Source organism: Callithrix jacchus, chromosome 20, assembly GCF_049354715.1.
Source record: "Callithrix jacchus isolate 240 chromosome 20, calJac240_pri, whole genome shotgun sequence".
Classification (NCBI taxonomy): domain Eukaryota; kingdom Metazoa; phylum Chordata; class Mammalia; order Primates; family Cebidae; genus Callithrix; species Callithrix jacchus.
In genome coordinates, this window is record NC_133521.1 from 34,700,783 (window position 1) to 34,989,140 (window position 288,358).

Here is a 288,358-nt window from a genome sequence, read left to right on the forward strand (position 1 = left end):
TGTTAGAATCCCAGCTCTGCTGCATACTAGCTGTGTAACTTCAGGCAACTTACTTAATTTTTTTTTTTTTTTTTGAGATGGAGTTTCACTTTTACTCTTGACACCCAGGCCCAGGCTGGAGTGCAAGGGCAAGATGTTGGCTCACTACAATCTCCACCCCACCAGGTTGAAGTGATTCTCCTGCTTCAGCCTCCTGAGTAGCTGGGATTACAGGTGCCCACCGCCACGCCTAGTTAATTTTTGTATTTTTGGTAGAGACAGAGTTTTACCTTGTTGGCCAGGCTGATCTCAAACGCCTGACCTCAAGTGAACTACCCACCTCGGCCTCCCAAAAAGGCTGGGATTACAAGCGTGAGCCATTGCACCCGGCTGAAGTGACTCAAATTCTGTATGGCTAGTTTCTTATCTGTAAAGTAGAAAGTTATAGTAATGGTTAAATAAATAGATAATATTAATATATGAAAAGTGCTTAAAACAATACTTGGTACATCATACGTACTGTGTTGGTAGTAACTGCCATTATTACAAAGAATTTTCACAGCCTCATTTGGTCATCATTCTAGAAATCTTACATAATAAACATTTTTTTTTTTTTGGTCACTTTACAGTTAAGCATGGTGACTTCACTGAAACGAGGGAAATACTAACATTCATGGCCAGATCTTCTTACCCCTAATTTGGAATTCTTCCTCTTCTCCATGACACACCATGCTGCATTCTTTTCCATTTCATCCAAGTTCTTTTTTTTTTTTTTTTGCTTCGTTTTTGTCAGAGTTAAGATTATAATTGACTTGACTTAATTCTTCCAAGTTCAGTGACCCAATTGGCATTTACTGAATATCTGCCATATCCCTGGCACTTGGTTAGCCACTGAGAAAGCAGAAAATGTATCAGTCATAGGCTCTGTCTTCAAGGAGCTTGTAGACTCACTGGAGGGAGAAAAGAGGTACACAGTAAGCAACAGCAGACCTAAAATCGTGTGCTCCTGAGAGGCAGTGGTCTGCTGGAAAGAGTACCAAGCCAGGGGTCGGACTATTCCTTTTGTGACTCAGCTCTGGTTCACTGTGTGACCTTATTGGGGACATATAACTAAAACCAAGTCTCCTACCAACCCAGAAAACTTCTCCACAAAAAATAGAAGGAAAAGAAGACAGTTTAGTTATTGAGTAAGCATTAAACCAGGTGATGCCACAGGCAATCACAAAAGAGATTGCAAAGGCAGAGAAATAAATCTCACCATTTAATATAGCCGGATACAACCCATTCAGTGGTGAACAGTAACTAGTTCTCAAAGACTTAATAGCATGATTTGTCACTCATAGTTCATCCTAAATTGGGGTAACCCTCTGTGTTAGTTAGTTGGCTTTATCCAAAGGAAAATCCAATGACAGGACACAGTTTTGGAGCAGGGTACCGGCGTGCTAAAGCTGGACCTCACCGTTTCACAGAAATTGGGAGACAGGAATGCTATCTTCTTTGATTAACTTTCAAAGAGATGGTTCTAAGGTTCTTTAGAAAGACAATCATGGATCATAAAAATGGTAGGAGGTTTATTAGCTTTTGACAAGATTTACATGCATTTCAAAGACAGAAATAACGAGTTTATTTATTTATTAATTTTTTTAGATGGAGTCTTACTTTGTTGCCCAGGCTAGGGTGCAGTGGCATGACCTCAGCTCACTGCAACCTCTGCCTGCCAGATTCGAGCAATTCTCCTGTCTCAGCCTCCCAAGTAGCTGGGACTATAGGTGCCCACCAGCACACCTGGCTAATTTTTGTATTACTAGTAGAGACAGGGTTTCACCATATTGGCCAGGCTGGTCTTGAACTCCTGACTTCAAATGATCCACCCACCTCAGCTTCCCAAAGTACTGGGATTACAGGTGTGAGTCACCAAAGCCTGCTAAAATTAATTGATTTCTTTCAAGTGTCTGCAGTCATGTTTTACTTCTGTGATCAAAGCTATTTAAGAGGCAAACCTATAAAAGATCCCTTCTGACTGTATCTTGTGAAAGCCATTAGGCATTTAATGACCTTCTCTTCTGGAGTCACTGTCTTTATATTTTGTGCCTGACTTTCAGAAAGCCTGTTTTGTTTTTCATGTGTCTTCTTATTTCTAAAGTCGTATTAAACCTACATTATCTAAAATGCCCCATTACCTGTACATTTCTCTTCCACTCCGAGACTAAACATTTTTCTCAGTAGTTACCTTTTTTTTTTTTTAGAACGTTTTATTGTTTAAAAATCACAGCGCTTCAAAAAATATACAACCCAAAATGTTCCAATTCCAGTCTCCTACTCCCTAGAGGAGAGGACATGGCTTTTCTTCCCCTTCTGCTGCCCACAGCACTAGCCAGGACCCTACCCTGGGGAGAGCACTTGCCCACCCTCCTGCCCACCATGTGCTAAGTCACCATTCCTAACACATTTATTTATTTATTTGTTTGTTTATTTAGTAAGACGCAGTTTCACTCTGTTGCCCAGGCTGGAGTACAATGGCACACTCTTGTCTACCTGTAACCCCTGCCTCCCAGGTTCAATCAGTTCTACATCAGCCTCCCAAGGAGCTGGGCACCTGCCATCATACCTGACTAATTTTCATATTTTTAATAGAGATGGGGTTTTATCATGTTGGCCAGGTGGGTCTCAAACTCCTGACCTCAGGTGATCCACCCACCTCAGTCTCCCAAAGTGCTGGGGTATTACAGGCATGAGCCACAGTGCCCAGCTCCTACTACTTGTATAATTTAGTTTATATTTGAACTATTTGGAATTTATTTTGTGTGTATATATAATATTGATAGAATTTACTGAATAGCACATGTATCCTTCCCCAAATGCAATGCCGTCTTTGCCATATACCAAATAATCACATCTATTTCAGTCAATTTCTAAACTGGTTATTTTTGTTTCTTTATCCAGTTACCTGTTTCTGCAAAAATACCAAACTTTTTATTCTTATACCCTTAAAGAATATCATGAAACTTGCTCAGCGAGACTTCCTCCACATTTTCCTACTGTTTCAGAATTTTTCCAGGATATTTTCTTTCTTATGCATACTCTAGAATCATATTATTTATTTCCTAAGGGAAAAAACCCTATTATTACATTTGATATTTGTATTGAATGAAATTTATACACTAACGTGCAGGAAATAAATATCATTATTGGGTCTTCTAAAGGAGAAAATGATATGTTTTATCTATTCCATTTTTATTTTATTTTTTTCTCCTCTGTATATCTCTGAATTCTATTTTACCTGATAATGTTGCTACAATAAATGTAGTTTTATGAATATTTTTCCTGGTATGTTTCTTTACTTGACTGTTTAGGTATCTAGTTTTTCAGTGTTCATTTAATAAAACTGTACCATCATTGATAATTCATAGCCTAATGAAGAAGGCAACCCAGGACAATGGGCTGAAAGACACAGGCACATGCTGGAGTCTGGGGAAGCATGCAGGCACATCTTAACACAGGTAACGCTGACTACATTGTTAAAGGCAAGTAGGAATTAGTCAAGCGAAGAAGAGAGCAAAGGAAAGTACCTGTAGAAGAATGTCAGGGTGAAGAGAGAAGGCAGGATGAGCACTGTGGGCATGACGCATAAATCTCTACATCAGAATCTTTTGATTCAGTATTTGGTTTATGACAAAAGATAAGGCCAGAAACCTATGTACAAGCAAGATGATCACGACCTTTCCTGCCACATCAAGCAGATTGAATTTTACCTGGAAATGTGGAAATGTAGAAGGGATACCCTAGGAGATATTTAACTATTAGAATGAGAGGGGCTCTCTGATACCTGTTAAACGTTGAGCTGCTCTCCATTCTTAATAACACATCTGGTTCAGTGTAAATTCTCAAAAAATAATTGACCCTCTAAAAGGCAGGGGTCAGCAAATGTTTTCCTTAGAGGGCCAGATAATAAATATTTTAGACTTTGCAAGCCAGGAGGTGAAATTGAAAATACGTAAATGCTTGTATAACCATTTAAAATGCAACCATCTAGAAGTATTAAAACATTCATAGATTATAAGCTCTATAAAATTAGCAATGGCTAGATTTGACCTGTAGGCTGTAGTTTGTGAACTCTTGGCCTAAAGAATGGATATTTAAATTTCTAAGGTAGTATAATGCTTTCATGAAAGAAAATGGAAAACAATTCACTTGCATGTGGAAAAATAAAACAGTGATAGAAAATGTTATTTTGGGAAATAAAACCAAGGAGAGCATTGGCACGTTAGTCTGATTTTATTGCTTCTGTAACATGCTTCTAGCATGGCATTTGAATATAGCACTGAGATGGACAAGGTGCCCTACAATGCCAAAAATGACTTTTTTTGTTTCCAGGAATCGGTAAGAATTATGAACCTTAGACAGCAAACCATTGCTTTGTTTTTCAGATACGATTCAGCTTAAGTGTCCAGGCCAGGCGCGATGGCTCACACCTGTAATCCCAGCACCTTAGGAGGCCAAGGCGGTTGGATCACGAGGTCAGGAGTTCGACACCAGCCAGGCCAAGGTGGTGAAACCCCGTCTCTACTAAAAATAGAAAAATTAGTGGAGTGTGATGGCGGGTGCCTATAGTCCCAGCTACTCGGGAGGCTGAGGCAGGAGAATGGCTTTAACCCAGAAGGCGGAGGTTGCAGTGAGCTGAGATTGTGCCACTGCACTCTTACCTGGGCAACAGAGAAAGACTCCATGTCAAAAAAAAAAAAAAAAAGCGTCCATATGATCAATATCAGAATACTAAGATAATCAGATAATTTACTATCTTCCAAAGGATGTGAACTTCTTGACTTTTGAAAACCCTTTGGGGATGGCTCTGGCCTGCACAGCTCTGTGTCTCTGTCCTTACAATTGTCCTTGGGGTATTTGTGAAGCATCAGGAAATCCCCTAAGTCAAAGCCAGGACCTGGGCTTCAGCCACATCCTGCTGAAAGTCCAGCCTCCCTCACTCTGTTCTTCCTCTGCTCTGCCCTCTTCATTGGGCACCCACACACCGCTACCCAATGATTCCAACACATAACCTTTGGAGTTGTCTTTACTGTGGCTGTTTCTGTCATTCTGACTAAAACCATCACTGTAGTCTGGCTCTCAAGGCCAGAATGCCAGGGAGAAGATGATTGGTATCAGGATCTCCTAATTTTGTTGTTTTATATTCTCCCTGATCCAAGTGGACTCCATCTCCTTATCTGTTGACTCTGGCTGAGAACCTTTCCTCCCTTCATTCACACAGACACACTCTCTGAGCTTGGATCTGTGGTCCTTACATGCAGCGAGGGCTTTCTCACTGCCTTCTACCATGTCCTGGGATACCTGGGCTCCTTGACCCGGGGGAGCTTTACCTTGGCTTTCCTGGCCGTAGGTTTGTCTGACACCTTCAGTGAATCCAAGTCCTTTATGTTCAGCATGCTGGTGTTCTGCAGTGCCTGGGTCACCTCCCTCCCTTTCGACCGCAGCACCGAGGGGAAGGTCCTGGAAGCCATGGAGGTCTTCTTCATAGCAGCTTCCAGTGCTGAGCTACTTGGCTGCATCTTTGCCCCCAGATGTTACATTATTCTTCTAAGACCAGATACAAATACCCTCCAAGGTCTGAAGATTAAAATAGGTTCTGGAAGTAGGAAGAATTCCAGAAGTTTATTTCAAAAAAGGAAAAAAAAAAAAAAGGCGAGACCTGAATTTAAAAGTTCAGTTATCACAGTCAGATGCAAGTTAATAATTGAATCGAACTTACTACCTCCGAAGATAAAGTCAGTCTTTAATGAAATTAAGAGCCATACCACCCTCAGTTATCCTGTTTCATAGTGTGAACGTTATGATGTTTCCCATCCAAGGCTTTTCTTCAGTGTATCCAATCTTTCATACAGCATTTTTCTTCCTTTTTGTGTAATACCAACCTATATAACCCGGTGTCTTCAGCCAACAATCTTGCCTAGTTTTCCAGTTTGGAGACTGTTTGCCTTCTCCTGCAAGCTGCATTGACTAGGATTCCTTTCCCTTCCCCTGCAAGCTCTATTTTCAAGATTCCTTTCCCTTCCCCTGCAAGATGTATTGCATAGGATTCCAGCCATCTGGGTTCTGAGCGGGGCCATCCAGAAGGAAGCAGTGTTAGAATAACGGTGGCTTTTTCAGAAGGAAGCAGTGCTAGAATAATCAGTGGCTCTGCCTCCTCCTAGACATATCTATTCCACTTGCAGTCTTCATCAAGTGATCCCAGACCCTGGGCGCCGGTAACTGTGCCTCCCTAACAATCTCTGTCTCTCTCTTCCCCAGCACCCCCCTCTTTGTGTGTGTGTGTGTTGGAGTCTCCCAGTCGCCCAGGCTGGAGTGCAGTGGCATGATCTCGGCTCACTACAGCTTATGCCTCCCAGATTCAAGTGATTCTCCTGCCTCAGCCTTTCAAGTAGCTGGGATTACAGACACCCGCCACCATGCCTAGCTAATTTTTGTATTTTTTTTTTTTAGTAGAGGCAGGGTTTCACCAGGTTCTCCAGACTGGTCTCGAACTCCTGACCTCAAGTGATCTGCCTACTTCGGCTTCCCACTGATAATCTCTTTTTAACTGCTAGTCCCATGTTTGGTTCTCAGTTCCTCCAGCACCTGCAATTCCTTGCTGTATTAGTCCAGGTTCTCTAGAGGAAAAGAACTAAAAAGATACACACACACACCACGCACACATGAGAATTTTATGGGAATTGTCTTATGTGACTAAGGCAGTTGAGAGGTCCCATGATATACCGTCTGCAAGCTGGAGAACCAGGAAAGCTGGGGTGTAATTCAGTCTGAGTTGGAAGACCTGAGAAAGAGGAGCCAGTGGTATAACTCCCAGTCTGAGCCTGAAAGGAGCACTGGTTTAAGTCCCTGGAGTCTGAAGGCCTGAGAACCAGGAGGTCTAATGTCTGAGGGCAAAAAAAAATGGATCAGTGAGTCACAGCCATGACCTGTCCAACAAGGACCTGACCTTGAGAGTCTCCCTTGGATGCTCCAGCTCAGTCCTGCAGACAGTGGCTGCACCATAGGTCTAGTATTCCTATATTCTTTAGAGTTCTCTTTTCTTGTTACTAGTCAATCCTTCATTGCTTTATCTGTTCATATTATTGCATCATTTCCCTCCCCTGATTGGACTGTAACTGATACCGTGCATAAATTCTCCAGCTCCACTGGCATTTGGCTGGAGTAAGTTTGAAGCATGCTTTGATTGATGGATTGATTGAGATGGAATCTTGCTCTGTCACCCAGGTCGGAGTATAGCGGTGCCATCTCAGCTCACTGCAACCTCCACCTCCCGAGTTCAAGCAATCCTTCTGTCTCAGCCTCCCTAGTAGCTGGGTTTACAGGCCTGAGCCACCATGCCCGGCTAATTTTTGTATTTTTAGTAGAGACAGTGGGGGTGGGAGGGGTCTCAACATGTTGGCCAGGCTGGTCTCAAACTCCTGACCTCAAGTAATCCGCCCACCTTGCCTTCCAAAGTCCTGGGATTACAGGTGTAAACCGCTGTGCCCGGTCAGGCATGCGTTTTTATGCTGGCTCCAGAGTGTCCCCAGTGGCTTGGTAAAAAAATACATCCTTGGCTGCTTTTCCTTTGTTGCTGTGGGAATGTTAAAGGAGCTGACAAGGATGAAAGATACTTGTTGACAGCCCTGGGAGTCTAGAATGAGGTGGAAGTCACAAATGTTGCAGTTGTTCAGAACGAATTCCTAGGACTATAATTAGGCCAGTGCTGGCATGGAAATAGAGATTACCTACATACTGCAAAGGGGGCTTACGCCTGAATGCGCTTGTTGATTGATTGTGAGATCGAGAGGGCTTTCCAGCAATAGAAACATACACAGAAGGTAAAAACCTTCCTATAGCTTCAAGCTGCCAAGCAGAAATTCAACTTTCTTTTTTTTTTTTTTTGAGACCAAGTCTTGCTCTGTCACCCAAGCTGGAGTGCAATGGCCCGATCTCATCTCACTGCAATCTCCACCTCCCAGATTCAAGTGATTCTCTTGACTCAGCCTCCCAAGAAGCTGGGAATATAGGCGCCTACCATCACATGCCTGGCTAGTTTTTGTATTTTTAGTAGAGACAGGGTTTCACCATGTTGGCCAGGCTGGTCTTGAACTCCTGACCTTAGGTGATCCTCCTGCCTTGACCTCCCAAAGTGCTGGGATTACAGGCTTGGCCTAACATACATATGAACAGGTTCTGTCAAAAGAACAGTTCCTTCCCTGATGTGGATCATGAAGTGGCAATTATTCTGTCTGTATTCCCAATGCAAACTAAGGATACACAAACAGACGACCATTTCTGGGTTATCTCAATGTCATAACCTTGGTTATTACAGTTGCTGTCTTGGCATCCATTGTCAGGCCTAACAATGGCCTGACATAAACTCTTTGAAAGCCAGTTGTACCCTGTAACTTTTGGCCTAGTTGAAACTTCCTCTTCCCATGTTACTGTTTGCAATATAGCCCACTTCTTCCTCATCCCACTGACCCCAAACCCAACACACCCCACAGCTGCTGACCATGATAAAACCCAGTGGCCAGCACCAGAGTCGTGTAGGTAAGTTCCCCCTTCCCACACATGTTTTCCTTAAACTAGCAATTTCACAACCTCCTGTGAAAAGCCTGAGTGAGAAAACTGGAGCCGCTAGACCCTGAGAAAGGCGTGCTCCTACCGGTCATCTGTCTCTTTCTCAGGTCATGCATTTTGGTTTCTTATTATCCTTGTGCCTCACCGGACTGGCACACCTGAACCTTACTAGGTAAGACATAAGGAGAATGGAATACTGAAATGCACGGTCCTGGGAGGCCAGGAGTGTTATCACTTACAACATGCTCTCCTAGAGAGTGGCTGTCTTGGCAGGAATAAATTGGACACAGATCAGAACCACAAAGTGTCTCTGCCAGATTTCCTGTGAGAGAGACAGCTGGCTATGGTTCAGACCCAGGCATTAGGCTGTCAATCCGTATAAAGAAGCATCATGTGAAAGACACCGTCAACACCTGGGAATACCTCCTCTGGAGCCCTAGCAGGGCCGAGCTTTATTGCCACTCTCCAGAGGCCGGAAGACCAGATTAGAGGAAGATCTCAACAGTTCAGTTATTCCTCTGAAGACAGGCTAGAGAACAAAGGTAATAACCATCAGAAATACACTTGTTGGTATGGTTTGGCTTTGTGTCGCCACCTAAATCTCATCTCGGATTGTAATCCCCACGTGTCAGGGAATGAACCTGGTGGAGGGAGGCGAATGGATCATGGGGGCGGTTTTCCCCATGCTGTTCTTGTGACAGCAAGGGAGTTCTCACGAGGTCTGATGGTTTACAAATGCCAGTTTCCCCTTCTCTGTCTCTTTCTCTCTCCTGCTGCTGCCATGTAAGAAGCACCTTGCTTCCCTTTCCCCTTCACCTTCTGCCGTGAGTGTGAGTTTCCTGAGGCCTTTCCTGCCACGCGGAACTGTGAGTCGATGAAACCTCTTTTCATTATAAATTACTCAGTCTCAGGTATTTATAGCTGTGTGTTAGTAACTGCAAGCATTGGAACCCCTGTGTATTTGCTGTGGCCCACTGATTCTGAAACCGTGCTACAATAATATCAGTGCTGTGAAGTACCCAGAATCCCCTTCAGAAGGTATAATTCACTCAGCTTAGTGTGACGCCCGGGTATATTTATTTAAAAATTTTCAGTTGGTTATGTGCAGTTGGAGTTGCAAACCATTTATCCAGAAATAAAAGAGTATCTGTTGACTAAGAGAGTGCTTCCGGAAATGTGACCCGGGAATAACAGCATCAGCGTCACCTGGGAAGTTTTTAGAAATGCAAATTATTGGGTCCCACCCCAGATCTACTGAATTAGAAACTCTGGGGGTGGAGCCCAGCAATCTGGATTTAACAAGCCTGCTAGGTGATTCTAATACCCAGATTTGAGAACTTTTAAACTATCACTAGGGAGAGTTTCCGAATTCTTCCACTTTTTGTGATGGAATAAAAATACCCTTTGGAGTCAGGAATTTCAGGTTCAAGCCTGAAATCTTCCTCACAATTAAAAGTGTGATTGAGGACAAATTATTTTGCTCTCTAATCTTCAGTTACATCACTTGTAAATTAGAAAGTCAGATAATCCCAGTTTTAATGAAGTTGTTGCAAAGATAAAATAAGATGTCGGTTCTTCTCTTTTCCTCATTAAGAGGATTATGAAATCTTTGCTTTCACAGGAATGATAAGCATAGCTGTGTTTACCCTGAATCCCAGCTAAGAATACTAAATAACTGCCAGTGTGATTTTTTTATCAGTGGCTTACGTGTTTGTCCCAAAGTGTGGGACAGATATCACTTGTGATCTACGTGGCACTGATTCTCAACAACATCAAATCACATGATAGAATGTTGTTCTCCTTTCCAATCACACGACAGAATGTTGTTATCCTTTCAAATCACACGATAGAATGTTATTCTCCTTTCCAATCACATGATAGAATGTTATTCTCCTTTCAAAAATTTCCAAAAATTGTTAATATATTTAAAAAAAACATATTGTCGGTTTAAAATGCCTGAAACACATCTCTAAACTTCTAATATCCCCTTTAAAATAAAGCTTTTGACTAGCAAATATACTTTTCTAGACCTTAATACATTTGTTTACCTTCTTTTGAAGACAAGTAGCACTAGGTTTTCAAATATGATAATAAAGATGTTTTTAAAGTAACTTTAAGTTTAAAAATGAGTTTACTGAAATAACTACTTAAAACACACTATGAAGCTGTGACCAGCATTAAAGTCACTATTTTCCATACTTCAAGGTGTGCAGCAGAAATCCCAGCCTTAAATAACTCATAATGAGGGAGAGAGGAGGCTGGTATATGGAAACTCTGAAAACAGAGATCAGAGTCAACATTCTTATGGCGTAAGTGTGAATAATTTATACGATGCTGAAATACAAGTGTTAAGGTATGAACGAGTTAGCAGAGGTTCTTGTGAAACAGATCTTGAGGGTTTAGATGACATTGCACGAGAATGTTTAATAACTCTTTAAAACCAGTTTTTGTACCTTAAACACATTGATAGAACTCTAGTATGCAGAACAAGGAGACCATGATTGTGCCAGCTTGTCCCGCTCAGGGCATTTTAAAAAACTCTGAAAATCTCAGTTTGAGTCGAATATTAACAAAACAAAGCCCATTCAGATGGAGGAAGCAGCTACTATGATAAAGGTTTTGAAGTGTAGATTACAAGAGCTAAGGCTGAAGGATTTAAAAATATTTATTCAGACGAAGAGATACCTGAGTACCAAATATCACCTTTGTACTTCTGAGCATGTATCATGGGATAAAGGAACCAGAGAGACCAATGAGTTGCTAACAGACACCGCTGTCCAGCACTAGAATCGGCAGCCACATTGAACAGGGCAAGCTCCATGACCAGAAGTGATCCTCCAGGGAAAGCAGCAGGTATCGAGCGTGTCGGCACCAATGCGGATGATGGCTGGGATGTTCAGGTAAAGGCCTGGTTCAAGTACACGTGTGAGTTGGGGTGAGGGGAGTGTAGAAAGGGAATTCATATGTGGGAACTGCCTGTTGTGTTACCGACTCTTCCTAGTACTTTGAGTCATCCTCTTACCCATGAAGGGGCTGAGGCTCTGAGAAGTTTTGCAGCCTTCTGTAGTTCTCACAACTAAAACTCCATTTATTTATTTATTTATATGATGGCATCTCACTCTTTCACGCAGGGTGGAGTGTGGTGGCACGATCTCCACTAACTACAGCCTCTGTCTCCCAGGTTCAAGCGGTTCTCCTGCCTCAGTCTCCCAAGTAGCTGGAATGACAGCCACCCACCACCACACCCAGCTAATTTTTCTATTTTTATTAGAGACGGGGTTTCACCATGTCGGCCGGGCTGCTCTTGAACTCCTCACTTCAGGTGATCCACCTATCTTGGCCTCCCAAAGTGCCAGGATTACAGGTGCGAGCCACCGCGCCTGGCTAATACTCCACTTAAACTCGAGTCTATTGATCTTCCCAACCATTGCTGCGTTGCTGCGCTTTATTCTGAAATCTGTGCCCTGCCAGCTCTGAATTGTTATTGCTTCCTCGAGGGTTGTAAACCAGACAGGAGCCATGAAAGTCTGTTTCATGAATGGGTGCTTTTTACAGTCTCTGGCTGAAGTCATCAGCAGCCAGTGTGGGAGAGAGAGCTTGAGGTTCCTGTGGCCAAACCCAGTGCTGGCTCAAGCCCCCTGCTCCAGGACACCTGATGGAGAACATCTGTACCGAAATGCTGTCAATCAGGGTGAATGTTGCACTGTACCATTTGGATCCCACTTTGGGAACAGAGGGCTTATTTCTGCAGCTGCTAGCAGTGCTGCTGCTGCTGGAAAGCTGTCCTCAGTGTCAGTCCCCTGCAGAAACGCCCTCAGCAAAAAAGTCAACTCCATTAAAGTTCTGCCTCCTCCTGGGGCAGACCATATGCAATAACCAATTGGCTTGGAAGTGTGAAAAAGCCCATGGGTCATGAAGACCTGACCCTCTTGGCTGAACATGTGGCAGCTTGGAAGGGCCAGCCCATGTTTAGAACTCCCCATGAAGGTGGTTGTTGCTCTCATTGAGATTTGTCCCGCTGCTCAATCCTGCTTCCTGTCTTTCCCTTTCTTTCTCTTCCATGGGAGTTGGTCCCAAGAGCAGTTACTAATCGACATTCAGAATGCTGATCTCTATCTATTTCAGAGTCAGCTTCAGCAGTCAGCCGCATAATCTCAGCTCAGCATCTTCCCACGTGGTTTGTCTTCTGTTTCAATTGTACAAATAAGTACGAAATCTGGTTACTGCACTGCACTCATTCATTTATTCTTTCATTCAACACGTACTTAACTACCAGCCACATGCCAGCGAGTGCACTAGGGCCCTACTAGAACTACTGTAATGAAAGAGGATTCTATTCTAGCCCTCAAGGAGCTAACAGGGAAGAAAGACAATCAGCAAATAATTACATAGAGAATGATGTGATGACTTTATGAAAGTGTTTTGAAGAGCTGCAGGGCACTACCAGTGAGACTACAGGAGTCTTCTAGTTCAGAGAAATCATAAGATCCTCCGAACATGGTGACATTTAATCTGAGACCTAAAGACTAAGGGAGGAGAGTATATGGTGGGAGGTGGGGGGATTCTAAACAGAAGAAATAGCATTAGGCAGAAAGGATATTCGTATATTTGAGAAAAAGAAGAGCCTGATTGGAAACCACATAGTGAAAAAAAAAAACGGAAAATGAGGCTTGCACAGATACTATAGGGGCTTGTCAATTTTTTGGTACAGTTATATGCATTAAATAGTTTTATGATGTGACTTGGACTGATGTCGTTTCACATTATTTAATTCTACCAAGATCTGTGTGCATTATTTGCCATCCCCACCCCACCCCCAGCCTTTTTTTTTTTTTTGAGATTGAGTTTTGCTCTTACTGCCCAGGCTGGAATGTAGTGGTGCCATCTCAGCTCATTGCAACTTCCGCCTCCCGTTTTTTTTGTGTGTGTGGTGGCAGGTGCCTGTACTCCCAGCTACTCGGGAGGCTGAGGCAGGAGAATGCCTTGATTAGCCAGGCATGGTGGTATGTGCCTTTAATCCCAGCTACTTGGGAGGCTGAGGCAGGAGAACTGCTTGAACCCAGGAAAAGGGTTTTCATATATGATAATAAAAAATTAGCTAGCACACCTGGCTAATTTTTGTATTTTTATTAGATAAGGGGTTTCACCATGTTGGCCAGGCTGGTCTGTAACTCCTGACCTCAGGTAATCTACTCCCCGCCACCCCCACTCAGCCTCCCAAAGTGCTGGGATTACAGGCGTAAACCACTGCGCCTGGCCTTTTCCCCCATTTTTTAATAGGTGGGTAAGGAAACATAATTTCTGAGAGATTGTGTGTTTTGTTCAAGGTCAAAAAGCAGCTCAAAGAAGCCAAATGAGGCCCATCTGGATCCAAAATCTGTGTACCTAGTACTAAATCATGTGAGAGTCCTCTGACTGTCATTAGGGGATGACATTTTCCATTTGAGTCAATGGAAGCTCTAGCTTTACAGAGTAATGACCTTTACTTTTCATTCCTTAGAGCCTGAGGGCCCTTGAATGGTTGATTTCTACCCAAATGAAGCTGAAAAACAATCACCAAAATGTACTAATGACCTCCGTGCTATAACACTGTTCAGGAGCTAGACCATGGCCAGAGTTCTCTAACAAATCCTACATCATCCATTTCCAATTCGTAAATTGATGGCTCCTTAGCTCTGATACGTCACTTTTGAAATTCCAAAGCCCCGACTGGTCACAGTGGCTCATGCCTGTAATCCCAGCACTTTCGGAGGCTGAGGCAGGTGGATCATGAGGTCAGGAGATTGAGACCATCCTGGCTAACACAGTGAAATCTCATCTCTACTAAAAATACAAACAAATTAGCTGGACGTGGTGGCGTGTGCCTGTAGTCCCAGTTACTTGGGAGGCTGAGGCAGGAGAATCACTTGAACCCGAGAAGCAGAGATTGCAGTGAGTTGAGATCACACCACTACACTCCAGCCAAGGTGACAGAGTGAGACTCCATCTAAAAAAAAAAAAAAAAGTCCAAATGCCCTTTTCCACAAAAGGGTTCACAAATTACTGGCTTCCTATCACCCTTCATGGTCCTTCGTTCATTTTTCTGAAGTAGGATTGCCATTAGAATGGTTCGCTAAAGCTCTTTCATTCCAGATATTGCCTAGGTGTCCTGATGTGAAAAAAATTGGTATTTTATTGTGGTTCTTTCAGTTTGCATTGCAAAGACAAGTATTTTTGAAAATTTGAAATAGAACTTGTAATGCTGTATGAAATTCCTAGTGATTGTCTGCTCACGTCTGCCAGCTGTGATCTCACGTCCATCTTTGCCTTTTCCTGAGTGCCGCCATCCTAGCTCAGATCGGCATTGCCACTTGCACAGCTACAGGAGAACTTCATTTCCCACTCTGCCTCTAGTCTTGTTCATTTCCATTTATCAATCTCATTGTAGTCAGAACTAATTCACTCGTAGCTCTTTACTACTCTGATTTCCCATGAACTACAGGGTCAAATGCAAAAACCTTATTCCAGAGTGCAAGGCCCTTTCTAATGGTCTTATATGAACCTGCCTTTGCAACCATACATCCACTATTACCTCCCACCTCTCTGGACCCCTGCCTGTCACCTTCAACTCATGCAAGGCAAGATTTCTTTTCGAGTGTGACCTTCTTCCCTGCATGGTGTTTACTCTGATTGTATTTTATCTTCAAACACCAGAATTTATTCAGTTTTTAAGTGCCCATTCATCATGTAGCCTTCCTTGTTTTTTCCGAGAGCAGCCTCTATTTCCTCTGTGTTTCATTATCAAGCTACTTGAACCATTGCTAGATGAAGTATGATCACTGATGTTACACACCTTTATGTGCTTGCTGAGAGCTTACAATCTAACTAGGGGATGCGGTTGTACCTTATCAATTTTCATAGTGTCTCACAGAATAATATGACAAGTTACTGAGTAATTGCTGCAAGAGGAGAACACTGTTGGAGCCTCTAACCAACTCATTATGACTTTTAAAAAATCATCTCCTCTACCAACAGCACTACATGATGCTATCACTCCCAACAGTCATGTCATCAAAAGTAATCTTGCTCAGCTCACTTGCAGGCATCCAAAGGTTTCAGAATTTAAAAATAAAATGTAATCACTCATGCTTAGTGGCAGGCCCTCTGCTCAATGTTATTACATAAAATCATGCAAGCATGGTTTTTTCCCATTGTGTCATTATAGGTCTTCTAGACATTAAAAGAATAATAAAGGGATGTGTGTGTGATAAACAACTTTGGAGAGCAAATTAAAATATTTAGATGAAAGCAATAAATTTCTTCAAATATACAGATCCTCTAAACGGATGCAAGAGGAAATAGAAAATCTGAATAGCTCTATTCAGTTATTTGGAAAAAGTTAAAATTAGGTCCATGTTTCACCATCCACCACAAGAACAAATCAATAAAGGATCTAATGTAAAACACAAAAGCTTCAAGTGCTAGAAGGAATCACAGGTGAATTTCTCTTTACTCTGATATAGGAAAAGGCTTTCTGGCTATGACTCAAAGCCCAGAGGTGCTAACTTTGAGTACATAAAAAAAATGCATGAAAAGAAATACCATAAATGTTCAAAAATATGTCCCCGATATTATGGATAAGATTTAATATCTGTAATATATAAAGAACTCTTGAAAGAATAAATTTCAGAAATAAAGATTCTTTAAAACATTACTTATGCAGAATTATAAATATGTAAGAATAACAGTGAAATGACAAAAAGAAAATAAACTGGAAATTGTATAGTAGTAATGAAGTAATGACAATTGCTACTTTTTTCCTTTTTCCTACTTCTCTGTGTTTTTGAAATACCTTAAGTACATATTTCTTTTATAAGCAAGCAGATGTTACAATAGAAAATGTGAAAAGATACAGAGATACTACTATGGGCTCACTAAAGTGTAAACATCTTAAAACACACTGAGGGGAGGATGTAAAAGAACCAGAACACTCAAACATTGCTGCTAGAAGGACAAAGTGGTGCACTTTGAAAAACTGGTAGTTTCTTCTAAATGTAAACACACATTTACTGTATGATTCAGAAATTCCCCTCCCCGTATTTACCTAAGCAAAATGAAAATACATAGTTTCATTAAAAAGTTTATGTAAATATTCATAGAACTTTTTATTCATAGTTGCCCCAAACCAGAAACAACCATGACCGTTAGAGTTTGAAATTAACATGCACCACTTTCAGGCCGTTATCATAACCACAAAGATAACAGGAAAATCAGCAGGTAAATACTTTGATATACCTAATTTCTTTGGGAAAAAAAACAAAACAGGATGTTTTTCTGATGTCTGTTTATTGGAGACAAGCAAGTAATGGTTACTCTCATTATGGCCTCAGACAAGAAACAAAGCCAATCAGAAATGAAGACATCCAAATCCTTCTATATTTTTGCCCAAATCTTAAGCCACAGAGTAAATAAGATTCTCGGGTATGGATGAAAATAGGGCTACTCTGTCAAAAGTAGAGTGGAAAAAAGAGATGCTTCCTCCCAGCTGAGAAAGCGCTTCCTCTGGGTGGGGAAGGTAGTGAGGGAGGAGAGAAGTCTGGTGGTCTGTGACCCTGGATTTGGAGGAGGAGTCTCAGGTTTATGTAGTGTTTTCAAAGTAGTCGCAGGATTGAAAGAGTTGAAAGAGAGCTGCCCAGTGATACAAACAAGGGATTGGCAAAGAGGTCTCCTGCTCTGCCCCACGCCCCCCACCCTGAGCACACCTTGAAAGTGGCCAAGGACCTCTTGAAAGGTCCGGAATTCACAGATGTCTCAAAGATCACCTGGTAGAATAGATGGCCAAGAACCAAATGAGCCTCAGTGAACCCTCACACTGTAACTTCTAACATCTCCCTTAGAGGTGATGTCAGAGGCGCTTGAACCAGAGCGACTCCATCTTGAATAGGGGCTGGGTAAAATAAGGCTGAGACCTGCTGGGCTGTATTCCCAGGAATTAGATATTTTAAGTCACAGCATGAGCTACGAGGTCAAAGATCACAAACACCTGGCTGATAAAACAGCTTGCAGTAAAGAGGTGGCTTTTCCCACCAAAACCAAGATGACCGTGAAAGTGTGGTCATCCTCACTGCTCATCATATGCTAATTATAATGCATTGCCATACTAAAACACACTCCCTCCAGTGCCATAACAGTTAACACACGTCATGGAGCAATGTCAGGGAGTTAGCCTATACAGACTAAAACGGGGAGGATCCCTCAGTTCTGGGCACGGCCTACACGTTTCCTGCAAAACTCATCAATAATCCACCCCTTGTTTAGCGTGCAATTAAGAAGCAACACCAAGTACAAGCAGCTGAGCAGCCCAAGCCGCTGCTCTGTCTGTGGAATGGCCATTCTTTATTCCTTTACTTTCCTAATAAACTCGCTTTTACTTTATGGATTCACCTCTAATTCTTTCCGGCGCGAGATCCAAGAACCCTCTCTTGGGGTCTGGATCAGGATTCCTTTCTGGTAACGCTTGGAGCATATAATTACCACCCACCTGTAAAGATGTGGGCCCCCCAAAATAAGTTCGTTGTAGAAATAGAAGGTAATACGGTTAGGATTTGTGTTCCCACCCAAATGTGCAATGTCGAATTGGAGGAGAGGTCTGGTGGGAGGTGATTGGTTCTTGGGGCTGAGCGTCCCCCTTGCGTCTCTCCTGATAGGGAGTTCTCAGGCGATGTACTCCTTTAAACGTGCGTGGCACCTCCCACTTCTCACTCTCCTTCCTGTTCCGCCCTGGTGAAGTTTCTCAGTAGGACGATGCTTGTTTCTCCTGCGCCTTCTGCCATTTTAAGTTTCCTGGAGCCTGCCAGCCGTGCTTCCAGTTAAGTCTGCGGAACTGTGAGTCAGTTAAACCTCTTTTCTTCATAAGTTACCTAGTCTCAGGTAGTTCCTTATAACAGTGGGAGAACGGACTAATACAAATGGTGTAGCTTTTTTTCACACGTGGTAGACTGAAATTCATATTGTCTGCGTATGCATGGCAGGTGTCTTCGTTTTAACCTTGAAGGACATTTGAGGAATAATGTGCACTTGATTCCCTTGTGAAGTCAGGACGAGGAGACAAGACTTTTTCTTCGTTTCGTGCCATTCCCTTTAAGTTAATATATGTTAAGACTTAAAATAATTTTTTAAAAAGCCAAAAGGGGAGAGGATTATGAATTGCTTTTGGTTTTAGTGTTTATGTGTTTAATTTGTTCTGTACTCACAAAGCCAAGTGAAAAATTTCTAATAGATGTTTGGGTGTGTGGCTTTAAGTGGCTTCTATTTTGTAAGGTTTCTGTGAGGTTAAACAGTAAATATGACAATATATGTTACTTTAGAATACATATTTTTTTCCATGCACGAATAACTGAAAAATTACTTTCTGGTAAAGTTGCTTAATTCCTGCCACTGACAATGTCTTCACATAATTTGCTTCAGAATCATGCAGGCCTCATGTAGGGACTTCAAAGACCAGAAAGAACGAAGCAGCACAGGGTGGTTTGTGAAGGGCAGCAGGGTGGGCTCCGTGGCTCACACCTATAATCCCAGCACTTTTGGAGGTTGATACCGGAGAATCACTTAGGGCTGGGAGTTTGAGACCAGCCTAGGCAACATAGGGAGACCGCCAACCCCGCCCCCCATCTCTACAAAATACATTTTTTAAATTAGCTGGGCGTGGTGGTGCACGCTTGTGTTCTCAGCTACTCAAGAGGCTGAGGCCAGTGGATCCCTTGAGCCCAGGGAGGCCCAGGCTGCAGTGAGCCGTGATTCTGCCACTGCACTCCAGCTTGGGTGACAGAGCAAGACCCTGTCTCAAAAAAACAAACAAAATCGCAAAACAACAGCAACCCCCCCCCCCCGCCCCCGCCCGCCCCAAACACCTAAAGTGCAGTGGCAAAGATTTGTGTAGGGGAAGGCAGGCCCAGAGGATGTTTTAAAGTCATCGGGGTCTACTGACAGCCAGCTTATCTTTCCTGTGTATTTTCATCCCTTCCAAAAGTGGACCCTGGGAATGCAGGTGAAAGAGGCCCAGTCCTTGCGGTTTCCAGGCTAGAACGCTGAAAGTTCTGGAAATTTGCTGAATGCGCCTCTCACCAGGAGATGGCAGCTTCTGCCTAAAGATGCTCCAAGCGGCCCCGACCGCCTCGCGACGCCATGCAATATGCTCAGGGAACACCAGAGGGCGCCAAGGCTTCGCAGCTGGGCGCTGAGCCGGGCTGGCTCCGAGGCTTTCTTTGCAGAGTGCCCTGTTGCTATCCACGTAGGTATGACTACTTTGCATAGACACACACTGCCCCACACAAGACTTCCAAGTTGAGAGAAGGTCACTGAGCCACCCATTCCAAGGCTCAGAGGGAGCTGCCATCTTTTTAGCACCTCTTTTATACTTAAGCCACCGCGGGAAGAAGCAAATAACTGAGAGGAGTTGGATGCATGATTCGGTATACTCAGCACTGTGGCCACGGATGCACACACTAAAAGATCATCTCTAACCACATAGAGAGATGTGTAGGTTAACATCAGGAGAAAGTAACTTTATGCTTTATCCCTCTGCCTTAATACTCTGAGGTGACTGATTTACCTACCAGATGGTAGAAAAGAGATGCAATCCCAAATTTGGCTAATTCTAAACCCTCCCTTCTTGTTAAAGACCTGGCTGGCTTCCCCTGCAATGCTGGAATAAGAGAAAATTCATTCGAAATGAAATTCAGTGTCACTTGTAATTTTTTTTTTTTTCTAGACAGGGTCTTGCTCTGTTGCCCAGGCTAGAGTGCGGTGGCACAATTTTTGGCTCACTGCAGCCTCGACCTCCTGCATTCCAGCAATCCTCCTGCCTCAACCCCCAAGTAGCTGGGACCACAGGCACACACCAGCATGCCCAGCTAATTTTTAGTTATTTTGGAGAGACAGGGTCTCACCATGTTACCCATGCTGGTCACAGACTCCTGGGCTCAAGTGATTGCCTGACTAACCCTCCCAAAGTGCTGGAATTACAGGTGTGAACCCCCGTGCTTGGCCTTTTTCCCCTCCCCCCAAACAGATCAGCATTGAACTAAATAATGTTTACTAACTGCTAAATAGAAGTGTGTCTACCAAAAGCAAATTCTGGTTAAGTGAAATGTAATATGGAATTCTGGCCTAGTGTAGATTATCAGGAGCATTGCATAATACAGTCCTTTGTAATCACCATAACACCTAGAAAGCCCAATTACCATATACATTCTAAAACAAGGCTAAGGCCTCACAGCTGTAATCCCATCACTTTAGGAGGCTGAGGCAAGTGGATGGCTTCAGGCCAGGAGTTTGAGACCAGCCTGGGCAACATATGAAGACCCTGTCTCTTCGAAACTTAAATTGGCGGGGCATGGTGATACATGCCTGTAGTCCCAGTTATTTGGGAAGTGGAGGCAGAAGCTAGAGGATTGCTTGGGCCCAGAGGAGGTTGAGGCTATAGTGAGACCAGACTCTGTCACTGCACTCCAGTCTGGGCAACAGAGTGATAAAATAGAACAAGAGAAAATGAAAAATGCTGTGCTTGTTCCCTAAAGTGTTAATAAGTAAAACAAAGTGCATAGTCTTCGGTCGAGCTGAGGCGTGAATGAGTGCTGACGCAGGGATCTTTTTCACATGGGCTAGAACTAGCTGCAAGGCCTTTATAATCAGCAAAGTGACGCTACCTGGTAAATCAGCATGAACTTAAAGTGACATTGGCAAAAGAAAAAAGTTCTAAGCCATGAATGCAACAATTTTTCTCTACTCTGCCTTGGTCAGACCACTCTTGGTGGTGCTTTTTGTTGCTACACTTCGAAGGCGTTTTGAGCAAGTGAAAAATCGTCAGGAGAAATGAGTCTGGATGGTTAAGTGCTACGCCAGGCGTGAAGTTCCCAGGGCCCTCAGCTGGTTTTCATACTGTAGGCTGAAGAAGAGGTGACTTAAGGAGAACGTTGCACCTGTATTCAAATACACAAATTGGGGAGGTTTGAAGGGCTCTTAGCCATCAGGTGTAGACAGAGGAACAGAAGATAGACACAGAGGCAGAGTGTATATCATTTAAGGAGAAACATTGTCACACACAGCATGATCTTATAGTGACAGAGGTAGCGTAGTGAAGGGATCCATAAACCCGTGAAGGACTGATGAGATATTAACAAATAAGCAGAAAATTCTTCCCATGGATGACCTGTGCTAGATGCTTTGAGTATGATAGTGAGTGAGGCAGGCTCTGTCCTTACTGAGACTTCGATCTGGTGGGAAAACAGGCATTACAAGCATAGGTACCTGAAATGTGAACAGGGGACGTCAGAGAATTCCCAGGGGAAGTTGTCTAATCTCTGAACTGAATAGTCAGTGAACAGGAGTGAGTTGAGAGTGGGAGAGGCCGGGCGCAGTGTCTCACGCCTGTAATTCCAGCACTTTGGGAGGCCGAGGTGGGTGGATCACAAGGTCAAGAGATCGAGACCATCCTGGTCAACGTGGTGAAACCCCGTCTCTACTCAAAATGCAAAAAAAATTAGCTGGGCACGGTGGCGTATGCCTGTAATCCCAGCTACTCAGGAGGCTGAGGCAGGAGAATTGCCTGAACCCAGGAGGCGGAGGTTGCGGTGAGCCGAGATCGCACCATTGCACTCCAGCCTGGGTAATAAGAGCGAAACTCCGTCTCAAAAAAAAAAAGAGAGTGGGAGAAAGGATTTTCCTTATGGGAGTAATGTGCCTTCTTAAACACAAAGGTATCTGTGACTTCCTATACACATGTGACCTCCCCAAAACACCAAGATAAATGTCATAACAAACTATCCCAAAGTGTTGTGATTGAAAACCACCACCATGTATTTGCTGATGATTCTGAAGCTTGGGCTGGTCTTAGCTGGTTGGTTCCTGTCTTGGGTCACCTGGGGCCCCCTCATAGGGCTGCCATAGTACATTAGACCTACTAGGGTAGATGGTCCAGATTGGCCTCGTGTTTCTGGCAGTGGCTGCTGGCATTTTGTGGGTCACCTTCATTCTTCTCCACCTGGCCTCTTATCCACCAGTAGACTAGACAGTTTCTTTATCTCATTGTCTCAGGGGAGCATTTCAAAAGGGCAAAGGAGGGTGTTTTGAGGCATTTGGGGGCCTGGGTCATAGAACTCGCATACATGCATGCAGATCACTTGAGCTCAGGAGTTCAAGAGCAGCCTGGCCAACAGGGCAAAACCCCGTCTCTACTAAGAAATACAAAAATTAGCCAGGTGTGGTGGCGCTTACCTGTAATCTCAGCTACTTGGAGGGCTGAGGCAGGAGAATTGCTTGAACCTGGGAGGAGGAGGTTGTAGTGAGCCGAGATTGCGCTATTGTACTCCAGCCTGGGTGACGGCAAACTCAGTCTCAAAAGATAAAAAAAATTTTTAAATAAAATTGCAAGCTCTTTTAAGCAAATCCCTCTGTCATTTTGAGGTGAACCGGCAACCCCTCTCCTTTGTGTTCAGAAAGTCTTTTGGAAATCAAGTAGAAGCATGTTCTGAAGCCTCACCAAGCATAAGAAGTGTCTTCCGCTTCCTAAGGGTACGTCTTTGTTCCTTTAACCCAAAGAAGCGACTGTCGACATAAAAATCAAGCATCCAGCAATTCTTAATGGTTATGAGACGGAATTTGTGTTACTCAATCAACCTTAATGCTGGCTAAAAGTATTCCTTTGTTTTGCTTTGGGGAGAACTGGAGTCTCTTTGAGGTAAAGATGTTGATTCAACACATTTTGTGTTAGATCAGCTAGACTCTGTAAAATGACATGCCCCTGAGCGTCAGGTTGCCTGTGTTTTGCTAAGATAGGAAGGATCCCCTCAGGGACAGACAGGCCTGGGGCTAATTATTGCTGCAGGGTGAATTCACTGCTGAATCCTTTCACTAACAAAGACAAATTACCTCATACATTTTACAAGGCCCTAAAAAATTAGGTGAGTGACTCTAACCTCCAGCCAACACATGAACTCAGAGTCAGCAGATGGCATCCAGCCAGAGAGACTCCTCATTTTGGTTTGCATAAAGATGAGACTAGGTTACCACAGTGGGGCATACCATTTATGAGACCTTTCACATTCCATGGTTTTCTTTGATCCTCACTGCAGTGAGAAGGAGGCATTATTATTACCTTCATCTGCAAACAAGGAAACTGTGGCTTGGAAACCTCAGGATTAGATTCAGTAGAGTTTGGGTTTTGCGGGGATTCCACCTCTACCACCCATTTGCGGTGTGACATTCAGCAGGTTATTAAACCTCAAAGCGCTTTGAGATTCAGTCTTCTTACCTTATAATGGGGATGATGATACCTACTTGATAGGTTTGGGACAACAAAGGATAATTCATTCACACCTGCACACGCCAACAATACCTGGTGCCTCAGCACTGTTATCAGTGGTGGTTAAACAGTGGGGCCTGAGGTTGGGTTGCTTAGGTTCAAAGTCTGGCTCTGGTGTCTGCCACAGGTCAGACATTTAAACCTTGTGTCCTATTGCCTGATTTAGAAAATGTGGACAACAGCTGGGCATGGTGGCTAATGCCTGTAATCCCAGCACTTTGGGAGGTTGAGGCATGTGGATCACTTGAGGTCCGGAGTTCAAGACCAGCTTAGTTAATGTGGCGAAACCCCGTCTCTACTGAAAATGCAAAAATTATCTGGACTTGGTGGCATATGCCTGTAATCCCAGTTACTCAGGTGGCTGAGGCAGGAGAATTGCTTAAACCCAGAGGCAGAGTTTGCAGTGAGCTGAGATTGTGCCACTGTACTCTAGCCTGGGTGACAGAGTGAGATTTAGTCTCAAAAATAAATAGATAAATAGATAAAGTGAACAATAACAACAGCTGCCCTAGTGGTTTAATGTGAAACTTGAAACTGATAAAGGTAGAGAAAGTCAACAGTAAGCATTTAAATGAAGATGAGGATGATTCTCATCCCTCAGTGATTTATCCAAGGTCACAGAGCGTGAAAAGCCCAGAGCCAGGCTCCATTCCCAGGTCTTCTGCATTTATATTCTGAGGACTTTTTGTGGTGAGACTGGAACACAGGCTGGGCACAGTGGTTCATTCCTGCAATTCCAGCACTTTGGGAGGCTAAGGTGGGTAGATTGCTTGAGCTCAGGAGTTTGAGATCAGCCTGGGCAACATGGCAAAACCCTGATCTCTATAAAAAATAAAAAATTAGCTGAATGTGGTGGCAGGCACCTACAGTTCCAGCTACTTGGGAGGCTGAGGTGGGAGAACTGCTTGAGCCCAGTGAGCTATGATTATGCCACTGCACTCCATTGTGGGCAATAAAGTAAGACCCTGTCTCGAAAAAGGAAAAAGACAATAAAAGTAGAGACTAGAGCAGAGAATTAAGGGCAGGGATGGTAAACAATCTGAAATCCAAGACATGAGATTTCTGTGATGGCAGAAGAGACTTGAGCAACTTTCAAGAAACAGTGGAAGAATGGGAGGGCTGGGCTGACGCCTTCCACGTGGCCAGGATGCGACCTCTCAGGCTTTAATCAGAGAGGCTCTGACTGAGGGTAGGTTGCAAGACCTACATAGCTTTTCCAGTCTGTGCACAAACAGTGTTGCTCATGGACTGAGTTAGGAAGCTATTGTGTCTGGGTGTGAATGGCAGGGTCTGTCCCAGCTCAAGTTTGAGAGCGACCCCTGCCATAGTCACAAGGAACTCATATTATTCTTTTCCTTTCTTTATAGCTTCCTCTTTTCAGGAATTATTGCAGCTAGTCATTTATAGCTGTAGTAAAAAGTGTCTTCTGTGTCATTCACTCTTTCCTAGCACTACCACTTAACTAAGGTCAAATGGCTATTTGTGTTAAGATTCCATTTCCTTATCTGTAAAATGGGTAACTGAGTATCTATTCTTTCTAAATAAAGTATCTATTTCCTTGGGATTTCAACTGAGTTCACATAAGATAATGTAGATAAAGCACTTAGCAACTATTGACTAGTCAATTCTTTACTACTTACTGAGAGCTCTGTTAGAGATACAGTATTAGGGACGTGGCAGTGAGAATTGTTCTTTGGCTATAGTCTGGAGGTCTGGGTTTGAGTTCTGGTTCTGTTACTGATGAGTTATGTGATCTGGGGAAAGACAGTTTTTCTTTCAGACCTTTTTGGGTTTTTTTTTTCTTTTTTCTTCAGCTTTTAAGTTCACAGGTACATGTGCAGGATGTGTGCTTTGTTACATAGGTCAAAGTGTGCCCTGGTGGTTTGCTCACAGATATCCCATCACCTAGATATGAAGCCCAGCATCCATTGGCTATTCTTCCTGATGCTCTCCCTCCATATGCCCCTCTCCCCACCACCACAGACCCCAGTATGTGTTGTTCCCCTCCCTGTGTCCATATGTTCTCATGGTTCAGCTCCCATCTATAAGTGAGAACATGCAGTGTTTGATTTTCTGTTCCTGCAGCACTTTGCTGAGGATAACAGCTTACAGCTCCATTCATGTTCCTGCGAAGGACGTGACCTCATTCCTTTTTATGGCTGCATCGTATTCCATGGTATATATGTAACAAGTTTTCTTTATGCAGTCTATCATTGATGGGCATTTGGGTTGGTGGCATGTCTTTGCTATTGTGTGTAGTGCTGCAGTGAACATATGTGCCCGTTGTTTTGTGTTTTCATCCAATTTTGAAGAAGGCTTCAAATTCATCACATTTAAAGACTATATTTCAAGAAAGATTAGGCCCATGAGATTCTTGTCAAAAGGAAATTGGTTCAGTGGACATGCAAGTCTGGGAAACTTTGTCTTACATTTTTTTTTTTTTTTTTTTTTTTTGAGACAGAGTTTTCGCTTGTTACCCAGGCTGGAGTGCAATGGCGCAATCTCGGCTCACCGCAACCTCCGCCTCCTGGGTTCAGGCAATTCTCCTGCCTCAGCCTCCCAAGGTCTTACATTCTTTTTTGTAGAAATCTTCAATACATATTATCATAGTAAAGACCCTGAGAAGTCTTGCAGTAAAGAAACTTGTTTAATTTGGATTAAACTAAAATTTCACTCTGTAACAGCAAATCGCCATCCCCTGGCATATTCTTTGGGACATGCTGAACTAGGTGATCTCCTAAGAGCCTTTTCCACTTTCCATCTTTTTTTCGCCCTACTCACATCACCTGCGTTCAGTGTTTCTTTCTGTCATTTCAGCATCACATATAAGGGATGATGCTCCCTTTGTTGATAGAGGCTACACCTGTCAATTCTAAGCTCCCTGGTATGAGCAACTGACAGATCTACATTTACATAGAGCCATGTGGATAAAATACACACCCATCATTGCATGCGCACAGAAGATGATCTGCAAAATCTAAACTCTGCTTTGCAATATTTTATTGCTGCCAACGCCATTTTGTTTTTCTGTTCCCTGGGCAGCCCTTTTTTTGGGAATTGTATCCCATTTTTGTCACCCAAATAGAAAGAAAAACTTGGACACAGAAGCCTTTCATAGCCTTCTGAATAGAGGAACGAAATAAGAGCGATGGTCTGAAAACCAGAAAGTTTGGAATCTAATTCTGCCTGAATTTCTCCATTTTGAAAGGAAGTGAAGCTAGATTGGTCTCTGTGCTGTCACCCAGCAAGAGATGTGGTTTCTTTGTAGATAAATAGGATCTAATGGTTGAGTACCTGCTTTTAATCCAGCAGTAGTTCCACAGTTTGTCACTGTAGCCACCTTTTTGTTTTTTTTCTTTTTTCTTTTCTGGCAGTCTTGCTCTGTTACCCAGGCTGGAGTGCAGTGGTGTGATCTTGGCTCACTGCAACCTCAGCCTCCCGGGTTCAAGATCCTCTTGCCTCAGCCTCCCAAGTAGCTGGGAATATAGGCATGTGCCACCACATCCAGCTAATTTTTATATTTTTAGTAGAGATGGAGTTTCACCATGTTGACCAGGCTGGTCTCGAACTGCTGACCTCAGGTGATGTGCCTACCTCAGGCCTACAAAAGTGCTGGGATTATAGGCACGAGCCACCATGTCCAGCCTGCAGCCTCTCATAGTCTCTGATCTAGTGTGGTTTGCATTAGCTTCCTTGCACCAGAGAACACCATCAGGTATTGGAAGCAGCCCAGCTCTTCTGGCTCTTTTTTTTTTTTTTTTTTTTTTAAAGACAGTCTCCCTCTGTCGCCAGGCTGGAGTACAGTGGCACGATCTCGACTGACTTGAACCTCTGCCTCCTGGGTTAAAGCAGTTGTTCCCTGTCAGCCTCCCGTGTAACTGGGACTACAGGTGTGCACGACCATGCCTGGCTAATCTTTGTATTGTTAGTAGAGATGGGGTTTCACCATGTTGGCCAGGATGGTCTCCATCAATTGACCATCTGGCTCTTTTAAAGGGGCGGCTCTTCACCACTCATGCCAACACCAATGTCACCCTCATTCTTTGAGAAAATACTCTTGCTATTGAGGCAGTCTTGTGTTCACTAGATCAGTGGCATGAATTCTAGGGATTTGGGTGTTTTCTTTGTGTGTGTGTGTGTGTGTGTGTGTGTGTGTGTGTGTGTATGCATGCTATACAATATAAATTAGGGTACATACACATAATATAAATTAGGGTTTACATCAATGCTATACATATATATATATATGTATAGCATTGATGTAAACCCTAATTTATATTATGTGTATGACATATGACATATATATATATGTATAGCATTGATGTAAACCCTAATTTATATTATGTGTATGACATATGACATATATATATATGTATAGCATTGATGTAAACCCTAATTTATATTATGTGTATGACATATGACATATATATATATGTATAGCATTGATGTAAACCCTAATTTATATTATGTGTAGGATTTTACTTAAATCCACAAGAGCAATGAGAATCAGACCTGTGCCTGCAAATAGGGCCAGACACAATGTCCTAGATTAAGGCACAAGGATCAGCTTGCATTTGGAGGCTAAAGAGTGTTCTTATTTTTGTGGCTCTGTCAGGCCCTTAACATCACCTAAGCGTAACTGATTTGGGGGAACTGAATGTTGTGAATGTGCGTATTGTCTTCTGTGGCTCCAAAAGTGTGCTTTAAAGCAGCTCATATTCCCTCAACTATTGAGCCCAGGGATCTCTCCCCAGAAAAAGCTTCAAGCATTGATTTTGAGGTTGTTTACTGCACTCATCTCCCCGTTCCCATATGGGAGCAGCTAATGAGGACCCATTTGGGGCTTGTCTGAATCATGGCAGTAACCCCCTTGTTGGGGAAAACAGGTCCATTCTCTTACAGGCAGAGGACCATCAAACACCTGGGCTGGGTCTCTGGGTGGCTCAGTGACTTTACTACTCTGTGAACTTGGGCCAAGTGTTTCGCCCCTCTGGGTCCCGCTCAGCTTCCTTCTGTGAAATGAAGCATATGACCCCAGCCATGAACCACTCTTAGGACTGCTCAGCTTGACACCTTTCCTCCCCTCCCCAATTTGCCCTGAAACATCTATGGACAACCTTGGCGTTCTGTGTCCCACTTTGTTCTCTGGTGTCCTTGAGGACTGGCAAAGGATGCTGCTGCTTCTGGTGACAACCTATTTATTTTGCTTGATCAACTCGTACTCATTCTTCCAGATTCAAACTAAGTGTTTTCATACCGGGTAGTTTCTTGTTTTTTTTTTTGACATTGTAGGGTAGAGCCCAGTGTTCCATGCCCCTCAGGTGCCCTGTGTTTACATTTGTCATAGCACTTGGAAAACGCAAAGCCCCACCCCCAAAATACTGACAGATTCTTCTGTGTGTGTTTCTAGCATCCCATAATCCCTATGGTGGCAAATGCTCTTCTAGGAATGTTATAGTTGGTGAACGAACGTGAAGAATAGAGCTTATTTTAATATAAGTGGTTAAAAAACAAAAACCAAAAAAAAGATTCCAGTAGTGAACTGAGTGCAGGAAAGAAACCCAAAAACCTTAATGATGATCTACAGTGAGCCAGGACACTTCAGGCATTTTACCTCGTTTACCTCTTCAATTTTGAATGATGCATATGGTAGCAATGCAGTTTGAAAGAGGGAGAGATGGACTCTCGGGGAGTGTCAATGACTTACTGTGCCAGTTGGATCTTTTGGGAAGCAGACACCCAGATAGAGCCAGGAGTGCAAGTGGTTTATTGTTTGGGTAAGTGATGCTTTTGAAAGATAAATGAAGGAACCAGAATGAAGCACAGAATCCTTCAGACTGCAATGCGGATCTAAGGCATCTAAAGAGAAAGAGATAAGGATACAGGATTTGGCAGGGAGAGCCCCAGAACATGATGTTCATTTGAGGAAGTGTTGGCCAATTCAACAGGGATCTCCAGAAGAAAAAATGCCCATTAGAAGTGCCCAAAACTGGGCAGAAATAGTCTTGCTCCAGTATCCCCATCATGCTCAGAAGCTGAGATGTGTTCTGAAGGCCTTGTAGCTGGAAGTTGTCAGCTCACTGTATTTCTTGCCACATTTAATCTAGATGTTCCTACAAAGCCTTGATTTGAGGGTATGCCAGTCTGACTTTAAAGCCCATTTTCTGCTCCACTTCTGAAGCTTAAAGGGCCTCCTGTTATATATTCTGAAATAAAGTTTTAATGATCAAAGTTTTAATGACCAAGTTTAGCATAATACTAACCTAAATATGACACTAAAGCTTCAGGTCACCTGTAAAACAAGATACAAGGTGACCTTCTAGTTCACAACCTTGCTTCCATGACTGTTTCCTCTCTCATGAAATTGTCTTGGCAGACCTATAAGGGTCATATAATATAATGAATGATTAAAAGTTATTAAAGCCCCAGATGATTGAACCCACTGATTAAGCAACCGTATGGACCTCCAGATCACTTAACAGGCTCTCATGGTTGCCAAGTATCGTAACCCCAGGCTGGAGAGGCAAGGCATTAATACAAGCTGATTGCTGCTTCTGCTTCCTCTACCAGGGCTTGGTCTAAGCCAAGTCTTGATTAGCCATGACCTCATCTTCATCGTAGACATCCTGGGGCCTCACCCTTTCAGTCTTCTCCATTGATGGCCCCTTGTGGGCTCTCAGGGTGGAATGGCGTAGAATCTAGCACGGTATGAATTCTCTGGAGTATTCAGAAAACTACACATCAATACAGAACCTCTTCTTTCAATCCAGTGTTCTCTCAAATCTTTTTAAAAGTTGCAAAAAGAAAGTGTCAAGTAGAAGGAGACTGAGATGAGTTCAGATGAATATAGTGCTCAATTTTTTTTTTTTTTTGAGACAGAGTCTTGCTCTGTCACCCAGAATAGAGTGCAGTGGTACGATCTTGGTTCACTGCAACCTCTGCCTCCCAAGTTCAAGTGATTCCCATGCCTCAGCCACCTGACTATCTGGGATTACAGGCACCTGCCACTATGCCTGTACTTTTTGTATTTTTAGTAGAGATGGGCCAGACTGGTCTCGAACTACTGACCTCAGGTGACCTACCTCTGCCTCCCAACATGTTGGAATTACAAGCATGAGCCACCACACCTGGCCATATGGTACTCAATTTTATAAAGTCAGATTTAGAAATGGTGGTAAAAATAGTCTCAGTCACTATTTCTCAGACCGCAGCCTAGAGCTAATGAGTATCTCTTGAGATTCAGCTCAGAAAAATTATATTATTACAGATAGAAAGATGAAGATGATGCTTGTCTCAAAAGAACAAGAAGACTAGTGGCTGGCACCAGAATTATAAACCTCCTCCTAGATACACTGATCTTACAAATTCTAGTCCCAGAGTCAGCACTTCTTTAGTGGAAAAGACAAGGCTAAAACCCAGTCTGGTAGTCCATTATAATTACAGGAAGTAATATAGCTCTAGAAATTAACAGGTTGGTGACTGGGTCAGCTGGTGGTGAACTCCCCATCCTGGAGCTCCTGAAGCAGAGGCAAGAAGGTAATCCCTCAAGCAGGCTGTGGATGAGGGTCCTATAGAGAAGAGGACGTGGGAATCTATAAATTTCCTTGAAACTTTTAAGGCTGACCTCCAGTAAAGGTGGGCACAAAGAGTCCAAGAGAAAAAAAAATGTATTAGAATTTGTTCCTAATTCCATATTTGCCAACACCTTTTTTCAGATTATGCCCTCACGTCAAGGCATTTATTTTCACTCATAAGTATGATTGTATCACTTAATTGCCAAAATCAACGATAGCTTTTTAAAAATATATAGTTCTCTGTTACTCATTCTGACTACAAAACCTTCCCAATATGATCTTCCTCTTTCCCTTTAGACCCCACTCCTTTTCATCCCCCTTCTTATGTAAGAGCATGACATAAACTTAGAAGCCACCTATATTAGCTATTTATTGCTGTGTAACGAATTAACCCACAGCATAGTGGCTTATGACATTATGCATTTATTATTGCATGGAAATTCCGAGCTGGTTAACTGTGTGGTTCTGGCTGGGGGTCTCTTATCAGGCTGCAAGAAAGATGGGAGGTAGGGCTGTAGTTATCTGAATGCTTGGGTGGGCTCTGGAATCTGTTTCTGGAAGGCTTTCCCACAGAGCCTGCGTTTGTCAGGAAGCCTCAGTTCTTCATGGAGGCTTCTTCCATCACCACATGGTAACTGGCTTCCTGCAGAGTCTAAAGTCGAAGAGGGAGCAAGGCCAAAGCCCAGTGTTTGTTACAGATTAGCCTTGAAAATCACAATTATGTCAGCAATACTTTACAAGTTACATAGGTTAACTTTTTTCAGTGTGAGAGGGAACTTACACAAAGGCATGAATACCAGGAGACAGATCACTGGGGGAGTTTTTGGAAGCCAGTTGTGATGTCTGTAACCTGGAACATGCTGCTCCTTGTGCCTTGATTGTTCTTGCCCCTTTTCTACCAAGAAATCTCCTGTCCGTCATCTCAAATGCAACCAACTATGTGGAGTCTTCTCTGAATCTATAAACAGAACTAATCATTTCCTTTTTGCTTTTTTATAGCATTTTGTACATACTCTTACGAAAAGATGAATTTTTTTTTGTACAGCACAAAGTCTATCTCTATCAAGAGAGGGCCATATCTTATCTAGTGTTTTGAATACGAAGTTTTGGCAAATAACAGGTATTTAAGGAATATTTTAACGAGTTAATTTCATTTTTCTCATCATCTGTAACCTTGTTTCAGGGGCCCAAATCAATACTAATAAAAAGCAAAGTACAAAACAGCACCTAAAATACAGTAAAAAGCATCATATATTGTTTGTTTGTTTTTTTAAATTAAACCCTAAACTAAGTATACTTTTACTAGGAAACAACTTTTTGTAGGGAAAACTTGGGATGAGATGGAAGTTACAAATTTCCAGTTCTTTTTTGTAGGGAAAAGAACTGGAAATCATGGTGTCCACATTTAGTGCTTTGCAAATGGGAAAAACCGAGACCTCCTCTTAACACATATTATACATGACAGAAACTAGACAAGGGAATTAATTAACCTTGATAAAAAAGAAAATGAAATCACTTGAGAATTTTTTTTGTCACTTTAATAATCTTAAATCTCTAATCTCGCCACTCAAGTCTTTCTTTAAGAACAACAATATAGAATGAATGTCCTAAATGAGCCAAAAGGGATTTAGGAAAGGATATATTAACTTCAAAACACTAAAAGAAGACTCAGGCATTTGGTACCAGGTATAGGTAGATAAGAGCTCTTTAAAAGAAAAAAAAAAAAAAAAAGGGAACACTTGGATGAAGCCTCGTTACTTGCTGGACGCCAGTGTTTTCTATTCTCCATGTAAGATCCTAACTCCCAGAGAGGGGTGTATATCACTTGGAGAAGGAAAACTAAATGCAATGGCAAAGGCTTTGCTGAGGGCTGAAGATCAGTATTTTGTAAGTGAGGCTGGGCGCGGTGGTTCATGCCTGTAATCCCAGCACTTTGGGAGGCCAAGGCAGGTAGATAACCTGAGGTCAGGAGTTTGAAACCAGCCTGGCCAACATGGTGAAAACCTGTCTCTACTAAAAGTACAAAAATTAGCCAAGTATGGTGGCGGGCACCTGTAATCCCAGCTAGTCGGGAGGCTGAGGCAGGAGAATTGCTTGAACCCGGGAGGCAGAGGTTGCAGTGAGCCAAGATCGTGCCACTGCACTCCAGCCTGGGTGACAGAGTGAGACTCCGTCTCAAAACTAGGAGTGAGAAATGGAGGGAATTGGAAAGGGGACAGAGTGAGAAAGATAACTTTAAAAAATTCAACATTGAATTTAAGCTGTATTTTTTTCCTCTCTGTAGATCAGGGCTCACTTATGACCATCATCGTCCAACACTGGTGCAAGTAGTTCTCATTGTCAGCGGATGTGTCAGTATCAGCATGAGTGTTCAGATGTTCTTGGTTGGGGAGAAGGAAAATGAGCTGTCTGTAGATTAGGATAGCTACTGCAAACAGCCCCATTGCCCCAAATTCACCACCAAAGTGTAGGCAGGGCATTTGCTGCTAGCCTAGCAACAGTGACATCTAAAAAAGGTTTAATTTGAGTTTGTCAGCAAGGTCCCTGAAGAGCACTTCCACCCATCCTCGTGTCCCATGGCATGCAGCGACCAATAGTCAGCACAGATGTTTTCCATCTTAGCTTGCAGAAAGCACCCAGCTCTGATAAATAATCGCTTTGGCTATTGCACTTTAAGGCTATTTACACAATAGGCTGAAGTCATTCTAAGACTTGCAGTGAGAATGGAAACCATAGAATTATCGAAGATTCCAGGGCTTGGAAGAGCCCTGAAATGACTCATCTCCATCGTTGGGACCAAAACAAAGGTGCTCAGTCTTGCTGAATATTAGAATCACCTCTATCCCAAATCAGAGGTTTCAGAATCTCTCGAGGTCAAGCATGGGCATATGTTTTACATTATTTCCAGGTTATTATAATATACATTTGGAGTTGAGAAGCACAAACTCTAATGATATCCATGGCTCAAAGAGGGCATGAGAATAAATGAGATTCACAGAGAATGAGTGCAAGGTCTGAACAGGTGGTCTGGTTTCCAATGTGGTCTTCTTTCCATTGTACCAGGGTTATGCACCTGCTAATTACTGTACTTAAATATGTCTACTCAGTTCAGAAAGTAGAGATGATCATTTTTGTTTCTATTTTTTGAGATAAGGTGTCACTTTGCTCAGGCTGGAGTGCAGTGGTATGATCCTGGCTCACTAGCCTTGAACTCCTGGGCTGAAGCAATCCTCTGCCTCAGTCTCCCAAGTAGCTGGAACTACAGGTGCATATCATAATGCCCATCTATTTTTTTTAATTTCTCTTTTGTAGAGGTGGGATCTCATTATGGTGACCAGGCAGGTTTCGAACTCCTGGCCTCAAGCCATCCTCTCACCTTGGCCTTCCAAAGTGTTGGGTTTACAGGCCTGAGCTTCTGTGCCCCACCAAGACAGTAAATCTTGAGATCTTTTTCTTTGAGTAATGACTCTCAGACATCCAAGATTTTCAGACAGCAAAACACTGGGGTCCATTACTTATTAAGAATTGGACTGAATTTAGGATTTTTGAGAGACAGCATAGTCCACAGAAAGCCATTGGACTGGAAGTCTTGGAAAACCAGGTTCTAGTGTCAGCCTTATCTTAGGCGAGCCAGGGAACTTAGGTTGAACGGCATTCAGATGGGGCCAGGGTTCTCTATCCTGGCTGCATACTAGAATTACCTTTGTGTGCTTAAAAGACACAAAAAACTCTGACATCACTCTCAGATACTTGTATTTAGAAAATCTACATTGGATCATATTTCAGCCTTTTGGCTAAGATCAAGTTAGAAAATCTACATTGGTCTAGGAACATGTATTTTAGAAGATTTTCGAGTGATTCTAAGGTTCACCCCTAGATAAAAACTCCTGTACTAGTGATCTCCAGAGACCCCCCCTTTTAAACACAATTCTCCCATTTACAGTGCAAAATGCTATGATTCTGATATATTGACAACCATCATCAAAGTCAATTTTAGCAGATGTCATCACCCAGTAAGAAACTCTGCACACTTTATCTATCACCCCCATGACCCCTCGGCTCTTCGTATGCCTAGGAAACCACTAATCTACTTCGAGTTTATAGGTTTCCATATTTTTGACATTTTATTGGACTGAAATGATATGTCGCGTCTTTCACTTTGCAAAATGTTTTAAAAATTATATATGTTGTAGCGTATGTCAGTAATTTATTCCTTTTATTTTATCATAAAATAAGTGATATATATTTGTGGGTTACAAAGTGATGTAATGGGCCGGGCACGGTGGCTCAAGCCTATAATCCCAGCACTTTGGGAGGCCGAGGTGGGTGGATCATGAGGTCAAGAGATCGAGACTATCCTGGTCAGCATGGTGAAACCCCGTCTCTACTAAAAAAAAAAAAAAAAAATACAAAAAATTAGCTGGGCGTGGTGGCGCGTGCCTGTAGTCCCAGCTACTCAGGAGGCTGAGGCAGGAGAATTGCCTGAACCCAGGAGGCAGAGGTTGCGGTGAGCCGAGATCACGCCATTGCACTCCAGTCTGGGTAACAAGAGCGAAACTCCGTCTCAAAAACAACAACAACAACAAAAAAAAACAAAGTGATGTAATGATACATGGGTATAATGTGTAATGATTCTGTCAAGCCAGTAAACATCCATCACCTCAAATATTTACCATTTTTGTAATGAGAACATTTAAAATCTACTTGGCGATTTTGCACTATAAATTGTTATTAATGTATCAATGTATACATACTCTGCAATAGATTTCAAAACACTTATTTCTCCTGTCTAACTGAAAGTTTGTACCTTGAACCATCTCTCCATCCCTCCTTCCCCCAGTCTCTGGTGACCATTATTCTGTTCTCTACTTCTGACTTCAGCAGTTTTAGATGCTGCATATACGTGAGACCATGCAGGTTTTGTGTTTCTGTGTCTCTTATTTAACTTAGTATAATCTCCTCCAAGTTTATACATGTTGCCACAAAGGACAGAATTTCCTTCTTTTAAAGGCTGAATTATATTCCATTGTGTATAATGCCGTATTTTCTTGCAGAATATCAACTGTTGACAGAGACTTAGATTGATTCCAGGTTTTGGCTTATTGTGAATAATGCTGTAAAGACAGTGTGCAGATGTCTCTTCAACATATTGATTTTAATTTCTTCGGCTATATACCCAGAAGTGGGATTGCTGGACTACATGATAATTCTATTTTTAGTTTTTTGAAGAACCACTGTATAGTTTGTTGTATTGGCTGTACTAATTTACATTCCCACCAATGGTATGCAACAGTTCCTTTTTCTCCACATCGTTACCCCTTTGAGCTTTTTTGGTAATAGCCATTCTGACAGGTGTGAGGTGACAGCTCATTGTGGTTTTAATTTGCATTTCCCTAATGGTTAGTACTGTTGAGTGTGTTGTTCATATGTCTGTTGGCCATTTGTATATCACCTTTTGAGTAATGTCTATTCAGGTCATTTGCCCATTTTAAAATCATCTTACTTGATTTTTTGCTATTGAGTTTTATTGTTTCTTATATATTTTAGATGTTAAACTGCTGTTAGATGGATAACCATGTTCATGATATTGATTCTCCTTATCCATGAGCATGGAATGTTTCTATTTGTGTCCTCTCTGACTTCCTTGAACAACAATTCTCCTTGAAGAGGTCCTTTACTTCTCTTGTGAGCTATAATCCTAGGTATTTTATTCTCTTATAGCAGTTGTGAGTAGTTCATTCATTCATGATTTGGCTCCCTGCTTGTCTGTCGGAGTATAGGAATGCTTTTGATTTTTGCACATTGATTTTGTATCCTGAGACTTTGATGAAGTTGATTATCGGCTTAAGAAGCTTTTGGGCTGAGACAATAAGGTTTTCTACATATGGGATCATGTCATCTACAAAGAGAATTTGACTTTCTCTGTTCCCATTTTGATACCCCTTATTTCTTTCTCTTGCCCGATTGCCCTGGCCAGAACTTCCAATACTGTGTTGAATAGGAATGGCGAGAGAGAGCATCCTTGTCCTGTGCCAGTTTTCAAAGGGAATGCTTCCAGCTTTTGCCCATTCAGTACGATATTGGCTATGGGTTTGTCGTAAGTGGCTCCTATATTTTGAGTTATATTTCTCCAATATCTAGCTTATTGAGAGTTTTTAGGATTAAGGGAGGTTGAATTTTATCAGAAGCCTTTTCTGCATCTATTGATAACTGTGGCTTTTGCCTTTAGTTCTGTTTATGTGATGAATTTCATTTATTGATTTGAGTGTGCTGAACCAGCCTTGCATCCCAGGGATGAAGCTGACTTGATTGTGGTGGATAAGCTTTTTGATGTGCCACTGGATTTGATTTGCCAGTATTTTACTGGGGATTTTTACATCAATGTCCGTGAGGAATATTGGCCTGAAGTTCTTTTTTTTTTTTTTTTTTTTTTTTTTAATAGTATCTCTGCCAGGTTGTGGTATCAGGATGATGTGGGCCTCATAAAATGAATTAAGGAGGAATCCCTTCTTTTCAATTGTTTGAAATAGTTTCAGAAGAAATGGTACTACCTCCTCTTTGTACCTCTGGTAGAATTCAATTGTAAATTTGTCTGGTACTAGGCTGTTTTGGTTAGTAGACTATTTATTCCTGTCTTACTTTCAGAACTAATTATTGGTCTATTCAGGGATTTCAACTACTTCCTGGTTCAGCCTTGGGATGGTGTATGTGTCCAGGAATTTATCAGTTTCTTCCAGATTTTCTAGTTTTTTAAATAGTTTGTTTTCTGTGGGTTTGTTGTTGATGATGATATTTTGTTGTTGTTGCTTTGTTTTACTTTTAACATTCAGGCCCCTCTTCTGTAGAGCTCCTGAAGTTTACTGGAAGTCCACTTCAGACCCTATTCACCTGGGTCCCTCCCACACCTGGAAGTATCACCAATGGAGGTTGCAAAACAGCAAAGATGGCCACCTGCTCCTTCCTCTGGGAGCTCTGTCCCCAATCTCTTCTGGCTTGTAGGGTTTCTGCTGAGAGTTCCGATGTTAGTCTAATGGGCTTCCCTTTGTAGGTCATCTGGCCTTTCTTTCTGGCTGCCGTTAACATTTTTTCTTTCATTTCAACCTTAGAGAATCTCATGATTATGTGTCTTAGGGTTGGTTTTCTTATGGAGTTCCCTAAATTTCCTGAGTTTGAGTGTTGGCCTGTCTTGTTAGGTTGGGAATGCTTCCCAGAGGAAGCTTTACCTGATGCTGGCTAATGCTGCCTGGAACGCTCCTCTATGAGGTGTCTGGCAACCCCTGTTGGGAAGTCTCACCCAGACGGGGAATGAGATCAGGGACCCACTTAAAGAAGCAGTCTTACTGCCCCTTAGTGTAGCGGGTACCTTGTGCGGGTACTTTGAGAGTCTGTGTCCAGACTCTCCAGAGCCAGCTGGCAGGAAAGACTTAATAGGCTGAACCGTGGCAACTGGAGTCACTCCTCCCCACAAAATCCTGATAGAATTTCTGGATGAAAGAACTAGGGAAAGGAATCCCAAACATCATATCAGGCTCCCAGATAAGAAGAGAGGAATCCCATCTAAATGGGATATGTTAAAATAAAAAGGGGGGGGAGCATTTCCTAATCCTGAATGTAAACTTTAGAGGCTCTGTCCCAGGGACATCAAAGATCTGTCGGTAAACCCCTGGATGGAGTTGCTGAAATTCCTGTGGGGATGCCCTGCCTGGTGATAAGGGATGGATCAGTGTCCCACTTAAAGAAGCAGTCTGGCCATGATCTGCCCCAGCCACTGTGCCGCGCTGTGGGGAATTCCTCCCCTGCCCTCCCTTGGCACTGGCAGGGGAATACCATTGAAGAGCTGCAGAGATAGCAGCCACCCCTCTCCCTGGAAATCGGTTGTCTTAGGCAGTCTCCAGCCTGCTGCCTCTGGCCAGCCAGTGATTCCAAGTCGGTGAGTCTGAGCTGGTAAGGTTCTGTGGGAGCAGAGCTTGTTGAATGATGCTGCTTGGCTCCCTGGCTTCAGCTGCCTTCCTGCCTTACCGGAAGTTGCAGTGGTGGAGTATCCAAAACAGTTCCTCTGTCTGCTCCAGCAGTTGCTGAGAGTCTGCACAGCTTTGTGCTTGGGACCCAAGGCCTTGGTGGCATGGGCTTACGAGGGGATATCCTGATCCAAGAGTTGCAAAGATCCATGGGAAATAGGTGGGCTCCCAGGCAGGGTAGCACATTCACTCACCGCCTCCTTTGGCTGGAGGAGGGAGATCTCCCCTTGCCCCATGGCACTCCCAGATGGGCCGCTGCCCCACCCTACTTTTCCTCACTCTCTGTGGGTGGCACCAACTGCCTAGTCAGTCCCAACGTGAGAACCTGGATACCTCAGTTGGAGGTGGAGAATTCATTCTACATTTTTGTTCTTCTTGGAGATAGCCACAGCCTGCAGCTGCTGCTAATAGTCCATCTTGGCCCCTCCCACTTCATTGCTTGTATGGAAGAATTGATTATTGGAGGTCCTTACCCCACCATTATCCTGTTTGTTTTTTTAAAATCGTTTGTCTTTCCCTCTACAGATTGGATATGTTCCACTAATCTGTCTTCAAGTTCACTGCTTCTTTATCATATCTATTATTTCATTAAGCTTAGGCAGTAAATTTTTATTAATATATTTTTCAATTCTAATATTTTCATTTGTTTTTTTATATTTTATATTTCTCTGATAATGTTTATAGACTTCTTTTCATTTTGAATGATTCTTGTTATTATCAAGGGTAGCTCTATCACCTGCTCTAAAGTTCTGATGTAACTTTAAACACATGGATTCTCCCAACATCTGGGTGATTTGGGGGTTGGTGTATGTCGATCCTCTTTTCCTATAGAAATGGTTCATATTCATCAGTTCTTTGTCTAATAATTTTGGATTGGATCTTGGACATAGTGTTATGATGTGGAGGAGCTGGGTTCTGTTACATTCCTGTGAAGAACAATGATTTTATTTTAGCAGATAATCCATTAGATAAGACCCAAAGTATAAGTTCTGTTTCATTTACTGTGGTTATTAGTTCGAATTTCAGTTTAATTATTTAAGCCTTTGCTGTGGTGCTTTGAGTCTTTTCCACACATGTGTGGTATTCTCCAGGTCAGAGTTTTATATGAAGTTCATATTGAGAATTAGGAAATGCCCTTTTTTTTTTACATCTCTCATTTGGGTGAATTCTTCTCTTCTTATCTGGGAACCTGACATGATGTTTGGGGTTTCTTTCCCTAGTTCTTTCATCCAGAAATTCTATCAGGATTCTATCCCCCACCCCAATGCTGTGCTGTTTGTATAACCTGCCCCAAGATAAAGCCATAAATAAGAAAGAAACGAGAAGAAAAGAGAGAAGAAAAAACACTTACCCCTTTGTGCTTTAGTTCTCCACATCTGACTTAACAATATTTCTGCTTATATTTACTTTACAGAATTTTTAGGCAGGTTTCTCCCCCTGCCCCATATTTTATCTGTTTAGGAGTAGGTTTGCAGGAAGCTTCTACCATCAAACAGTAAGAAGCCACAGAGCAGTATCTAAATAGATCTTATTATTGGCTTGTTATTTTAAAAGTTGGCTTCTTCTACTTCTAAGTAGAAAGACGTTTGTCTGAAACAGACCAATTCTAAACTGCATTACATCATTTATTTTCTGTGTGATTTTAGGTGCATGACTTACCTTTACTGAAATTCAGTTTCCTTCTGTTTAAAAGCGAGGAAATGCTAATATAGGACTTGATATGAGAATTAAAGGAAAGAGTGCAGATAAAGTGCCTAGGAGAGTATCTGGCCCATAATTGGGGCTTAGTAAGTGTCAGCCCTCTTTTCTGTGGAAAGGAATTAAACTAGCTGGTGATTATTTGGCTACTGTATTTGAAGGCTGTAAAAGCAAAGCCTGAATTATGTGAGCTGATAAGATTATCTAGATCACTGCTAAATCTCCCCGCCACTTTTTCCTGTTGATACTGAGACACCTAACTCTCAAATATAATCTTCCGAAAAGCAGTCCTTTACAAGGTTGACTCTGAAAGACTCTTTGTGCTAGCAAACAATACTCAAAGTGTGCCTTCTAGAGAGACAATATAGTAAAGCAGCACATTAATCTTGCCTCAAATCCTATGTCATGTCTTCCGGACCTTGCAGAGGGGAGATGGGTGGAAACAATTGATCCATTGAGAATTACAGGCTGACCTCCAACTAAGACCTCTACCTGGGTGACTACATGTGGATGGAGAACAAGTACTTTGGCCCCAGCCACAGGCTGTTTCCTGTTCCCTGACTGAGGCTGGCTGCAGTTCAGTTAGAAACTCTGCTAGCAAGATTGTGACACTGGAAAAGACATTAAAAGTGCCCACCCATTCAGGCTTTAATTCAGGGTCTCACAGGAACCGACTTCTTCCCACTCTGCAGAGAGGAAAGAGTTGGCAGTGGACCACTCCCCAGGCTGCCAGCTCTCAGTCCTTTGAGGACCTCAGCCATGCACCCACGCCAGGAGGTTGGCAGCTGAGGTTGGATGATCCAGGGGCTCACAAAAATCTCATCCATGAATCAACCTGCTTATTGTTATTTCCTGCAAAGCTTCAAAACCATAAAATTCTTTCTTTCTCAGCTTTACTGAGGTATCAGTGACAAATAGGAATGGTATATATTTAACATGTATGACTTGATGTTTTGGCATATGTATACATTGTGAAATGATCAGCACAATTAAGTTAATAACATATCCATCACCCGTAACCTTTCTTTCCTTTTTCCTTCTATTTCTCCTTTCCTCCATTTTCCCCTCTTTTCTTCTTTTATGTGGTAGAAATATTTAACATCTACCCTCTTAGCAAATTTCAAGTCTATAGCATCATAAACGATCGACTTCATCACCATGTTGTATGCTAGATCTCCAGAACTTATTCCTCTTATAGCTGAAACTTTGGACACTTAACAACATCTCCCCATTTCCTCCTGTCCCTCACCCCAACATTTTGCTCTTTGCTTCTACATATCTGAGTAATTTATATATTTATATATAATATATAATTTATTTATATATAATATATATCAATAAAGTATATATTATATATAAATAAATCATATAAATTATATATATGGTAGAATTTCACTCTTTTTGCCCAGGCTGGAGTGCAATGGCTCAATCTTGGCTCACCGCAACCTCTGCCTCCCGGGTTCAGGTGATTCTGCTGCCTCAAGTGAGAGCATGCAGTATTCGCCTTTCTGTGTCTGGCTAATTTCACTTAGCACAGTCTCTTCTAGGTTCATCCATGTTGTCACAAATAGGATATAACAGGCTCTCATGAATCCAGGGCCATAGTATGAAATGTCTGTGAGCCTTGGTTCATATGCATGATTAGGAGAGTTAATCATTATTTCACAAGATGTGGATAATTCAGATTAATATGTGGAAAATACAAAGTATATCCCTTGCTCATAGTAGGAGTGCATTAATGTCACATATTAACATCATCATCATCATATTATCATTGTTTCTTTCTGTTCTGCCTACTTCTGTTGCTGGTCTTTGGGAACTCTAATATCTGAATACATTGTTATTCTTGGTTTATCAGATAGGTCCTAGGAAAAATTTATGAAAATAAGCAAAACATTAAAACTTCAACAGATGACTCTTAAAGCAGATTTTAAAAATATTTCATAAAATCCACAAGATATTCAAGAACAGTGTGTCCACAATTCCTTCCTCCAGATATTTTTCCTATTAACCAGTGGGATAGAAAGAAGAAAATAATAACCAAATTATTTTCTATCCCAACCTTATCATGGATATTTTTCCCTCTTGGGATGGAGGTGACTGCAAATACAGACATTGCTGCTCCTGCCAAACTGTTAAAAAGTAGTTTGAATGAGTCGGGTGTAATGCCGATGGCAGATCCCCGTCAGCCCAACGGTTTTCTGCAACCCGAGCTCAGAATCTTCAATTCTTGTCCAGCAGAAACAGGATTGCCCCTGCAGGCACCCTGTCAGTGACATCACAACAACAACAGGTGTGAGCATTGATAGTCCTCACTGCAAGCATATTCTTTTTATTTAAACAGTTTTATTGAGATACAACTTACATTCCATAGAATTCGCTCATTGAGTGTCTAGTCTAATGGTTATAGTATAAAGTTGGCAACATTCAATGTTATTCTTAATTCATGGGTCAAAGCAAAGCAATAGTTCAGCTCCCTGAAGATACTCAACTTTAGGAAAGGGAATGGGTCAGATCGTTTTGAAAGTTGATATTTTGATAATGTCTGTCACTTTTTCCCTACACAGAGGGAGGATGACAATATTCTTGTGTTTTTTATGGTACCAGAGCATTTTTGTGGGATAGAAAGAAGAAAATAATACTAAATTAGTTTTTCCTACCTTCTGCCTTCTCTATCCCAACCTTATCATGGATATTATTCCCTCTTGGGATGGAGGTGACTGGGATGGAGGGGAAGGAAACTTCAGATAATATCACATATATGAAGTAAGAAATGTTTATTAGGTTTTAATTTGAAACTCATTACTCATCAAACTTGTCCTTAAACTCAATAAAAATGTTTACCTGTCGGGTAAAAACAACAAATATTTTATAACACAGCAACATGTAGGCTTACCTAAAAATTGTCCCTTATTTGACCTAACTGTTAAATCACTGGGTGATTTTAGGAAAGGCTCTAAAATGTTTGGGTCTCAATTTCTATACCCGTGAAATGGGGGAGGTAAATGAGGTCTAAATTCTCTTCCAGTTCTTAATTTATATCTATTAATTTTCAAGTGGGACTCCTTTCTGCTTAATGCCATAATTTTGTGATACTATTATTTTGGAGAGGCTGAAAACACTTTTGCATGATCCCGATGTGCCTAAATGATATTCCCAATAATAGATCAAAACAAGGATTTTCAAATGCTAATGAGGATCAATGTCAAAATGAGGGATTTTTTTGGTTTTTAATATTAGGACTATATGACCTTGTAACATTGCCTTCTGTATTTTTAAGTAAAGTCCCTTTGGGTCCATGCTTGGAGTTCACATTGCAGTTGTTAGTGTATAGTTGTTAAAAGAATAAATGCATTCTATTTAGCAAAAATGCAAGAAAAATACTTGTTGAAGTAGACCAAATTATAAATGGGTGACTCTGCATGTCAGACAGACTTTTAGCATTAAGGCAAATAGAACCTCTAAGAAAATGTGAAATGTCTATCTTCCCAGCAGACCTTGCTGTGAGGAATAAAAGCTCTAGACAATATGGGCATCATAACAAAGAAATTTACTGAATACAATAACAATTATTTCTTTATTGGTTACAGACTATGTGAATATAAAAATAAACAACATGTTAATATGTAAATATCTGGAAACAATCGTAAAAAAAATACAAAAACTGTGAATTAATAAAATTAGCCATTAAACAGAAATCAGAGGCCCAGAAAAGCAGAAACGATGAAACTAACTTGCTTAGCTTGGCCAAAAACCATCATTCTAGTGGCTCTTCCCTGTGTAACGTTTTTGTTGTTTGTTTTTCTTGTTGTACAGAAGCTAAAGTTGTCATTTCATTTAGTCAAGGTAACCCATGCATATCTGGCAGTTTATAAGGATGTTGACAGTTGGCACCGTCCATTAAAGAATGATTAATTCACCTCTTGGCACCTAATGATGAAGCAGGAAATAGGACCTCAGCTGTCATTCTGCCTTGACTGCGGGTTTCTCCATAAACAGTCACACAAGAGGCCCTGGGAGTAACTTGCAGAAGGCATGTTCCAATAGCTGTTTCTTCAGCTTTTTCTACTTTTTTTTTTAATTTGTTTTTTTAAAAGCACAGTGTTCTAGCTCTTGCATGTGGGTGCTTGACTGAGAAAAATGGTCAATTGTTTTCAATGATTCTGCTCCCCATCCTCCAAACCCGAGTGCACGCTCCTGGCTTGCCTGAGAATGAGAAGAAACTAAGATCACCAACACATGGGGTCTCTGCCTGTGAATTCTTATCTTGGCCAACCGGTAGTTTCCAGGTGAAACGTACATGCCGAATATGAGACAGGCAAAGGGTCACTTTAGTATTGGCTGAATTTGGCCCGACCACTGCACAGCTGCATGGGATGGCATGTAACCATAGTCACTCCTTTGTCTAAGAGGACACATCCAAGCACTTCCTATTGTATTTTTTTTGGCCTTAGACCAGTGGTTCCAAACCTAGCTGTTCTTCAGAAAAATTTTAATGCCTTTTAAAACATAAATTCCCAGGCCCTACCCTCAGGCTTAACAAATTCTATTTCTTGACAGGAACCTGGAAAGTTTTTGTATAAACGACCTTAGGTGATTGTGATGGAGCTAGTTATTTAGAAATCATTGTCCTGTATCTTATTCTACAGCCACCTTGGCTCTCAGAAGTCATAGGGACAGGGGAGAGAAGACCCTTTTTCTAAGGAAGAGGAGACTCTCAGTTGCTGGGATATGGAGAGTCTGCAGGAACTGAAGGGCACAGTGAAGAACAGGAGAGCTAGGCCTTCTGCCAAGGGGGTGCTGCCCACTCCTTCCTGTAGTCCAGCCACATGAAAGAAGGGATAGGAGGAGACAATGGGGGATCTGGGCCTGGGCCTCGTCTCCAGCAGGAACAGCCCCTGGCTCTGGTTCACCTTCAAAGACCATCTCCCCAAGGGCTGTGACTGTTAATGGAGCACTCCTTGTAGTGCACACCACTTTTAAAGAGTCTGTTTGCCATCAGGATGGAGGGTTGAGGAAGACCACATGCTTTGATCTAGAATAGCATTTTCTGACACGTGGTGTGGTTATTGCAGCACAACATGAGACAATGTCAAGCTGTCTCCTAACCTGTATGGGACAGAGGTAGCCGAAATGAGGAGGCCAAGGCTGTGGGAGGAAGAAAAGAACAGAGGTGGAAAGAAACGGGTGGGAGGAAGCGACATGCAGGATCTCCTTTTCCTAGACATTGGTGTCTCTTTTTAATCCCAGTTAGTGTTGGGAACAATTTTTGAACCTAATTTGTTCCTTCAATCGTAAAAATTACTTTTTGTTATTGAACGACCTGATTATCAACTCGGCTGTGTCCCTCATTAACATAGTTTAAGGAGGCTGGCCACAGTGATTCAGGCTTGTAATACCAGCACTTCTTAGAGGCCCAGGCAGGCAGATCGCTTGAGGCCAGGAGTTTGAGACCAGCCTGGCCAACATGACAAAACCCTGTCTCTACTAAAAATACAAAATTAGCTGGGCATGGTGGTGCACGCCTGTAGTCCCAGCTACTTGGGAGGCTGAGGCAGGAGAATTGCTTGAGTCTGGGAGGCAGAGGTTGCAGTAAACCAAGACTGTGCCACTGCACCCCAGCCTGAGTGACAGAGCAAGATTCTGACTCAACAACAACAACAAAATAGTTTGAGGAAACACTTAGGACACTTAGCAAGCATCTCTTCACGATGTTCAAACAATATGGTGGTTGTAGATGAGTGGCACTATTCCACTGCAGAAACTAACAACCGGGCATATTCAGAGAAACACACTGTAGATACTGCTTTTGAAGCCCTCTCTACAAAACTTGAACAAATCTCACTTAAGTCATATTTGTTCATGTCGAGCTCCATCAGCAAAGGTACAAAAAATGGACAAAATTTCTTCTTTCTCTGTGCAGTTGTGAATTGGGATTCAGGTTAATCTTACTGACATCAAAGCCCATCTTTATTCCAAACGTAGTGATCCTAAACTGTTCTTGAGAAGCTATAAACAAGTCACTTAATCTTATAGAGGAATTTTTATTTTTCAGATGAGTTTTATAAACCAATTATAGTGACTATATTTTTAAAGTAAAATTAACAGTTTGTTAATATTTATTTGGCTTTTGGGCTACCTTTTAGGCCATGTTCTATTCAGTCTGTGTTTAAAGGAGTTATCAAACAGTTGCAATATATGCATATAATATATATAATTAATATATATAAATATATGTATATTATATATTAAATATAAATAATTATATTATATATAATATATATTAAATATAAATAATTATATATAACATATATTAAATATATATTAAATATAATTATATATAACATATATTAAATATATATTTAATATATGTTATATATAATGTATACATATAAATATATATATAATGTATACATAATATATATTAAATATATATTTAATATATGTTATATATAATGTATACAATAAATATATATATAATGTATACATAATATATATTAAATATATAAATATATATTATATATATTTAATATATGTTATATATAATGTATACATAATATATATTAAATATATATTATATATATTATGTATACATTATATATATATTTATTTTTTTGAGACAGAGTCTTATTCTATCCCCTGGGCTAGAATGCAATGGTGCAATCTGGGTTCATTGCAACCTCTGCCTCCAGGGTTCAAGCAGTTTTCCTGCCTCAGCCTCCCGAGCAGCTGGGTCTACAGGTTCGGCCACCATGCCCGGCCTAAATATTTTCTTTACAGCAAATCATATTTTTACTTAAATAGGCTTTAAAAATTAGTAGAGGTGATATGTGCTTATGGGGAATACTCACAGTGATAGTAACTGAGTGACAGTGGTTTGAGAGTCACCTCTCAGGAGCCTGTAGTGCCCCCAGGAGGAGGAAAGTGTTGGTTACCCGGATCCGGGGGAGACGGATGAAAATCATCTCAGGTGTCAACCCTTAGCACCAGTGGCGACCACAGATGTATTCAAGGAATTAAGATCTTAGGGGAAAGACAAGGTAAAGCAAAGCAGTGAATCCTTATGCGTATTTTTACATTTTCTAAGATTAAAACCATATAGCATGTAATTAAATGACCTTTTCCACAACATGTTTAGCAATAATGGGTTCTATGCTATAAATTTCAAAAACCATGTCTTACCTAACGCATGCTGGTGTGATAGCGTCTTTCTCTACTGTTAGCCTATGAACCCAGTGCCAGGAGAATTCTTGCTCATGTTCTCCCTCCATCTTACTAGATTAGGAGTTGCAGGCTCCTGATACTCTGGTGCTATTGTCCGGGAGATACTGCCATCCCAGAGCAAAGCAGTTAGGGAATACACGCTTAGAAATAACAAAGTCTTTAGGTATACTTTGTTGAAAAGACTAGCTGAGAATGTTTTACTTCCCAACCCCAGGTCCCCATCTGAAATTCCAAGCTCTGCCCATAATTCATCACTGTTAAATCACTTACCGTCAAACTCCATTCACACACATTCCAGGAGCCAAAAGAGTTCTAAGGCCTGCATGTGCTTCTCTTTCTTTCTCTCTCACAGGGTAACGCAGCACATGGACAAGAGAACCCCAGTGGATTTGGGTTTGAGTCCTGACCCCGTCACTCAATAAGTGTATACTAGGGCTAAATATGTAATCTTTCTGAATCCCAGTTGTCACTTGCCAACAAAGAATAGTATCTTCCTACCCGGGCTGTTGTAAGGATTAAGTGAGATAACCTATATAAATAGTTTAGCATAGTACCTGATATCCATTAAACACTAATATGTGTTTGCTTATTACCAAAAAGTATAAAGACATCTTTTTTTTTTTTTTTTTGCCAGGCATGGTGACTCATGCCTGTAATCCCAGTACTTTAGGAGCCGGGGCGGGTGAATCACTTGAGGTCAGGAGTTTGAGATCAGCCTGGCCAACATGGTAAAACCCATCTCTACTAAAAACACAAAAAAATTAGCTGGGATGGTGGCAGGTGCCTGTGATCCCAGTTACTCGAGAGGCTGAGGCAGGAAAATCGCTTGATCTTGGGAGGCAGAGGTTGCAGTGAGACAAGATCATATCATTGCACTCCAGCCTGGGTGACAAGGGCAAAATTCCATCTCAAAAAAAAAAAAATATTTTTTTCTGTCACTTATTTTATCTGCATCTATTCCATTTTCCATTCTGAATCATTTTTTTGTTTGCTAAATTGCAGTAAGTTATATAAAAATTTTCTTTAAAGTGTATTTTAAAGATATGCATATTAACATATTGATACATGCACATATGTAATCACAGATACAGGGGAAAATACTGTATTTTCAGATCAGTTGGACTTCACTCAGTTCTTATTCTCCAGCGGTTTAATGATTCAAAATTTCAAAAAGCCAAGAACAATTACTTTTTATTTTTTCCTTTTCCTTTCTTCTCCTACCCTTCCTTCCCTCCCTTCCCTCTAATTTTTACAAAAATATTTTACTAGAAGGACTTTGAAATAGAAAAATACATTTATGGTAGCTTTATCTTAGATGATTTCCACAAATAAATGTTTCCATGACAATTACAGAAAAACAAAATAGTGTGTCCTAAAGAGGATAAATGTGTCATCTGTTTCATCCTAGTGTTTGATACTTTGATTTCTTCATAGGCAAACAAGAAAAATCATAAATTAGTGAATAGCTTATCTTTCCTCTTCCCAGTGAAGTTACTCTCTAAGATTTGTTGTTGAGGCAGAGTCTCACTCTGTCACCCAGCGGGGGAGTGCTGTGGCACAGTCTTGGCTCACTGCAGCCTCAACCTCCCAGGCTCAAGCGATTCTCCTGCCTCAGCCTCCCAAGTAGCTGGGACTACAGCCATGCGCCACCACTACTGGCTAATTTTTTGTATTTTCAGTGGAGATGGGGTTTTACCATGTTGGCCAGGCTGGTCTCGAACTCCTGAACTCAGGCGATCTGCCCACCTTGGCCTTCCAAAGTGCTGAGATTACAGAGGTGAACCAGTCCACCCAGTTCTCTAAGAGTACTGATTAACATGTATACAGTTAAATTACCTTGGAAATGACTGACTTGTCACTAACATATTCAAGAACTTAACAAGTTTCAAAGATAAACAGAATACTTTATTATAAAACGTAAAAAATAATTAAATATTACACATATATTTTGACTTTTCTCTATAATCCATGGTTTTATTCCACATTTTTTCTCAAAATTAATATTACTTAGAGAAGCAAGTGAGAACACGTAATAGGCTATTAATAAATTAATTTTTACATAAAATAAAATGATCATTATATAAAGAAACAACTTGCTGTTTTTCGGAATGCCAGGGGGTTGTAGTAGAGAACTGTTGTCAGTTTTCCTGTTGACAAAATGGCCATTCCTTTAGGCCACGGCAGGCAGACTGAGAGTTCCTAAGCATGATTCCTCTGGGATTCAAGAACTCATGATTTTAATTAGAATGGGAACAAAGTATGCTGCTAAATTTAAGAAACCACTGTCTGGTTGATTATGCTGAGCTGGGTAATCCAGCTTGAATTGAGACTTTTTAAAGAAGTAAAACTGGGTTACATTCATCAAAGAAGTTGAGGAAAAAAGTAGAATGAAGTAAATATGCCCTTTAGAACCACTTCTCAAAAAATTACAGGAGGACACGGTCTTATAATTACTTCGGTTTTGGCAAAATAGTGTGTTTTTTGAATTGAGAACAGTTTTAGACTCATTAATACTAACAGCTGGCTTCTGATGACTAAAAATGCTCTTAGTAAAGGGTCTTGGCATATTATGATTTATTAATATTAACACAGCAAGAAGACAGATGGATTTTTTATTACCACTGTTTCCTTCTTTTTCTCTTTTCTTTTTGCTGTTAACTAAATCCTAGGGTAAATTTAAACATATCAGTTGGTAGGAAAAAGCCACAAGTGGCCTTTAATTTTCCAGGCAGCTCTGATAATATGTACAGAGCATTATAAGTGATGATTCCCTCTCCCTCACAACACTGCTATTTTGCCACTTTGCTGCTCCTAGAGTTTGTGTAAATACCAGAAATGCATATCTTGGCAAGTCTCATTCCCAAAGAGCGGGCTGCAGCTTTTCACGGACTGATTCAGCAGCAAGCACCAAAAGTTACAAGGTTGATAACATGTGAAGGGCATCCATATGTATCTTTTCTATGAGTTGTTTTGTTGCATGAATTTCAATTACATGGAGATCTTAAATAGTCCATGTTGCCCTATTTTCATAATTTTCCTTGGAATACTTTTCAAGTTGTTAATTTTAGTCTTAGAGACTCTCTATAAACAGAATATAGTTTAAACAAAATAATAAACACACACACACGCACACCAAATAAACATGAAGCTTGCCAGTCCAGCAGCAAGCACAACTGTGAGCACCATTGGCTTCTCATAGAACTCCTGGCTTGGGTGTTCACAGGGTTAGTCAAACTGTGAACTCCACGCAGCAGTTAGGCAAGGTATTCCATCCAGATTTGATTGTTCTGAGTCTCAGTCTTTGACCTGAAGTCATAAAGGACCTTTTCAAAACAGATCTCTTTGCCATTGAACACTTTGAAGTTCAAAAGGGAGTCTCCCAAAATCGACGTATCTCAGTGTGATTCACCACTTCTTGCATATAACAGTGCAATTCAAATGTTTTTTTTTTAAGTCAGATTTGTCGTCGCTTCCCATTTTCAAGTGCTTCAGAGTACCATGTGCTTCGGGCAGTTGAAATAGCCTGGTGGCAACCTGTCTGTTCCTCAGAGCTGGCTCCTTCACAGCCGCAGCTCACAAATGGTTCTCAGTGCTCAGCTCCTGGTTTGAAAGGCAGCTGGTCTCTCCCAGGTGCTGAAAGGTGAACCCCTGGCCCTAAGGCACTGGGGAGGACCCCACGATGGATCAGCTCTTCCTTGTGCATGACTTACAGCATTGTTTTCCGTAAAACTTGTTGTTGCAGACACCATGCTGAGGGACTAGGTGACACCAGCTGAAGAAATCTACACAGGATGGATCCTCTAAAATAAGAAAATACAATTAGCATGTTGCCTAGTGTGTTCATCCTTTTTCTTTTCTTTTTTTTTAGAGACAGAGTCTCGTTCTGTTGCCCAGGCTGGAGTGTAGTGGCACAATCTCAGCTCATTGCAACCTCTGCCTCCAGGGTTCAAGGAAATCTCCTGTCTCAGCTTCTTGAGTAACTGGGACTACAGGCATGTGCCCCCACACCTGGCTCATTTTTCTATTTTTAGTAGAGATGGGGTTTCACCATGTTGGCCAGGCTGGTCTCAAACTCCTGACCTCAGATGATCTGCTCACCTCAAAGTGCTGGGATGATGGGCATGAGTCACTGCACCAGGCCCTCTCATCCTTTTTCTTAAGACGAGGGACTACAGAACAAAGACCTTGGACCCACCTCCCTTGTGCCCCTTTGTGGTTCTTCCTATTACATATTTACACATTGGGACTTGGGTAGGGGAGTGAGATAGGGGCAGGATTTAGATGCCAAGAAAGGACTGTGACTATTAGCAAAATTAAATGATTTTTCTTTTTAAAAAAGTCATATCTAGGCCAGGTGTGGTGGCTCACGCCTGTAATGCCAGCACTTTGGGAGGCCAAGATGGGTGGATTGCCTGAGCTCAGGACCAGCTTGGGCAACACAGTGAAACCCCATCTATGCTAAAATACAAAAAAGTAGTGAGGCATGGCGGCATGTGCCTATATAGTCCTAGCTATGCAAGAAGCTGAGGCAGGAGAATGGCTTGAACCCAGGAGGTGGAGGTAGCAGTGAGCCCTGATAGCGCCACTGCACTCCAACTTGGGCGACAGAGCAAGACTCCATCTCAAAAAAAAAAAAAAAAAAATGTAATATCTAATCCAAGATCAATGTCTGATCCTCTGTATACAGCCTGGAAGCCACCACTGAATTGTGTGTGGAGGGAAATACAGTGCATCAGCAATCTCCTAGGGATTTTGTTAAACCACTAGTTCTGATTCAGAAGGGCTGTAGGGTGGATGGGCATTAGGGCAGGTTGGTGCTGCTGGTCCCTGAACTTTAATTTCAGGAGCAAAGAGCCTGATATATTGGGAGTCAAGCCACCTGAATTTGCATGCAAAGTGGCTGAGATTAACTTAAGAAGCTGGGTCACTAACATTCTATGTAGGTTTAAGTCAATCTCAGCCAGTTTGCAAGTAAATAAATTTAAGTCAACACCAGTCCTTCCTAATTTCTTTGGTTGCTCAATGAACATGACAGATATGATTATTTCACTATACATCAGGAATTCATACTTAGATGAGCCTCAGGAGATAGAAAATGCATGTGAATGTGTATGTAAACATAAGTGCATGTTTTAGGAGCAAGGGCCCAGTCATTTTACTGTTTGGTCTGAGATGGAGTTTCACTCTTGTTGCCCAGGCTGGAGTGCAATGGCGTCATCTCAGCGCACTGCAACCTCCACCTCATGCGTTCAAGCAATTCTCCTGCCTGAGCCTCCTGAGGAGCTGGGATTACAGATGTGAGCCACCACCCCTGGCTCATTTTGCTGCATTCTTAAGGCACAGTTTTGACTTAAAAGTTACTTAGAGTCTCTACTATGCATAATTCAGAAATGCCTAGAGTTGGTTCTTCAAGCCTTGATCGTTCTGCCTAAAATTTCTGTTTAGACATCCCCTTCATGTAAGCCAGGAAGTAGAAGTGACGTGTTATTACTGTGCTATCAGTGTAAGTGCTTTTTTGATTATAATAATTACTAACAGCTGGTTGTTGAAGCGTCTACTGTGAGTCAGGAATTTGATTTACTCTATTGAAGATAACCTTGGAATCCTTTCTTTGCTTCACATTCTCCATGCAATCAGCAGATACTCTTGGCTCAATCTTTGAAACATACCCAGCCTCCAGGTCTTCAGTACTGCCACTGCTCTAGGGGAACCTCCTCCATCTGCTTACTGACAAAGAGTTGACAAGTCCTTGTTCTACTCTAGGCAACCTGCACTTTTTCAACTTAACTGCCAGTGATCTTCCTAAAGCTAGATCCCATTGCTCCTCTGCTCAAAGGCTTCCACTGTACTCAGAGTTAAACCTGAAGTCCTCATGCTGACCGACCAGGCCTCCAGTACCACTGTTCATGTATTGCTTAACCACACTGCACCTTGTTTCTTGTACTCCAAGCATTGCAAGCGTTGTGGTGTTCCTGTGTTAGATTTGTAAACTCCTGCCTCTTTGCTGTCTCTCTGCCAGGAACAATCCTTCTAGATCCATATGTGCCTCATCTTTTTTGAAGTCTCTGTTCAAGTGCTCAGTCATCAAGTATCATTACAACCTAAACTTGTTTTCCTGTCTTCTCACCCCTGCTACTGTACTCTCTCACACTGTGTTTACCGGTTGTCTGTGTCCATTCAGAAGCAAGCTTGTCAGAAGGTGGGATGTGTGCCTGTTTAGCTGGTTACTGCTTTTGTCATCAGACACCCGAACAGTGTCTGGTTCATAGTAAGCACTAAAGAAATGCGGCAAAAACTGAATTACCTCTTCCATACTCACGACAATCTTTCAAAGTAAGCATTACTTCCCGGTTTTTTGAATGCTCAGAAAGTTCTAAACTTGCCCAAAGCTCCATAGCGATTACGTGTCAAGTTAGTGTGGATTCAACTCTATTTTTATGATTTTACAGTCCCTTGCTCCTTCCACCACGCAATGCTGCCTGATCCCATCTGAAGATGTGGGATTCTGTGAGGAGTAGCTTATTAGTATTGAATTAGTACTGAGTGCCTGGTCATCCTCAACTTAGTATGACTAGTCTGCAGCCCAGGCAGCTTCCAGACATGAAAACAACCAGTTTCCATGCAGTGTGACACAATACCACTCCCACACGTTGGGAGGCTGAGGATCACCTAAGGTCAGGAGTTTGAGACCAGGGTGGCCAACATGGTAAGACCCTATTTCTAATAAAAATACAAAAACTAGCCAGGCGTGGTGGTGGGCATCTGTATTCTCAGCTACGGGGGAGGCTGGGTGGTATTACTGCTTTAGGGCCTTCTCTCTTTCTCTGAAGAGAATTTTACCTATAATCTATACAGTGCAGTCATAAGGATGGTTTCCCCAGGTGGAGATCCAACCAAGACACCCAGATAAGGCCTCACACCCTCATGATGGGATATAATGAACGGCTCTAGACTGGCAGTCAGTATGGGCAGGAGTCTGGAGGACAACAAAGCCGTTTAGTGACACTGGAAGGCAGGATGATGCCACCATGGGCAGAATAGTCTTCTCTAGGGTCCAGTTTAAGTGACTATAATGGGTAGAAACTTCTACCCATGTATAAGCTCCATGAGGGGAGGAAACCCTCACAGTGCCTACCTCAGGGCTTGGCCCCTAATAGGGGTCTCAGAGAAGAGTCAAGGAATGGAATCTTCTTGACTGTGTCACCATGGGCATCCTTACTGCTCACTAATGTTTTCTGAAAACTCAAAGTCAGAAAATACACTCAAATGACTTACATAGTGGGCACTCTGCCAAGCGGGCAGTAATTTAGGCACGCCATCATCCCTACACTTGGAATGGGAATGGGAGTAAATCCTCCACTCAGTAAACTGTAGCCCACATTTTTGGTCCAGAACACATACTTGGGCTTGTTGTATCCTTTATTCTTCTAAAAGGGATTGGACTCAGCCAAGAGGTGCAGAGGGAAGCTACTCTTTTCTTTCTTGACAGGGTCTTATTCTGTCGCCCAGGCTGGAGTACGGCAGTCTCGGCTCACTGCAAACTCCACCTCCCAGGTTCAAATGATTCTCCTGCCTCAGCCTCCCCTGTAGCTGAGAATACAGATGCCCACCACCACACCTGGCTAGTTTTTGTATTTTTACTAGAAATAGGGTCTTACCATGTTGGCCACTCTGGTCTCAAACTCCTGACCTTAGGTGATCCTCAGCCTCCCAAAGTGTGGCGATTAGAGTCATGAGCCACTGCACCTAGCCAAGCTCCTCTTTTAGTAAGCCTTTTCTCATATGCACCCTATGACTCCCCTCATTCCAGAAACTCAAGAACTGACCATCATTGTAACATTGTGAATACTCCACTTACATTTTCTGTTGTAGCTTTCTTTTAAGAACAGGACCCAGCTTTATTCTTTTCTCAGTAGAAAAGTGCTAGAGGTTTACATCAGGTTCTTAGTGATTTTCCTTTGAATGACGTACAGGACCTCACAGCACAAAATATTTCATTTAGCCATATACTCATTTACTCATGTAAGACTTACTGAGCACCTACTGTATGCCCAGTGTGCTATTAGGTGCAGGGAAGACAAATGGCCTCCCTGTCGTCTGAGGCCATACATGTATGTTGACTCTCCTCATATCCCCATCCTGCCCAGGAGATACTGGTGGGCAACTTCCTAATTGGCCATTGTCCTTGGGGATGCCTATGGCCTTCGAGGCTGAATCTTTGGCAATCTAACTAAAGGGTAGAAATGAGAAATCCCCAACAGTGAAGAGAGGAGGACAGAGTCTGGGAAAACATGACCTGTTGCTCATTTCCTCTCTATGTAGTACCCCAGCATGGACTAGGATGAACTGGTTCTCAGTAACTGCTACAAGAGCTAATTTTTTTGGTCTTGTTCAGGTTTCAGATAACATGAGAAAAGAGAGCAGAGCATGGAAAATCGATGCCTGAGTATAGAGCTAAAACTATAATAAGAAGTAGATAAGCATGGCTGGGTGTGGTGGCTCATGCCTGGAACCCCAGCATTTTTTGCAGTGAGCCGTGATTGTGCCACTGCACTCCAGTCTGGGTGACACAGTGAGACCCTACCAAAAAAAAAGAAATAGATAAGTGACAAGATAGAAAATCCAGTAAGTAAGAGTCTTGAATGTGGTTTGCCACAAGTTAGAAAAGCTGTGACTGGATAAAAAAGAAAACCCAGCACTTACATGCTAGAAAACGATTCTTTAGCACGAGGAAAGCAGATGAGGCTGAAAAATATTCCCTGGCATTGGTCAGACTACTTTAAAATAAGTTAGACCGGTGAAGAGTGGTATAATTTAGTCAGACTTTTCAGTTTCCTATCAGTAGTCACTGCACTTGACTTGAATTCTCTCCTCCATTAACATATGAGCTCCTTGAGGGGTATTCCTGTTCACTTTTATTAATAACTAAAGAGTGTTAAATATTCCCTTCTGACTCAAACAAACAAGATCATTAGGACAGGCTGGGCATGTGGTTTGTGCCTGTAATCCCAGCACTTTGGGAGGCAAAGGTGGGTGGATCACTTGAGGTCAGGAGTTTGAGACCAGCCTGGTCAACATGGTGAAACCCTGTCTCAACTAAAAATACAGAAATTAGCCAGGTGTAATCCCAGCTACCCGGGAGGCAGGAGAATCACTTGAACCAGGCAGGGGGAGGTTACAGTGAGCTGTCTACTCCTGCCTGGGCGACACAGCAAGACTCTGTCTCAAAAAGAACATTTGGACAGGAACGTCCCCAGAGTGGTGCCTTATACAACTCCAGGGAGCACTGTCACAGGCTGTGGGCAAATGGCTCACCCTAGAGTTGTACGATGCCACAGGCTGCACAACCAACAAAGAAGGTTTTGAGAAAATTATCTAGAGACTAGTAATGTTGACTGGAGCATGGCACCTTTTACCTGTCTTTGCAGGAGCAGGACAGAAGTTTGTATTACAGGCTCGTAGCATCGGAGGTTTCTGATGGAGCAGACAACTCGAGGAAGGCCGGCCTTGCTGAACACACTGGACAGATCGGGTCTGGACCCCTCCCCCACAGGTGACTGTGCACTGCAGGAAAGAGAAGAGGAAGAAGTCAGAAACACTCCGCTGAGGTCAGTGACATCAAACAGAAGGAATTCCCATGCTTTGTGACATTACCAAGATGCCTGCTGATGAAACAGATTGGCTGGAGCCAGGCACAGGGGCTTAGAGTCCATAGCATCTATCCTAACAAGTGAGAGCCGTTTGATCTGATTAGAAGGGTTTTAGGCAAACACTCTCTATCTAGCCCAAGAGTGTGTGTCTCCCATTTAAGTGAATCATAAAGAAGAGAAGCTCCAGAAATACACAAGCTTCTCTAAGAATGTAGAAACAAATACAGACACATCTTGGGAGTTAATCACAGCATTTAAAGAATTCCAGACAATCTGAGCAGCTGCAGTAGTGAAGGAGATAGTTCAAAACTAGGAGAGAAAGAAATGGTCAGACACAGCTCTGGAATTAGCTCGGTGCCCAGCTCAACTCTGAGTTGGCATGATAGAGTTGGTGCTTTTTATTTTGAGATGGAGTCTGGCTGTGTTGCCAGGTTGGAATGCAGTGGCACAATCTTGGCTCACTGCAACCTCCACATCCCAGGTTCAAGCAACTCTCCTGTCAGCCTCCTGAGTAGTTGAGACTATAGGCATGCATACCCAGCTAATGTTTTTTATTTCTAGTAGAGATGTGGTTTCACCATGTTGGCCAGGATGGTCTAGATCTCTTGACCTCGTGATCTGCCTGCCTCGGCCTCCCGAAGTGCTGGGATTACAGGTGTGAGTCAGTGTGCAATGAAACAAGTAAACAAGTAATTGCCTTTTTCCCAGAAAGACATATGAAAAATTAATATAAACATATTTCATAACAAAAGAATAACCAGGAAAAAATGTAGCCCTTTAAATGGACTTTTCTTAACAATTCACTGCATTTTTTTAAAATGTACATATGCATTGTAATTGACTGTAGTTTCTTTCTCCTCAATTAAAACATGAGCTCCTTGAGGGCAACTCTTGTTATCAAATTATGTAAACCATGAGTGAGTTTGTAAATTTTTTCTGTAAAGGGCAAGATAGTAAATATTTCAGGCTGTACGGGCATGTGGCCTCTGTCACAAATACTCCTCACTGCCTCTGTAGCACTAAAGTAGCTCAGTCAATATATAAGTGGATGATCATGGCTACCTTCCAGTTAAACTTTATTTATAAAACACAGGCAGATACTTGGGGAGCAGATTTGGTCTGCTGGCAGCTGTTTGCTGACCTGTTAATCTAAATTATCTTCTTAGAGTCAATTAAAAAAACAATCCATAGCAGTATGTGTAACAGCTACCACAATGCCTGCCCAGAGACAATCATGCTAATTTCCTTTCCTCTCATCCATGTTTGTTTTGCTTTTCCAGATCCTCCTGAATAGATACGTACACAGTATGTAGGCCTCTACCCGGCCCCTGTGATTAATGGTGAGGTGGGCAGCAGTCAAGTCCTCGTGTGTGAAGAGCTGTGTGACAACATCTGTTGGCTGGAAGGACCACAACACAACTTTGGGTTTCTGAGGACATAATGCTCTCTCAGACTCAGCATCACACACCAGTCCTAGCCAAAGTTTCACCCATGTCTTGTGAAAATGGGGAGGCCTCTAGCATCTGGTAAGTTTAAAAGCTGAGCATCCTTGGCTGAATTGCCTGACACTCTGAGCTTCAGGGACCGTACTACCCAGGAATAGGAAACACGTGTAAAGTACCTAGCACCATGCATAGTACTGGCTTGACAAATATTAGCTCTTACATTATTCAGAAACATGATGTAGGAACCAAATGAGTAAAGGCTGTGAGCAGCATTTCTAAAACAAACACTCGAGAGGCAGTTTCAATAGCAGCAATGACCAACATCATCAGGATATAACTGGCCTGGGGCCTAATGTTTTACATACAATGGCAACAAATCAACTCTGCCAGATATTAATTTTCTAGAAATGAAAACTGAGGTTTACAGACTGCCCAGGGCCACAGGAGCAGAGTTGGCCAAAGAACGAAACCTGTTCTACCTTCAAAACCTCAGCCCTTAGCTGTCTTACTTGTATGATCATAAACTGACTAACTGCATGCCTCATTTTCTCACATCTCATTTGCATAGAAACCGCCTAAATCTGCCTGGACCCACCTGCTGCCATGGTGATGAATACCATCCAGCTACTGCGTTGTACACTGGATGGGCTGGACAAGCCCTTCGGTGGCAGGTCTCTTCCAAGTCCAGGGTCGGTTTCTTGATATTACGGCATCTTCGCTCTGGGAACGCGATCAGCTTTCCCTGGAAGCCCTTCTCGCTGCACTTCATCTCCCTCTTCCTCACACCCAAACCACAGGATGCTGAACACTAGGAGCCAAGACAGGATGTAGAAAAGTGCAGAGCCCCATGGTCAAATCTTCTGAGCAGATGCAGTTTGACATAAGGTCAGCCACACTCACTCAATGATCTTAAAGACACAGCAGCCAAGTACCTCATGCTATACATAAGGAAACCAAAGGTCAGAGAACTCAAGTGCCTTTCTCAAAATCATAGGGATCATAAGCATCATAAAACAAAAGGGGACTTTGAGATGCTACATGGGTGTGAGACAGAGTCCAAGAGAAAGACAAGATGGGCAGAAGGATTTCCAGGTTGGGAGTTACATACCTATGGGTCCAGGTCGGCCTGAGGGGTTAGGAATCTGAGACGAGGAGGGTAAGGGCCAGATACAAAGATTAAGAGCTCAATAGGAAGAACCACTGTACAGCAAATAATTGCCCTTTATGTTCACCCAACCTCTAGCACAGAGGAGCTAACATGATGAGGGTTAAAAATACCCTTTTAGGCTGGGTGCAGTAGCTCAGGCATGTAATTACGCCACTTTGGGAGCCTGAAGCAGATCACTTGAGCCCAGAAGTTTGAGAATAGCCTGGGCAACATGGTGAAACCACATCTCTACAAAAATTAGCCAGGTATAGTGGTACATGCCTCTAGTCCGAGGTAGGGGATCACCTGAGTCAGGGATGTGGAGGCTGCGGTGAGCTGACATTGTGCCACTGAACTCTAGGGCAAGACCCTGTCTCAGAAATAAATAAATTGGCTCCCCAGTATTTGTAAGATCTATTTCTAATGTATCACCTAAGCCCCTCCTGATCTGTCCTGATGAAGTTTTCCACCCCAGCACACGTCTCCTTTTTACTCAGTGTGCATCCTCCTTTGTAGAGGTTGTACCCTCTGTCTGGGACAGCCTTCCCCCAACTCCCCTGCTGCTTAGATTCCTGCCCATCTTTGAGGCCATGCTCCCTAGAAAGTCAGTCTCTTCTGACAAGGGTTCGTCCTGAAGTCTAGCTTGGGTGAACCTTGAGCTCCCCACCAAAGCAGACTTTATCAAGGCGTTTAGCATACCTTATCCATATTTCTCTGTGTGTGCTTTACGAAGTCTTGTCCCCCCACAGACAGGCATAGGCCTGATCAATGTGGGGGTTAGCAATGTTTGCTGAAGCACTCAGGAGAGCAGAAATGGCAATGAGCAGGCATTGGGTATAAATATGTGCAACAGGAAGGACTTTTGTGAGCCTAGCTGCTAGCAGGTAAGGTGAGCATCTCAGAAAACCCCCAGCAGGGACTTCTAAACCATACCTCACTCCACGAAGAAGCGACCCACTGTAGCCGGTTGTTCTTGGGGCATCGTCCGAGCACACAGCCCTCCTGTAGCTCGGGTCTGGGGAGGCTGGTACACCGGCTCTCGGGGAGGGTCTCTGAGGCAGGGCCCTTGCACAGGAGTTCACGCTTCCTCACTCCTCGTCCGCAGGTCTTGGAACACTTGAGAAGAAAAAAAAAAAAAATCAAAGTTTCATTTGCATTCCCATTAAGTAGTAACTGAAACCTTTAAAAAAAAAAAAAAAAGAGAAACTGTACTAAATATGTGAAATGTGGGGTAAACTCCAGGAACTAAAGCTCTTTTTATGATGTCACTTAACCAGCCCCATTCCAATTTCCCTTTATCCATACCTACCATATATATTTGGCTAAAACAATTATTTGAATTCTTTTTGTAAATTATATTCCTATCTGGAAAAGAGAGACTAGACTCTTTTCCAGATAGGAATATATTGTATTATATTCCTAATAGAATATTCAGACCATATTCTATTTAGATTTACCCTCTGCTATAAATGAATATATTCTCTCATTTGAAAGAACCCCTAAACAAGCTTAGTAATATTCTTTCTCCCTCCTGACCTTTTATTCCCCTAACACGGCGGTCCCCAATTTTTTTGGCACCAGGGATGGCTTTTACAGAACACTGTATTTCCATGGATGGGCAGGGCGAGGTGGTGCTTCTGGGATAAAACTGTTCACCTCAGATCATCAGGCATTAGATTCTCATAAGGAACACGCATCCCAGATCCCTCACCTGTACAGTTCACAAGAGGGTTCAAGCTCCTCTGAGAATCTAATGCTGCCACTGATTTGACAGAAGGCAGAGTGCAGGCTGCAATGCTTGCCTGCCCACTGGTGGGCGGCGCAGTTCCTTACAGGCAACAAACAGGTACTTGTTCATGGCCTGGGGATCCCTGTGCAAAAGATATGTCCTAACTTTTTTTTTTTTTTTTAAAGCCTTACTCTAACCTCTGGTAGGGGATATGACAGTATATTAATGAAATTAATCAGAAAGCAGCATCCTCTGGGATCTAATATACCGTAAAGGAAAACAGAGCTAGAACTGTCATCAGGGGCTGCTACCTGGCTTCATAGTTCAAGTGGTAAAACTCTTGCCCTTTTTTCATTCTTCCCTAAAATTGGTTTGACAGCCATGATTTAGCAGCAGTTGTGCTATCAAATACAAAGGAGGCTGTAGGGCAGGACTTCTTCCCTTCAGCACTACGGACATTTTGGATCAGATAGTTCTTTGTAGTAAGGAGCTGTGTAGGCCATTCACCTTACCCACTAGATGCCAGTAACACTCATCTCCCCAAGGTTGTGACAATCAAAAATGTCCCCTGGTAGGCAAACTCACCCACAGTTAAGAACCTTTGCTTTACACGGAATTCTGAGTTGTGAATGACAGGTAGTTCTATGACTCTTGTAACTTTAAAATGTTAGGGCTTTCACTGAGAATTTGTCACCATAGCCAACTTTATGCCCTATTTTTCTCTGTATTATTCTAACTTCACGTCTTTCCCATTGAAGTAAGAGTTAGATCTCTCTTCTGTGCTTCACTCTTTATATATGTTTTCCATTTGCTTTGGAGAATTCAGTAGCCAGGTCTCTACACCAAACTTCTGACACCAGAATCCTTTCTAGCTGAGCTCACGAGTCTGGCCTAAATGGCCCCCATACTCTAATTTCTGGACCTCTAAGGAGGATTAGAAGCTCGCGACAGGGGTGCTGAAACTTCAGATTTCCTAAGATTCCTGAAAGGACATTAATTAAAATGCTGATTCCCATGAAGATGTAAACAGCCAAAAGCCCCTTGGAGAGCAAAAACACCTGTACTTTTACCTTCATGGGGAACGACACCAGCAACACCAAGTTTTTTCCTGTTACCTGAGACCAGGGTCCAAGGCTCCATTCCGGAGGGCAGGCATGGCTGTTGCAGGCTTGGACCTGAGTGGGTGTGCTCACTGGACAGAGAGAATGCAACACTGCTTCCTCCTTTTGGAAGGGCTTCTTTTGCACACACTGGATCTTTCGGCTCTGCTGGCCTCCAGCACAGGACTTGGTGCATGTGCTCCATTCACCTGGCATCCAGCTTTCAGAGCAAAACAAATATTTCCAATGAAGCCAAAGTTTGTATAATAACTTCCAAAGCAGTTAACTGTGAAAGGTGAACCACCTATGGAAGCCTTAGATCAATTTCAGAACCAATAAGGATAATTTGTACGCATTGTTCTTTGATGGATACAGAGGCTTATACGAATGTGATCCAGATATTAGGAATCACATTTAATCACCCCACAGTTCTACAGAAAAGTACATTCCTGCCTCTGCATGGGAACAAATCCATGTCACTTAAAAATCTGCACAATTCATTGAGTCAAATTTGTTGGGATTTTAACTACGTGTCAGGGACTCTCCTAAGCATTAGGATTGGAAAAATTATGGCAGCAGCATTAAGGAGCCTGTGACACAGTAGAGAGATGGGTATGTGAACGAATAAAGACAATACTTTCTGGTAAGTGCTGCAATGGAAGTCAACACAAAATACAGTGATGGGGCTAATGGAAGAGGGGTACATTTAGAGAAGGTCTCACAGGGATATTTTTAAGTGAGCACTTGTACTTCCCCAAATTTCTTTTCTTTTTTTTTTTTTTTTGAGACGGAGTTTCGCTCTTGTTACCCAGGCTGGAGTGCAATGGCGCGATCTCAGCTCACCGCAACCTCCGCCTCCTGGGTTCAGGCAATTCTCCTGCCTCAGCCTCCTGAGTAGCTGGGATTACAGGCATGCGCCACCATGCCCAGCTAATTTTTTGTATTTTTAGTAGAGACAGGGTTTCAACATGTTGACCAGGATGGTCTCGATCTGTTGACCTAGTGATCCACCTGCCTCAGCCTCCCAAAGTGCTGGGATTACAGGCTTGAGCCACCGTGCCCGGCCCCAAATTTCTTTTCTGATTACACCTAAATTTACTGATGAGTTAGATACCTACCCTTATATTCTTTAAAATTTGCCGTTTTTTTTTTTTGTTTGTTTGTTTGTTTTTTTCCAGATGCAGTCTTGCACTGTCACCCAGGCTGGAGTGCAATGGCTCAATCTTGGGTCACTGCAGCCGCCACCTCCCAGGTTTAAGTGATTCTCCTGCTTTGGCCTCCCAAGTAGCTGGAACTACAGGTGTACATACTGCCATGCCCAGCTAATTTTTTTCTTTTTTTAATTCCTGTTGATTTGACTAATTTTTGCATTTTTTAATAGAGATGGGGTTTCACCATAGTGGCCAAGCTGGTCTCGAACTCCTGACCTCAGGTGATCCACCCACCTTGGCCTCCCAAAGTGTTGGGATTACAGGAGTGAGGCACTGTGCCAGGCCAGACCAGTTTTTTTTAATAGCTATCTGAGACTTGGTAATATGGTTATCAATTGAAACTATTAACCTCTTTAATAACTACTTTTGATTAATTGAAGTTCTATGATTTACAGACCTAGCATTAAAAAGATGCACCACAGATGACTGTTACCCCTTTTCCGTCACACCCACAATGTCTAAAACTGATCTTGGATTACAAAGATTCCAAGTATCATTTTAAGTAACGAGACATCAATAAGACCACGTGTATTTTTTGCTCTAATTTTTTTCCTCTAGTTTCCCACAGAGGCCAGATGTGTGAAATTAAGTCCAGAGAATTTAGCATGAATTCTAGAATTATGTGTGTCCTAAAACAATCCCTACAATCCTATTCAATTAAGGATATCAAATAGAATACTCATATTTGTACAATTATTTGTATCCTAAGACGTAAAGAAAACATTATATATAATCATATATATATATAACACATTATATAAAAATAAAATTAGCTTCAACATTGGCATATAAAATGGCATTTTTGTCTACCAAATCCAAATGTCTTCCCTTTTGTGACAACTATGATGAGTCTGTAACAGTGCTAACAGGGACATAACAAATAGATTTATTATTACTCTGTTGCCCATGCTGGACCTACTACAACTTTTGCCTCCTCGTTCAAGGAGGCTGGTTCTCATCTCAGCCTCCCAAGTAGCTGGGACTATAGACACCTGCCACCACACCTGGCTTATTATTATTACTTTTTGTAGAGATGGGGTTTTACCATGTTGGCCAGGCTGGTTTCAAACTCCTGACCTCAAGTGATTTGCCCGTCTCAGCCTCCCAAAGTGCTGGGATTACAGGCGTGAGCCATTGTGCCTGGCCCAAATAGAGTCTATGTAACATACCTGTGAGCCTCAGGCTAACTCTCCGTCTAACCTCACCCTCATCCAACCCTAACTTAGAGCCCAGATACCTTCACTGTCCATCTTATCTCTTACTGCTTTTTTTTAAATACGTAACACTTCACTAGCAGATTGTACTGCATATCAATTATTTCTTTACATAGTCATCTCTTCCATTTGATTTGGGGTTCACTGATGGCGGAACTTCACATTATTCATCTCTGTCCCACAGTTCAGAGCTCAGGGCCTGGCGTAGAGTAACTGCACTATGGACATGGTTATTGCATGAGAAAATAAAGGAATTAGCACAGATAAATTCCTTTATCCATATAGCTCTAAGAGTCTAAACCCTTCTTTCTCTTATTATCTTTGCATAAGAATGGTCCTCGAATAGCCCTATATTCCAATAGAAAATACTAGAAAATAAACAATAGGGTGGACAAAAAAGGGAGGGAGCCGAAGATCTTAGCCATGTTACCACTGCCACTCTTCAGAGCCATTACAAGGGGCTGTTCTGCTTTCAGATAGCCAGTAAATTTGTTTCTGCATTCCTACATGTTAGTCCTCAAGGAAGTTTTAGGAGTTGGCCATGACCTGGGCTCTCTCCCATTCCATGGAAGTACATGTGAATGGGGTTCCTTTCTTTGGTTGGCTGGAATAGCCAATGATAAGAAGAAGGCCCAAAATCAGAAAATGTCAGCTTGCTATTCAAGCATATTGATTATTCCTACATGTATGTAAACACTACAAAGGTTCCACAAGGTTCATTCACACTGTTGGGTTCATTTCTAAAAGCTGTTGGAATAATTCATAGAGACATATTTCTTAGCTAAAGAGGAAAGTCCATGGAGCCCCTCTCCTCCAGTTTTATTTCTCCTCTTAGTGTTTATGATACAGTTGGTTCCACAGCCTGAGAGAAAAACTGGGTTGAAAATTGGGCAGACAGGATTGCTGAAGAGCTGAAACCCCATGTGATTATGACAAATGCACTATTATTTATGAGAAAAACTGTGTGTGTATAGATATATAACGATTGTGTAATATGATTGCATCACCACGAACCAAACACTGCTTATTAAGATGATCTAACACTTTGGTGAATGCAACACTGCTTTAGAAGAAACTCTGTCCATTCTATTTAGCAAATAGAATTTGTCAGAAGATAAAACACATATAAAAGAGACTCCATTTAACTGGGAAGATTACTTAAAATTAGTCTTCAAACAATAGCGTGGCTAAAGTCAATCCAGGACCAACCTCACTGCTCCTCAAAGGCTACCATCATCAGCGGTGGAGATACCACTTGGCCTATACCTGATTCTTTTTGTGTCTTGCTTCTGTGTAATTCTGCATTTGGGGTTTCATGGTCTGCACAGTATTATGATTTTTAAATTCTGGGACCATTTACATAAATGTTAAGCACACAACCACATGCAAATTGAACTAATTTCATATTCTGTCTTAAGTATCTGTCTGATTCAGTTCAGAGAAGAGGAATATCTATGTAAAGGTTTAAAAAAAAAAAAAAAAAGCACCGTAATTCTGGAATGGTGGCTCACGCCTGTAATCCCACAACTTTGAGATGCTGAGACAGACAAATCACTTGAGGTCAGGAGTTCGAGACCAGCCTGACCAACCTGGCCAATATGGCAAAACCGTATCTCTACCAAAAATATAAAAATCAGCCAGGTATGATAGCATGCACCTGTAATGCCAACTATTGACACAAGAATCGCTTGAACCCAGTAGGTGGAGGCTGCAGTGAGCTGTTATGAGGCCACTGCACTCCAGCGGGGGTGACAGAGTAAGACCACCGTGTGTCTACTCCTCCTCCCCCAAAAAAGATGCCATCATATCCCAAATAAGCTTGCTTTTAAACAGCCAGTAATTTCTTCCTGGCTATCAAGCCAAAGTCAAGTGAGTACCAAAAGTAAATTTGTGTTTTTCAACTCATGTAATTAAACTTCAACCATCTTCTTTCTTTTTGAAAATTTTTTTAGAGACAAGGTGTCATTCTTAAACCCAGGCTAACACATAAGTGGCACAATCATGGCTCACTGTAGCCTAGAAGTCGTCCTGGGTTCAACTGATCCTCCCTCTTCAGCCTCCCACACATGCCACCATGCCTAGCTCATCTTCTATTACTTTTTAAAGTATTGCATCTACCTTTGCTTCACTTTCCATTAGCAGTATTGACAGTGGGCTTTTATCATCTTGTAACAACCACGAAGGCATACAACTACAAAAGTCAACAAAAAGACATTTCCACATGACTTACTAAGCCGGGCAGGAGAAAGCGTTGCATATTCTGGGTTCAGTTACTGGCTTGGTTCTTGCATTGCAGAATGAGGAATTGACTTGAGTATTTTGATCTCGCAAGCAAATGGCCTTTATATTTATGTAACCTGGTAAGACATCAGAAGTGACAAAATGAAAATTACAGATTATCAGTTCAGTTTGGTTTCTAAGTTTAGCTTCTGATTTACCAGCATTGTGATGTTTTATTTCAGACATGGAATCCAAGTATTTTGTGGAAGCACCTCCTTTTGAGGAAATCTGCCACTAATTTGAATTCCATTCCACTCTCGAAGATAACATAGTTCATATTTTAATAATTTTAGCATGTAGATTATTGGTTTTCAAGACTGACGTGGATACTGGAACTGTAAAGTGATAAATACAATCTTTTGAAAACAGAACGACTCTAAAGGGAAGCATCCCAGGTAAACTTCATTATCAGATGGATGATGATGATCAAAGAAAAACCGTTAGTGAGTTATACATGGAAACCCGAAGATTCCGCCTTATCATGACGCATCTCATACTTCCTTAGGAGTACAGGGCGCACACAAGCAAAAAACAGAACTCACTAAATATGCCTTCAAGCCTATCAGCCAGGGCTCTGCTTTTGCTTTCTTAGCGGCAATCCACTTCCTTGCTTTCAATGTTCATTTCAGAACTACTTATCAGGGACAGACATTTTTTTTTTAATGTGTGAATAACTGTATTTTTTAGTTCCCTAAATAGGAATGCTGCCTTCCCTTTGAACTGTGTTTTTTATTTACATGACACTTTGTCTTCAAATGTAATCTGAGAAAGGATAAAAAGTCACTCCTGCTATGATGATTAGCAGTCAGTCCCGCTCCTTGCGTTGAAGCAGGTTTGATTTCAGGAGGCACTCACAAAAACCACACCAAGTCCAGGAACGGTGGCCCGCACTAGTAATCCCAGCACTTTTGGAGGCCAAGGAAGGGGGTTCGCTTGAGTCCAGAGTCTGAGACCAGCCTGGGCAACATGCAAAACCCAGCCACTTGGGAGGGTGAGGTAGGAGGACTGCTTGATCCCCAGAGGTTGAGGCAGCAGTGGCCCTAATTCTGCCACTGCATTCCAGCCCAGGTGACAGAGTACGACCCTATCTCAAACAAAAACAAAAACAATCAGCATTCCTAAAAGTTAATAATTTACTTTAATAGGACTTATTCATCTAAATTCTTTTTCTCCTAGACATAGGACACACCAGCATCTGTTAATCATGCGAAGGCATTGCTAAGTCAGGGCGAGAAGAGAATTCCTCAGCTGGCTTCCCCACATCCTCCTCTTGGCTGGATTTAGTCTCTGAAAATGGAAAGCAAATCAAACTTCTCTTCTTCCCAAGGAACTGTTCTCTCCCTGGTATACCAGAAAGCTATTGGAAATGTTCTCTAGGAACACTGGGTATATGAAAAACTTCATCATCTATGATGAAGTGAAACAGAGCAGAGTGTACAGAGATGTCTGTAACATGAGTTCGGCGAAGAGGAATAGAAAACGATACTCATGTCCTGACTGAGTCTGTCAAACACGTTTGCTTACATATGCATAGGGACAAAACAAAATGATACCGATCAAAATATTAACATTGTCTATTCCAGATTTAAAAATTTTGAGGATTTACCTTTCTTCCTTATTGTTCATTGCCTTTAAATGTGTATTAGTAGAAAATGTGTTACCTTTAATTATTTTATATATGTATACTTAAAAAGTATTTTTTCACATTTTGTGAATGGCACGGGCATCTATAGATAAGGCTTTCGGATGTAAGATTTTCTTCATTTTCTGTATCTTTGCTTTGTCTGTCTCTGGTGCTAAGAAGCCTTATTATGCTCAGTGGGATGGATGCAGTAGAGAAGCTCACTGTCACCAGGTGCTCTGACTAACAGGAAACTAGAGACCCACATTCATGCTTTGGTTTCAGGAACTACTTTATGGGCACGTATTCTTCCTCCCAAATGGACAAGTGTGACAATTGTTTAACCTCCAAATATGTGACATTACTGACATCTAAATAAAATGCCTTCCTTCTGCTCACTGAGTAGATGGTTGCTGCTGTTCCTTCCTTGCCAGGGTTAATGTCTCAGATTTAATCCATTCCTCTGGTGAAAGAACCTTTGCTGACCTCACCCCTGAGGTGATACCCATGTCTCAGATAGCTGTCTGCAGTTTGCCGTGTATGTGTCTTCAGTTGCCTTGACCCTAGCTTTTATAACTTCCAAATGGAAGGTTATGTATGTGTGTGTGTGTTTAATTTTCAGCTTACAGTTTCCCCCAATCTTGACTTTCTTATTATAAAAAGTCAATATATATATAACATATATGTGTATATGTGTATGTTGTGTGTGTTGGAACAGGCATATAAGCAAATGTATGCTTATATTTGTAAATAAGTAAATATATTTTATATGTTTTCCCCGTAAGTTTTATATGAGTAACTTTTGAGCCTTGGCTGTGGTTGATTTGAGCTTTGTGAGAGCTGATTTCTCATCACATATAGGAGAATCCTTAACTAATGCCCTTATATTTGCTTTCCTGGTGATGGTTCTAATAAAAGACAGTTCTTGGGTGGCTTATTTAAACCATATTATGTTAAAGAGGCCTGGAGTGAAAGAACCTGTTTTAAGAGAGACAAACTTGGAAGGCAGAAGTAGAAAATCAGGTACCTCCACCGCAGGAGACGGAGCACTCCGACTGCACGATACTCCAGGCATGAGCATGTCTCTTTGTGGCGGGTGGAGTTCCATTCATGACCTTGGGAAGTGCATACTTCCAAGCTATCCCCGGATTTTTGCCTTGCATCAGAATCTGGATAGTGTAAGATAAAAATCAGAGATCAAGATAGAGGTCAGACCCTGGAATTCCAGAAATCTTACTGAACATTTTAAAGATATTTACATGACATTTTGACCTTAACATTGGTATACTTCATTGTTCCCAAGTATGTTTTATGTTGACTTAAAGTTTTCCCATGACACTTACAAATGTGTACCTTCACCTTATCAAAACTGTGCTTTAGGTAGATGCTAAAGAGCAAAACAAAATTGACATTGGCCATAAGCCCACAGTGTACACACACACACACACACACACACACGTACAAACGTGTATTATAATGAAGAAAGGTTCTATTGTTGGATCTCAACCCTAACTTAAAAATCTAGCATGGTAAACACACATACTGGTGCCCTACAGATAATAGTTAAAACTGAATCTATGTATACACATTCTCATGATCTATCCTAGGTCACGACTTACAAGCTCCCTCCTAGGTGCCAGAGAAAGTCGGAACAAGGGAAGCACTCCAAAACCCACAGAATACCCCAGTTAGAGTTGCTATTATCGACTTCAGAATCCAAATGGGTTTCTAATGTAATTTCCATAGAAAATTTTCCCAAAGGGAATTTGTTAACTCTGTGCTAGGATGAGCAGGTAAGAAAAAAAAGAGAAACATGTTCAGAATCAGGAATTGGAATATATGCATTAGAATAGACTTAACCTCCAAAAAGGCAAAGACTTGGGAAAAATCTGATCCTACAAAGTCTGACTACTAAAATGAGAGCAGCCATGTATCAAGCACTTCCCAAGCGCCAAGCTCTCTGCAGGTGTTCTTAATGCATCATACGACATTCTTGTAACAACTCTATAATGTAGCTGCCTATATTTTCATTTGAAAAAAAAAAACAAAAGAGAAGGAGAACTTGTGTAAGATCACACAAGAGACTAGGGAATTAGCTTAAAGCCACCAACCACAGTGTGCCTAAACAATGTGATATATTACCTTGTTTTTGATGTAGGAAACATATCTGTGTCCCTTCTTAATGCCCTTTTTTCTTAACTACTCCTTTTTTTTTTTTCTTTTTCAAGTTCAAAGCATGAATATAAATAGCTAGTTCTTTCCCACTCCATGAATCTTGCGGAAAATTCTTTACCACCAAAACTGGGCATTCATGCCTAAGAGGCAAAGCTGATTGGCAGTTAAAAATAGGAACCTCTGGCTCTATCTCCATCTGGTGGGATCCCACCTTCATTAGAGTTGGGTGGGAGGCAGCTGTTCAAGGCCCTTCATTTTGCCAGATCACTCTTTAGGATGCTACAAAACGGCTTCTATTTTGCCATTAGCTTAAATGCGTCCAGGAGTATGGGACTGACTCTCAAGATTCCACAGTGTGGACATCACTTTGTTGTACAACAAAACAAATTCTGGTGCCTTGCAGAGTCAATCAAAATGTTAACAGATGATCCCCCACCCCCATCCAAAACAAAATCGATATAAAACACAACAGGTAGTACCATTACAATGAACAAATGCCCAATTATTATTAATTGCCAGTAAAAATCTCAAAATCAGTCTTAAGAGTCCTACAGTTTGGAAGATCTTTACTTTCTTCTTTTTTTTTTTTTTCACTTTCACAGCTAAGTCATACAGCTCTTCTTGGAATCCTATGTTCAATTTAACACAACATTTCACACATTTTGAATAAATACTATGCTTCCCTATTTCCGTAGTATTTTTGAATAAATACTCTGCTTTCCTGCACTGTTTCTGTTAGTGCTTTCATCTGATACTACATAAACACAAAACTTTGCCATTATTATTCATGGTCAAACTAGAATTGTGGGAGCAGTTTTACATTCAGAAGATGACCTTGATGCTGGTTAATAGCTCAATGTCTTATTCAGTTACAGCAGTATTTCACTTTACTCTTTAAAAAAATTTTTTTTTTTTTTTTGAGATGGAGTTTTGCTCCTGTTACCCAGGCTGGAGTGCAATGGCGCGATCTCGGCTCACCACAACCTCCGCCTCCTGGGTTCGGGCAATTCTCCTGCCTCAGCCTCCCGAGTAGCTGGGATTACAAGCACGCGCCACCACTCCCAGCTAATTTTTGTATTTTTAGCAGAGACAGGGTTTCACCATGCTGGCCAGGCTGGTTTTGAACTCCTGACCTCAGGTGATCACCTGCCTTGGCCTTCCAAAGTGCTGGGACTGCAGGCGTAAACCACCGCGCCCGGCCAGTGGTATTTCAGATGTAGCACTTTGGTTTGCTTTTATGCAACAAAAATGCAGACACCTTGTACCAGAGGAAATTATGCAGTGTACCATATTTACTTGTGTGGCAATACAATATGAGTGTGATGCATAAGAGTTTTGGTGAACTAAGACCCACAAGGCGGAATGGGATTACAATACAATGGGGTAACATCACCACACATGCACGTAAAGGAGGCAAACTTAAATGTAAGCGCTATACAGAAATAAATGACACTCATTTCTCCTTTCCAGTACCACCCATTCCTCCCATTCAAACTAGATCCTAATATTTTCTGCCACAGGAAAACAGATCCCCAATAAAAACGCAAAGAAAATCTAAAAGAACATTAGTTCTTGCCTTTTGAGCTTCCAGGACTTACATTCTGCTGATTCAAAAAGTAGTTTGATGGATTTTCAACACGCATTTGAAATATGTTCTCCTCTCACCTTTTAGACAGATTCTAGAGCCTAAGCCATATATAGCATGTGGTTTCACGGCAAAACATTTTTAAATGTTGCTGTGAACAGCAGGATGTGTTTAGGAAAAAAATGTGTTTAAGAAAAAGACTGTGATGATAAAAGTGTCACCAGTATTAAGCAAAAACAAGCAGATGTCAGGCTGCCCCAGACCTTCACTCAAGCCAACCAGAAAAAAATTACCAATGCAACCAGCAAGAAGGGAACTCACACAATCTCCCTTTGTCAAACCTGTCTCTGTGTCTGTATCCACAGCCGTCTCCTTGTCACCCCCTGTTACTCAGGATGCCCTGTCCTGGATCTAAATCCAGGTCATTTACTACAAACTGATTCCATCTCCCCTCATCTCCACCGAGATGTGACCACCGGAGTTGCCCCATATATGGCTACTGAACACTTGAAATGCACTCGTGTGGTCAAACTAAAAAACCTTTCAATTTAAACTTAATGACCAAGTGTGACTAATGGTTACCACACTGGATGCACAGCTACAGATGACACCCATCTTCCATACCAGATTATCTACTTGGCATCTCCACTTGAATGTTTAAAAGTATGTCAGTGTCTAACATTTTCCTCCCTCTCCCTGAAAGGCTGCTCTTCCCTCAGCCTTCCCCATCTCGTGGCGAATACCCTTCCAGTTTTCAGGCCAAAATAAAAACTCGGCCATTCTAGACTTCTCTTTTTCTGACACTCACATTTAATAGATCAGAAATGGTATTACTTAAACTTTCACTTTCTCTTATATCTCACCACCTCATATGTTATTGTTGCTGCCCTGATCTAAGCCACCATCATCTCTCATGTGATTTCCATGGTCAAGACAATAAAACAATGACTCTAGGGAGGAGGAGAAGTGATATCCTCCAGTGGAGAAGATGAGGCAGATTCACATATAAACACAACAAAGTCAGAGTTACTTGGGTTGAAAATCCGGTGCTATAGAACCTGCAAAAGGAAATCAAACGTTTTAGTAAACTGAGCTGGGGCTGGGGGAGGAAACCACATCATCATCTAAAGGAGCTTTGGAGCTATCACTTATGAGTAACAGATCTTGGTGATGATCACAGCAAAGAAGCCACAAACCAACAGACCTTGAGTTTTTGGCCAGGCATAGTGGCTCACTCCTACAGTCCTAGCACTTTGGGAAGCTGAGGCAGGAGAGTCTTTGGAACTCAGGAGTTCGAGATCAGCCTGGGCAACATAGCAAGACCCCATCTCTAAAAATAATAAGGATTAAAAAAAAGACTAGCTAGGTGTTAAGAGTATGTGCCTATAGTCCCAGTTACTCGGGAGGCTGATGCAGAGGACTGCTTGAGCTCAGGACTTGGAAGGTGCAGTGAGTGACAATCGCACCACTGCACTCCAGCCTGGGCCATAGAGTGAGACAAAACAAAACCCTTCCATTTCCTCTGAAGATTTCTATTCCCCCTCTGAAAACGACAAACTGTTACACAGTTTTTTCCACATTGCTTTTCCGATACTTGAAATGAGGAGCCTCAGCAAAGTAAAATTCTAGAACTAAAGGGAAGACCAGCACTGATCTATTAAACAGCAGTAAGGGAGCAGTCCGGTTTCGGTTTTGTAATATCATGGTAACATGAAACTCATGTATCTGGCCAAAACAAGAAGAGAAATAACTGACACAGTGTACCGTAATGGTTCTTAGAAATGTGCAGCTTTAAATTCCTAGCTCATAAAATACACAGTAGCTAGTTGTATGCCTGTGTTGTGTGTTACAGATACAGTTTTATGGCCAGAAGCATATAGAGCATACTGTTTATAGTTTATTTGCTTAACATATTAATGCATTCAACGAATACATAAATGAAGACCTCTCGACTTTACAAAATCAAACGACTCAAGGCTTGCCTTTAATGTCTGTGTAGCTGTAAATTCATGTGCACAGTTCAATGTGTAATCATGTAGACTCAAAGACAATATTTGTATAAACCCGCAAAAAGCTGATGTAAGAATTTACTTAACATCAGCTCATAAAGGTCTTGTAAAGGAAGTAAAAACTTAAACAAATAAGTACCAAGATCAAATATATAAAAGATATGTATGTGCCAATTGTAATATATTATTTGCTTCTCAATAACCAAGATGCTCTTTGCCCCGTCTTTATCCTGTATTGAGAAGAACAGTGACCAAGAGTATCCTAGAAACCCTCTTATCGCTTACTCTTTGATGCCTGCAAATACTTAAATCTTTGGAGATTACTGTCCACCTGGCTCATAGAATCTCTGTGTGTTTTTCTTTCACCCTGTTCTTAAAAATATACCAGAATTTTGTTAAATCAAATCCACCCTCAAAAATTGCTACATAATTTATAAAGCCCAGTGCAAAGTGACAATTCAAGACTCGTTGATTGAAAAAATTAAATATTTCAAGACAGTGATGGTGAAGCATTAAACCACAGGGCCCTTCCAAGCATGAGGTCCTCTGCAGCTGGGCAGGTCCCAGGCCTAGGAAGTTAGCCCTGCCCAGCTCAGTCCAGTTTTCTCACTTGGATCAGTTTTAAGACACAATTCAAACTTTTTCCAATTCTAAATGAACCTGCAATCTAACAATGACTTCTCTCTCACTTCACGGTTGGAGAATACCGCCCCCGATTTGGTAGCCTGGATTATATCTAAGCACATGCTTTAAACCACAGACTAAACCAAAGACAGCCTCTCCCACTGACGTGGGGAAGCAGGACAACCTCAGAGAGATGCGCATACAACCACCTAGCTAAGACGCTAACTTTGCCTGTGAATGCCGGGGAACACGTCTTGGGTAATATGTAACTTGAAAGTGATCATTCCCATTGCTCACATTTATTTTAAAACATTTTCAGTGACCATATCAAGGTAGTCCATTGCTTTTCTCAGCATTCCTGGAGAACACAAACATCCTCAAGGCACAGAAGCACTGCATCTGTCCCATAATGGCACTATATCACAACAACGCCATTGCTTACAACGCCATGCTGCGTGTTGGAGTGTATCGCCAAGCTGTTACAGGCACAGATTTGGAAAGACCGCCAGTGATTCAGTCTACTTAACTGGACTAAGTCCAGAGAATTTTCCAGCCAACTGGCATTGAGTCTCTAATTTACAGCTGGCAAGCAACCTGCTTAAATGCTTCCAGGTCCTCTGTAGAGCTGTTTAATGTCTACCTTTAACACACAAACCACCTGACTTCAGACTCAGCACTCAGCACTCAGCAGCTCTGACCGCAGGGTGCACAGTTATAAAATTTACAGCTTCTTAACTTGGAAAACCACAGACAGGGGCTGGAATCTACCAACCACTCTCCGAAGGAAGGGGATGCAGTATCTGTTTAGGGCACATCAAAACAAAGGGTATCTTGAGTAAGCATGGGTAAATTATTATTTTTTTTTGGCCCCCGATTTTTAATGTTAAAACTATTTTTAAAACTTCCTCAATCAGCTTTGTATTTGTTTCATTAAGGCCTCTTTTGTTTGTTCGTTTCTTCAAGAAGTTGTCCTCATTTTGCCATGAAAGTTACAGGTCGATTTTAAAGACTAGCTTTTTATTTGATGCATGCTGTGAAACTCAGTTCTTGTCCTCAATAATGTATCTGGTTGCCTTAAAAATAACAGTAACAATGCCTATTAAATGCTGATCGTGTGCCAGGCAAAGCGATGTACATGCATTCTCTCATTTAAAATTGATAATGACCTTAGGAAGAAGGCACTATTAATTGCAATAGTGGAGGGAAATGGACCGTTTCTCAAAGTCACATAGCCAATAAGACAGCAATGGGACTCAAGTCTCTGGTCTTGTTTAACCCAAAAACCTTACATCTTCACTCACACAACATTGCCTCTCAAGCTTTGAAACACCAAGCCCAAGATTCTAATTTAACATTTTAAAAAGTGTGTTAACTCAACAGTTAATGCAGTTTTCAACAAAGACAACACTGGGCCTCCCTAGCATGCTGCGACATTTACTTTGTGACACTGGGTTTGAGCCTAAGAATTTTATTTCTTGAACATACTAGCATCTAATTTAACTATACTTGATCTCCTGAATCCATGTTTTCTTGGATTTATTTAAACGTTTTATTTAATCATTGTTTTCACAACTGAAATATGACAGACTTTACTGGTTGGCCCTTTCTTGATAAAGCTCAAATTACACCTTACGTTCTATGTCTCACGGAAGGAATGGCTTTGTGGTGTGGATTCATGTTTTTGTAGGCTCTTGTGATTTTTGGAAACTTCTGTGATATAAAAATTCAGCCAGTTTTCTTTGACTTCTTATTTGCTTCAAAGCTTGAAGAACATGACCAGGTATCATCATTGCTATTGTGGGTAAGTGAGTGGATTTGACAAGAGACAGTAATACAAAGACCCTGATCGGGGATTAGGAAAGGCATCTGTTAGGCAGCTTCAAAGGTGTGGGCTGACACACTGAACCTTGACTACAGTTCTAATTCAACTCATCAACATTCCTAAGGGTGTAGTGAAGAGAAATAAATAGTGTTCTCTAACCCGTCACAAAAGTATTTGCCATGAATTAACTGGAGGCCCCCACTTCAAATAGCAAATGGCAATCTTTAGACAAATGACATGCCATTGCAAAAGTACCTCTGGATCGTCCTCTGGAGCCTGTCTTTTCTATCATCTGTTCTGAATTAATTCTCCATTACTTCTCTGCTTCTTCTGTGTCTTGTGTCTTCACTCAATCCATGCTACTTGGCTAATCTCCTTTCCCTTACACTGATTGTATCTTGAGACACTTTCTTACTCATTTCAACCCCTTTACCTTGGGAAGAATAGAGCAGGCAGGGTCACAAAGGAGCTGGATGACAAGGTAATACTTCGTCAGTGGTGCTCACACTGTCATCTCATTGATCAATGTGCCTGTCCACCTGGTCCCCACCATCCCATCATCTCCTTTTGCCAAAGAGTGGAGGAAGTTGTTTATTATAGTAATTTTCTTGAGATAGCTCTTCCTGCCTTGAAACTAGCCTGTGGTTAACCTATTTCTCACTGTCATGAGAAAGGCTGCTGCAGTTTTCAGCTTCAGGATTCTCCCTTATTACTCTACAAATGGGCTTTCAAAGAGTTACACACACTCTTCTTCTGCTTAACATAGAGAAAAAAATTCCTAACATAAAGGAGAGCTTTTCTATTTTTTTTTTAAACTTTTTAAAAAAGGAATGCTGTAAAAACACAGGTGGTCATATTTCAGTCACAGAATAGCAACCTGTATTATCATGTCATACTGAATCACTCTGTTCATCAGACAGGGATGAAGTTACTTTATAATGAAACACTCATGATGAATTTCCTCACCTCCACTCCAACTGCATGACAGTTTGATAGAGAATGTGACTCATTCATTGTTGTGTGTGTATATCTGTGAGAGAGACACAGACAGAGACAGAGAAAGACTGAAATGGGGGAAAGGAATAGGAGAGAAAGGAGGGGCACGAGCTAGTAAGATACCTCATCTCTAATCACTTCTAGAGAATGTGTCATCTCTAAGTGGACACCTTAGCTAATCATGGAAAAAAAAATTTGTGTACGTTTTAATCCTTATTGCAAAGGTCTCCTAAAATTGTGCATTAAACAGGCCTTTCCATATTTCTTAAAGAAAGCACAAAGTCACAGACCTTAAATGACCTATATCTAAACCTCAAAATGGAAAAAAAATGTTTTCAGCCATACTCAAAAAGCCCAGCATATATGTTTCTACTTCAGACGAATTGTTTTTCAGCAAAGCCTTATGCAAAGTTTAACTCTGATCTTCAGTTTTCACAATTCTATCACTTGAAAATTTAATTCCTTACGACAGACACACAATGTAGACACTCAGGGGTGGAGGATTAAAATAGATTTAGTTTTTCTCAGTATTCCCAAACCTGATTAAAATAAACATAATGCAGTCACTGATACATAATATCCTAGACATTATTAAAATAAAAGCTAACATCTACATCTTCTGAATAACAAGTACACTAGTTCAATGAGAGCTTCCTTAGTCTTTCCGCCAGACTCATGTTGTAGAAAAGGTGAAATATTTAGAAATTATCTAGTTTTATATGAACTATATCCATAGTGATCTCAGAAACTATGGGATTGCTAAATCAATATTTATTTTCATGTTAACATGGGCATCTGCCTGGCAAACTTTTTTTTGTGGGAAATACAGAACTACAATACATGGTCAAGAAAGTTCTCTCCTTTCCTCCAGGTCACTTATATGCATGTATGTGTATGTATTTCAAGATTACGAACTTGATTGATTTAAATCATGCCCAAGAAATTTAAGCCCAAAGACAATCATACAAATCCTTGATGACCCTTAGGTATTTCCCTTGACCCCCAAGGAAATCAATGGAGCCCACACTGTATAAATTGACGTCCACCTGTTGCAAATGTTAAAACCATCTAGAGCCCAGGATCCAAGGAAAATGGATGTCTGTAATACAGACAGTATTTTAAAACTGGACTGCATGTGACTTAGTGATACAAGTGAAGGTCTGTTTTCTATTTAGCTTAAATTTTGAGCTTCCCATGAAGACATTCTATAAAGTTTTGACATACAAAAATAATCAGAAGCAGAAGACACTTTTAGTTGGCATCAGGCCATGCACTTCTTTTTTGGGGTTAAGTGACAGCAGTCAATTATTCCCAGGATTGCAATATCCTGCCTTGCACTAGAAAACATCAAGAAATAAGTGGAACGACTGGCAAACTCACCACCCTGAAAGGGTGCATTGCTACTCCTCTAGACTGAGGTAAATCCACTGTGAACTAAATGGTCAGTGACTTCCTAGGTGTAAGTTATTCACACTTTGGGAAAGCAAGTATTTTAGGAAGGGTACTGATTACTCAAATGCATTTTAGGATATCAAATTTCATTACTTTAAAAGCTATTCGCTGTACTTAACTTTAAACCATATAGTTGTCAAGAGCAGTCTCAAGAGATGATCAAATACAGTGGTTTTAAAATTTCTATTATAGAAGCCTAGGGATCTTCAGGGGACCTCAGGGATGAAATGGCGTAAGGACAGGCTGGCTTCTGGTCCCTTCATCCCCGGCTTTAGTGAAAGAAGCGCTCCTTTTTACTTTTGCCTCCATGTAAGATTTTTTCAATTTTAAGGAAGACTGCACTTTTTAAATGGATGAATGAATTTTATCATTGGATGTTGTTCACTCAACACATTTTCTTAAACATTCCATGGTGTTCTAGATACTGTGCCAATTGTGGAAGCTACAAGGATAAGCAAGTCATTGTCTGATCACATAGGGTTTGGTAGTGCTGTAAAAGTACTTCAGGACAGTGCTACAGGACATAGGGGAAGAGTACTTGAGCCTGGGGAAATCATTTCTGAAATGAGGAAAATGGGATCCTGATCATTGAAGTGATTTTTTCCAAAGTCACATAGTTTGTAGCAGAGCAACCCGTATTCCTGCTATTTATGTAGATGCTCCTTGTCTAACTCATGTTGCTTCCCGAAAGAATGGAACCCATGTACCAAAGCTTGATTGTTTACATTGTTTGTTTGTTTGTTTGTTTGTTTTGAGACGGAGTTTCGCTCTTGTTACCCAGTCTGGAGTGCAATGGCGCGATCTCGGCTCATCGCAGTCTCCGCCTCCTGGGTTCAGGCAATTCTCCTGCCTCAGCCTCCTGAGCAGCTGGGATTACAGGCACGCACCACCGTGCCCAGCTAATTTTTTGTAATTTCAGTAGAGACGGGGTTTCACCATGTTGACCAAGATGGTCTCGATCTGTTGACCTCGTGATCCACCCGCCTCGGCCTCCCAAAGTGCTGGGAGATTGTTTACATTGTTTAAAGACCTAAGGCTATAAAGTTTTGGTGACATGATTTATATCTTTTTTTTTTTTTTCTTGAGACAGCATCTCTTTTGCCCAGGCTGGAGTACAGTGGCACAATCACTGTTTACTGCAGTCTCAACCTCCCGGGTTCAAGGGATCCTCCCTCCTCAGCCTCCCAAATACCTAGGACTAGAGGCATGCACTACCACTCCCAGATAATTTTTGTATTTTCATGGAGATGGGGTTTTGTCATGTTTCCCAGGCTGGTCTTAAACTCATCTACTCAAGCAGTCCACCTGCCTTAGCCTCCCAAAGTGCTAGAATTAAAAGTATGAGCCACTGCACCAGGCCTAATTTATGTCTTAATCATTTGTACATCTCCAATATCAACACAGGGCTGAGCACTAAATGTTTAATTTTTTTTTTCAGACGCAGTCTTGCTCTGTCATCCTGGCGGGAGTGCAGTGATGTTATCTCAGCTCACTGCAACCTCTACCTTCCAGGTTCAAGCAATTCGCCTGCCTCAGACTCTGGAGTAGCTGGGACTACAGGTGCCCGCCACCATGCCTGGCTAATATTTGCATTTTAGTGGAGATGGGATTTCACCATATTGGCCAAGCTGGTCTTGAACTCCTCACCTTGTGATCTGCCTGCCTCAGCCTCCTAAAGTGCTGGGATTACAGGTGTGAGCCACTGTGCCCAACCTTGTTTAATTTTTTAAATCAGACAGTGAGAGGAGATGAACAGAAGAAAACTGTTTTGACAATAATTATCTGTATCAATACATGAGAAGGTGGTTGAAAAGGAAATTTAGCTAAGAGATGGAGAGAATATGAAGTCATACATAGGAAAGAGAAAAAAAGAGGAACATTACTGTCACAGTGCCATCCTCATGTGTTTTGGGAAGCACAGACTTCTGCTGAATTTTACGTCATCATAAGGACTTAGTGAATATGGAATAATTTTAGGTGGCCAAAAGAGACAGTGCTTTCATTCACAGACTTATTCCTTCATTGGATGGAAAAGCATTTTTCACTTTAGTAGGTTCCCATACTGATTTGAGCATTTCACAAGATTAAAAGTAGATTTAACATTTTTATATTGGAATAAATATATATTTGGCTCCAAAAGTATTCATTTTGGTTCAATTCATAGTTGTTGTATGGAAAGGCACATGAACTTTATTTAACTTTCTTTAAACAATACAGTCATAGATCACTTGGATATCAACATACAGTCCAATTTTGGAAAAATATAATTTATTACTTATATTTTTGTGTGTTTATAATATCTGTGTTCCATCCATTTTGGAGAGATATAAGCATGTGATAAAAAGTGACCAGCAATTTGATGATGTTCTCTAGAGAACAATAAAGTGTAATTTAAATACTAAAGGCATTAACTCAAATTATTTTAACAGATATCATAGATAAAATACTAGGTTACTGGAGGGTGTTTTATTTTTTTTTTTTAGCTTCGAACATATTTGCAATTTTTGAATGAAACCATAACTCCTTTAAAAATACAAGCAAGGCATGTCCAATTAATCATACAAGTTTCCATCTAGATTGTTTTTAGATAGGTCAAATTCCTTGGACATTAATTTAAGCTTTCCTCAAATCTGTTGGTAGAATGAGTACATGAAGAAAGGTTTTGGAAAACAATAGCCAAGCAAATATGACCTTATTCTGCTGTGGTGAAACTATAATTTTGTATTACTGGAGATATGGCCATAGTTCTTATTCTTTTGTGCAGTAGTAAAGAACATATCCAATTGGACCGGAGGAAGACTGCTTTTATGATTTTATTTAGATCAGCATTTCTCCTTAGATCTTATTTTTGTCATTGTCATTCAAGGTGCCATCTGTATTATTTACAAAGAGATAGACTGATGAACCAGATCCATTTTAGAGAACTCTATCACCAATGGAGGCCAATCTTCCATTCCTCCAAAGTAACTTTTATTTTTTTGAGGCAGAGTTTTGTTCTTGTCACCCACACTGGAGTGCAATGGCCTAGTCTCAGCTCACTGCAACCTCCGCCTCCTGGGTTCAAGCAATTCTCCCTGCCTCAGCCTCCCAGGTAGCTGGGAATACAGGCTCCTGGCACCACACCTGACTAATTTTTGTATTTTCAGTAGAGCTGGAGTTTCGCTATGTTGGCCAGGCTGGTCTTGAACTCCTGACCTCTGGTGATCCACCCACCTTGGCCTCCCAAAGTGCTGGGATTGCAGGCATGAGCCACCGTGCCGGGCTGTCTCAAAAATAACTTCTAACTATCAGGGAAAATCTTACACTTGGTGAAAAATCTAAAAGTTTTGTTTTTATCAGGCTAAATCATGTAGATGAATGACATTTGGAGCTGTGCATGGATGAAACAAAGCCCACGTAAAATGGCTCAGCTCAAAGCTCGTCTAATGGTCAGTGACAGTATGTCAATGGCCTGGCTAATCTGATCAACAGACAACAACGGGAGATTTCAGAGACTCAAGGTGAAAGTGAGAAAGAACTCCGTCTCTCCGTTTTGCACTTAACATTATTTCTGGTCTCATTCTTTGTTGTGGTTTTCCTGCAGATAGTGTAAGTTTAACACAAAACTTTAACTACAAACAGAATTGTGAAAGCCTGCTGGAGCGGTCAGTGTTTATGAACAAAATTGGAGGAGAAACAGGAGAAAAAATGGTTGCTTGTCATGAAGTGGTAAAAAACATATTTCTCATCAGGAGTGATTTGCACTTTGTTCTGACTGCCCATGGTAGAGACCGTGAGAGGCCTGTAGCCCTGTTTCCCCATTCAGCTTCACTTTCAGCCACAGAACTTTGTGTACGTTTGCTTCAAGATGGGTCGAAGCCCTCTTGCAAAATTAATAAAGCCTTGCTGTTCTAAAATTGATACCTTCAAGCTGAAAAAAACCTCTCCAAAGAGAAAAGCAGCTGCTCAGATACTTGATAGAAAAGAAATAGAGAACACATTGTATCTAAAAAATGACTGAAAAATCTAGAAATCTTTAAGAGAGTTCAATTTCTATGCCTTAGGCTTAATTAAAGCATAATGTCAGGGCTGGATTCATTGTGGAGCGCCAAAGTATCCTGGCCATAGTCCATTTTGTGATTGGGAATTGCTAGTCTCTTCCTCTAAAATAAGAATATTGAGAGGGTTGGAAGAACATTTCTAAAGGACAGCTTCTCTCAGTGAGGTGGTATGAGATCTTTGTGGGATGTCCACCAAACAGATGGAAGTGATGGGATTAGGTATCTCCAGTTAGGAAGATGATGGGAGTTAACGCATGATCGAGGGTGCAAACTCGAATATCTCCTAGAACTAGAGGTTTTCCTTAAGAGATTCAAAAATTCAGATTTGAGTAAGAAATCACCTGAAATTAAAGAATTAACCTATTTTGTCCATTTGAATGCTATGTGTGGCCGGGTGCAGTGCATGCCTATAATCCCAGCACTTTAGGAGGCCAAGGCAGGTGGATCACTTGAGGTCAGGAGTTCAAGACCACACTAACCAACATGGTGAAACTCCATCTCTACTAGAAAAACAAATGCAAAATCAGCCAGGCATGGTGGTGCACACCTGTAATCCCAGCAACTTGGGAGGCTAAGGCAGGAGAATCGCTTGAACCCAGGAGGTGGAGGTTGCAGTGAGCCAAGATCATGCCATTGCACTCCAGCCTGGGCAACAAGAGCACGACCATCTCAAAAAAAAAAAAAAAAAATACACACACACACACACACACACACACACACACACACACATATATATATATATATAATGTGGGCCCAGGGCTGAACCTGACTCGTTCAAGGTTTCAAGTATGTAGATATACGCGTGTGTGTGTGTGTGTGTGTGTGTGTGTATTATATGTGATACACTCAGAAGATAAAATAACAGCAATAGTAACAAACACTATGGGCTAATTACTTTGTAGGCACTTATATTCAATTATCCCTATCATAGCCCTAATAATCAGCTGGTATACTTTGCTCATTTGACAAATGTAGACACTAAGTAACACAGAGATTAAGTAACTTGCCCAAGTTAAATAGCTAGTTAAGAGTCTGTACTCTTAGCCATTCTATGTGTAAACATCTTAGAATTTAAGGTTATGTGTTTTACTTATTTATTTATTTATTTATTTATATTTTATTGCGTTTTAGGTTTTGGGGTACATGTGAAGAACATGCAAGACTTGCATAGGTACATACATGGCAATATGGTTTGTTGCCTTCATCTCCATCACCTATAGCTGGCATTGCTCCCCAACTCCCCACTCCCCACTGTCCCTCCCCTAGTCCCCCCACACAGACCACAGTGTGTGATGCTCCCCTCCCTGTGTCCATGTGCTCTCATTGTTCAACACCCCCCTTATGTGTTTTATTTTTAATTGTCTTCTACTCTTCTTCCTTAGCAGAGATTTAAGGCTAGTGCTACTTAATCATTATTCTTGGAGACTAATCCTTCATTTTATACCACCGCAGCCTTTAAAAAAGTATTTCTCTATCATCTACTAATAGTTCTTGGACATTGCGGAAAATGCTGTGCTTCTGAAATCTGAATAACAGGTTGCACAGTCTTAAAACTGTGAAACTGACACTTAATGGGTTTCTCTGGTTGCCTCCACAGCGGGTCTCAAAGGTCCTCAAGCAAATAAAGGTGCAAAGCCTACTCTAAACTGAATTTGCATAGCTCTTGTGTATGAGATCCAGATAGATTTTAAATACCTAAAATCTGGATGGACACCAATATGGTTGGAGTAATAGCAGGAAGAGCAGCTAGGACACCATCCCTATTGCCATGAATGAGGGCATCTCCACTCTCGTGTCTGTGGGGGTGCAGGTGCAGGGCAAAAGTACATGACAAGATGCCAGCATGATGAGAGATGTGCATCTGCATACAAATTCCATGGCATCTGGGATGATCCTATTTCCAGGCACAAGCACACCTCTCCATCACAGTTGTATGCTCCTGTTTATCGCTGGTGTCAACCAAGGCTCAACAGTTTCTTCACAAGGCATATTCTGGATATTGCAATTATTTGGCTACTCCCAAGAGGAAGCTTATCAGAGAAAACATGGATCCAAGTGCCCTGCTCAGTTAACGAATGATGTAATACTAGACTACTTCAGGCATTGTTAGGAACTGATTCAGATATTCATTCCAAGGCTTTTTATGCATGTTAAACACAAACTCAACTGCCTACTCGACAGCTACTCTTGAATATCTAAGATATGTGACAAATATATGATGGCTAAAATGGAATTTTCCCCCATCCCTAAAGCTGTTTCCAGTCATCCTCAAGACAATGACAGTGGTAAAACCAGCTGCAGATGCTCAGGGAAGAAGGATACACATCCTTCTCCCTCAGAGTTCATATCTCATACATGTTCGTATTTTATACAGCTCTATTAACCTTTCTAGCTTCCGACTCTCCATCCATAATACAGTGCAAACGGATCTGCTTCCTTTCACCACCTGTTTCAGCATCTATCACTCCTTACCTGGAATTCTACAACCATTTTCCTATTTCCCCAGTTTACTTCTTGCCTCTCAGTAGCTTATTTACATGGCAGCCTGGCTAAATTTTTTGTTTTTCTTTTTTGAGACGGAGTCTCACTCTGTTACCAGGCTGGAGTGCAGTGGCACGATCTTGGCTTACTGCAACCTCCACCTCTCGGGTTTAATTATTCTTCTGCCTCAGCCTCCCAAATAGCTGGGACTACAGGTACACGCCACCATACCCAGCTACTTTTTATATTTTTTAGTAGAGACGGGGTTTCACCATGTTGGTCAGGATGTTCCAAACCACCTTTTCTCTTGACATCCTGATGTTGTTCCTAGGATGAAATCCAATCTCCTTAACATGGTTTATTTTATCTGTGGGCCACTTCACCGACAATACACCTCAATACTTTCTTTTCTCACTACACTATAGCTAGATTCACCTATTTTTTAGTTCTTCTATATTAAGTTGATTCTCCACATGGAGTTTTATTTTATTTATTTATTCGGAGACCGAGTCTTGCTCTGCCACCCAGACTGCTGTGCAGTGGTGCAATCTCAGCCTATTGCAACTTCCACCTCCCAGGCTCAAGTGATTCTCCTGCCTCAGCCTCCCAAGTAGCTGAAACTATAGGCGTGTGCCACCATGCCCAGCTAATTTTTGTATTTTTTAGTGGAGAAAAAGTTTCACCATGTTGGCCAAGCTGGTCTCAAACTCCTGGCCTCAAGTAATCCACCCACCTCAGCATCCCAAAGTGCTGTTATTACAGGCATGAGCCACCATGCCTGGCCCACAAGCAGTTTTAAATTGCTGCTTCCTCTGCCTGAATTTCTTCTACTCTTTACCTGGCTATTTCTTCTTGTCCTTCAGGTATCACCTGACACGGTCATTCTCAAATAATTCCTCACCAACTCTCTAATCCAAAAAGTCTCTCTCTGTTTTTTTTTTCTTATAAGTTAGGTTCTCCCAAAAAACCTACAACAATCTGTGAATCTGCCTTTATTCATGTATTCATCAGTGTAATGCTGTACTGGACCCTCTCACACTCTAAGGTTCATTACAGCAGGAGGATTTTCTTTACTGTTGAATCCACTACCATACACCCAGGTTACTGTCAATGTGACACACAACAGCAGCTCAGTGCATGTGACACAGAGGAAAACAGTGATTTCTTTTGTTTGAGACAGAGTCTCACTCACTCTGTTGCCCAGGCTGGAGTGCAGTGGCACAATCTCAGCTCATTGCAACTTCTGCCTCCCAGGTTCAAGCAATTCTCCTGCCTCAGCCTCCCAACTAGCTGGGATTATAGGCATGCGCCAGCATGCCCAGCTAATTTTTGTATTTTTAGTAGAGACAGGGCTTGATCATGTTGGCCAGGCTGGTCTCAAACTCCTGGCCTCAAGTGATCCTACCTGCCTTGGGTGATTTCTTAATGTGTGGACAAGTTCACTATTCTGCTTTCTGAAGTTCTAGCAAATCTAAGAATACGTTAGGGAAACTTCGAGATGTCATCTAATTTCGCCCACCACAACTCAACGCACATGGAATATATACTCCCACACACCAGGTACAACAAATTCATTTCTATTGTTTCCCCATGAACCATTGTGAGCTGCAAAAGGTCATTGCCAATATCTTTGTAGCATGGTATTTGTTCAGACAATTCCCCAGCCCCACTGTGCATGAAACTGAGAAAGATAATAAATCAAGTGCTTCAGTTTAGACAGAAGAAGTAACTGCCTCTGAAAAACTGACTTATTAATCAAATATCTGACCAAATGAAATGATTGAGGACACAGCATGCTGTCAGTCCAGAAAATAAGCACTATGTCCCTTTCCTCAGCACCAAGAACACAGTCAGTGCAAATAGTCTTATATGAATTAACATACATAAGACAGAGGACAATTAATAATTTCAAATAAAAGTGATCAGACAAGTTTATGATCACAATCTTCTTAATAGGCAATTTTCAAATCAACCCTCCAGCTGTCGTAGATCTATGTCAGTGTCAGTCAAAATACATGGATATGTTCTCAGTGCTTTTTTTTTTTTGAGACAGAGTTTTGCTCTTGTTACCCAGGCTGGAGTGCAATGGCATGATCTCGGCTCATGGCAAGCTCTGCCTCCTGGGTTCAGGCAATTCTCCTGCCTCAGCCTCTCAAGCTGGGATTACAGGCATGCGCCACCATGCCCAACTAAATTTTTTTTTGTATTTTTCGTAGAGACGGGGTTTCACCATGTTGACCAGGATGGTCTCGATCTCTTGACCTCATGATCCACCGCCTCGGCCTCCCAAAGTGCTGGGATTACAGGCATGAGCCACCGCGCCCGGCCTCAGTGCTTTATGAATCCAAATCTTAATGGCAGTTGTTTCCAAACAGCAAATTATCTATTCCCCACCGCTTACAGACTTTGTACCTCTGACAGAGGCAACCATAGCAGTTTCACATTGAGAAGAACCCCATGATGACAAGTAGCTGAGCCTTGCCAGTTTTGGAAGTATATTAAGATAACGGTGTGGGCAAGTGAATCAGAAAGACTTAGGTTCAAATCGCAGTCCTACCACTTACATGTAACACAATCTCTTTAAGGCTCGGTTTCCTCATCTGTACAATAGGATTAAGTAACAATACCTACTTCCTAAGGTGGTTGTGGGCATTCAAGAAATGAATGCATGAAACTGATCACAGAATGCCTGAACCTACTCTATTATAGTCTTAATAATAATGATAATAATAACAGCTGCATTGATCTTATGTTTTCTTTATTTGAGAAGAGAAGAGTAATGTGAGTTTACATAGATATCACAACTCCTGGGTGGAAAAGATTTTGACTCTAGTTCAGCTCTGGTTTTTTCCTAGCTGTATGAGATAGGCAAGTCTTTTAATCTTCTCACACTTGATTCCTTATTTTTCTGGTAAGTTAGTGAAGTACATTTTCTACCTCAATTTTGCATGTAAGAAACTGAAGCTTAAAATGACTCAGAAGAGTACCTGGATATGCAAGTGTTTGGTGAGTAATAGTATCTTTTTTTTTTTTTGAGACAGAGTCTTTCTCTGTCACCAGGCTGGAGTGCAGTGGCTCAATCTTGCCTCACTGCAATCTCCACCTCCCAGGTTCAAGCAATTCTCCTGCCTCAGCCTCCTGAGTAGCTGGGACCAGAGGTGTGTACCACCACGCCCAGCTAATTTTTGTAATTTTGGTAGAAACAAGGAAGGTTTCATCATGTTGACCAGGCTGGTCTCGATCTCTTGACCTCATGATCCACCCGCCTTGGACTCCCAAAGTGCTGGGATTAAAGGCGTGAGGCACCGCACCTGGGCAACAGTATCATTTCTACACAAACTGAAGCAAATCATTTGCCTGTAAGAGCCAACAGTCGCATTTTACACATGAAGGAAAAGCACCCTTGCAGAGTCATTTCCAGATACGTTGCTTCTTTTGATTATCATTTTAATTCCCTCTCCATTTTTTTTTTTCCTTTTCTTATCTATGGAGAAGCTACAACCTACAAAATCATGATAGCGTAGTAGGGGCCAGACCCTGCTGACTGACATCTAAGCATTTTCTCCACTGTTAATCCTTTCTCCTAGGCCAGTTGACCTATGTTATAAATAGCTACAATGGAGTATTGAAATGGCAGACATAGACAGACCAGAAAAATATAAAAAGTACTCCTGCTACATTCTTTGGTGTTCTTGAAAGCCAAGTATATTGGTCAAAGGTTGGCCTCTAAATGTGAAAATCAACTCATTCTCTTGGAGGCCCTTTGGGTTCCTGTTCTTTTCCACAAAATGGAACCACTGTCTTCTCCCTTTACACTTTGAAATGTAGCCCATTAGGAAACACCTTTTTTTAGCTGCTGTTTTTTCTGAGACACAATCTTGCTCTGTTGCTCAGGCTGGAGTGCAGTGGCGCGATCTCGGCTCACTGCAACTTCCACCTCCTGGGTTCAAGTAATTCTCCTGCCTCAGCCCATAGCAATAGCTGGGATTACACGCACATGTCACCACGCCCAACTAATTTTTGTATTTTTAGTATAGATGAGGTATTGCCATGTTGACCAGGCTGGTCTCGAACTGAACTCCTGACCTCAGGTGATCTGCCTGCCTCGGCCTCCCAAAGTGCTGGGATTGCAGGCATAAGCCACCATGCCTGGCCAGGAAACACCTTTGAACTAGAAGGACTGAAGTTCTTTAAGTGGTCTCAAATTGGAGTCGTCGCTATAAATGTAGCAAGAAGCAATGGGAACTGAAAGGGCTTACCTCAAAGACCAGCGTCTCATTTGTAGGCCCTGGCGCGTACAGACGTTCCGGGCGGTTGAAGGAGCGCTGGTATTCAAACGTGGTCCCAGCGAAGGGGAACTCCCCTGGCCAGTCGATGCTCCAGCCCCCTGTGAGGTAATACTTTTGACTGAGGCTTCGAACTGCGAGGTAACTGGAGGACATCTGCAGCTCCTGGATTTCGATGCTTCGGGCCCCAGCTGGAATGATGACTACCGGATAATATTCTAAACGGTAAGAAGAGAGCATTTCTGAATTCTGCCCTGTGCACTGGAGAAAGGGGACTAGAAATGGCCCCTGACATTTAGTGTTCATTTTTATAGAGTGAGGTATTTGAATAATTAACTAAATTCATTCTTACTCTATCAAGTGAACGTGATCAATTATTTCATTTTCAAAATAGTAAGAACACTAGAATGAAAACATATGTGACTTTCCCAAAGTCTTCCAAGCATGTTTTCTGTGGTCAAGAAACACACTCTTCTCCATCCCAGACCAACAAAGCCCACAATCACAACATTCAAGACGACTTTAAAAAAGAAATCTTCCTAAGACCAAAGTGCGCAGGTCACCTGAGGTCAGAAGTTTGAGACCAGCCTGGCCAACATGGTGAAACCCCATCTCTACTAAAAATACAAAAATTAGCCAGGCATGGTGGCAGGTGCCTATAATCCCAGCTACTCCATATGCAGAATCAGGAGAATTGCTTGAACATGGGAGGCAGAGGTTGCAGTGAGCCGCGATCATACCACTGCACTTCAGCCTGGGTGACAGAGCGAGACTCTGTCTCAAAAAAAAAAAAAAAAAAAACTTTCCAGAAAAAATTTAGAGCCATGTATCTTCAATGATGATACTCAGAAAACAGGGATCGAAAGTTTAATTTTACTCAAGATATTTAGATAATTGCTTCAAATATTCATTTTATGCTGTGAGTAGAGATCACCTAAGTCTCACAAGATTTCTGGACTTAACAAATGCCCGTGTGCATACAGGGGGCCTGGTCGGCATACTAAAACCACAAACCAGAAAGGCATTTATTTAACCTGTTCTGAGACGACGTTCCTCACAACTGTCCTCCGTTACTCCTACACAAATGGCAAATGCCATCATCACCGAGTGTGTCCAGTGAACTAGTAAAAGCCTCAACCACATTTGGCATGACTCAGCCTCGTTCAGTAGCAAAAGTTGTATCTCATTAGGAATACCAACGGAACAGCAGCATCTCTCACCATCTGCTTTATGCTGGTTGAGGTACAGGCCTTTATAAAACTTGCAAGTTGAATTATCACCTTTGCAAACACCACATGCATCTGAAACTGCTTTAGAGCCCAGTTCATGATCACATCCCACCAGCTGTGACAAAAACAAAAAACGTGAGACAATCAAAGATCAGAGAAGCCAGAGGCTGGGAATAACTAAGAGACACATGATTCTCTGCATTTACAGAGCATTAGGGAAGCAGTACAGCTTGTGGTCAAAAATCACAGGCTCAAGTTGGACTCACTTGGGGTTCAAATCCCTCCTCTGACATTATCAGATGACTGCAAGTTGCATAACTTATATAAGTCTTACTCTCTTCATGGATGAAACCAGAGTCACCACTGCTACCAGTACCAGGTGAGCTCATTCAGGCCAGCTGTATGACTCAAACATCAAAGTGCTGGGCAATATACACGCAGGCATGTGTACAAACACACATCTTTAAAAGATCAAAGGGCTCACACTAAAGTTAAAACGGAAGAGAAAATGAGTAGCCAAGGAGAAAGGAAAAATCACTGGGGACAAATAGTAGGATCATTTCAAAATACATTTATGATGTTCTAATCACGTAGTAAAGGTTCTAAGCACACATGCAATAAAAGTTTAGTATTTGCATTCTTATTTAATTTTTACAACTCCTATGCAAAGTGGGATATATCATCATCTCCATTCTACATATGTGCAAATAGAGTGAAAAATAAACTAAAATAATTGGACAAGCCTCATGCAACAAGTAAATGGGGAACGTAGATATGGTCCTTGGCTGGGCGAAGTGGCTCACGCCTGTAATCCCACCACTTTGGGAGGCTGAAGTGGGCAGATCACCTGAGGTCAGGAGTTTGAGACCAGACTGGCCAACATGGTGAAACCCCGTCTCTACTAAAAATACAAAATTAACCAGACTTGGTGGCATGCGCCTCTAATCCCAGCTACTCGGGACACTGAGGCAGCGAATCACTTCAACCCAGGAGGCAGAGGTTGCAGTGAGATAACATCATGCCACACTGCACTCCAGCCTGGGCAACAAGAGTGAAATTGTGTCTCCAAAAGAAAATAAAACAAAACAAAAACAAAAGATGTGGTGCTCAAATCTAGTGAAACTGCCCTTTCACCCTACGCCACCTGCTTCTCTCCAGGCACAGAATCTCTCACACCACTCCTCACAGTACACATTTGGTATGAGGAAACACAAGCATGCCTATACGCTCCAAAGCACCAGCATTCTCTTACTTCACAAATCCCATCAATACAAACGTCATTTTTGTTTGGGGAGCAGGGAGTTCCATCTTTCACTTTGCCGGACATTGCAAAAAAAAATTCAAAGTTCTCAGCCTTGCAGTACAGTTTGCATCGATCTTCCTCTAGAAGCAAAGAGATCAAGATAGAAAATGGTCAAGTGGGAACTAAGGAAAATGATATAATTGCCAAAAGGATGAATTAAATTTACTTAGAGAGCTGTCATGATGAAAATGGAAAGTGTTATGTAGTATTTACATGCACATGTGCATGTGTGTATGCATATATAAGCACATGTGAAGTGGCTTAAAAAGCAGGAGTCACATTTAACAATCCACATAAAACTAACTTAATACATAAGAATTGCATTGTTCTCATTCTTACTGATTAGTCACCATATACATGATTAGTCCAGCCTCCCTGGATAGTAACTATTTCGGGTGTCAAAGGCCTGACAGTCAGCCATTGACACTACAGAAATGAACAGTGTTGCTGTGTTCTAATAAAACCTTATGAAACAATACACACTAGATTTGGCCAGCAGGCCATAGTCTGACGACCCTGATTTAGGGCAGGGATTACTTTAGATATTTACTGAGTCTGTTAATAGGAAAGGTTTTCGGCACCATGGAGAAAAGGTATATGGTTAGTCGTTTGTATAACATTTTTAGGAAAAAAAAACCATGTCATAAAAATGAAGAAAAAGCAAATAAATTAGCCCTGGATGCTGAAGAAAAAAAAAAAAAAAAAAAAAAAAAAAAAACTAACCCTTAAGTCCCTGAGACATTTCTGATATCAGAGGCAAAAAGGAAAAACAAGTTATTTACAGAGCCCTTGTTATCAGAAAGGAGTTACCATGCCAATTTCTCAAATAGAAAGAGTTCTTCTTGGCCAGGAATTCCAGATGACGGTTCTCACATGAGACCTTATGTGGGCGATACTGAGCGATATCCCTAACAACAGTTTTACAAATGTGTAAACAATTTGCAAATAGTTGTGCTTTATAAAACCTCTCACTAAAAGACGAAGTCAAAACTCAAACATGAAATAAGTTGAATTATTACAGTCCAAATATGCAGATGATGTGTGGGTGGGTTAAAAGTTTCTTTCCCATCTATCTTTTTTCTTTTTAATAGCAATTCTATGTAATGCCTCCTAATTTCTGCACGTGAGATTAGGGAGTTGGCTGACATATGGGCCCCTTCTTCTCTCTATCATTTCCAGGAATTAACAAGTTTTAGAAAGCTTTTTTTTTTTAAAGCACAGATTTCTGGGTGAGTTTATGAGTCCATTAGAAACACAGAAGGAAGGAAGGGGGAAAAACTCACCCCGGTAGCATAGAGATTGTCCACATTTATAAATAAAGTCTTCCCTTGTTCTTTCTAAACTGTAGAAACATCAGAAGACTTTCAAGTCATGGTCAATCTCCTCTGATGTAAGTGCCAAAACGAGACAAGGAGGAACTACAAGGCCTTCACTTCTCTGTTTCCCTCCGCTGAGAGGTAAAATCTTAAGGCTGGGAGTCTGTGTTATTTATTCAATGCATTCTCCTACGCATCTAGCAAAGTCTCTCCTACACGAAAAGAGCTCAGTCAACAGCTGTTGGGTGAATGAATGAAATTGCATGCTCCCCACTGAGTGAACACTGCAATAAAATTAGTGAACGAACTTTGAAACCAGCCAGCATTTTCTAAATTGAAAAATGTATTTGTTTAACTTTCTCCTTATATCTTCCACACAAAACGTATTTAAAGGTGGCATCAGAACCAATTGCATTAGCACTATATTTGAATGAAAGATGTAATATGGTAAAGGCCAAGGAATATCCATGAAGCCAAAGCAAAGAATAGAAGAGGAAGTTAAAAGAGGGACAACGGAGTCACAGAGAAAGAACCACAGACAGGACACATGAGATTGCAGGAATATACAACCAAGAGAGAGAAAATCTTCCAACAATGGAATTGGAAGCAATGCAGCATCCTTGCTATGTAACCACTCAGTTCCTGGTAGAATGCCTCTAGCGATGGAGAGCTTACTACTTACAGAGGCAGTCTGTTTTCATTTTGGACAGTTAATATTGATTTACTTATTCATTCATTTCAAATGCTATAATTATTACATAAATATACACCAAGTGCTGTTCTTAGATGCTGGAGACATAAGCAAGCTCAAGATAGACAAAAGCTTAGTCCCTGTGGAACCTAAATTCTAGTGTGGGGGGAAGATAACAAATAAAGGACTAGATAAAAATACATTCATGCAATGAGAAGAGCTATGAAAAATAAAACAGAGTAAAGGGTTCAGAGAACAATGTGAAGGAACAATATTCTGATAGGCTGTCAAGGAAGGTCTTTCTGAGGAGATCATATGGCTAGAATGTTCTCAGCTCTTGAATTAATTCTGTTCTCTAAAGTAATTTAAAATAAATCAAACATCCTTCGCATTCAAGAGCTCTTTGAATAGCTCTTTCTTATGTACAGTAAACATCTATAGGTCCCTCATTACTTCCTCCTAAGACATAGCTTTTGGAATTGTGATGTCTGCCTCTATGTGTGCTTTCTGGACAAACGGTCATGACCCAAAACCACGTGAGTGCTTCGGAAATGGCTGAGCTGATATTAAGCAAAGCTCCACAATCCTCTTTTTGATTTGGAGGCTCTACTTGTTATAATGATGCCTCTAATTATATTAGCTTTCTTTATGATCACTGATAATAGAGGTTCATTTTGAGCTTTGGCACAGAACGGCCCATGAACTGTCATTAAACTTAGTCTCTTCCCATTCTACACATGGGCAGTTGGGATTCATATATAATCCTGTTTCAAGACAGCATGAATAAGTTTTGACAAATCGAATGGATGGAAGTAATGACACAACTACAATGGTGACAACTTATTTTACATAGGTAATAGCAACTATACACTAAACTCTTCTGCTGTAACTAAAATTAATATTTATTATTTAGTCAAAATAGACATAATAATTTAAAAAGTAAAATACAAGCCATAACTTTAAGGATAGTAAGTGCTAACAACTTAGTATAATTTTTATTCATAGGTGTGTGTGTGTGTGTGTGTGTGTGTGTGTGTGTGTGTGTGTCTGCATGCATGCACACAGTCTACAAACAGGCCTTCCCATGCTTGTAATCAACTGACATGTCAGTTACTGTGCATGGTATCTCTATGGGGTATATATGGTTTCATGAGTTTTTTGTCTGGACAGTTCATATCAATTTCAATTAAGATCCCTAGGAGATTCAATTGCCAAAATGTCAAAAGTAAGTTGAGAAACATAAGTACATTCCAAACACATGAAACCTTAGGTTTACAGATGTGGGAGACAAGAGGTATCTTATGGGGGGAAAAAAAGGTGGAAAAATAAACAAAACCCATGGAATGAAACACTGGGCCAGGATGAGTCTGGGGAATGAAAAGTAAACATTGAAACTCTTTGATACAGGCAGCAATTTCTTCTGTGTTGTTCAATCACATTATTATCCACATAGAGACTTGTTTGAGTGTCAGAGACCAAATTACCTTCCACTTTCGTATAGGGTTTCCACTGGTAGAACCATCCACGGAAAGGTTTGCTGTTATATTCTGCGCACTGTTGAGCCCGAAAATCCAAGCTGTTTTCATCACAAGGGTTAACGTTGCACAGCTGATAAATACGGCCAGAACCGGGACAGAATTTGCCACCATACTGAGGCCTAAAAATGAAATTAACGAACTTTAATGTTAGCAACCAAAGGGCTCACTATTAGTCACATGCAATAACATAAAGATGGGCAGTCCAGATGAGCATCACCACGGTGTAAGCAAACGCATACAGTCGATTACAGGATTATATTATTGTACATGGCATACAACTTACCACCTTCCTTCTTGCATCTAGGTTAGACATAACTAATCAATCAGGGAATTCCTTTCTTTACCACTGCTCACTCATTAAAACTGGCATGCTAAATCAAACTTCTCTGCCATCCCTGATCCAATTTTTACATTCTGTCAATTTCCTTAAAGACTGATTTTTTTTTTTTTTTTTTTTTTACTTTTCATCATCATCATTATCATTATTGAGACAGGGTCTCACTGTGTTGCCCAGGCTGGAATGCAGTAGCATGATCTCATCTCACGGCTGCCTCCACCTCTCCAGCTCAGGTTAGCCTCCTACCTCAGCCTCCCAAGGCTGGGACACCCAACTAATGTTTGTACTTTTTGTTGAGATGTGGTTTCGCCATGTTGCCCAAGCCAGTCTCAAACTTTTGGGCTGAAGTGATCCACCCGCCTCAGGCTCCCCAACTGTGGGGATTACAGGTGTGAACCACTGCACCCAGCCTGAAAGGATATTCTTTTGTTTTGAAATTTTTAAAAATTCTTTAAACTCATTTTACGTTCAGGGGTACATGTGAAGGTTATACAGGTAAAGTGCATCTCACAGGGGTTTGGCATACATACTATTTCATCGCCCAGGTAATAAGCATAATATCTGATAAGCAGTTTTTCAATCCTCTCCCTCTTCCAATTTTCCACCCTCAAGTTGGCCCCAATGTCTGTTGTTTTCTTCTTTGTGTCTGTATTTAGTCAATGTTTAGCTCCCACTTATAAGGAAGACCATGTGACATTTGGTTTTCTGTTCCTGCCTTAGTTGGCTTAGAAGAATGACCTCCAGCTCCATCTGACAGCAAAGACAGGATCTCACTCTATTTTATGTCTGCATAGTATTCCATGGTGTGTACATATCACATTTCTTTATCCAGTCTATTGTTGATGGGTATTTAGGTTGATTCCATGCCTTTGCTATCACAAATAGGGCTACAATGAACATAGATGTGCATGTGTCTTTATGGTAGAACAATTTCTTAATTTTTAATTTTTTTATTTCCATAGACTTTTTTATTTCTATAGATTTTTTTCTATAGATTTTATTTCTGTAGATTTTTTTTTCTAGAGATTTTTTTTCTAGAGATTTTTTTTATTTCTAGAGATTTTTTTATTTCTAGAGATTTTTTATTTCTAGAGATTTTTTTATTACATAACTTCTTTAGCAGTGATTTTTGAGGCTTTGGTACACCCATCTCCTGATTATTGTACCCTGTACCCAACAAGTAGTCTTTTATCCTTTGCCACCCCCTACTCTTTCCCTTGAGTCCCCAAAGTCCAATATTTCATTCTCATGCCTCTGTGTCCTCATAGCTTAGGGCCCACATATAAGTGAGAACATGCAATGTTTGATTTTCCATTCCTGACTTTACAGCAACACAATTTGAGATTACAAAAATATGGAACTACCCCAAATGCCCACCAATCAACAAATAAAGAGGTATGTGTAGATGATAAAATATTACTCAGCCATGAAAAGTAATGTAATAATGGCATTCACAGCAACTTGGATGAAATTGGAGACTATATTCTAACTGAAAGGACATTCTTGCCACTCATCCTATTAGCTCCTGTGTTAGGGAAATCTACACCTAAATGTTCTTATTACTATCTATGTGCGCTTGTGTGCTACATACACATATTCTATCTTTTGGCACCAAAAGTTCTTCAAACGTGGACCCAAGCTATCTCTCCAGATTCCTCCCATTTCCTAACACTCTTATCTTCCTACACTTTTCCATGCACCTGCTGTTGCAAAGAATGTCAGCACAGTGGGGAGAAGAAAGAGAAAGCACCATTTGCTGCTCTCCTCAATCCAGCTGTCAGTCATCGAGATGATATTTTGATTATAATATGACTGTTGTGTGTTTCTTCTGGATGATTCTAAACCCAGAGGGAAAACATTCTCTTGTATTCATCAGCATAATCACTTTTCAGACTTGCAGGTGGCCTACTCCTCTCCTGCCAAGCACAATGGGAAATGGATTTCTAGAGCAGGGAATTCCATTAGAACACAAATAATTATGATGTAAAGGCAAGCTCTTAAAGATCTGGGTAGGCAGATTCTCATCTGCAAAAACCAGAAAGCAAAATAAAGGAAAAAATAGTACCGCCACATTGAAAATTACCCATAACATTGTATCTAGCTTACTCTGTGCACAAAGCCAGGGCTTCTTGTCATTCTTCCCATTTTAGACTTTTCTCTGAAGGCCAAAACTCAACTATTTGATCATCTTGTATAAAAATCTGATGCGAACATATAACATAAAAGGCGGTTCCAGCTTAATAATTCATGTGATTAAAATTCCTTGTCTCTTTAGGAAGCACAAGTATGCTCTGAAACACCCCTGGAATTGTTCAGCATACTTTACCCAGTCCTCCTATAACTGCACGCTAAAATGGATTCAGCAGAAACGGGAAATGTCACGCCGCCAGAATGAGATTTTTATGCTATTTCAAAACATTCTGGAGCAACTACTTAAACATTCAGCAGCCACTGTGATAAATCAAATCCCTGAAGACTTCTTAAATGATTACCTAAAAAGCACTTAGAAAAATCTTAAAGTGCTATGTCATGGCCTCAATATTCCTGGTCATCTTTACAAGGCATATTTAAAACTAATTTCTCAGTTTAAGACTTTCTGAGATTTAATGAGTAACCCTCATTTGGACTATGTAGGGTTAATGAAGTGAAAGAGGACTTCGAGGTGTTACTTTACCGGCTTATGGAACTTGTAACGTGGAAAAGACCACCAAATTCATAGAGCCATGTCCTTCTTTTATAGACGAAGTGAAACCCAGCTGACAGAGCTTACAAAACTTTTTAAATGAGGGTCACACAACAGCTAAAAAGAAACAGAGAGGAGTTCAAGCTCAGGCCTGTGGACTCAGTCCAGGATTCTTTCCTACTTAGCTATGCCTGCATTTAACTGAGTCCTTAGGCCAATGGGTCCACGTATTGTAAGAAAGAGGAATAGTCAGTAAGGTGCCATGTTTAGGGAGCTGGCCTTTTACAATGAGGCAGATTGTGATTTTTTTTTTTTTTCTTAAATTTTGCGACAGAGTTCTGCTCTGTCACCCAGGGTGGAGTGAAGTGGCACAATCATGGCTCACCGCAGCCTCAAATTCCTGAACTCAAGCAAACCTCCTGCCTCAGCCTCTAAGTAGTTAGGACAACAGGCATGTGCCACCATGTCTGGCAAGTTTTCAAAATTTTTATAGAGATGAGGGTCTTTCTATCTTTTCTAGGCTGGTCTTAAACTCCTGGCCTCAAGTAATCCTCCTGCCTTGGCCTCCCAAACTGCTTGAATTCGAGGCATGATCCACCAAACCTGGTTAGACCCTGATTACAATACAGTATTCTCTGCCTCCTCCCAGCTTAACTTTAGGTGATTTTATTTAATCTCCTCATTTGCAAAATAGGAATAGTTGTGACGATTAACTGATCAAATGTAAAGACTTTAGGGCAGTATCTAGGGCAGAGTTAGAATAAATAAATTACAACTATCTATAAATGCCGTATACTTTTGCATTGAGTGCCCACCCTGTGCTGAGTACTATGTGATCTGACTTTCATATATTAATAGAATTCATTTTTAATTATGGGATAAGGTCAAAGTGACGAAAATGAATTGGTGGCAAGCATTTGGGCTTTTCCATGAAAATACAGGCAACATTTTTCTGTAGCTTTAAAAGTGAGTGTTAGTCTAACTTATCCTGATATGTCCTGGTGTAAGTTCTGTAAGATTAAAAAGAAATACAGAAATAGACAACAAAAACCTAGGCACATGATTTTTGTCCTTGGACTACTATAAAGAGCATACCTACACTTCTTTCTGCATAATTTATCAAGTCCTGACTACAAATAGTTACAATGGTACTTGCTGGGATGAGTATTAAAATCACTGGGAGAACTTCGTTAAACTACACACATACACACACACACACACACACACACACACACACACACCCACCCCACACACAGATTCCTGGGGCTCTCCACCCACTTTCACAATAAGAATATATGATATTGAAGATCCAGAAATCATATTTTTAAAAACACACCTGGTGATTCTGATAACCAGCTGAGCCTCAAAATTACTGGTTGGAAAATATACAACCAATTAGATTCCATTATTCTTCTGGGGCCATGACGTTCCTCCTCACTCCATGTGCTAAGTTGCCTTAGTTATCAGACAATTCTTCTTTCTCAAATAACTCGTTTCAGGAAAGTTCTAGAATGCCTTAGCACATCACTAATAATTTTCTTGGAGAGTTTATAGGAATTTCACTAGGCTCCCTTACCGGGTGATCATTTACAACAAAGAACCAGAAAAAATGAAAAATGTCACAGGATTAAGACTATAGGATCTTAATCTGACTCTGCCATTGCCAGTGTGGGGACTTGAGCAAGAGGCGCTACAGGGAATGGGGCCTCTGCCTCCCCTGGTTACTCATCTATAAAATAACTGGATTAGGCAGCAAGTTTCAACTCATGTGTCATTTGTAACCTGATTGGGAGCAAATGCCTAAAGAAGGGTATTGGGAAGGTCCCTGAGGCATAGAAAATCTCAGTTAAAAAAAAACAGGGCTTCCATCAGTTAAAATAGTCTACCACTGACATAGGACAATGGATGTCCCTGCATGCCTGGCATTGCCCATTCCAGAACCAGATAGCCTTCTACTCTTTTAGGGCTAAAAAAATTGACAAATCTATGTATCAGCCAGGAATCATTTTGTATGAAATAAAATTTGTTCTGCAAAAATACATTTTTACATGAAACAGAAACCTCACACTGCTTCTCAGATGAGACAATGAAAATGGCTACATTGAGTGATGGAAATAGAACCAAATGCTTAAACTGAAGCAAGAAGGAAATCCATCACTTGAAACAGGGAGAAAAAAAAACAGCATTAGTACAACAGAGTGAAATAAGAACAGAGAGAGAACAATTAATTCAATTGCCTTGGCAGAGCCTATCATCTACTTGTTTTATTTTTGGCTTCATGCATAAACAGTATCCTGATTAATCTTTAATCTTGTTTAACATGATAACACTGCACTGAATGAAAATACTTTAGTGATTAATTCTTTTATTAGGCGTCTCTAAACTACAATATGATATTTCCATGAACAATGCCCTATTATAGAGAGCTCTCAATCCTACAGATATGAGAGAGGTTTTAATTTAAGTCTCAGGGGCGTCATTCATGCACTTTCCCAGCAGAGCTATTGAATTAGGTAATCTATTCCTTTCTTGGGAAAATATTGAGATTGTAAAATGTTGTGATGTACGAAAACCAGATCCGTGAACTATGCTTCAAAAATGTAAAGTAATATGACGATTCTAACAATTCAACTTAAGACATGGCTGCACTGAAAGTATCAAGAGGGTAAAAAATCCCCCTCTGCTTATACCAGGAGGTAAGACCATGTCGTTGTTTTAAAGTGTTATTAAAATAATCACCTGGTATAAGCAGCAAATGCTAACCAGCCTCCTTACCATTACATTCAGTCACTGGGTCTGATTATGCTGTGGGTCTCAGTCGGAGACGATTTTGCCCCGTACAGGACATTTGGCAATGTATGGAGACATTTTTGGTTGTCACAGCTTGCTGGGTGGGGGGCACTAGTCGGTCAAGGCCAGTGATGCTGCTAAACATCTTACCATCTACAGGACAAACTTCCACAACAAAGAGTTTTCCAGCCATGTCAATAGCGCTGAGATTGGAAAGCTCTATTTTAGCCCGTGATATTCCAAAGAACACCTAACATATGATGGTCAAAGCGTCTCCCAACTCTGCTTTATGTTTTACAAACAAAACAGACTTTTTATCTAGCTCAGACTGCTGACTCAGATGAAGTTCCGTTCAACTTCTAAAAAATTTCCTTTTGCTCAAATGTCATTATTTAATTCTCCATTTACCACATAGTTATACAATGCTTATGGCATGCCAGACCCTTTTCTAAGGCACTTTACAAACATGAACTCAGTTGATATAAGTATTATTTTTATCCCGTTTTTATAAATGAGGAATCTGGAGCGGGAAGACTAAATTGTCTGTGGTCACAGATAGGAAGTGTTAGGGTCAGGATGCAAAAATGGCTGTCAAGCTTCAGAGACTCTGTTCTCATCCTCTGCACTAGGCTACCAACTTAAATTGCACTGTAAATTAAATCTAGTGTATTCCAAGGTTCTATCACATTCTTCTCCATCACATTCTTCAAAGGCCAGTTTCGTAAGTAAAGACTCTGTCTCTCCAACCCTGCTTCTGTGGGCTGACCCTCCGTGATCCCACCCTCCTGGTGAGCTTGGGATGGGGATGATGAAAACCACACAGATCCCAGAACCTCTTGTTGAATGCCCACTGAATGTTCCCCAGTCTGTCGGGCATCCTACAGATGCAATTTCTAATCCCCATCCAAACTTCCAGGGTTATCTTCTACATTTCATTACACATAAACCCAAGTCAAAGGACTTCTACAAAGCCACAGAGTTAAGAAGTGGCAGACACAGGGTTACAGTCTTCCTATCTAGGGCCAAAACCTGGACTCTTTCTGCATCATCCTGCCAATTGGAAAATAGACATTTCACACGTGCTTCGTGTGGGAGTTAGCGCATATAAAAGGAACATAAAGCCACCTTCATGTTCACAGAGCACACACTGCAGTTCAGACTCCAGTATCACCAGACCAAAGAGTACCCACAGGTGACCACAGGCCAATTTCAATCCACAGCTGAATTAACTAGTTGTCACAGCGGGTTTTGCTGTCTTTAAAGAAAATTGAATTTGCTGTCAATATTTTTAAAACTGGGAAGTTTCACATGCAGCATTTTTCCGTATTTCTGGTTTCTCTTTAAAAGTCAGGCAGATCTGTCAACACGTGTTGATGTACATTCCTGCAAGGCAAAAATCAGCATGCTTTCTGTAGTTCACCAGTTGGAGAGACACACACGAGGTTTGCCGGCCAAACTTTTCTCTTCTACAATATCACAAGAATTTAATTATATGGCTGTGGAACCCTCGTTTGGATGAGCAAAGTAGCTCAGAGTCGCGGAGCATCACAGTCCCATACAGAATGACTCCTGCCTGTTTTGGTTTCTGCCCACCATACCTTCCCTCAGGGCACGTGGCCTTTATGTGTAACAGTAGAGCTCTGGTTATTGTTATTAACGAGGGAAGAAAATGGCATTTAAAAACAGTGTTTTCAGGGCCAGGCATGGTGGCTCACGCCTGTAATCCCAGCACTTTGGGAGGCCGAGGCGGGTGGATCACGAGGTCAAGAGATCGAGACCATCCTGGTCAACATGGTGAAACCCCGTCTCTACTAAAAATACAAAAAATTAGCTGGGCATGGTGGCGCGTGCCTGTAATCCCAGCTACTCAGGAGGCTGAGGCAGGAGAATTGCCTGAACCCAGGAGGCGGAGGTTTGCGGTGAGCCGAGATCGCACCATTGCACTCCAGCCTGGGTAACAAGAGCGAAACTCCGTCACAAAAAAAAAAAACAAAAACAAAACAAACAAACAAACAAACAAACAAAAAAACAGTGTTTACTCACACGGGGGCCTATGGGGACTGGGGGGAGCAAGGGGAGGGAGCATTAGGACAAATGCCTAATGGATGTACAGCTTAAAGCTTCGATGATGGGTTCACAGGTACAGCAAACCACCACAGCACATGTATACCTATGTAATAAACCTGCACATTCTGCACATGTATCTTGGAACTTAAGGTAAATTAAAAAAAAAAAAAAAGAAAAAGAAAACCAGTGTGTTATGTTGGTGGGAATGTGTATTAGTACAGACACTATGAACAGTATAGCGGTTCCTGAAAAAACTCCAAGTGGGACTACCATATGATCCCAATCCCAAAAGAAAGGAAATCAGTGTGTAGAGATGTCTGCATTCCCATGTTCACTGCAGCATTATCCACACCAGCCAAGACGAGGAAGAAACCTAAGAGTCCCTCGGTGGATGAATAAAAAAGAAAATGTGGCACATAAACATGACTGAATAGTGTGCCATGTTTTCTTTATCCACTCATCCTATTAATGCTACTCAATAGTATAGATACTATATACTAATACTCTATTATATATATAGTGTTATATATACTATAATCTATAGTATATAAACTACAGATAATATATAGTATTGTATATACTATGTTAATATTAATATATACAATATAATACTATTATACAGTATAATAGTATTATCCTAATAATATTCAGCCTATTAAGATAGTATTTAATCCTACTCAATACTATTCATCCCATTTCGTACTATTCAGCCATTATAAAAATGAAATCCTGTCATTTGCAACACAATGAATGGAACTGGAAGACATTCTATTAAGTGAAATAAGCAAGACACAGAAAGACAAATATTTCATCTTCTCCCATGTGGGAACTAAAAACAGAAAAGAAGGCCAAGCGCAGGTGGCTCATGCCTGTACTCCCAGCACTTTGGGAGGCTGAGGCGGGTGGATCACAAGCTCAGAAGATTGAGACCATCCTGGCCAAGATGGTGGAACCCCATTTCTACTAAAAATACAAAAATTAGCTGGGTGTGGTGGCGCATGCCTGTAATCCCAGCTATTCGGAAGGCTGAGACAGGAGAATCGCTTGAACCAGGTAATTGGAGATTGCAATAAGCCAAGATTGCGCCACTGTACTCCAGCCTGGCGAAAGAACGAAACCCCGTCTCCAAAAAAAAACAAAACAAAAAAGAAAAAAATGGAACCCACAGAGCTAGAGAGTGGAATGACAGAGCTGGGAAGGGTAGTGAGGATGGAGAATGGTAACACTGGCATGGTTAACGGGTACAAAAATATAGTTAGCTAGAAATATAGTTAGATTTAATGAATAGTATCTAGTGTTCAGTAGCACAAATATAGGGTGACTACAGTTAACAATACTTTATTGTATCTTAATATAACTAAAAGAGTGGAATGTACCTAATAACGAAATGATATGGGAATGTTTTTTAATACAGAAACAATAAAGGCTTGAGGTGATGGTTACCTCATTATGCTGATTTGATCATTCCACATTGTATGCCGGTATCAACACATCGCATGCACCCCATAAATATGTATAACCATTATGTACCCATAATAATTAAAAATAAAATAACCTTATTAAAGTGTGAACAAGAAAAACTGGTGTGTTACAGGCTGAAGGTTAATGCCTTGCAAAGACTAACTTTCTGCTGGAGCCTTACTTGGGGTTATTGCAGTGTCTCTCCTGGTACTTGACTCCTCCACCACATGTCCGGGAACATTCCGACCACTTCGACCAGGCGGACCACTGGCCGTGGACGGGCCGGGGCCCGAGCTCCCCAAACTTTACACACTGGCCTTGCCGACACCACTGTGAAAAGAACGTGTTAGATGGTTCCTGTCAGAGACCACCTGGGAAAGCACAGGGAGGGAGCTGCCAACACCTGCGCAGTAACAGGAAAAACAGGTCTGTAGGGAAAAAAGGAAAATGTCTGATAGCTTAATAGATTCCTTTCTTTGCTGTGCTCTAAAAACACTCAACTACTCTGCATTGACCACATGCATTTTGAGAGGCTGACATCTAGAGAGAAGTGGCATCGCTCACCAACAGGCTGAGTATGATACGCTTTGTGAGCTGTGGAGGTGAGATGTTCAGATAAGATTCTACCAATCAGCCAAGGGAGGCAGTATAAAGTTACAAGGAAGCCTCCCTTGCCACTTAGGGACAACGTCGCTCAAAGAACAATTGGGATCACTCATTCAAGAACAGTGAAGATATTAACACAATTTATCATTCTGAATGTTTTATCATAAAAACAGATACAATTACATGTACGTTATATTTGTGTTTATTCCAAACCCATCACTATAGAGCATTTCTTATGAAACTGAACAACTCAGTCTGTACAGATCGTTCTCTTCAGACAGCATCCTTTTTCCTTTTGTCCACATAAAAGGTGCCCACTCTAGATGCTCTGATGACTCTGAGCTCTTTCAGTGTCTTTGATAAATTAGCTCAGGGTCTTTCATTTGCCCATGATCTGTACAAGCTAGATGGAGAGCTATTTCCTGTATCCATCTTTCCATTTTAGTTCTCCTTTGTAACAAATTCCAGGCTTTGCTGGTCATCTCTCCCTGGGGGTTGCATTAACCTCTGGTAGTGTTTCTTTTATTTTTGTTTTGTTTTTCGTTGTTGTTGCCCACCCCACCCCCATCCCTCTCCCCTGCAGTGCTTTTATTATGAGCAAGTTCTGCATGACTTAGCATAACTGCTCTTTTCTAAAAGCCTCTGCAATTACATCCAAAGGGTTGGGGTTTGGACCATGCCAGATTTTGCTGAGGAGTCAGGGGTTTGGTTACAGAATTATGGGAAGGTTGTTTGACTTTCAAATCTTCACTTTTCCCCTGTGATACATTTGGCTTCAGGACTGTTTATTGTGTGGCTTGGTTGCTAGTGCACTTTGTCTAGGTTAAGATATTGCTTCCTTTCTTCACATTCTTGCCTTGTGCTGATTAATTCTTCTGTTTTTAATTTTTCTTTCCCCTGGATTAATTGCCATTTCAGAGTTTGCATGAAATCATTTAACACTATTGAGAACTTTCTGGGGAAAGCAATGGGTCATTTGAGGATTTTGTCTACCATAAGCATGTATCTTTTCTACCAGGAATCACGGGGACTCTACCGTGGCTGAGACAAAATTACAACGGCCACTAACTATAACAGCAGCAGCCGCCACAGGTCATTAAGTTGCTTCCATGTGCCAAAAATGGTGCAGAGACCTTCACATGCAGTATCTCATCTAATCCTTGCAAAGCACTGAGTTTAAAACTATTTTTCTCAGTAAGAGAAATTTAGCAAAGATATACTAGCTAACTTGCTTGGAGTGACACAAACTACCCAAATAGAGCTATTCGAATAACTATGCAGGCATATGCTGTTGCTTTTTCTTTTCTTTTTAGACAAGAGTCTCACTCTGCTGCCCAGGCTGGAGTGCAGTGGTGTAATCTCGGCTCACCGCAACCTCCACCTCCTGGATTGAAGCAATTCTCCTGCCTCAGCTTCCCGAGTAGCTAGGATTACAGGCACGCACCACTATGCCCAGATAATTTTTGTATTTTTAGAAGAGATGGGATTTCACCATAGTGGTCAGGCTAGTCTCAAACTCCTGACTTCGTGATCTGCCCGTCTCAGCCTCCCAAAGTGCTGGGATTACAGGCGTGAGCCACCACACCCGGCTGCGTTTTCAATTTAAAAAAAAAAAAGAATCCATTAATCCTCAAGATACAAAATTCTAAATTTTGATGCTCCCAAAGTAAAAGTGACTTAAGCAGTATTTCTATTTCCAACGATTCCACGAGCCACTTCGATTAACATTTTCAAGAACAGTCCCCACTGGGATTTCTTAAAACCACTATCAGATTAAACACTGCACATAACTCCTCAATTTTTAAAGTGTTCATTTTCTTTAAAGAGCTACAATTTTTATTTAATTTATTTTTGAGACACAGTCTCACTCTGCCTCCCAGGCTGGAATGCGGTGGCACAATCTTGGCTCACTGAAACCTCTGCCTCCAAGATGCAAGTGATTTTCATGCCTCAGCCTCCCAAGTAGCTCGGATTACAGGGGTGGCCACCACGCTCAGCAAATTTTTATATTTTTAGTAGACACAAGATGTCACCATGCTGGTTAAGCTAGTCTTGAACTCCTGACCTCAAGTGATCTGCCCGTCTCAGCCTCCCAAAGTGATGAGATTATAGGTATGAGCCACTGGATTGTAGGTACAATCTGCCTGGATTGTAAATTTTTAAAGAAATACAACTGTTTTTATTCATCTCTACATCAACAGAGCCTCCTGTTCTCCATATCTAGTAGTCAATAAATTATTGTGGAATGAAATAACTTTTTCTTTTTCTGAGACAGGGCCTAGCTCTGTGGCCCAGGATGGAGTGCAGTGGTAATCATAGCACACTACAGCCTCAAACTCCTGGGTTGAAGTGATCCTCCTCCCTCAACCTCCCAAGTTGCTGGGACTACAGGCACGTACCACCATGCCTGGTTAATATTTTAGTTTTTTGTAGAGATAGGGTCTTGCTATGTTACCTGGTCTTGAACTCCTGGCTTCAAGCAATCCTCCCCATTCAGCCTCCCAAAGTGTACGGATTACAGGTGTGAGCCATCACACCCAGCCTTCCAATAACTTTAAACGACCAATGACCATTTTTTTCCTATATAGACTTATACGGCCTTGAGAAAGAGCCAATAATTGAGATCAGCAAACTTGTACCATCTCATTATCTCTTGTCATTCAAAGCTTTTCTATTACGGACCTTCAAATGAATCCCCCAAATCTGGATCATTTACTAGTAGCCCAAATGCAACAACTGGCCCTCCGGACTCTATGGGAAAGCGGAGGAAAAATAGAAACTAATATATGAGAGTTCTTCATTCAAAATATTGAGATGTCCCATAATCTTTCAAAATGGAGGTGGTTCTTTGTGTAGAAGATGCTCATCAGCAAAAGGACCTTAGGTACACACTAGGTGGAGGTGTTCCTTACCCTTCAATAGGAAAGTCACTGTACATGATGGAAATCTACAGGGCATGTCAGAAGCTCAATGACAGGTCCTGTGAGTTGAGCTGAGTAGCAGAGGCCTTGGTCTGGAGGGACAGTCATTTTTTTCATAACAAGACATCTGATCCCTGAGACTTTTTATATACCAAGTTTAAAAGGAAAATGGTATGCAGTGAAACCTGTTAGCTCATTGAAAGAGAGATATTTTGAGCCAAGCCACCATCTAAAAGAGGAAGACAAAGAAAAAAGAAAAAAAAAAATCTTCAACAATTGAGCTACCTGGGTTATAGAGCATTCAGCTTTATAATTGCTGCTAAGTAATGTTGGTTAATATACAGAGAAGCCATAAAATATATACTGCCAAAGCATTCCATCCTAAGGTGACAGTACAGTTTGAATTCTATGCCTTATCAAATTTCTAGAGCTAAAAACCAGTAAGTATGCAGTTTACCATACTCAAGCCACAAAGGGTTCCTTCTGCTGCAGGCATAAACTTGGTCTCACACCTGTGGCCCACTCGGTGGCACCAAAGTGATTTGCAAATGTCCTGAAAGAAAAAAAGGGGCCAGTGAGGGCGATATACAATAAAAACAAGAATATTCCAAGATTTTGTATACATTATTATATTTCGGGGTAGCTGAAATCAGAAATTACTCAGGAAGTAGAGACCAGTGAAGTTGGTAACGCCAAGGATCGTATGTTCCACCAACTACGTAAGTGACGGGCTTCTAAAGCATCCAGATATTCATGTGTGTTTAGTAACAGCTGGCGGGCAGCAACATTTAATTTAGAGAACACCTGGCTTGGAAGGGATGGACCTGGTCTCTCATGATAGTGATAATAACCATTGTAGCAGAATATGTCAAGACTGGAACAAAGCAAGTCTGATTCAAATCATCATCCTGAAATTCCCGGTTTCATTCCCTATGGACATGTTACAGATTCCTGTTAAGTTGCAGTTTTCTCATCTGTACGATATGATAAAATCGGTACTTGACTCTATAGTCTCGAGGATAAATGAGGAACTATAAGTCAAGTGATGGTTTTACCTGGCACATGCAGTTCTTCAAAATATTGGCTTTTCCAACTTTAAAAATAATGTTCTACAGTTGCTTTTTCAAAATCCTGTGTGTGCTTAACTGAAGCATCTTTTTTTTTTTTAAAGTTTTTATTTTTCTGGGGTACATGTGCAGAAGTGCAGGTTTGTTACACAGGTATACATGTGCCATGGCGGTTCGTTGCACCCATTAATCCATCATCTACATTAGGTATTTCTCATAATGCTCTCCCTCCCCCTACCTCCCACCCCCACGACGGGCCTCAGTGTGTGATGGTCCCCTCCCTGTGTCCGTGTGTTCTCTTTGTTAAACTCCCACCTGTGAGTAAGAACATGCAGTTTGGTTCCCTGTTCTTGTACTAATTTGCTGAGAATTATGGTTTCCAGCTAAATGAAGCATTTTTTATGAGTGCTGTTTTTATTTGATTGATTGACTGGTGGTAGAGACAGGTTCTTGCTTTGCTGCTCAGGCTGATATCAAACTCCTAACATGAATTGATCTTCCCACCTCAGTCTCCCAAAGTGCCGGGATTACAGGCATCAGCCACGATGCCTGGCCACCTCCTTCATCTCTATTGCAATTTTCAAATATGTAATCAATTTAATCATCAAACTAGATCTATGAAATAATTTAATTCTCATGCTACACTGTGGTACATAGAATAATGGCCCCCAAAGACATTCACATCCTAATCCTGGGACCTGTGAATATGTGAAGTTACATAGCAAATGAGAATTAAATTTGCAGATGCAACTGAGGTCGTTGTTGAATTGGAAATGGACACACTGTCCTCAATTTTCCAGGTGGGCTCAACGTAGGCACAAGGGTCCTTAAATGGGAAAGAGAAGCTTAGAAGAGAACCAGAGAGATGATAACTCGAGAAAGACCCAGGAGAATGTTGCTGGCTTTGAATATTAAGGAGGGTCCATGAGCCAAGGAATGCAGGCAGCTTCTAGAAGCTGCAAAAGGCAAGGAGATAACTTCTCTCCTAAGGCCTTTAAAACCCTACTGACACACTGATTTTAGTGCTTTCTTTTTTTTTTTTTTTTCCTTCTTTTTTTTTTTTTGAGGCTGACTTTCACTTTTGTCACCCAGGCTGGAGTGCAATGGTGCCATCTTGGCTCACTACAAACTCTGTCTCCTGGGTTCAAGGGTTCTCCCACCTCAGCCTCCCGAGTAACTGGGATTACAAGCCACCACACCCGGACAATTTTTGTATTTTTAGTAGAGACGGGGTTTCACCACTTTGGCCAGGCTGGTCTTCAACTCCTGACATCAGGTGATCCACCTGCCTTGGCTTCCCAAAGTGCTAGGATTACAGGAGTGAGCCATCGTGCCCAGCCTGATTTTAGTCCTTTCAACTGCCTACTTCCAGAACCATAAGATAATAAAATGTGTGTTGCCTTAACTCACACTAAGTTTGTGGAATTATTTAGATAGGGAACTACTACTATTATATTACCAATGTTTTAGTGGTGGAAACTACACAGATTCTTCATCTAACCTCATTTAGCTGAAAAAACTGAGCAAGCAACCGATGCCGTAGAAGCTTTAAAGTCACGTGGCTGGCCAGGGACGAAGACAGGCCTCAAGCTGGCCTGGTTTCTGAGTCCAGTAACTTAACCACCACACTGGGCCTGGATTTGCCACTGATGGATATTAGAAGGCTCTCATATTCTCCAGGCCTGTTTTCTAGTCTATAAAGAAACGGAACCAGATTGCTTTTAGTTCTAACAGTTAATGTTGCTATTTAGAATTATATCACTAATAAAATGTCCTGAAACACTGCAAAAGGTCAAAGTGACTTCATTTGGTTGCCACATTCTATTTCCTACAGTAAAAATGTGAACATGTACATTTTGGGGGAAAAATTTTTGTTGTTACTTGCTGAAATCCTGAAAATGCAATGAACCAGGCACCTAACTTCCCAAACCTCCATTTAATGTAGGTTTTATAGTTAGAAAATATGGCGAGAATATGCTTAGACATATTTCACAAACACATGAGAAAAGCTTTCCATGGGACTGAGAAAAGAAAACATAGGGAAACCAGAGATATATACAGTAATTTTGGTCTTGTAGACCATAAAATTTTTCCTCCGAAAAGAGAATGGAATAATATTGAGGACACTTCTTAGAAACACCACCACCACCCGCTGCCCCAGATGTGGGTACGTGTACCATTCCCAAATCTCAAAACAGCTCATAAGCCAGAATGTATACATCTCTGAATGTATATATTCATGAACCCACCACTGACATTAGCAGACATCATGAGGCAGCTTCCCAGCAAAGTGAATCAGGGTCACCATTGCTATGTGTTGTCATACTAAGTCACCCTGGGTTTGAGGAAATCAATCACTGTGCAGAGCAGCCCATGTGAAATGGGAGGCATGAGAGATAGCCACTGCAACAACTAAACCTGTGCTTAGAAAGGCTTTCAGAACTAAATTGTTTTTCTTCTTACAGCCAGGAAAAAGCCATAACCCACACCCAGTGCCTATGTGGCAACCACCAAAATGGCCCTAGGGCAGATGAAAGGAAGGCTAGATGTCGCGGCCAATGCCAAGCCACAAGGCCAATAGGAGGGGCAGCTGGAGAGAACCAGGAAAACAAAGCAAAACAAAACAAAACAAAAAAACACAGGGATTCCAGAGTGAAGTAAGACAGGCTGTGTGAACACGTTATTTCTTCTGTGGCGGAGTACAGAAGTCAAGTGTAATTATAGCCAACTACATGCTTTGACGACCATGAAAGCCCTGTGAGAAGGCTCCCTTTCAAAGTAAACAGAAATGAGAGTTTGCACTTTTTTTGCTTGTACCTCCCCCCTCTTTTTTTCCAGCACATTCAACTAACTTTCCCTTATCTATAATTCCCCGGACTTAAGTCATAATTTAAGGGAAAACAAAATAACCACAGAGACCCTAAGGTCTCACGTTGCCTGCATATGATTTTTTTGAACTAGGCAACGTTTTTAAGCAGAGTCCCAATGCTATCCATTACTCTGTTCTGTCACTTGCTGGCCATGTCCTCCAGTGGTATTCTATAGGATGGATACCCCTTCAAGTAAAACTTGACATGCTGAAAATGTTAATGGCTTTTGCAAGCCAAATTTTATAAAGTATTCCAAACTTAACACATCCAAAATGAAAGTTCTTCATTGGCTCCTCAAAACCTATCCCATGTTTAACTGTCCCCATCTCACTTCATAATACCTCTATATTTCCAGCAGATCTGGTCAAATATCCTGGAATCAGCCAGGCATGGTGGCTCATGCCTGTAATCCCAGCACTTTGGGAGGCTGAGGCTGGTGGATCAGTTGAGGTCGGGAGTTTGAGACCCGCGTGACCAACATGGAAAAACCCCATCTCTACTAAAAATACAAAATTAGCTGGGTGTGGTGGCACACACCTATAATCTCAGGTACTCGGGAGGCTGAGGCAGGAAAATCACTTGGATCTGGGAGGCGGAGGTTGCAGGTTGCAGTGAGCCAAGATCATGCCATCACACTCTGGACTGGGCAACAAGAGCAAAACTTGGTTTCAAAAAAAAAATCCTGGAGTCATCTTTGCTCTTTTGTTTCTCTCATATTCAATCAAGAAATCTCCCACTAGATCATGAAATCATATTGGCTTTGGCTTCAAAATATTTCCAGAATCTGAACATCTATGGCCATTTCCATTTCTACCACCCTGTTCCAAGCCATGTGACACACAGCTCACTGCCAGGACCCCTTCACAAGCCTCAAAGGTCTACTTTACCCACAACCTTGCCCAGTTTATCCTCAACACAGTGACTAGAGCTGTATTGTCCACTATGATGGCCACTTGCTACATGTGGCTTGTTAAATCTGAATTTACCTTACTTAAAATCATATTAAGAATTCACTTCCTCAGTCACAATGGTCACATTTCCGGTTGATGTGTAGTTAGTGCCTACATATTGGATAACAGAGAACACATGTGTCATCATAGAGAGTTCTGCTGGATGGCACTGAGCTAGGGAGATCCTTCCAAATCAACGCAGTGTAGGTCAGCTCATGGCACTGCTCTGCTCAAAACCCTGTTATGTCTTGTCAATTTACCAGGAGATAATCCAAAGTCCTAATTGTCATCCATGAAGTTGTATGCGATCAAGCCCCCTTTATCTCCCTGACATTGTAACCTATCAGTTTACACCTTGCTTATTCTGGTTTAGACACACTGGCTCCCTGATGCTCTGCAAACACTCAAATCTTGCTCCAAAAATGGGCCTTTACACTGGCTGTCCCACTTCCTCAACTCTATGCATCTCTCTCTCTCTCTCTCTCACCTCCTTCAAGTCTTTGCCTAAATTTTACCTCCGATGATCTCACTATTAGAAAATTTAATCAGCCACCACCCAATCAGACTCCAAATTTTCCTTATCTTATTCCAAACTTACTTAGCGCCTGTGGCTTCATTTACAACAGCACTTACTTATTTGTAAAGTTTTTTGTGCTTTGCTTCTTCCCCACTAGTCACAGGACTGCAGAACCGTGTTCTCTCTCTGATCTATCCCAAGCACCTAAAACAGTGCCTGGTACAAAGTAGGCTTCAGTAAATATCTTTTAGTAAATCAATATATGAATAAAAATGACAAACTTAATAATTTAAAATAGTCTTTGCTTGTAATAAAGACTGGAATTTTTCAGTCTTCGAGAATTAAGAAAAATAACATGAAAGAACCTAGCAAACAGAATATTCTAAAAAACCAAAAAGAAAAAAAAAAAGAAAACTGGATGTTGAGTTTTCCATAAATTATCTCATAGTATCATCACTGTGACCATGTGAGGAAAGAATGACTGTCACCTCAATGTGCTCAGGAGAAAATTGAGACTCAGAGCTCTAAGTTAAGTAATTTTTTCCAGCTTCCTTTAGCAGGTAAAGTCTCCAGTTGGCCTGGATTTAAGCCCAGGTATGTCTGACTTTATTGCCCAAGCTTTTAAGCTAAGAAATAATTTAAAAGTAACAGATAACAATTAAAAAGTAGGAATCACCAAGACTTGTCCCAGATGCTATTTTAAAAATAAACCTTCTAGAGGTATGATTTATACAATAATATGTATTCATTTTAAGTATACTGTTCTACGAGTTTTGGTGGATATATACACCACTGTAAACACCACCACATTCAAGACAGAGTATTTCCATGACTCCAAAAAGTTCCCTTGTGCCCTTTTACAGTCAATTCTCCTCTTAGAGGCAATCACTATTCTGACTTCAGTCATCAATAGGTTAGTGTTGCCTATTCTCTTAAATTTCATATAAATGGAACCATACAGAATGTACTTTTTTGCTCAACATGTTTTTTAGTCATCCATGTTTTTGTGTATGTCAATGGTTTGTCCTTTTCTATTAACAAATGGAATTTCATTATATGAATACAGCAAATACTGCTTGTACATTCACCTTTTGCAAATCATTTAAGTTGCTTCCAGTCTTAGGCTTTTTGAATCAAATAGTAGCTAAGAATGTTCTTAGGCAAGCCTTTTTATGAACACAGGCCTTTATCTATTTCAGGTAAATAACTTGGAATACATTTGCTGGGTCAGAGGGTAATGGTATGTTTCACTTTATACATTGAAACAACTCTGCGAAACCATTTCCAAAATGATTATACCACTTTATGCACTCATCAGCAATATGCAGAGTTCCAGTTGCTTCTGGTCTTTGGTATCATTTGGTGTTGTCAGTCTTTTTAATATTCCCCATTCCAGTCAGTGTGTAGTGGTACCTCATTGTAATTTATTTTATTTATTGAGATGGAGTCTCACTCTGTCACACAGGCTGGAGGACAGTGGAGTGATCTCTGTTCACTTGCATCCTCTGCCTCCAGGATCAAGCAATTCTCCTGCCTCAGCCTCTTAAGTAGCTGGGATTACAGGTGGGTGCCACCATGCCCTGCTAGTTTTTTGTATTTTTAGTAGAGATTAGGTTTCACTGTGTTAGCCAGATGGTCTCGATCTCCTGACCTTATGATCAACCCACCTTGGCCTCCCAAACTGCTGTGATTACAGGCATGATCCACCATGCCTGATCCTGTAACTTATTTTATACATTCCTGAGAGCAATTGGTATTGAGTACCATTTCATATGCTTATTGACTATGTGTAAGTCTTCTTTTGTGATGTACTAATTTAGCATTTTGCCCCTCCCCTCCCCTTTTTTGGGAAGGGGATTGGCACTAGTACCATTTTATATTTTTCTAGGTAGATAATGTGAGAGGCAGTATAGTATCATGGTTAAGAGAATGTGCTACCCAGATCCAATTTTAGTTCTGCCATTTGCTCATATAAAGCTTAGTAAAGCATTTGTTTTTATGTGTTTTAGATTTCTTATCTAGAAAATGTGAATAACAGCACATGCCCAAAAGGTATGGAAGTATTAGTATGTATCACGTGCTTAAAGTACTGTATGACACATAATTCGCACTGATTAAGTATTAGTATTACAGAAAGGAAAGAGTACCTTACCCTCAATTTTCTACGAGTTCATTCGCTCTAAGACCTGGGCCTTTTGTTTTCCTGGGTACTGGTACTTTCTGCCTAATCTTGCTTAGATTACTTAACTTCAATTCCTTTCTGTTGGATTTAGGGGGGACAATAAATAATGTTCCTGTCTATTCCACCACTAAATAAGACACTGGAGTCCAAGAAATGTAAATCTAGATAATAACCTTATTACCGATAAATATGATTTGGGGAATGTGGCTGAGATCTGTGGCCAAACAGGTCTGCTAACACTGTCTCTCTCCACTGCATTAGAGTATCCCTTCACACTTGTAGGTGGAGGAGGCAAACCCAAGTCTCATTCAAGGCAGGCAACCTCTAGGGTGGCAGAAGAGAAGGGTGCATCCTGCAGCACGAGAGAGAAGATGCTGAGACGGTGCCGCGGCAGGCCTGCTCAGACACAGTCTTCACTTGATGTCAGCCAAAAGGCCGAGAAGCGATCAGATGCGGTCTTAAACTGGTCAATCAGATAAGTCACTCCTGCTTCCTTGAGGAAAGATGAGAGAGGAGGCAGAAGGAATGTCTTTCACTTTAAGGAAATGGGAATGCTAAAACATGTTAGCTGTGGTCACCACTGTAAAGCCCGGTAAGTAATACTGAGTATCTGATATGGCATCTGGCACATGCTAGGCATGGCAGATACTCTGTTATCAACTGAGGCAAGAGAGGTATATCGACAATTAAAATGTATCACAAGTTTATAAAAGTGACACATAAGGTGGAAATGGAACCCAGAAAAAGAAATCTTTAAATCTCCTTGAGAAAATAAGGAGGTAACTTTTAAAATGAATCAGGAGGTAACATTTAAAATGAATCTTTAACAACAATTAAAAAAAAATAATTAAGCGTCACTGGGTATCCACACAGCATACTAGGAGAGGAAACAAAGACTTGTAGACATGAAAGAGGAAGTATCTGGAAAACATACAAGAACAACAACATCATTAGACCGCGAGTGCATGGGGTAAGTTAACGGAAGTTCAAATGTGATGCAGTAAACTTGGCACATTACAAGGGAATAGTGTAACAGTATCAAATAGTATGATTCCATACTAGGAAGTTTTGAGTTATTGACCATTCATTAATCCTGATGGCAAATTCTTGAAAGAAGCATGAAAGGAAGTTAACTTTTGGGACCCCAAACTCATTAAGCCAAAGGGAAAAGTCAGCCTTGGAACTGGGTCACACAAACCTGCCTCCCCGTTTCAGTTCCTAAATAAGATGGCTGCAGGATGAAAAGCTACATGCTTCCTCCCTATTTTATCCACAAGGAAATTCCTAGTGAGCTGTCAAAATTGCACCATGGCAACATAAACTGATAGCTTATCTTTACAGGTGCAGTCACTGCAGTCCAGCAGACACAAACGCCTATCTGACTGTTTGTGCCCCTGCCCCATTTTGTCTATATTTATCTTATGTAAAATGCAGACTCACTGAATTTTTTCTCTGCCCCATTTGTTTATGTCATCTCATGTAAGAAGAAAGGCGGCGTTACTGAGCCAGAGAAAGGCATGAATAACTATTTTTCCCAACTCCCCTCTTACATAATAGTTGTGTACTTCTTAATTTCCCACCCTTTCCTCTTTATATTTGGAGCCCTCAAAATCATCTTCATCTTTGGAGAAAGGCATAGACCTGTCTCCTGGGCGCATCCTTAACTTTGGCAGATAAATCTAAAATGCTTGAGACTTGTCTCGTCACTTTTCTTGATTGACAGAAAAAAATATACATTCATCCTGCTATCCTTCAAATACAATGCTCTCTGAAATGATAGGTTGAGAACATTCACAAGAAATAAAATATCTTTCCCACAGTTTCTATTCAGCTTCCAATCCTTTCAGCGGGTCTACAGATAAACATTAACATGGAGCTCCTGCGTTGTAACTGTGCTGGCTACTGAGGTACAGAGTCAGCTAAAGAGGATACATTTGTTCAGCTACTCACTTCTAGCTTAGTAAAATAACCAGCATGAAAGCCTTGATCAGTCTGTTACAGTGTTTGAGACCCTCTGGCAAATAGCATCAGTTCACTCATGTAGTCAGTAAGCATTTGAAAAGTGCAGAATGATCACACCAATGCTTCTCCACTTGTTATAGAGGGAATCCTGCTTTGGATCTTTACAAATAACACAGAACCATTAGAAAGATTAGCAACTCATTTTCCTGAACACTTTGGATGAGAACGGATATCAAGTCTGGCATGCTGAAGACACAGAAAACTCATGGCTGGGAGAGGACGAGAAGACGGGGATGAGTGATCCAAAATAGCCAGCCCCAGAGCCTTTTTCCCAGGGCAGCCACTGTGGAAAGTCAAATGTGATGGTGGCGATGATGCTGAAGACATACCGAAGAGGGTCAGAGGAAACTCGTATTGCTGACTGAGTAATGCAAGTGGATTAAGAGAAGAATCCTCACAAATGTGCCACGGAAGAACTATTACAATCTTCACCTTTCAAAGGGGAACTCTAAGACTAAGGGAAGTTGAGTCATTTCCCCAAGCTTGTAGGAAATCTCACAACAAAATGTTAAAACTAGGTCTATGTAACTTCCAAATCCAGAGATGCGTGTGTGCGTATGTGTCTGTGTGAACGTTCAAAACTGAAGACTATCTAACCCAGTGATCCTCAACCTCGACTGTGCATCAGTGTCACCTGGAGCTTTTGTTAAAATACGAGTTTCTGGGTCCTAGCCCCAAAATTTCTCATTCCTTAGGCCAGAATGAAACATTTCTTTCTCTTTTGTTTTTGAGTCAGAGTTTCGCTCTTGTTGCCCAGGCTGGAGTGCAATGGCACGATCTCAGCTCACTACAACCTCCGCCTCCCGGGTTCAAGCGATTCTCCTGCCTCAGCCTCCGGAGAGATGGGACTACAGGCACTCAGCACCATGCACGGCTAATTTTGTGTTTTCAGTAGAGATGGGGTTTCTCCATGTTGGACAAACTGGTCTTAAACTCCCGACTTCAGGGGATCCGCCCACCTCAGCCTCCCGAAGTGCTGGGATTACAGGCGTGAGGCACCTCAGCAGGCCAACACATCTCTACCAAGTGTCAGGTCATGCTAATGTATTGCATCTGCTGGTTTGAGAGGACGCTTTGAGAGTTTTTTTGTTGGTGTTGTTGTTCTTCTAATCTCTATGCAACCCTGCCTTTCTAGGAGGCCTGGAGGAAAAGAAAAGTGAGGAGAAAAGATGAGAAAGTAGTAACAGGACAATAAAGGTCCTGAAGACAGCTTTCACCTCTTTCCTGTGCTGCCAGAGCCGGTCTAAACTCTTTCTACTTGACAGGATGAGTAAAGGATTTCGTTGTTTTGGAAACCCTTTCTAGCTAGAACCTGATGATATTTATGATCCTCAGAGGTGTGGCTATGGGTTCAAGTTAGAAGTAGGTTTAAAAATAATATCAAAAGCTAAGGTGTGGGGAAAACAATCTACAATTAGAGTCTATCAAACAATGCTACCTTCTCCATTAACCTCACCACCATATTAAATCATTTCTCCCTTAGGCGAGTCTTTCTCACCCTCCCTTTCCTTGTTTAATTCAATCTTTTAGTCTGGAATTTTCACTTCCCTTTGCTCTGCTTCCCAGGAAAGACCATCAGATTGAGATGCCGTCTTTTAAAAATATAGTGAGTCACAGAAAACAATCTGTAATTTAAAAAGGTTGAGCCCTGCACACTGCCTGACACAGAACGGGTAACCCGCAAATGTACGATTCTGAAGGAACGATAGTAATTTTAGGAACCTCATTTGTATTTCTAAAGAAAATCACACTTAGGCCGGGCGCGGTGGCTCACGCCTGTAATCCAAGCACTTTGGGAGGCAGAGGCGGGCAGATCACAAGGTCAAGAGATCGAGACCATCCCGGCCAACACGGTGAAACCCCGTCTCTATTAAAAATATAAAAATTAGCCGGGCGTGGTGGCATGCAGCTGTGGTCCCAGCTTCTTGGGAGGCTGAGGTGGAAGAATTGCTTGAACCCAAAAGGCAAAGGTTGCTGTGAGCCCAGATTGCACCACTGCACTCCAGCCTGGCGACAGAGCAAGACTCCATCTCAAAAAAAAAAAGAAAATCATGCTTACTATCAACTGTGCTCTTCCTGCATAGTTAGTATGTAATCAATTTGTGATGAATAAGATAAAGATTCTTTTAGAATAAAGTGAACAAGAGGCAAAGTTAGGAGACAAACTTTTTCAACAAAGTGAATGGCTACTTACTTCTGCCAAAAGATGCCATCAACTTAATAGGCAAACAGAACAGTTTCTTATTTTTTTTTTCTTAGAGATAGGGTCTCAGTCTATTGTCCAGGCTGAAGTGCTGTGGTGCTATCATACTTCACTTCACCCTCGAACTGCTGGGCTCAAGTGATCCCCCTGCCTCAGCCTCCCTAGTAGTTCAGACTACAGGTGCATGCCACTAGCCCAGCTAATGTTTTTATTTTTTGTAAAGAAGGGGTCTCACTTTGTTGCTGAGGCTGTTCTCACACTCCTGGGCTCAAGTGATCCTCCAACCTTGGCCTCTCCAAATCCTGGGATTACAGATATAAGCTACCGCACCCAGCCAATTTGTTAGTTTTTACATATGGTTCACCAGAATTTGTGAAAGGAAGGTCCATGTGTCATGAAGGATATACCAAAACAAATGCAAATCACATCTGGAAAATTTTTAATACTTACGCATTGATACTGTATTAGATAAAATACGTAATCCCATATCAAATGTATGATTTGATGGATGTTATTTCTTAGGACTGGACTTTTATTTTGAATGTGAATTGGTTTCTAGAAAAGCAATGAGTGAATAGTAATACAGAGATGACCCAACTAAAGAAGGTAGTTATTTTTACTTATTGGATTTTTTTTTTAGACAGGGTTTCACCATGTTGGTCAGGCTGGTCTTGAACTCCCAACCTCAGGTGATCCGCCCGCCTAGGCCTCCAAAGTGCTTGGATTATAGGCATGAGCCACTATGCCTGGACAAGAAGGTAGTTATTAATGACTGGATATTCGTGACTGAATTTAGGAAACACTGGTAATAGTGACTGGAACCAGTCACTGGTGAAGAAGAGAAAACCTAACATCAATGTGTGTGATTTGCTTTGTTAAATTCCACCATTTAAAAGTTTTGTGGCTTTGGGCAAGTTGAATTTATTTTCTGAGCTCCAGGTCAAAAGTGGTAATAATTCTTACTTGAAGGGTTTTTGTGAAGATGGAGGTAAAGTAAAATACATCTTTAAGTACAACGCCTTATGTGGGGCAGAGGCTCACTTAGCTACTAGAGGAACAGGAATAGAGGGGGAAAGAGGAACTATAAACCTCCATAACTTCCATGCATTTTTCAGCTACTTGCAACTTCCATATTTCTCTTTGCGTACTGGGAATGACCAACTTTCCAATGATTCTAGTTTTTAGGAAAGTCGAGACTGTAATACTGTCAGTAATATCATTCTTGACCAAGGGGAACAAGGTGTCTCATTTCTACAACCTATACTTTTGTGTTTTCCCCATTATCTTTTTTATAATTCATAGTATAATTTATAATTCTTTGAAGACTTGACACAAAAATCTCACTAATATTACTGAAGATATACCTAGAATATATACACAATATTTTTAAAATTAGCTGCTAATAATAGTTTTCTTATATTATAAAAGGCATACGATGTATTTTGGGAGGTGATGATTATAAATGTATCAAATGAAGAGAGAAGAACAGACAGAGAACAAAAGCAGTGATCAGCAACAGGTACACACTATTGTTCCCAGGTTTACTTCTAGGGACAAAGTCTTTATCTAAAGACAAAGAATTTTCTACCAAGGAGGCAGTCAAGCAGTGTTTAAACAGGCATGGTCTATGTGGACAGGCCCGGATAATTCACTGACAGTAAAATTGCCACTTAATTATCATGCCCAACAACTGACATGTTAGAGATAACCCAGACCCTAACCCTTGGCCTTGGCAAACCAAATGTTTACACTGTTAGGGACACAGACACATTGCAGAGTCTTAATGTAAGTTTGAAATCACAAGCAAACATACCTTCAAAAAACCAAGGCTGCATAACTTGGCTTTTGCTCCAAATTGCCATTTGCACTGTGTGTCAGCATCATAAATCTGTCCTGGTAGTTTGTCTGGATATTTATACTGTCCCGCTTGCTTGGGCTCATCCACCAGACACCCCGCCTGAGGTGTGCTGTAATGACAATACATCCTTATTAATGACTCAGTCGATCTGTGATCTTTCCATTTACAATAGTACACTTCTGAATGCATTCGTGCAAAGAAAAATACAACCCAGTTAGAGAAACAGGTATATGTTTAAAGTCCAAAGCTATGTTTTATTCCACAGAGTGAGTCCTACCTAACAGAATGGAATGTACACAGCCAGGAAGGGTTTTACAAGATGCTGAAAATTCTAGCCATCCAAGTGAGTTGGCTTGGGATTTGACAGGAGACGGGAAAGGTCAATATATTTGAAAACTCTCATCAACAATCTCATTCAACAACATTTGAGAATTTGTATTGAGTCCCTACTCTGTGGCAAACCTTAGATAAAGCACTAAAGGTACAAAATAAGCCAGACAGACACAGTACCTGTCTTCGTGGAGTTTTAAATCACACACACACACATTTTTAATGGTTAATGGAGCAGAGGTCAAAGATGTACTTTACCTTACAATAAAGCTTACAGACAAAAAGAAATAACATTCTTGAAATAATCAAGAGGAATAATGAACTGGGGCATGAGGCAGAAAAATTTCCCTCAAGTATGTTTGACTGGGACCTGTTGAGGGCAACAATCAGTCCTGATGACATAGATATTCTTAGAAAGCACCTCATCTCCACTTACTTAAATAATTAAAATAGAGGTTAATTAGCACAGTGATTAAGTGTAATTTTGTTTTGACACAGACGGGGATCCTAATCAGCCATGCAACCAAGACCAAGTTATACAGCTCATGAGTGACAATATTCTCATAAAGATTACTGCACAGTCCAAACGAGAAAAGTGCAACATGCTTCATAAAGCACAGTAAGCGTTCAAAGTAAGCTGCTGCTATCCCTATTATCCAAAAGCATTTAACTACATACGGATAGAAATTCAACCTATGTTAAGTTGATCTTGACTTATAGTATTTATTAACTGCATTCTTACATGAGTTGGAAAGAATCATTTCAGTCTCAAATCAATTGAAAACTCATAGAAAATCTTCATGGCAAAGCTTACTGGCAAAAAGTCTTGATTTTTTTACTACCCTCTGCACATATATGGTTAGATACCTTCATGTTTAATATACATTGTGTCTATGTCTCACTGATCCTTTAAACATTTGCAAATAATATACAATGGTACAGGTTTTTTATAAAAAAGGATCAAGAATGTCAATTCCCAAAGAAATTTCTCTAATGTCTGGTCAAAGAGATATGACATCAGCATCTAAGTGTCCTTGTGGGTCAACATAAATTTAAAAAGTGTATCTATCTATCTATAATTCAAATTTGGGTTCATTGTTTAATAGGAACTAAATAGTGCAACTTTTTAAACACCTACTTTTACTAATGCAACTTAAGGGTCCTGTGTTATTACAAGCATTTGATAGAGCTACCATTCCCTTTGGCTACCATTTGGACACAGAGCTAGCTTCTAGCCATTTCAAACAAAATAGTCAAACAAGAAAATGCTCTCTTCATGAAAACACCAACACACACACATACCATTCGAGCATTTAAAAAATACTCTACTGCACACTGATTGACATGATTGAAATAATTAGTCACAGTAAAAACAAAATATACCTAGCAGCCTCTGGAATTCACAGGGGAGAGATGGTTGAGTACAGAGCCTAGAGTCAGAACAGATCTAAGTGTGAGTCTTCTGTCTCCAACTTACCAGTGATAGTACCTTAAGCAATGTAATTAACCTCTCTAAGACTCGATTTCTCAACTGTGGAATGAGGATAATACTATTGCTGTCGGGATTGAAAGAGGAAATATGTGGAGAGCATTTAGCATAATATTAGGCTTCAATCTATTTTTTTCAACAGTAATGTCACCAGCCCAATTGGTCTTCCTGTTTACTGAGAGATCAAAAGATATTTCCACTGTGTATTTGTTTTCACATCTATGGAGCACAATTCTGTCACCACTCCAAACCTAGAAGCACCCCTGGATTGAACCTGTCTTACCTGAGGAATTTCTTGAGATACTGTCGGCTGCAGGAAGACCATGAAAACACTCCGTTGTTTCCGGTCAGTGTAGGAGACATGATATTGCCTTCAGCCTTTCTGCAGGGATTGCCTTCTCCATCGTGAATCATGCCAAAGCTGAAACAGAATTAAGGAAACAAAAACCTTCCTGTGAACCCACTTGTCTAAAGGATAATCTAAGAAAAAAGATACATTGATAATCAACAAACCCAAGTGAGAGACAGAGATATTAAAACTGGAAAAGAGAAAGGCAAATGACTATAGGCTGTTACAAAATTCAGGCTGAAAATTTTAAAAATGCTGATGGCTTTGTTGTATTATTTCTTAGCCACAGAATCAAAGAATCGTCTAGCTGATACATGTTGTATGGGCTGGAAAATGATAGTAAACTTAAAATGTACATTTAAGCTAAGCTATAGTGACGGAACAGCCAAATCATTTTATTTCAAACAATAAAATTCTTTTCTTGTCACCAACCATGGAATTACAGTAAAGAAGTTCAGATGTGTAGCAAGTAGGTGCAGAGAGATGCTGATTATGAAAGAAGAAAGATCCAAATCGTTTATTTTATCTATTCCAGGACTCAATATTCTCGTATTCCTGGGGAAGGAAACTTGTACTAGAAATTTTGCAGATTACAATCAGGTTAACAATGAGCACTGGGGAGGCCGGGCACGGTGGCTCACATGTGTAATCCCAGCACTGTGGGAGGTCAAGGCGGATGGATCACCTGAAGTCAGGAGTTTGAGACCAGCCTGGCCAACATGGTGAAACTCATCTCTACTAAAACTATAAAAATTGGCCAGGCGTGGTGGTGGGCACCTATAATCACAGATACTTGAGAGGCAGAGGCAGGAGAATCGCTTGAACCTGGGAAGCAGAGGTTGCAGTGAGCTGAGATCACGCCACTGCACTTCAGCCTGGGCAACAGAGTGAGAGACTCTGTCAACAAAAGAAGAAAGAAGAAAGAAGAAAGAAGAAGAAGAAGAAGAGGAGGAGGAGGAAGAGGAGGAAGAAGAGGAGGAAGAAGAGGAGGAGGAGGAGGAGGAAGAGGAAGAAGAAGAGGAAGAAGAAGAAACCAGTGCCAAAACATAAAAATATCAACTATGGTTGCTGAATGGATGATGTTTGCTTTTAAGTCAGAAATTAACTGGATGTTTTGAAAATATAAGTTATTTCTTGTATGTTGAATAAAATATACACACACGTATACACACAAACATTCCTAAACTGCTATATCTAAAGAGTACTATATGTTGAAATAATTATTTTGTAAAGTAATATACTTGTTCCAATGCAGCTGCTGTTGCTCCAATAATGTTTGAAAATTCTCGGTAGTATCATCTTCACCATAAAGGGAAGATTTACTAACACCAATTAAAAGAATATTAAGTACGTGCAATGTTGCCAACTGAAAGAATTTTCAGTACATGCATCAAAAGTTTTTTTTTTAAGTAGCATGCCAGCTAGGCATGGTGGCTCATGCCTATAATCCCAGCACTTTGGGAAGCCTACGCGGGTGGATCACCTAAGGTCAGGAGTTTGAGATAAGCCTGGGCAACAGGGTGAAACCCAGTCTCTACTAAAAATACAAAAACTAGCTGCGTATAGTGGCGGGCATCTATAATCCCAGCCACTTTGGAGGCTGAGGTGGGAGAATTTCTTGAATCCAGGAGGCAGAGCTGCAGTGAGCTGAGATAATGCCACTGCATTCCAGCCTGGGCAACCAGGGCAAAACCCATCTCAAAAAATAAAAAATAAAATAAAAATGTAGCATAAGTAACACATCATTACACTCTGGGAATTTATTTTTCTCCATCATTATTTCCTCTTTAAAGAATCAGCTAAAAATGTTTTCATTGTTGCCAAACATGAACAAAAATAAGCAAATGCCTAACAGACTAGAGACTCAGTTAAATAACTTGGAATCTGTGCACACAAAGTAATACTGTGTGGCTATTAAATGCTGTTATTTAAACAGAATGACATCAACGATAACTAGCTTTTATTGGGCCCTGTGTATAGTCAGAAACTCTTCTAAGCTTTACACAAGACTTATCCTCGCTTTTCTACCTAAGTCAACAATAACCGTTAGAGGAATGCCAATGAATCACTCAGCTAGTTTTCATATAAAGTCCTGGGTCAAAGAGCCACTTACTTGTGCCCCGACTCATGAGCGATGGTGAAGGCAAGGCCAAGCCCTGTGTCCTCATTGATGGTGCAACTTCGGTACTTAGAGCACATCCCACTGATGGGGGCAAACCCTATTGAAAGATCAGTTACAAATGTGAATCCAAAGGCTGCGCACACAGATGTGTGATAATTTCTTACGCCCTCAAAATGTTCAACATGGTTTTAGTTTAATAGATTAATTCATTCAATGTTTTTGCAAAAAAAAAAGAAAAAAAAAAAGAAAAACTCAAGGTCTATAGTTCTCTGTCCTGTGTAATGATAATACATAAACGCGGCATTTCCTATTTTCTTGTTCTTGTTACATATTGTTATAACTTGATCCTCCTAACAGCCCTGTGAGGTCAGTATGAATATGGTCATTCCTATTTTGCATTTAGTACAGTGAGTCACAGAATATTTATATGCCTGTCTGAGTTTATCATTTGGATAAGAGCAACTGATAGAATGACGGCGAAACCAATGCAAAATGCTCACCGAACAGTGGCATGAACGTCAAAGTTCGGGGTGTAATTTCCAAGGGAAAACATATATTCTGGTCTTTTTCTAGAGCAGAAAACATGACAATGCCTAATCAATGTGTGCAGATTAAATTCACTTTTCTCTGGTGCCTTATAATGGGATAAGTGCTTCTGTTCCCAAAGCTACCACTCTCTAAAAGCCGTTATAAAAGCATCCCGGCCAGCCCTTGAGTCTATCTTGAAATACAATGCAGTGTGTGAAAGTATCTTTCCAGTTTTGGGTCCTAATAATCAGTAGAACAAATCTATGTACCCATCTAGTATTAAATGCATGCTTGTGAACTGAATGTACCTATCTTATTGTCAAGATGGAAGTGAGATCATCTGGGAAATCTAATATAAATGCACAAGTAAGAGGTGGAATCATTCTCATTACTGCCATCATGGTCGGCACTAATGGTTACCAAATTCACACACTGCTATATGTCTAGTCTATGTCTATGTGTGTATGTACTTTTAGCTTAGGAAACCGAAACTGAGAGTGGTGAATTATCTTGTTCAATATCTCAGAGTCATAAATTCTGGACTCAGAAATCAAGCACAGACCTAGGAGAGGTCAAAGTGCATGTGCCATGCATCAGGACAGACCGCTTAAAGTGAGCTGTTACAGTTGGTGGAATTTCTGGTGTTTTATTTGTTTTTTCCAAGTCTTTTCTTACATTTTGGTCTCTGGTTAACAGATAACACTGCCTGCTTCTCAGAATCTCTCTTCAAAACATCAACAATGCATCGGATTATCATATGTCACTCTGCAAGTTCCAAACTCAGATTATGAATGGATATATACCATCTCTCGGTATAAAAATCCAATCCATGGAACAATTCCCAAAACAGTTGTGTTTTTGAAGATTATGATTAGTAATGAATTGTTAAAATAAACTTATTTATAGGACATAACAAAGAAACTGCAGAGAACTTGAGAAACATAAAAAATAAAATTCCTGGCTGGGCTTGGTGGCTCATGCCTGTAATCCCTGCACTTTGGGAGGCCGAGGCAGGTGGATCACCTGAGGTCAGGAGTTTGAGACCAGCCTGTCCAACAGGGTGAAACCCCATCTGTATTAAAAATACAAAAATTAGCCAGGCATGGTAGTGGGCACCTGTAATCCCAGCTACTCAGGAGGCTGCGGCAGGAGACTCACCTGAACTTGGGAGGCAGAGGTTGCAGTGAGCTAATATAGTGCCACTGAACACCAGCCTGTACTACAAGAGCAAGACTATCTCAAAAAACAAAAAATAATAAAATCCCTTATAAAGTCCAACCGACTGTCATCTCTAATGTATCATATAAGACATTATAAAGTACTCTTGAGTAAAAACATGAGAGGAATACATCACATAATTTCTCAGCTCCACAAAATTCTATCATCTATCTGAACTATTAGTTGTATCAGCAAACTGTGGCTCCTGTCTTCTGTCTTCTGTTTTTGTAAATAAAGTTTTATTATAACACATCTGCATTCATTTATTTACATATCACCTGTGGCTACTTTTTCAACAATACAGCAGAACTGACTAGTTGCCACAGAGACCTATGGCCTGCATAGTCTAACATATTGACTATCTGGCCTTTTACAGAGAAAGTTTGCTGACCTCTGATTTAGACAATCATCCATTGACTTTTAAAAAATGTTGAATTCCTATTATGTGCAATGGAATACACTAGAAAATATAGTATAGATGTAAGAGATACAATTCTTGCTATCACTGCCTTGTACAAATATGGAAGAACTGAGTACTTCAAAGTCTAGTAACTTTCTAAAGAAGGCACTGCGACCTAGTGGCACAGTTAGGTACCATGATGCTTATGGAATAACCTATAACTTTCTAGTTAAACTATGTATCTCACACCTCAGTAATCATCCATAGGACCAATAAAGAAAAATACAAGCCGGGAGAAGTGGCTCACACTAGTAATCCCAGCACTTTGGGAGGCTGAGGCAGGTACATCACCTGAGGTCGGGAGTTCAAGACCAGACTGGGCAACATGATAAAACCCCATCTCTACTGAAAATACAAAAATCAGCCAGGCATAACGGTAGATGCCTGTAATCCCAGTTACTTGGGAGGCTGAGGCAGGAGAACCTCTTGAACCCAGGAGGCAGAGGTTGCAGTGAGCTGAGATCATGCAATTACACTCCAGCCTGGGCAACAAAAGTCAAACTACATCTCAAAAAAAAAAAAAGAAAAAGAAAAAGAAAAAAAACAAAATGAACAAAGTAAATCGGCTCCCCACACTCTAAGTTCAGTTAAATAGAACAATAGTCACCAGTGGATACATGAGGTGACTCCACTATTTAAATATTATGTCTCTTTATTAAGGAAGGTAAGGGCTATCCGTCATTCATAGAAAGTTTCCATATTGTGTGTTTGGCTAACAGGTGTGTATGAAGGATCTGTTCATACCATACCTAGAGTGTCACATGGTTCATTCTTCCAAGAACAAATATCAAATCCCGTGAGTAAGATGGCATGATCATGTCTCTTGCCATTCTTTCCAATGAGGGCAGACTGCCATTGACAAAAACTATGCAGGGACTGGTCTGCATGATGGTTGATCAATAATCCTCCCTATGGGAAACCCACACAAATCAAAGTGTGAATTTGTCACAGAGATAAGAATGCTGAATCATTGAACTTGTACAGGCAAACACAGAAATATATTTGTAGAGAAAAAGATCAGTAGAGGAAAACACTTAGCTGAGGCAGGAGACAAAAAAATATCTATTTTAGGTACATGCTCACAATGTTTAAAGCAACTACAAAGTTTCTGTTGTGTGGCTTATGATTGATTATAGTTCCACAAAAAAAACCTGCCATCAGTTGGAATATCTTAGTTCATCCCACCTGGTACCACCTTTATAAAACCATTTTAACTTTTAAAACATGATAATAAATTAATGGTGATTAAGTTCAATGGCTTTTCTATAAAGCCTCATAATTTTTAATATAGATGTCAGAATTCCCAGCAAAACATTTGGCACCTCATAGGTTTCAATCAATCAATCTAGTGAAAATTCACTGAATGAATAAACAAATGATTATATGATTCCACCGGATAAGAGATGACCAACCCCTAAAATAATCATTTGTCAAACGTTTGCTTAGTCAAAACTGTTGACTTGGTCAAGTTTAGGGATTTTAGACAAGACCTTTAATTATCAGTGAATAAAGTTCTGGCTGGTTGCAATGTCCTTGGGCAACCTATTAGTAGGCGAAGACAAAAGTATCTCCTAACCAGCACACATCCTATCTTTCTAAAATTGCAAAACCCCTTTGACGAGCTGTTAACTTCTGTAGCTCTCCACACCTGGGCAATTAGATCAGTTTTTGTCTTGTCTGTCTTCCTGCTTTTTATGTTTTTTACTGGGGTTACAGATGAAGAGGAAAAGCCTCAGGGGACTTAAAAAATTGTCATTTGAATGGTAATCCCTATCTCAAAGAAACACAGTTTAAACATAAAAACACTACAAAGCAGTCAGTACCATGTAATTCAACACTTTATTACATGTTCTGGGTTTTATAATTTGCCCCATGTTTGTGTCTTGCATCTCACTGTGATCGATCCAAGGGCAGCTAAATACCCCTTGTTTATTCCCTGTATTACCTGCTATGGTACTGGGGAGACAGTAGGTTTACTACAATAATTTTCTGATGTCTTATCTTTAGCGTATTTTTGAAATATCCTTCTGCATCTACCAGCAATTACTCAGCATATCAAACTTGCAAAATCTAGCTGATCCTTAAATCCATGAGCAAATTCACCTTCTTTGCGAAGCCTACGTAACGTTTATATTTTTTATGTAATGTATTTATATTTCATATTCATGTTTACATTATGTATTTATATATTATGTAATAATACTTTAACATTTATATATATGTACATGCATTATATAAATACATTTAAATATAAACAATTATTTTCTGGTGTTTTAATTACGTGATTCCACAGCTGTTTTAGATTGTACTTTGAGGACAGAGTCAGTCTAGCTTCAAATTTAAGCAGCTAATGACTAGTACATGGATTCGCGCACAAAGGAGGTGATCAAGAATGGTATCCTGCATGGCAGACTGAACAAAGACATAAATGAAGTTCGCCACTTACAGGTTCTTGTTCCAGAAGAATTAGGCTCACCACAACCACATTTATGTCACTTCCAATAGTCCCATCTTTAAATAGGCCAGAAACCTATTGGAACAATGGAAATCAAACAAAATATCAAAATTTTCCAAACTCTATGAGGGAATCAATCAGACATGTTGGTTGAAGAACATAGGCTTCAATTTTACCAAATACGTGCACATATGAAGGGAATTTCCTCAAAATTCAACTTAAAAGAAACACAAAACCACATACGTAGCTATTAAAAGTAATGGCAGAAACCAGTTATATTTGCAGCAACCCAACACATCTGCTATTCAACCCATGCAAGAGAATTCTATGACTTTTATCTTCTTTGGAGACCCAGAAGGTTCATGGCACCCGCCCCCCTTACCATGTTCATTACTGTGAGAATGTACGTGGTGACATTTCCCTTGCCATGCTTTTCCACCATTTTCTTGTCTGCCACCACGAGAGTTTCCACATTTAGACCCTTTTGTGATTTTCCAGCTGATCTCCTGGGTCGCCCAGAGCTCCCATATTCATCAAACCTTAGATAGGTGTCCTCTGTGGGAGGCTTGGGAGCATCTATGATGAACATAAGAGCATTTGAAAGGGATATTAGTAGAGAATATCTGGATAAGACCAGCTGAGAAAGAAACTGAAACAAGGGAAGAAGAGAAACTAGGTAATCAGCCACTTTACCAATCCACCAACAAGTGATGCTGTCAGTGCCTGCCTGGATGCCTTGCATCTAGTATGTAGTCAAGAAAGATCCACTCAATAAATGTTTGGATTCATGGATGGGTACATGGATGGACTGGATAGGATGGATGGATGGGTGGGTGGGTGGGTGGGTGGGTGGATGGATGGATGGGTGGGTGGGTGGGTGGGTGGACAGATGGATGGGTAGATAGATGGATAAATAAGATGGTGGATGGATTAAAGGGTTGGTGGATAGAGGAATAAATGCATAAATAAATGGATAATGGATGCATGGATGATTCCAGTAACTCAAAAATGCTCTAAAATGTTTTATTTAAAAAAAAGAAAGAAAAAGAAAAAAGCTCTAGGCTAGGCATGGTGGCTCACACCTGTAATCCCAGCAATTTGGGAGGCAAAGGTGGTGGGTCACTTGAGGCCAGGAATTTGAGACCAGCCTGGCCAACGTGGTGAAACCTTGTCTGTACTAAAATTTCAGAAATTAGCCAGGTGTGATGGGGTATGCTTGTAATCCCAGCTACTTGAGAGGCTGAGGCAGGAGGATCACTTGAACCAAGAGGAGGCAAAGGTTACAGTGAGCCAAGGTCACACCACTGCACTCCATAAGGAAGTCTCCACTTTATGACCTCAAAAGTAACACCCAACCACACCTAGGCATGTATCTTTGAGATAGAGTGTCTCAGCGAAAGGGTAAGACTTCATCTCAAACAACAATAAAAACAACCTCTAATTCTAGTAAAAAAAAATCAATTTTGTGGAGAGAAACTTTGGAAGTAGAAAATGCTCATTTTGCTACTCAAAAACTGCAGAAATAGTGTTTGTCCTTTGGATCTAAATTTATTATGAATTCATTAAATATATCACTTTACATATTATTTTCTAAATAAAATGTAAACGGCTATAAAATACGACCCATGTCTTAGACTCTTGTTTCATCAACGCAAACTTTAACACAGCACATAAGAAGTGGTAAGAACTCTTTACTGTGATATTGACTTAGTTACTGGGTAAACAGCATAGTTGGGGGTGATATTAAAAACTGTATTAAGGCCGGGTGCAGTGGCTCATGCCTGTAATCCCAGCACTTTGAGAGGCCAAGGCGGAGGGATCACGAGGTCAAGTGATCGAGACCATCCTGGTCAACATGGTGAAACCCCGTCTCTACTAAAAATACAAAAAATTTGCTGGGCACAGTGGCACGTGCCTGTAATTCCAGCTACTCAGGAGACTGAGGCAGGAGAACTGCCTAAACCCAGGAGGTGGAGGTTGCAGTGAGCCAAGATCGCGCCATTGTACTCCAGCCTGGGTAATGAGCGAAAGTCCGTCTCAAAAAAAAAAAAAAAACTGTATTAAACACTTTTCATAACTGGTAGAGTGTGGGCACCAAATTAACAGAATGGATACTGGCCATTGAGCAGAGACCTCGAAGTGCCTGCTCAACCAGACATGATGCCTTCAGCTACGGGAGAACAACAACTACACACATTCCTGGGGTAAAAAATGGCATATGGAAAGCTCAGGAATTAACTGTGTACTAACTACTACACAAATATTTTAGTACTATAAACCCATCCAGCTATAATAGCAAACGTAGCTCTCCACAGAGTAAAATTAAAAGATCCAATTATTTAGAGTTAGATTTAAAAACTCAGGTTGGCCAGTTATGAGCTCAGGGACCTTGAGTCTCAGTTTCCTTGACTATGAAAACAGGTGACACCAGTTTATAAGGTTGCCGTAAAGATTAGCTTTGATGTCTCATATCGAGTATGTGTGACCACTATAAACATTATCACTATCCTTAATACAGGCTAAATTAATACTCTATACACACCAAATGGATGCTCCTTAATGAGGATATTTCAATGACACCAAAAAAATCAAAAACCAGTGAAAATGGTAGAAATAATCCCATTATTCCTCCTGATTACTATCTTCATAATATCAGTTCCTCTTCTCCATGAGAATAACCACCTTCTGGTTCTGCTATCCAAGTTGATACACACTTGCCCCATGTAGCTAATGAGCTACAGAAGAATTTAAAAGTTTAAAAAGCAGTACTTGATTTAGTTATTGAAAATCTTTTGGCGCCTGCCTCCTAGCACTTTGGGAGGTCGAGGTGGGTGGATCACCAGAGGCCAGGAGTTCGAGACCAGCCTGGCACACATGGCGAACCCGGCTCTACCAAAAATTCAAAAATTAGCCAGGTGTGATGGCGCATGCCTGTAATTCCAGCTACTCAGAAGACTGAGGCAGGAGAATCCCTTAAACCTGGGCAGTGGAGGTTGCAGTGAGCCGAGATCACGTCACTTCACTCTAGCCTGGGCAGAAGAGTGAAACTCCATCTCAGAAAAAAAAAGAAAATATTTTAATTATGTCCGAAACAACTTGAGTATGTAAATCTACTTTTTTGACCTTAATTTTATGCAAGTTAAATGGAGATTAAGTGTTTTCAGTAAAAATTTATCATATGAATTGACAGGTTTAAGTACTGTAAGTTTAAAATAAACACTGGATTTCCAAAACTTTGTATAAAAAAAGAATGTAAATCTCTCACTAATAATATGTAATATTGATTACATGTTGAGATAATATTTTGTATATGTTGGGTTAAATAAAATATTAAAATTCATTTACTCTTTTTTTAAACTTTTAAAACTTGTGGCTAATAAAAAATGTAAAAATGTGGCCAGACACAGTGACTCATGCCTGTAATCCCAGCACTTTGGGAGGCCAAGGTGGGCAGATCATGAGGTCAGGAGTTCGAAACCATTCTGGCCAACATGGTAAAACCCATCTCTACTAAAATACTAAAAATTAGCTGAGCATGGTGCCTGTAGTACTAGTTACTCGGGAAGCTGAGGCAGGAGAATCACTTGAATCCAGGAGGCAGAGGTTGCAGTGAGCCAAGATTGCATCACTCCACTCCAACCTGGCGACAGAGCAAGACTCCGTCTCAGAAAAAAAAATAATATAAAATTGTATGTAGGGCTTATGTTACATTCCTATTGGACATTGTGGTCCGCAAACAGCTGAAGGTTGTATCTAGGTCACAAACCATGCTCAAGGGTCCCTGCATTTCACAGCTACCTCCCACACAGGTTAATCTTCTTGTTTCTGGAAGTCTCTCCTTGATGTCCTCAAAAGGGACACCCAATCACACATAGACATTCATCTCTGATTTCTTTTATCACTGGAAATCTAGGTACTTTTCTCAAAAGCACAGAAATCAAGAAAAGATTGGGACCTATGGCATAAAAGTAGCAGATACTAAAAGAGCAAAAGAGAAACCCTATCTAAATCTTTCCTAGTTTAACCTAGAAGAATTGATCATCCAGCATGTGCCTGAGAGAGCTAATTGCTGGTCCTATGCCAAGACGGACGCTCAGGGTAGCCTCATTTTGACTTGCAAAGCTTGTACACCCAACGGCACTCAGGAAAACCTGTCGAGGCCCACATAAGAACAGAACAAGAAAAAGTTTCCTTACATACATTTCTTGCGTCGTCCACAAAAATGCTGCTTTTGCAACCTTCGATGGTGATACTCTGTCTCTCGACTCTGAGATGCATGGGGAATGTGACTTGGGGAGTAACCAGGATAATTCCGGCCAGAGCCGGGGTAGCCACGGTACCGCTGGACCTTCTCCTCTGCTGTCCTTTTGTACAGTACGTGAGGATGGTGACCCGCAGGGGAGCTGTAGTTGTGTTCCTGGGCCAGGAGCTGAGGTAATGGTGAGATGAGGAATTCATTTTCTCGTGTCCTTATTAAACCTGACTAAAAAGCCAAAAAAAAAACAAAACAAAACAGTCATGATTCCATGCATCCCTTTGTCAAAGGTTGGTTTCCAGCACCTGTTCCCTCACTACTTCCTGGATGCAGGCACAGGAGCTGAAAGTTTCACACATATTGCCTCATTTTAATCTGCACCATTACAAATTGCTATTATTACTATTATTGAGACAAGGTCTCACTTTAAAATCCAGGCTGGAGAGCAGTGGTGCAAACATGGACCACTATTCAGCCTTGCCCTCCCGGGCTCAAGTGACCCTCTCAGCTCAGCCTCCCGAGTAGCTAGGACTACAGGCACATGCCACCATGGCAGGATAATTCATACGCTTTTTTATAAAAATGGGGTCTATGTGGCCCAGGCGGGTTTTGAACTCCCGGCTTCCCAAAGTGCTGGGACTACAGGCATGAGCCAATGCACCTGGCCCGACAAGTTGCTATTATCATCACCCCCATTTACAAAGGACACCTGAAGCTAAGACAGTAAGCAGGAAAGCTAGCATGGGCACCCAGAGTTCTCCACTTTCAGAATCAGGGCTCACAACCGCTGGGCTGCCACTGCTGATGTCTGTGCCTGCAGGGCTGAGCCATGGACATCCTGCTGCATCTGCGTTTATGATCTGGCAGACACCTCGCTCACCTCTGGATAGAGTGATGAATATAAAAACATCCCTACTCATTCTCGAGGGATTCACACTTGTTTTCTTTCCTTTATTTTTTTTTCTGAGATTAGGTTTCATTTTGTCCCTTAGGTTGGAGTGCAATAGCACTATCATGGCTCACTGTAGCCTTGACCTACTGGGCTCAAGCAATCCTCCTGCTTCGGCCTCCTGAAAAGCTGGGACTACAGGTATGTAATACTACACTTTGAAATGGGGTCTCTCTATGTTGCCCAGGCTGGTCTCAAACTCTTGGCTTCAAGAGATCCTTTGGCCTCAGCCTCCCAAAGTGCTGGGATTAAAGGTGTGAGCCACCACTTCCAGCCCATCTTGATTCGTAACTGCTAAATCAATTAAAAAAAAAAAAAACTATCCAGGATGGCAGAGGAAGGCATGAGTGATAATCTCTAAGTGGGGGTCAAGAGAATCTGATATGTGGTGCTATAATGAGGAGACATATTTGTCATCAGAAAAAAAGGGGAGACCCTGGGAAGCCCATTCAATCACAATTTCACTTTCCAAGTTGATGGCACAGTATGTATATCTTTGTACCTGATTTTGCTGCCATGATGCACCCTTTCCTTTCTTTCAGCAAATGCTGTCCTCTATCTTCTCTAGATATCAGAGTTCCCTGAAATCCAAGACCCCTGCTGGGGAAAGCGTGGTCTGCAGACCAGTAGCTTCAGCCTCACCCAGGAGCTTGATAGAGATTCAGAATCACAGGCCTCACCCCAAAGCTGCTGGATCAAAGTCTGTGCTTCACTTATATCCTCACATGTTTATAATGTTCTCTTGGGACCCTTCGTATTTCTGTGGTATCAGTTATGTCGTCTTTTTCATTTCTAATTTTATTTGAATCTTCTTTTTTTCCTTAGTCTAAGCTAAACGTTTGTCAATTTTTTCTTTTTATAAAACCAACTTTTTGTTTCACTAACCTTTTATATTCTTTTTTCGTTCTCTATTTCATTAATTACTGCTTGGATCTTTATTATTTCTTCCTTCAATTAATTTTGGGGATTGTTATTTTTTTAAATTCCTCGAGGTGCAATATTAAGTTGGGTTTTTTTTTTTTTTGAGATCTAATTTTTTGATGTAGGTGGTTATCACCAACAAATTTGCAAACTTAGAAGGAACAGAGAAATCCTGGACAAAGACAGCCTACCAAAATTGAATCGAGAAGAAATAAAAAATCTGAACAAACCAATAATGAGTTAATGAGACTGAACCTGCAATAAAAAGCCTCCCATCAAAGAAATCCCAGGACCTGATGGCTTCCTTGCTGATATCTACCAAATTTAAGCAAGAACTAATATCAATCCTTTGCGAACTATTCAAAAAAATTGAAGAGGGGAGAATTTTCCAAACTCATTCTACATAGCCAGCATCATCCTGATATCCAAACCAGACAATAACAAAAAGGAAAGCTACAGGCTAATATACCCAATGAACATAGATGTGAAAACCCTCAACAAAATACTAGCAATCCAATTTCAACAGCACATTAAACACATCATTCACCATGATCAAGTGAAATTCATCTCAAGGTTGCAAGAATAGTTTAACATACATTAATCAACAAACATGATGTACCACACTAACAGAATCAAGAACAAAAAAACATAATTTTAATAGATGAAAAAAATGCATTTGATAAAATTTAACATCTTTCATAATAAAAACACTTAACAAATTAGGTATAGAATAAGTACATCTCAGCCAGGCATGGTGGCTCAAGCCTGTAATCCCAGCACTTTGGCAGGCCAAGGCAGGTGGATCATGAGGTCAGGAGTTTCAGACCAGCCTGGCTAACATGGTAAAACCCCATCTTTACTAAAAATTCACAAATTAGTCAGGTGTGGTGGCAGGCGCCCGTATTCCCAACTATTTGGGAGGCTGAGGCAGGAGAATCTCTTGAACTCAGGAGGCAGAGGTTGCAGTGAGCCTAGATCGTGCCATGCACTCCACACTGGGTGACAGAGGGACACTCTGTCTCAAAAAATAAAAATAAAGAGAAAGTGCATCTCAACACAATAAAGGCCATATATGACAAACTCCCAGCTAACATCCTACAGAATGAGGAAAAGTTGAAAGAAAGCCTTTCTTCTAAGATCCAGAACAAGACAAGGATGCCCACTTTTACCACTTCTATTCTACATAGTACGGGAAGTCCTGGGTAGAGCAATTAGGCAAAGGAAAGAAATAAAGGGCATTCAATTTGGAAAATAGGAAGCCAAATTGTGCCTTTTTTCAGACAATATGATCTTATAAACAGAAAATCCTGAAGAAACCATCAAAAAACTATTAGAATAAAGGAATACAGTAAATTGTAGGAAGCAGAAATCAGTAGCATTTCTATATGCCAACAGTGAGCTATCTGAAAAAAAAAGTCAAGAAAGTGGCCAGGTGCAGTGGCTCACGCCTGTAATCCCAGCACTTTGGGAGGCAGAGGTAGGGGGGATCACCTGAGGTCAGAAGTTTAAGACTAGCCTGGCCAAAATGGTGAAGCCTCATCTCTACTAAAAACACAAAAATTAGCTGGGTATGGTGGTGGACACCTGTAGTCCCAGGTTCTCAGGAGGTTGAGGCAGGAGAATCACCTGAACTCAGGAGGCAGAAGTTGGAGTGAGCTGAGATTGTGCCATTGCACTCCAGCCCGGACAATAAGAGCGAACCCTGTCTCTAAAAAAAAAATCAATAAAACAATCCCACTAACAATAGCTACCAAATATATGTGTGTGTGTGTGTGTGTGTGTGTACAAATTTAACCAAGGAGGCAAAGATCTCTACAATGAAAACTATAAAACGCTGATGAAAGAAACTGAAGAGGGTGTAAATAAATAAATATTCTGTGTTCATGGACTGGAAGAATATTCTTAAAATGTTTCTACAAGGCTGAATGCAGTGGCTTATGCCTATAATCCCAGCACTTTGGGATTTGAGATTGTCCTAGGCAACATAGTAAGACCATGTGTCTACAAAAGCTACAAACATTAGCCAGATGTGGCAGTGAATGCCTGTAGTCCCAGCTTCTTAGGAGGCTGAGGAAGGAGGATTGCCTGGGTCTTAAAGGTGGAGGTTGCAGTGAGCCAAGGTGGAGCCACTGCACTCCAGCCTGGGTGACAGGCGAGACCATGTCTCAAAATAAAAATAAAAAAAAAAAGAAAACATAATCCTAATATTCATATGGAACCATGAAAGCAGCCAATGCAATCTTGAGTGAAAAAGAACACAGCTGGAAACATCACACTACTCAATGTCAACATATATTACAAAGCTAAAATAATCAAAACAGCATGGCATATGAATAAAATAGACACATAGAATAAGGAAACCGAAGAGAACCCTGAAATAAATCTCCTCATCTACAGCCAACTGATTTCTAACAAAAGCACTAAAAACACACAGTGGGGAAAGGATGGTCTCTTCAACAAATAATGCTGGAAAAACTGGATATTCATATACAGAAGAATGAAACTAGATTCTTACATCTCACCATATGTCAAAATCAACTCAAAGTGGATTAAAGACCTAAGTAAGACATCTGAAACTACTAGAAGGAAAGACTGGGAAAACACTTCATGACACACATCTGGGCAAGGATTTTTTTATGAAAAACTCAAAAACATAGGCAACTCAAGCAAAAATAGACAAATGGAATTACATCAAACTAAAAAGCCTCTTTACAACAAAGGAAACAATCAACAGAGTGAAGAGACAACCTGCAAAAATGGAGAAAATATTTGTAAACTATGCATCCAATAAGGGTTAATATCCAGGATACAGAAAGAATTCAAACAACTCAGAAGCAAAAATAATAATAATCTGATTTTTAAGATGGTCAAAAGACCTAAATAAATTCTTCTCAAAAGACATACGCATGGCCAACAGGTATATGAAAAAAATGCTCAACATCAGTAATTATCAGGGAAATGCAAATCAAAACCATCTGAGTTATTATCTCACCCCAATTAGAATGACTATCATCAAATGACAAAAAATAATAAATGATAGCATGGATGTGGAGAAATGGGAACTGTTAGATACTGCTGGCAGAAACATCAATTAGTATAACCATTATGGAAAACGGTATGAAGGTTCCTTTAAAAATTAAATGTAGTACTACTGTATGACTCAGCAATTCTACTACTGGGTATTTATTCGAAGGAAATGAAATCACCATGTCAAAGAGATATCTGCACTCTAGAGTTTACTGCAGCACTAGTCACAATAGCCAAAATATAAAAGCAACTTAAGCGTCTATCAACAAACAAATGGATAAAGAAAATGTGGTATATTGACACAATGGATTAATAGCCAAGCTATCAAAATCATGAAATCTTGTCATTTGTGTTAACATGGCATGGTCATCTCATGAGTTGTGGACTCGACGTGATGTCTAGAGCCTGAACTCAAAGACAGAGTCTTTCCTTCATTCACAAGCACACACTGGGCACCCTGAGTCATGGTCCTGTTCTGGGTGTAGCCACAAACAAAAGTGGTACACAACAAGTAAATAAAATTCACATTCATGGCCTTATGGAGGTTAGGGGACAAGAGAATCAATAGGCAAGATAAGTAAAATCTCACAACCTTAGAAATCCTACCCATCATATCTTCAGGATACACATCAGATAAACCCATCCTTCCACATCTACCCCACGTCATGCTGGTGGACGCTTGCATCTCTCATTTGGACACTTTCCATTAACTACCCAAATCCCACCTGTCCTGTCCAATAGGATCTCCCCACATCAGTCAGATTCCTCATCCGGCACAAATCAACTCCTTCCATTCATTCTGGTATTAATCACAAATTCCTGGTCCACTATTCTCTGCACAATCGACTCGCTGCAGACCCTGCCAGCTTTATCTGTCCCCTCTTCGTCTTCTCACGCCATTCTAAACAGGACGCTGCCTTCACTCTTTGAACCTACTAAGTTCTTTCATACTAAATGGCATTTTCACACATCTTTTTTCCTTTCCCCTACGGTCTTCTCCTATCAATTCACTTGGCTTTCTAGTGTTCATTGCTGATGTCTCCATTTAAACATCTTCTTCTCAGAGAAGCTGTACTCATGACCCTATTGAAAATTATCCTCACTCATGCAAAGGCTTAAGAATGATACGATGGATTTTGGTGACTTGGGGGAAAGTGTAGGAGTGAGGGTGAGAGATAAAAGAGTACTAAGTGGATACAGTGTCTACTGCTCAGGTAACAGGTACACCAAAATCTCACAAATCATCACTAAAGAACTTACTCATGTAACCAAACACCATCTGTTCCCCCAAAAACCTACGGAAATAAAAAATAAAATAACATAAAAAAATTATCTTCTCTCACTTCCAACTAATCTCAGGCCACAGTTTACTGAGTTTATGTCTATCTTCAATGACGGAAACAAAACACAACCCTCTCCCCACCATCCCTGATACGCAGTTTTACTATACACTCTGTGACAGCAGGGGCCACGTGAGTATCCCTGATACATGCCACATGATATCAGCTAGGAAATATTTGTTTCTCCAGACAGGGCATGGTGAAATCAGCACTTTGGGAGGCCAAGGAGGGCAGATCACTTGAGGTCATGAGTTCCAGACCAGCCTGGGCTACATGGTGAAACCTCATCTCTACTAAAAATATGAAAATTAGCCAGGCATGGTGGTGGCCGCCTGTAATCCCAGCTACTCAGGAGGCTGAGGCAAGAGAATCGCTTGAACCCAGGAGACGGAGATTGCAGTGAGCTGCGATTGCACCACTGCATTCCAGCCTGGGTGACAGAGTGAGACTGTGGCTCAAAACAAAATTGTTTCTTTATCCCCAGACTTTCATCAGAGTGGAGGGAATGCTGGAGTCATGCCAATATCAGAGGAAAAAACCAGACACAGGAAGTGACCATGTCAAGACTGTAACGCACATAAACTCAACTGTATTTCAGATGTGAGGCTAGGAGCATTCAGTGTAACACCTTAACCTAATCTCACAACTCCCTGGGAGGAAAACTCAGCAGAAAGCACAGGAGGAATTCAGGTCCCTCATTCTCTGCGTAGGGCCCTCTCTTCCAAGCCATGCCCTCACCTCTTTCAAGCTGCATGCTGACAAAAAACACCATTTACAGTCCCCTCACAGGGTAGAAGGAACCCGGCCTTCCTAACTTCCTTACTTGGCTCTACAATATCAAAGACTTAAGCCACCTTAAGTGCTTTAACTGGACGAACCGGTTTGGAAGCTTTCTATTTTCTCCCTGTTACATGCAAACTTCAGACAATTCAAATGCATAGAAAACTTCAATACTCAGAAAGCAATTTTTAAAAATAGTAATAATGGGCATCCTATATTGAAACAAACACCCTGTCTCACACACATCCTGTATTGAAACAAATACCCTGTCTGAATATGTCACCTTCATATTCAGAATGACAAGGACAAAAATCTTTAAGAATTCTTTGTAACAAAACAAGAATTTTACAGTGTTAGATATTTAAAAAGTATTATTTTTTGGCCTGGCACGGTGACTCACGCCTGTAATCCCAGCACTCTGGGAGGCTGAAGCAGGCGGATCATGAGGTCAGGAGTTCAAGACCAGCTTGGCCAACATGCTGAAACCTCGTCTCTACTATAAAATACAAAAATTAGCTGGTGGTGGCGGCTCATGCCTGTAATTCCAGCTACTCAGGAGGCAGAGGCAGGAGAATTGCTTGAACCGGGACCCGAGAGGCGGAGGTTGCAGGGAGCCGAGATCGGGCCACTGCACTCCAGCCTGGGCTACAGAGCGAGACTCTGTCTCCGAAAAATATATATTATTTTTCTGCTTTAGTTTGATAGAAAACATTGAAATCTAACCAAATAAATACATTTTATTGCGTAAAAATATAAACCCAATACACCCAAAAGGAGTCACATGTTTATCTGTGCAGTGTGTGAAGCATTTTGAGCTACCAAACACAAGCAACGTTCTGGCTGAGTGACAGTGAATAAGACGGATCTGTGGTCTCTTGTGGGGGAACCAGAGGCTAACCCAGCAAACATCACAAACGGGAATAAAATATTATTCCTTTGTATAAAGTGTAAAGAAAAAGATGGGGTTTCACCAGATGGGTCAGGCTGGTCTGGAACGCCTGACTTCAGGTGATCCACTTGCCTAGGCCTCCCAAAGTGCTAGGATTACAGGCATGAAAACCCATCTCTACTAAAAATACAAAAATTAGCCAGACATGGTGACACACCCCTATAATCCCAGCTACTTGGGAGGCTGAGGCAGGAGAAATGCTTGACCCGAGGAGTCAGAGGCTGCAGTGAGCCGAGATTGCGCCACTGCACTCCAGCCTGGGTGACAGAGCAACAGTCTGACTGAATTGTGGGAGTCACAGAAAAGGGGAGACTGCAGCTTCTACAAGTAGCTGACAAATTTAGTGTTAGAATGAGTGCACAATTAATTTTTTAAAGTTCAGTGTAAAGAGCTTTAAAGATCAGTGAAAATTAGGAAGCCATAAATCAGCTCCCTGAAGGCAAGGACCAGGTGTTAAGTGATTTGTAACCCAGTGTTTATACCTATTAAATAATCAAAATTTAAAAGACCTAATGAACCAATAATGTTTGCAGCAATAGAGCCAGAACTTCAAAATAGAATGTTATAAGCAAATCTCAAAGAAGTATCTTGAAATCATAATAAAAACATCCCCTTGGGCAGTATCATTATTATATTTTTACTTTTAATAAAGACTAATTGAGAGATATAACAAAGTAGCCCCAGTAGGCTGGATGGGAAAATACTAGCAAAGACATACTTATGATCATCAATAATCAAATTATTTTTCACTTTTTAATTTTTAATCTATCTGCAACAACTATAAAATCCTCTTGCCTCAGTCAAGATGTCAGATTCTTCAATTTTTTTTTTTTTAAATCTAAACAAGAACACTAAAGAGTAAGTCATTGACTGGTTGCCCAACATGTGGGAGAAATCTCAGTTCAGAATGAGGGAAAGACTGAAGAAAGTATAGTCAATATGAAATAGAAAGAAATTCATGGTCCAAGGGTTGGGGTGAGGAAGGAGGGAAAGAGACATCAGAAAAATTCACTAACCAGTGAAAAAAAAAAAAATGCTGACAAAGTCTTTCATTCAGGAAAGCCATTGGCATAAGAATGTTTAGGATTTCATTCAGCAAGAATGGGCCAGGTGTCACAGTGCATGCCTGTCATCCCAGCACTTTGGGAGTCTAAGGTAGGAGCATCATTCGAACCCGGGAGTTTATCAGTCTGGGCTACACTGCAAGACTCGTCTCTACTAAAATAAAATACTAGCCAAGTGTGGTGGCACATGCTGTAGTCCTGGCTCCTCAGGAGGCTGACGCAGGAGAATAGCGTCAGCCCACGAGGTCAAGGCTGCAGTGAGCTATGATGGCGCCACTGCTGTCCAGCTTGGGCAACAGAGTGAGACCTTGTGTTTCTCAAAAAAAAAAAAAATTACTGAGATAAAAATGGAATGCCACAAAGACAAAGATGTTAAAGAAAACGCTCAACATAGAAACGAAGCAATTTGGAGGCAAAATTTAAGCTTTGCTGGCTGCTAGCTGGGCTCAAGCATTCTGAACTTCCGTTTTTCCATCTGTTAAAGGGAATAGAAGTATTCCTAACTAGGGGTTTACAAAGAGTAAATAGGAGCATACACATCAGGCACTGTGCTACACTGCTAACTTCTCAGTAAATGCTAACATAAAAAACATTAAGCCACACTGGCTTTTGAAAAGAAAATGAAGGACTTGAGAGCATGACCAAAAACATTTCCCAGGGCCCATGTGAGAACAGGTGGAACCATTTGGACCACGCCTCAGGTCAAGGAGACAAATTCGGATGTTATTATTTCCTCAACACGGACCAACACTGATAACACCCTGGGTTCTCTATAAAATACATATTTTAAAGGAATCACTGTAAAATGTTTTGCCATCTGTATTTGCACATGTAGAGATGGTTTAATAGACAACTTGGCGGGTGAGCCCTCTAACACAGACACGTACAGCGAAAAAGAACACATGTTCCATATGCCTTGTGACTGTCAGAGGAATAAAATCTCACGTTTTTGGAGAAAAAAACAAAATGCACATTTCAACAAAGATTTGGCATTTCCCAACCATTCTTTGATATCAATATTACTGTCAATGGGACTCACAACACCAATACAATTTTGATGGGGATTTATGTTCTCCAGATTCATTTGTATACACGTTACATTCCTTCAAAAAACTGTCAGGCACAGTCAATCCAAATTTAATCATATATTGTCAGTACTCCAAAATTGCTCACAGTCTGGTGAGAAAGACACGAAACTAACAAGAACCACAAAGCATCCTCACTTGTGTAATGCTGAAATGTTCCTTTTGTCTTTTTCCTTATTTCCTGGGGAAGCTTCCAAACCTCTCAGATACTCAGGTCACTGACCTGTAAAATGACACTGACAGTAGTACTTTCAGCTCGGTGTGGTGACTCACACCTATAATCCCATAACTTTGGGAGGCCGAGCAGGGAGGATCACTTGAGGCCAGGAGTTTGAGACCAGCCTGGGCAATGAAAAGAGACCCCCATTGCTACAAAAAAAATTTTAATTAACTACAGGTGTGTGCAGTTGCATTATCATACTTCAGCCTGGGCATTAGAATGAGCCTGTCTCTCTCAAAAAAAATTAAAAAAAAGTTATTTACTTAGACAATTTTTAGATGATTAAGTTAGTTAATGCTTTTATAGTGCTAAAAACCGGCTGGGCGCAGTGCTTCATGCCTGTAATCCCAACACTTTGGGAGGCTGAGGCAGGCAGATCACTTGAGGTCAGGAGTTCAAGACCAGACTGGATAAAATGGTGAAACCCCGTCTCTCCTAAAAATATAAAAATTATCCAGGCACAGTGATGTGTGCCTGTAATCCCAGCTACTGGGAGGTTGAGGCACAAGAATCACTTGAACCCAGGAGGAAGAGGGTGCAGTGAGCCAAGATCACACCACTGCACTACAGCCTGGGCAGCAGAGTAAAACTGTCTCAAAAAAAGAAAAATGAAAATAAAAGAAATAAAAGTGCTAAAACAGTGGTTGGCACAGATATAAGACTCAAACAAACTTATAAGCACTATAATGATTACATTTGACTATTTGAGGGAACGAGCAGAAGTCTGGTCTTTTCCTAACAGTGTGTTTATAATTTTCCCCTTCAATTGGGCCTGAAATTCTGGGAAATAGCATTAAGTGTTCTTTCAGTTTATTGACAAAAACGATGAAAGAACTAAGCAAGGTTTGAAGACCCGAAAAGACACATACTGATGAAATTCTTACAACTGGATATTTTTAAAGACAGAAGATAAACCATAAATTTTTTCACCTTGGAGAGATGATCCGCCCAAGGACTGTAGATTTTAGTTTTGACTGGTTGGTGTTTTGGCAGAGATGGGAACGAGAAGTGGCCAATGGCAAGGAAATTACTAGGTTTCCTTTCTCATGGGGCTACTTCTTGGGCCCATTAACATCACAACCGAAATATTCACAAATTCAAATGTGTGATTCCAGGCTTAGTCCAATCTGAAGACTCAATCTTTTATCCTCTCCTGCTCCACTGAAAAGCAGTAACAGTCCCTTTTTCGTTGGCTAGCATCATGGGGGGAAGAATGTTTCTTATCGTCCTGAAAGAGTAACTGAATGGTTATTGCTAGGAGAACTAAGCAAACTGGACTTCACGGAGAATGGGGCAGAATAGATGATGACCATGGTCTGTAGTTCTCACATTACATGCCATCTGTTTATCTATTTTATTTATTTAATTTTGGGACACAGTCTTACTCTGTCGCCCAAGCTGGAGTACAGTGGAGCTGTTTTAACTCAATGCAACCTCTGCCTCCCAGGTTGAAGCAATTCTCCTGTCTCAGCCTCCTGAGTAGCTGGGATCTACAGGGAGCTACAGGTGTGTGCCACCACGCCTGACTAATATTTTGCATTTTTTTGGTAGAGATGGGGTTTTACCATGTTGGCCAGGGTGGTCTCAAACTCCTGACCTCAAGTGATCCATCCACTTTGGCCCCTCAAAGTGCAGTCATTAAAGGTGTGAGCCACTGTGCCTGGCCCTATCTGTTTAAGATGAGACAGGTAATAGCCCACCCCTTCCCAGCGAACACCTGAGTGCTCTAAGGCCACTCCACAGTTGCTCACTGAGTTCTCTGCCTGTGGCTCATGCAGCTTCATCACAGGACAAAGCTGATTTGTCCAAATAATCCTGATTTCCCAGCTAGGCAGGTAGAGTGTCCATGCACTCTCAGTCTTTGTGACTTTCTGAGTCACGCCCATAATGGTAGACTAGAAAAAAGGTTCCAAAAATCTTGCTGCAGAGGTCCTCGGAAATGCTTGGCTTACTCCTCTTCCCTCACCTGGGATGTTCAGCTACTTCAAATACTCTAACAAGCTCAAAACGAATTATCCTTTCACTTTACTTACACTAACCCAAAGAGGCTCCAAAACAGCTTTAATGTGGCTTTGCCTATATGCAATGGTTCACGTTCCTGACACAAAGATTAACGGATTCAGTCTCTGTCTTCAAAGTCCTTGAACTATAAACTGCACTGATGTACGTATCATTCTAGCAGTCTTAATGGAAATTAACATATTGATGAAAATTTATTGAGCTAATTAGGATTTCTACTGAAATAAACACTGACTGCCTACAAAAGTCCAAATCCCTTGAGATCAGAATACGGTTGTTCACAACTCCATACTGGTTTGGAAAGTGTAAGCAGATTCTGTCCAACTCATGCCTGTGCCCATTCCCAAAAGGGTATGTACCTCTAAGAAATTCTTTTTATTTTTAAGCTCTAAGTACTAATATCAAAATTGTTGACATTCTTAACATCGATTGCATACATTTTAATATTTTTAAAATTAAATGTGAAAATGCATATAGTTTACAAGCAGCCACAACCTATGTTTCATTATTTATACATTAATCTAAGGGGTTTAATCATAATCGACAGATATATTGGTGAGTCCCTTTCCTTCTGTCTGTCTTTACCACACCAGCTGAGGGGTCAGTGTTTCCTATGCACTGGACACCACACACAGCATTTTATCTGCAGAATTTTAACTGACTCTCACTGCAGCTCAATTTTTTGTTGTTGTTATTTTATATTTTATTTATTTTTTGAGATGGAGTCTCGTTCTGCCACCCAGGCTGGAGTGCAGTGACACAATCTCAGCTCACTGCAACCTCCACCTCCCGGGTTCAAGCAATTCTCCCTGCCTCAGCCTCCCGGCAGCTGGGATTACAGGTGCCTGCCACCACGCCCAGCTAATTTTTGTATTTTTAGTTGAGATGGGGTTTTAACATGTTGCCCAGGCTGGTCTCGACCTCCTGACCTCAGGCCATCTACCTGCCTCAGCCTCCCAAACTGCTGGGATTACAGGCCTGAGCCACCGTGCCTGGCCTTGCAGCTCTATTTGACAGGGACTTTATTAACGCCTCTGTATCACAGGGCTGTCTCACTCCATGGACTGCCCTCACTCTTAAATACCACACTTCCTGTTCACATGCAGGAAAGGTTCCAGAGAGGATGTGAGCTGGTGGAGGTAAAGGACAGCTGAAATATGGCACTCTCAAGGTATGACTCTTTAAGAACAAACCAGTTTTGGGCTGGCATAATGGCAGTAGGTCCTATCCTCCTGCCAACTACCTGCTGTTCCTTTCTCCACTACAAATGGACCAGAAGAACGAAGAGATGCAAGTACACTCAGGTCTTTCTCACAAGTGAAGGCTGAGGTTAAGCGGCATTAAAATCAGAGTCGGTCTTTTGGTTTCTCCTCTCAATTTTCACACCAAAGATATGAAAAAATAAATTCCTATGTTCAACGGTGACACTGAGAAAGCTTCCCCATGGATCCAGACATACCTGACTCAACTGTTCTCTGGAATGTGTCCTTACTGGTCATTACTAATCTAGTTCAGATTTCACCCTGCAGGGCTCCTATTCTCTTTCTCTTTCTCTCTCTCTCTCTCTCTCTCTCTCTCTCTCTCTCTCTCTCTCTCTCTGGTTCTGTTCTAGGCAGCTTCAGGGCATAACTGGACTGCTCTGCCTTGCCACAGCCACACCATGTCATGTGTGCTGGAGATACTCCACTTATCTTTTCCAAAGTGCCTGTGCCCATTCTCAAAAGGGTATGTATCTCTAAGAAATTCTTTTTATTTCTTAGAGAAATAAAAAGAACATTCAGCCAAACTTCCCCCAGATCATTCCGGGCGTCTGTCTGCTAATAATACTCCTCTTCACACGTCAGCATCCTTGGGAAGGGGGGGGCCTGAATGTCTGGGAGGAGATGATCCTACTTCATATCCCTCTAACTTGTGTGTTTTAATGTAATTTCACGATCTAATTCTGTGTTCCTCTCCTGCAATTCTTCTTTGTTCCAAACGGACATCCTATGTAATGTGGCATTATGCACTTATCTTCGGGAGAGACAGAATCCTAATGAAAGATACCGTATCTTCCTGGCCCCTCAGATAGCCAAATATGCCCTCACCACCAGTGAGGAGGACAGACACCAAAGCTGCATGACCTTCACGAGTGGTTTGGTCATGAAGACTTTCTCAATCTAGGGAAGATGAAGGAAAGCTCTTTGACACTCTTGTGCCTCATAATCCTCTTTGCTCCACGCTTATGAATTTGATGATTTCAAAGGAAGCTTAAGGATATCATTTGGAAAACACATGACTGCCACAGCGGCTGCTGGTGAGCTGCGAACGACCAAGAAGACAGCTAGCATGTCTCGATTTAATGGAAACCAGACTTCCCATGAGCTTCACATGGGAACATGCAGCCAACCTTCCCCCGGATCATTCCGGGCATCTGTCTACTAATAATACTCCTCTTCACACGTCGGCATCCTTGGGAAGGGGGGAGCCTGAATGTCTGGGAGAAGATGATCCTACTTCATATCCCTCTAACTTGTGTGTTTTAATGTAATTTCACGATCTAATTCTGTGTTCCCCTCCTGCAATTTTTCTTTGTTCCAAACAGACTTCCTATGGAATGAGGCATTTTGCAGTTAAGAATACTGACAGGCCGGGTGTCGTGGCTCAGGCCTATCAACCCAGCACTTCGGGAGGCCGAGGCAGGTGGATCACCTGAGGTCAGGAGTTTGAAATCAGCCTGGCCAACAAGGCAAAACCCTGTTTCTACTAAAAATACAAAAATCAGCTAGGCAGGGTGGCACATGCTTGTAATCCCAGCTACTAGAGGGGCTGAGGCAGGAGGATCGTTTGAACCTGGGAGATGGAGGTGGCAGTGAGTTGAGATCGTACCACCGCACTCCAGCCTCCACAACAGAGCAAGACTTCATCTTAAAAAAAAAAAAAGAATACTGACATATTTCAACATACAACTTACAGCTCCTCTTTCCTTCCTGTGTTCTCATTCCAATTTGGTCATGTATTGCCCCAAGCCAGACTAAGCAGTGGTCTATCTCCTCTCCCTGCTGACAATGTCTATTCTCCCTTGTTGCAAAGTTATTTTTTTCCCAAAGCATCACTTTTAACAGACTTCCCACCATCATGCTCTATCAATACAAGCTGAATTCCTGACCAAGGGATATGAATTTCAAGCCACTTTGCAGCCCAGTCCAAGCGAAATGCATCTACTAGCCTCTCTAGCATCTTCTACCTCTTAACCTCTACTGAATTCCAGCTACATTGGCTCCATCACTGTTCCATAAATAAGCTAGGTTCCCGTCTCAGAATCTTTTCATTTGCTGTGTGTTATGCCTAGAATGCTCTTCCCCTAGATATAAAACCTTAGGTAGGTTTTTGTCCAAAGGCCACCTCTTTTTTGCTTTTGTTTTTTTTTAAGACAGAGTCTCGGCTCTGTCGCCGAGGTTGGAGTGCAATGGTGCAATCTCAGCTTGCTACAACCTCCACTTCCCAGGTTTAAGCCAGTCTCCTGCTTCAGCCTCCCAGGATTACAGGCATGTACCACCATGCCTGGCTAAGTTTTGGATTTTCAGTAGAGACAGGGTTTCACCACGTTGACCAGACTGGTCTCAAACTCCTAACCTCAAGTGATCCACCCACCTCGGCCTCCCAAAATGCTGGGATTACAGATGTGAGACACCATGCCTGGCTGTAGATAAATATTTTTATATAAGATTAGTATCCCTTGTTATCAAAGTCTAACTCCTTTGCTATTTAAATTATCATTATCCAAATGTATTTGGTTTCTAAGTTTGGATGGTAAGGAATTTATATACTTGATTCTCAATACATGTTTGCTGAAAATAGTGACTTTCTGGGAAGGGATAGTTGACTTGTATTCTGTAACTAAGCTGAGGCTGCATAAATAGCGTCTGCCACATTTGCAAGATAGGGATTCCAATTTTTGGAACAAGTGATGTTCTCCCTTCCCACAGCTGCTGGCTGCTGATGCACACTATCAGAAAGACATGTGTTTTCACTTGTTTCCACGGTGGTAATGGGTTGTGTCAAGCTCACCACCCAACCCTGCCCTGCCTCCCTTGGATCTGACAGCATTTACTTGTTAAATAGACAGCTGGAGCTGGAAGCTACACCAGGAATCAGCTGTTAGAGATGTGATGAACACGCCACATGGCATCGACCCATTGGGTGGCTGCACAGTGGAGCTGGATGATTGACAAGACGTCCCAAGCTCTCCCAGGGTGGGATGGAAGAGCCAGAGATGCCCACCATGTTGGAAACAGCTGGTCCCAATTTTTGCTCAGTTATTTATCTTTTCTTGCCCCTCCTCACCCCCTGCATTAAGGTAAAACCAAGACAAATAATCATGGGATTATGAGATGTTAGCAATTGTGTAGTCCAACCCCCTGATTTTACAGAGGAAGGAAATGGGATCTGGGGAAAACAAAGAATTGTCCAAAGTCTCAAAACTGATTAGTAGCAGAACATTTCTGGCTAGCATTTAGTTTTCTTAGCTATGTAATGAGGCGATTGGACTTGATGACTTAAGGGTTATTCCACATCTGAAATTCTATTCCTTCTTCATTTGGGATGTAGGGAACTTGCCATGATACGAAGTACAATTTCTGCACAGGACAGCAATCTCCCTTGAAAGCCTCACGTACACCTAGCAGTAAGTGTCTTGATGCTGCTGCATGTTGTCAGAGCCCAGTTAGGGGGCTCAGAGCTCCTCGTCAACCCAGCTGAACACCAGGCTTCAAGATGAAAACACCTGTACCCAACTCGGACTTTAGAATCCAAATTTCTAGGGTTTTAAAACCAATCTTCTACAACAGACCACAAACCTACACCTGCAGGCCCAACCTGGGCTTTGGTAGGTTCTGTTTGTTCCTCTCTCTGCTAACTTTTCCATAAAAGAACTTGAGCCCAATATTCTCATATCATCCAAATTTTCAAGAGAAGCCAGAAACTCCATTTTGTGCGTACAACTGTTGGGTAGCAGCTAGGGAATGGGTGCCCCACAAAGATGTGGCATAAGCTCTCCAGTTCACCAAAAGCTCTGCCCCTTCTGCCTCCCTCATTATATTACCAGTCCAGTGCCCATGAACATTTGACATTGTGACCCCTGCCCTCACTTGTTATGCAGAAGTCATATCTTGCTAGCTAAGTCCTTTCGTTTTCCTTTTTTTTTTTTTTGAGACAGTTTTGCTCTTCTTGCCCAGGTTGGAGTGCAATGGTGCGATCTCAGCCCATCGCAACCTCCACCGCCTGGGTTCAAGCAATTCTCCTGCCTCAGCCTCCCAAGTAGCTGGGATTACAAGCACATGCCACCACTCTTGGCTAATTTTGTATTTTTAGGAGAGACAGCCTTTCTCCATGTTGGTCAGGCTGGTCTCAAACTCCTGACCTCAGGTGATCCACCTGCCTTGGCCTCCCAAAGTGCTGGGATTACTGGTGTGAGCCACCACGCCTGGGCTTTTTTCCCTTCTTTTATATCTGCCAGATCACCTAGCACAAAGCTAAGAAATCCATATACACCCAAAGATATTTTTTCCTCAATAATTACATTTGCATCTGATTTATTACATGCAAATATGAGATAATATGAGGAAGGTTGGAATAGAAGCATAAGGTTTATTTAACTTGGTGAAATCTGTGAGTTTGCAAATTCTTGGTGCCGTCCTATAGAAATAAACTACAGAAGCCTGCAAATGGGTAAACATTTCTGTTTAGTGAACTACGCTTGCCTCCTGTAGCATCCAAGATGTCACTCCAAAGACGCTGGGGACGAAGAAGAGAAGCCCGGGGCAAAAGCAGCAGAGACCATTTGCATGCTAATATCCTCCATCTAGATTCAGATGCAAAAAGACATAAATAAGATAACATATGCAGTAAACTCACTAACATGTAACTGAGAGATTAATGGGACCTATGCCGTGATTTCCAAGTGTTTCCTCAGGCTGTCATGGATTTTCTTGGCTCACCCAACTGTCATGCAAATTGTCTTCCTGTTACAAGTACAGTGTGGCAGGAAGAAAGTGACTTTCTTGCCAAACCCTGGCTCATTTCCAACTCATTTCCGATGGTCAGGGGTCATGGATCACTTTACAATGTTTTTCAAAATGTGAGATGGCTCAGGTCATGATGTATTTCATAAACCAAATATGCTTCGGCTTCCAGATTACCAGTAAAAACAGATAACCAGGTTCTTGGAAGCAATCTCAAAATGCACTACTCAAGAGTACACACACAGAGGAAGCAAATCCTAACTCTGGCCACTCCTGTTCCTTCACTGCAAATTACTCCATATCCCATTTTTTTAATTTTAATATAAAGTATTTGAATGCAAATTGTTTCTTCTGTCATGTCTTTCTTGAAATGAGGTGATTACAAGGTGGCTCTCGGTGGCTTGCCATGATCACATGAAGAAAATTAGCAGCTGGATGTTCAGTTTAACTTCTGCCAAAACATTTTTTTAAAGATTTATTTGATCCTCCGACCACAGCTATGATAACATGTGAACTGAGATGCCAGCCAATATCTTACAATTGTCCATCAACAAGACAGTGAATAAAAGCTTTTCTTCCCAGTAGTTTATTTATTTAACTGATGACTGCCGCCCTCATTCGGGCACTACAGACTTAGCTGTGAAACTTGAATGAGAAAGACGATGCCTGCTCCCATATTCTCTGTGATACTAACACTCACCACTACATTTGCCCCCAGCCCCCATCCTTCACTGCTTCCTAGGTTAGCAGAGCTTTCCACTTTACTTTAAACTTGCTAAACCTGTTTTTGTCTTTCTCTAGTAGAAGCTGTATGCACTATGCTCTCTGCAAGGCTAGATTCACCTGCTTAGAAAGCATTTTTTATTTTTTTTTGAGATGCTGTCTCACTCTATCGCCCAGGCTGCAGTGAGCAGTATGATCTCAGCTCACTGCAACTTTGGCCTCCTGGGTTCAAGTGATTCTTCTGCCTCAGCCTCCTGAGTAGCTGAGATTATGGGTGCCCACTACTGTGCCTGGCTAATTTTTGTATTTTCTGTAGAGATGGGGTTTCACCATGTTGGCCTGACTAGACCTGAACTCCTGAACTCAAGTGATCTGCCTGCCTCAGCCTCCCAAAGTGCTAGGATTATAGGTATGAGCCACTGTGCCCAGCCAGAAAGCTCTTCTATGACCATCTCATCAAAACCACTTTTCATTAAGTCATAATATCAAAAACCACTGTGATTCTGTCACGGACTGGAACCAAATGTCTGGGTTCAAATTCTGACTCTACTGTTTGTATGCCTTGTGACCTTGGATGAGTTACTGACCACTGTGCCTCAGTTTACCAAACACAAAATGAGGATAAATGAAAGACACAGGCTTGCTCTGAGCACTAAAGGCATTCATGTATGTACATCACTTAGAACAACGCCTGCCACACAGTGAGTGCCTGGTGGGCCCATTTCATTTGCTGCTTCACTGTCTGAAAATACTTGATTTCTTCACTGACTGAGTGTTTTCTTCCCCCAACAATGTTCAGGGAAGCAGAAAGGAGAAACCTTGTATATTCCAGTCTAGTTTTTTTTATCCCCAGATTCCTGGTACCAGGAGTAGTGTCTTATGCATAACAGATTCTGAGTATTTTATAATTTAATGACTTATGTCCAAATGGTACTTTAGTGCCAAGGGAGCAACTTCTAATGAAGCTGGCAGCAGTTAATTAAATCAAGAAGTCATTAGGTGGAGAACCAGTAATATGATAACAAATAAAAACAAGGGTGGGCTGTGCAGCGTGGCTCACATCTGTAGTCCCAGCAAATATGGGAGGCCAAAGTAGGTGGATCGTTTGAGCCCACGAATTTGAGACCAGCCTGGGCAACATGGCGAAATGCCATCGCTACCAAAATTACAAAAAAATCAGCCACTCATGGTTGCACATATCTGTGGTCTTAGTCAGAAGGGAGGCTGCGGCAGGAGGATCACTTGAGCGTGGGAGGTCAAAGCTTCAGTGAGCCGTCATAGTGCTACCACACACCAGCCCAGGCAACAGAGTGAGGCCCTAACTCAAAAAACAAACAGGAGTCCAAACTTTGCACGATCTAGTTCCACAAAATGCATATATTATAGCTTCAATGAGGGGCTGGTTTTGCTTGTTACGGTTGCGGGAGTGGCTGGGTGGCATGGAAAACTCCTTTCATGATAGTGTGTATCCGTCAGGTTAATTCACTCCACACACATTTGTATGTACAACGGTCCAGGCACTGAAGTAGGCCCTGAGAGCAAGGAACGGTGCAGGGGTGAATGAAGCACTCACGGTAGTCAGTTGCTTTTTCCTTATTTTTTTTTTCTTTCCGAGACGAAGTTTCACTCTTGTTGCTCAGGCTGGAGTGCAATGGCGGGATCTTGGCTTACCGCAACCTCCACGTCCCAGGTTCAAGCAATTCTCCTGCCTCAGCCTCCTGCCAAGTAGCTGAGATTACAGGCATGTATCACTATGCTCAACTAATTTTGTACTTTTTTTTTTTTTTTTTGAGACGGAGTTTCGCTCTTGTTACCCAGGCTGGAGTGCAATGGCGCAATCTCGGCTCACCGCAACCTCCGCCTCCTGGGTTCAGGCAATTCTCCTGCCTCAGCCTCCCGAGTAGCTGGGATTACAGGCACGCACCACCATGCCCAGCTAATTTTTTGTATTTTTAGTAGAGACGGGGTTTCACCATGTTGACCAGGATGGTCCCGATCTGCTGACCTCGTGATCCACCCACCTCAGCCTCCCAAAGTGCTGGGATTACAGGCTTGAGCCACCGTGCCCGGCCACTTTTTTTTTTTTTTTTTTTTTTTTAAGCAGAGATGGAGTTTCTCCATGTTGGTCATCCTGGTCTCGAACTCCCAACCTCAGGTAATCTGCCTGCCTCGGCCTCCCAGAGTGCTGAGCCTCCTTGCTCAGGCCGGGTAGTCAGGTTCTTACCAGGAAGACCTATAGCTACATGGACATCACAAGACAGCCCTTTTCTGCCTACTTGGAAAACCACCCAAAAGGCACCTGATAAATTCCTGGAATGCTTTCTTAGAAGAGGGGAATCTATGCCTTCCTTAATGAGGCTAGAGTTAGCCAAGTGGACAAAGAGAGAATGGAAGAAGGAACTCCAGGTGAGGGAGCAGAGGGGAAATAGAGAGAGGAGCTCAGTTGTTTGCAGCTTTCTGATTGTTCAAGCGCAGAATAGATCTGTATACTGGTATACAAGGCTGTTAGGAGTAGCAAGTGGTAGACTGTTTTAGAAGCCCTAAACATTAAAAAGATAATGCGTGCCCACATGTGATTCAAAATAAAAATATTAGCAAAACTTATGTTCAGCCAACACTGAAACAGCCAGAATTCTACAACTTGGAATAAAATCTACAAAATCTATGTTCATTAAGGCTAAGGACTTTGAGCTTTACCCCAAGAAAACTGCAGACTCCTCAGGGATATTAAAGACAAGCGTAGCTGTGGCTGCACTGTGGAGGATGGATTTAAAGGAAGACAAAAATTGAGAACAGGAAATCAATCAGAAGCTATTGCCTGGGTTTCTGCAAGATATAACAGCAATGGAAACCAAGCAAGGATGGTAAACATAAAGTAAACAAAAATTTGAAAATAATAAACACAGACTTACCAAGGTTGAATTACTAGTAATAGGTGAAGAAAATTTAAGGAGGGTACTCAGATCTTTTTGTAAGTAACTGTGTAGATCAGAGAAGACCCATTGGTTTTGTTTTTTGTTTTTTGTTTTTTTTGAGATGGAGTCTTGCTCTGTTGCTCAGGCTGGAGTGCAATGGCATGGTCTGGGCTTACTGCAACCTCCACCTCCCTGGTTCAAGCGATTCTCCTGCCTCAGCCTCCTGAGTAGCTGATACTACAGTTGCCCGCCACCATGCTCGGCTAATTTTTGTATTTTTAGTAGAGACGGAATCTCACCATGTTGGCCACACTGGTTTCGAACTCCTGACCTCGTGATCTGCCGGCCTCAGCCTCCCAAAGTGCTGGAATTACAGGCATGAGCCACTGTGCCCAGCCTGGTCTTTTTATCACCTGTAAAGAATCACCCAGCCCTATGCCTTCCTGTAGCATCCCCTTTACCCCATGAGGTCTGCACTGTCCAGTACAGTAGCCACTACCCACATGTGGTTATTTAAATTTGATCCATTAAAATGAAATGAAAGGAAAAAGTCAGTGCCTCATTTATACTGGCCATATTTCAAGTGCTCAGTCACCACATGTGGCTGGCAGCTACCATAATGAACAGCCTGGAAAGTTCTATAGGACAGCTTTGCAAATTATTGCTAAATATGTTGGTGATGCTGCCACATACCACGCCACCATCCCTCCATCAATTCTATCCAACCTCAATTGTCTATGACCCTTTTAAGCATTTATATTTTGTTTTTCTTTCTAACCTAAAAGGCATCAAACACTTCTGAACTGAGGAGTGTCTATCTACCTACAGGCATAAGTTAAAAGCATAAATACTTTGGAAGAGAAATGTGACAGATTCAAAACCAAACTTTTATCAGTCCTCACACCTGTAATCCCAGCACTTTGGGAGGCCAAGGTGGGCAGATCACCTGAGGTCAGAAGTTCAAAACCAACCTGACCAACATGGTGAAATCCTATCTCTACTAAAAATATAAAAATTAGCTGGGCATGGTGATGCATGCCTGTACTCTCAGCTACTTGGGAGGCTGAGGCAGGAGAAGTGCTTGAACCCGGGAGGTGGAGGTTGCATTGAGTCAAGATCATACCACTGCACTCCATCCTGGGTGACAGAGCAAGACTCAGACTCAAAAAAAAAAAAAAAAAAAAGAGGATGTGACAAATGAGCTGTAACCTAGCAATGTCAAATAACAAGTAATTATTTGAGTATTCCTAACAACAAAGTACCAACGGCCAGGAGGAGAGCAAAGAGTCACCTTAAGGAGATTTAATTCATTTCCCTCTCAGCAGTTGCAAAGAACTTTGTAAATAAGCTATAATCTGCTGGAGTTAGAAAGAGTAGAATGGCAATATCTGAAAATGACAACAAGAGCTATAACTCTGTTTGGTTTCAAGTTAAACTGAAAGAAAAAGTGTTGTTTTCAACATGCAGAGGTCGGGCAAGGGGACCCACGAATTCACTGTAGATCAATTGATACAGATATTTTACTTTCTGAGTTTCTAAAGAGCCTCACAAAGGGACCCATCCATATCATGGAAAGAAGATGGATGAATTAGACAGAGGTGAATTAGACAGAGGTGCTCTAACTTTAAGAAACGTAATTGATACTGCCATTAACTTAAAAAACAACGCATTTCATTGATTACCTATGTTACCAGAAACTTCAGTATCAGAAAAGCAATCTCTCCACACTGGAGATACCCAGTCATTGTGCAGAAAAATTGACAACACCATGACAATCACGTAATCAAATTCCTGACCACATAGATGTGCCAGGCACAACTGACAGCACTCCGGGAGAGAAGGCAGAGTCACGTGCTATCATTCACTCCTCTGCTCCAAACCCTTGGCTGGCTCCTGTTCAGCTCAGAGTAAACGCCAAAGCTCTCCTTATGGCCTATGTATTGGTGTCATGTTAATTTTGTGACTTGCATGACCTGAACTCACCCCTTCTTCTTTGACTTCATTTCCAAGTGTTCATCCCTCATTAACGGAGTCCCAGCTACACTGGCTTGATGGCTAATCTTGGAATATGCCCAGTATGGTGCTCCAGTGTGGGGCATTTTAAAGTCCTGCTCATTCTGCCCTAAACACTTTTCCCCACTGGGTTTACACCCTCATCTCCTCCTGCATGTGTTCTCCTCAGAGAAAACTTTCCTGAATAGCCTGTATGAAATCCCCACTCCATCACTTTCCCTGCCTGCCCCCTGCTTCACTTTCCTTCATTACACTTTACCCCCAACAGATTCGATGGAATCTGAATGTCTTTTCCCATGGTCCATTCCTACACTAGAGTGTAGGCACCAGGAAGGCAGGCACTGCTGTATTTCCAGCGCAGAGCGCAGTTCCTGGCATAGAGTAGACATCTTAAGTCTTGTTTGAATGAACGAGTGTCTCTGTCCTGATGGAATTTACATCTCAAATGATCTGTGTCTGTGCAAAAATATCAAGTGCTAAAATCACATCTTTCTGAAACTACAGGAATGTATTTCATTTACTCTTCAGTTTCATCAGGCAATACATCAGAAGGCGGAAATGGCATCTATTAAATCCTTTTCTATGCTGGCTTGATGAGTGGCTGGCAGAGGGAACTTTTAGACAGTATGGAGAGCTCATGGTATCTGAAAAAGCAGGAAAAAGTAGGCAGTCATTAAAGAAAGAAAAGGACCCAGAATCAGGAATCAATGTGTCCCATCAAAGGGGTAATGTGTTGAGCATGATTTCATCAAAAGTCAGCTGCATTTTTATGAGTAGTCTTTAAAGCATTCTAAAACTGAAAGAGTGCCCAGTGACCATGTGGTCACCATGGAGGTGAAATAGATGTCCAGAGCAGAAAGTGACTTGTCATGGAGTGGCCACGCTCAGCCTAGAACCCAACATGCATCCCTCCTGGGTACAACTCTGTGTTCAGAGCAGTCATTATTATGCCACAGCCCTAATACAGGGGTCTCAAAATGAAAGGCTGCCTGAGGGTTTGCATTCATCCAAGAGGGGAAGCAGGTAAGCTTGAGTCAGCAGGGACCAGGCTGCTTACACTGCTACACATGGCCCAATGGACAGGGTTCTAAGCCCTGAGCTAACCTACAGACTAACTGCTATGATCTGCACGTTTGTATCCCTCCAAAATTCACATGTTGAAGCCTAATCACCAAGATGATGGTCTTAGAAGGTAGGATCTCTTGGGAAGTGATTAGATCCTGAAGGCAGATGAAAAGATGAGTGCCCTTCTAAAAGAGGTCCCAGAGAGCTCCTTTGCTTCTTCCACCAAGTGAGGACACAGCAAGGAGGTGGCCATCTATAACCCGGGAGAGTGCCCTCTGCGCAGCTGGATTGTGCTAGCACTCTGACCTCAGACTTCCAGCTTCCAGAACTGTGAGAAATACATTTCTCCTGTTTATAAGTTACCCTGTTATAGCGGCCCAAGTGGACTATGACGCTGTCCAAACAAAACACTTCTGGGGACTGGGCCCATTATGGTCCAAAGGCCTTTACTGTGACTCTTGCTGTAAGTCTGTTCTTTCTTCAACTATCCTCTGACAAACGGAAGCCGAGCATGAGGAACATATCCATCCAGTAGGATATACATAGCCAGGGTATACACCATGTTCAGCTGGTCCTGGCTCTGAACCATACATGTGGTCTAATGGGATTCCTGCTGCTGAGATATTTGATTCAAGTTAACAGAGCATCACATGATGGATGATGATTCTGTTTTTCAAGACCATCAACTTCATTATAAAGATTGATCCCCTGGAATCCATTAAACTTGATACCACTGCACGTTAAAACTCATCATTAGCAGCCACTTGGTGGGGTGGGAGCGGGGAGGATAATGATCCCATTTCCAAAGGATTTTTAAATAGGGTCTAGTGTATTTAAGTGTGTTTGCTTATAGACTACTCATTGCTTTGTGTCTACAGATTAGACTACTCATTGCTTTGTGTCTACAGATAGCTGGTGGTTACAGAATATGTAAAAAAAAAAAAAAAAAAAAAAAGTAAGACCTAGTTTTAAATTCTGGTTACTAGCTAGGTGACATTTTTCAGTTACATAACGTCTCTGAGCTTTAGGGATCTTACCTAAAGACAAAAAAAAAGGCAATAGTTCTATTTGGAGGCTGGAATGAGGATAGATATTCATCTAGTACCTGGCATATAGAAAAATGTTAGCCATTAGTGTTAATGGAGAAGAAAATTTTCAGGGAAAGCAAATAAAGCATTAGAAATTTGTGTAAGAAGGAGGTGATAAGTTTTCAATAAAATATTTAGCAAAAAAAGCAGGCAATTCTTAGACTTTTGGAATTCTAGAACCTGATAACACACTAGAACTGGCAAACACTGATGCAGCATTGCTATCATTAATTCATCAGGCCTGGGATGGTCCTTCAGAATTCATGACTTTATAGGCTCCATCCTCACTCTCAAGTACACAGCAAAGCTGCAAGACAACATGATCATCTGCATGTACGTTACAAGCCCATGTTCTTCCCGCCATTTCTATCTGGGCTCTCAACAAGCAGGAAACTCTAGGCATATGAAGCTCCATTTACCTGTGGCTAGTGGGAGTATGGATAATCTTCCCTCAATGGCAGAGCTTCATAACACCTTATTTCTGGTCCAAGGAGGTCTGAGGAAGAATACAACAAGCCCCCCGCACCAGAGGAGACCTGAGGAAGGCTGGTGAAATTTACCTTTGGAGAAACTGGAAACTCTGCTTAGGGCTTTTCTGAGTCAATTAGCAGTCAGTAAATGTGATCTGAGATGGGGTTGGAAGGTGGGTGGGGAGTGTTTGTAGGGGAGGCCAAAGTTTCTGGAAATCCAGTAAGGTGCTGGGGTCTGGCCTCTGCATACCTCTGTAGCCTCACAACAACCCTGCTCCTTGTCTTTTCACTCAGTGTGGCTCTATCATGGTAACCTCATTGGTTTCCCATGTCAGCCATACTTCTACCTAAAGAGCATCTGCACAAGCCATTCCCTCCACGAGGGTTGCTGGTGAGGTCTCCTTTCTGCCTAGTAAAGATATCTTTTTTTTTTTTTTTTTTGAGACGGAGTTTCACTCTTGTTACCCAGGCTGGTGTGCAATGGCCCGATCTCGGCTCACTGCAACCTCTGCCTCCTGGGTTCAGGCAATTCTCCTGCCTCAGCCTCCTGAGTAGCTGGGAATATAGGCATGCACCACCACGCCCAGCTAATTTTTTTTGTATTTTTAGTAGAGGCGGGGTTTCACCATGTTGACCAGGATGGTCTCCATCTCTTGACCTCGTGATCCACTCACCTCGGCCTCCCAAAGGTGCTGGGATTACAGGCATGAGCCACCGCGCCCGGCCCTAGTGAAGATATCTTTCTATAACCTCTCAACTGAATCACTCTTCTCTTCAGGGTTGCCTTCACTGACCATAAAGCATAACTTCATAGCACTATGCTCCTTTCTTTTGAAGCACTTACCACTTTCTCTGAAGCATAATATAGCTCCCTGATTCCTTAATGGAAACATTCACCTTGACAGTGTTTTAAGTTATACATTCCAGAAGGGCAAGGATCACACCTTTTAAAAAGTCAATCATTTTATTTCTAGCACCTGTTAAAGGCCCTGACGCTAAAAATTAAAAAATAACAATAATGAAAGGATGGAATGGACAATGACAATAAGACTCTGGAGAAATCTGAATTGGAAAAGCCTTTTGGGATTTTTAGGTTGACTCAAGAGAAATGGGACAGCTATGAGTTGGATATTATATTATTATTACCACTGTTACTACAAGTTTCAATGATAGTTGTGATATTTTCTAATGTGTCTGAAGCATTTACCACTATGAGCCAGGCAGGGTACCCAGCTACTCAATCTCACTTAGTCTTCCTAACAGCACTCTAGGGCAGGGACAAAACCATTAATATTTTGTAGATGACAAAATCGAGCCTCAAAAGAAGTTTAGCAACGTGCCAAGGCCACCCAATTAGTTTGTGAAAGCCAGAATTTTCACTAGTCACTGACAACCAGGCTCTGTTAATAAATCATCATCTAGAACTGCCTATCATACACCACCCAAGTTTCACCTAGAATCAAAGAATTTTTAATCTCTAGAATTCCAATTGGTTAAATAAAGCTATTGCCGCTTGACCACAAGGGAAGCCAAAGAGCTAATCAACTTACTGTGTTTGCATGACGGGAAATTTGAAATATCAGCGGAAAGAAATTTATCAATATGGCTTCAAACTGCTGTAAATTTAAAACAGATCACAGCCTTTCTACAAAAAGCATGACCGCACCTCAGCATACAGTCATTGAAACATAACTATTTCCAGACACCATATGGGTTATGAACCAGTTTCACAGGAGTCGGATAATTTTTGAAGGAAGTTGTTATGAGAACCACAAGGCTGAAAAGCATTTTAGACCAAAACTGCAGGAAGTATTTCAAGGTAGAAATCTTAATCAAAAAACAAATGTTGAAGGTAAGATTGCTGCTCAAGAGCAAACCTGCAAAGGGGAAGCTCAAAATTCCAGCAGACAGAAGAAATCAAGATTCTAAGAGGGCACGGAAGATAGGAGATTGTTCTGTAAAACAAACACGAAGACCAGGTGAACTCCAAAAACATTACTGTTGTCAGAGAGCCACACATTTAAGGCTATTCTAGCTTTGTTCACTAAGCAAGTGCCAGTCTGCGTTGCCTTTTTTTTTTTAATTTTTTGAAACATAGTCTCAGTCTGTCACTCAGGCTGGAGTGCAGTGGTGTGATCTCGGCTCACTGCAACCTCTGCTCCCTGGATTCAAGAGATTCTCCTGGCTTAGCCTCCTGAGTAGCTGGGATTACAGACCCCCACCACCACGCCTGGCTATTTTTTTGTAATTTTAGGAGAGATGGGGTTTTATACCATGTTGGCCAGGCTGGTCTTGAACTCTCGAGCTCAGGTGATCCACCCGCCTCGGCCTCCCAAAGTGCTAGGATTACAGGCGTGAGCCACCGTGCCCGGCCTGCATTGCTTTTAGGAAACCCGTATTGCCCAAAATCTAACATAATTATTTCTACGTGTATAGTAAATAAGAAAAAAATAGCTTTAGAATCTGAGTTAGACCTGGGAAAGAAGAACTGAGTAGAACTGCCCACTATACAGAGCATGAGAAGAAAATAGGGGTTTATACAAAAGAGAGAGAAAACGTTGATATTTAAGGTGATCGCAAACTGATAACAGACATGTGCTTTGTTTTGTCCACACAGAACTTACAAAAAATGCTGAATAAGTTGTTCACATCAAACATGGGAAAATTTCACATCATATCCAGATGTTGGCTGCTCTGGAAAACTCAAGCAGGAAATACTTGGACCTGGATCCTGAGAAACTGCAGACAATAAGCACCTTCCCTACTGAGATGTGGCCTCCTGTCCCTGTCTGCCAGTGTCCTCTGTGCTGTCCTATATTTACATCAAAATTGCTTTGCCTGCTTGTATATCCTCCCTGACCTCAGGATTTGACTTTGGGACATCCAATACAAAGGATAAGGGTAAGAAACCAGGAAGTAGTAGTCTAAAGAAGAGCAAGGGCTGGGAGTGGTGGCTCATGTCTATAATCCCAGCACTCTGGGAGGCCAAGGCAGGCAGATCACCTGAGGTTAGGAGTTTCAGACGAACAGGGCCAACGCCGGTAAAACCTCATCTCTACCAAAAATACAAAAATTAGCCAGGTGTGCTGACACACACCTGTAATTCCAGCTGCTCGGGAGCCTGAGGCAGAAGAATCGCTGGAACCCAGAAGGTGCAATGTAGTAAGCCGAGATCACACTACTGCACTCCAGCCTGGGCAACAGAGCCAGACTCTGTCCAGGGGGGAAGTGGGGGGAGTAAAAGGAATAAAAAAAAGCTCAGTGGGGAGGGGTGAAACCATCATATATGACAAAGAAATGGAGGGCTTCCAAAAGGCAGTGATCAAAGTTGCCTAACACTTGAGAAAAGTCAGGTAAGCTAAAACCTGAGAGCAACCCACCAGCTTTGTAACAAGGAGGCAGTGATAACTTTGGTACCACCCATTTTAAGGCACTGATCTAGATCATGGTTTCTCAGTCTCTGCACTGTCAACATTTTGGGTCAGATCAGGCTTTGTTGTTGGGGGTCTGCGGGCTGTCCGTGCTTTCATCATAGGAAGTTTAGCAGCATCCCTGGCCTCTATCCACCCAATGACAGGAGCGCCCTCTCCCAAATCCAATGACCTAAAACATCTCTAGACACTGCTGAATGCTCCCTGGGCCACAAAACTGTCCATGGTTGAGAACTACTGTTGTAGGTAGAAAACAGATGAAAATGTGTTAAGAAGTAAAAGTTTAAGACCTAGAGAGAAGACTGAAAATATGTACTGAGACGTTTGGGTGGGATCAGAAAAATCTGTCATAGGGTAGCTACTGTAGGGAGATGCTGAATATACAAAAAGCAGTTTATTTACATATATATGTAAAAATTGAGATGACACGAACCTACACAGTGGCCATCAGCATCCCGACCTGAGTGGCACCTTTTCTTCTGCACCAGGAGCAACACTTCTCTGTGGGAAATGCCTCCCACCCCACTTTCATTCCATGTGATTCAGGTAGCAGCTAGACCCACCACCAGCTCTGGGGGCCACCGGTTTACTCAGGTTTAGAGACGAGGCTATCTGAATCCCAGCCAATGCATCAGCACTGTGCACATTGCTGTCTTTGGTCTGAAATTGTTAACTGATACGTAATAAGGCTAGACACCACCTCAGGCAGCGGGGGATACTGAGGATGCTACACGTAAGACGGAAAGCCCATCTCCGCGACACGGAGAGACACCAAGTCCTGACATCACTGAGCACCTGACTCCCCCAGAGGTAGAACTAGATGCTTCTTTTTCACTTAAATTCAGGTGAGTGAAGCATTTATCTCTTGAAATGAAAGCCTCAGAGAAGCTAGAGGAGTTGTGAAGTTTTCCATTGTTGTCCCCCCACCCCAAAAGAAGATAAAACTAAGTGATGTCTGTTATTTCTTTTCCATAAGAGACTCTACTGCCACTTGCTAGTATGAGGTAGGGGTCTAGAAAGTTGTTTCATCACTCTGACCTTTTGTTCTTTCAGTCAACAAATAGAGAAGAAGACAGGATGCATGTCACAGAGTTGTCTGGGGCTGCAAGCGATATAATGTTGCCAAGCGCAAAGCAGTATAATGCTGGGTCACACCAAGCACTCAATACGTGTCAACAGACACTGTTCAGTATGCAGGCAGAGCTTGATCACCACTACTGCTGCTGCTACTACTGCTTCTACTAGTGACGATATTCACGACGGTAACTATAATGTCCCTAAGTAATAGTCTCTAATAGAAATCAATTAGAGATAGCTTTGTCTGTGTGATCTGGAATCCTACACCAGCCTATCTTTAGGAAGAGAGTAGCTTATATGAAGCTCTTGCCAAATATGACTCTCTTTAAAATAAGCAAAAAGACTTTCTAGGATCAAGAAATCTAGGGTGGCGGCCGGGCGCGGTGGCTCACGCCTGTAATCCCAGCACTTTGGGAGGCCGAGATGGGTGGATGACGAGGTCAAGAGATCGAGACCATCCTGGTCAACATGGTGAAACCCCGTCTCTACTAAAAATACAAAAAATTAGCTGGGCACAGTGGTGCATGCCTGTAATCCCAGCTACTCAGGAGGCTGAGGCAGGAGAATTGCCTGAACCCAGGAGGCGGAGGTTGCAATGAGCCAAGATTGCGCCATTGCACTCCAGCCTGGGTAACAAGAGCGAAACTCCGTCTCAAAAAAAAAAAGAAAAGAAATCTAGGGTGGCACTGGTTAGAGTAAATCAATGCCTCATAGCCAGATGTCTCAAGTAAGCTAACACAATTTAAAATGCAATCTCTGACCCTACACAGTTGAAAATCTACCCTGTGATTTGAGGCCTCATGGAAGACCTCCATGGTCTTGAACCCATTCCCTGCAGTCTCCTCTCATCTCAGCCCCAGCTGCAGGAGACAGTTCAAAGCAAGCTCAGCCTTGCCTCCAGCAGACCACATCCCACCTCCAGCCAGCACTGTGTATCTTTGTGCCTATTCCCTGTCATTTTCTTCTATCACAGAGTCCATTTAGCCTCCAGCCATCCTTTGAGGATGGAGTAAGTCAAGACCCCTGGGACAACCCCTAACTAATGGAGGGTAGAATCCAGTGAAGATCCTATTTCAGAAGGAATTCTCTGTGCTTCTTAAGGGATTCTGGCAGAATTTAACTCACAGTGCCCAGCCAACATGGAGAAACCCCGACTCTACCAAAAATACAAAATTAGATGGGCGTGGTGGTGGGCGGCTGTAATCCCAGCTACTCAGGGGGCTGAGGCAGGAGAATCGCTTGAACCCAGGGGCAGAGGTTACAGTGAGCTGAGACAGTGCCACTGCACTCCAGTCTGGGTGAAAGAGTGAAACTCCATCTCAAAAAAACAATAACAAAAGAAAGAAACCAAATTAAGATATAAATCGAGACATAATAATTGAAGATAATAGATAGCAAATATGTTGACTGTGTACCAGATGCTATTTTGGGAGCTTTACTTAAATAATCCATCATTCCTTTGAAGTGGCTGATATTGCTGATTCCATTTTAGGGATGTACAAAGGGAGGCACAGAACATTTAAGAAATTTGTCCAAAGCCCTCAGCCACCAAACGGGGAAGCCAGGCTTGGAACTCTGGCTGAAGAGCCTCAGTCACTGTACTATGCTCTCCATCTCTACACTAGAATTGACAAGTTCTGTGTGATGATGAACTTTATGTATCAAACGGACCGGGATAAGGGATTCTTAGATAGCTGGTAAATGTTATTTCTGGGTGCCTCTATGAGGGCATTTCAGGAAGAGAAAGCATGGGAATCAGTAGACTAGGTAAAGAGAATTCACCCTCACTGACACAGACAGGCATCACCCAATGTCTTGAGGGTCTAGATAGAACAGAAGTGAAGAGGAAGGATGAATTTGCTCTTTCTCTTCTTGAGCAGGGATATCTACCTTCTTCTGCCCTAGGACAGCAGAACTCCAGGTTCTTGGACCTCTGGAGTTTGGGACTTACGTCAGCAGCCCCCCACATTCTCAGGCTGTCAGCCTCACGTGAGTTACACTTTCGGCTCCCCTGAATTTCAGGTGTTTGGACCCAGGCCAAATCACATCACTATCTTTTCTGGTGCTCTAGCTTGCAGACAGCATATTGTGGGAATTCTCAGCCTCCATATAGGCATGAGCCAATCCCCCTGTAATTCCCTACCTACCTGCCTCTTGGTTCTGTTTTTCTACAGAACCCTAACTAATACATGCTGTCTCTTTCTAGAACAGTTGCAAACACACAGGTATGCAAAGAACTTTAGTTACATAATGAGACAGTCAATTTCCTAAGTTTCCTGCTGCAGCACAAAATATGACCCACCACTTGCTTCCCACCCAGTGAAAGGAATATTCCACTGGCAGATGTCCAGTCCCTCCACCTCCGAGCACTCCTCTTCTCTTCCGGAAGCAGGCCTGGGGGCAGCAATGTCTATTATCCTGACAGTCCTGGGAGCACCCTTCTAGGTGTGTTAGGTCCTAACACAGAAGGGGCTCTTCCAGGCTCCTGCAAATCCCTGGGTGTGTGGCCTGGAGCATTTAAACATGAGAAGGAAAGCACTCACTACTTGTGAGTGCAGGCCGAGATCACTAACGGGAATTTCAACTCTGAGAGCAAATTTAAGACCCAGATTTAGGCAGAATGTAAATAACTTTTTAAAATAACTTTAAGTAGAAGGTTGTTTATGTGTCTTCCCTTCCCTCATTTGACCAACATGAATAATTAAAGACTAATGATAGAAAATACATTTTCACAAAACAAAGTAAAGGCTGGATGAGCACTGCTGGCCTCCAGAAAGCCAAGTTTTGACTTCCAGTTCTCATCTTTACAAAATTATTCTAACTTCCTGCCGTTTTAAAAGATACCTGGCCCAAGACCAAGAACTCCAGCCATGGTTGAATGCCCTGAATTTTTTACCTTTGTGTCCAGCTTCCTCATGGGAAATGCCCCAAATGTCAATGAAACACAACCTCTCTCAAATACACATGGAGCAACTGCTGGGCAGCAATCACATGGTGATACATTATTCATAATTACCTTTTTCATTCTTACCATAAATTACAACAAACAGTAGCCACTATGTTAACTGCTTACTATGTGCCAAGTACTGTTTAAACCTTTGCACATGTGTTAATGCAATTTCATACTCACTATAACTACGTGACACATAACAATGCCAACTTTGTACTTAAGGCAACTGACGCACAAAGAGGTCAAATGACTTACCCAAGGTCATATAGATAAGTGGGAAAGATAAGAATTTATTATCAAGGCAGTGTTAGTACTATTAAAAGATGGAATCATAAATGTGAGTCCAGAGAGAATTTTTTTTATCCTTAGGCTCATTGTTAATAATAATGGCCAGCATTTACTGAGCATGCTCTCTTTTAAGTCACCTCATTTTTTTTTTTTTTTTTTTTTTGAGACGGAGTTTCACTCTTGGGTTCCAACTACCCAGGTTGGAGTGCAATGGTGCGATCTCGGCTCACTGCAACCTCCGCCTCCTGGGTTCAGGCAATTCTCCTGCCTCAGCCTCCTGAGTAGCTGGGATTACAGGCATGCGCCACCATGCCCAGCTAATTTTTTGTATTGTTAGTAGAGACGGGGTTTCACCATGTTGACCAGATGGTCTCGATCTCTTGACCTCATGATCCACTTGCCTCAGCCTCCCAAAGTGCTGGGATTATAGGCTTGAGCCACCGCGCCCAGCCTTAAGTCACCTCATTTAATCCACATGATGATATTTGGAGGTAGGCAGTACAATGAGTTAAGCAACTTTCTCAATGTCACAACAACGTTCTCAATGTCACAACAACGTTCTCAATGTCACAACAACTGTATGAAGTAGCAGAGCTACTATTTGAACTCAAGACTGCCTATCCTCAGAGCCTATGCTTCCATCTCACTACATATCACACTAGCATATGACATGAAGAGATATAAAATGAGAGAATGGAGACCAATGGGGTTAAAAGTCGATGGTAATAGTTCCCTGCCCTCTGAGTATTTCTGTCCCTCTGCCTGGAATACAACCTGTTGATGTTTCAGTCAAGCCCTCTGAACACCTAAATGACCTTCATGTCTCAGCCAGTTTACCGTCTGTTAGAGGAGACTGAGTAATTCACTCATTCAAAATATCTATGTTGAATATTCATGTACATCACAGATGGCTGAGAAAAATCAGACACGGTCCTGTCTCACAGCACTTACAGTCTATTGAGAGACAAATCACCAATGAAAAACACAATTTAAAATAAGTAATTTGAAAGGAAGGGATATGATGCCATAAAAGTATAAAACAAAGGGACTGAAATGAATCTAGTTAGGGAAGGAAGGCTTTCCTAAGAGTGTGACCTTGAACAGAGACCTGAATGACAATTGGAGTTTTATACTGGAAGTAAGTGTCCATGCCTGCCTCCCTGCCTCCCTCCTTTCCTTCCTCCCTCCCTCCCTTCCTGTCTTTTTCCCTCCACTCTCTGCAGAGTACAATCTGAAAATTCTTCAGATGGTAATTCTTGTGAGTCAAAAAGCCTTGCCCTTTAAACATCACTGTCTCTCCTGGCAGGAGGAAGAGGAGGAGGTGGAGGAGGAAAAAAATGTGAATGAATAAATCAAGAGCTTGAATTCATTTCTGCATTTCTGGTAAAACAATCATCAAAATCCACAAGGCAATAGATGCCTATGACCAAAGGGAAAGTGGAACTTCTCAGGGCACAAGAAAATAGATTTCAAATATAGCTTTTAAGGGTCACAAAAAAAATTAGATTTAAGGAGGAAACAGATTCTGAGTGCACACCTCAATTCCACTGTACTATATGCTCATATGGACCCAGGATTTCTCAGTAAGTTCTTCTAAGTCTGTAGAACAAACGGCCATAATAAAATTACAAGGAAAAAAGAAAGAACATCATAGAAAATTTACTATAAACTCTGTGGGGCTAAATATCACTTAAAAATCAACACTGGAAATAAGAGCAAACATAATTTTACTCTTAAATACATAGTGGATGGAGTAGTTAACCGTGCTGGGGTGTTTTGTTTATTCTGTTTGTGTAATGAAATAACTTCCCTGAACCCAATTCGGGTCATTCTGTCCATTTTATTTTCTAATGCATTTCTCACACAGTCCACTCTGATCCTTTGCGTCTAAGGTGACTGATTCTGTGCTAGCCTCTGAAGCTGCCAAGATGAGAATCATCATTCTAACCTCAAGGAGTTCCTTATCTAGCAGGAAGATGGCCAAGTAAACTGGTAACTGCAGTGCACCGTGATGACAAAGATAAGCCCCAAGAACTCCAAGCCTGAATCCTTAACACAGTCTGGGGATATCACAGAAGAATTTTTGAGGCCAGAGCCCCCAGGGAGAAAAAAAAAGGTGTTTTTAGCACTGCTGTTAATTACCTTAGCCACTGGTGAGGAAAAAATTCGGAGTGATTTTGGGCAGATCAGCTCTGACTAAAGGTGACATTAAAATCCAGACAAAGAGAGCATTTGTCTTGAAGCAGCATTTGGCCACCCCTGCTCTGGGACTGGGAGAGAAAATCTGGACTCCTCAGGGACATGTTGACAGCTAAGTGGATCCAAATCCATGACCAGACAAGTGGCTCAGAGTCAACTGCATTCAGCATTTTTCAACCCTGAATGAAAATCAAACTGAAACAGTGGAATATTTTTCAAACCTCGAACACCTTTCCATCCCACTTGGGAGAACAGCTTGCAATGTCCACTCTTGAGTCCAGTGCAGCTCTGATTTTGATCATCAACAGGACAGATTTATTGTCATGCTTTGAATGAGCAGATAGCCTGCAGTCAGGTTTCGACTCAATGTGATGGTGAAGAAATACACCTTAGGAAATGATCCCTTCCTGTGTGTCCTGAAATACAACTTTTCTTAAGTGAGAAAGAGGTATTAAGCTACAAAAGTTATTCCTCTGCCTTAATAGACGGGAGATCTTGAGTGATTAACCTCTTGTATTGTCTGCCAGGGCTTTCCTAACAAAATACCGTACACCAGGTGGCTTGTACAACAGAAACGCATTTTCTCCCAGTTCTGGAGGCTAAAAAGTCTAATAACAAAGTTCTGGTCATTTTGGTTCCTGATGAGGGATGACTTCCTAGATCACAGATGGCCACCTTTTTCCTGCGTCATCACATGGGGGAGAGAGAGATCTCCGGTATCTCTCCTCCTTCTTAAGAGGACACTAGTCCTATAAGACTAGAGCCCCTTCTTTAGGACCTCATTTGGTTTTTATTACCCTCTCACAGATCCTACTTCCAAATACATTAGGGGTTAAAGTTGAAAAAATGTTAATCTAAGAATCCATGCAAGAAAATGAAGGAAATATTAACCCCAAAGAAAGCAGTAGAAAAAAAAAAATCCACATTTTAAAAATTCACTTTATGAAGATAGTGTACCTTTGACACCCAAACCTGACAAGGGTATAACAATATAATAAGAGATGAAATTTTCTCACATACATACATATGTAAAATCGTAAAACTTTGCAAATCAAATCTAGCAATGACTAAAATTGATACTACATCATAACCAGGTAAGTTTTATACCAGTAAGTCAAGGTTGGCTTAACACTTGGAAAATCAATCCATTTACTGAGGAAAAAAAAAATTATATGGTCAAAATAGTTGCTGAAAATATAATGTATAGATAAAAATTATTAGAGAATTACAAATAAAAGGTGTTATCAATCTGATGGAGGATATCGCCAAAGAAATCCACAGTCAACATCATTCATAATAGTGAAATAATAAAATCCTGTCCCCCAAGATCATGACTGAAACAAAGATACTGGCTCTCATCACTTGGGAGTATCACCACACTTGAGGTCCTTGTCACTATAACAGGCAATAAATAAATCCAGGAAGATTGGGGGAACGAGAGAACTGTCATTATTCATAGAAAACGTGATTGCATATTAAAAAATCTGAAAAGAATTTAAAACATTACTGGGTATATACCCAAAGGAAAATAAATCACTCTACCAAAAAGACACATGCACTCCTGTGTTTATCATGGTACTATTCAGAGTAATGAAGAGACAGAATCAACCTATGAGCCCATCAATGGTGAAATGGATAAATAAAATGTGGCACATAAATATACAGCCATAAAAAAGAATGAAATCACGTTCACTGCAGCAACATGAATGTAGCTGGACACCATTATTCTAAGCAAATTAACACAGAAACAGAAAACCAAATACTGTCATGTTCTCACAAAGGGATGCTAAACACTGGGTATATATGGATATAAAGTAGGGAAATTAGACACTGAGGATTACTGGAGGGGAAAGGGAAGGAGAAGAGAAAGAGATGAAACAATACCTACTGGGTATTCTGCTTGCTACCTCGGTGACAGAATTATTTGTACCGCAGACCTTAACATCATGCAAAATACTCATGTAACAAACATGCACATATACCTCCTGAATCTAAGCAAAATTGAAGAAAAAAGAGTTTATAAGTAGCTTCTACAACTGCTGTGAAAGATTTCTTAATAAGAGTCTATATACAAAAACCAACTTTATTTCCACATACCAGTAGCAAAGAAAACTAGAAAATAATTATTCCATTTAAAATAGCATAAAAATATCAAACAGGCAAGAATAACAATCTAAGAATGAGCAAGATCTCTATAATGAAAACTATAAAACATCACTGAAAGAATTTAAGACTTAACCAAATTAGATATACCATGTTCTTAGACTGAAAAATGATAACATAAAGATTAACCTGTAAATTCAATGCAGTCCAAATGAAGACCCTAGCAGAATTTTGGTAGAGATTGGCAAATTAACACTAAAATGTATATTAAGATGCAAAGAACATAATACGGTCAAGGAAATCCAAAAGTAAAAAGATGAGGGACTTACCCTCAATACATTTAAGACATGTTACAAAGCTACCATAATTAATAAGGTGTGATATTACAACTTTTTTAAAAGTGAAATAAAATAGAGAACTCAGAAACAAACCAACACATACACAATCACCTATGACAAGTATCAGAGAGCAATGTAGTATGCTTGTAGTATCTTCCTGATAAATGGTGCAATATTAGCTGGATATTCAATTGGGAGAAAATAGTATCAAGACCTGCACTTCCTGTCATTGAAAAACTTAATTCCAAGTAGATTATAAACTAAATGTAAAGGCAAATAAATATAACTTATAGAGTTTTACATTGGAAAGTATTTTCATGATCTTGGATATAAGAGTTTTAATAAAGGAAGCCAGAGATTGATAAATTGGGAGACATTAAAATTTAAAAAGCAATTCATTTTTTAAAAGCCACTAAAGGGATAAAAAGGCATACCAGGATGTACAAGAAAATACATTTATCCAAAAAGATGCCATATCCAAATAATCTAATAGAAAAATGGCAGAAAACTTAGAAATATATTTGACAAAAGAGAATTATCTAAATGTGCATTACATGTGAAAAACCGCTCAACTTCTTAAGCCATCAGAGAAACACAAAAACATGATATGATATACTAAGCATACTCTAGTTAAAATTTAAAAACACAAAAATACCAAGTACTGGCAAAGATGAGGAACATATGAAACTTATATGGAGAGTTTGTGGGAATGCAAGTTGGTAAAACCACTTTGGAAAACTGACATTTTCTACTGAAGCTGAATTTGCACATGCTAGATGACCGAGAAATTCCATTTCTAGAATAACATGGCCAACAGAAATGAGTACATTTGAACCATAAGACCTGCAAAAAGAATAGTCACTGCAGCATTATTCGTAATATGCCCAAACCAGAAACAACCCAAATGTCTGTTGACAAAAAAATAAATAAATGGTGGCTATTCATGCAGTCAGATACTTTGAGTAAATGAAAATTAATAAACTACAGTTACATACAACAATATGGATGGATATTATGAGCATACTGTTAAGCAAAAGAAATTTGTCAAATCAGAGCACTCTACTGATTACATGTACACAAAGTTCAAAAACAGGCAAAACTAACCTTCAGTGACAGAAGTCATGGTAGCATATACCTTTGTGGAGTGAGACAGTTAGGAACTGAGAGAAGGTATGAGTAAAGGCTTCTTCAATAATGATGACATCATGTATTTTGATCTGCTTGGTGGATAGAGAAGTGGCCACTTTTTTTTTTCTTTGTGACGGAGTTGCCCTCTTGTTACCCAGGCTGGAGCGCAAGGGCGCAATCTGGGCTCACCGCAACCTCCACCTCCTGGGTTCAAGCAACTCTCCTGCCTTAGCCTCCCGAGTAGCTGGGACTACAGGCATGCACCACCATGCCCAGCTAATTTTTTTTTGTATTTTTAGTAGAGACGGGTTTCACCATGTTGACCAGGATGGTCTTGATCTCTTGACCTCATGATCCACCCACCTCGGCCTCCCAGAGTGCTGGGATTATAGGCATGAGCCACCGTGCCCGGCCGTGTGGCCTTTCCAAAAATCAATTGAGCTGTATACAATAGTTCCTCCTTAACCATGTTTCATGTTCCATGTTTCAGTTACCCAAACCACCACAGTCTTAAAATAGATGAGTAACTATAAGATATTTTGGGATAAAGATCATATTCACATAACTTTTAATACAGCGTATGTTATCCTTGTTCTATTTTATTATTGATAATCTTTTACTGTGCCTAATTTATAAGTTAAACTTTATCATAGGTAAATAAAGAAAAAATAGTTTAATACTGGGTCCAGTACCACCTGCAGTTTCAGGCGTCCACTGGAGGTATTAGAATGTATCCTCCGAGGATAATGGAAGGGCTATGTACTCATTATTTGTGTACCATTGTATACACACACATATATAATATATATATACATAATATATAATATATAATATATATATTATGTATATATATGTGTGTATATACATATATTATATATATGTATATATAATATATAATATATATTATGTATATATATGTGTGTGTATATATACATACATACATACATATATACACACACACACACACACACACACAATTTCCATTAATTATTTTTAAAGCAGGAATTGAAATATTCTTCAAAGGAGAGAAGCAGTATGCAGGATTGCAGAAACACCTTGTAAATTGAGTGGCCACATTTTAGTCAAAAACTTTAGACTAAAGCTACATTGCCTGAAGCCTTGTCCTACGAAACAGACACTGAAGAAAATAGAGATAAGAAACTGCATTAGTGTCAAAAGTTGCATTTAACTGGGGACTGGCTTATTCCACAGGGAGTAACAAAAAACTGTTCTCCTAAGCTGATATGACAGGATAAATAGTATCACAGACATTCTGCTGGCAGTAGCTGACTCAACAGCCGGGGCTGACAGATTTACAATGGAGAAATGAATCCTGAGATCAAAAACCATGTGCTCTGTTTGGGGCTTGATGACCCACAGTATACACTGAAACCCTTAAATCAACAGGTTTATGGCATTTATGGTGAACCACTCTGACGGGTCTGCTTCATCAAACAAGCCTTGTCTTGAATCTGAGCTCAGCCAAAAGCTAGGCTATCAAAGGCAAGTATTTACTAACATGAGAGGAAAAATGCTCCATTTTTGTTCAAATACTTAATGGAAATCCTTCTTGGGCTTTTGGGGTAAAGGAAAATATGTATAGAGATGTTTATAATCTTTAAGACCTACAGTGCTAGAAAAGACTTATTCAGTGATTCCATACCTCCTGCTAATACTACCATGGTAGGCAGAATTCTCAGTATTTGTCTGGGCGGGACCAAATTGGCTCACCAAATACTACTTATTTGGGGGACAATTACATATATGACTGGATAGATCTATCAAATTTTGATGCTCTATAATAGTGTCTCTTAAACCATTTTGACTAAAAGCCATGGCTAAGAATTAGCACACACACCTACACACATTTTATTTTATTTTTATTTATTATTTTGAGATGGAGTTTCACTCTTGTTACCCAGGCTGGAGTGCAATGGCGCGATCTCGGCTCACCGCAACCTCCGCCTCCTGGGTTCAGGAAATTCTCCTGCCTCAGCCTCCTGAGTAGCTGGGATTACAGGCACGCACCACCATGCCCAGCTAATTTTTTGTATTTTCAGTAGAGACGGGGTTTCACCATGTTGACCAGGAAGGTCTCGATCTGTTGACCTCGTGATCCACCCGCCTCGGCCTCCCAAAGTGCTGGGCATTTTATAACGGCTCCATGCACAACCACACTACAAAGTTTCATGAAATATTCCCTCTTCCTACATATTATACAATCAGATGTAGTCTCTTCTATTTTATGTTACTTTATGGTATTTTCTTTCTTACTAATATTGGTCATAACCAACCGAATCGAACCCATGAATTGGTTGCAACACAAAATTTGAAAAAAAAAAATTCCTACAAAGAATCAAAAATGTTTAAATGCATGACCAGGCCTAAACTTTTTAAAAATTTTTCACTGATTCTCAGAATTTGGCGACCATGAGGATCCTACTAGGGTGCTTCCTGAAAGCACAGATTCAACAGGTCTGGAATGCGGCCTAGGAATCTGAATTTTTGTCAGGTACTCCAAATAAGGCCTATGGAGGTACACTAAAGATGGCAGTTTGAGAAAAGCATCCCTAAACCTATCTTCCAATGAGTAAACTGAAGCTTAAAGGGGAAATAATTTGCTCAAAGACACAGTATTTGTTAAGAGTCTTGGGTCTAAAACCAAGGCTCTGGACTCCCCTACCATCTTAGCAGGGAGCCAGGGACCTCCCTTGCTTGTTGTAATCCCTGCTGAGAAACCGATTGTACAAGAACATTAAAACTGAGCATTAGAAAGGAGAAACTAATAACACTGGATGTCCATCTTCAGAACTGGGCTAGACCCAAGCCAAGGACTGAGTACAGGTAGCTGGGAACCTCTTACAGCATCCAACCAGTACAGCAACAGAAATGCATACATCACTCTAAAACCATCCTTCTTATCATCAAACTTCATAGCACGGCCTTTCAGATACTCCTTGTTTTACTCATTAGTTTTGGAAGGTCATCACATCTTTTCTGTTGGTTCGTCTATTCCAACTGAAACCCTCATTTTCCTGCAAGTGCCAGTGAAGCATGAATATCCACTGACTACCTGTTTTAAGTGATGAGTGGAAGAGAGTAGGATGGCAGCGATGATGTAGTGTGATGCTTGATGCTTATTGAGTATTTGGGTTCCTGAAGTACTCTAGTCATTCCTCCTTCCTGCAGGCCATTCGCTCACTGCCTCTCCTGCTGCAGTGCTCTTCTTGAGCAGACCCACATGGCTGGCTCCCTGACATATATCCCCAGGTCTCTGCCAATTCATCAGCAAGACCCTTCCTGGTATTCTGTAGGAAAGAACATGCCGGAGTCAGTCTCATGCCAACTCCTCTTTGCAGGACCACTAGGGGCATATTGCTTTCTGGATACTCTCTGGTTGGACCTGCTTGACACTCAACACATACTTCATGAGTCAGTGCATTTACTAGAACATTAAAAAATATTTAATAATGTACCATTATTATGGAGTCTGTGCACTCATGACACTAGCCATCTCGTATAGGAGACAGCCATTATTCAAATAAGCACATGACTAAATGTAAAAACACAACTGGAGTGTGTTACGAAGAGGTGCAAAGTCAACTTTACCAATGAATGGTGAGAAGGCCTTGTGATGGCTAATTTTTTGTCAACTTGATGGGCCACAAAGTGTCAGATTTTTTTTTTTTTTTTTTTTAAACAGAGACTGGCTTTGTCACCCAGGCAGGAGTACGGTGGTGCGATCTCAACTCACTGCAACCTCTGCCTCGCAGGTTCAAGCGATTCTCCTGCCTCAGCATCCTGAGTAGCTGGCATTAGAGGCACCTGCCACTAGGCCCAGCTAATTTTATATATTTTTTATAGAGATGGGGTTTCATCATATTGGCCAGGCTGGTCCTGACTCCTGATCTCGTGATTCGCCTGTCTCGGCCTCCTTAAGTGCTGGGCTCATAGGTGTGAGACACTGGGTCTGGCCAGTGCCCAAATATTTAAACATCATTCTGGGTATGTCTGTGAGGGTGTTTCTGAGTGAAACTGACATTTGAATCAGTAGACTGAGTAAAGCAGATGGCCCTTCCCAAAACAAGTGGGTCTCATTCATCCACCAAAGGCCTGAATAGAAGAAAAAGGCTGAGTAAGGAAGAATCCTGCTGTCTCTGAGTTGGGATATGCATCTTCTGCTGCCTACTGACTCAGACTGTAACTTATACCATTGGCTTTCCTGGGTCTCTACCTTGTTAACGAGTCTTAGGACTTTTCAGTCTTCATAATGCATGCATAGAGTGCAGTAGCACTATCATAGCTCGCTGCTATTCGTGCAGTGATATTATAGCCCTCCAATTCATGGGCTCAAGTGATCCTCCTGCCTCAGCCTACCAAGTAGCTAGAACTACAGGTGTATGCCACCATATCCAGCTAATTTATTGCTTTTATGTTTTATAGAGATGAGGTATATTAGACTGTTTCATGTTGCTGATAAAGACATACCCAAGACTGGGTAACTTAGAAAAGAGGTTTAAGGGGCTCATAGTTCCACGTGGCTGGGCAGGCCTCACAATCATGGATGGGGAAATGCACATCCTACATTGTGGCAGGCAAGAGAGACTAAGAACCAATTGAAAGGGACCAAGAAAACAGTATGAGGAAAACTGCCCTCATGATTCAATTATTTCCCACCAGGTCCTCCCACAACAGGTGGGAATTATGGGAGCAACAGTTCAAGATGAGATGTGGGTGGGGACACAGCCAAACTATATCACAGGGTCTCACTATGTTACCCAGGCTGGTCTTGAACTCCTGGTTTCAATGTTCCCACCTCTATCTTTGGAAGCTCTGTGATTACAAGTGTGAGCCACCATGCCGGGCCCTTGTAATGTACTTCTTTACACACTCTCATACACATATATTTATATGTATAAAAAAAAACTTGTTGGTTCTGTTTACATGCATAATTCTGGCTAATATGCACCCATTCATTCTCATCCTAGCAATAAGAATAGACAGAGAAAGGAGGCATACCTGAAGAGCCCCCACTGCCATTTCCCTAAACTGAGAATTCCTTCTATAGAATAAAGGCCACCAGCTCCTCATTTCAAGTGTTCCCAAGAAAACCCTCCTCTACTTTTTGGGCCTAAGGAAGCCAGGACTCAGCAAGGGAATAAAACACTAAAACTAAAGACAGGCTTTAACTCTCCAGCTCTGGAAGAAACCACCTCTGGGGTACAGCATAGAAAAATCTTACTCCTTGTTCAACACCCACCTCTGAGTGAGAACATGCGGTGTTTGATTTTCTGTTCTTGTGTCAGTTTGCTGAGAATGATGGTTTCCAGGTTCATCCATGTCCCTACAAAGGACATGAACTCATTGTTTTTGATGGCTGCATAATATTCCATGGTATATATGTGCCACAAACGCCAGATATATGGGATGGGGAGGAAGGCAGCAAATCACACTGCCATGTGTGTACCTATGCAACAATCTTGCATGTCCTTCACATGTACCCCAAAACCTACAATGCAGTAAAAAAAAAAAAAAAAAAAAAAGAAAGAAAGAAAAATCTTACTCCTCAGGCGTTTTTTCCTGCCTTTATGTGGAAAGTAGCTGCTTCAGTGTTAGCACTGCCAGCAACAAGGAAAATACGTTCAAATCCGTTTGAGTAGAAATTCAAGTTAACTGAAATTTGTTTTTTTTTGTTTTTATTTTATTTTGAGACGGAGTTTCGCTCTTGTTACCCAGGCTGGAGTGCAATGGCGCAATCTCGGCTCACCGCAACCTCCGCCTCCTGGGTTCAGGCAATTCTCCTGCCTCAGCCTCCTGAGTAGCTGGGATTACAGGCACGTGCCACCGTGCCCAGCTAATTTTTTGTATTTTTAGTAGAGACGGGGTTTCACCATGTTGACCAGGATGGTCTCGATCTCTTGACCTCATGATCCACCCGCCTCGGCCTCCCAAAGTGCTGGGATTACAGGCTTGAGCCACCATGCCTGGCCAACTAAAATTTCTGATACATTAAATGTGATTTCAATTCAGGTGCAATATATTTTTGAATGCCCAATCCTCTGAATTATTTTTGTCACTCAACTCCTTAGGGAGGGAAATTTATAATAGTGGGACATTGGCTTTTAATTTCGTGACCATGGATATTTTCAAAACTATAATTGCTTTGCTTTCTACATATGTTACTTAGTATACTTAAATATGCTATTTAGTGTACTTAGTTATTTAGTATAAGAAAGTTATTACAAAAACAAGCTATGAAGGTGACACTTAAGAAGTTTCCATTTGAAAAAAAAGCAAAAGTTAATTACGCTAGCAAGTTTTAACCCTACATAAGAAAATCAGTATGTGTATCCTGAATGTTTTCAGAACATGACCTCTTTGACATATCTTCAAAAGAAATATTTATTTCAGCCTCTTTATTTTAAATCTAGTATTTGTCATCAGAACTGTACAGTTTTCTATAAAACTACATAGAAATATAGTGACATAGAAATTTCTGCAAAGAAACTGTATCACTCATATAATGGATGCATATTAGCCAGAATTCTGGAGAGAAACAAAATCAAGGTAAGTATATAATGGCCAGGTGCCCCCAAACTAAAATATCAACCTGTCCACACCAGAGTATTCAGCTGAATTTGCATATGCTCTGAAAGTACTGTTTAAAAGACAAACAATGTCAGCAAACCAGTCAATACAAAGGGGCTATTCTTCTGTTTGCTTTCAACGTATCTGTTAGGGAACCTCAGGGTAAGAGACGGCTATACCTGTACTGCCCAAGATAGCAGCCATTAGTGGACACTTGAAACATGGCTGGTCTCAACTGAATGTGAAGAATAAAATGCACACTGGACTCTGAAGACTCATGTGAAAGGTAAAACGACTTCATTAATAATTTTCGCATTGATTACATTTTGAAATAACACTTATAAGGTAGTGAATTAAAATATAATACCAATATAAATTTTACCTCTTTCTTTTTGCTTTATTTTTTTTACAATGGCCACGAGAAAATTTAAAATAATATAGGTTGACTTGCATTATCTTTCTACTGAACAGCACTAAGCTAAAGCAAAGAGGTGGCAGAGTTCCATACATCACAAAAAAGGGGATTTCACGGCGGAGAAAAACAAACTTCTGTTGTCATTATTTAAAAATAAAAATATACTGCACACTAAAATTAGATTCATTCAAATAAACATCTTCAAAGACACAAATGAGCTGCATATGAAGGCTGAGCAATGTAATCCATCAATAAGAATTCTTGGTTTACAACATTACCCCACATGTCATCAGCCAAAAAAAATCAAAGAAATCAATTAAAAATGGTTACAGAGTGTGAAGTCATCCTCTAAGCCAAGCATGAAATCTCTGTCTCCCTCCAACGGCTCACTGACAGGCGCATAATGTGCTCACTTGTATTTACCACTTTAAAAGCATCTGCAGTTATGGTTGCCACACACAGAGAGGTGAGTAATAACAAGACAACTGACACACAACGTAGTGAATCAACAAGACCAATAATGTACCCAAGACGCGCTGTCAGGAACAAATATTGACAATGCTAGCTGCCATGATGCTCTGCGCTGTGGGCACTGCACCCAATAAATGTTGATTCATGAAGTGTGTAGGCGAATGGCCCATTGCGTCTACCTGTCAGCCAGTCTCAATGTGCTTACTGCACTATGCCTGCCTGTGTCCTCTCTGAGGCCAGGAGCTCTTTGCAGAAAGTGTCTATAACACATTCATTTCTATCACAATTTGGACTTTCATTTCAAAATGACAGAAACTGAAGTTAAACTAGATTAACAGAGAAGGGGAGGGGAGTTTATGCATGAAAGACCCACAGAACTTTAATTTCAGGTACAGCTGCATATCACAACTATGACGACCCAACTCTCATGGGGCAAAATGGTTGCCGGCAACTCTGGGATTATCTTCTATCCTCGTTGCTAACCCCAGGTGTCCCAGAATTTGATTTTATTGGCACTGATTGTTTTACATGTTTATCTATGAACCAACCACTGTGGGGTCAAGGATATGTGACGTTCTCACTAGGCAGTATGTAAAACATGTCACCTGCCCACCATCTGCATGAACTGGAGGCAGAGATGGGAAGGGCAGATCCTTAAGGAAAGCTTCAGTGTTATCAGAAGACTGGAGTAACGAAAGCTGGGCAAGCAAAAAAAATCATAGGTGGCCACTGTCATTTTTGAGTCCCAGCATCAAAGACACCCCATTGATGTCTTTCCCAATGGATGAATAAATGAGAAATAGTCAACGTATAATGCATTCCAAACACAGAAATAATTTATTTCTAAATTGCCAGGATAATTATATTCATTCAGTTTGTTGAGTGCCTATTATTTGCCAAGGATGATTCCAGCCACTGGAAATACAGCAGTGAGCAGTAGAGATAAAGCCTCAGCCTTCATGCAGCTGATATTCAAGGGACGCAGGCAGAATATTCCAGGCTATAAACAAGTCAGTCGGGGACTTGGCAATAAATAATGTAAAGAAAAACACAGCAGAGAAAGCATATAGGGAGTGATGGGAGTGTCAGGGAAGACCATTCTGGAATGATGACATTTTCATAGACCACTGAGGGAAGAAAGAATCAGATGGATATTTGGAGGAAGAGCATTCAAAGTACAGTCACTGAGGCAGGACATCTGGGGATGCTGGAAGGCAGTGGAACCTGGTGGAAGAGCTCAGTGCAGTGCGCAGTGATGGAAGAGATAGGAAGTTAGGTCCTAGGGGCTTTGTAGGCCATGATAAGAAATTTGGATTATATACAGGTATGGTTTGGCTGTGTCCCCACCCAAATCTCACCTTGAATTTTAATCCCCACATGTCAAGGGCAGGGCCAGATGGAGATAACTGCATCATGGGGGTGGTTTCTCCCATACTGTTCCTGTGGTAGTGCATAAGTCTCACGAGATCTGACGGTTTTACAAATGGGAGCTCCCCTGCACAACCTCTCTTGCCTGCTGCCAGGTAAGATGTGCCTTTGCTTTACCTTTGCCTTCCACCACAACTGTGAGGCCTCCCAGGCATGTGGAACTGTGAGTCCACTAAACCTCTTTCCTTTATAAATTATCTCATCTTGGGTGTGTTTATTAGCAGCATGAGAACAGACTAATACACATACTATGCTCAATGGAAACCCATTCGCTGGTGGAAAAGAGGAAAATGAAATCATCTGGCCGCTGTGAGAAGAGGAGACTACAGGGAGAGAAGGGATGAAAGACTCATTAGATAAGAAGCTGCTACAGGAATCCACGTGAGAGAAGACAAGGGTTTAGAACACAGTGATGGCGGTGGTGGCAAGAAGTGGTCAGAATTGGTCACGTTTTTAACTGACCTGTGAGCAATGAAGTTTACTTGGCCTTGATCTGAAGATCGCCCGGAATTTATATATCTTGAAGGGCAAATGCTGTTGCTTATATTGCTTGCCCTTTAAAAATTAGTCTCATCACTTATTTGTGTTCCCATGGTCCTTTAAACATGCCTTAACTGTAATATTAATCTTATTGCAGCATCCTTATGACACCATTACTCTTCACCCTCACACTGAAATGTCCAAGAATTTAGGAACCAAACTACCATGTTTATATTCTTACAGTCTATCATAATGTGAAGACATATAGTAGGCTGGGGAAAATGCTTTAGAAGTGTGAATGGGAGGATAGGTGGACAGGTGGGTGTGTGGATAGGTAGGTGGATGGGTGGACAGGTGGGTGGATGGGTGGACAGGCAGGTGGGTGGGTGGACAGGTAGGTGGGTAGGTGGATAGGTGGGTGGGTGGTGGATAGGTGGGTGAGTGGGTGGATAGGTGGGTGAGTGGGTGGATAGGTGGGTGAGTGGGTGGATAGGTGGGTGAGTGGGTGGATAGGTGGGTGAGTGGGTGGATAAGTGGGTGGTTGGGTGGATGGATGGGGGAATAGAGGAAGGCATAGCAGGAAAACAAAGAAGAAATTTCAACTTTTTAGTTACTGACAGCTAAAAATACAAGCCCAAAGTGACTTTGCCTTTGCCTACCTTACATATTTATAAAGACAATGAGAAATTTAGAAGGTGCTGCTCATTGTATAAATGCCAGTATACTATTCACTATTAGCTGATAGGCCTATTCAATGAAGGGATGGAAGAGAGAAGTTAAATGATTAGGTCAGCTGGTGAGTCTATGCAGATGGGAGAATTAAGTGCCATGTCTTACAGTGCAATTAAAAAAGAGCTCCTTGACTCTTCAGGAATGGAAAAAAATTTTTTTTGAGATGAAATCTTGCTCTGTCACCAGGATGGAGTGCAGTGGTGCAGTCTCAGCTCATTGCAACCTCTGTTTCCTGGGTTCAAGTGATTCCCCTGCCTCAGCCTCCAGAGTAGCTGGGACTACAGGTGCACGCCACCACACCTGGCTAAGTTTTTGTATTTTGGTAGACATGGGGTTTCACCATGTTGGCCAGGATGGTCTTAATCTCCTGACCTTGTGATCCACCCACCTCAGTCCCAAAGTGTTGGGACTACAGACACGAGCCATCATGCCCAGTCAACTCTTTTTAAAAGAGGTAAGACATAAGTACCCCAACTACATGCAATAATACATAGAAAAGCCTAATACAATTTTCCAAGGTTCTCAGGCAAGGGCACACATTCACAAAACATAGGAAATATCCCTTATTTCATTTTCAGAACAGCCCATTGCTCCTATTCTTATAGGTCAAGAGAATACAGAGGACATTTAACTTTGGTCTTAGGTTAACTGCAAGCCCAGAAATAGAATCCACATTTCAACCCTACATCCATGTGGTTATGCCCCGTTCCTCATAAGAATGCAAGGGTGAATTTTATTATAAATATATCTCTGTTTCTTTAGCGATCCAGTCATTTTCAGGAACCTGGGTTGTCATGCTGTGAAATTCCAAAGCAAATACACATGTTTTAGTCCACTCCCAGATGGTTTTGCTGCTGCCACCCAATCGACTCCCAGCCCACACGCACCATTCATACCTACGTAGTCTCAGCAGCTAAGTTCCTCAAACATAGATTACCTGAAATCATCATTCATAATGACAGTGAAATCAACAGCAAGATACTCTGAACAAAAAATAAACTTCTATAAATGCACTGTGGTCAAGAATCCAGTTTGTGATTGTGCTATACCAGTAGTTCTCAGCTGGGGACAACTGTGCCCCCGGGGGAAGATAACGAGGCTATGTCTGGAGACATTTTTTAGCTGACATAACTGGGGGTTGCTACTGGAATCTAAAGGGTAGAGAGGCCTGGAATGCTGCTAAACACCCTGCAATGCACAGACATGCCCTGCACAAGAAGGAATTATCTGTCGTAACGAACCAATGTGTCTCCAGACAGCTTCTCCCAAGAAAGAATTATCCATCCTAACATCACGAATGCCCTCTCGAGAAACTCTGCAGTAAACACAACAATTTCCTAAGCAATTTTAAATAGTGGATATCTAAGAAAACGTGATTCTTCTCTTTGGGCCTATTGTCTTAAAAGTCATTGACAGGATAATTAAAGATGACCCTGAATATGAACAGGGAAGGGACTATTGAACACCTGCCAAAGAGTAGGCACTATAGATATTTTCTGTATTTGTTTTCTATCGCTGCTTCACAAATTATCACAAATTCAGCAGCTTAAAAACACCCAATTATTTTATTTATTTATTTTTGAAACAGAGTCTCGCTCTGTTGCCCCCCCGCTGGAGTGTAGTGGCACAATCTTGGCTCACTGCAACTTCCACCTCCCCAGTTCAAGTGATTCTCCTGCTTCAGCCCCCAGAGTAGCTGGGACTACAGGCACGCACCACCACACCCAGCCAATTTTTGTATTTTTGGTAGAGACGGGGTTTCACCATATTGGCCAGACTGATCTTGAACAACTGACCTCGTGATCCACCCACTTCAGCCTCCCAAAGTGTGGGGATTACAAGTGTAAGCCACCGCACCTGGCCAAAAACAACCAATTATTAACTCACAGTTGTGCAAGTCTGAAGTGTGCGTACGGTGGGACTGTGTTCTCTGCTTAGGGTCTTCAGGATGTCACCCAGGCTACGTTCCTTTCTGGAGGCCCCAAGAAAGAATCTACTGCTAAGCTCACTCAGGCTGTTGGCAGAATACACTTCCCTCTGGTTGTAGGACTGAGGCCCCATTTCCCTCCTGTCAGCTAGGGGTCACTCAGCACTTTAACGTCCCCTCCCCACTCCCTGAGCCCCACGTTCCCTGTGATGTGCCTCTTCCATCTCCAAAGTCCACAATGGAGAATTTCTCATATGCTAAATCCTTCTAGCTATGAACTTCTGACCTCTTCTCTTTGACCTCTCGACCCAAATTTAAAGGGCTCATGTAATTAGATCAGAACCGCCTGGAAAATCTTCCTATCTTAAGATTAACTGATTTGCACTCATGGTTACATCTGTGAAAACTCCTCCCCAGCAACTGAATACTTGGAGAAAGTGTCCGTACACCAGCAGCCAGGAATCTTGGGGGCTATCTTAGAAGTCCACCTTGCCAGGCATGGTGGCTCACGCCTGTAATCCCAGCACTTTGGGAGGCCAAGAGGGGGTGAATCATGAGGTCAGGACTTCGAGATTAGCCTGGCCAACATGGTAAAACCGCATCTCTGATAAAAATACAAAAAAATTAGCTGGGCGTGGTGGTGGGTACCTGTAATCCCAGCTACTTGGGAGGCTGAGGAAGGAGAATCACTTAAACTCAAAAGGTGGAGGTTGCAGTGACCCCAGATTGCGCCACTGTACTCCAACCTGGGTGAGAGTGTGAGACTCTGTCCAAAATAAAAAAGTCAACCTCCTACATTTTTAACACATTATCTCAAGTCTCACAGCACCCCTTCAAAGCCTTTTTTTTTTTTTCCATCCCCACTTTACAGACAAGACAACTAGATTCTCAGACAATCTGATAATTTCCCAAAGCTGGGTGAAGGGTACATGGGAACTCTCTGTATACATTTCGCAACTTGTAAGTCTAATTATTTCAAAATAATGTGTCTTCAAAAAGACATTTCTCCAAGGTCACATAACAAGCATCTGAACATACCATCCTGCCCTGTTAAACTATGACACCACCATGTCCAAGATGATTGCATCTCTGAAACCCATAACATCCACCAAGCCCATGGTTTCTCAAACTTAACTGTGCATTACGACTATCCTGGGGAGTCCAGAAAAAAACACAGATCGTTAGGCCCCATCCTCAGGCCTTCTGCTCTCATTGTTCTGCCTGAGCATAAGCATCTGTGTTTTTTAAAGCTCCTTGCATGAAGAATCACTGTTTTAGACCTATGTGCTAGTCATACACACCGTTACATACATAATATTAAGAAGACATGAGTGGTGGTTTCACAGCCACAAGAGACTTTTTACAAGGACGGAATTCATTGTACTTCAATGTATATTCCTGGAAAGCAATGACAGCAGAACCCTGTGACAGAATGTAGAGATATTCATTCCATATTTAAAGAGTGAAAGTGCATGGTAGTAATATTTTCTTTCCATTATGTCTCTGCACAGCATAAAACAGACCTAGACTCAATAATTAAGGCAGGAACAAAGACTGCATGCAGTATTCACCCACAGAAAACTAATTTTGAGTAACACTTCATTTACCTTCTAGAAGAGGTAAAGTTAAACAGAAAAAGGAGATGAAGAATTGTAAAATCACAGGGTGATCCTATAGACACTAAAAAGCACTCTGTTGTAGGAGAACTCAGTAAATCAGCAGAAAGATAATCTCCTTTTACCAGCTTATCTCAATCCCTTTCAAGCGCCGTCTCTCAAATAGGGTATGCACATAGCTGACTTGTAGTAAATTGGTGATGTGCACTATATAATTTATATTTGAGAGCATGCCCCCTTGACTTGCAGTGGTAATAAGGGCAGATAAAATATTCCAAAGCTCAGCGGCATGAATAAGCAATGAAAAGAATTCAGCTGAAAACGAAATCCTTAGATACATCAAAAGCATCCCTTCAGGAGAGGTGAGCTTGCTGTCCAGACAGAACGCTCTCACCAGACTTGTATTATGGTATTTGAGTGTATTTTGCCCTGTAATTGGATAGAAAACCGTGGGAATGGGCTTTCATGGGAAAAACTGGATGGGACTGAAGAGAAACTCCTGGGTTTGTTCACAGAGACATGTACGAAGTCCAGGCAAATGTTTTTGGTCCCAAAAGCCTTATCGTGCAGTGCTACCATCAGGCCTGTTTATATTTAGACTTCAAAAATTAATCAGTACCACTTTCTCTTCAGCTGTTTATTGCTGATGATGGGAAACCACGCAATTTCACCAACACACAGGGTCTGCTGGAAATAACTACTCTAAGCAACTGCCCTAGGCTCATGGAAAACAAGGATGAAATGAGTCCTCAGTAACTTTGCATGTTTTACAACCAAGGTATTAATGATGGTGACACTGCATGGCTGATGTCAGTATCAGCAAGCCGTATCTGGCTATAGCTGATGTCCCATATGTATTTGACATGCCAGCTTTTCACAAAATAGGTCTCTCTCTCCCTACCCTCCTCATAAAATACACAATCGCATGCAACTAAGAAGAGTCATATATCTCCATGTTATTTTCAGCAACATTACAAAAAACCTGGAAGTAAACATTAATTAGAGGGAAATAAATATGCATGCAGAAATTAAAAGGATAAGATCGATCTATGGGTAGTAATAAAAAAAACCCTCCAAAATATACATTGTTTTTTACATATTCCCTCTTCCCCCACCAAAAAAGATGTTTGGGTAATACAATTAATGTATTTTTTAACCACACACACAGCTTCCAGAAATGATAAGCTATAGTTTCATGAAGAGTGTCCAGCTGAAAACTGTGGAGTCCTCCGCTTGCTATACATCATTTCAGACCTGCTTCTGTGCATTGATTTGCAGATCAATCCATAAATAAAAATATGCTTTAGTCTTGTTTGGATACAAAGGCAAATTTAGTGTGGTCCTCTGAGGCTTACGGACAGATGAGAGAAGAAATAAAGCTCACAGCCCCACTTACTTCTTCTCAGATATTACGTAAGGTTCAACTGTGGAGTTATTGCTGAATAAGTCACAGGAGATACCAGGTACCCAAGGAGGTGTTGAAATCTTCATCTCAGGTGACCCCACATGCAGAAGGAAGTCAACCAGAAGCAACAAGAGCAGAGAGAAAGAACAGTGGTGACATCACTGGATAGCTTGGATCTAGCCTTGCTGAAAGCTAGCCAATTTTAGTACAAGAGAGGAAGGAAGAGATGCAGGGAGATGGGGAGGGAAGGAGAAACGGAGGAGGGAGGGAAGAGAGGAGGGTGAAAGAGAAGGAGGAAGGGAGGGAGGTGGAGAGGCAGAAAAGGAAGAAAGGAGAGAAAAAAGGAGGGAGAAGGGAAGAAGAAAGGGGAGAAGGATAGACGAAGGAAAGGATGAATCAGGAAGATGATTCCAGAGCCAAAAAATCCATTTTATGCTTAGCGTAGCCTAAGATGGAGTTTTCTACTTGCAACAGAGAGTCTTATAACAAACAAACAAGAACAATCTCTACATTTTAATTCACACTAGGCACCCTGCTTCCCTCCTTAGAAGACCTACCAGATAATGCCCGTTTGTGCACTGACGGTCACACTTAAATGGTGTGATGCATTCCACAAGGCAAAAACGACTCTCCTAGAGAGGTTCAGGCAGTCCCGTTTCCACTGAAGGTCCCGTTCAGACACCTTGAAGACAATGACTCTCAGGTCCCCGTATGTGAAGCTTTTCTTCCCTTTATTAAACATGAATCCCTAGGCTCCACCCAGGACCTGCTGAATTTTCAGAGGAATGACCTAAACATATATACATATATTTTCAAGTGCCCAGGTCCTTTTGAAGTACCTTACCAAAAATATTGCCACCTTAGACATTAACTACTTAGAATGCCAGTTGGCAGTTAAATATTCTAAAGGCCTACCTGTGTGTTTTAGCTGAATCTCTTCTCAATGGCTCCAGTGTTAACAGTCAGAGTGTTTAATAAATATCAACTTAATAAATGTTTTTATCTAGGCTGAAACTCTCTTCTGCCTGTGGATTGAAAGAACTGTGGGCAGTCAATTCTGAGAACTATATAAAAGAAGTCCTGCTATAATGATGACTAGTACTATATCCTCATCACAACCAATATTATTACTACCTGCCAGGTAATTACACTGGCTGTACTAATGATACAGTAGTAATATCATTCTAACTATGCACATAGAATATTTTTCTTTCAATTAAGCATCCATAACCCCCATGGGAGAAGTACTATCATGATCCTCAACTTATCATTGAAGAAATAAAGCACAGCCAGGGTAAAGAGTCTTACCTGTGTTATGTAGCTAATACAGGCAAGAGATGGAAATTCAGAGTCTCAGCCCAAAGACGTGACACTATGCCGCTTCATCACACATGAATGGATGCAAATCATTATCTGTTTGTGGATACTCCTCTTTGATTCTTTTTCTCTCATTTTATGTCTTCAGTTAATAAAGCAGTGGTTACTTTCCCCTCCCACAAGATCTCCAAACATTCCCACAAGGAGAATTGCCAATATCAAAGTGTCCGTTTCCTGTTCTGACAGGGTTGCACTTTAAAATGCCCTAAGGCGGACGGGCGCGGTGGCTCACCCCTATAATCCCAGAACTTTGGGAAGAGGCAGGTGGATCACAAGGTCAAGAGATTGAGACCATCCTGGCCAACGTGGTGAAACCCCGTCTCTACTAAAAATACAAAAATTAGCTGGGCATGGTGGCGTGCTCCTGTAGACCCCACTACTAGGGAGGCTGAGGTAGGAGAATTGCTTGAACCTGGGAGGCAGAGGTTGCAGTGAGCCGAGATCATGCCACTGCACTCCAGCCTGGCAAATAAAAAAGCGGGGGGGCCTTAAGGCAAGACAGGGATGGTAGCTGGTAAGGAGAGAGACTATATGTGAGTTGTGGGTGAATTTAATGGCCATTTCCTTCCCAGACCTTCTCCTAGTTCAAAGTCAAGACTAAAGCAGCATTGAGCTTCCACTGAAGACCAAGCTAAGCACTCATAAATCTTCACAAACGTGTGAGACAAAGAGAGGATTACCATTCCCACTTTACAGATGAGAAAACCAAGGGCCAGAGACAAGAAGGAAGCCCAATACTCCCAACACTGAACCTGGGGAGCCTGATGGCTTAGTGGTCATACCCAAAAAGGCAGCCAACGTAGGCAGGAAGGACTGGCCTTTCAGCTTCCCATGTGAGACCCTCAAACCGGCCTTTGTCACCTTGGGGTCCTGCTCTCTGTTAAGAACCTTGGCTATTCTTTTTAAAAAGGAGTTCGATCTGGTATTTTGCTACAAGTTTGTTATGAGCAAATAATTCTCCTCACAAATCATGTCCAAAGAGGAGAAAGGCCAAAACAATAAAAAACTTTTTACCCTTTCTTGATGAATTAACAAGCTAAGAAAACGTCACTGATTTCAGTTAGCCTGTCTCACACAACATGTAAATGCACCCAGTCTAATCCTTAACTTCACATGATCCTCTCAAGTGACTGAAAAGTTCCAAGGGGGAGTATGTAATTCAACAAACCCCTGCTAGCTAACAAGGCCCTCCAAAGCAGCAGAGCTTAGTTTCTTTCTGCTGGCCATGGACTAAGGTCATTTAACTTCAGCCCTTTTATGAATGGAAATCAGCTTTGTAAAGACCGTTTGGCAGGCAGTGACCAGCAACAGACGACTAAATGACTGAGCTTTCTGAGTCATAAAATACTTTTGAAAAGGGGAGATCAAAGCGTCCCGACCGCCTATTGAAATCCAATTGCTTCCAAAGTTCTGCAAGAACCCAAGCTCTCTGGAGAATGGGTCCCTGCCATCGTAGTCTAAAAAAGGCCACCACTAAAAAAAGATACAATGGGGACATTAGGGCAGCCAGCCATGGGGGAGAAATGCCACTTACACCACTTACGGTTTAATTGTTGGGGACAAAGAAAAGAGAAACGAAGGGAAACCATGTGACAAAATTGGATGATGCATCAGGAATGGAGGCTGGAGGGGTTCTCATGGCAGCCCTGATCATGGTACACCCTCCGCTGGGAGCCTCAGATGCAGTGCTAAGGCTGGATGGTAACCAGACACCAGGCAGAAGATCCAAGAGAAACAGCAAAGCAGTCCACCACTCTTGCCAGCTGGGCCTTCACTGAGTTATTCATCAATGGTAAACTCACCCATGTATTAGAGAGCTGGGCAGAAACGCAGTAGGAGAGACAGTTTTTGTGTCTTTTTATTCAATCTGCACATGAAGAATAAAGCTTGGTTTAGAATTTCTCAAGCAACGGGTGCATTTCCCCAACCGGAACACATGTCAGGTGAAAGTAAAATACAAATAATCTCAGACTTGGGAACTATTCTTTTGCGGCTAACTGCAGAACCGTGGTACACGATGTTGATGGAAGTGTTGTTCAAAAAGAGGAGGAGCAGGCCGGGCACAGTGGCTCACACCTGTAATCCCAGCACTTTGGGAGGCTGAAGCAGGCAGACTACCTGAGGTCAGGAGTTCAAGACCAGCCTGGCCAACATGATAAAACCTCGTCTCTTCTAAAAACACAAAAAAAATTTAGCCGGGCAAGGTGGTGGGCGCCTGTAATCCCAGCTGCTTGGGAGGCTGAGGCTAGAGAATCACTCGAACCCAGGAGACAGAGGTTGCGGTGAGCCAAGATTGTGCCACTGCACTCCAGCTTGGGCAACAGAGCGAGACTCCATCTCAAAAAAAAAAAAAAGAAAAAGAGGAATGGTCAAATTAGTATGGAAATCCTACCTCTTGGCACTTCACAATGCATATTAGTGTATGGAAAGTTACAAAATATATTAAAGATGCTTGTTTAGCTTCCTTTAAACCTCTAATTTTTCCCTAACTTGTACGACCATAAAATACTTTTATTCCTGGAGCATCTCTTAATAGCTAAAAATTAATACATATTATTATAATACCTGTTTCTGGAACCATTGCATTGATGCTTTTCATATCACCACCAAATTATGAAGAGATGCTCCTTGGCAGGCGGGGGGTGGGGGGGTGTTCATTGGCCAAACAAGTTAGGGAAACTCCAGGTTTAAACAGAGTTAAACAATGTCTTTAATATAGGACATTTCTGACTTGTTAATATGCTAATATGCATTGTACAGCTTGGAGAGGTGGCATTTTGGCAATTATGTGACCAACTCCTTTTTCTAAAACCATACTCTGTAAACTCCCTTGTTCCAGGTTTGAGTCACAACTTGGTTCACAATAAAAAGAGCAATTTCCAGGTCTAAAAGTATTGCTCCATCCTCTCCCCTAGATTGTAAGCTCCACGATCTGGCTCTAACATCCATCTTGTCGATAAGCTTCATCCCCCATGCTCTCTACAATGCTGAAACAACAGAGGCTAATAGTTGTTGAATAAAAAAATAATGGGGTCAGGTGCGGTGGCTCATGCCTGGTAATCCCACCATTTTGGGAGGCCAAGGCAGGAAGACTACTTGAGCCCAGAAGTTCAAGACCAGCCTAGGTAACATGGCAAAACTCCACCTCTACAAAAAATACAAAAATTAGCCAGACGTGGTGGGTGGTATGTGCGTATCTATAGTCCCAGCTACCTGGTGGGCTGAGCTGGGAGGATTGCTTAAGCCTGGGAAGTTGAGACTCCAGTGAGCTATAATTGTACCACTGCACTCAAGCCTGGGTGACAAGGTAAGACCCTGTCTCTAAAAAAATAATAACAATAAAAAATGATGAGTCAATGTGTCTTTCTAACAAATTCCAAAAATACAAGCATTTTCACTAAGAGGTTCTCAAGCATTAGTATGCATCAGAATCATTTGGAGAATTAAAAATACACTTTCCTGTGCCCAGCCTCTCCGAGCTTCTGTTGTAGACAAAGGAATTCACATTTTCAGCACTTCAAGTGAAGCTAATCATAGTTGATCAAGCTCTGAAAATCACTGTCCTGACAAAACGGATCACTAAGACCGAATATTTTTGAGCAGCAGAATATCTTAGAACTCTCAGTACATAGGAAGAAAGACCCAAGTTTGTTCTCTTGGAAGACAAAATTAAGAAATACAGGTAAACATTTCAAGATTGTGGTTCAACAGCAAGATGAAGAGTCTCCCTCCAATGTCACGGCTTGCTGGATGTAATGACTTTCTTATCCCTGTGCTAGTCAGAGGGAGGCTGAGAGACATGGTGGATCATGATTAAATTCGGCTGATCTATACCTCTGAGATTCTGGGACAAAGGCTGCAAATCCCAATACCTTCACAGATTATAAGGCCACCATACATAGAAGACAGGGGTGGCCTTTTGTAGGTTACATGTATAAAGATATTAAAAATTTTTAAACAATCAACCCCTAAACCTAACAGTAGGCAGTATTTACTCAGGGAAGTATGCAGCCCCTGTTTCATGAACTACTCCAAGTAAGTAATAACTACCTCAACTACAGAATAAAGCAAGGCCAGTGAGTTTGCAGGGGAGGCAGGTGCATTTTAAGAAATTATTACAGCCGGGCGCGGTGGCTCACACCTGTAATCCCAGCACTTTGGGAGGCCGAGGTGGGTGGATCACAAGGTCAAGAGATCGAGACGATCCTGGTCAACAGGGTGAAACCCCGTCTCTACTAAAAATACAAAAATTAGCTGGGCATGGTGGTGCATGCCTGTAGTCCCAGCTACTCGGGAGGCTGAGGCAGGAGAATTGCCTGAACCCAGGAGGTGGAGGTTGCGGTGAGCCAAGATCGTGCCATTGCACTCCAGTCTGGGTAACAACAGTAAAACTCTGTCTCAAAAAAAAAAAAAATTATTACAAATATTTCAAACAGGTAAATTCTGAATTATTGAGGCAAATACTCTGCTAGGAAAATTTTAGCTGGAGTATGTATACATGCATGTCTGCTTGCATGTATGTATGTACATATGTGTTTACTATAACCATTTTACAATTTTTCTCTTTCTTTTGGGGCTTCTCTAGCAGTCAAGATAATGGTAGATTCCTATTAATACTTTGTCAAATCATTTAAAGGTAACATTACTTTCCTAATATACATAGCATGCATACCAGAAAATTGCTACCACATCCAAAAAGATCCTGAGGACAGTGGCCTGGCCTCACTCAGAGAAATACTGATATATAAACTTCAGATGAAGAAGTTTCATCTCCCAGTCATTCATCTCTTCTCAGTCTCTGTATTATGGAAGAAGAGTGGCTGTCTCTCCTGGCATGATAACTTGATGAGTCTCTCCAACAAGCCTGTTAAAGGCTTGTTTCTTTCCTGCACTCTTGAATCATCTACTATTCTGAATCTATTACTATAGTTGCTCATTAACTTTAGAGGAGTTATGAACCCCTGATTAGGCAAAGAAGCAGAGCGATGTCTTTAAGAAAATGAAAAAAAAATGCATTCAATTTCATTCACCATCAGAACAATGCAAACTGCACCCATAATGCGGTACTACTTCACACCTACAAACAGGACAGCTAAAATGGAAAAAGAGACAATATCAAGTGTTCAGGAAGATTTGGAGCAACTAGAACTCTCGTACACTGGTGATCAGAATTTAAATTAGTACAACCACTTTGAAAAGCTGCTTGTCAGTACTCACTAAAGCTGAACATATACAGGTTGAGTAGCCCTAATCCAAAAATTTGAAATCTGAAATGCTCCAACATCTTAAACTTTTGAGTACTGATAGAACACTCCAAGAAAATGCTTATTGGAGCATTTCAGACTTTTGTATTAGAGATGCTCAACCAGAATATATTCTGCAAATATTCAAAAGTCCTCAAATTGAAAAACATGCCTTTGGTCCCAAACATTTCAGATAAGGAATACTCAATTTATACATACCCTGTGACTCAACAACTTTATTCTCAGGCATGCGTCCAACAGAATGTGTCCACAAGTCCATCACTCACATACACAAGAATGTTCAGTCCTAACAGCCCCAAACTGTTGGTGGGAGTCTAAATTAGTTCAACCAATGTGGAAAGCAGTATGGCAATTTTTCAAGGAGCTAAAAGCAGAACCATTCAACCCAGCAACCCCATTACTAGGTATGAGTTCAACCACTGTAGAAAGCAGTATGGCAATTATTCAAAGAGCTAAAAGAACTATCATTCGACCCAGCAATCTTATTACTAGGTACTGGAGGAATATAAATCATTCTACCATACAGACACATGCATGGAAATGTTTACTGCAGTACTATGCACCATAGCAAAGGCATGGAATCAACCAAAATGCACATCAATGACAGACTGGATAAAGAAAATGTGGTACATATACACCATGGAATACTATGCAGCCATAAAAATGAATGACGTCATGTCTTTTGCAGGAACATGGATGGAGAGGAAGTCTATTATCATTAGCAAAGAAAGGCAGGAACAGAAATCCAAATCCCACATGTTCTCACTTTGAGTGGGGGCTAAATGATGAGGACTCATGAATTTAAGAAGGTAACAACAGACACTAGGGTCTATTTGGGGTTGGAGGATGGGAGAAGGGAGAGAAACAGAGAAAATAACCACAGGGTACTGGGCTTAATACCTGGGTGATGAAATAATCTGTACAACAGACCCCTGTGACATGAGTTCACCTATGTAACAAACCTTCACTTGTACCCCTGAACCTGAAGTCTAAAAATTAGATTAAAACATTGTGAAATCTCCATACACAAAAATTTTATGATTCTACCTCTATAAAATTTTGATAATCTATTACTATGAGATTATTAATGAACCAATTGATCAGATTTCCCATCACTCACAGAGTGGAGTCCTCTGACTGCTAACCATGAACCATGAGGAGGGTAAGTTTTGCTGGAAAGAGAACACCTATACAGCAATTATTCCCTGCCAGGAACTGCCGTAGCACTTTCCACGTGAAAAGTCACTGAATCCCCACTGCCCTATGACGTAAACACTTGTTATTCCCATCTTAAAGAAATTAAGGCATAGTTAGAACTACTTAATACAGAGTTAAATAATTTGTCTGAGGTCCTACGAGTAAGTGCTGGTGTGGGAATTAGAATCTGGGCAGACTGCTTTTAAACTGGAATGAGATCGTTTAAGTCACCATGGTGAGTTGTCTAAACCCCTCCTTTAGGATACTGGAATAGGCAGAAGAAAGAGAAAAAAAAGGGGGGGATACCAAAGAAAGAGCAGGAGAGCTGCCACAACAAAACAAAAAACCAAGATACATTCACGTGTGCATACACACATAGGCATGTAACCTGTTATAATATATAGGTTATTGGTGAGCCACGTTCATCATTTTAAATAGACCAAGGAAAAAATACCACGATTGTGGCTGTGATGAAAGCTTTTAGCTACATTTCGTGCCACAATACAGAGGGGGAAAAAAGTCAAAAAGTAACTGAAAGTTTCAACAAAGAACATGGGAATCCTCATTTACCGCACCCAAGCCACCTCTGTGCCATGATGTACCGTGTACATTACTAACGACATCCTCAGTTGGGCTTTCTCCCATTTTCCTTCTTCGGCCATGTCAGAGCATAATCGCCCTGTGTCTCAACACACACACAAACTCTTCTGTCAGTTCAAAACACTTCTCTCACAACGTAGAATGAAATCAACCCAGAACAACATTTACCACCTTGTATATTTGATTGAATACTGAGGAAAGTGTCGTTACACTGATATTCTTGGCTTGGTGCTCAGCAGATGAGGATTACATAGGGAGGAACTAACACTTGTCCCAAATGCTTTTAAAAGGTTCTGCATCCCTGGATGCCACGCTTAATCCTGCCAGCCCAGGAACACACCACACCACATTCTAAAAGGATGTCTTCTGTGAGCAGGACACCAGCAACAGATTAGTTCAAAGGAAACAAAAGGCCTCCCTTCAGTAAAGTGAAGGTTGAGGTCTTACCAGGGCTACTGAATGCAATTTCGCATTGAAATACAGTTTTCCCATTTCAAAGCCATGTAGATGCATGCAGCTTGTTAGATTTATAGAATGCCTGGTCTCCCAGGACTTTACAAAGCGAATGGCATCCATCAAGTTAATTTCCTTGGGGATCATCTCAAACATGGAGAATGAAACGTCCCAGACCATTAAACATCAAAAGACTGTTCTAAATGGTAATTAAAGTTCTATTATATTTTCTTTTTCTGGGAGCAGATTAGATTAATTCAATTGAGAATATTAGCAGTATCAAGGCTGACAACGTGAATATGTGGAGTTGGCTGGAAGAGCGCTTATATTGCAGACATCTGTTCATTCAAGTCACACAAAACACGAAGGAGGGAGTTCAACTCAGACTGGGGGGTACTTACCAAGCCAGCACACGTAGACACGGCGACAGAGGAGGAGCTGTCATTTCTGATAAATCCCTGATAGAAACATTGCTGCACCTCGGGTTTCTGAGTCTCTGAAGCACCATCTTTTCCAAGTACCTGGACAATAAAGTGACTGCTCAAAATTGCCGAGGGCTTAAGTTCTAAGTGCAGTTCCTGTCCAAATGCTGAAAATCGGTAGTGCAGGGAGCTTCTGGCATTCTGCGCTGATCGCTTTTTCCTGCCGTTGTGCAAAATGTCGTGTGAAATATATGACCCGCCTGAGTCTACTTCTACTGGCGTGACAAAGACGTAATCTGCAATGGGAAAAGTTGAGCTGTCAGCACCCAGAGCCCACAGTTCCAAATGGTCACTTTCCAGCAAGCTGGCAAAGAACAACACAAAGCTCAAAGATCTCTCTGCTCCTGTTGCCTTGCACCTAGACCAAATATAATCCAGAGCAGGACAGGAAGCAGAAGACCCATCTCCACAATGAATTCTGCCATAGACATTTCTATAGGAGCTAAAACGTTATGCACGATTTTGATGAATTTCATGGATGTCCATGGAAAATGTCACACCTCTCATTGTCTGGACAGGGATTTAGAACATTCTTTTAATGTTTAACGGTCTGGGCCTTTTAAAATATGGGACACAGAGCCATTCATATATATAAGATTTAATTTTTTGGAAAATTAATTAAAAAACTACAAAATCAGGAGTTTTTCTTCAAGGAGGTTAATTTCTCTGTGCTTAAACTGAATTGGGAGCATTTTGGCAGAGGCAGAGTTTAAATTTCAAGTCATAACGCACAGTGTGGGGTAGCTTCAGATGATATTTCACATCACTAATCAGAAACAACATTTTCTTATTTCCAACATTATTTATGTGTGATCAGAAAACTTCAGCATTTGCATCAATCACCCTTAGCATTTTACTTTCCCAGGGATGGTTCTATTTAATTGCATAAACTACAGCACATGCACAAAAATGCCTCAAAACTGTCAGAACCTTCCCATATAGTCTGATGTGTAAAACTGCTCAGGCATGTTGGTGGGGGAGTGGCAGATCAGGGGACACCTGGAAAGGCATGCTTAAAAATACCTTCACCATTGCTCCCTAGAGCAGCACTAATTGCTGCAAGTTCCAAAGAGGTGGAGCCAGAATGCAATTTGCTATTTGAAAAGCAAAGCCAGCACACTGTTTTCTTTCACCAAACATTGAAACTGAAAAGCATCATCCCACAAAACAATTTGGAATATGCCCTCTGCGCATTAAGAAATACTCTGCATTTCCACTTTCGAGGCACAGAAGGGGAAACTACTTTGGAAAGTGTTTAGAAAGATGTTGAATAATGACGAGGTATGTTTGAGTCACTTGGGTCCCTGGTTACTGGAGGAGGAAAATGAAGAGGAATTTCCCTTTTCCCTAAACAGTCAACAACCTTCCCCTCCTCCAGTAAAAAACAACTAAGGAGTAGTGGAAGTCCAGTAGCTAGCAAGAATCAATGAGTGATGGTCTAATTAGGCTCACATTTGAGAAAACTATTCCCCCCAATATGACAATAATTTTCCTGTTTATGAAGCATCTGTGACTCTTATTCCTTGGGTGGCTTTCATTTTTATATTCTTTATGTTCTATCACTCCCATTTGTCTTCTTGACCCCCTCCTTTAACTAAAAATGCTATATAACTGACACACATATTTTAAAATAATGGGGGGAAGTTTTCCCTTCTCTTAAACTTAAAAATCTGAGCCAGACATACAATATTTCTCATCTCTTAAAAATCTGATATATTGCCTTAAAGGGATGTGGCTCTTGATTATGTGCAAGTTCTTACAGAAAGCCCACCTCCTCCTTCTGTCAAGCTAAAACTTAAGTATGAAAACGATTCCTGACATACGCAGGAAGTTTGTTTCTTACTTCCTTGTCCAAAAACATCTGAAACTCTGCCTGCTCTTACTTGGAAGGTTCTGCAGAAACCTTATCCAGCCAGCCTTCTATGGAATCAGCCATCCACTTCCCCCAGACACCTGCTACCAACTTGTTTCCAAGGGGAGAACAACAGGCTGTTGGTTACATTCAGTCCTTGATGGGAAGAACGGCGGTCAGCGTCCCCTGTAAAGAGTGATCTCTAATTGATCACATCAGGAGCTGATTACGGGTGAGCTTATGCAGCTTACTTACAAGGTGGTGGCTGGGATGGAAGTGGCCTCCAGCCATCTGATCCTGATGGGAGAATGAGGGGTGGTTTTAGAAACTGCAGCCTCTCTGTTTCGACAAAAGGTGAATCCCTTCTCCATGACTCCATCCTGTCCCACTCCCCAATATGACCTCTTGCCCCCGACAAGAAAAGGAAATAATCTGGCAAAACTAAAAATTATGGAATTCTAAATAATCAAGGTTGAACAGCAAGGTGTTGCCAGACACCCTGAGTCAGGAGTCAGCTATTCTCCTGTAGCTGATGGAAAACAATCAAAACAAGGATTTTCCTCTGGGCTCCACTGGGAAGTGAATAAATGACAGAAGTGAGGGATGTTCTTGAAGTTTGTGGCAGGGGAACGTCAGAAAAGACAGATAAAAGACTCAGAGATCTCCAGTCTCCTGCTTTCCTCTCTCTAAAAGTAGCCTCTGGGCATCCAGGACACAAGGGAAACACAAAGCAAAGAAAATAGAGATAGAAAAGGAATAGGAGTGGAGAGAAAAATGAGAAAAGATGGAGAGGGGAAAGCGGCTCACATTCTTTCATCCTCCACTAAGAATTAGCTTCACCCCACCAAGAGTTAGGAAAGGGAGGAAGTAATTCCTTAATGTCCACTTCCCTTCGAGTTTGAGGGCAGTTAGATTCCCTCTCCTCCCCCCCCCCCCCCCCCACCGGCGTAACAAGCCACCTGTGAAGGAGGGAGAGTATTTTCTTTCATGTGACTTGCAGCTTGGGGCACTGATTCTTTTGATAAGTTCAGCCCTTGCCACCTTCCCCCTTCTCCAAACAGGAACCATTTCCAAGACAGCGCACACCTGCCAGGTTAGGGGGTGCGCTTTTCCATCCTTTCTCTCTTTGGGGGAAAGAAGAGACAAAGTGCTGCGAAAGGCCCTTCTTGGGGGTGGGGGTGGGGGCAAATACGAACCATCATTTAATCCGCTGGCGCCGCTGCTGCTGTCACTGGCTAAGGCCGCGGCGACCGACGCACAGCAGAGGCAGCATAGCTGGAGCGCCTGCAAGAGAAAAGGTGATACGGCGCGTGAGGGGCGCCGGGGGGCTGGCGTCGGGCGCCCCCTGCCACCCGCTCTCGGCGCTCTGCTCAGCGGCACCTGCCTTGGCCACACGCCCCAGTCCCGCCGGACCCCTCGGCGGACCCGAACCAGCGGCCGGGAGGGCGCACGCGAGCAGGAGGGCGCACTCCATGGTCAGGTGCGGGCGCGGCGGCTGCGGGTGGCCGGACGCGGCGGGAGGAGCGCACGGGCGGCACGCATTCTCTCCGCGGCCCCGGAGCTCTGCGCCCCAGGTGCGGCTCCAGGTGAGAGCCGCCGCCGTTCACATCGCAGCGGGGGCGCGCTGGGACCTCCCCTCCTCCGGCCTCCTGCGCGCCCTCCCTTCTCCCGGCGCGGGCCTGCTGAGCTGCTGTTTGCGGCACCCCAGGGGGTGCGGGGGGCTCCCTGGGCCGGGACTGAAGCGCAGACGACTGGGAGACTCTGTCGGTGCCTGCCCGCCTGTCTGTGCGTCTGTCTGTCGGTGCGAGCGTCTGAGGCTACCGGGAAGGCAGCGCCAGCTGGCTCCCCCAGCGCGCCGGAGTCGAGCGCCCGCCTCTCCACTGCGCGGTGATTGGCGACCAGCCGCTCCCGGGCTCGTCCGAGCCCCCGGGCTGGTGCAAGGGCGTGGGATTCCCGGCTCCAGCTCCGAGGGAGGGGGCGAAGGGGGCGGGGAGGCTGGGTGGGAGTGAGGGGGAAGGAGGGACCGACCGCCGAGAATGGAGAGGAGCGCCCAGGGTCAGGCTAGGAAAACGCAATATAAGCGCCCAGGGAGATGAGTTCAGAAGAGGAAAGGCTCAGGTGAGTGGCGCGACTTCTTTCGCTGCCTGTGTAGAGTTCTCATTTTCAACTCTTCTGGCAAAGAGTCAGGATGGCGTCCTCAACACCTCCGAAGTGCTGGGAGCTATCCTCTGCCTTATCTCATTTACCTCAGCCCCTATCCTTTTTCAGGTGGGATTATTAATTCCTTGATAAAGCTAAGGAAAAGGAGGTGCAGATGCGCACAAGATAGCCTCTCTTCCCAGAGTCAGCAAATCTGAGTCAGCCCAGAAGACCAGAACAATGAGCCTGTCGCTGTCTGCAGCACGTAAAAACTTAGGGCACGCGGGGGCCTCCCTCCTCTCCGGGATCTCTCTCTCCTCACAGTCACCGTACTTCCCACTCTTCGAAATCGACTCTTGGTCCCAGATACCCAAACCCACAGAAATCAGTTATAACAAACAGTGCGCGCCATCGCCAGGAATGTGCATCCAGTTTGCTGGGTGCTTGTTCATTTACTCCAGACATTTATTTGATCCTTTGATCCCTGTTTGCAGGGGTGAACAAAATACATTGCCACGGGCCAGTGGAAACGAATCTGATTGGATAGCTTGACAACAGTAATAGAAGCAAAATGAACACAAATACTCTAAAGGAAAAGAATAGGCTCCAAAATTGGATGACAGCAGAATCTAATTTAGATGGCCGGGATAAGATGTACACACACACACACCTTATCCCCGCCATCTAAATTAGATTATTATATATACTCTTCTCCCATACTCCAGTAAATCTGTGCTCTCTACAGATTCATGTGCTCCATGATTGGATACAAAAACTGCGACTTATTTCTTACATAGTTCTAGACCTAGAAGATCACAGCTTGCAGTTCCATTCATTTTTAGATGTCAGGGTCCAGTCTTTTTTTTAGGGCTGATAAACACTTGCAAAGCCATAACTTCTGGGGTGATTTTATATTTAGTTTTTATACATACCGGAACTGGCCCTGTATATAATATTATATACACACACACATCTTATCCCCTCATAAAACTGATCTACTCTCTCTGGCTTTAAGTGTCATCTCTTAGGAGCTGACACTTAAGGGAAGAGGGGATGCATGTTAGCAGAGGGGTCACAGCGTAAGTGAAGATCTCCAGCTAGTTCCATGATTGCCACGTGAAAAGTGTTACAGGCCAGAGGAAGAAGCAAACACAGCAGTTGTGGAGTCAGGTGGACCTTGTAAGTTGGGGCGAAGCACATTGGAAACTATTAGATGTAAGTGAATGTGGGTGTGTGTGTATGAAGGATGCAACATCATGTCCAATTTAAAAAAATGTGAATCATTTCTGAGCGAGCATATGGACTGGACGCACTGAGGCAGGGCGAGAGAAAAACAAACTAGGCAGCTGTTGCTGGCATGGAGGGAAGCAATGACAGGGTCTCTCTTGGAGCAGGGTAGTGGCAGTGGAGGTAGATGTATTACTCTGCTCAGGCCTATGGGTACTGCTGTAGTTAATATGAGGACCACGTTGAGCCTAGATTAAGTGAGAGCTCAATATACATAGTCGGTTTTATTGGATGCAACTGGAAAGAGGTAAACCCAGGCCGTAGAGGCAGAGAAGGTGAAAAGTCTGCCTAAGGAACCTGAGGCAAGGCCTCACAGAACATCAGGGCTAAACAAATCACTTGGGTTTCCCTATACAATGTGTGGACGCTCTGTGGCCCCTGTTTTATAATCTGTAAAATAGGAATCTACGTGCTACATGAAAAGGAAAGCCTGAGGGGAAAGTGAATGTTTTTCAAAGCACATTATAAGTGGACTTTAAGAAGGGATGATGGTGTATTTCTGTTATTTTATACATCCTATGTCAAACTTGAATGTGCATCAAAATTACCTGTCATGCTGGCTTAAAATGCAGATTTCCAGGCCACAAAGCACTGCAATTATGATGCCATGGATTTGGTGTAGGGCCCAAGCATGCATTTGTTTTAAGCACTTGTGGGTGATTCTGACACAGGTGACTTCCGTGCTTTATGTGAGTCAGCAGAAAACTGGACATCAAAGACATGCACTAAAACAGTGCTGGAGGTCACGTCACCAAGCAACAGACTGAATAAAGCAGGAGACTGATAGCGACCGCACCATCAGTGACCATCGTCAGGTGAAAACCGAAGGAAACTGGAGGGGTAAAGGGCTTGTCCACACTCAGCTGAAAATAACCACGGCCCTGATTTGCGTCTCTCCATTAAGATACATTTACGTAACATTTTCCATATTTCTCTGGTCCTCCTCTTTTAGGGCTAATAGTTACACAAAATGGTCAGGGCTGGATTCTCCGAGAACAACCCTTAACTACACTCTGTGCTCAACTGTGAAGTTTCTCAGCCTCGGCAGTATTGACATTTGGGCTGGGTAATCATTTGTGGTAGGGGCTATCATCCTGTGCATTATAAACATCAGATGTTTAGCAGCATCTCTGGTCTCTACTCCACTAAATGCCAGTAGCAGCCCCTAAAATGCAACAAGATGTTGTGAGATTTCTGAACGTTTCCTGGTGGGTAAAATTCCCCCTGGTGAGAACCTGGATAAACAGTACAGATTCCCAGTCCTACTTTGTGACTTTTTTTTTTTTGAGTGCCCATTTTGTTGAGACCAGAGGTCTTCTCTTGAATTGAATGTAAGTGGTTTATCCTCCACTGATTTTACAGCTCTTCTCCCATACCCCAGTAAATCTGTGCTCTCTACAGATTCAAGCCCTCCATGATTGGATACAGAAACCGCCACTTATTTCTTACATGGTTCTAGACCTAGAAGATCACAACTTGCAGTTCCATCCATTTGTAGATAACAGGGTCCAGTCTTTTTTTTTTAGGGCTGATAAACACTTGCAAAGCCATAACTTCTGGGAGATTTTATACATAGTTTTCCAGGAACTGGCCCTGCAATATGTATGAATTGTCTCTAGATGGTGACAGAGAATCATAAGCCCATGGTCCAGCCTTGGACTTGTAAAGTGCAAAGTAGCTTTTCAGTTACTTGGGAATGTCAGTCTGACCTGACTTAAAAATGATAAATCTAAGACACTATAATGGCTATCTGAAATTTGTAATAAACCAATGGAGATATGGCGGGCAGAGCTCATCGCTCATGTGTTGTATTCTGTCAGACCTAGCCCAGAATCTGTCATGTAACACATTCGTAAATGTTTGTAAGAGGAGCAGACCGAGGGAGGGAGGGGAGAATGGAGGGAAAATTTGAGATAGAGAGATCACACTGTTTCAATCTTAACCACTCAAAATATTTCCCCCTTCCTCTTCATTTAAAATCAGTGGTACAGTTCTACAAATTGATTCTTTCTTTTTCTACTGACATAAGCTTATTTTTTTTTTTTTTGGCAAAATAATATTAAGATATGTGCCTCCTCCTGAACAGATCAAAAACTAAATGGTCAACCATATTGCTTACTCACTTTCCTTTGTCCCTGGATTCAAGAAGATGCAAACATCCCTTCCACAGAAAGGAAGAAACATTTACTGCCTCTCCCGGTACAGTTGACTTTCTGTGCTATGACCAACTCCTTATTTGCGCTCCTCTTTTTCTGTCAGTGAGTAGAGGGAGACTCCTCCTCCTCTAGCCGCTAAAGCTGCATCAAACAGTGCGCTGGGTTTTACTGAATGGGTGTCCGGTACTTTCCTGTAGGAAGCATTTTGACATCCAAAAGACATAGATGTCCAAAGTCATGCATCTAAACCTAGAAGAGGGTAAAATAGAAACAGAACACAAGGCTTAACTTATTTCAACACAGAAGCCAAAAGGAAAAAGAGAGAGTCGGAAATGGATTTACCTCCTTGAAGGCCTAAGACCTAAGGGCTGCTTTCTGGTCAGTGTCTCAGAAATGAAGTCCAGTTAGCAACCCAGACCTCAAAAACAGTGGGAAGAAGGAGAGAGAGGAGGTGAAAGAGAACAGAACATCAGGTTCTTTTCCCTCTAGAGATAATCATCTAGAAAGATAAAGGCTTCATTTGCCACACAAAATAAAGAATGAAATTCAAACAAGTGACAGGCAACAACCTTCTATTTACTTACTAGCAACAATACAGGAAAAAGAACCCCTTAGTTTAAATAGTTTTGTAAATAGATCCATCATGGCACACAATTTAACAATTACCAACTGTTCTCCTTCACCTGCTATTTATTCTTCTACTTTACTCTGAGGACATTGGCATCAATTTCTTCCCTTTAAAACCTGTGCTTGTCTGACTTACCTGTAAGATAAGGTTCTCTCTCCTCATCTCATTTCCTCTGTTGTTTGTACTCTGGCTGCATGGGCTTGCTTTCCTTGTTCTATTTTTAGTCCTTTCCCAAGCCCTACTATTAAAAGAGGCAGGCTTGCCAGAGGCTGAAGAGGTAGTATTAGAACTAGACTACTAATTTCCCCATCGAACTCGAGGCCAAGTTCTGAGCTCTCTGCACAGTGAAGAGTGGAATATATACTTTGAAAAAGCTCTGGAAAATATCAGCCTGCCTAAAAAGGGCACATAACTTTGGTTTGCATGGAGTATTTTTACTTTCTTCTCCACTATCATGAGTCCATCATGAATAAGCTTAGATTCTCAAACTCTCATCTCAAATATCATCTGGACCCCAGGCCTTTGTCCTGGAATAGCAAGGATTGGGAGCTACTGCTAATCAAGAACATGCTTAGAAATATACATTCTTGGGCATCTCTATAAGTATTCCAATCAAGCTGGTCAGGATTTCTGATGTAACTAAATATTATCAAAAGCCAATAATTATGACCCATAGTACTTGCATTTGAATGCCAGCAACACCTACTAGTCAATAGAACTTAAAGCTTTTGGGATGCTTTTGACTTACTTCTTATTCATGGAGGAAGCAAAATATAGCAGAAAGAATAAAAGGATTTAAGACTGGAGTTGTTGGCTGTCCTCCTAAGCTGCAAAAAGAAAATACAAATAAAAGTAGAAAAGAAATAGGAAAATACACAAATTCCAGTCTGAGGCCAAGATTTCTGTCCCTTCTCCTTTAATCCTTGAAATCACCACCAGTTAAGCCACGAAATCTTTCTGCAATCTTATTCCCCCTTTATATTAGTCTGTGTTGCGTTTCTATTACTTTCAGTGAAAGTTGTCCTAGTACTTTTACTATGTGATGTTAAACACTAAGTCCAAGCATGCCCATCTCTAACACAGAGGAGCAATCCCTACCTCACATCTTATTTTCATGAGGATTGAATGAGGTAACACACATCAAGTGTCTAATGCAAATCCTCAACCACTAGTGCTCAATGAATGGTAGTGTTCTTCCTCTTTCTGAACTTTCCTTTGATTCTTATTCCTGTAGCCAATCCCTTCCTAAGGCTGTGAACTCTTGTAGAGGTGAATGCTTCAGTCTAATCCTTGATATTTCCCATCTGATTTCAGAATTGCAATTCCCAGAAACAATGACTGGATGAGCATTACGAAATGGTGTTCCCTTTTGCATAGGCACAAAAAAAGTGACCAAAAGTTGGAAGCTATGAAAATTAGGAGAAGAGTAGCCCTCTGGCTAATAAAATCTTGTAGGGACAGAATGCAGAAGCCTGAGATGTACTGGATTTCATTTTAACTCACCCCAAGGCAGGGCACAGCCATTCGTCATGCCCAGGGTGGGTTGCAATCTCCTCTTAGACCCCCGCTTTTTTTTTTTTTGAGACAGAGTTTCTCTTTGTCACCCAGGCTGGAGTGCAGTAGCACCATTTTGGCTCATTGCAACCTCTGCCTCCCAGGTTCAAGCAATTCTCATGCAACAGCCTCCTGAGTAGCTGGGATTACAGGTGCCCACCACCAGTCCTGGCTGATTTCTTTGTATTTTAGTAGAGATGGGGTTTCACCATACTGCCCAGGTTGGTCTTGAAATCCTGAGCTTAGGCAATCTGCCCATCTTGGCCTCCCAAAGTGCTAGGATTACAGGCATGAGCCACTGTGCCCAGCCATGCCTTTTCTTATGTTGGATTGGGGAACTAAATAGGAGCTTGTGCCTTCTCTGCAGTGTTGGATGTTTTAATGTGCACTACATTAAGAGCTTCCATCTCTCTCATTCCACCTACTTCTATGAACTGCATTACAATTTCTACATTACCAATTCTGCTATTTTCTTCCATTTACTGAGCATCCTTTCCATGTACTCACACTGTCTCTGGGTGCTCTTTCAAAAGGCTTGGCTGTGAGGGTGAAGATGAGTACATTATATCCTTAGTCAACTAACCTTCACATCTCAACAACCTGCAATATGGCTTCTGCCCCCAGTCACCTGTTCCTCTAAATAAACGTGCAATTAAGTTTAGGAATAAATGAACAGAAATAAAAAGATGTAGACCTTTCTCCTTTCACTCAGAAAGAAACATTAAAAATGCTAGAGAAAGAGAACCCATGCTAATTTTTGAATAGTTGTAGCATTTGAAACTAATGACCACGGCCCCTTTTATGAAACCGTCTTACCATCACAGCTTCCAGGTCATTACTTTGTCCTGTTTTTCTGAATTTCCCCCCGCCCTTTTTGTTTAATTTTTACTAATCAATATATATCTATAGATAGTTTGATATATTTGCCCTTTTTGTCTCTTATATATTGGGCTTCAGACTTTGGTCCTTGTTCTTCATTTCTTCTCATGAGATAAGCTCTATTCCTGAGCAATCAGGGCCTGTCTGATCTGCTGATGAGTCCCAGATCTATTATTTCAGCCGAATTCCTGTCTCAAGCTGTAGACACTATTTTATTTCCAACAACTTACAGGGCATTTTTAACTAAATGCATTGAAGGCACCTTAAACTCAACAAGGCACCAAGCATAGATCCTTGGCTATTCTTCATATTCCCTGAATCCCAAACCCGGAAGTTTGGAAGTCATCCTCGGATATGCGAGGTGTCAGGGATCACGCAATCTTGCTTTCTCAATGACTCTGTCCCTCTCCATACTCTTTGCAGTTGCCTTATTTCAGGCCATTAGCATCTGCCACCCTTAAAGACTCAAAAGAAGGAAGTGTCTCATCCAGGCAGACTTCCCCAACTGCCCTGGCTGAGCTAGGTTGGATTAAGCACACCTCCAAGTGTACCCATAATAAGCCACCACTCCCCCATGGTCTCTGTCATAAAAGGGAGACAGTACAATCGAGGCCATGACCCCCAACCCAACCAATGCTGCTGCATCAGCTGTTTAGAGCAGGGAGGATGTCATTGGCATCTTTGTTTCTAATACTAAGAACAGAGCCAGCAAGTACATGCTTGATAATATGTTACATTGAAACCTCATCACTCAAAAAGAAAACAATCCAGGCTGTTGAAACAGGCACTTTCAAAGAACCACCCCCTAAGCCAGCCCCAACTATGGAAACTTACTCCTGCTCCTGCACCCCATAAGGGACAACTTCCACAATCCAGTAAGTTCCACACTGGCCTGTCAACTATGTCCAGAGGTTTTCTTTGTTTTTATTCCTTCCCTCATTGCCCAGTTTTTCCTCATTTTTATTCCCTCTCTCACTCTCCAACACACAGTGGCTTCTTTTTCCCCTTCCCTTTTAAACTAAACTGTACATTATAGTTGTTGTTGAAATAAGTCTAAATGTCTTGAGACTTACCCTGACCTATTTAGCCTTACAATTCTCTACGTCAGCCGATATTCTCCACGTTGGTGCTCATTGGCCAAGTCCTGCCCCAGGAGATACTGAGTTAATGAGTCTGGATGCACACATTGAAATTCCTTTTAAAGCCCTCTGGCTCCAGGTGAATATAAGAGTCAGCCACTTGAGAACCAACCATCATCCAGCGTCTCTGTGATCACTGTATAGGCCCCAGACCAGCAACATTAGCATCACCTGAAAGCACATTAGATGCAAAGTCTCAGGTGACCTACTGCATCCTGCATTGAAGCCAGACCCCCAGGTGAGTGTGTGCACATTAATGTCAGAGAAATGCTGTTGTAGAGTCACACAGAACCTTGACACTAACAGGGTGCACTTTGAGAGTCCTCTGCCCTCAGTAACCTTCAGTTTCCCTGTCTACATGATGGTGAACATAACAGTACTGTCTCACATGGATGTGGAGATCATGATCATCAGCTTAAATGCCACATTAAGCATTTGTTAAGTAGTAGTGCTGTTACTATTCTCTCTTGGCTCCCTTTTCCCTCCACCTGATATGATAAGGGTGGAGCAGAGCAAGTACACCCTTTACTCCTAGGATGCTGGCTATGGGATTTCATGAAACACAGCTAATAGGAGGCTTACAGATGCTGCATTCACATCCAGATTAAACATTTCCCATTAAAAGCACACAAAGATGTTGCAACTCCCTTGATTTTCTCCATCACCCAAAACCCCCACCATGATCTGCCCTCCGGATACCCTGTCTACCCAGTTGCATAGTCACCATCCTGCTGAGAGTGCTGTGTGAGGCTGCACCCTGTTACACAGGCAATTTGTTTCCAAGAGCCGCGTAGTGACTTGGCCCCCGCCATGCGTGAGACTGGCGTTTCCACAAGACAGCAAAGCACAATTTCAAGAGGCAGATCATTTAAAACCAATTATTGGAACCCAACTGGCTTTTACAAGGAATTAATTTAAGGAATCCAAGGTGCCAGAGGGAGAGTAGTAGGAGAGATGGGGTGGCGAGGGGTGTGTTTTTATTTTTCAAGCAGTCTGGGATCTATTTAGAGAGGTCGCAAACATAAGGGTTGTGTCCAGAGAGTAACCTAATACTTTATATTGTTCTCTTTCTGCAGAGTCCTATTGTCCCCTGTGATTGGATGGAGTGTCTCGCATTTTACGTTGTCCCTGAGAGGAGAGGGGTCCTTTGGAAAAGTGAAAAACTAACATTAAACTAGGACATAACAGCAGCCTTGGGACACCAGAGCCTGCTTGTGCCTGCTCTGCGATACTGGATGTTTTTATGTGCACTACATTAAGAGCTTCCATCTCTCTGGACAAAGGGGAGAAGCGCTTCCATGGTGGGTGGCCCCAATTAAACCCTGTGCCTAGTGAGTTTCCGCCCAGGCTGACTGGAAGTCAGCCAGGGCTGATTAGAGAGCAGGTACCTCAAATGGCCCAGTACGCCTATAATGAAATGGCCCTGGAAAATTGCTAAATGACACAGAGGAAAATCATTACAATTGAAATGCCTCCCTCCTCCTTATCCTCTCTAAAAAAAAAAAAGAAACACTTCAGAATTGCCTAAATATTGCTTTGCCTAGTGAGTCAACTGTATAGTAAATGAAAGATCTCTCACAAACACACAGCTTTGAGCACACTGCTTTAATTATGAAATGTTTATTTTGTTTAAAAGCACATAAAGACAAAAACAGAATAAAGAGAAAACAAAAGCTACTTTCGCCGACTCTTCCCATGAAAACAAATAAATTGTCACATACAGTATAGAACTAACCGGTAGGCTTAATATGGAAGGTTTTCAGATTTTTTTTTTCACTGAAAATTGTAATAAATATTTACTTTTTATGACAAAATCAATACAAGCTCTTCTGGAACCTTGAAAAACATAGAAAAGCATAATGAGATAATAAGAATGGCTCAGCTGCTGTGGCTCATGCCTGTAATCCTACCACTGTGGGAGACCAAGGCAGGAGAATCCCCGGAGCCCAGGAGTTTGAGACCAGCCTGGGCAACATAGTGAGACCCCATCTCTTAAAAAAAAAAAAAAAAGGAACTTAGCATCCATTCATCAATCCCTCAAAAATAACCAGAGTGAACATGGGGCCAAACACTTTTAGCATTTAATGTGGTATATTGTCCTTCTGTAAGCACTGTTTTTCATTGTTGAAAATGCATTGTGTATACTTTTGTGTTCTACCTTGTCTAGTACTATATACTGAGTATGTTGCAGATATTAAAATTCCATGAACAATTACCATTAATGGCCGGGACATAATCCATTAAAGGAGTGTGACGTAATGCACTTAGCAAAAATGTAGATGTCCCTTTGTCATGGGGCTACTAAGCTATGATAAATAACAGCAGTAGCAACATCTGCACCATATACTGAGTAAGGGAAAAAGGGAAATGTGGACTCATGTTCCATAGGGTACCTCCTTCCTTCCTCCACCAACACCATGAGGGAGTTATTACTCATCCCCTTTAACAGATAAGTAAACTGAGGCTCACTGATAGGTGAGATCACTGGCTGAGGTGACAGAGCTAGGAGGCAGGGCCAGGATGATGACCTACATCTGGCAGATTATTCCTTCATCTTTATTCCTCATCCATCCGTAGACACCAAGCAGTGTAATCAAAAGAGCATGGTTTTGGAGTCCAAGTATTATTTGACATATACCTTGTAAATGTTAGGTGCCCCATAAATACCTGTTGCCTACATGCTTTTTATTCTAATTAAAATTTTACGCATGTTCTCACTCACAGACCTGGTGATTGCACCTGCTAAATGTTAGATTTGGAAGGCCATCTCTTATCACAAGTACTACAGTTTAGAATTCAGCTTTCCATACGAAGGGTACCTTAGGTTCCATTGATAATGTAGAACCCAGAAAATAGAAGAAAGACAAGGCATGACTCTATCTCAGAAAATTCCATTGTAGGAGAGAGAAACCCTAGTTTGGTTTAGAAATAAAGAGTAGTGGTAACAATGATTAAATATACTCTCATTAATTGATTGGCCCGCTGGAATGGGGCCAAACACTTTTAGAATTTAAGGAAAATAAGCATCAAAGTAGTTCTCTATTTTCATTTGTGGAAAATGAAAGCAAGACTGTCTAATGTGCAAATAAGTTAGTAATTACCAGCTGACATAATTTGGATAAGACGCAGTGGTAGAATTTGAAACTGGGTCTGAATCTGTTGTATTCTAGAAACACATTCTAGGTTCATCTCCTTATTCGTTATTGGATAGCCTGAGGCATTGGACCAGTGAGTATGAACACATCACACAGGTGGAAACCAACTTGAAGTGAGTATCAGATATCCCATTTCTTACAAGCCAACTGGCTGGCCACCCACCATGTTTCTTGAGTCTCTGTACTCCCTGGAGACTCCCCTTCCTCTCACTTTCCCCTATTTTATGTACAAAACAATTTAGCCTCCACCCCATTCAGTTCCAGACCTATCTGAGCATATCAAATAACTCATTAATGTGCTCTGAAGAAATAAAAGATTGTTTATTCCTTGCCTCATTCCTCAGTAGAACAGAATAATGACAGAGGGCGTCTCAGCGCCCCCATTCTGCTTGCCCAGTTCCCCCAAGTGAACAGCAGCTGAGAAAAGATGAATTATTTCATGGCTATGAAGGGCATCATTTCCCTCAGAAGGCAGAAATGTTAATCATCAGCTTCAGCTTAACACAAAAAATTGCTGCTGTTGTCAATTTCTAAAATGTGAAAGCTGGAATGCATTCTCTCCACCATGGAGCTGGAGTGAAACCAAGCCCAGTCTTCTCATCACAGGTTCAGATTGACCCAGTGGGTCTATTTATAAATATAACCAATGAAACGTCAATTCTATAGGTCATAATTGGAGGCGCACTCAATTTGGCATCAGCCTAGCTCAGATTTCTTCATGGGAAGCCTTCCAAACCATCCCTAACTTCTCTAGTATGGATTTATATCCCTTCCATATGCTCTTTGAACATCTATAAAGCTATTTGAACTCTGTCACAGGACATAGAAAACTAAACCAAAAATTAAAATAAAGCAGAATGGCTTCTCTATTGGACTTTGAGACTCTGAGATCCAGGGGCTACATACACACCATCTTTAACAGTGGTTCTTTATTGGGGACATTCTCCAACCAGGGAACACATGGCAATGTCTGGAGACATTATTGATTATAACAGCTAGGCTGGGGGTTGTTACTGGGATATCATGTGCAGAGGTCAAGGGCACTGCTCAACTTTTTGCACTTCTCAGGACAGAACCCCCACAAGAAAGTTATTTGGTCCAAAGTATCAATAATGCCAAGACTGAGAAACCTTAATATTTAAGATTACTCATTTAGCAAGTATTTATTAAGCACTATCTATGTGTCACACTTTCTTCTAAGGGATGGAAATACCTTGTGCCTGTTTCCTCCTGCCCCAAGACATTTGAGCATGTTCAACTCTTGCTCTGTTATCCAGGCTGAAATGCAGTGGTGTGATACCAGTTCACTGCAACCTCAACCTCCCGAGTTCAAGCAATTCTTGTGCCTCAGCTACCCAGATAGCTGGGATTACAGGCATGCATCCTAACACCCAGCTAATCTTTGTATTTTTGGTAGAGACAGAGTTTCACCATGTTGGCCATGCTGGTCTCGAACTCCTGAGTGCTCAGCCTGCCTCGGCCTCCCAAAGTGCTGGGATTACAGGCATGAACCACCATGCCCACCCATGTTTTCTTAGTGTAATTTTAATTTTTGTGATAATTAAAGTAAATACCTGGTAACCACTAAAAGATCTAGCCTCCTACATTAACTCTGCATATACAATATTAATTTATATAATCTTCACAATTACTCCATAGTGTTACTCTCTGCTTTCCCCTTCACTCTTCCTTTTTAAACAAACGATAGAGAGTAAGCTCAGAATGGTTGGGTAACTTTCCCAAGGCAACGTAACATTTGATTTATGTTTTCTGATTCATAACCATTATACACAATTGCCTGCCAGCTTAAAAGCAATTGGGAATCATAGTATCTAAGTCAGAGGGCTGTTAAAAAGATTATTTATGCTATCTTGTTTGGCGTATTAATGACCCAACAATGTCGTAGATTTAGAGAGATGCTCGATTGTCACTTCAGGTGAGTGAGAAGGAAGTTTAAAAAGCAGCCATGATTGCAGGGAATCTAGAAGCCAAATTATTCTGCAGGGATCATTAAACTTCCTTTTTTAAAAAATTTCTGTATTATACGTTAACTTCTGGGGCACATGTACAGAATGTGCAGGTTACATAGGTATACATGTGTCATGGTGGCTTGTTGAATCCATCAGCTCAACATCTATATTAGGTATTTCTCCATGAAAACTTTCTTGAAGACCCTCTGCAAGAGAGTGAGCTTGTGTACATTGGACAGAGGCAAACTTGATGAATGAAAGAAAACAGAGCGAGAATCCTGGTAGGTGATGTTGATGAGACCCTGGACCAAGTGACAAAAGAATTTCTTAGAATCTCTATCCACCTCTTTTCAGTAAATGCTCCTATATCTTCACACAAGTAAAGAATGTTCTGTGCCTCTCATATTACCAGGATTAAACATGCAAGGATCTTAGGGGAAATGTCTACACGAAAAAGTAGGGAAGGAGCTGGAAAGACTGGGAAACTCATCAGATTATAATGTGGGTGGGCATGACCCCACGTGAAGGAGAGAAGGAAAAAGTAGGTACACTGAGCCATAGACTTAGACTCAACTTACACTTAGACTTCTAACTGAACTTAGAAGTAGAGTTCTTGCAGTCCGTGCAGTAGAAGGAAGGTTCTAGAAGCCACAGAAGAGGGCCAAAGCCACAGCCAGCCATTAGAGGAGTCCCGTGTCCCCTAGAAATGGATCTCCTGGCTGGGTGCGCTGGCTCATGCCTGTAATCCCAGCACTTTGGAAGGCAGAGGCGGGCAGCTCACTTGCGGTCAGGAGTTCAAGGCCAGTGTGGCCAATGTGGTGAAAGCCAGTCTTTACTAAAAATACAAAAAATTAGCTGAGCGTGGTGGCAGCCACCTGTAATACCAGGTACACAGGTGGCTGGGGCAGGGGAATCGCTTTAATGCAGGAGGCAGCGGTTGCAGTGAACTGAGATTGGGACATGGTACTCCAGCCTGGGCAACAGAGCAAGACTATTAAAGAAAGAAAGAGAGAGAGAGAGGAAGGGAGGGAGGGAGGGAGGGAGGGAGGGAGGGAGGGAAGAAAAGGAAAGAAGGAAGGGAGGGAGGGAGAGAGGGAGGGAGGAAGGGAAGGAAGGGGTTGGCCTTAGTAACTCTGCCACACATACTCACTTTGTATGGACCACCCACTAGAAGTGAGGCCTAGGCCCTTGGTCAATTACCCACCATGTAGTTGAATGTTTATGAGGCACATCTTCATGGCCACCACACCAGGCACTTTTAAATGTTGCATAAAACAAGCACAAATCCTCTGCCTTCAATTCAACTAGACATGCATGTACTCAAACACATGCCCTTTGGGCAAACAGCACATTGGCTGCCTGCCCTCTGAGTTGCACTTGAGCCCCACTTTGTGGAATTAGCTTAAAACCAGTGAGCTCATCAGCTTTCAGGGCATGTTATAATCACCCCTCTCTGTACAGTTATCTTCCATTCCACACCACCTCCCCCTGCCAAAATGTCCTATTATTTTGTTTTGTTTGATATTAAAATCTGGATCTGAGTGTTGATTGTCTGGCCCTCCTGTTTCTTTCTGCAGCCACTCATCCTGAGATAATAAACTATAAACACTGTAATCCTGTGTAAACAATACCTCTGTGAGATGAGTCCCAAGCAAACAAGGCAGTCCCATAGTTTTTTCTTTCCTGATGGTCCTGCCTGTCCTCCTCACAGCAGCGCAGATAATGGGAGGAGCCAGCCTGAGCTGCTGGATCCTGGCCAGCCAGCTGGGAGTCCTCTGGCAGGACCTGAAATAGTGATCAAGTGGGCAGCTGGAAGTGAGGGACTTTCAGGATCCTACCTGAGTGCTTCATAGGTGGCTGCGGGGCACTTGACTCAGATCCAAGAGAGGCACCTGGCTCCACGCTGGCCCCATGCCAGTTTCAGAGGGTAAAGCTTGCCCTGAATGATGGTGTCTGGACTCAGTTCATGTTTTATTGTTCTGTGTCTCTTCAAAATTAATTCCTCAGTGAAACATGTTTGAAACCTAAGCCTCCTCATTCTCCCTCTCCATTTTATTTTCAGTTGCAGGCACTTGTCCCTGTTGAAAATCAGGAGAGTTACTGTTAAGCAAATTGCTGCTGGAAATTGGATTTCTAAGCAATGCCAGGCACAGCTGTTGAAATACTGAAGCTTCTCCCAGGTCTAGAAACTACTAAGGAAAGGGCAAACCTGTCCATTTCCTGGAGCATCCAAGGCTGTGCCTAGTGCAGTGAGGAGGAAGGGATGATTTCTCAAAAATGTTGGAACACAGAGATGTAGGAACCGACTTTCAAAAATGCGTATGGACCAGTACAGTCGTTCTCAAAGTGCGCTTCCCAGACCAGAAGCATCAGCGTCACCAGGAAACTTGTTAAACATGCAGAGTTTTGATACATTCACTCCACACCTACTGAATCAGGAGCTCTGGGGGTAGGACACAGCTCTCCGTTTTAACAAGTTCAGCAGGGGTTTCTGATCACCACTAAAGTTTGAGAATTCCTGCTCTAGAGACAAAGGTGCTTCTTGTTGCTCACAAATAAGCAAAACACAAAAGTTCGCTTAGTTATATTATAATCCTGTTATGCTGCTACAGTTTGGATGCTTGTCCCGCAAACCTCATGTTGAAAATTGATCCCCATTGTTGGAGATAGGGCCTATTGGGAGGTGTGTTGGTCATGGGGGTGGATCCCTCGTGAATGCCTTGGTGTCCTCCTTATGGTAATGGATGAGTTCTAACTCTCTTAGTTCCTGCAAGAGCTGATTATTAAAAAGACTATTCCCTCACTCATCTTTGTCCCCTCTCTCTTTATAAGATCTCTGCACATACCAGTCCCCCTTCCCCTTCCACCGTGAGTAGAAGCAGCCTGAAGCCCTCACCAGAAGCAGATGCTGGTGCTACGCTGCTTATACAGCCTGCAGAATCATGAGCCAAATGAACTTCTTTTCCTTATAAAGCAGCATCCAACCTTTTTGGCACCAGGGACCAGTTTCATGAAAGACAATTTTTCTGCACATCAGGGGCAGGTTGAGGGTTTGGGGATGATTCAAGTGCATTACATTTATTGTGCACTTTATTTCTATTACTATTACATTGTAACGTATAATGAAATAATTACACAATTCGCCATAATGTAGAATCAGTGGGAGCCCTGAGCTCCTTTTCCTGCAACTAGATGGTCCCATCTGGGGATGATAGGAGACAGTGACAGATCATCGGGCATTAGATCATCATAAGGAACATGCAGCCTAGATCCCTGGCATACACAGTTCACAATACGGTTTGCACTCCTGTCAGAATCTAATGCTGCTGCTGATCTGACAGGAGGCAGAGCTCAGGTGGTAACAGGAGCAATGAGGAATGACTGTAAATACAGTTGAAGGTTCACTCACCCACTGCTCACCTTCTAGTGTGTGGCCCAGTTCCTAACAGGCCACAGGTACTAATCCATGGCCCAGGGGTTAGGGGCCCTGTTATAAAGTACCCAGCCTTGGTGCTTTATAGGAGTACCTTTATAGCAACAAGAGAAGGCTTCTTTATAGCAACACAAACAGACTAAGACACGTGCCTCATCACAATGTATTTGTCCAAATTCTTACTGAACTACTACTTTGTACTAGGCTCTATGTTAGGCACAGGAATGTAATTGTAAATAAAAACAGAAGTGGTTCTTGTTCTCATGAGCTTGTCTTTTAGTCAAGAGAACTGATATTAAATAAATACACAAATAAGTACCTAAGCACTAATTATATAAAGTGATTTGAATAAAATACAATTTCTTTCTTTTTCTTTTCTTTTTTTTTCCCTTTTGAGACAGTCTCACTCTGTCACCCAGGCTGGAGTGCAGTGGCATGATCTCAGCTCACTGAAACCTCCATCTCCTGGGCTCAAGCAATTTTTCATGCCTCAGCCTCCCAAGTAGCTGGGCTTACAGGTGTGTGCCATCTTGTCCAGCTAACTTTTGTATTTCTAGTACAGATGGGGTTTCACCATGTTGGCCAGGCTGCTCTTGAACTCCCAACCTCAAGTGATCTGCCTGCCTCAGCCTCCCGAAATGCTGAAATTACAGGCCTGAGCCACCATGCCCAAATAAAGCCTAAAATAAAGTTTCTTAAATAACAATACCAAAAGACCTGATCTAGTATGGGAGGTTAAGGAAAGCTTAAGTGAAGAAATTATAGTTCAGTTGACATGTAAAGGAAGCATAGAAATCACAATCCTAAAATCTGGAGTGGAGGTGGGTTTTTCAAGCAAAGAGAACAGCACATGCTAAGACCCTGCATCTGGGTGAAAACATCTCACTCAACTGATAAGATCAGGGTGGCCAAAATACAGGAATCAAAGGGCACAGAATTATGAGACAGGGTGAGTAAAAGATACTTGGAGTTGGCCAGGCACGGTGGCTCACGCCTGTAATCCCAGCACTTTGGGAGGCCGAGCGAGGCAGATCACAAGTTCAAGAGATCGAGACCATCCTGCCTAACATGGTGAAAACTCTTATCTACTAAAAATACAAAAATTAGCTGGGCATGGTGGTACATGCCTGTAGTCCCAGCTACTCAGCTACTTGGGAGGCTGGGGCAGGAGAGAATTGCTTGAACCAGGGAGTGGGAGATTGCAGTGAGCCGAGATGGTGCTACTGCACTCCAGCCTGGCAACAGAACAAAACTCTGTCTCAAAAAAAAAAGCTATTTGGAGTCACGTTAAAAATGTTGATCTTTATTATAAGATCCATAGGCAACCACTTGAGAGTTTGAAGATGGAAGAGGGGCAATGGCAACAAATGGCATTCGGAAAAATCCCCTTCTGGTTGATGCATGGAGAATGGAGTGCAAGAGGACTCTTAGGAGGGTACTGCAGTTCAGGCCAGAGACAAGATAGGGGAGACCAGTGTAGGTGAGGGGGAGATTCAAGGCATGGAAGGAATTATGAGATCTTGGGAAGAGTCTATCACCAGTCCTGGGTGAGAGTGCCAAAGGTGTCAAGGATGGGTCTTGTTTCTGGCTTGTATGTCTGAAGGAATGGGGAAACTATTCAATGAGGTAACATCTCTGAAAAGCATCAGGTTTGGGACAGGGTGGGTGATGAGACACACAGTTTTAGCAGCCCTTGAGATTTAAAGATGTAAGCCTAGAATAGGATCTCAGAGAAAAGGTTTGGACCGAAGGTATTAAATGCAGCGTGACTCACACAGCTAAGTCTCAGAGTTGAAACTTACAAACGAGTCTAGAGTGAGAAGACAACAGGCCTCAAGATCAGCCTGGAGGGACTCCAGTACCTGGACTCATGTGTAGTAAGAGCTCAGTAAAATTTTTTTATAACCACATGAAGAAGGAAGAGAAGGAGGGAAAGGGATGAAAAAATAAGAGTGAAGCAGACTATATTGGATTCAAGGTCTGGTCCTGCCATCTTAACAAGTTTCTTATTCTCCAAGCCTCACTTCCACCACCTGTAAAACGGAGGGAAGGTGGTTCATATCCTATGCATGTACCATGTGGATTAAGGAATGAAATATTTGTCACATAGCAAATGCTCAGTGACATTATCAATTATTACTCTGTGCATGGAACGGGGCAGGCTCTTAATGTTATTTATGAGAGTGGTGAATGAATAAATCAATGGTTGAATAAATTATATCTATCTCCTTTCTCATAGAATTATTTTTTTTGAAATTCCATTTGTATTAATAGTAACAGAGTTGGGGGTGGAGTAGAGGGAGGATGCTTGAGTTATGCATTTCATGTGGTAACCTGGGATATTCATTTTAAGCCTCTATCTCTTTGGAGAAATGGGAAATATTGAGGTGTGATTTTTTTAAAAGATAGGTGGGACAATCTGTGTTGTGTTGCTTTTCTCTAGGGAAGCAAAAGAAGCCCTGTATTATCATGTGTCATGTATCGCAGGATGGATTTTGCAATTGCTCCACTCATCTTTCTCACCCTGCCTACACTTACCATTTTTAAAAGTCCATATTATTTTGAAAGACCTCATCTCTCAGAGCTATCAACTCCTATGCACTTTTACAATGCAATTAAAAAGGCAAGAAAAAAATCAGAAGTTGTAAGAGATACCAACATGACTGGAAAAATAATGAGGTGTTTCTAGGAGCTTGGAAGTAACCTCAAACTCATACATCCTGGTTTATGTGAAGCCAGCAAAGGTAAGATGGACCTCTTGTTGCAGATTCTTGGGTACATCAGCCTAACCAGGCTTCTCTTTATACTAACATTTTAATTAGCATCAGACATATGCTTGGATTAAAAAAGAAAGAGTGAGACAGTATCCAAGATGGTGGTTTAGGAGCAGCTCAGGATTGCAGCTCCCAGTGAAAGCGCAGAGGGTGAGTGGATGCCGCATTTCCAGATGGATCTTTATTGCCCACAGACCAGGAGATTCCCAGGAGGAGGAGCCCCATGGGTCATCAGTGCAGCTATTTTGGCTGGCACAGCTATTTTACTGGTGCCTCAGTGTGGCGGTTCTCCATACAAAATACACTGGTCTGGTTGCCCTTTTAAGCTGGCAACTGGAGCTAGCTCCAGGAAGGCAGAGTTGCCCACTCATCTGATTAAATAGAAGACAGAAACAGGGAGCCAGGCCAGGAGATTCCTGGGTAGCGCCATTGTTTCAGCTGGCTCAGTGGGTCACACAGATCCTGGCGCCTTTTTAACAGGTGACTGGAACACCTGGGAGAGAGTCAACCATTCAACTTAAAAAAAAAAAAAGGCTCTGAGGCAGGGAGCCAGGTGATCAGGTGGGTCCCCCCAACCACTGCAAAAAAAAAAAAAAAAAAAAAAAAAAAACAAACCAGCAATTGGAAACACCCTGGGTTGAGAGTTTCACAGCAAGCGCAGCTGAACCCGGGATGCTCCAGCTCTGTGGGGGAGGGGCGTCCGCCATTACCAAGGCACTCCACCCCTACAGAGGCAGTCTGCCATTGCTGAGGCAGCCCGCCATGGCCGAGGCAATCTGCCACTACAGAGAGAGTCCGCCATTGCAGAGGTGGGCCACCATTGCCAAGGCAGTTCTAACCACACCCATCTAAACAGGACTGCAGGGAAGTTCACATGGCAGTAGGGTGGAGCCCAAAGCAGCTCAGCAAAGCCTCTACAGGCAGACAGTGACTAGGCTGCCTCCTTGCTGGGAAGGGCAGCCCTGAAAAAAAAAGGCAGCAGCACAACAGAAACTCATAAATAAAGCCCTAACTCCCCAGGACAGAGTGCCTGGGCGGGGGGGGGGAAGGGCATTTATGAGTTCTGCTGCAGCAGACTTAAACATACCTACCCAGCAGCTCTGAAGAACGGAGCTCACAGCTCAGCACTTGAGCTCCTATAAAGAACAGACTGTCTCCTTGAGCAGCTTCCTGACCCCCATATATCCAAAGAGTCACCTCACAAAGGACTGATCAGACTGACATTTGGCAGGCATTATTCTGGGACAAAGATAGCAGAAGAAGAAACTGGTAGCAACCCTTACTGTTCTGCAGCTGCTGCAGGTGATCCCCAGGCAAGCAGAGCCTGGAGTGGACCTCAGCAGTCCTACAACAGAGGGGCCAGTCTGTTAGAAGGAAAACTAAGAAACAGAAATAACTTCATCATCAACTGGATGTCCACTCAGAGACCCAATCTGAAAATCAGCAACTACAAAGATGACAGGTGAATAAATCCACAAAGATGGGAAGAAACCAGCACAAAAAGGAGGAAAACACCCAAAACCAGAACACCTCTCCTCCTACAAGGGATCACAACTCCTCACCAGCAAGGGAACAAAGCTGGATGGAGAATGAGTGTGATGAAATGACAGAATCAGACTTCTGAAGGTGGGTAATGAGAAACTTCTGTGAGTTAAAAGAACATGTTCTAACCCAATGCAAAGAAACTAAGAACATTGAAAAAGGATTTGATGAAATGCTAACAAGAATGGACAACTTAGAGAGGAATATGAGTGAATCGATGGAGCTGAAAAACACAACATGAGAACTTCATGAAGCATGCACAAGTTTCAACAGCCAAATTGACCAAGCAGAAGAAAGGATATCAGAGATCGAGGATCAACTCAATGAAATAAAATTAGAAGGCAAGATTAGAGAAAAAAGCATAAAAAGGAATGAACAAAGTCTCCAAGAAATATGGGACTCTGTGAAAAGACCTAATCTACATTCGATAGGTGTACCTGAATGTGACGAAGAGAATTAATCCAAGCTGGAAAATACTCTTCAGGATATTATCCAGGAAAACTTCCCCAACATAGCAAGGCAGGCCAATATTCAAGTCCAGGAAATACAGAGAACACCACAAAGATATTCCTCAAGAAGAGCAACCCCAAGGCACATAATCGTTAGATTCACCAGGGTTGAAATGAAGGAGAAAATGCTAAGGGCAGCCAGAGAGAGGGTTGGGTTACCCACAAAGGGAAGCCCATCAGACTCACAGCAGATCTCTCAGCAGAAACCCTACAAGCCAGAAGAGAGTGCGGCCAATATTCAACATCCTTAAAGAAAAGAACTTTCAACGAGAATTTCATATACAGCGAAACTAAGCTTCATAAGTGAAGGAAAAATAAAATTCTTTGTGAACAAGCAAGTACTCAGAGATTTTGTCACCACCAGGCCTGCTTTACAACAGCTCCTGAAAGAGGCACTACACATAGAAGAAACAACCAATACCAGAAACTCCAAAAACATACCAAATTGTAAAGAGCATAAACAAAATAAAGAATCTGCATCAACTAATGGGCAAAACAGCCAGTTAGCATCAAAATGGCAGTACCAAATTCACACATAACAATATTAACCCTAAATGTAAATGGACTAAATGCCCCAATCAAAAGACACAGACTGACAAATTGGATAAAAAGCCAAAACCCATCGGTGTGCTGTATCCAGGAAACCCATGACACATGCAAGGATACACAAAGGCTCAAAATAAAGGGATGGAGGAAGATTTACCAAGCTAATGGAGAGCAAAAAAAAAACAGGAGTTGCAATTCTAATCTTTGATAAAATAGACTTTAAAGCAACAAAGATCAAAAGAGACAAAGAAGGACATTACATAATGGTAAAAGGATTGATACAACAAGAAGAGCTAACGATCCTAAATATATACGCACCCAATACAGGAGTACCCAGATATATAAGGCAAGTTCTAATGACTTACAAAGAGACTTAGACTCCCACACAATAATAGTGGGAGACTTTAACACCCCATTGTCAATATTAGACAGATCAACCAGACAGAAGATTAACAAAGATATCCAGGACTTGAACTCAGGCCTGGAACAAGCAAACCTAATAGACATTTACAGAACTCTTCACCCCAAATCCACAGAATATACATTCTTCTCAGCACCACATCACACCTACTCTAAAATTGACCACATAATTGGAAGTAAATCACTCCTCAGCAAATGCAAAAGAACGGAAATCATAACAGTCTCTCAGACCATAGTGCAATCAAGTTAGAACTCAGAAACTAATTCATGGAAACGGAACAACTTGCTCTTGAATGTTGGCTGGATAAACAATGAAATGAAGGCAGAAATAAAGATGTCCTTCAAAACCAACGAGAACGAAGACACAACATACCAGAATCTCTGGGACACATTTAAAGCAGTCTCTAGAGGAAAATATATAGCAATAAGTGCCCATATGAGAAGAGTGGAGAGATCCAAAATTGACACCCTATTGTCAAAATTGAAAGAGCTGGAGGAGCAAGATAAAAAAAAACTCAAAACATAGCAGAAGACAAGAAATAACTAAGATCAGAGCAGAACTGAAGGAGATAGAGACACAAAAAAAACCCTTCAAAAAATCAATAAATCCAGGAGCTAGGTTTTCAAAAAGATCAATAAAATAGACAGACCACCAGCCAGATTAATAAAAAAGAAAAGAGAGAATAACCAATTCGATGCAATAAAAAATGATAAAGGGGAAATCACCACAGATTCCACACAAATTCAAACCATCATCAGATATTACAAACAACTCTATGCAAATAAACTAGCAAACCTGGAAGAAATGGATAAATTCCTGGACACTTGCCTCCTCCCAAGCCTAAATCAGGAAGAAGCCAAAACCCTGAACAGACCAATAACAAGATCTGAAGTTGAGGCAGCAATTAAGAGCCTACCACACAAAAAAAGCCCAGGTCCAGATGGGTTTACAGCCAAATTCTACCAAACACACAAAGAGGAGCTGGTACCATTCTTTCTGAAACTATTCCAAATAATACAAAAAGAGGGAATCCTTCCCAAATCATTTTATGAGACCAACATCATCCTGATACCAAAACCCGGCAGAGACTCAACAAGAAAAAAAAACTTCAGGCCAATATTCATGATGAACATAGACGCAAAAATCTTCAATAAAGTACTGGCAAGCTGACTGCAACAGCACATCAAAAAGCTTATCCACCATGATCAAGTAGGATTTGCCCTGGGGATGCAAGGCTGGTTCAACATATGCAAGTCTATAAATGTAATTCACCACAAAAACAGAACCAAAGACAAAAATCACATGATTATCTCAATTGATGCAGAGAAGGCCTTTGACAAAATTTAACAGCCCTTTATGCTAAAAATCCTGAATAAACTAGGTATTGATAGAATGTATCTCAAAACAATAAAAGCTATTTATGACAAACCAACAGCCAATATCATACTGAATGGGAAAAAACTGGAAGCATTCCCTTTGAAATCTGGCACTAGACAAGAATGTCCTCTCTAATCAGTCCTATACAATATAGTACTAGAAGTTCTAGCCAGAGCAACCAGACAAGAAAAAGAAATAAAGGGTATTCAAATAGGAAAGGAGGAAGCCAAATTGTCTCTATTCGCAGATGACATGATTGTATATCTAGAAGATCCCATCATCTCAGCCCAAAATCTCCTGAAACTGATAAGCAACTTCAGCAAAGTCTCAGGATACAAAATCAATGTGTAAAAATCACAAGCATTCCTATACACCAATAACAGATTTAAGAGAGCCAAATCAAGAATGAACTACCATTCACAATTGCTAGAAAGAGAGTAAAATACCTAGGAATACAACTGACAAGGAATGTAAAGGACCTCTTCAAGGAGAACTACAAACCACTGCTCGATGAAATAAGAGAGGACATAAATAGATGGAGAAACACTCCATTTTCATGGTTAGGAAGAATCAATATCATGAAAATGGCCATACTGCCCAAAATAATTTATAGATTCAATGCTTCAATTTATAGATTCAAGCTCATCAAGCTACCAATGACCTTCCTCACAGAACTGGAAAAAACCACCTTAAACTTTATATGGAACCAAAAGAGAGCCCGCATAGCCAAGTCAATTCTAAGCAAAAAGAACACAGCAGGAGGCATCATACTACCGGACTTGAAACTATACTATAAGGATACAGTAATCAAATCAGCATGGTACTGGTACCAAAACAGAGATATAGACCAATGGAACAGAACAGAGGCCTTGGAGGCAACACAACATAACTAAAACCATCTGATCTTTGACAAACCTGACAAAAACAAGCATTGGGGAAAGGATTCCCTGTTTAATACATGGTGTTGGGAAAACTGGCTAGCTATGTGCAGAAAGCAGAAACTGGACCCCTTCCTGACACTTTACACTAACATTAACTCCAGATGGATTAACGACTTAAACATAAGAACGAACACCATAAAAACCCTAGAAGAAAATCTAGTCAAAACCATTCAGGACTTAGGAGTAGGCAAGGACTTCATGAACAAAACACCTAAAGCATTGGCAACAAAAGCCAAAATAGACAAATGGGACCTAATCAAACTCCACAGCTTCTGCACAGCAAAAGAAACAGTCATTAGAGTGAATTGGCAACCAACAGAATGGGAAAAAATTTTTGCAGTTTACCCATCTGACAAAGGGCTGATATCCAGAATTTAGAAAGAACTAAAATGGATTTACAAGAACAAAACAAACAAGCCCATTCAAAAGTCGGCAAAGGATATGAACAGACACTTTTCAAAAGAAGACATATATGAGGCCAACAAACATATGAAAAAATGCTCCTCATCACTGGTCACTAGAGAAATGCAAATCAAAACTACAATGAGATACCATCTCACACCAGTTAGAATGGCGATCATTAAAAAATCTGGAGACAACAGATGCTGGAGAGGATGTGGAGAAATAGGAACACTTTTACACTGTTGGTGGGAGTGTAAATTAGTTCAACCATTGTGGAAGACAGTGTGGTAATTCCTCAAGGACCTAGAAATAGAAATTCCATTTGACCCAGCAATTCCATTACTGGGTATATACCAGAGGATTATAAATAGTTCTACTATAAGGACATATGCACACGAATGTTCATTGAAGCATTGTTTACAATCGCAAAGACCTGGAACCAACCCAAATGCCCATCGATGATAGACTGGACAGGGAAAATGTGGCACATATACACCATGGAATATTATGCAGCCATCAAAAACAATGAGTTTGTGTCCTTTGTAGGGACGTGGATGAACCTGGAGAACATCATTCTCAGCAAACTGACACAAGAACAGAAAATGAAGTACTGCATGTTCTCACTCATAGGTGGGTGTTGAACAATGAGAGCACATGGACACAGGGAGGGGAGCACTACACACTGGGGTCTGTTGGGGGGAATAGGGCAGGGACAGCGGTGGGTGGGGAGTTGGGGAGAGATAGCATGGGGAGAAATGCCAGATGTGGGTGAAGGGGAGTAAGGCAGCAAATCACACTGCCACGTGTGTACCTATGCAACTATCTTGCATGTTTTCCACATGTACCCCAAAACCTAAAATGCAATAAAAAAAGAAAAAAATAATAAAATAAAAGAAGTATTAATTGAAAAAAAAAGAAAGAAAGAGTAATGAGAGTGACCTGAGAGCTATTGTCATTGTATTTTACTGAGTGCCTATCTATTTAATGGTTGAAATGTAACAATCTTAAAAACCAGGGTTGTTACTGGAAAGCAAACAAAGAATGATTGATGGCAGTATTGCATCTTTGGATAGAAATAAATATTTTCTTAGTACTGATTCAAGGAATTTCACTTTCTCTTTCCTTGACCCTCTGAGAGCATGGGAGTGGCATGCCATAAATGTCATATTTTAAACAATGATTCAAAGATTAACAGTCATGAGTTGGCTCTACATTGGAGGAAGTCACGAAACCAAGGATATAGTCTGGAATCTCATAAATTACAAAAGGATAATACTAACAAATAATGCAATCTGACAGTATTTATAATGACTCCAAAATCTCAGTATAGAGATATGATGCACCATCATCCTGAGACATGCTTTTCTTCACATGTTAACCACTGTGAAAAAGAATGTGTTGTGCGGTTAATAGCATCTCAGAAACATGATGATAATGGGAACAAACAATAACTAGAATTTATTGGGTGCTTACATTGTGCTGGGAACCATGCTACACATTTTTTATGCATTAACCATCTAATTCTTACAGTAATCCTATAAGGAAGATACTGTTGTTTTCCTCATATTATGGAGAAAGAAACTGAGGTAGAAAAAAGATCAGATAATCCAAGGCCACTTATCTAAGGCCAACAGACTAGTGAATGATGAAGCTGAGATTAATAAAAAGGCTTATATTACTCCAGACTAACCTCTTTTAACATGAACGGGGAGGCAGTTTTATAAGTCTCTTCTTCTAGCCACCAAATAATAACTCTTCCTCCTTGTTAAAAAAAACAGTCATGGAAGATCATATAGTTAGATATATATACATTTTGTGAATTTCAGAGACAACAGGAATAGCATTAAATCTATACACTGCTTTGAGCAGTATGGCCCTTTTCATGATACTGATTCTTCCTATCCATGAGTATGGAATATTATCCCATCTGTTTGTGTCCTCTCTGATTCCTTGAGCAGTGGTTTGTAGTTCTCCTTGAAGAGGTCCTTCACTTCCCTTATTAGCTGTATTCCTAGGTATTTTGTTCTCTTTGTTGCAATTGTGAATGGGAGTTCATTCATGATTTGGCTCTCTGTCTGCTGTCGGTGTATAGGAATGGCTGTGATTTCTGCACATTGATTTGGTATCCTAAGACTTTGCTGAAGTTGCTTATCAGCTTAAGAGGCTTTTAACAATTACATGGAAACGGAACAACTTCCTCCTGAATGCCAAAAAAAAAAAAAAAAAAAAAAAAAAAAAGAAGCTTTTAGTGTTAGGTATCATTATTATTGTTGTTAAGAAATAAGAAAAGCAATGTGAATTTTCAAAAAAGAAAAAAAAGACTAGAATGGCAGAAATTTTGGAAACTGAGTCCAATGGCTTTATGTGCTAACCTCAGTTTTGTTTGTTTTGCTAAATCTGCATACTACCTGAATTACTTATATTTATTTAACTTATTTATATTTATGATTTACTTTATACACTTTAGAATTATTTGATCTAACATGACTATATGAACAGTCTAAAGCATCAAGCTATTACAGCTTTAAAAAATTCTGTGTGCCCCTAAGAACCTTCTGGAGTACCAGAAATAGAATATATTCCCCACTTTGGAGACTCCAGTCAGAATCACCATAGGGAATGCAGGGGAAAAGACAAAATAAAGCAAACAATGGCTAGGAGACGTGGTGGCTCCAGACCTCTCATCTCCAACATCTTTTATCAACTTCCGAAGGAATCCCTATAGGGCAAGACTCGGTTGCCTGGGAAACTCCGGTCTGCATAACCTGACCACATGTCATCTTGTGACAGATGGAAGAGCCTGTTAGCCACACTGGGGACCTGTCATAGACGTCACCCTAGGTCTGCACATTTCATGTACAATGAGCTCTGAATTTAAAATTAAACAGTTACTCAACAGGAAGGAAAGACATCACAAAATAAAACATGAAATGTTCTAAATTCAACAGTGGATTTAAGAGCATATAACACTGTGCTCTCATGTATACAGGCAAAAAAATGCATCAGAACCCAAATGTTTAGTTTCAAAAAAAATGGAAACATCTAGTCAGTTCTACTCCCGTGTCTTCTCTGTGGTCCAATTAATCAAATCAGAACGAATTCAAAACTGGTAGCCACTTGCCAAGCATGCAAAAAATGTCTGATTCTGATTATTAAATAAACAACTCCTAAAAAAGGAAGTGTTTTGAAGAAAGACAAACATTTTCTTCCCTCTGAATTGCAGTGTATTGAACTCCTCCCACGAGTTGGTGGTAGAAAGACTAAACTAACGAAAAGTTGAGAAGTTATCAAATCATGCTTCATTCCAAACATAAGATATCTAAATGTTGAAATTGCCTCTTAAAAATTTAGTAGTGTTATTGCTTTGTCTTCCATTTTAAAGAAAATAAACATGACACACTTTTGGATGGTGAAGTTTGGTTATATATTTCTTCACAGTTTTATAAGATTAATTTTCTCTTAAATGTGGAAGCTTCGATGGCCAATACTAATGAATTCAATTTTAATTTTATATGTTCTTTTTTATGACTTTTAAATATTGTCATTTAGAAGGCTAGTTTTCACGACCCCAGGTGTCAAGGTAAAAATCCACTGATTTATACAGCAAGGTCAGAGTTTCAACCCTGACTGCTACATACAGCCTACAGAGGTAGTATGCCACTCACTCTACCTTTGTGATATTTATATTCATCATAAAGAAAGTGATTACACTTCACATGGTGTTGGGGATATAAATGAAAAATGAAGTGGATACTCTTTGTGATTAGACAGAAGAAAAAATATACATCTGCGAGAATATACATCAAATTATCAACCACACTCTCCTTTAGGATACTGGGGATTTGTGAAGGTACGTCTTGAGGAGGGGACTGAGTACATGGGGTAATGAAGGACTCCTATTTTGTATTTTACATACTTTCAAACTCTTTGAATGAATTGTTAAAAGGAACATACCTCATGTATAGATATGAAAGATTAACAAGACATTTAAGGATAAAAATGGCAAAAAGACAAAAAGAAGGGGTTCATGGTTTTTGATTTGTATGCTGAACTAAGTGAAACAAAGTGGATTTTCATGCCTGTGTTCCTTCTTTCCCCAGAACCATGGGTGCTCTTTCAGAGCTGTCTTGATTCTAAGTTCAGTTGTGCAGGGGAGTCACAGAAAGAACAGCACCCCGAATATTCTGGTCCACTCAAGGTCCAAACCACCTCATTAAATAGCCTGAAATCCTTGAAGCATTGGGGGGGTGGTGCGAGCGAGCATGAAGACAAAGAAAATGAACATGTAAAGCCCAGGCAAACTTCTGTAGTCACTCACTTTATCATAGCTATAGTCCCAACACTATTACTATCAATCATTAACAGTTACTGTAATTTTACTGTGGTCTTGGGATTATGCTTAGTATTTTTTAATGAATGTTTTATGTAATGTTTGCACAATATTTGAAGAAGAAGTTATTATCATCCCCATTTTGCACACACAAAAACTCACGCTGGAGAGTTTTGGTAACTGAGCTGTACTCACAGGGTTAGCAAGTTATGAAGCTGCCAACCAAATTCCAGCAACCTGGAATGCTACGTGGGATTGGGCAGCAGAAGCTTAACAGTACTAAAGCAGAGGTTGGCAGATTGGTTCTTTCTGAGTACAGCTGAATTTCTTGTAGGCTTGGCTTATAGACTCAACATTATTGGTGTTATAGGGGATGGTACAGATCTTTGAGTTCAACCTCTCTGTCAATAAGAGAGTAAAAAATCTTTTCCACATATCTATGATAGATGATCTTCTGTCTCTGCTTAGACAGCTCTCGTAAAAGAAAGTTTAAGATGTATGTGAACAAATCTTAGCACTGTTGAATAACTTCACTCATTAAAACCTCTTCATTACGTTAAGCAGAAATTGGTGGCCCTATGAAATTGCACCAAAGACCTTGGTTCTTGTATCTGGAGTGCCACATAGGTACATGTTGCCTCTTCCATAGGATAATGTGGTGATGTGTGAAAGATATGAATGTAATGATTGTGTCCACAATAAATTTGGATGCTTTCTCTAAAAGAGAAAGTAGAGTCTGGGCTTAGGCAACTTACAGTCCTGAACTCAAGCCTCAGTTTGGCCCTTGGCTAGCCATTAATCTTTGAGCAAGTTCCTTAAATTTTGAGTCTTTATCTCTTTGCATCTACAAATTGAGGAATATAGCATCCATGCTGTAGGACTTTGAGAACAAATATAAAGTCCCCAGCGCAGGATAGTGCCAGATACAGAATAAGTATCTAGGACATGTTGGTTTTCTCTTCTTTCACTGTTTTGTTTATCTTTCTCTGACTCTCTCTGCTGTTCTTATGAACTTTTTGAAATGTGAGACTCTCACATAGACACAGTCCTCCAGATGTACTCTATGCAAAGGTAGGTAAAGAAAAGCTGGACTGCAGCTCTCATGACTTAAACACTGATTTTCTATTTAAATGTCTTCATTATTCCAAAGATTCATATATAGCCTAAAATAGGTGAAAAAAATCAAACCCCTTTTCCCTGCCTCCTAACCAAATCTGATGTCTCCCATACTAAACTTCCTGATTTTACTAGTAGCCCCAAAAGTCTATCTTTTCTCCCTATTCAATTCTGTTTTCTAGCTCTTAGTCCACTGCTCCTACCTGTTGATACTGTGTTTTGGTTCTGTCATCTGTACTATTAGCAATCTCTCCCCGACTTAGCGGTGGCTGAAAATGTGATAAGTATACTTTCAACCCAAGGAACTGATTTTAAAAAGGACAAACAGGACAGGGCCCAGGAGTGCTGCTATGTCACACTGCTGCAGACCTCCCACCAAGTTGACAAGAAGTCATTAATCAACCCTGGCTGGATGGAGCTCCTTTATCATTGATGATTGTGTCCAGTGGTCCTACCATGTAGTCCCCATGTCATAATTCTATGCATGGCTATTAGGGAAACTTTACAAAATGCTTCTCTGAAAACAAGACACATTCAGCCCCTATACCACCAGTCTTCTAATAAAACCATCAACATAGGATGTGGAGTTATTCTGACACAAATTTACAGACAGCATTAGTCTCAATACTCTTTTATATGTGGTCATCAATATTAGCATTGATGCTAGGCTCTTTAGAAAATATTACATTTTCTTAAAAGTATGAATTTACTTCTTTGTTTTCCAGAAGTGAATAACATGGATATCCTCCAGTTTAGAGCATTCGAATGTTGCTAAGCTAGTGGAATCATTCCTGTTCTCTAATAATTAAATTCAAAAGTTACAGAAAATTACTCTAATGGATCTCCAGAACTTAGAATTGTTTTTACAATCCCCGAAGAAAGATGTCTGCTTTTATGCATGTGATCATTATCTTCTTCCTTCATAGGATAACAGCTTCCACTTTTCAAGAATATGTCTGATCTTCTCTTAGCTGGTAGAAAATAGAACCACGCAGCTTCAATTCAGATCAGAAGGGGAAGAAAAATGAAAATCGCACCAGGAGAACTTTATTATTCTTTCAAACAAGACTTAGCTCTTATTCACTCATCTTCCTTATCTCATTTCCAGTTTATTTGTTATATTTTAAATTACAAAAATAGTTTGGAAAACTTTTTAAAATCTCATTTTAACAAGCTTCTTGATTACAGTCACCTCAGCACAAAACTAAAAGATATTAGTTTTTGTTTACATGTATTCATATTTTACCTATTTGCAGTTATATTTTTATTTTTAAACTAGAATCAAAATATACCTTCATTTTTGCTGTTACAGGTTCTTATGATAAGATTTAAGCCTACTTTGACATAGCAGCTGCCTGAGCTATAATGCAGGCCCTAAAACATTGAAAGTCTAATAACTATATAACTTTTAATTTTTATGTAAATATTTTAAAATTCTATCTATATTAGTAAAGAATTGCCTTGTGTGGTTTCTCATGCAATGATCTTTGAATATTCTCCCAAATCCTTAAATAACTGACCCTTTCTCACCAATATTTTATGTATGTATTTATTTATAGCACCAGTGTCTCACTATCTTGTCCAGGACGGTCTCAAACTCCTGGGCTCAAGTGATCCTCCAGTGTTGACCTTCCAAAGTTCTGGGATTATAGGCATGAGCCACCATTCCTGGCCTTGAATTATTTTCTTAAAATTTATTCACCTGAGAGAAAGAATTGGATCAAAATAAATGAGTATTTTATTCCTTTTTTTTTCTTTTCACTAAAGACTTGTTATCCCTGCATTTTTATTATTTTTAATGTCTATTGACATACTTGCAATAAGATATTGCTTAAACTGTTAATTTTCTAAGCACTCTGTTTTAATGGAGACTTTATTTTTTCATATTTATTCTACCCAGTACTATATTTGTGGCTTTTAGATATTTAGAGAGTATACAAATTTGTTACATTAATTTTCTCAATGATAAATTAAAAATAAAATTATTTTAGTTTTATTCATCTCCTTATGAAATAATACAATTAGATTTTTGATGTGACAACCTTACATTATTTTCTTTTCCTAAAATATGTAACTGTTATTTGCATCAGAGAGTTGGTTGTAATGCTAACATTATTGTAGCTGTGCATAAACCAAAAATGACCACTTCAAGTCTTGTAAAATCACACATGTAAAATATGAGATGAATTTCCAAAATTCACCAGATTTGTCTGTCATAGAAAAAAACTATTGAAAACTCATTTGAGCCAAGCAAGTAGGTGCCATGGAGAAGCAAAGATGAATAAGACATGGCTGTTATATTCAGAGGCATGTCATTGGTGAGGGATAATAAAGGAAATCTTGAAAAAATAAAACAAAATGAAAAGGTCACACAGAAATAGAGGCAGAATGTGGGAAATGTCCTAAATTGAATGAAATGTTTTGGCATTGAGAGATTGGATAAATGAATTTGGGGTTTATAGCTCTCTGTTTGGGGCACGAATGGGTGGTGGAGTTTATGGTGATGAAGATTTATCAAAGTCGAGGGAGGATCCAAGATGGCCAAATAGGAACAGCTCTGGAGTGCAGTTTCCAGCAAGAACAACACAGAGGGTGAGTGCCCACCGCATTTCCAAACAAATTTTCACTGCCCACAGACCAGGAGATTCTCAGCGAAAAGCACCATGAGTTTTCAGCACAGCGGTTTCAGCCAGTGCTGGGTTGGCACACAGAAACTCATACAAATCTGGGTGGATGATGAATCTGATGAATTGACAGAAACAGGCTTCAGAAGATGGGTAATAACAAACTACTCAGAGCTAAAAGAACATGTGCTTACCCAATGCAAAGAAACTAAGAACCTAGAAAAAAGGTTAGATGAGATGCTAACTAGAATAAACAGCTTAGAGAAGAATATAAACAACTTGATGGAGCTGAAAAACACAGCACAAGAACTTTGCAAAGCATACACAAGTTTCAATAGCCAAATTGACCAAGCAGAAGAAAGGATATCAGAGATCAAAGATCAACTCAATGAAATAAAATGAGAAGGCAAGAATAGAGAAAAAAGAGTGAAAAGAAATGAACAAAGCCTCCAAGAAATATGGGATTATGTGAAAAGACCTAATCTACATTTGAAAGGTGTACCTGAATGTGACAGAGAGAATGAATCCAAGCTGGAAAACACTATTCAGGATATTATCCAGGAGAACTTCCCCAACCTAGCAAGCCAGGCCACCATTCAAGTCCAGGAAATACAGAGAACACCACAAAGATATTCCTCAAGAAGAGCAACCCCAAGGCACATAATTGACAGATTCACCAGGGTTGAAATGAAGGAAAAAAATGCTAAGAGCAGCCAGAGAGAAAGGTCGAGTTCCCCACAAAGGGATGCCCATTGGACTCATAGTGGATCTCTCTGCAGAAACCCTACAAGCCAGAAGAGAGTGGGGGCCAATATTCAACATCCTTAAAGACAAGAACTTTCAACCTAGAATTTCATATCCAGCCAAACTAAGCTTCATAAGCAAAGGAGAAAGAAAATCCTTTATGGACAAGCAATTGCTGAGTGATCTCATCACCACCAGGCCTGCCTTAGGAGAGCTCCTGAAAGAAACACTAAACAAGGAAAGGAACAGCCAGCAGCAACCACTCCAAAATGTAACAAATGGTAAAGAACATCAACACAAGGAAAAAAAATGCATCAACTAACGGGCAAAATATCCAGCTAGCATCAAAATGGCAGGATCAGATTCACACAAAACAACATTAACCTTAAATGTAAATGGGCTAAATGCCCCAATCAAAAGACACAGACTGGCAAATTGGATAAAAAGTCAAGACCTATCAATGTGCTGTATTGAGGAAACCCACCTCACATGCAAGGAAACACACAGGCTCAAAATAAAGGGATGGAGGAAGATTTATCAAGCAAATGCAGAGCAAAAAAAAAAAAAAAAAGCAACAGTTGCAATCCTAGTCTTTGATAAAATGGACTTTAAACCAACAAAGATCAAAAGAGACAAAGAAGGGCATTACATAATGGTAAAAGGATCAATGCATCAAAAAGAGCTAACCATCCTAAATATATATGCACCCAATACAGGAGCACCCAGGTACATAAAGCAAGTTCTTAACAACCAACAAAGAGACTTAGACTCCCACACAATAATAGTGGGAGACTTTAACACTGTACTGTCAATATTAGACAGATCAATGAGACAGAAAATTAACAAGGATATCCAGGACTTGAACTCAGATCTGGACCAAGTGGACCTAATAGACATCTACAGAACTCTTCACCCCAAATCCACAGAATATACATTCTTCTCACACTGCACTGCACCTACTCTAAAATTGACCACATAATTGGAAGTAAATCACTCCTCAGCAAATGCAAAAGAATAGAAATCATAACAAACAGTCTCTCAGACCACAGTGCAATCAAATTAGAACTCAGAATTAAGAAACTAACTCAGAACCACACAGCTTCATGGAAGCTGAACAACTGGCTCCTGATTGTCAACTGGATAAACAATGAAATGAAGGCAGAAATAATGGTGTTCCTTGAAACCAATGAGAACGAAGATACAATGTATCAGAATCTCTGGGACACATTTAAAGCAGTGTCTAGAGGGAAATTTATAGCAATAAATGTCCACATGAGAAGTGAGGAATAATCCAAAATCGACACCCTATCAACAAAATTGATAGAGGTAGAGGAGCAAAATAAAAAAAAACTCAAAACCTAGCAGAAGAAAGAAATAACTAAGATCAGAGGAGAACTGGAGGAGATAGAGACACAAAAAAAATCCTTCAAAAAAAATCAATAAATCCAGGAGCTGGTTTTTTGAAAAGATCAACAAAACAGACAGACCGCTAGCCAGATTAATACAAAAGAAAAGGGAGCATAATGAAATCGATGCAATAAAAAACAATAAAGGGGGTATCACCACTGATTCCACAGAAATACAAACTACAATCAGAGATTGCTACAAACAACTCTATGCATATAAACCAGTAAACCTGGAAGAAATGGATAAACTCCTGGACGCTTGCACCCTCCCAAGTCTAAACCAGGAAGAAGTTGAAACCTTGAATAGACCAGTAACAAGGGCTGAGGTTGAGGCAGCAATTAATAGCCTACCAACCAAAAAAAGTCCAGATCCAGATGGGTTCACAGCAGAATTCTTCCAGACATACAAAGAGGAACTGGTACCATTCCTTCTGAAACTATTTCAAACAATACAAAAGGAGGAAATCCTTCCCAAATCATTTTATGAGACCAACATCATCCTGATACCAAAACCCGGCAGAGACTCAACAAAAGAAGAAAACTTCAGGCCGATATCCATGATGAACATAGATGCAAAAATCTTCAATAAAATACTGTCAAACTGATTGCAACAGCACATCAAAAAGCTTATCCACCACAATCAAGTAGGCTTCATTCTGGGGATGCAAGGCTGGTTCAACACACACAACTCTATAAAGTAATCCACCACATAAATAGAACCAAAGACAAAAGCCACATTATTATCCTAATAGATGCAGAGAAGGCCTTTGACAAAATTCAGTGCCCTTTATGCTAAAAACTCTCGATAAACTAGGTAGCAAAGGAACATATTTCAAAACAAGAAAAGCTATTTACAATAAACCTACAGCCAATATCATATTGAATGGGCAAAAACTGGAAGCATTCCCTATGAAATCCGGCACTAGACAAGGATGCCCTGTCTCACCACTCCTATTCAGTGTAGTATTGGAAGTTCTAGCCAGAACAATTAGGCAAGAAAAAAAATAAAAAAGGGTATTCAGTTAGGAAAAGAGGAAGTTAAATTGTCTCTATTTGCAGATGACATGATTGTATATTTAGAAGACCCTAACATCTCAGCCCCAAATCTCCCTAACTGGTAAGCAACTTCAGCAAAGTCTCAGGATACAAACTCAATGTGCAGAAATCACAAGCATTTCTAAACACCAATAACAGACTAACAGAGAGCCAAATCATGAGCAAAATCCCATTCACAATTGCTACAAAGAATATGAAATACCTAGGAATAAAACTAAGAAAGGATGTAAAAGACCTCTTCAAGGAGAACAATAAAGCACTGCTCAATGAAATAAGAGAGGACACAAACAGATGGAGAAATATTCATGCTCATGGTTAGGAAGAATCAATATCGTGAAAATGGCCATACTGCCCAAAGTAATTTATAGATTCAACACTATCCCCATCGAGCTACTGATGACCTTCTTGACAGAATTGGAAAAAAACACCTTAAACTTCATATGGAACCAAAAGAGAGCCCGCATAGCCAAGACAATCCTAAGCAAAAAGAACAAAGCCGGAGGCATCACGCTACCTGATTTCAAACTGTACTACAAGGCTAGCGTAATCAAGACAGCATGGTACTGGTACCACAACAGAGATATAGACCAGTGCAACAGAACAGAGGCCTTGGAAGCAACACCACACATCTACAGCCATCTAATCTTTGACAAACTGGACAAAAACAAGCAATGGGGAAAGGATTCCCTGTATAATAAATGGTGTTGGGAAAACTGGCTAGCCATGTGCAGAAAGCAGGAACTGGATCCCTTCCTGGATCCCTTACACTAAAATTAACTCCAGATGGATTAAAGACCTAAACATAAGACCTAACACCATAAAAACCCTAGAAGAAAACCTAGGCAAAACCATTCAGGACATAGGCATAGGCAAGGACTTCATGACTAAAACACTAAAACCATTGGCAACAAAAGCCAAAGTAGACAAATGGGACCTAATTAAACTCCAGAGCTTCCATACAGCAAAAGAAACAATCATTAGAGTGAACTGGCAACCAACAGAATGGAGAAAAATTTTTGCAATCCACTCATCTGACAAAGGGCTAATAACCAGAATCTACAAAGAACTAAAACAGATTTACAAGAAAAAAACAAACCCATCCAAAAGTGGGCAAATGATATGAACAGACACTTTTCAAAAGAAGATATATATGAAGCCAAAAAGCATTTGAAAAAATGCTCATCATCACTGATTATTAGAGAAATGCAAATCAAAACCGCATTGAGATATCACCTCCCGCCAGTTAGAATGGCGATCATTAAGAAAATCTTCAGACAGCAGATGCTGGAGAGGATGTGGAGAAATAGGAACACTTTTACACTGTTGGTGGGAGTGTAAACTAGTTCAGCCATTGTGGAAGACAGTGTGGTGCTTCCTCAAGGACCTAGAAATAGAAATTCCATTTGACCCAGCAATCCTGTTACTGGGTATATACACAAAGCATTACAAATCATTCTATTATAAAGACACAAGCACATGTATGTTCACAGTGGCACTGTTTACAATAGCAAAGAGCTGGAACCAACCCAAATGCCCATCGACGATAGACTGGACAAGGAAAATGTGGCACATACATACCATGGAATACTATGCAGCCATAAAAAATGATGAGTTTGTGTCCTTTGTAGGGACTTGGATAAATCTGGAAACCATATTCTCAGCAAACTGATACAAGAACAGAAAATCAAATCCCGCATGTTCTCATTTATAGGTGGGTGATGAATAATGAGAACATATGGACACAGGGAGGAGAGCATCACACACTGGGGTCTGTTGGAGGGGCCCAAGGGAAGGACAGTGGGGGGTTGGGGAGGTCGGGGAGGGATAACATGGGAAGAAATGCCAAATGTAGGTGATGGGGGGATGGAGGCAGCAAATCACATTGCCATGTGTGTACCTATGCAACCATCCTGCATGATCTGCACATGTAACCCAGAATCTAAAGTACAATAAAGGAGGAGGAAACAAACAAAGAAAAATATTTATCAAAGCCCAAAAAAAGACATTTTTTTTTCTGTCTCTCAAGTTAGAAAATAGTGCCAAATAAGGCTAATTCCTGGGGAATCAGAAATAAACTCTTTTCCCTAGAGAAGGGTCTTCTCTTAGTCTTTGTTTTTTAAAAGTTGTGATTGTGCTGAGAAATGCAACTCTGGGAATTGTGCTGCTGTAGAAGAAGGCAGTGTGTTTGGGGTGTGTTTGCTTTTGGGTGGTACTTTCCCAAGGAGTAGAGTTTGGTCTGGGGTCCAGAAAATCTCTGGAAGCTGGGCTTGGCTTCCCATCATCCTGCAAGAGTGGAATGTGCCTTGAACACTGAGTCACCAGCATGGTTTGCCATCTAACACTAGGGACTGCAAAAGACAATTTGTCATTCCAGTATTTATCAGCAAGTCCACCAAAGACCAAATGTTTGTGTCTTCTTGTTTTTCCTCTGTCACCCAGAAATCCCACTGTAGCTAGTCCTGCGTCTGGAGATTGGAATGTATGCACTGCATTCCTTCCCAGGATAGCCGATCAGGGTGCCTGCCGCCTTACTCTGTGAGAAGTGTTGTTTATTGATCTTGAGTAAATTTGCAAGCCTACATTCCAGGACAGCTTGTTAAAATACTGGTCAAGTTAATATGTCATTTGATAAGTCCCTCATGGCCACCAAGGATTCCACAAATTTTATACATAAAAAAATATAAATTACATCCTCTTTTTCTCCCACTACTGTTAAACTATTAAGTCATTTGAATTTGCTGAATAATCTTAAAATTTTTACTACAATTTGTTTTAAAAGAAAGCTGGGAGGCATGGCTACAAAGCTCGGCTCTGCCGCCATGATCAAGGGGGCTAGATTTAAGTGTATGGTTTCTCATGCAATGATATTAAATGTTCTCCCAAATCCTTAAATAACTGGCCCCATCTCAGCATTCAAGTGTCAGTTAAACTAGCAACACGTCAGAAAGGGCTTCCCTGACCAATTTAGGTACTTTCTTTACCCCATTTTCCTATTGCTCTCCATCCCATTATATCCTGATGTTGCATTATAACTTAATTTTGTATTTATTTTATTTTCATCATAGAGCTTGTCGCTATCTGATGTTATCCCATTTATTATTGTTGTTGTTGTTATTATTCGTTCTCTATAAGAAGAGGAATTTGTTTCCTATAACAGAGTCTTGCTCTATCGCCCAGGCTGGAACACAGTGGCGCAATCTAAGCTCACTGCAACCTCCACCCCCTGGGTTCAAGCGATTCTCATGCCTCAGCTGCCCAAGTAGCTGGGATTACAGGCATGCACCACCACACCCAACTAATTTTTTTTTTTTTTTTTTGTATTTTCAGTAGAGACAAATTTTCACCATGTTGGCCAGGCTGGTCTCAAACTCTTCACCTCAAGTGATCTACCCGCCTTGGCCTCCTACAGGGCTGGAGTTACAAGCGTGAGCCACCGTGCCTGGCCTATTTATCTTTAATGGCTGGCACATTTTCAGGCATAGGATAAACAGTCAATAGGTATTCGTTGAAAGCAAAGTTAAATGAATGGGATTTGTTAATGGATTCTTAGGCATGAGACCAAAAGCACAAGCAACAGCAGCAACGGAAAACAGACAAATTGTACTTCAACAATATTAAAAACATTTGTACACCAAAGGGCAATATCAAGAAAGTCCAGAGAAAACCTATAGAATGAAAGAAGATAGTTCAAATCATACATCTGTAAGAGTTCGATATCCAAAATGTTCAAATAACTACAACTCAACGGCAACAGGACAAACAACCCAATTTTTTTAAATGGGCAAAGGATTTGAATAAACATTTCTCCCAGTAAGATACACAAATGGCCAAGAGGCACTTGGAAAGATCCTCATCACCACCCAACATAAGGAAAATACAAATCAAAACTACACTGAGATGCCATTTCATACCCACTAGGATAAACAGAACTACTGAATGGCCTAGCAATTCCACTTCTAGGTATACACCCAAGAGAGTTGAAAATAGGGACTAAAACAGACGCTTCTACACCAACGTTCATTGTAACTTTATCTGCGGTAGCTGAAGATGAAAACGACTTGTCAACAGATGGATCAATTCACAAAATGTAGTATATCTGCACAAAGGCAGAACATTCAGTCATAAGAAGGAAAGAAGCTTCAATTCATGCTACAACATAAGTGAACTTTGAAGACATCGTGCTAAATGAAATAAGCCAACCCATAGAACAATAGTGTAAGATCCAACTGATATGAAACATCTACAGCAGTCAACTTCATAGACACAGAAAGTATATTGAGAGGGGCCGGAATCAGGGGAACAACAGAGTTATTGCTTGATGGTGACAGAGTTTGTTTGGGGCAATGGAAAAGCTTTGGAAATAGACAGTGTTGATGATGGTATAATATTGTCAATGTCATGAATCCCACTGAATTGTACACTTACAGATGGCTAAAATGGCAAATTTTAAGTTACATATAATCTGCCTCAAAAAGTTTTTAAAAATTCAAATAAACAAATGATTTACAATACCAGTCCTTAATCTTCTCCCAGATTAGATTTTTATGACCAATAGTTGAAATAACTGATGTTATATTTAAGCAGCTTTTTTTTCCAACTTGGATTGTATTCCTAATATGTTTTGAGGTATATCAATATGATTCTTGTATAACATTTGCGTTGAATGAATGAATACATGACTTTAAAAAAATTTTTTTAAATCAGCCGGACATGGTGGCTCACACTTGTAATCCCAGCACTTTGGGAGGCTAAGATGGTGGATCACTTGAGATCAGGAGTCTAAGACCAGCCTAGCCAATGCAGTAAAATCCCATCTCTACTAAAAATACAAAATTAGCTGAGTGTGGTGACAGATGCCTACAATCCCAGCTACTTGGGAGGCTGAGGCAGAAGAATCACTTGAACCCGGGAGGTGGAGGTTGCAGTGTGCTGAGATCACATCACTGCTCTCCAGTATGGGTGACAGAGCAGGACTCTGTCTCAAAAAAAAAAAAATTAAAAATCAATCATTACATAAATCTAGCAAAGCATTTATCACTTAGTGTCTGCCAGGACCAGGAAATACAAGGAGAGTAAAGTATGGAAAATTCATTGCTCTGAATGTTTTCTCCCTAGAAAGGAAAATCATATATATCCCTGAAGAAAACTGTTGTGAAAATGAAAATGCCTCTAGGCTGAGAACTTTTTTTTTTTTTTTTTTTTGAGACAGGGTCTCACTCTGTTGCCCAGGCTGGAATGCAATGGCATGATTGTGATTCACTGCAACCTCTGCTTCCTGTGTTCAGGTGATTCTCCCACTTCTGACTCCCAAGTAGCTGAGACTGCAGTCTCGTACCACCACACAGGGCTAATTTTTGGTATTTTTTTGGCAGAGATAGGGTTTCACCATACTGGCCAGGCTGGTCTCAAACTCCTGATCTCAAGTGATCTGTTCACCTCAGCCTCCTAAAGTACTAGGATTACAGGCGTGAGCCACCATGCCCAGCCCAGATTGGGAACTTTTGATGCTGTATATACTCTTGATTGGAAGCAAGCTTTAAAATTATGTCTTATGGGAAGGCTTCTTTCAAGCATGAGCTAGGTTAAGCTCCCTGTCAAAGGTTTGTGCTCATCACAGCTTATTTTTTCAATAATGCTCCTTCAAATCGGTGTCCCTAGCATAGTTATGTGGCACATGGTAGATTCTCAATAAAAACATACTAAAGCCCAACATGATGGCTCACACCTGTAATCCCAGCATTTCAGGAGGCTGAAGCAGATGGATCACTTGAGCTCATGAGTTTGAGATCAGCCTGGGCAACATGGTGAGATCTTCTCTCTGCTAAAAAAACAAAAAATTAGCCAGGTGTGGTGGCACACACCTGTGGTCCCAGCAGCTACTTGGGAGGCTGATGTGGGAGGACTACTTGAGCCGGGGAGGCAGAGATTGCAGTAAACTGAGGTTGTGCCACCATACCCCACCCAGCCTGGGTGACAGAGTAAGACTTCTTCTCAGCAAACAAACAAACAACAAACAAAAATATTAGGGAATGCAAGGCATAAATGTAGCCAGAGGATCCTATAGAAATTTAACTTCATCTAGAACATCAAACTCCCTAGCTAAATTGTCAAATTAGAGTGGGCATTTTTTCCCCATCTTTCATAGATATTCTCAGCCACATAGCTTTTTTAAGCTCAAAATCTTCAAAACAGCATGTATTTCTTTGAGTTACTGCGGTGAAAAAATATGTCCCATACAATTTATTCAAGGTTCCACTAAGAAACCCTATTAAACTATTTTCCTCCAAACATAGGTAGTCTTAGAGAGTATGGCTGTGTGTATTTCTATGTCTGTGGAAGGTATACATGTCTTTGAGACATGTATCATTTCTATCCTGAAATGCTCCAGTTGGATTTTTCATAGAACTGAAGCACATGTTGCAGAGGACCAACGGCATTTAGAGGGATGGGGGAGGCAGAATCATGCTGAGAGCTACTGGGACTGAAGATTTCAGAAAGCCTGATGGAGTGAGCCTGGCTGACTATAGGGCCTCCTCCTCCTCTTCAGATCCCACGGGGCTCTTTCTCTGCAACTGTAGGCATCTTAATCTCTTTGAGCCTTGAGTCTTTGTTATAAAGGTAGAATCATTTGACCTGAATAATTTGATCATAGTAAGGGTTAAAGGAGGTGATGAGTAAAGCCTCTCACGATTTCGGGTGGTTAATTAAGCCATTCTCACCACCACACCATTTTCTTTCTGATAAAGTAAATGAAGCAAGGCGTGTGACATAATAGGGACTAAACACCCCTATAAACCAGGCCCCCACCCTGTGCCCCACCATGGAGCCTAGGCTCTGTGATCTGCTGGATGCCCAGATCTGGGGACAGCCACAGAAGAAGGAAATGTGATCCATTTCTGAGGACCCAGGTCCCTGAGTTATGTATATATTCGGTTCACAAACTATCAACAGAAGTTCCTGTCATATCCACACATTTAACAGTATCCCCCTTCTCAAGTGCCCACTGGCACAATCAGTTTTAAAATTTGGCCAGGCGCGGTGGCTCCAGCCTGTAATCCCAGCACTTTGGGAGGCCGAGGTGGGTTGATCACGAGGTCAAGAGATCGAGACCATCCTGGTCAACATGGTGAAACCCCGTCTCTACTAAAAATACAAAAAATTAGCTGGGCATGGTGGTGCGTGCCTGTAATCCCAGCTACTCAGGAGGCTGAGGCAGGAGAATTGTCTGAGCCCAGGAGGTGGAGGTTGCGGTGAGCCAAGATCGTGCCATTGCACTCCAGCCTGGGTAACAAGAGTGAAACTCCGTCTCAAAAAAAATTTGTTTTGAAAAAAGAACAACAGAGATTTTCTACCAAGCCCCTCTGCATTTTAATTCTGCCCTAGGGATTTTTGTTTTGTCTGTTTTTCATTTAGGTGGACTTGCTCAGGGGTGTTTTGTGTTATTAGAAAGAGCCTGACTTCTGAAGCTATCTATGCGTGAATATAAATTTCACCAGTTTATAAGAAGGTTGGACTTTCCAAATGAGAGAGGAATGGCTTGTGCAATGCTTGGTACTAGTTCCCAAGGCTTCTGTTCTTTCACTCTCCAGAAAGAATTAGGTAGTACCAGATTTGTTAGAGAATCACTTATTTTTCTGAAGGACATGTATAAAGCTTGCACCAAAACAAGCAGTGATAAAAGTGCAGGGTTCTGCCTCTTGCAAGGAAATTTCTCAGACGGCCAGAATGGATTTCAGCCACCCGAGGATAAAACTGTTAAACTAGACCTCTGGCTATGCATGAGAGAGTCTCCATTTCCCATTTTCTATAGCAGAAAATCTAAACCAGTTTCCACTGGCAGTACTGGAGATGATTTTCACAAGTGCATGAACGAAGTAACAATGAAATCTCAGGGACTGAATGTAATTGAAAAGGGGACTCACTTTCTTATTTGCTGATTACATCAAGGGGAAGTTCTGCCTTGGCTCAGCCCCAATGTGTCTTTAATTCTTCTCTGCTAAAAAGGGAGATTAGCAAGCATTAAGGAGAGAACAGGCTTCAGGCTAGAGCCTTTGGCAGGAGACAGTATCCAATTAGAAGGTAACGGGAAAAAAATACAGTGAAAATAATAAAATGTTTTAAGATTCTTATTGTGGCAAATGATATAAAGATTCCTTTTTATGTATTTCTATTTGGGAAAAAGTGAGCTGGCTTAAGGACAAATATTATGGAAATATTAATACACATGTTCTTTTGGATATCACCTGGAAGATTCTGATACATCAGGGATTGTGTCTATAACTATAACTTACTTTTTGTCCCTTTGCTTCCAGCCTGAAGATAAAGAACAAATATGGGGAATTTTGAATTTCTTGAAAATTCTACAGGGAATAGAACAATGGCCCCTTGGCTATTTCTTTCATGTTTACAGCCATGGCCTGTTTTAACTAGATAATCTCTAAGATCCCTTCAAGCTGTAGCTGCTCACTTTTTAGATTAGAGTTTTGGGGCTCAAAGAGGTAATGGAATTTGCCCGAATTCACAGGACGAGGAAGTGGCAGACCCAATAGAAGAACCCGTGGCTCCCTTTCTCCATCTGCCAAGCAAAGCTCCCTAAGAAGGTTGGGGCAATATTCCACTCTTCCCCAATTCCAAATATGCTTTCATCCTGCCAAAACTAGCCTGTAGGTATTGGCCAATTGGGACTAGAAGGGCCTCAGCTTGCCAACTTCAAGGCCAAGACCATCTGGTGTGTGAGAAAGACATGTGTGCTGATGAACTCAGGGATGAGATGACACCAGCCCCCAAACCCCTGGAGATCCTGCAGTTCCATTCATCCAAAGAGCCCAATGATGGTCTCTTTCTTCCTATGACATAGGAGACTACCCTGTGTTTATCGTTCCCACAGCCCAGTCCCAGGGTGGGCCTTCTGTGACTGCTTCCCAGCCCCACCCTGTCTAAACATGCAGCCCCTACTGAGCTCTCTCCCATCTCAGCAGAACTTTGCTAAACCCTACTGCTGATAAAAGCCAAAAGCCATTTAACAAATGCCAGAGATGTCTGTGTCATTTTGTTTATTAGATTTGGTCTCATTTACAGTTAAAAGTCTACTTATTTTTTAACAAATTTTTTAATTACAAAATTGGCATAGGAAAATGACTTTCTAGACTCACTTATCCAATAAGTCATCTTCGCATTTACAGTGGCATGCGTGATACTACTGAGTCGTGAATGGCGCATTCATTCAAAGACCAAAACCTACAAAGAATGCATGAGCCCACAATTTTACTCACAGGGCTTTTCTTTTTTTCATTTTGAATCAGGACGTCTGGAAATTCTATAAAATCAAGTGCTTTGATAGCAATAAAGGAAAAGCACCTTTGTTTATTTAACACACAAGCAAAACAGATCCACAGATTTATCAAGAGATTTCTGCTAGAATGATACCTGAGCTGGGACCATGAATCTTTTTGAAACTCATGTTAAAAGCATTCCCTTAAGCACCAGAATTTACTCTCAGCAGTCTTGATAGACAATCCCAAATGTAACAAAATAAGGATGCAGGACTGGGAAGACCAGTTTGCAAAATGACGGGGGTAATCGTGTTCCCCTCTGTCTTGCTCTGTCCTAAAATGTGGCTTTCACCTGCTGTTTCATTCTTCAATGAGAACTCCAAAGGAAAGTGCCTGTACAGAATGAAAAATCATACTGTGCTATCAGCAACTAGTTCAGACTCACTTCTTGAGCACACGTGGTGCTCAAGCAAAAGGGACTTGACATTCAAACACAGGAGGAGAACAGCAAAGTAATCAAGAGCATTGCTGGGATGTCAGACTGCCCTCATTTGAGAATTCTGGCTCCATTACTAACTAATTCCAAGGCTTCAGGCATGTGGCTTCACCTCTTCAAGCCACCATTCCCTTATCTTCAAAAGGGAGATTATAACCAGTTCTTCCTTGCAGGTTGTGGAAAGATCAAATAATACCTTTAGAATGTGCCTGGCACTATGTTTTTATGGTTTTGATATGCATGTGCCAACAGTAATAAAAAATTGCTAGCAGCCTTTGTGCATGGTGGAGATTGCTTACCCCAAGGTGAAAAAACAGGATCCTAAATTCTCTCTTTTGCCTTTTGCTGTACTTAAAATAGAGTAAGTAGAATTCTCATCCCAGCTCACCTACTAATTCAAGGTCTTAAAATCAGGTAAATTACTTCCTCTCTATATTTATGGGGACTCTGTTGGTTCTATGTGGCAAAAACCCTACTCACACCATTAGACATAGAATGCAATTGATTAGGTCATGCAATTGGGAAGTTCAGGTACCACCTTCAGGCACTTTTGGATATAGAGATTGTAAATGACAACTCTGATGACCTCCTGTTTTCTGATGCATTATCCTCACCCTCAGACATCTCTAATTCATGGTTTTGTTTCTATTGTGTCTTGTTTTATTACCTATTACACACAAGTCTCTTTTGCATGTTCCGATATCTCTGAACATGATCTCTGATCATGTCTTCCAATTCCGTTTCTCAAAAGGTAAATTTTTTCTTCTTTCAGCTCTAGATGAACAAAGTCCTGGAAAAAATTAGAATGACCCAGCTTGGGGCTAATGCTGGGCTAATGGACATGATTGGAGAAATGTGGTTATGATTGTGTGGGTCTATATTATACACCCAACTATCTCTCAGTGGACTGACACTGAACAGCATGGAGTACATCCACAGAAGAAAGAGGGGTGTTCAAAAACACCAGAATAGTTGTACACTCTCAGAGAATCAATTTCCCTATGTTGAAGGGTTTACACCGAGATATAAGTGGTTCTTGATAAAGCAACATGCTGGAATCTCAAGCAAGAAAACAGAACATAATACTTTCCACACTCATCTGTATTTTCTCAATTTTATTGTGCTTTATCACCCAAGAATTTGCTATTCTCCTCAGTGAAGACTTCGCTAGCTATTTGATTTGCTTTTGACTTTGAAACCCACTGAAGATCTTCAAAAATGCTTTCAATTTGAAAATGGACATGATAAGATTGTTGTCAGGAAAGAAAACAATGGCTCTTACTGCTGTGGTTCTTGTATCTGGACCACATGTTCAAATGCCCACCCTTACTCAATATTCACATCCCAAAGGAACAGGGAACTGACCTCCAAGGAGTACTTTGTGATCTTATTTCAACCCTAATCCGTCTCCATTCCTTGTCCTCCAGAGTACTTTAAGTGAAGGAAATGCAGAGAAGAGGAAATCATATAGTCAGCTATTTCCAAGAGACAAACTTAAGATGAATTCTGGGATGTAATACTTTCAGGCTATTAGAGCTTAAAAGCCATGTTGCTTATCTGAGCCCCTCCTGTAAAATGGGATAGGGTTAACTTTTGATAAGATTAAATGAAACACTGGGAAGGATACCTTCTGCTTCGAGATAAGATAAATTAACAAGGATTACCCTTGTTAACCCTTGAAACACCTGAAGCAAACCAACAAACAAAAAGAGACAAAATATATAGAAAAATGTTTTTCAGAACTCTGTGCATCAAACTGCAAAAGAATAATCCCTGAAAGGTGGGGAAAGATGATGATAGGACTGCATTGGCCCCAGCTTACATCTTTGAAAGGGCTTGGGTCTTTCAAAGTCTGTGGAGCAGGGAAGGGGATCTCAAATGAAACCTGTCAGACTCTGAGTTAAATAATTGAGCTGAGTAACTGGGGAAACCAAGGTGGCTAGAGTATGCAGGAAAGAATCTTGGAAAGGGAAGAGCTGCACTTGGAGAAAAGTCCAAAGATCATGAGATGGTCCTGCTTGAATATTCAACGGAGCACTACTCAGTACAGGCATCTGAAGAAACAATTCCCAATAAAGGAAAGAATCATCCAAAACATCAAAGGGAAGATAGTCTGGTACTCACACAGGTCCAGAATTAGTCTTTTACTCCAGCTATAATCCACACTTCTCAGGGAATTGGGTAGAGCCCTCAATAAGTGCTTGCCTCCAGCGTAGGGAATAATAAGCCCCAGACTGAGCACTGCTCTAGTCATGCCTAGGAAATAAATAATAAATACAAATACCAAAAAATGACAAAAACTGTTTCCAAGCAACTCCACTGCATCACAGAAAAATCTCAAGAACAGTTAGAGGAACACAAAAATATTCATTACACAATAAGGTGAATTCACAATGACTAGTGACTTCACAATGACACATGACCAGGCATGTAATGAAACCAGAAAACGTAACCCAAATTGAGAATAATTAATGCACTGAAAGTTACTGAAAACAGACATGCATGTTAGAATGAGTAGACAATGACATAAAAATGGTAGCTACAGTTATACTCCAAATGTTCTTCAGTTTTGACAAGACACTGACTCAAAAAGACAAAAGATATATTTTTTAAAAAAGATTCCCATTCCACATCTAGAAATCAACTCTATAATGTCTAAGATGAAAAATACATTGGATGAGATTGTTTCCAAATTAGACACTGTAGAAGAAAAGATTTGTAAACTTGGAACTATGGCAAAAGAAACTACTCAAAATAAAATTCAGAGAGAAAAAAAGTCTGCGTGAACTAAAGGACAACTCGAAGCAGTCAAATATACATGTAACAGGATCCTGTGACGGAGAGGATAGGTAGAGGTAGAAATAATGTTTGAAGAAACTGTGGTCAATTGTTTTGTAAAATGTAATGAAAGTTGTTGTATACTTATAGACCCAAGAAACTCAATGCCTCCCTGGTACAGGAGACACAAAGAAAACTGTAGAAAGCCACCTCACAATCAAAATTGGCTCAAACGTATCAAACTCATAATAAACACCTGCTTAAAATCAGCGATAAAGAGAAAATTTTACAAACAGCCAAAAAGACAAGTTATGTCCAGGAAAACTAAGGGTAAAGGAAGATTTCTTATCAGAAACAATGCAAGTAAAAAAACAGTGGAGAAACATCTTTTAAAAACTGAAATAAAAATTTAAAACTAGCAACCTCAAAGATACCCAGCAAACTTGTTAAATAAATACATCTGCAGACATACAAAAGCTGAAAAGGTTAATCGCCAGCACAGACAAAACCAGTAAGTGTTAAGGAAAATCCTTCAGGAAGAAGGAAAATGATATCAGATGAAATGGAGAGCATCATAAATCGTAGCTTAATGAGCACATACATAATATTTTTAAATTATTTAAACTGTCCGGACACAGTGTCTCATGACCCTAATCCCATTACTTTGGGAGACTGAGGTGGGAGGATAAGGAGTTCAAGTCCAGCCTGGCCAACGTGGTGGAAACCCATCTTTACTAAAAATACAATAATTAGCCAGGCATGGTGGTGGGTGCCTGTAGTCCCAGCTACTCGGGAGGCTGACGCGGGAGAATTGCTTGAGCCTGGGAGGTGGAGGTTGCAATGAGCCGAGATTGCACCACTGCACTCCAGCCTGGGCAACAGAGCAAGACTCTGTCTCAAAAAAAAAAAGAGATTAATTCAAAACAAGGCAGAAAAAGAGGATAAAGAATACATGAAACAAAAAGAACAATGACAAGATGAAAAACTTTAAACCTAACAATATCAATAAACATGTAAGTGTAAATGGTCTAAATCTCTCAATATAAACAGCAGAAATTGTCAGACTGAATCAAAAAACAAGATTAACTGTATGCTACCTTCAGGAAAACACATTTAATGTAGATATGTAAGATATATATTATGCTAATACTAGTCAAAAGAAAGCTGGAATGGCTACATAAATATCAAAGTAGATGTAGGACATGGAAAATTACCAGGGGAAAAAGGTCATTACATAATAAAAGGATAAATACATCAAGAGGATATAATCCTAAATGTTTGTGTCCCAAATAACACAGTATCAGAATACATGAAATAAAAACTGATATAACCGGATGGGAAAATGGACAAATCAAAAATTATTTCGGGATATTTCAATATCACTCTTTCAATAATTTATAGAAAAAAAAATCAGACTATGAAAGATTTGACAACACTATTAACAAATTTGTTCTGATTGACAGGTATAGACTCTCCACCACCGAACTCAGAACACACATTCCTTTCAAGAGTACACAGAGCATACCAATACAGGCTATATTGTGGGTGATAAAACAAATCTCAACATATCTAAAAGACCCAGTCATACAAAGTATATTCCTTTTCTACAGTTGAATCAAAACAAGGTAAGTACATTCCTTGCTCACAATGGAATTAAATCAGAAATTAAGTATATTATTTGATCACAATGTAATTAAATTATAATCAATGACAGAAAAATACCTGGAAAAATCTCTAAATCTTTGAAAACGAAATGACATACTTATAAAAAAACCCATTAGTCAACAAAGAAACTGAAACAGAAATTAGAAAGTATTTTGAACTGAATTAATATGAAAATCAACATTTAAAATTCTGTGGGATACTGCTAAAGCAGCACTTAGGAAAAAAATTGTAGTGCTAAGTACCTATATGATTAAAAAAACAAAAACGAAAACAAAAAAAGCAACTCATATCAATTACTCAGCTTCCACCATAAGAAACTAGAAAAGGGAAGTGCAATTTAAAAAAAAAAAAAAAAGGTGAGTAGCATATAGAATATAACAAAGATCAAAGTGAGAAATAATGAAATAGAAAAAATTAGAGAAAATAAATTATATAAAAAACTGCTTTTTTGAGATCAACTTAGATTGGTCCTAAGAAGCACCATCTTACATACCTACACACACACATACACACGCAATCCCTACTATCCAGGAAGGAGAGGCATAACATTTACTATAGAATCCGCAGATCTTAAGAGTATAGTAGGGTAAAAATCTGAATGACTTAATGACTATAAATTTGACAACTTTTAATAAAATAGAGAGATTTTGAAGATACAACCTATCAACTCTCACTCAAGAAGATATAGTTGGGCATGGTGGCTCACACCTATAATCCCAGCACTTTGGGAGGCCGAGGTGGGCAGATTACCTGAGGTCAGGAGTTCAAGACCAGCCTGGCCAACATAGTGAAACCTCATCTCTTCTAAAAATACATAAATTAGCCAGGCATGGTGGTGCATGCCTGTAATCCCAGCTACTCAGGAGGCTGAGGCAAGAGACTCACTTGAGCCTGGGAGATGGAGGTTGCTGTGAGCTGAGATTACACCACTGCACTCCAGGCTGGGCGACAGAGCAAGACTCCATTAAAAACAAACAAGCAAATCAACAAAAAAGAAGATATAGAAAACCTGAATAACCCTGTGTTTGTTAAAGAAACTGAATTCTTAAATTTTTGCAAAATATAAGGCTCCATCTGCATAGTTAATAACTTCTCTGGTGAATTCTATAAAACATTTAAGGAATAAGGAATAATAATCCTACACAAATCCTTCCAGTAAATTGAAGAGGAAATACTTTCCAACTGAGGCCAATGTTACCTTTATATCAAAAAACGAACAAAGATAGTACAAGAAAATAAAATTACAGACCAATATTCTTCATATATGTGGGTTTAATTTGTTAGCATCTTATTTTGAACTATTGTATCTAACAATATATGTAAAGGATAATATGTCAAGTGGAGTTTATCCAAAAAATGTAATCCAAGAATGAAGACGAATCAGTATAATTCACCATATTAAAACTAAAAGAGGAAAACCATAAGATCATCTCAACGGATATGGGAAAAGCATTTTTTAAAAATAAAATGTCCATTTTCTGAAAAAAAAAAAAAAACTCTCAAAAAATTAGAAATAGAAGGTAACTTTCTCAACTTGATAAAGTCCAAATACGAAAAAACTTACAGTTAACACTGGACTTAATGGTGAAAGACCAGATAGCTTTTCCTTGGGATTAGAGACAGAACAAGATTCTGCTTTTCACCGTTTGTAGTAGCATTTTACTAGAGGTCCTGACCAGTGCAATCAGAGGCAAAACAAAACAAAACAAAACAGAAACAAAAGGCATTTAGTTTAGAAAAAAAAAGTACAATGTTTTAATTTACAGATAACATAATTGCCTATGTAAAAATGCCAATAGAATCTACAAAAAAAAAAAAAGCCAACAGAGATATGAGTTTAAAAAGTGTATAAGAAATAAAAGTCAATTCTGGGCATAACAGCTAGATGATCAGTTGCCATTGAGCAGGGCAAATAGGAAACAAGCAAAGTCTCAGCAGAGACTGTTACCATTGAGGCTTTATAGATCACGAGATGTGTCAGTGAAGTGGAAATTAAACCCATCTTCCAGGATGAGAGATAGTAAATCATACTCAACAACTAAAAACAGAATTTCTAATTTTTCCCCTACCAGAAACTACTTATCTTAGTCTGTAAGTGCTGTTATAACAACATGCCTGAGACTAGGTAATTTATAAAGGTCAGAAATTTATTTCTCACAGTTTTGCAGGCTGGGAAGTCCAAGATAAGGCACTTGTCAGTTTGGTGTCTGGTGAGGGCTGCTCTCCGCTTCCAAGATGGCACCTTGATGATGTATTCTCTGGAAGAAAGGAAGGCCATGTCCTCACATGGTGAAGGTGGAGGGGCAAGACAGCTGATCGCTGTGCGAATGAGCCTCTTTCACAAGGTCCTTATTCCCATTCTCAAGGGAGGAGTCCTTATGGCCTAATAACCTCTTACAGGCCCCACCTTTTAACATTGTATTAGCTTCCAAGTTTCAGCACTTCAATTCTTTAATTTTTATTTAATTTTATTTTATTTTGAGATTGAGTCTCACTCTGCCACCCAGGCTGAAGTGCAGTGGCATGATCTTGGCTCACTGCAACCTCTACCTCCAAGATTCAAGTGATTCTCATGCCTCAGCCTCCGAGGTAGCTGGGATTACATGTGCGTGCCACCATACCTGCCTAATTTTTGTATTTTTAGGAAAAACAGGGCTTTACCATGTTAGCCAGGCTGGTCTTGAGCTCCTGACCTCAGTTCTCTGCCTGCCTCGGCTTCCCAAAGTGCTGGGATTACAGGTGTGAGCCACCGCTCCAGGGCAAACCATAGTACTGGCCTTCTTTCTCTCTCTCTATTTTTCATCTCAGTTCACAGTTCCACCCTTTGCTCATTTGACCAGGCTGGAAACCCAAAAGTTATTCTGATTTCTTTCCTTTCCTTGCTCTTTCTCCCCACATCCAGTTCATCAACAAGTTTACTCCCAAACTACTCAAATCTGCCCACTCCCCTCCACCTTCAAATCCACGCTTGTCCTGGCTGGCACCATCTCTTACACTGACTGTTTCAACAGTCTTCCTACTTGTCTTGCTGTTTCCACACATCTCCCTTGTCACCGCCCACACCCCCTGAGTTATCTACGTACCAGCCAGTGTGATCTTTATAAAACTGAAATTGGATTCTGTCTGAAGTGTAATAGAAAGCCTACCTTACTTACCTCACCCTATACCATCCCCATTGGTTAGCTATGTTTTAGCCATATTGGCCTTCTAAAAGTTCCCTAGGTTATGATAAGCTCTTTCCCACCACAGGGCATTTGCACGTGCCTGGAATCACTCTTCTCTCACTCTGTATGGTAACACCTTCATCCTGTAAGTTTCCTTACAAATCTCCTTTGTGACACCTCTCCTAACTTATCTTTGTAATGCAAGTTCTTGCTTCTTGACTAAACAGGTAGAACAAAGCTACCCAAAAGTCAGAGGCTCACTCAGAATAGAAATATATTTCTTCCTCATGAGATGGTCCATAAGCAGCCAGGCAGTCTAATGCAGTAACTAAGCCTTGCTGAAGCTCCTGCTGTTTCTTCTGTTTCAATTCTTTACCACTGTCTTTGTTTGTTTGGGCAGCTACAACAAAGTACCATAGATCGGGAGGATTATAGCAGGTTATTGCTCTAAGTTTTGAGGGCTGCAAGCCTAAGACCAGGGTGCCAGCAAATTCTGTATCTGACCTGCTTTCTGGTTGATAGACAGCTGTCTTTTTGCTGTGTCCTCACTAATCCCATTCGTGAGGGTTTGCGCTTCATGACCTAATCACTTTCTAAAGGCCCCACATCAAACACCATCAAATTGGTGATTAGTTTCCAACTAATAACGTATTGACTAAGAGAGGACAGAAATATTCCTTCTACAGCACCTATCCACACGGTGTTAACCCCATTCACAAAGTTGAAGCTGGCTTCCCCATGCATGGCAAGGGGAGAAAAGGAAACAAACTTCCTCTAAAGGACATGGCTTAAAAAATACACACATGATCTCCACTCATATGCCATTGGCCATAACTGAGTTACAGGGGCAGACCTGGCTACAAGCACGCCTCTAAGCCTAGTTGCTAACCTCAGGGAAGATCACCGCTAAAGGAAAAATGAGCATGTATTTTGTGGGGTGATTACCAATATCTGTCAAACTGTCCTGTGCCTGTTCATTCTCTACCCAGAATTCTCTGTTTATTGGACCGATTAGCAAATGTGTGGCTGCCCACAGGACTTCAAGCTCCAGAAGAAAAGAGAACAAGTCAATCTGGTGCATCTCCACACTAGCACCTGGGACGTTTGTTTGTTCCTTTGTGTTTCATTTCTTAATTCTCTTTTAGTTTTATGCTGCTCCTATACATTCTTTTTAAAACAGCCTTATTGATGTACCATTCACAAAGCATACGATTTGCCTATTTACATGTGCAAGTTGATGTTTTAATAGATTTGCAGGATTATACCACTATTTCCACACTCTAATTTTATAATATTTTTTTTCCACAGAAGAAACTCCATACCGATTAGCTGTCCTCATACATTCCCAAGGTAAAGCCTCCTCTCGAAGATTTTTCTAAATATATACTGCTGCTTGGGGGACTTTATCACGTTGTCCTTGTGCCCAGAATAAACAAATAAAATTCTACCATCTGGCAGGTAGTAATTATCTCATTTTGCATTGCCTTCACCACAGACATCTGTGAAGGGTAGAATTATAGCTCCCATGTTACAGAAGAGAGCACTCAAGTCTGGTCCCTACCCACTAGGTTGATGATTTTGAGAACTGTTAACCTACTTGCTGAATATGGATCTGTCAGAGTCCTCAGCTTCAGCTCAACAAATAAAATGCATATCCATCTCTCTCAGAAAATGGTGTCTTCATAGGGCTTTTTTCGGCCTGGGCGCACAACCTGTTACATAAACAGGATCGGTTTTTAAAGTGAATCATTACAACCTGCTGTCTGATCTGCCTACCAGCCACTTTCATATCAAGTGTTCCGATTGTGCCATCATGTTCCCTAGTGACATAAATACACATCAACACTCGAAATAACTGGACATCTTCACAGACAAGAATTTTTCTGTTCCTTAAACTGTTTCCCAGCTTGCTCCCATGGTTGGCAAGCCTCTGTTGAATCACTTGATATTCTGACTTTTCTTACAGTAAACTCCACCAGCAACCAGAAGGACAGATCATCTTTTCTAACTGTAGGTTCTGAGTACAGGGAAACTTGAGAACATTCCGGGTGCTGTTTCCTCATAGAAGGTCCTCACAGTTTGCATCTACTTGCTTTATTTTAATATAACCATTTAATATATACAAATGAAAATTTAAATTGTCTAAAGTATCTATCTCACAGCTTCTGGTCCTCGCCACAAGTCACGAAGTTGCCAACTGTCGTTGTCCGCACTTTCTCTCTTTCCAACTAGTTCCCTCTTTAAAGGAACGATGGTTTCTTTCCAGACACCTTGCAGGGAAAGACGGCAGAAGCCAGGTAAACTTGGCAAGGGTAGGAGATGTCCCTGGAGGCTCAGGCTGAGAGGCAGGATGGTGAGAGAACTGTGTAGCCTGAGAGGCTGTGTAGCCTCCCTCCACTCCTGTAGACTTTGATGTTTTGAAGGCATGTGGAAGGCAGCCAGAGAAATTCAGATACACTTACCCAGTAATTGATTATTCAGCTGCATCTCAGAAAGACATAGCTTGGCCCAGGCTGACAGCTATTGTTTCCTTTTGCTGCCTTTTGGGGTGTGAGCCAAGGAAATGTGGGGCAGAGATGCAGCCTTAGGGGAACCGGAGGTAAGAAGTCCTCCAGCCCAGGAAACCTATTGTTCAAATATTTGCCAACTTCTTTTGTACTTCTAGTCTGAGATGGGCAGTGGTGAGAAATAGAGCCTGATAAAAAGAAAAAGAGCCATTGATGAATTCATGGAAAGAAGGGAAAATGAGTGCAGACTCTACGGACAAACAGAATTATTGTAGGTTTAATGATTTTTCAATTCTTTGTGGGGTGAGTCATATGAATACACCATAGTTCAGTGTATACACAAGCATTTTAAGATAATGAATATTAATCTGATCGACCAGGCATCTGTTCCTCTGCGTGTTGACTTTTACTTAATTTTTATATATACCACTGGAAGAGCTTATGGAATATTATGCCTCTGTTCCTCTCAATGCAATTTTTTTGTTATTTTTTGACAGATGAACAAATGTCCATGATAATGTCTGAGTAACTACTTGTGTTGTTTTTCATAAGCATAATGGGCTAGCACTCAGGCTAGGAAAGAAAACTTAGCGGCCTGTTAGGACAGTGATTTTAACTTGGTGCATATGTGCACTGCGGGAAGGGTAGAGTGAGAAGGTATGCATCAGACTTTTGCAGGGGAAATTCATGCATACACTTTAAAAAGATTTTGAGATTATCCTACTACTTAAATTTAATGTGATTTAAACAGTTTGCTATATTTGGAAATTTCAAGGGAGTGAGCCAACTTCTCTTTAAAGTACAGACAGGTCAACTGATGTCCAGAGTGATTTGCACAGGGTCACTCAGCTAGTGAAAGTGGCAGACGTGAGACTTGAAATCATCACTCAGATTCTAACGTCAGCCCCCTTTCCTGATATTCATCTACTTGGTGGCTGCAAGGACGTGGTTTGTTGTCTGTTCTAATCATCTCTCTGCTAAAGAGAGAAAAATGAGGATCTCGTGAATGGCAGTTGGTAAGTTCTAGATATAGTGTCTAATAAATGTTTCTGCAGATCATCGTGCTAAGCATTTTATATACATGATCTTATTTAAAACTCATAAATATGCTACTAGTTGAGTACTATAATTACCTCTATTTTCCAGTGAGAAAAGGGGTACTGGGCGAGGTTCAGTATCTTACACAAAGTCACACAGTTAACCTGTGGTTGCTTCAGGATCGGAACACACACATTCTGACTATAGAACCGATACTCCTAAATGATGGAACTTATAAATACCTAGGATCACAATTGTTTTTGTTCAAACAAGGCAGGCTCTGGGTTTAGAAGAGTTAAAAGAGAATGTGACCAGTGTTCCTTTTCAGGGTTCTAACAGTATTATGGGCTGCCTCAGCATAGAGTAAACTGAACATCACAGAGGAGAATCAAGCCAGTGTTGAATGTCTGCTGAGGAAAGATGCCTCTGATCCAGGGTGAGGCTATTGACCTAAGTGAATCTAAGGTCTTTTCCAATACTTGGAGTTTATGACTCTCGTGACTTGTGTTCTGTACATTGCTTCTTGGCATTAGATCAGCTAATTTTGATTTTCCCGCTGGTCTCTCTCAGATGGTGTCACCTGTTGGCATTACAAAAGCATATATGGTCTTGACCATACTGTTAAATTGTCTTCATATGAGAATATGTGGGAAATCTAGAAAGAATAATTTCTGAGAGCTTAGTGGTTTTTTTCTCATTCCAGTGAATCAGGCAATAAACAACACCCAAAGAGCAAAGCTTTTACTTGAGTCCCAGCTGGTACAGTGGTGTGACCTGCGATTATTGTAGGGTATGGAGATCCTATAAAAGTGATAAATCTTTGCTTGAAAGCCGCTGACCACACAGACACCTAGCAGGATTCTGGGAACTCAGAATATTTGAGCAGGAAAGGATCTGACTATCAACTGAAAGACATTTTCATTTTGACACATGAGGAAACCAGAGAGAGCAAGTAAGTTGCTTCATGTCACACAGCAAGTTGGTGGTAAAGTCGGCAAAAATTTGGGACAGCCCTGAGACCTTTTTGAGAAATTCTTCCACCCATTTTTTCATCCATCCAACAAACATCTGTCTGACCCAGAGGCTGTGCTTAATTCCCAAAGTGATGACAAGTAACTAGACAAAAATGAAACACATTAAGTGGCAGAACACGTGAAGGGAGAAGATCCACAAGTGTGGAATCATCATCTAATAAGCATCACCAGTGCAATCATTTACAACTGGAAAGGACAGGCTGCTGGAAGACACAGGGCTGTCCTGGCAAGGCAAGCACAGCCCAGATCCCTGCCTTTCTCTGTCTCTTCCCATTTCTGTACCGCTTTGACAGTTGTGAGCTGATTCTGGTCATGCCCTGGAAGGAGAGAACATTCATGGCAGCCCCAAAGAAGGACAATTAGGTATCACATTAGCTTCTCTCTTCACTTTATCATCGACTCTCTCTCTCTCTCTCTCTCTCTCTCTCTCTCTCTCTCTCTCTCTCTCTTTGTTGAAATATTTTAGCAAATAATGCCAGATAGATTTCTGGAATACATGAGACTTGGAGATTTTTAAATAAAGGACATTCCACAGAGAACAAGCTTAAATACTGACTCATCAGAGGAAGCACATTCTCAAGGTGATGCCAATGAGTTCTGGAAGTTGAATCTGAGCTCTGCTATTTTAATCTGAGTGGACGTGGCTATGAAGCACTTCCCCAAGTTTCTCCCCAGATCTCCAGCGTCTAGCTTAGATAAGGACAGAAAATAACCATTAATCAGCCTTACTTCTCCTAGTTTTCCTTTCCCTTGCTATGCTTATTTTCTTTCTCTTTTTGTGTCCTACTTTGCTACCAATGTGACTGGGGAACTTTCACTCAGCCTTGGTAAGAGCTAACCCTGACCGTTCTTCTGTTTAGAAATAACCAACTCACACTGGGCATGGTAGATCATGCCTGTAATACCAGCACTTTGGGAGGCTGAGGTGGGCTGATCACGAGGTTAGGAGTTCGAGACCAGCCTGGCCAACATGGTGAAACCCCAACTCTACGAAAAATATGAAAAATTAGATGGGTGTGGTGATGTGTGCCTGTAGTCCCAACTACACTGGAGGCTGAGACAGGAGAATCGCTTGAATCTAGGAGGCAGAGGTTGTGGTGAGCAGAGATCATGCCATTGTGCTCCAGCCTGGGCAACAGAGCAAGATTCTATCTCAAAATAATAATAATAATAGAAATAACCAATCCGAGTGCTGGAAGATGAGGCCATGGAAGCATCTTTGTATCTAGAGATAAGCATTCAATTATTTCAGTATTTGCATGCCCCCATCCTCCTTCTTTCATTAGCTTAGATAATCCAGTGTTGTCCAAATGATTGTCTCTCTGCCTCTTCACAGTGTGAACATTTATTTCCCTCATCTCCCAGATTTTCCAGCCATGTATTTGTATCCGATACGTGGCCCAGTGTTCTCCAACGTTGATCCTGTTTTATTTCTCCATTTGTATAGTCTTTAAATTGTCCCTGATGGTGTATGTTGTGTGATTTCATATCACGAGAATGGTGTGGCTGTGGCAGCAGGGCATTAGGCTGTATCATAAATCAACCACAGTTTGGGGATATGATGACAGGTGTGATTTATAGGCTATTTCAGCTCCGATTTCCATAGAGTTATTCTCTGATTCACAATAATTCCTTGGAGGAACAAAAAGTAAAATTAAAGTGCAGTGTGGGTGGTAGTTTCCCTCCTTCGATATTCACAAGAGTCATCATATCCATATAGGAAAGCAGATATTTATGCTTTCTAATGGATGAACAGTATCCATGGCAACTGGGAAACTGTCAGAGCTGGAAGAAGTGACTCAACTAAAGATTATTTTCCCTTGGCCTTGGTAAAACAAGACTAATTTTACATACTGGACAAGAGAATTAGACAGTGGACAATAATTTATGGTATAGTAAATCCCCAGAATGAACCTAAACTATCAATATGTAAGTTAAATGACAAATGTTGATAATCTACTTTTGTTTACATTAAGTAGAAGGAGGAAATGTGATCGATTTTACCAAAAGGTAATTCTTTTCACACACACAGAACTTTTGAAACCTGTCTGCCCCAGCTTGGGAAGATCACATAATATTACCTTACAAACTGGGATCGTTTTGAGAGTGAAAAGGAATGTTTTGAATTATTCCAGGTAACAGGGAATTCCAGGAAAACTGGATCAAACTGTGACCCTTATCACACTAATGATTTTTATTATATCATTTATGCCTTTTCACTAGATCCTTAACAGCAGGGATCAAGATGACATGGTTACCTTTTCTGAGAGCTTGTTTTATTCTCTGCTAGGAGTTAATAATACATTTGTATTCAATGAATCGCACATTGATGTTTGGATTAACCTCACCAAGGTGCCTGGTATAAGAAGTATCCAATAATTTATATGAATAAGTATAATTTAGATATAAAAATTAGTATAATTTATTATAGTTTTGATGGTCAACATTTTTTCTGGCAGATGCTCAATATTAGTGGTTTTCAGGATGCCTTAAAGTTTATCATTGCTTTTCATTGAATCTTTTTTAGTGCTTTACATATGTAATTTTACCCAGAACCCTAATATATAAAACAAAGCATGTATACATTGGCAGAAATCTTTCCAGTATTTGCAGTACTCCGAAAGCACAACTTCAGATCCAAATGCTTCATTTGGGGCAAAATTCCAACACTACAACTCTCAATAAACCTTGACTAAAGTGTTAACATATGAACTAAACATAATTTCGAGGAAATAAAAATCCCAATACTTTTAGCAAGTTGAGAAGTGCATTAAGGAAGAAATAAGAAAGATTTGGCATTCACTGTGTTTTTGGTTTTCTTTAAAGTTCAACACTTAGGATAATGCAAGTTGAGTCCTTGGTGATCCCCTAAGCTGAACTTTAGAGATAGAACATCATTTATTTTTAGACTCTTGTAGACCCAAAAATCATTCAGTAGAAAAGAGATTTTCTGAGTGAGCTCTATGGTATCTTTTTTTAAAACTCCTCTTCTCTCTGACCTGCTGAGTCCTTGCTTCGACTCTCTAGGCCTGTGTGGATAGCTGTTGTTCATTGTAATATTTGCTGAAATATAAGTAGATTCTTCCATGTCATTGTGATCCCAGAAGATTCCACAGAATGTTCCTATTAAGGATTATGAGAGTTGGAGAAAATATTTGAATTCATTGACTGTTTTTAAGAGAGGCTTCTTTCCCATGTTCCACAAAGCCAGAGCTGTTGGTGGTGGGTTTGTGCCAAGGTCTCAGCAGGGCCATACCCAAAAGTATCAGGCTCAATGCTCTGGAAGCAGTTGGCCAATGACTGGGCCACACTGGTGCTTCTCTTCCATCCCACATACTTTTTCTTTTTGGTCTCACTAGACCTTAGAACATCACTGTATTAGCTGTCTGTTGCTGCATAACCAATTGCCACAAACTTAGTGACTCAAACAACATGTATTAATTATCTCACAGTTTGCTTGTTTGCTTCATTATTTATTTATTTTTGAGACAGAGTCTCTCTCCGTCGCCCAGTCCGGAGTACAATGGAATGATCTCAGCTCACTGCAACCTCTGCCTCCCACCTCAGCCTCCCAAGTAGTTGGGACTCCAGGCACCCACTACCATGTCCAGCTGATTTTTCTATGTTTAGTAGAGACAAGGTTTCACCATGTTGACCAGGCTGGTCTAGAACTTCTGGCCTCAAGTGATCTGCCTACCTCAGCCTGTTAAAGTGCTGGGATTACAGGCATGAGCCACTGTGCCCAGCCTATAATCTCATAGTTTCTGTGGATCAGGAATCTAGCACAGGTTGGCTGGGCCCTTGAGTATGAGATCTCTCACATGGCTGCAATTAAGGTACCATGGCTGGGTTCTCATCTGAATTTGACTGGGAAAGCACTGGTGTCCCAGTCATATGGTTGTTTTCCAGAATTCAGTCCCTGGAGGATTGTTGGACTGAGAGTCTTAGTTCTTAGCTGGCTGGTGACCAGAGTTGGCTGTCAGTTCCTTGCCAGGTGACCTCTCCATTAAGACAACTCACAACATGGCAGCTTGCTTCATCAGAACATGAAAACAACAAGAGCCCAAGAAAGAGAGAGATTTCAAGACAGAAGTCACAATCTTTTATTATTATTATTCATTTTTTAAAAAAATTATACTTTAAGTTCTGGGAACATGTGTGGAACATGCAAGTTTGTTCATAAGTATACATGTGCCATGATGGTTTGCTTCACCCATCAACCCATCATCCACATAGGTACTTCTCCTAATGCTATCCCTCCCCTGGTCCCCCAACCCCCAACAGGCCCTGGTGTATGATATTCCCCTCCCTGTGCCCATGTGTTATCATTGTTCATCTTCCACTTATGAATGAGAACACGTGGAGTTTGGTTTTCCATTCCTGTGTTAGTTTGCTGAGAAGAATGGTTTCCAGCTTCATCCGTGTCCTTGCAGAGGACATGAACTCACACTTTTTTATGGCTGCATAGTATTCTATGGTGTATATTTTATAACCTGATCTTGGAAGTGGCATCTCATCACCTTTATTATATTCTTTTGGCTGGAAGGAGATCCTTGGTCCTGTCCACACTTTCAATGGGAGAGGATTGCAAAAGAGTGTGAGTATGAGAAGGTAGGGCCATGGGGGTCTCCTGTGAGTCCACCTGCCATAATCACTGTAGGCTGTTGGAGACTCATGTGAAGTGGAGGAAGAACTAGAGGTCAACACCAGTCCAAACCAGGCATTCAAGTCCAGCATCTCTGAACTGCTGTCCAACCTCCTGATGCCTTTTCTGTCTTCTGCAAGCATAACATGTGTACTGAGTCTGATGGCCATTGTGTCTGCTCTTCTCACTACCTAGAAAGTTCTTCTCTCAGCTCCATGTACAAATACCTTCCTCTGTTTATATGTTACCTCTTCTTCTCAGAGACCACCTGAATACTGATTGAATACTTATTTATTAAGCTCCTACTATGTGTTAGGCACTGTCTGAGACCCTGAAACAAATAAGAGAAAATTTCCAAAATACAGAATTTCAAGGCATTCTCTATTTAGTAGAAGAGAGAAATAAATAACTAACACTCAGTTCACCCTGTAATAATTTACTATGGGAGAGGCAAGGGCAGGTGCAGAAGCACTAAACTACAAAGTCTTAGTGGGTTGGGAGAAACACACTAATTTACTCTTAAGTTAAAATCAAACTCCTCAGGCTAAACCCTTCACAACTGGTATCCCTTCAGCCCCCATGCTTTTCACTATATGATCCCATCCAAAAGACAAAAGAAGTTAAGTGGGGAGTCTGTGCTGTGTCTGTCCATGTGTTGTTGCCTCTGCTAAAAATATTTCTATTTGCCTGTTGAACTCTTCCCCATGCTTACAAGGATCCAATCAAACCTCTTATATAGAGACACGCCCAAATCCCTAGAAATATAAGTGGCTACACACACTTTGCTTCCACAACCCTAGATACATAACGTGAATAGCATGTGCAACACATATTGCATTATGAATGTGACTCTCTTACTAAATGGTGAGCTCCTTGGTGGAAGAATATGTCTTCCTCACTGCCCCAACAGTACAAGGCTGTCACTCAGGAGATTCTCAGTAACACTGTGAAGAATGGATAGGAAAAAACAGCCTAAAACTCTTAAGCTATTCCTCACTCACCTTGATCTTTTTTTTCAGCTTGTGTAAACACCCACTGAACTTCTGGCTGCCTGAGTCTCTGCAGGAATGTTTTCAATACGGGGCCATCCTATAGTTGGTAAGAAGTTCCAACATGCCCACCCAGAAATTAGAAACCTGAACAACCCCTGACTCCGGTAGGGTCTTTGAACCCAGAATTGGACACATCTGTTTTCAAAAGAACTTTAGCTCCAACATGAAAGTCACGGAGGAAAACATCGTCTTCACGTGTAGAAGGTGGGGTTCCAAAGTGTGAATGTTTCTGCACGGTCAGGATTGCTTTCTTATTTCTAGGACCCCCAGGTCAATTTATGCTTTCTCGCTTCAAGTCCCTGCTCCTAAAAGAATTGCCTGACTGCCAAGGTTCTCTGTGATCTTTAAAGCACAAACTTAGGCTAAGATAATGTCTTACATGCAAACTCCAGTATATTTTGATGTAGTGAAGACATGTCTCTAAATAAACTTTAACACATTTTAGGAGGTCTCACTCCACAATTACTTCTGTCATTTTAACCTAGCCCCTAATATTGATGGTGATAATAAAAACAGTGGTGACAATAACTCCCGTTTTGAGCATTTATCATGTGCCAAGAACTATACTTGGTGCTTTCTGTATAGTCATGCTTGGATTTGTTTTTTCCCCCCGCTTTTTACTTTCTAAAGTCAACTGAGGTTGAGATTGCTAACATATTTTTGCAGATGAGAAAATTTAGTCTCAAAGTATTTGGGGGCGGACAGAGAGATGTACATTTCAGCGAAACCAGTAAGAGGCCTCAGTTCCTAGCTGGCTGTTGGCTGGAGGCCACTCTCAGTTTTCCTATCTCATCCGGTCTCCTGACCTTCAATCTGTGGGAATAAAGCCTCTTGTTCCCCAACAAGAAATAAAATAAGTGTACCTGAGGCTGCAGAACCAAGAACTAATGATCACACAAAAATGCAAGGACCAATAATCACACCTTTTTTGAGGACAGGTTTCAATAAAAAAAGAATTGGGGGAAGAAAGGAAGATGAGTGGGAAGGTGAATCAACAACCCTAAATGACCAGAGAGGAACGAAGGGGTCATCTCTCTTATTAGAAAATTACCCAAATGATTAAGGCTAGTTGGACTGAATATGAGACTAGATCAAGAACTGTGACAAATTCCCCTAGAGTTTATCCTATTTTTTCCTTCAGCAAATAGGGTTGTATCTGTTCATCACATAGGATTAAATAAATGCCTAACCTAAACAAATACCCTTCAACATCTGATAATTTTCAAGAAAGAATGTTTCAACAAGTTACCAATGGCTCATTTTGTTTCTGAATTTGTGGCTAAGAAAAATCTTTTTCTTGTGTTATTCAATAAAGAAGAATGAGCACATGTAAATAATTATTTCATAATTTTGCAGAGCCTCAGGTTAGACTCCTATAGGTCTCTAACCCTCATACCCTTTCTCTCTGTGTAACAGAGTCCACGTGGAGCCCACCCCGGGGTCTAGGATCACCCCAGAGCCATTGTGAGGGGATTTAAGGAGCCTTCAGTTTGACACTCACAATCTGACTCTACTCAAAGACCCTGCGTAGAAAATGAGATCTCAGCTTACCCTGTAACCCTGCAACCAGTGCCCAGGACTATTCCAATAAAGGTCAAACATCCTTGAGGGTTGCTACTGCCTTATTTTTCCTGCTCCTGCTCCTGCAGTGGGTCCTCCCACCTATTGCTGAGGCTCTCTGCTCTCTCTGCTTCCCAGTGCCTGCTTGTGTTCCTTGGCGCTTCCTCCTCTTGAAAACTCGGTGATGTGAAATTTATCATAACATCCCCTGCTTTCATTGACGAGGGAATGGGGAAATACCCTGGCCTTAAAACTGCTTTATGCTTTCCTTAAACAAAAATTAGATGTTCTTCTTGAAGTAGAGGGGAAAAAAAATCCCTCCAATCAATAAAAGATTTGAAATAAGACTTCTAATATTATTCTAATGTTGAAATCCTAAATGGTCAATGAATTGTTGCCAGTGCTGATCAGAAAGTCATAGAACAGATATTACTCGTGGGGCAGAAGAGACCAGGATTTTCTAGAAGTCACAAACTAGTTAATTCCCATAAATCTTTGGACTAGACAGACTGTCTTCATCAAGAAGAAACAGAAGACAACCAGAATATACAGACTTTCATTCTCAAATACTGCAGTTTTAATCCATAAGATTTAGGTCATCTGAAATAGGATGTCCGAGAGAGAAAGAGAGAGAGAGAAAGAGAGACAGAGAGAGAGAGAGAGAGAGAGAGAGAGAGAGAAATAGATGGAGGAATGGATTGGGTGAACAAACAAGATAAGTGATGATGTTGGGGACGATGATGATGAGGATGACTGTTTTTGAGACAGAGTCTTGCTCTGTCACTCAGGCTGAATGTAGTGGTGGAATCCTGGTTCACTGCAAACTCCACCTCCAAGGTTCAAGCGATTCTCCTGCCTCAGTCTCCCAAGTAGCTCAGATTTCAGGCACATGCCACCATACCCAGCTAATTTCTTTATTTTTAGTAGAGATGAAGTTTCACCATGTTGGTCAGGCTGGTCTTGAACTCCTGATGTTATGTGAACCACCCACTTTGGCCTCCCAAAGTGCTGGGATTACAGGCACAAGCCACTGTGGCCAGCCTAATTTTGTTTTAATGAACAGATATTTTCTTTTTTTATTACTACCAGTACTCAAAAATCATCATAAAAATGGATCTTATAGTACAGAACAGCTACATCTCAGAAAAAGAGATTTCGGCATGAGGAGGTGGATCAATTACTCCATGTGCAGCCACCAGCCAGCAGGGCAATCATGAATCTGGGAAAAGAGATATTTTACTCGAGGGGCAGGTCTACTCCTCATTGGAATGTGTATAGAATCAGAGCCCTCATCTTCAGCAGCCCTCTAATCCTTCTGGACTATGGATCCCTCCAGGAGCCAAAGGCTTAGTTTGTTTTCCCTGCCCGAGAAGTCCAAAACAATAGAAATTAACAAAGCAGAAGTGAGGCCACTCCGGGGAATTCAGCTACCTAACTTCAGTGAGCCATGGATGGAGGAGGAAGTTGGATTTCATGCCCCTAAATCCTCATTTGCCGTAATGAAAGATATTGACGTGCTGGGAAGGAAGGTGGAAGAGGTACTGATGGTGAATCATGGCTTGTCTAAACAGTAAAGGCAGCAGCCAAGGCAGAAAATCTGAGACCAGGTCTTGGAGATGTAAAGGTGATGCAGGAAGTCATCCAGGGAGGAGCACGGTGGAGTGTGGAAGGTGCCTTGCATTACATTAACAGAAGCCAAAATGGAAACACAAGGAATATGCACAGATCATACAATAGGAGCTCCACCTAAAAGTAAAGAGTGTGTTCCTTCAGGTTGAGAAGTTGGCCTGTTGATAATCCACCAGGCTGACACGTGACTCTTCCTTCTGAAGGAGCTCAGAGAGAAACCGGGGGAAAGCAAGCTTCTATTTGTGCAACTTTGCTCGAAATATTTCACTCATTCTCAGCTAGCCTCTAGCCTGGTACCCACTATGCAGAGACGCAGGCACTCAAAATAATGTTTGTGTTCCTCTTTTGGCTGGCCTGTGGCAAGAACACAATTTCAAATGTAGGTGCTATTCTTTTAAAGTGCAAAATGTAGCTTCACCCTCTGACATAGGCATTTTTACCTCCATTTCACAGATGAAAAAACTGAGGTGCAGAGATAGTAAGTCACTTGCCCAAGGTTTCATAACGAATCAGAAGCAGACCAAGGGTTTAGTACCAGAAATCCCAGCTACACTTTGGAAATATAATTCCGAAGACTATGTTGTTGTTTTTTTTTTTCCATTAAAGATGTTAAGGCTATATAAAAAACAGGCTTTGAAGGCAGAAATAGTATCTCCCTCTGGAGCACTAGGCCGGCATGCTTGCTGTCCCACAGTAAAGATTCAAGTTCCCCCAGCCTGGGGTTCCTTGTCTGTGACTCCCCCTACAGCTATGTGTTGTCCTGTTGGAGCAAGGTGAGGACAGCTGACACAAAGGTGAAGTGCATGCACTGGGGTTCATAAAGCCCTTTGTCACTGACCCAGCAGTCTCACATCTTCCACCAATATCCATGCAAGCTTGGGAGGCTCACTTGTTAGCTGGCAAGTAGGGTAAAATCTCAGACCCCACCAGAGGAAGCTTCCTGGATAAACAGGAAATGGGCAGAGAGATCCAAATGAGTATCTTCCTATTTGTCTTCTGGCCCTGGAACAAAGTCTACATGCCTTCCTGTGGCACACCAGAGAGCTCCCAGGCACCTTGCACATCCTCGGGCAATAAAACCTAGGAAATGTCTTAGGCAGGTAGCAAGTCATTCTCACCAGGTCCTGGTCCTGAATCAACAGCACCATTCCTGGGCCACCATGTATCTATACAATGAGGGCACTACGCTAGAGTAATAACATCTGACTTAAGAATGACAGACACTTCTGAGAGCCTTATCATTATTTCGTTGCATATCAACAATAACTCTACAAATAAGGAATCAGTGCTCTCAGAAAGGGAACTAGCTCAACCAGGTTACAGAGCTGGGGCCACATCTGTCCAAACCTATGCTCATCATCACCACCCCTGGGAGACTCCATCTTCCTCCTGCCACCCAGGATTTCATCACTATCCTTGGAATGTATTTCCTTTCAATTCTTTAAAGCATTTTTTTTTTATACAGAACTTTGTGCTAGTGAGAAAAGGTAATAGCCACTCAGGGTGAAAATGGAAAAAAAAAAAAAACACAACACCCTTGTTTGGTTAATGAGGAACACTTGTTCAAGCAAAGAAACACTCTGGGGCAAATGAAACTTTATTTTTTCCCCTAATCATCTGAAGTCCATGTTGGGGTAATTCAAACCTCCCCACAGAGAGAGTGCAGTCTCTATAACCCCATTCTTTTTTTTTTTTCTTTTTTGCAATTGCTGGAGCTATGAAGACCTGGGAGTGACCCAGGTCCCTCATTCTTTTGGAACGAAGGAAGACAAGATGCCCGTACATTTAGGAAGTGAGAATGCCTTTTGCTCAGCCAAGAGATATAACCAATTCCTCAGTTCGTGCTAGTCAGGATGGAGGCCAGACTGCAAATATGAGCCTGTCTATGCTTATGTAGCTGCTAGGACAGTAGAACTCTCCATTTCCAAGGTGTCCTGCACTCTGACAAAGTCCCACTTTGGGGAAGAATCCCTAGGGAGCCCTTCAGGGAGAGCGGATAGATTGTGATCCGTCGAGAGGCATGTTATAACTGATGAGTGACTGTATTCGTTTCCTAGGGCTGCCCTAACAACTACAACAAACTGGGTGAATTTAAACACAGAAATGTATTCCCTTACAGTTCCAGAGGCTAAAAGTGTAAAGTGTAAGGTGCTGGCAGAACCATCGTCTCTCTGCGAGCATCTCCTAGCAAGGAACAGCAAAGGGACTCTGGCTCACTGCAACATCTACACACAAAGGAAATCTCTGGTGCTCCTTGACTTGCAGCTGCATAATATCAGTCTCTGCCTCCATCATCACAATGCAGTCTTCCCCCTGTGTCCCTGTCTTCACATGGCAATCTCCTCTCCATGTGTGCCTATCAGATAGACACACAGGTTTCTTCTTTTTATATCAGGATATAAGCCATACTGGATTCAGGACCCACCCTATACAAGTATGGCCCCATCTTAACTTACATCTCAGTTACATCTGAAAAAGCCCTATTTCCAAATAAGGTCACATTCGTGACTGACAGGGGTGAGGGCTTGAGTACTATTCAAACCACAGTGGTCATTATTAATAAAATGCCCAAGTTTACTTCTTTCATGTAGTTGTCTTTCATCAAATGATTAAAAAAAATTGAGGCTGGGCTTGGTGGCTCATGCCTGTAACTCCAGCACTTTGGGAGGCTGAGGTGGGCAGATCACTTGAGGTCTGAGGTCAGGAGTTCGGGACCACAGTCTGACCAACATGGTGAAACTTTATTTCCACTAAAAAAAAAAAAATACAAAAATTAGCCAGGCATGACAGTGGGCACCTGTAATTCCAGCTACCTGGGAGTGTGAGGCCGGAGAATCACGTGAACCTGGGAGGTGGAGGTTGCAGTGAGCCAAGATTGTGCCACTGCACTCCAGTCTGAATGACAGAGCAAGACTCTGACTCAAAAAGAAAAAAATCAGAATAATGTCATCTTCATGCATTTGTGCTCTCTCTTTTGCCCTCTACACTCCAGGCACCCCAGGCCTTCCTGGCCTTAGGGCTTTTGCATTTGTTTCTCCTTCAGCCTGGGACATACTTCCCAGGCTTTTTGCATGGCTGACCCCTTGTTCTTCAGGGTCATTGTTTAAATACTACCTCCTATGGGAGGCCTTCCCCAAAACTGCTTTATTCTCTACCTGGGTCACCTACTCATCTCCTTGGTAACACCCAATATTCATCTATTACAATTCATTTATTTGTCTAAGGATCATTAACTCCCATCTCACTGGCACATAAAATGTACATGGGCAGGAGTTTTAGTCTGTTTTTCTTACTCTTAAATGAACCAACATAGCACCTGGAACACAGTAGAAGTTCAGTTAATACCCATTACCTATGTGGATGAAGGAGATATTTTTTATTAACCAAAAAAATTGGTATGTGTATATATATAGCAAGCACTCTACAATGGCCCTTACCATCAACAGGTCCTGGTGCAGGTGGGACATTTCTTTTACTGTATGGTTATATTTTGACCTGGTTAAGAATGTGGGCTTTGGGCCAAGTGCAGTGGCTCACCTGGCTCACTTCAGCCTCATGAAGTGCTGGGATTACAGATCCCAACCCTTTGGGAGGTCAAGGCAGGCAGAACACTTGAGGTCAGACCAGCTTGGCCAATATGGTGAAATCCCATCTCTACCAAAAACTACAAAAATTAGCCAGGCATGGTGGTATGTCCCTGTAACCCCAGCTACTTGGGAGACTGAGGCAGGAGAATTGCTTGAAACTGGGAGGCAGAGGTTGCAGTGAGCCAACATTGCACCACTGGACTCCAGCCTGGATGATAGACTGAGACCCTGTCTGTCTCTGTCTCTCTCTCTCTCTCTCTCTCTCTCTCTCTCTCACACACACACACACACACGCACACACACACACACACAGAGTGGGTTTTGAAATCAGACAACTGGGGTCCTATCATTGGTCTTCTGCACAGTTCCTGTGTGACTCTCAGCATGTTGTTGCTTGGCTTCTCTGAGACTCTGTATCATAAGAATGTGTGATTCTTCCTTTATAAGACTATTGCATGCTTTATGCATTAACAAATATGTGTTGAAGTCTTGTTGAGCACCATGATAAAATAAGCCATATAAAGTGCTTAGCAAAGGTTTTGGCATGTGAGAGGTGTTAGGAAAGTGAGATTATCTTTAATTGAATACCTAATATGTGAAAATGGAACAAATTCAACGGAATACCTAATATGCAAAAACAGAGCACTGGAAGGGACCAAACGTCCTTAAGTCTCCTTTCTCACTCAGGGAGTCTCCCACTGCTTCGTTGTGAACAATAACATTTGTACTAGGCAGCAGAAAGAAGGGCAGTAAGAGGTGCAAGTGGGAAAATAACCCGAGGGAGATCACCCGAGTGAAGCACCATTTGTCACCATTCTGTTGAGGAGTTATAGGGGTGGGAAGGCTGGCACTGTGAACTCCAGAGGTACCAATTCTGTCAGCCAGAAGTGAGTGCTGGGAAGGTAGAAAAGGGAGTCAGAAAAGCACGGGCTCCACAGTCAACCCCTTGGGTTAAAAAACAAGTTTCTGCTGCTTACATGCAGAGGATGAAACAACCAACCACATTCCAAGAGGTTTCATTGGAGGATAACACTGAATACCCAGGAGGTGCCACATCCTTCACTGAAACATCACACTACATGGTTTCACATAATCCTGACCCAATTCTTTGAGTCAGTCTTTAACATTCCCATTTTATAGATGTAGAAAATATATACTTGGGAGATCAGCTCAATTTCCCAAGGACAAACAGATTCTAAGTGAAGCAAGGTTGTGATATGGTTTGGATTTGTGTCCCTACCCAAATATCATGTCAAATTGGAAGAGGGACCTGGTGGGAGATGATTGAATCATAGGGATGGACTTCCCCCTTGCTGCTCTCATAACAGTGAATTTTCACAGGATCTGATAGTTTAAAAGTTTGTGGCACTTCCTCCTAGTGTGCTCTCTCTCTCTCCTGCCAACATGCGAAGAAGGTGCTCGCTTCCCCATCACCTTCTGCCATAATTGTAAGTTTCCTGAGGCCTCCCAGTCATGCTTCCTGTGGAACTGTGAGTCAATTAAACCTCTATTCTTCATAAATTACCCTGCCACAGGTAGCTGGTTATAGCAGTGTGAGAACTAATGTTGGGTGTGACCTCTGCTCCCAACCCTCCGTATTCCTCTCATTTCTAAGTTTTGTGGTTGTGAAGTTTTTGAACCGCAGGCAGGTCAAAGTTCTCAGTGGGTTGTTCAGTGCATAAATATCTATGTGACTATTTTTATCACTTTGTAAAGGGAACTGAGTTCGGTATACTGACACAAGGCTTTTCTGAAATTGTCACTAGCTTCTTACATGACTCCGTAACATCAAAACCATATTAAGGAAATAGTTTATCAAGATGAAAAAGGGAAACTTTGAAGCAAAAATACTATACCAGGTTTCTTTACCTCAGCACTATCAAAATTTGGGGCTAATTCTTTCCTGTAGGATTGCCCTGTACATGGTAGCATGTTTAGCAGCAACAATGGCCTCTACTCACGTACTAATAGTACCTCATCACCCAGCCTGTAACAGTGAAAACCGTCTGTAGATATTGCCACAATTCCCTTGAGGGGGGTAGTAAAAATCACCCAGCTGTGACATAGCAAGCTAAACAAACATAAATTCAAAGTCTTAGTCTGCAACTTTGTAGCCTGGGACAGGGTGCACAGTCTTCATGAGACCATTTCTTCAGGTATAGGATGAAGATAGCGATTTCTGTCTTGCAAGACAATAGTGAGAATTGATGAGATGACGTATCTGAAGCTCATAATTTGTGGGCTTTCAGTAGATGCTCCACAGTGGAACTTTATTTTGCAACACCTTTGATTAGCTTTCCTAATGCCCACATTTGAGGACAGTGTTTTCTTTATCTCTGTTGAGAGCAAGTTACTCTCTTTAAAATTGCTGCTTCCCGTTCCACGCAAATAGGTCTTCAATATTTATAAATAACCTCTATTAGGTATGTTTTTCCCAATATCTCCTTTTAATCTTTACAGCAGTCCTACCAATAAGGTGGCACTGTCATTATTTTAAAAATGAGGAAGCAGATTTAGAGACATTAAGCAATGTACCAAAGATCACGCAGCTAGAAAGTAGGGTTCAAACTCTGACGCAGCATCCCAAGATATTTTCTAGACTCTTCTGTTACTTCTGCATGTATCTAACAGGTACTTTCTGAGAATACGTTCTCTTTCATTGGTTTATGAGGAAAAGTAATCAAATGCTCTAAGAGTTATGAATACATTCTATAAAGGGGTAAAAACAAGGGCCTATGACAGCACAAAGGAGGAATATTTATCCCATCTGGAAGATTCTAAAAAGCTTGCTAGGAATGGGGGTGCAGTGGCTCATGCCTGTAATCCCAGCACTTTGGGAGGCTAAGGTGGGTGGATCACTTGAGGTCAGGAGTTTGAGACCAGCCTGGCAAACATGGTGAAACCCCATCTCTACTAAAAATACAAAAATTAGCCAGGCATGGTGGCACACACCTATAATCCCAGCTACTTGGGAGGCTGAGGCAGGAGAATCACTTGAACTTGGGAGGCAGAGGTTGCAGTAAGCCAAGGTCATGCACCACTGCTCTCCAGCTTGGGTGACAGAGTGAGACCCTGTGAAAACAAGAAAGCAAGAAAGAAAGGGAGAGAGGGAGAGAAGGAAAACAAGAGAAGAAGGAGGCAGAGAGAGAGGGAGGGAGGGGAATCATAAAGGACAACATTGAGGTAACAAAGAGTAAAAGAAGAAAGAAGGAAAGAAAGGAAGGAGAGGAAGGAGAGGAAGGGAGTGAGGGAGGGAGGGAGGGAATGAAGGAAGGAAGGAAGGAAAGAAGGAAGGAAAAAGAAAGAAAAGAAAGAGGAAGAAAGGAGAATCATAAAGAACAGCATGGAGGTAGCCAAGAATATCCAGAAGACAAGATGGTCCAGACAGAGGTAACACAGACACAAAGTCGTACCACTGAGAAAGAACATACTAGGAGTGGTTCAAAATGGACAAAGCTCTGAGGGTAAGGAGAGGAGGAACGAGAGCTGAGAGGGAGGTCATCTGGGAACAGCCAGCCAAGGGGTGTGCCTGTCACAGTGCTCAGATCTCATGCCTTGGGTAAAGGGACTTGGATGTTGCAACTCTCTCCTATGACCTACTTTGCACATCTACCCCTAGAATTACTCTCCAGTGCTTTATCGGGAAGGTTGCAGTTGTGGAGTTGACACTCCATGCTTTGGCAAGTGGAAATGCTCTCAAGGTAGTACTGATCCATGTGTCAGCACATCCTTTGACCAAGGACCTAATGAAGGGAAATTAACAAGAGAACAGCATTTTATAGGAGACTCATGACAAGCCACATGTCACCAGTTTCTTTCCAGAAGCCCGTATGAAAACAGACACCCAGCTCAGCCAACACAGCAGAGGCCAGGGCTCCTGACAGGCTGAGCAGGGATGGAAAATGGGCATGTAGTCTGGGAGGCAGAGGCAATGCTACTAGGATGACTCAAAGCCTGGATTTATGAGCCCAGATCTCTGCTGATCTTGGCAGGCCCTCAGAGGCTACCGCTTCCCAAGGAGGACAGCTCCTCCACGGTACCTCCTGCACGTTACAGTTTCTCTTCATGACCAGCAGGCAGGCAGGCTGCCCTTTCCCTCACATTTTAAACATTTCAAGTAAGAAATGCTCATTACATTTCAGACTTGAGAAACCAAAATGATCCAGTCTGGGCCATTCTATTATAAAATTTGTATGTAGCATGGTCACTGGATTGAAGGGAAGACACGTGGAGTTTTTCCTCAGACCCCTAGCGCTTTGTTCATAGTGGGTGTTTGGCAAACAGTGGGAGACAGGAAGTGAAATTGCATTCCCTATGGTAGCATAAAAAACATTGTGTCCATTGCTCACAGCCACAATCATCATGGATAAAAATATCAGGTATCCAAAATAGCTGTAGATTCATTATTCCCCATATATATTCTGTTGCCTTCTTTCTTATTTTGAAAAGATTAGGGCAAGTTGGGAGAAAGATTGTCCTAGGGAAGGAGATGATAACACACTTGGAAGTCAGGCCCAGACAACAGACACACACACGCACAGCGTAACACACACAAACAGAGACACACATAAACACATAGAGACACATGCAGAAACACACACAGGCACACAAAAACACTCAGAGACACATGCAAAAACATACACAGGCACACACAAACACACAGACACACATGCACACACACATAGACACACAAAAACACAGAGACATGCAGAAACACACAGACACACGCACACACACAGACACATAGACACACAAAAACACACACAGGCACACACAGACACACACCCATACACACACACAGATGCACACAAAGACGCACAAAGACATGCAGATACACACACACACACACACACACACAAGTTACATATTACTCAAGTATAAGGTTTTTAAGTTACCATGAAGATAACAAATTATTTGTAATATAACATTGCCCTTTTAATACTCCCCTAATAAAAAGAGAAGCAGGAGTAGGAATAGTTTTGTCATGCAACCCTGGGGTGGTATCAGGGCGGTGGAGGGCTTGGAACTGACATGTCATTGACTATTAGGGCCAAAGTTGCTGTGATAACAGGGAGGCCAGAAGGTTCTACTAGAATCCTCTCTTCTCTTCCAAGAAATGAATTTGAGCATTAGAAAAGCTGAATAAACTCAGATCCTTGAAGAAGGGCTAGAGAAGCTACTAATTTACACACCATTTCTCTGCCTTCTCCCTAGTTAGGCCAAGCTAAGCATATCAATAAATGATAACTTGTTATCCTTTGAGAAATATTTGAGCTATTCTCTGCCTCCTGATCTATAACCATACTGGCAGATAAGAAGTAGCTGTGAAATGTAGTAATTTTTATACTGATTTGACTTAATTCAGGAATTAAGAAATACTTGAATAGCACATGTTAATAATCAAGTACTTATATTAAGAAGCAATACTGGCCGGGTGCAGTGACTCGTACCTGTAATCCCAGCACTTTGGGAGGCCGAGGTGGCCAAATCACGAAGGCAAGAGATCCAGACTATCCTGGCCAACATGGTGAAATCTCACCTCTACTAAAAACACAAAAATTAGCTGTGTGTGGTGGTGCACGCCTGCAGTCCCAGCTACCGGCGTGGCTGAGGCAAGAGAATTGCTTAAACTCAGGAGGCGGAGGTTGTAGGGAGCCAAGATAATGCCACTGCACTCTAACCTGGCAAGAGAACCAGACTCAGTCTCAAGAAAAAAAAAAAAAAATGCAACGTCAGCCTTCTCCCTCAAGTTCTAAGGCCAACGTCTTTGACCTACACTGTGCGCTTAAGTCCACAAAAACTGGAAATTCAACAGCATTTCCTTAAGGTCACCCTTCTTTCTTTTTTTAAAAATGTTACTTGAAGTTCCGGGATACATATGCAGAACATGCAGGTTTGTTACAGACGTAAACGCCTGCCATGGTGGTTTGATGCACCGATCAATCTGTCATCTAGGTTTTTTCTTTTTCTTTTTTAAAGACGTGGTTTCACCAAGTTGGTCAGGTTGGTCTTGAACTCCCGACCTCAGGTGATCTGCCTGCCTTGGCCTCCAAAGTGCTTGGATTACAGGCATGAGCCACCACGCCCAGCCTGTCATCTAGGTTTTAAGCCCCGCATGCATTAGCTATTTTCCCTGATGCTCTCCCTCCCCACCTCCCTGAAAGGCCCCAGTGTGTGTTGTTCCCCTCCCTATGTCCACGTGTTCTCAGTTTGACCACCACTTACGAGTCAGAACATACGGCATTTGGTTTTCAGTACCTTTCTAAGCTTAGTTCTACCCTGGGATCCTGACTAACCAAGCTTCAGAAGAAAAGATGGATCACCGGAGTTTCCTCTGTGTGTTCCCAGTCTCTACCAACGCCACACACAATAAAGTGGGTATAAGCCAGACTATTAAAAAAAAAAAAAAAGTCTAGAAGTTTCTCCAAGAAAAAAAAAAAAAAAAGATAGTCAAGAAATCATTCCTTCATTGTTAAGTAGGACACTCTTTAAGGGGAGGTTATGTTTGGATGACTCTAGGGGCTCTAACATATACCCAGTTCTCTTATTTGAACACAGGAAGTTTTGCATTTAATTTCAGAGGGTCATAGGTCCCTGGAAGGCCATCCATGGACACTCTTCTACAAAGTTTCCTAGGCACATTCACTGTGCATAGAAATTGCTCTCTGAACTAAGTAAAACTCCTACCTCTAAACAACTTCTGAATAGTTTGGTTTCTAATGGAGAAGTTCCCATTTTGACAAAATTATTTAGAAGGCTTGTGCAATGATGTCAACAAGATCACCTCTGGGATTTTCATTCCTCATTAAAGTGTCAAAATGACTATGTCTATAGGAGAAGTTTCAGGGGAACTGAAAAGCTGCCCTGGATTTTCCCTGGGTAAACTTGTCCAAGACGTTTCCCCTTCTCGAGCGGCAGTTTCTTCATCTGTGAAATGAAAGGATTACGCTATATAATCTCTAAAGCTCCTTCAAGCACATGAGATAACTAACACTTACATCCCCGACCCTTTGGGAATTTTGATAGGCCTTCTCTGGAAAGAATTCAATAGCTAAATGTTGATGTTTATGGGAACAGAAGAGCAAGATTTTCTGCAGACAAAGCAAGGATGAACAAAGGCTATGTTTCGACCAAGAACTAAAAATAAACCAGTGGCCTAATTTTGCCTCTGCCTCTGCTTTGAGAATTAAAAGATATTTTTGAGTATAAAGAAATCCCTCAAAATTATCAACAGTGGCCAAAAATGAACCGTAAGAAACTGCAAAGATCTCTTGCAAAATACCGGAAGAGAAGGCAGGAATAGGTCTCGATTTTCCTTCTGCTTCCTCTGCTGACTTCATCACACCTTCTACTGACTATTTCTTTCCTTGTATCATGAAGACTGGCCAAAATGGAACAGGAAAGGAAGAGGCAAAGGTGAATCATCATTTGTTGTGATTATTACAGACCAGGAGTTGTGCATATGTCATTTCATTTCTCACAGGAACTCATTATGAATAATGAGGACACTGAGACTTGGTGATGATAAAAACCATGCAAAGAAAAATCCAAAAAAAAAGAGCGTTACACACACACATATTTTTATTGTGGCACTGTTTACAACAGCAATCAACCCAAATGCCCATCAATGATAGACTGGATAAAGAAAACATGAGTTACTGTAGCCTTGTAGTATAGTTTGAAATCAGGTAGCATGATGCCTCCAGCTTTGTTCTTTTTGCTTAGGATTGTTTAGGCTATGCAGGATCTCTTTTGGTTCCATATGAAGTTTAAAGTGGGTTTTTCCAGTTCCGTGAAGAAGGTCATCTGCAGCTTGATGAGGATAGCACTGAATCTATAAATTACTTTGGGGAGTATGGCCATCTTCATGATATTCATTCTTCCTAACAATGAGCATAGAATGTTTTTCCATCTGTCTATGTCCTCTCTTATTTCATCGAGCAGTGGTTTGTAATTCTCCTTGAAGAGGTCCTTTATATTCCTCATTAATTGTATTCCTAGGTATTTTATTCTCTTTGTAGCAATTGTGAATGGGAGTTTGCTCTTGATTTGGCTCTCTTTAAGTCTGTTATTGGTGTATGGGAATGCTTGTGATTTCTGCACACTGATTTTGTATCCTGACACTTTGCTGAAGTTGCTTCTCAGTTTCAGATTTTGGGCTGAGACAATGGGGTCTTCTAAATACACAGTCATGTCATCTGCAAATAGAGATAATTTGACTTCCTCCTTTCCTAATTGAATACGTTTTATTTATTTTTCTTGCTTGATTGTTCTGGCTAGAATTTCTAATACTGTATTGAATAAGAGTGGTGAGACAGGGCATCCTTGTCTAGTGCCTGATTTCAAAGGTAATGCTTCTAGCTTTTGCCTGTTCAATATGATATTGGCTTTGGATTTGTCATAAATAGCTTTTATTAATTTGTGGTATGTTCTGTCAATACCTAGTTTATTGAGAGTTTTTAGCATAAAGGGCTGTTGAATTTTGTTGAAGGCCTTCTCTGCATCTGTTGAGATGATCATGTGATTTTTGTCTTTGGTTCTATATTTATGTGATGGATTACGTCTATGGACTTGCATATGTTCAACCAGCCTCGCATCCCCAGGATGAAGCCTACTTGATCGTGATGTATAAGCTTTTTCATGTGCTGTTGCAGTCCATTTGCCAGTATTTTATCGAAGATTTTTGCATCGATGTTCATCATGGATATTGGCCTGAAGTTTTATTTTTTAGTTGTGTCTCTGCCAGGTTTTGGTATCAGGATGATGTTGGTCTCATAAAATGAGTTAGGGAGGATTCCCTTTTTTTATTATTTGGAATAGTTTCAGAAGGAAGGGAACCAGCTCCTCTTAGTACGTCTGGTAGAATTTGGCGGTAAACCCGTCTGGACCTGGACATTTTTGGTTGGTAGGCTATTTATTGCTGCCTCAACTTCAGCCCTTGTTATTGGTCTATTCAGGGTTTCAACTTCTTCCTGGTTTAGTCTTGGGAGAGTGCAAGTGTCCAGGAATTTATCCATTTCTTCCTCATTTACTGGTTTGTGTGCAAAGAGTTGTTTGTAGTAATCTCCAATGGTAGTTTGCATTTCTGTGGAATTGGTGGTGATATCCTTTTTGTTATTTTTTTATTGCATCTATTTGATTCTTCTCTCTTTTTTGTCAGTCTGGCTAGTGGTCTATTTTGTTGATCTTTTTAAAAAACCAGTTCCTGGATTTATTGATTTTTTGAAAGGTTTTTTGAGTCTCTATCTCCTTCAGTTCTGCTCTGATCTTAGTTATTTCTTGTCTTCTGCTAGCTTTTGAGTTACCCAAAGGATTACAAATCATTATATTAAAAAGACACATGCATGCGTATGTTCATTGGAGCACCGAGTACAATAGCAAAGACCTGGAACCAATCCAAATGTCCATCAATGATAGATTGGACAAAGCAAATGTGGCACATATACACCATGGAATACTACACAGCCATAAAAACGATGAGTTCATGTCCTTTGTAGGGACATGGACGAATCTGGAAACCATTATTCTCAGCAAACCAACACAAGAACAGAAAGCCAAATACTGCATGTTCTCACTCATAGGCTGGTGTTGAACAATGCAAACACATGGACTCAGAGAGAGGAGCATCACACACCTGGGGTCAGTTGAGGGGGACTTGGGGAGGGACAGTGAGGGGGTGGGAATGGTGGGGAGGGATAATGTGAAGAGAAATGCTGGATATAGATGAAGGGGGAATGGAGGAAGCACACCACCCAGTTGTGTATGCACCTATGCAACAACCCTGCAAGACCTGCACATGTACCCCAGAATAAAGTACAATTAAAAAAAAAAAAGAAAGAGAGAAAATGTGGCACATATACACCATGGAATACTATGCAGCCATAAAAAAGGGATGAGGTCATATCCTTTGCAGGAACATGGATGAAGCTGGAAACCATCATTCTCAGCAAACTGACACAAGAACAGAAAACCAAATACCGCATGTTCTCACTCATAAGTGGGTGTTGAACAATGAGAACACATGGACACAGGGAGGGGAACATCACACCTGGGCCTATAGTAGGGTAGGGGGCTAGGGAAGGGATAGCAGGGATTGGGGGGATTGGGGAGGGATAACATAAGGAGAAATACCTAATGTAGATGACGGGCTGATAGATGCAGTAAGCTGTCATGGCATGTGTGTACCTATGTAACAAAGCTGCATGTTCTGCACATGTACCCCAGAACTTAAAGTATTATAAATAATTTAAAAAATAAAAAATAGTAATAAACAAAATATCTTGTACTCTATAAAAACATACATCTACCATGTACCCTAAAAATTAAAAACAGAAAAAATGAAAATTCATATGTCTTGCTAATTATTAATAGTCTAATCTTGCTCTTTTTTTCTCTAAGAAAAATAAAATCAGGATAATAACCATTAAAAAAAAAAAAGAGCATCACAACAGAGATGTCTGTTGGCCTAGGGCTGTCTATTCCCAAACCCGAAGTGATTTTCAATAAATCAGGCCTCCATGAAGTTCTGATACACACCCTCCACAAAGGTATTTCTGCATTTGGAAGCTAAAAGGACCTGACGTTTATCACATGTCTTAGGTTTGTAAGCACATTACCACTGCAAGGGCCACAGATGATGACTACAAAGACTGCAATGAGGGATGACACTGAAAGACACGTTTTGGCAGGGATGAATAGTATTATTCAGGAACAAAGCACCATATTGAAAATGAGAATGCTGGGCTATGCTTTTTCACTAACCAGCTGAGAATCTTGAACAACCACTTCTCATATCTAGGCTTCTATCCCTTCGCCGTTAAAATGCAGATGGATGGTATCATTAGACACCTTCCTTACTGGGCCTTGGTGATAAACCAAACAGTATATGTTAAGATGCCTTTAAGAGAACAAGGTGATGCTTTATGAATGCAATGTTTGAGACGTTTTAATGTATATTCTGAATTTTCCTTCCAGCTATCGGTTCAGGTAACTAAAGCCCAAGCCAACGAACCAGACAATTTCTTAACCTGTAATTCCCTTTCGATTGTGTTTACATTCCTATGCCTACTAAAGGATAAATAGGAAATAAAAATAAAAGCAGATTCCAGATACCATTTCATTAGAAGAGCATATGTTCCCTGATTAATTAGAGCTCCAAACAATTGTTTCTAGTTTTACCGAGGAGGCTGAAAAAGGTCTCTGTTTATCTCAGAGTGGGAACTTCCTTTAGTCTAGCCCATATCTCTCTTCAGTGCCTTATTTCCAAACATCAGACTGTGGCAAGAATTTAAGGTTAGGAGCTCTCTGTCACACAGCTAACAAGTGGTGTTATTATTCAAACTGAGATCTGTGGGACTTAGAAGGTGATGCTCTTTTCACAAATGCTGCCCTGCCTTATGTAGCAACAGAGACTAAACATGAGAAAGAAAGCTTGAAATTCCACTTGTCTGATTAATACACAGCGTCTATCTGGAGATTTATGTTTGTTTTTCTACTAAATAAATGGTTACAACGTTTCCCCAGCCAAGAATACACTGGACTAATTAATACCAGCTTTCTTTCAAAGTCTACTGTATAGATAAAAACTCTATCCCCAGGGACCAATCCCTCACAAAGGCCATGGAAAGACCCTCCCAAGAGTCTTTCATCAGGAGACCCCTGAAAGCAACCATACATTGACACACTGTTGGTCATTGACGACTTAGCCAAGGTTAGCACCAGTTAGTTGTCAAGCAGAAAATAATATAGAATTGTCAAGAGAAAATAGTATGATCAGAATAGAAGAAAAAAAGGTAAAGAGACAGAGAAGGGGGGAAGAAGAAAGGAGAAAGGAAGGCTAAAACAAGAAGGGAAGAAAAAAATTGTTGAGAGCCTATTATTTGGATAGGAAAGTATTCAAGGACCTGAAAAATATATATATGTACACACACATGTATATAACAAATGAGAGCCCATTATGTTCCAAGCACTTGTTAAATAACATGTGATTGCTTCATTTAACAGCATACAGTGCTGTTCTGTGTTCTACATTCACCATTTTTTCAAATGTTTAGATCAATTTTATGAGATACAATTACATATCACAAAAATAAGAGGCTGGGTGTGGCAGCTCACGACTGTAATCCCAGCACTTATCACTTGGGATTTTGAAGTTTGACACCAAGGCACTACAGTATTCCAAGGCAATACCATGAGACCTTGGAAGCTACAGAAAATTAGCTGGGTGGCATGTTGTGCACCCATGGTCC

At 41.3% G+C, this 288,358-nt stretch overlaps 1 protein-coding gene and 3 long non-coding RNA genes across 8 annotated transcripts; 2 read left to right on the top strand and 2 right to left on the bottom strand.

The window, feature by feature from the left end:
* Nucleotides 1-7,435: 7,435 nt before the first annotated feature.
* Nucleotides 7,436-11,487, top strand: LOC144580601 (uncharacterized). The gene is made up of 4 exons (XR_013530524.1): nt 7,436-9,128; nt 9,375-9,452; nt 10,792-10,895; nt 11,368-11,487. It is a non-coding gene; the product is annotated as an uncharacterized LOC144580601 (long non-coding RNA).
* Nucleotides 11,488-32,018: 20,531 nt separating this feature from the next.
* Nucleotides 32,019-205,122, bottom strand: ADAMTS18 (ADAM metallopeptidase with thrombospondin type 1 motif 18). Of its 4 annotated transcripts, XR_013530522.1 has the most exons (24): nt 204,752-204,839; nt 201,623-201,939; nt 137,066-137,352; nt 133,252-133,445; nt 132,861-132,944; nt 131,164-131,323; nt 128,200-128,305; nt 126,021-126,158; nt 123,874-124,027; nt 110,707-110,802; nt 106,904-107,052; nt 97,331-97,503; nt 93,789-93,919; nt 92,528-92,651; nt 91,281-91,525; nt 70,865-71,006; nt 68,167-68,293; nt 63,527-63,731; nt 61,616-61,798; nt 60,131-60,343; nt 57,857-58,004; nt 52,151-52,240; nt 48,068-48,239; nt 32,019-32,152 (listed from the first exon to the last, which is right to left on the bottom strand). XR_013530522.1 is itself a non-coding variant. In XM_078358380.1 (23 exons), exons 3-23 carry the CDS (start codon nt 137,325-137,327, stop codon nt 48,190-48,192), a joined length of 3,174 nt encoding a protein of 1,057 aa, XP_078214506.1. In that variant the 5' UTR covers nt 137,328-137,352; nt 201,623-201,939; nt 204,752-204,839; the 3' UTR covers nt 48,054-48,189. The 4 variants fall into 4 exon arrangements, 2 of the variants coding, with proteins under 2 accessions (XP_078214506.1, XP_035138361.2); XR_013530523.1 differs by lacking the exon at nt 52,151-52,240; XM_078358380.1 differs by lacking the exon at nt 32,019-32,152 and having other exon boundaries at nt 48,054-48,239.
* A 27,106-nt stretch (nt 205,123-232,228) lies between these two features.
* LOC144580602 (uncharacterized) lies at nt 232,229-261,023 on the bottom strand. The gene is made up of 3 exons (XR_013530525.1): nt 260,656-261,023; nt 258,053-258,152; nt 232,229-232,607 (listed from the first exon to the last, which is right to left on the bottom strand). It is a non-coding gene; the product is annotated as an uncharacterized LOC144580602 (long non-coding RNA).
* A 1,938-nt stretch (nt 261,024-262,961) lies between these two features.
* Nucleotides 262,962-271,066, top strand: LOC118149727 (uncharacterized). 2 transcript variants are annotated; one of them, XR_004737382.3, is made up of 4 exons: nt 262,962-263,039; nt 263,307-263,555; nt 269,302-269,538; nt 270,751-271,066. It is a non-coding gene; the product is annotated as an uncharacterized LOC118149727 (long non-coding RNA). The 2 variants fall into 2 exon arrangements; XR_013530429.1 differs by lacking the exon at nt 263,307-263,555.
* The last annotated feature ends 17,292 nt before the right edge of the window (nt 271,067-288,358 follow it).

Coding starts and splice junctions, on each gene's coding strand:
- ADAMTS18 (XM_035282470.3), bottom strand. CDS start 205,029: ATGGAGTGCGCCCTCCTGCTCGCGTGCGCCCTCCCGGCCGCTGGTTCG. Junction 204,840..204,939: donor GACTGGGGCGTGTGGCCAAG/GCAGGTGCCGCT, acceptor TTTCTCTTGCAG/GCGCTCCAGCTATGCTGCCT. Junction 137,353..201,622: donor TGTCTACGTGTGCTGGCTTG/GTAAGTACCCCC, acceptor TTGGCTTTTTAG/TCAGGTTTAATAAGGACACG.